This window comes from Balaenoptera musculus, chromosome 14 (assembly GCF_009873245.2).
Source record: "Balaenoptera musculus isolate JJ_BM4_2016_0621 chromosome 14, mBalMus1.pri.v3, whole genome shotgun sequence".
Taxonomy (NCBI): domain Eukaryota; kingdom Metazoa; phylum Chordata; class Mammalia; order Artiodactyla; family Balaenopteridae; genus Balaenoptera; species Balaenoptera musculus.
Window position 1 is genome coordinate 58,118,388 of NC_045798.1, and position 288,358 is coordinate 58,406,745.

Below are 288,358 nucleotides of genomic sequence, written 5' to 3' on the forward strand. Positions count from 1 at the left end.
TATTTTAAACTGAAGATCAAATCGCAGAACCTTGATACCCTTGGGATTAATGAAAACAAATTTGGAAAGTGAAGTTTTCTTAGGGAGCATTCAGTTGTCCATATGGCTTAAACAGCAGAGAGATGGTGCCTTCATTGGGATGACCACCATGACTCATTATTTGCAGCAGCATCCCAGCATACTTATTGGCTCTTAATTGAGTACTGTGTGATGTATATACATATCCTAAGCACTGTGCACCAGAACCTTGTTTGTAGCATTTTCATAATTCAGTTGTTTTTCTGTGTGATTATTTTATTAATCTTGGTATTCCCTCAGACCATCTGCCCCATGAATGCAGAGACCATTTCTGATTTATAGTCAGTTTCTGCACAGGAACTAGTATCTAGTAGTGCTAAATACATACTGGTGGAAGGAAGGAAGGAAGGAATGAGGGAAGGAAAGAAGGGAGGGAGGAAAAGACAGGGGGAAGAAGGAGGGAGGGAAGGATCGAATACAAAAAATACAACACAGCTGTAGTCCTTGAATTCTTGGTTGGGGAATCTTCAAATGTTTTGGAGAGGTCGGTGATTTTTAGTTACTCAGAACCTTCAGATTATGGGACATGAGTAGGGTGACCATAGCTCTGTTTGCCTGACTCAGTCCTCATTTGCTCCTGTTGACCTGGTATAATTATTAATAAAGTCCCTTTTCAGTCTCAAAAGTGTCCTGACTAGCAGAAAATTTATATGGTAACCCTAGGCAGGAGGATGTAAAAAATGGGATCTTTTAGAATTTAGCTACCCACTGGCCACTCTTAGCTGACCCAGTACTTTTCTGATTTCATAAAATATGAACCCAGGCTGCATCCCACAAAGCTTTGTAGGGGAGGAAAAATAATTTCCCCCCACCCTCTGAGTTCTTGACTGAGACTCCTGTACTAAAACATATTAACAAGAGAAAAACAAATAGAAGTTTATTAGTTTGTGAATCATGGGAAGTACCCAAGAAAAAATGAATAGCTCGAAGAAGTAGCTTTAGAATTCAGGATTAAATACCATCTTAGAGAGAAAGGAGGGAGGACGTGTAGGCCTCTTAGGGGAGAGTAAATGATTTTGGAAAGATGAATGGGCTCTTAGAATAGATTGAGGGGTATGACATTTTGTGACAAAGTGTGTCTGGGTGTGGTGTCGACTTCTAGTCTCCTCTCCCATGATAAAAGTCAATCTTCTCTGGTGGATGAAACTGCTGGGAAGGGGATTTATGACAATTGAGTTCCTTTTGGAAGATCTGTCTTTAGGCAGATAAGGGGAGTTCAGAGAAACCATCGCCCTGCAGTTGTTTTTCAAGCGCTTATAGCTCAAAATAATTAATATTCCTAAATGACATATTTTGGGCTGGCATATTCTGCTACCCTTCAATTTGTACCTCCTTGAACTGGCCCCATGTGCAGTGATCTAAAAAGGCCTTTGAATCAAAATACTTACATCATTTAACCATTTTTTCATTCTTCCAAGGTACAGGATCTGGCTCCAGTTTGTTGGATACCAAACAGAAATGAAACACCTGGAAGAAGTGATATGTTCCAAGTTCCTTAGTTAATGTCTTGGTTCTCACTAGTTTGTGACTTTTTGCAGGAACCAGAGTGTTTATTTTCACTCCTTTATAAGAGCAATAGAGAGTGAAATGGGAGCTAGCAGTGTAATTTGGGTTGATTTGGTCTGTACAATACCAAAGCATTAGGACAAAAAAGAAACCCTTCAGTGAATTATCTGAATGTATTGTTTATGTGACATCCATCATATAGATGTGGGATTTGAAAACAGCCAAAATATTCTGATTTTCTACTGTTTATCCGTTTTTGTTTTTGTTTTTTTTTTTCACCATCCCTAGCTATTTCCCATTTGGCTTCATGCTTCCTTTGGAGGGACAGCAGGGTCAGATCTGCCAAGTGTTCAGCTGCAGCTCATAGTGAAGAGAATTAACTCTCGAGTAAAAATGAAACTATAAGCAGGCTGTTTAGATCCCTGTAGACTCTGAATTTAGATCTAAGAGGAGGTTGTGTGTTTATCACACCCTCATTTTGGTGATGAGGAAACTGAGGCTCAGGGAGGTTAGATGACTTGGCAAATGTCACACAGCTGGTGGCAGAACCTCTATTTCATTCTGCTGCATATGTAGAGTTCAGAAAAAGCACTTTCCACACTCTGATTTCTGTTGCACTCAGTGCTGAGTGGAAGTCAGAGTTCTTGCTTCAAAAGGAGTGTGCCGCAGCAGAATAATCCAGGAACGGCACAGCAGGCTCTGAGAGTGATTTGCAGCCAGCATGTGAAATTTGGGTGTCTGGCTGAAACTGACCTCAGTCAATCACTGGCTCTTTCTCTGGCTGTTGGGAAGGAGGTAGCATAATTTTTTTGGTTGTTGCTTTAGTTATAGTTATGGGTTGATATTTTGAACAAATACACTTTTTTTTTTCTTTCAAATCTTTGTTTCTGGTAAGGTTAATTAAACTGGGCACTTGATTTGTCATATCTAACATCAAGGAAAGATAGAGGCTCCTCCCTTCAAATCTACATGTGGTTCTCAGCCCCTGCTATTTCATATATCCCAGGCCATGTGGTTCATGCATCTTAATCCTGTAATTATTTGAAAGGATTCCGGTAATGTCTACTTATCAAAGATCCCTGGGATTCATACCATAACCCTCTAATTAGGGGCGGTTAGTGAGGATTAGAGAAATACCTGATATCAAACTCTTTTCACATTTTCTTCTATATTGATTGTCCAAAAGGTGATTATTGTGGCTGCTTGGCTGGCTGTTCTCATTAGGAATCCATTGATTGTTGGCTGGTTATGGTTCCACAGGCCAGGCTAGATGTGCTGCATTTGATTCATAGTGTGAGGAGACAGATAAGAAAAAGGAAAATTAAGGCCAGCATTTTATCATCCAAGCTCTGGTAAAACTATTCTACCTTCTGACTACTTCCCCAGCTCCCTCCCCAAAGAAACAACATTAATTAGTGTTTTCAGCTATGCAGCCTTTGGAAGCAATACCCTGGATCTATTGAAGGCTGCATTATTAAAATTATCTGCTGTGTCTGTCCTTAATAAGGTCAAAGAAGGAATCTATGAAAGCTGATTCATCACAAAGGCCCTGGGGATGCACACTTCTGAGAAAAGCAATTTTATTTCCTGTTGCAAGATAGAACTGGGTTGCAACTCCCCTTGCTTATCAGAAAGGCAAAGCCTAAAGAATCCACGATTAATTTGGAGAAAGGCTTAATCACTTCATCTGGCCTTCTTCATGAAGGTTTCCTCATGACCAGGCAACATATAGAGGATGCAGTGGGGAGGGAAGGTTTTAACTCTTTAAGCAAATGATAATTCCTCTCAGGAGATTCTTGTCAGAATAGATTTCCCTCTGAGTTCTCAGCTTATATTTTTTCAATAGTTATTCATGCCACTGTATTGGCAATGCCCCCTTCCCACCATGATAAAATCGCTCCAAAGAAGATTGCTACCGCATACATTCAGCAGGATTTAGGAAGGCAAGATGCTGGGAAGAAGAATTGATTTTTCCTCTTTCAATAGAGGACAATGATGGAGACATTGGCCTGTCTTATAGCACAATATCTTCAAATTACTTCAAAATTGCACAGGATAGTCTCCATAATATCCTCAAAATGTAAAAGCTCCTAATTTGGTATTTAATTTGTGCTTTCTGAAAAAGAGTTGTTTCTTATTTCTACTGAAAAAATTGTAGTTCTGGAATTTTGGGGACTACCAGTGTAGGAAAACTGTTGGTGTTTGGCCCCATACACAGACACATAGTAAGTATCAGTGAATATTTGCCAACTTGTGGATAGTTGCCAAGATAAAAAGTTAAAATTCCCCAAGAGTCATTTCAATACAGCATCCATTTACAGCAAGTAACTTCAGCTTGATCTTTAAGATATTTCTTAAATAAGTGTGCCTATATAACTGTGGAATCTGAGCACTGGAGTTTCTGCAAGCTCCCCCTTCACATCAAATGCAGGCATCAGCTGAGAAGTCATCATCCAGCTTCCAGCTGTGGGCTTGTGTTAATTTTTTTCCATTTCCAGACTTGCAATGATATTTCTTAGAATATGTGCAAAGTTTTGGCCTCACCCCTAACCAAGTAACAAGAGTATTAATAAAATGAGTGGTGAGGTAGGTTCTTTTTCAAAGCCTTGAAAATGGTATTCGATCCCTCTTGGCTGAAAATGTTGTGGAAAATTTTGATTACTAGGTCATGTCATGAAGCTTTTTATTCATCATACTAAAAATATTTATCTAGCAGTTTCTAGTGGGTTCTGGGCCCTTTGCTTGGGCTTAGAAGTATAAAGATAACTAAACTGTGGCCTCTAGTCAGCCAGTCTGATTAGATTAGTAAAATGTTATGGGACATAGAGGAGAAAAAAAGATTTCCCAGTTGGATGTGCCACAGAATCCAAAAGATCATAGTCTACTCTGGAAAATTTGGTCTGCTTGTAAGTGAGTGGCTGGAAGAGAGTTTGAGAACTAAAGATGGGCCAGGCCATTCACGACTTGATACATCAAACTGAAGAGATTGGATAATTTGCTGTATGGCCAGCAGAAAAACTTAACCTGGGATGAAAAGATCACCCTTGCCCCTTAGAACGTTTGTGGCTGTCCATAAATCCAAAGAAAAAAACCAGGTATTCAGTTTATATTATGCCCCATATCTAAAATATCTTGAGATCTACCCCTGGTTGTTGCATTATTCTACTGAGGGCTTTTTATATTTTTTTCAACAATTTCAATAACAGGCTTGGAGGACACATCCCTGTTGAGAGATCACTAATTTTTATTTATCACTGCCAACATCACAGAGAAAAATATAATTTGTTTGGCTCTAAGAAGACTAACTGATCTTCAGGTGGGATAAATAGCTTGCATGTACTCTTCACTTGATTTCTGATTTACATAGTAACTCTCTTTTCAGCAAGGAACACCCTACATGGCTTCCTGATGCTGACCTGGATTTTACTTACAGCTGCCCTAAATTGTGTTATCTTGGTATACCAGTTGTTCAGTATTCAATGTTCCCCCTCTGTAACTTAATATTATGATTTATTTCTGACTTGGATTTTCTTTATCAAATACTGACTTTCCCTAAGAGGTTCATGTGGAAATGTGCTGCATGTAGAAAAGAGCAGTTTGCCCTCAGGGCAAAAACATGAATACTGACCCAGGGACACAAATACAGGGCAGAAGAGATGGTGCCATGAGTACTCAAGCAGCCAGCAAAATTAACTCATTCCTTGGTCTCTTGTATGCTCCTAAATGTTGTGGAGTGACTTCAAATTTTAGCATATAAAATAAAGTTAGGAAGTAATTGTTGTCTGCTAACAATCTGTTCTTTCAACCTCATAGTTCAAAAATTCACTTAAAAACTGCAATTTCATTTTATCTTGGCCAATGCACCAAATTTTAAGGTATGTGGTGATTCTGATACTACCTAAAAAGCAAATATTTCTTGCAGTCTATTTCTGAATGATTTGAATGAGCTCAAGTAAATGACTCAGAGATGGATTAAATGTCCCTTGAAATACACCCAAAAATAATAATTAGGAGAAGAGTGCTTGAATAAACACATTTAGAGTGTTATCAAGCGTATACAAGCTTAGATGGTCCATATTTTGAAAAGGCAGTGAGTCGATAGCATGTTCTGGGGAGCTGAGCTGATTACACCATAAATAAAAATGGCAGTGGAAGCATTTGTTTTATCATTCAGTTAAACAGGAGGAATTTTTTCCTTCCTAGAGGGACTTACGTAAGACTAATGATCAGACAACCCTAACAATAAGAACAACAGAAAATAAGAAAACATTACCTTTCAAGAGTATGAAATCACTCCTCTTAGAGTCTTTTAGGATTTAATACTTTTTTATTGGTAATGTCAAATTAAAACTTTCTCTAAAGCAGTGGATAAGTAGATGAGTCTTCCCATGCCACCTAAGGCTTATGGTCTCCCATAATTCAACTAACATCCCTGTGTATGTTTCCAAATCCTTCTTTCAATGTCTCCAGTGTTCAAAAACCTGCTGGACAGAGTGAGGTGTGGAGGAGGAGAGTGTTCAAATCCTAGCTCTGTCACTGGCTTGCTCTCTTCATTTTGAGCAAGGTACTTAGTATCTCTGAGCCTCAGTTTTCACATCTGTAAATGAGGAGTAGTGAAACACCAGCCTCATGGGGTTGCTTTGTGGGCTGAATGAGGTTCACAGGGGAAGGTGCATAGCTGGCTTTGCAACAATCTCCTTATCCAACAGTGAATCCTCTTGGCATGTGGACTCATACATGACCTTCCAGTGCCATCCCTTGACTCTTTCTAACACATCTCATGCAGTCTCTGCTGGCTGTTGTGTTTTCCAGTCCACAAATACCCCTGGCATTGTACCACATCTGTACTCCTTCCACATTATTCCCCCATACATGCAACCTCTAGTGACAGTGCAATCTTTTTAGAGAACCTCTGAAGTAGAAATATTACTAGTCCACAGTGAATATAAAAATAGATTAATAACAAAAGGAAAGACTGAATATGATTGAAGATGAAATTATGCATTTCCTTGGGACATATATAAATCGAAAGTACTCATTTTTTACTTAAAGAAGGGGAAAGTTCTGAGATCTTTCTGTCATTATTCTGGCTATCCTAACTGTACAGAAAGTCTTGGTTCCCCACTGAGGCTGCTTATTACTGTGATTTTCCCAGGGGCCCCTCTGGAACAGACAGAAGCCCTCCCTCCCCACAAGCTATGAGTCAGACATGGCATCTACATGACTCGTTACCAAATGGTTCTTCACCAGAATTCCCCTTGCTTACTTTCCCCCAGTCCAGCCAGTCCCTGTGACCAGCCACCTGCCCTGACTTGTCCTAGATGCAGCTCTTCTGCATGTTTTTGATGCTTCTCCTCAGAGTCATTTCAAAGAGCCTGGCTTGTGCACCGCGACCCCACTCTAATCAGTTTCCAAGGGCTGTCTTAAAAGCCAGGTGGTCTACAATGTAATTTGTGTTTAGAGAACCCTCAAGGCCAAAATGTCTTTTAGAAACTCAGTCCCTTGGGTATGTCAGTCTTCCCCTTGTTCAAATGCATATGCTCTGGGAAGAACACACAGCAAATCATCTCTCCATTGATAATAGTGAATCTCACACAGGGCTGGAGCGAGTTTGTGATAGGAAACATAAAAGGGAGGAAAAAGTTACAAGGGTTGAGGTGGTTAATATGGGAGATGTCCATGAAAAGACTAGGGAGAGGATTTGGGACAGGTCTGCACACATGGAGAAGGACAGAGAAGAACCAAACCAAACCCCTTATACTGCACAATTGTGCCAGAGCTGGCCCTGCTCTCCACAACACTTTAGGAGTAGTAGTCACCTGTACCTCTCATTGCGAGCAAAATCCCTTATTGTTTATAGTATATTCCACTTTTTAGAAGATAAAAGTCCCCTGCTAGAACTAGCCTGCTCAGAATGGTATTCAAGTTTTCAGAAAAGCCCAGCACCAGCATATTTCTTATCCATTTTGAAGGTTATAATAAGTCTCTTCTATTAATTTATAAGTCCTTTAACCACATGCCATTTTTGGTCCTTATGCTTTCCTTCTTCTTTCTAACCCTGGGGAAAATTTTTCATACCCAATTTCTATAGATATATGAATATGAAATTGGGTATGGTTATCTTATTCCTCTAATCAGAAGGTCAGCAGTCACCTGGGGCTTTTCCATCTCTCTTCTAGCTGAACACTGGCATTTAGTAAATCAAAAATTGGTTACAAATTAGTGAAGCTGACTGGCTCAATGAGATACAGCCCAGAGTTTTTGCTGAAAGTGTGAAGGTTTAAATATGATTTGAAGGGAGTTCTGGGTGAACTCTATTTGTCAAAGCAGTAGAGTTAGCAACATAGAAGATGAGAGATACTCTCCTGGGAAAAGTGTCAAATTGCATGGGGAATGGGAATATTTCACAAGATGATTATTGAATTTTGAGCATCACTCTGAGTGGATTAGGTGTAGGTTTTTTTTGGTTTTGTTTTTGTTTCCCCCCCCCCAACAGGTATAAGGAAGTAGCTGGAAACAGTTTTCAGCCTAGAAAATTATTTCAGCCTAGAAATAAGTAGGGAAGCCTCTTGTACATGTCTAGCAGTCTGCCAGGTGCTAGAGTGATGCAGGATATGTTTCAAAGTTCACACACCCATGAAATAATTTTCAAACAGTGAAGTGCTAACCTATGTGATGTGGATCAGATGTATCAGGACACTAGAAAAGGAGGGAAAGAGAGCACCAGCTGAAGAAATTTCACGGAAGCTTCACAGACAACCTAAGTCTTGTACTGGGTAATAAAAAATGGGCATGTAGTTTTGTTTGCTTGTTCATTTGTTTTGTTTTGTTTTGTTTTAACCAGAGGTAGGAAGAGTGGAAACTGGAGTGGGAGGAAAGATACAAGTAATGTTGAAAGTGGTTGGTGAAAGTGAGTAGGTCTGGAAATGGGATCAAGTAAGAAGACTCTCCTCCCATGGACACACCAAAACTACAATTACATATAGAACAACTCTCTCTGAGAACAACCTGAAGACTAGCAGCACAGCTTTTCTACAATTAAGGATCTAAAGAAAAACCATATTTAGACAGGTATGAAGGGGAGAGAAATAATCCAGTCAGAACCCACACCCTCAATGTGTGATCCCAAAGAGAAAGGGGATATCACAAACTCGGAGGTCCTTCATAAGGAGCAGGGATGTTGAGCCCCACATTGGGCTTTCCAGCCCTGCACACTAGCTCTGGGGAAATGAGACCCCTTAATGGGTTTTGAAAACCAGTGGGGCTTATGACTGGGAAAGGCTGTAGGAAACTGAGACTCACAAACTCACTCACTCTGAGTCCCAGCACAGGGGCAGCAGGTTGAAAAGCACCTGGCACTCTAGCTGGCCTGCCGAGGCCACCCCAACATGACTCACAGTCTGCATGTGGCTCTGGCTCCAGCACACTTCTGGAGAAGCCCTGGCCCACAACAGACTCCAGCTCCAGCCCCATCCGGCCAGGGTGGTAGTCTTCAGCATACCTTGGGAGAAGCCCTGGTCTGAGCCAGGTTCCACTTCGAACCCTCTCCCCACCAAGGCAGTGGTTTTTTATGCGCCCTGGGAGAAGCCCTGGCCCACATCGGGCTCCAGCTCCAGCTCACCTGGCCAAGGAGGCAGCCATGTACCCCAGAAAAAGCCCCAGCGCCCACTTGCTTTAGCTCCAGCCCTCCTGTCAAAAATACTGGGCATATGCAGTCTGCATAGGGATGCTCCTACACAAAGGAATGGGAGACACAACTGTTTCACCTAATTCATAGAGACAAACACAGAAAGTCAAACAAAATGAGAAGACAGGAATATTTCCCAAATGAAAGAACAAGATACAACCCCAGAAAAAAACTGTAATGAGACAGAAATAAGTAATTTACCTGATAAAGAGTTCAAAGTAACAGTCATAGACATGGTCACTGAACTCAGGAGAGGAAGAGAGGGACAGTGAAGACTTCAAGAAAGAATTAGAAAACATTTAAAAAAAATCAGAGCTGAAGCATATAATAACTGAAATGAAAAACATACTAGAGGAAATCAATAACAGATTAAGTGATACAGAAGAATGCATAAGTGACCTGGAAGATAGAATAGTGGAAATTACCCAGTCAGAACAGCAAAAAGAAAAATGAATTTTAAAAAATGAAGATAGTTTAAGGGACCTCTGGGGCAACATCAGGCATAATAGCATTCACATTATAGGAGTCCCAGAAGGAGAAGAGGGATATAAAGCGGGAAGAAAACAAATTCGATGAAATAAAGGCTGAAAACTTTCCTAGCCTATGGAAGGAAACAGATATGTAACTCCAGGAAGCATGGAGAGCCCCCAAAAAGATAAACCCAAAGAAATGTACACCAAGACATACCATAATTAAAATGGTGAAATTTAAAGGTAAAGAGAATTTTAAAGGCAACAAAAGAAAAACAAAGAGTCACATACAAGGGAACCCCCATAATACTATCAGCTGATTTTTTAGCAGTAATTTTGCACACCAGAAGGGAGTAGCATAATATATTTAAAGTGCCAAAAGAAAAACACTACAACCAAGGATAATCTACCCAGCAAGTTTTTCATTCAGAATTGGAGAGATAAATTTTCCCAGATAAGCAAAAACTGAAAGAGTTCATCATCACTAAACTACCTTATAAGAAATGTTAAAGGGTATTCTTTAAGTGAAAAATAAAAGGCTCTAACAAGAAATAAGAAAATATATGAAGGAAAAAAATATCACTGGTAAAGGCAATATATATATTAAGGCAGTGGATCAACTACTTAAAAACTTAGTATGAAAGTTAAAAAACAAAAGTCATACAATCAACTGTAACTACAATAAATACATAAAAAATGTAAAATATGATGTCAAAAACAAAACATTGGGAGGGAAGTAAAAAATGTAAGATTTTTAAATGTGTTTGAACTCATATAACTATCAGTTTAAATCAAATGTGTGTGCATATATATAATATGTATATAATATATAGATATAGATATTGATATATATGAACCTTATGGTAACTACAAATGAAAAAATATACAATTGATACACAAAAAAAACAAAGAAAAAAGAACTCTAACATAACACTAAAGAAAATTTAAATACCACAAGGGAAGAGCCTAAAAGAAGAAGAAAATAACATAGAACTACAAAAACAACCAAAAACAAATAACAAAATGGCAATAAGTATATACCTAACAATAATCACTTTAAATTTAGATAGACTAATGCCCCAGTCAAAAGACACTGGGTGACTGAGTGGATTAGAAAGCAAGACCCATCTACATGCTGCCTGCAAGAGACTCACTTCAGAGCTAAAGACACACACAGACTGAAAGTAGAGGATTATATTGAGCAGAGTTCCCTGGGGAAAGAATTTGAAAAACAATAGATACATGTATATGTATAACTGAAAAAAAATAAAGGAATTAAAATAAATAAATAAATACAATACAATAAATAAGTAAACCATAAAAAAAAGGAAAGTAAAGGATTGTAAAAAGATATTCTATGCAAATGGAAATGTAAAGAAAGCTAGGGTGGCAATACTCACATCAGACAAAACAGACTTTGAAATAAAGACTATAACAAAAGACAAATTATGGCATTACATAATGATAAAAAGGCCAATCAAAAATAGAAGTACCTAATATATATAGCAAATATTAACAGACATAAAGTGATAAATTGATAATACTACAAAGTAGTAGGGGACTTTAAAACCCCACTTACATCAATGGATAGATCATCCAGATAGAAAATCAATAAGGAAACATTGGTCTTAAATGACATAATAAACAGATGAACTTAATAGATATCTACAGAACAGTCCATCCTCAAACAGCAGAATACACATTCTTTTCAAGTGCACATGGAATATTCTCCAGGAGGCCACAAAACAAGTCTCAATATATTTTAAAAGACTGAAATTATACCAACTATCTTTTATGATTGTGTGAAACTAGAAATCAATTACAGAAAGAAAACTGGAAAAAAAACACAAACACCTGGAGACTAAATAACATACTAGTAAAAAACCAATGGATCAGTGAAGAAATCAGAGGAAATAAAACAATACCTTGAGATGAATGAAAATAGAAACACATTTTTCTAAAATGTATGGATACAGCAAAAGAGGTTCTAAGAGGGAAGTTTGTAATGATACAGGCCTGCCTCAAAAGACAAGAAAAATCTCAAATAAACAACCTAACTATACACTTAAAGGAATTAGAAAAAACAGAACAATCAAAGTTCAAAGTTAGTAGAAGGAAGAAAATAATAAAGATCAGAGTGGAAATCAATGAGACAGAGATTAAAAAAAGAAAAAAAAGAGAGAGAAAGAGACAATAATGAAACTAAGAGCTACTATTTGAAAAGATAAACAAAATTGATAAAACTTTAGCCAGACTCATCAAGAAAAAAGAGAGAGGGCCCAAATAAATAAAATTAGAAATGAAAAAGAACTTACAATCAAAATCACAGAAATACAATCATAAGAGAATACTATGAACAATTACATGCCAACAAATTGGACAACCTAGAAGAAATGGATAAGTTTTTAGAAACATATAATGTTCCAATATTGAATCAGGAAAAAGTAGAAAATCTGACCAGACTGATTACAGTAATCAGTAAACAAACAAACAAACAAACAAAACTCCTAACAAACAAAAGTCCACGATCAGGTAGCTTCCCAAACTATTCCAAAAAATTGAAGAGGAGGAAACACTTCCAAACTTATTCTATGAGTCCAGAATTACCCTGATACCAAAACCAGACAAAGACACTGCAAAAAACAAACAAACAAACAAACAAAAAAGCCAATATCTCTGATGAATATAGATGCAAGAATCCTGAATAAAATATTAGCAAACCAAATTCAACAATACATTAAAAAGATCATACATCATGATCAAGTGGGATTTATTCCAGGGATGCAAATATGATTTGATATCTTCAAATCAATCAATGTGATATATCACATTAAAAAAACAAAAAATTAAAACCACATGATCATCTCAGCAGATGCATAAAAATATTTAACAAAATTCAACATCCATTCATTATAAAAACTCTCAACAAAGTGGGTACACAGGGAACATACCTCCACACAATAGAGGCAATTTATGAGAAACCCACCAGTAATATCATACTCAACAGAGAAAAGCTGAAAGCTTTTCTTCTAAGATCAGGAGCAAGACAAGGATGTTCACTCTCACTACTCTTATTCAACATAGTATTGGAAGTCCTAGCCATAGCAATCAGACAAGAAAAACGAATAAAGGCATACAATTGGAAGGGAAGAAGTAAAACTGTCACTATTTTCAGATGACATGATAATATATGTAGAAAACTCTAAAGACACCACCCACAAACTATTAGAACTAATAAATGAATTCAGTAAAGTTGCAGGATACAAGATTAATATACAAAAATCTGCTGCATTATTTTTTCAATGTAACTGTCTGATTTAATGTAAAAGTCAGGGTAATAAGAAAGGTATTAGAAGGCACAAAAATTAGATCTATAGTATCAGATAGCCTAATAATTCACATAGATTATTCTAACTAATGTACAAAAATGTTAAAGCTGCATTTTTATACAATAATAGTGAAGTATCAGAAAGAGAAATCAAGAAAACAATCCCTTTAACAATCACATCACAAAGAATAAAATACACTTGACCCTTGAACAACACAGGTTTGAACTGCATGGGTCCACTTATACATGATTTTTTTCAATACATACGTACTACAGTACTACACAATCCATGGTTGGTTGAATCTGTGAATGCAAAACCACAGATACAGTGGGCCACCTGTAAAGTTATACACAGATTTTTGATTGAGTTGCGGGGTTGGCGCCCTTAGCCAAAGCATTGTTCAAGGGTCAGTCTACTTAGGAATAAATTTAACCAAGGAGGTGAAAGACCAGTACTCTGAAAACTAAAAGACATTGATGAATGAAATTGAAGATGAAACAAATAAATGGAAAGATATACCATGCTTATGGATGGGAAAAATTAATACTGCTTAAATGTCCATACTATCCAAAGGAATCTACAGATTCAGTGCAATCTTTATTAAAACACCTATGGCAGTTTTCACCAAATTAGGAGAAATACTCCTAAAATTTGTATGAAACCACATAAGACCTCAAAGAGCCAAAGTAATCTTGAGAAAGAAGAACAAAGCTGGAGGTATCATACTCCATGACTTCAAAATGTGCTACACACCTATAGTAATCAAAACAGTATGGTTCTAATTCATTCTTTTACATGTAGCTGTCCAGTTTTCCCAGCACCACTTATTGAAGAGGCTGTCTTTTCTCCACTGTATAGTCTTGCCTCCTTTATCAAAAATAAGGTGACCATATGTGCATGGGTTTATCTCTGGGCTTTCTATTCTGTTCCATTGATCTATATTTCTGTTTTTGTGCCAGTACCATACTGTCTTTATTAATGTAGCTTTGTAATATAGTCTGAAGTCAGGGAGCCTGATTCCTCCAGGTCTGTTTTTCTTTCTCTAGATTGCTTTGGCTATTCGGGGTCTTTTGTGTTTCCATACAAATTGTGAAATTTTTTGTTCTAGTTCTGTGAAAAATGCCATTGGTAGTTTGATAAGGATTGCATTGAATCTGTAGATTGTTTTGGGTAGTACAGTCATTTTCACAATGTTGATTCTTCCAATCCAAGAACATGGTATATCTCTCCATCTACTTGTATCATCTTTAATTTCTTTCATCAGTGTCTTAGAACACTCCCTAACACAATACACAAAAATAAACTCAAATTGGATTAAAGACCTAAATGTAAGGCTAGACACGATCAAACTCTTAGAGGAAAACATAGGCAGAACACTCTATAACATAAATCACAGCAAGATCCTTTTTGATCCACCTCCTAGAGAAATGGAAATAAAAACAAAAATAAACAAATGGGACCTAATGAAACTTAAAAGCTTTTGCACAGCAAAGGAAACCATAAACAAGACCAAAAGACAACCCTCAGAATGGGAGAAAATATTTGCAAACAAAGCAACTGACAAAGGATTAATCACCAAAATATACAAGCAGCTCATGCAGCTTGATATCAAAAAACAATCAACCCAATCCAAAAATCGGCAGAAGACCTAAATCAACATTTCTACAAAGAAGATATACAGATTACCAACAAACACATGAAAAGATGCTCAACATCAATAATCATTAGGGAAATGTAAATCAAAACTATAATGAGGTATCACCTCACACCAGTCAGAATGGCCATCATCAAAAAATCTACAAACAACAAATGCTGGAGAGGGTGTGGAGAAAAGTGAACCCTCTTGCACTGTTGGTGGGAATGTAAATTGATACAGCCACTATGGAGAACAGTATGGAGGTTCCTTAAAAAACTAAAAATAGAACTACCATATGACCCAGCAATCCCACTACTGGTCATATACCCTGAGAAAACCATAATTCAAAAATAGTCATGTACCACAATGTTCATTGCAGCTCTATTTACAATAGCCAGGACATGGAAGCAACCTAAGTGTCAATTGACAGACGAATGGATAAAGAAGATGTAGCACATATATACAATGGAATATTACTCAGCCATAAAAGGAAACAAAATTGAGTTATTTGTAGTGAGGTGGATGGACCTAGAGTCTGTCATACAGAGTGAAGTAAGTCAGAAAGAGAAAATCAAATATCTAACATATATATATGGAATCTAAAAAAAAAAAAAGATCTGAAGAACCTAGGGGAAGGCCAGGAATAAAGATGCAGACGTAGAGAATGGACTTGAGGACACAGGAAGGGGGAAAGGTAAGCTGGGATGAAGTGAGAGAGTGGCATGGACTTATATATACTACCAAATGTAAAATGGATAGCTGGTGGGAAGCAACTGCATAGCACAGGGAGATCAGCTCGGTGCTTTGTGACCACCTAGAGGGTTGGGATAGGGAGGGTGGGAGGGAGACACAAGAGGGAGGAGATATGGGATATGTGTATATGTATAGCTGATTCACTTTGTTATAAAGCAGAAACTAACACACCATTGTGAAGCAATTATACTCTAACAAAGATGTTTAAAACAAAAAACAAAAAACCATATGGTACTGGCACTAAAAGAGACACAAATCAGGGGAAGAGAATAGATTGTCCATAAATAAACCCAAACACTTATGGTCAATTAATCTATGGCAAAGAAGGCAAGAATATACAATGGGGAAAAGTGTCTTCAATAAGTGATTTTGGAAAACTAGATATGTAGAAGAATGAAACTAGACCATTTTCTTGCACCTTATACAAAAGTAAACTCAAAATGGAATAAGGACATGAATGTAAGACCTAAAACTGTAAAACTCCTAGAAGAAAACATGGGTTGTATGCTTTTTGACATAAGTCTTCATAATATTTTTTTTGGGTATGTCTCCTCAGGCAAGGGCAACAAAAGCAAAAATAAACAAATGTTACATCATCTTACTAAAATGTTTTTGCACAATGAAGGAGACCATCAACGAAATGAAAAGGGAGAATGGGAGAATATACTTGTAAATGATATATCAAATAAGGGGTTAATATCAAAATTATGCAAATAACTCATACTACTCAATATCAAAAAAAGAAACAACCCAGTTAAAAATGGACAGAAAATCTGAATAGGCAGTTTTCCAAAGAAGTCACACAGACGGCCATCAGACACATGAAAAAATGCTCAACATCAATAGTCATCAGGGAAATACAAATCAAAACCACAGTAAGATACTACCTCACACCTGTCAGAGAGGCTATCATCAAAAAGAGAACAAGGGCTTCCCTGGTGGTGTAGTGGTTGAGAGTCTGCCTGCCAATGCAGGGGACACGGGTTAGAGCCCTGGTCTGGGAAGATCCCACATGCCGCGGAGCAACTGGGACGGTGAGCCACAATTACTGAGCCTGCGCGTCTGGAGCCTGTGCTCCGCAAGAAGAGAGGCCGTGATAGTGAGAGGCCCGGGCACCGCAATGAAGAGTGGCCCCCGCTTGCCACAACTAGAGAAAGCCCTCACACAGAAACGAAGACCCAACACAGCCATAAAATAAATAAATTAAAAAAAAATAGCTTAAAAAAAAGAGAACAAATGAAAAGTGTTGGCAAGGATGTGGAGAAAAGGGAACGCTTGTGCACAGTTGGTGGTAATATAAAATTGGTGCAGCCAGTATGGAAAACAGTATGGAGGTTCCTCAAAAAATTAAAAATAGACCTAGCATATGATCCAGCAATTCACTCCCGGGTATTTATCCTAAGAAAAGGAAAACACTAATTAAAAAAGATATATACACCACAATGTTCCAATATTCATTGCAGCTTTATTTACAATAGCCAAGCTATGGAAGCAACCTAACTGTCCATTGTTGGATGAATGGATGAAGAAGATGTTTATATACATATATATTTATATAATGGAATATTACTCAGCCATAGAAAAGAACAAAATCTTGCCATTTGCAACAACATGGATAAACCTAGAGGGTATTATGCTAAGTGAAATAAATTAGACAAAGACAAATCTCACATGATCTCACTTATATGTGGAATCTAAAAAAGAACGCAAGCAAATATAACAAAATGGAAAGACACTCACAGATACAGAGAACAAATTAATGGTTGCCAGAGGGGAGTGGGGCAGAGGGATGGGTGAAGGGAATTAAGAAGTCCAGACTACCATTTATAAAATAAATAAGTCACAGGTATATAATGTACAGCACAGGGAATATAGTCAATAATACTGCAATAACTTTGTATGGTATGTAACCTATAAAAATATTGATTCACTATATTGTACACCTCAAATGAATACAATATTGTAAGTCAACTACACTTTAATTTAAAAAGTGAAAAGGAGAGTAAGTCTGTCCAGCTGGAGCTGAAGGCAAGTGCTAAGAAATGGTGGTCAGAGAAAGATTGGCCAATGAATTTGGAGGTGATATTTTAGATCAAAGGAATCCACAGATGTTTCTCCATAATAATATAAAAGAAAGATAAAAGTGATATTTTAGTATGTATCTGGCCATTGGGGTTGAGACTGGGAAGAAAATCCATAGTAACCCCCACGCATAACTTGATGGGATTGGTTTACAATGAAGCGCTAAAGGGAAGACACAATTTTGCAGTGAAAAGTGTCAGTGAAAACCAAGAGTACTCCCCCCACCCCACGCCCCCCCAAAAAACCCAAAAGTACTCCATCACAATGCAAAGAGGATTTTAAACAACTGACAAACTTCCAGCCTGCAGCAGAGGAAAAACATTGTACCTCGGGCTTCTATAGGTCTTCTTCACTGGAATGTTTCCATTTCAGCCAAATTGCTCAGTACGTATGTGAGGTCTGGGCCCCTTATAACATGAAGGGGTCTGCTGTGCCTCCCCATGTCCAGGTGGGCTCAGGAAGCAGCTGATCACTGGGGGATCTTGATGCACCCTTGATGCAGTAGAGCTGGGACGGGCCTGCCTAGAACAGGTGGTAGTGGTGTAGGAGCCTCAGGCTCTGAGATGTAATAGTTGCAGCCTTCTGTGTTTGTGAAGGATTCTGGAACTCCCTGGCCACTTGCACCTGGCTTAAGGCACAAAGTTGAATCGTACGTGCTGAGAAGCAGGTGCAGAAGACCTTGTGATGTGGTTTAGCTTGTGTGTAGATCTGCTGCCCACCCAGCATTTGCAGCTCAGAATGGTTGAGTGTTTCCTTTCTCTCATTATCCTGTACCCAGTATTCTTGTGGAAGGTCTGAAGGGGACACTGAAATTTTTCCCTTTAGAATTTACTGCGTTTATGGCAGACGTGATATAATAAAGTACTATTTGCAAACTTAGGCAAGAGTAAGGGTCTATGAACATATTTATGAATAACAAAGTGGGATTGAATCATGTTGGGCCTGCACCTGTTCAGTCTTGGTGTTGCCAGGATGTGGGGTGAGGTGGGGAGGGAGTTGGCAGAAACGGTAAGGGGCAGATGGGGGTCAGGGATGCAGGGTCAGGAATTGAACTAAGCTGAAGCACAGACAGGCAGGGCTGGCAGTTTAGCTGGATGCTGAGGCAAGAAGAAGAGATTTGCTTTTCCTGCAGCTGTTTGTCTAGAGCCATCTTTTATGACAGCGTTCACTCACAGTTCTCTGAAGTGTCCAGCCTGTGGAAGCTGAGTGATGGGCTGGCAAAACCTCTTTTGGAGCCAAGATTGGGTCTCTGCCATTGATGACTTTTCTGAGCTGGTGATAGTAGCAGTTCTTCCTCAATTTGGCCCAGGAGTTGTGAGGATGTCAGACAGAAACTGAATTCCTGAATCCCCAGGGTCATCACTGTCTTATTTGGCTGCTGCAGCTGGGGCTGAAGGCTCTGAAATGAGGCATGTAACTAGGGCTTCGCCTTCCTTTAGCAGTCATTTTCACACTTTTTCAAAAAATGATGTATTTTCCCAGGAGGGTGGATGGCTGCCTATAGCAACCTTCAGCTCAATGAAAGCATTCTCTTGGTCTCTGGGGAACCAGATGCTGACAGCGAGCTTCTAGGATTTAGAATTTCCTGGGTGTGTTACTTGAGCCTAACAAAAGAGAAAAATCCATTCTGGATGCAATTAGATCATTTTTTTCTTTGTCTTCTCCCCCTCTCCCACCTGAGAAATAGAAGAAGAAAAGTGAAGGACAGACTTTTCCCACTGTTACTGGTAATTTAAAGCCCAGTGTGGGAGAGTTAATAGCTGATAACAAATAAAAGGTTTGTATGTGTCCTTTTATCTCTTTGAAAAAGCTATAATGCCATGAGTACACTCTGAATAAGAGGGGCATTCTCAATATATTCAAATAAAGTGAAGGATAATTTTATTATGATACCATGCAGCAAGGCTTCTGTGTAGAACTAGAAGCTCCCAGAGGAAAGCAGTTTCAAAGCAACTAGCACAGACTGGGAAGGGCATGTTGACCCTGAGGGTGTAGCAGGAGGGAGCACATATTCTTGTTATTCGGCATCACAGACAGGGTGTCGTGCTCACAGGTGTGTAGTAATCAATTGTGATATATGTCCTCCCAATCTTGTTGCTACTAATAAACACTAGTAAACACTGTTATATGTAATAACTTCAATTTTAAAATTATCTTTGTTGAGTTATATTTTATCTACAGTAAAATTAACCAATTTTAAAAGTACAATTTAATGAGTTTTGACAAATGTGTGTAGTCATGTACCACCAAAATGATCAAGATCTAGAACATTTCCATCACCCTAAATGTTCTCTGTGATCTTTGCAGTCAATTCCCTTCACCCCCTCCACTCCCAGCCTATGGCAACCACTGATCTGCTTTCTATCACTATAGTTTTGTTTTTGTTTTTCCTCTCCTATATTTCTAAACTAATCTTTCAAGTAATTACCATATTGTTTCAATATATTTGTGAATATTACTAATCTCATTTTAGCCACGTCTTTATGGATGGCTTTAGAACCATTCTGTCAATTTAAGGTAACTTTGTAGATTTCCACTTCAATCTGTTAACATGTGATCCATATACGATCATAGTTTAGCTCATTTCTTTTTTTTTTCCCTCCAAGTTCTTGGTGGGGAGCAGCTCATTGTCACCTTTATACTTTAAAAATTGTGAAAGGAGGTCATATATACACATATATGCTGGGAAGCAGGCAAGGGTCAGGAAGAGAGGGTAACCAGCAGGAGGCTGAGGGGCAGGAAGGGTGAGCATCACTGATGATCTTGCAGGAGGGAAAATATGTGGTTGCATTTGGAGGGGGTGGAGGGTGGAGACATTTCTTCTGGGACAGTAGTTAGAATAGATATTGCTGACAGGTTAACCTAGAGGTGAAGAAATGCCACTGAGTCATGTGTTCAGAGTGACTAGGATAGATAGAATTAGGGATTCTGAGGAGTGTGCTAGAAATTTACAACCACTGGAAGAAATGCAATACAGCAATAATGAGGTATAAAGAAAGAAATCGCTAAGGAGCATTGAGAGACCAATTGCTCCTTTAGGTACCACCTGGGTACCATTTTATATGGGTTCTTCTTTAATCAGACAGAGACTTAATTCCGCTCAATTAAATTTTTATTAAAAATACTTTCATATCTACAGAAAAGTTTTAAGAACCCTATATTTCATGCCCATATATCCTTCACCTAAATTCAACCCAATGTTAACATTTTGCCACATTTGCTCTTTCCATCATATAAAATATATAGAGCATTATTCTTATAATTATTATCATCCTGTTGAACCATTTGGAAGAAATTTGCAGAGGTCATGACTCATCATTCCTTCAGCACATATTCCCTAAGAATGTGGAATTATTTTTAACATAACCATAGTTCAATTCTCAAAATCAAGAAATTTAACATTGATATAATAGTACTAATATGAAGTTCATATTCAAATTTCTTCTGCTGGAGTGGCTTGCATTTTAAATGACTGTAAGCCAAAATCATCTCATGACTCAAAAGAATGATACTGGGGAGAGAGCTTCAAGATGGCGGAAGAGTAAGACACAGAGATCACCTTCCTCCCCACAGATACATCAGAAATATATCTACATGTGGTTCTGCTCCTATAGAACACCTACTGAACGCTGGCAGAAGACCTCAGACCTCCCAAAAGGCAAGAAACTCCCCACATACCTGGGTAGGGCAAAAGAAAAAAGAAAAAACAGAGACAAAGAATAGGGACGGGACCTGCACCAGTGGGAGGGAGCTGTGAAGGAGGAAAGGTTTCCACACACTAGGAAGCCCCTTCACAGGCAGAGACTGCGGGTGGCAGAGGGGGGAGCTTCAGAGACGTGGAGGAGAGCACAGCCACAGGGGTACGGAGGGCAAAGTGGAGAGATTCCCGCACAAAGGATTGGTGCTGACCAGCACTCACCAGCCCGAGAGGCTTGTCTGCTCACCCGCTGGGACGGGTGGGGGCTGGGAGCTGAGGCTCCACTTCGGAGGTCGGATCCCAGGGAAAGGACTGGGGTTGGCGGCGTGAACACAGCCTGAAGGGGGCTAGTGCGCCAGAGCTAACTGGGAGGGAGTCCGGAAAAATGTCTGGAATTGCTGAAGAGGCAAGAGACTTTTTCTTCCCTCTTTGTTCCCTGGTGCGTGAGGAGAGGGGATTCAGAGCTCCACTTAAAGGAGCTCCAGAGACGGGCACGGGCCACAGCTATCAGCGCGGACCCCAGAGACGGGCATGGGACGCTAAGGCTGCTGCTGCAGCCACCAAGAAGCCTGTGTGCAAGCACAGGTCACTATCCACACCTCCCCTCCTGGGAGCCTGTGCAGCCCGCCACTGCCAGGGTCCCATGATCCAGGGACAACTTCCCTGAGAGAACGCAGGGCACGCATCAGGCCAGTGCAATGTCACACTGGCCTCTGCCCCCACTGGCTCACCCCGCATCCATACCTCTCCCTCCCCCCAGCCTGAGTGAGGCACAGCCCCCAAAGCAGCTGCTCCTTTAACCCTGTCCTGTCTAAGTGAACAACACACGCCCTCAGGTGACATACACGCAGAGGCGGGTCCAAATCCAAAGCTGAACCCCGGGAGCTGTGCGAACAAAGAAGAGAAAGGGAAATTTCTCCAAGCAGCCTCAGGAGCAGTGGATTAAAGCCCCACAATCAACTTGACGTACCCTGCATCTGTGGAATACCTGAATAGACAACGAATCATGCCAAATTGAGGAGGTGGACTTTGGGAGCAAAGATATATTATTTTTCCCCCTTTTTCTCTTTTTGTGAGTGTGTATGTGTATGCTTCTTTGAGTGATTTTGTCTGTATAGCTTTGCTTTCACCATTTGTCCTAGGCTTCTGTCCATCCGTCTTTGTTTATTTTTACTTCAAAAATTTTTTTTCTTAATAATTATTTTTTATTTTAATAACTTTATTTTATTTTATTTTATTTTATTTTATTTTATTTTATTTTATTTTATTTTATCCTCTTTCTTTCTAGTTTTTCTCCCTTTTATTCTGAGCCATGTGGATGAAAGGCTCTTGGTGCTCCAGCCAGGACTCAGTGCTGTGCCTCTGAGGTGGGAGAGCCAACTTCAGGACACTGGTCCATAAGAGACCTCCCAGCTCCACATAATATCAAATGGCAAAAAAACTCCGGGATATCTCCATCTCAATGCCAAGACTCAGCTTAACTCAACGACCAGCAAGCTACAGTGCTGGACACCCTATGCCAAACAACTAGCAAGACAGGAACCCAGGCCAATCCATTAGCAGAGAGGCTGCCTAAAATCATAATAAGGCCACAGACACCCCAAAACACACCACCAGACATGGAGCTGCCCACCAGAAAGACAAGATCCAGCCTTATCCACCAGAACACAGGCACTAGTCCCCGCCACCAGGAAGCCTACACAACCCACTGAACCAACCTTAGCCACTGGGGATAGACACCAAAAACAATGGGAACTACTAACCTGCAGCCTGTGAAAAGGAGACTCCAAACACAGTAAGTTAAGCAAAATGAGAAGACAGAAAAACACACAGCAGATGAAGGAGCAAGGTAAAAACCCACCAGACCTAACAAATGAAGAGGAAATAGGCAGTCTACCTGAAACAAAATTCAGAATAATCATAGTAAAGATGATCCAATATCTTGGAAATAGAAGAGAGAAAATACAAGAAACGTTTAACAAGGACCTAGAAGAACTAAAAAGCAAACAAACAATGATGAACAACACAATAAATGAAATTAAAAATTCTCTAGAAGGGATCAATAGCAGAATAACTGAGGCAGAAGAACGGATAAGTGACCTGGAAGATAAAATAGTGGAAATAACTACTGCAAAGCAGAATAAAGAAAAAAGAATGAAAAGAACTGAGGACAGTCTCAGAGACCTCTGGGACAACATTAAATGCACTAACATTAGAATTATAGGGGTCCCAGAAGAAGAAGAGAAAAAGAAAGGGATTGAGAAAATATTTGAAGAGATTATAGTTGAACACTTCCCTAATATGGGAATGGAAATAGTTAATCAACTACAGGAAGCACAGAGAGTCCCATACAGGATAAATCCAAGGAGAAACATGCCAAGACACATATTAATCAAACTATCAAAAATTAAATACAAAGAAAACATATTAAAAGCAGCAAGAGAAAAACAACAAATAACACACAAGGGAATCCCCATCAGGTTAACAGCTGATCTTTCAGCAGAAACTCTGCAAGCCAGAAGGGAGTGGCAGGACATACTTAAAGTGATGAAGGAGAAAAACCTACAACCAAGATTACTCTACCCAGCAAGGATCTCATTCAGATTTGATGGAGAAATTAAAATATTTACAGACAAGCAAAAGCTGAGAGAGTTCAACACCACCAAACCAGATTTACAATTAATGCTAAAGGAACGTCTCTAGGCAGGAAACACAACAGAAGGAAAAGACCTACAATAACAAACCAAAAACAATTAATAAAATGGGAATAGGAACATGCATATTGATAATTACCTTAAATGTAAATGGATTAAATGCTCCCACCAAAAGACACAGACTGGCTGAATGTATACAAAAACAAGACCCGTATATATGCTGTCTACAAGAGACCCACTTCAGACCTAGGGACACATACAGACTGAAAGTGAGGGGATGGAAAAAGATATTCCATGCAAATGGAAATCAAAAGAAAGCTGGAGTTGCAATTCTCATATCAGACAAAATAGACTTTAAAATAAAGACTATTACAAGAGACAAAGAAAGACACTACATAATGATCAAGGGATCAATCTAAGAAGAAGATATAACAATTGTAAACATTTATGCACCCAACATAGGAGCACCTCAATACATAAGGCAAATACTAATAGCCATAAAAGGGGAAATCAACACTAACACAATCATAGCAGGGGATTTTAACACCCCACTTTCACCAATGGACAGATCATCCAAAATGAAAATAAATAAGGAAACACAAGCTTTAAATGATACATTAAATAAGATGGACTTAATTGATATTTATAGGACATTCCATCCAAAAACAACAGAATACACATTCTTCTCAAGTGCTCATGGAACATTCTCCAGGAAAGATCATATCTTGGGTCACAAATCAAGCCTTGGTAAATTTAAGAAAATTGAAATCATATCAAGTGTGTTTTCTGACCACAACGCTATGAGACTACATATCAATTACAGGAAAAGATCTGTAAAAAATACAAACACATGGAGGCTACACAATACACTACTTAATAACCAAGTGATCACTGAAGAAATCAAAGAGGAAATCAAAAAATACCTAGAAACAAATGACAATGGAGACACGATGATGCAAAACCTATGGGATGCAGCAAAAGCAGTTCTAAGAGGGAAGTTTATAGCAATACAATTCTACCTTAAGAAACAGGAAACCTCTAAAATAAACAACCTAACCTTGCACCTAAAGCAATTAGAGAAAGAAGAACAAATAAACCCCAAAGATAGCAGAAGGAAAGAAATCATAAAGATCAGATCAGAAATAAATGAAAAAGAAATGAAGGAAATGACAGCAAAGATCAATAAAACTAAAAGCTGGATCTTTGAGAAGATAAACAAAATTGATAAACCATTAAGCAGACTCATCAAGAAAAAAAGGAAGAAAACTCAAATCAATAGAATAAGAAATGAAAAGGGAGAAGTAACCACTGACACTGCAGAAATACAAAGGATCATGAGAGATTACTACAAGCAACTCTATGTCAATAAAATGGACAACCTGGAAGAAATGGACAAATTCTTAGAAATGCACAACCTGCTGGGGCTGAACCAGGAAGAAATAGAAAATATGAACAGACAAATCACAAGCACTGAAATTGAAAGTGTGATTAAAAATCTTCCAACAAACGAAAGCCCAGGACCAGATGGCTTCACAGGCAAATTCTATGAAACATTTAGAGAAGAGCTAACACCTATCATTCTCAAACTCTTCCAAAATATAGCAGAAGGAGGAACACTCCCAATTCATTCTACAAGGCCACCATAACCCTGATACCAAAACCCAACAAAGATGTCACAAAGAAAGAAAACTACAGGCCAATATCACTGATGAATGTAGATGCAAAAATCCTCAACAATATACTAGCAAACAGAATCCAGCACATTAAAAGGATCATACACCATGATCAAGTGAGGTTTATTCCTGGAATGCAAGGATTCTTCAATATACACAAATTAATCAATGTGATACACCATATTAACAAAGTGAAGGAGAAAAAGCATATGATCATCTCAATTGATGCAGAGAAACCTTTCGACAAAATTCAACACCCATTTATGATAAAAGCCCTGCAGAAAGTAGGCATAGAGGGAACTTTCCTCAACATAATAAAGACCATATATGACAAACCCACAGCCAACATTGTCCTCAATGGTGAAAAACAGAAACCTTTTCCACTAAGATCAGGAACAAGACAAGGTTGCCCACTGTCCCCACAATTATTCAACATAGTTTTAGAAGTTTTAGCCACAGCAATCAGAGAAGAAAAAGAAATAAAAGGAATCCAAAGTGGCAAAGAAGAAGTAAAGCTGTCACTCTTTGCAGATGACATTATACCATACATAGAGAATCATAAAGATGCTACCAGAAAACTACTAGAGGTAATCAATGAATTTGGTAAAGTAGCAGGATACAAAATTAATGCACAGAAATCTCTGACATTCCTATAAATTAATGATGAAAAATCTGAAAGTGAAATTAAGAAAACACTCCCATTTACCATTGCAACAAAAAGAATAAAATATCTAGGAATAAACCTACCTAAGGAGATGAAAGACCTGTAGGCAGAAAATTATAAGACAATACGATGATTATAAGACAATAAGATGATACAAATAGATGGAGAGATATACGATGTTCTTGGATTGGAAGAATCAACATTGTGAAAATGACAATACTACCCAAAGCAATCTACAGATTCAATGTAATCCCTATCAAACTACCACTGGCATTTTTCACAGAACTAGAACAAAAAATTTCACAATTTGTATAGAAACACAAAAGACCCTGAATAGCCAAAGCAATCTTGAGAATGAAAAATGGAGCTGGAGGAATCAGGCTCCCTGATTTCAGAATATACTACAAAGCTACAGTAATCAAGACAGTATGGTACTGGCACAAAAACAGAAATATAGATCAATGGAACAGGATAGAAAGCCCAGAGATAAACCCACGCACATATGGTCACCTTATCTTTGATTAAGGAGGCAAGAATATACAATGGAGAAGAAAAGACAGCCTCTTCAACAAGTGGTGCTGGGAAAACTGGACAGGTACATGTAAAAGAATGAAATTAGAACACTCCCTAACACCATACACAAAAATAAACTCAAAATGGATTAAAGACCTAAATGTAAGCCCAGGCACTATCAAACTCTTAGAGGAAAACATAGGCAGAACACTCTATGACATAAATCAAAGCAAGATCCTTTTTGACCCAGCTCCTAGAGAAATGGAAATAAAAACAAAAATAAACAAATGGGACCTAATGAAACTTAACAGCTTTTGCACAGCAAAGGAAACCATAAACAAGACCAAAAGACAACCCTCAGAATGGGAGAAAATATTTGCAAATGAAGCAACTGACAAAGGATTAATCTCCAAGATTTACAAACGGCTCATGCAGCTCAATAACAAAAAAACAAAAAACCCAATCCAAAAATGGGCAGAAGACCTAAATAGACATTTCTCCAAAGAAGATATACAGATGGCCAACAGACACATGAAAGAATGCTCAACATCCTTAATCATTAGAGAAATGCAAATCAAAACTACAATTAGGTATCATCTCACACCAGTCAGAATGGCCATCATCAAAAAATCTAGAAACAATAAATGCTGGAGAGGGTGTGGAGAAAAGGGAACACTCTTGCACTTTTGGTGGGAATGTAAATTGATACAGCCACTATGGAGAACAGTATGGAGGTTCCTTAAAGAACTAAAAATAGAACTACCATACGACCCTGCAATCCCACCACTTGGGCATATACCCTGACAAAAACATAATTCAAAAAGAGTCATGTACCACAATGTTCATTGCAGCTCTATTTACAATAGCCAGGACATGGAAGCGACCTAAGTGTCCATCAACAGATGAATGGATAAAGAAGATGTGACACATATATACAATGGAATATTACTCAGCCATAAAAAGAAACGAAATGGAGTTATTTGTAATGAGGTGGATGGACCTAGAGTCTGTCATACAGAGTGAAGTAAGTCAGAAAGAGAAAAACAAATACTGTATGCTGACACATATATATGGAATCTAAGGAAAAAAAAAAAGGTCATGAAGAACCTAGGGGCAAGACAGGAATAAAGACACAGACCTACTGGAGAATGGACTTGAGGATATGGGGAGGGGGAAGGGTAAGCTGTGACAAAGTGAGGAGTGGCATGGACATATATACACTACCAAATGTAAAATAGATAGCTAGTGGGAAGCAGCCACATAGAACAGGGAGATCAGCTCGGTGCTTTGTGACCACCTAGAGTGGTGGGATAGGTAGGGTGTGAGGGAGTGAGACACAAGAGGGAAGAGATATGGGAACATATGTGTATGTATAACTGATTCACTTTGTTATAAAGCAGAAACGAACACACCATTGTAAAGCAATTATACTGCAATAAAGATGTTAAAAAAAAAAAGAATGATACTGTTGGGGAACTATAGGCCATGGGGTTACTATTTGAGAGAAGTGGGGTACCCATTGACCAGATATATTCATAGTCTTATGGAGAGTGTCCAATAAATATTTGTCTAATTGACCTGAAGTATATGAACATTATTTAAAAATTCATTTGCTTGGTTTTCATTTTTTATTTTTAGCTTTGGGGACCTTGCTGTTACTGAGTGAGCAAGCTAGGCCATTAGCTATTTGGAACACTCCATCTCAGCTCCATTTCTCCAGTGCCTTGTAACAGGCAGGACTGTACAAAGGAAAACCCTTTTTATGGCCCCAATTCATATCAATCAAATACCAAGGAAAGTATCCTAATATCTTTCTAAAATGTTTTCATTTATCTTGGTGTTTAGTTGTCATAAAATCATATGTTTAAAGCGTCCATTGGGTGTAAATGGTCCCATAAACTCTTGTAACTGACTGACGTGATAATGAAAGTATCTTCAGAAAGAACAGCAAAATAGATCTCTTTTTTTTTATCGTAATCATCAAATACTGTGACCCATGGTATTCATTGAATTATACATAAACCTGATAAGGATGATAGCATGCTGGTTCAAAACAAACCACTCACAGATTAGGTTACAAGAAATAACCTTAATTCTAACAATATCCAGACTCTGCTGGATGGATACCAAAACAAAAAATTTTTTTTTTTTTTGGATGACCACAACAAAAGCAACAATGATTGCAATTACCAAACATGAAACACACTCATACTATGTCATAATATTGACATTCAGTCCAGTAATCCTCCACTGTAACAGCTCCTTTACTTTGCAGTGAAAATTGATTTGTATATTCTTTGCCTCTGAGTCTTTGTTGGATTTTTTTTTTTTAATTCAGACAGAAAGTCACAAAAATTATACTCATCCTCATCAGTTCACTCAGTCCCATGTAATTAAATATTTTTTTCATCTTGATCTTTTGTTAGCACTTTTATGAGTTCATCAGTTTTTCATTAGAGTTCTGAAAATGCTTTTTCATTCAGTTCAGCAGTACAGTCAGTTACCAGAAACCTGTACTTGTCAGAATCTTTTCCATGAATTTCTTAAAGATGAAACCTTTTTATAGGAACATATTTGCAAAAGCACCAGAGTACACACAGAACTGTCTGTAAATGACAAAAGACTTAAAAATGACCACAGTTAAAAATTTGATGAAAGTTCATAATAATGCAGTTGACAAGAAAATTAGTTATTTCTGAGATATACATTTTAAGGTAATAACTAGGATTATGACTTATAACATTATACCAGAATATATAAGATTTTTAGAAATTTCATGTAATGTCTGAAACATTTATATTAACATATTTCCATACAAATAACCCAATGAAAGTTTAGTATTAGTTGTTTTGTTTGTTTGCTTTTTTATACTGCAGGTTCTTATTAGGCTTCAATTTTATACACATCAGTGTATACATGTCAATCCCAATCGCCCAATTCAGCACAACACCATACCCACCCCACCGCAGTTTTCCCCCCTTGGTGTCCATATGTCCGTTCTCTACATCTGTGTCTCAACCTCTGCCCTGCAAACTGGCTCATCTGTACCATTTTTCTAGGTTCCACATACATGCGTTAATATACGATATTTGTTTTTCTCTTTCTGACTTACTTCACTCTGTATGACAGTCTCTAGATCCATCCACGTCTCAACAAATGACTCAATTTCGTTCCTTTTTATGGCTGAGTAATATTCCATTGTATATATGCACCACCACTTCTTTATCCATTCGTCTGTTGATGGGCATTTAGGTTGCTTCCATGACCTGGCTATTGTAAATAGTGCTGCAATGAACATTCGGGTGCATGTGTCTTTTTGAATTATGGTTTTCTCTGGGTATATGCCCAGTAGTGGGATTGCTGGGTCATATGGTAATTCTATTTTTAGTTTTTTAAGGAACCTCCATATTGTTCTCCATAGTGGCTGTATCAATTTACATTCCCACCAACAGTGCAAAACAAACCACACACAGATTAGGTTACAAGAAATAACCTTAATTCTAACAATATCCAGACTCTGCTGGATGGATACCAAAACAAAAATATTTCCAGACAAAAATATTTCCTGTAGGTATGTAATTTTTTACATTTTTTAGGATTGTACTGTGAGAAATTTTATCAATCAAAAAGTAGGAAAGACTTTATTATGTCTTTGTCATATGAGAGAGAATCGAATTCCAAGCAGCTTCTCTGAATTTCTTTCTAGCTCTTTCTTTACTGCCACTGTATACTTTATTTCATGTCTTTCTATTTACTTGGACTTGTTTTTATTTTCTATTGAATCACCTTGAGTAATTTTTTAAATAAAGCTGTGTGTTGATGGGTTAAAAAAAGAAGAAACTTAGTGTTTCTCTTTAAGGCAGATGCACACATATATGGTTAATTTATTTTTGACAGAGGTGCCAAAGAAACTCAGTGAGGAAAGGATAATCTTTTCAACAAATAGTGCTGGAATAATTTTACAGCTATATGTACACAAACAAACAAGCAAAAAACAATACAAAAAATACCCTCAATTTTTACCTAATACCATATAGAAAAATTAACTTGAAATGGATTTTGTTCCTAAATGTAATAGCTAAAACTATGAAACATCAAAATTAAAACAGGAAAAAATCTTAGTGACATTCAGTTTGGCAAAGAATTCTTAAATACCACACACAAGGCATGAAATAAAGAGTGTTAAAGTAAAAAAAAAATTGACTTCATCAAAATTAAAAACTTTAGCTCTTCAGAAGACACTTATGAAAATAAAAAGGCAAAGACACATTCTGGTTAAAAACATAGCAAAAACCATATATTTAATAAAGGATTTTGTATCTAGAATATATACTCTTACATCTCAATAAGAGGAAAACACTCAATTTTTTTTAAAAAGAACAAGAGATTTTTTTTCTTTTTAAAATTTATTTATTTATTTATTTTTTGCTGTGTTGGGTCTTTGTTGCTGCACACAGGTTTTCTCTAGTTGCAGTGAACGGGGGCTACTCTTCATTGCGGTGCACGGGCTTCTCATTGTGGTGGCTTCTCTTGTTGCAGAGCATGGGATCTAGGCATGCAGGCTTCAGCAGTTGTGGCATGTGGCCTCAGTAGTTGTGGCTCACAGGCTCTAGAGCTCAGGCTCAGTAGTTGTGGTGCACAAGCTTAGTTGCTCCACGGCAAGTGGGATCTTCCCAGACCAGGGCTTGAACCCATGTCCCCTGCATTGGCAGGCAGATTCTTAACCACTGTGCCACCAGGGAAGCCCCAGAGCAAGAGATTCTAAAGACACTTTACTATAGAAGATGTACAAATGGCAAATAAGCACATTAAAAGATGTTCAACATCATTATTCATCAGGGAGATTCAAATGAAGACCTTAGTAAGATACCACTACACTCCCATTAAAATGGCTAAAATGAAAAAACTGACAATATCAAGTGTTAGCAAGGATGTGGAACAACTCGAACTCTCACATACTGCTGCTGGGAATGTGACATGGTATAATTACATTGTAAAACAGTTTAACAGTGTTTTAAAAAGTGAAAAACGTACCTCCCATATGATCCAACTATTCCACTCTTGGGTATTTACACAAGGAAAAAAAAAAAGAAAGCATACATTCATTTAAGATTTACACAAATTTTCATAGCAGCTTTATTTGTAGTAGCCAAAAACTAGAAACAACAGATGAATGAACAAAAAATTTATAGTATATCCATACTATAAAACATTACTTAGTAATAAAATGGAATAAACTGTTGATACATGTAATAACACGGATAAATCTCAAAATAATTATGCTGTATGAAAGAAGCCAGACAAACAAAGCTACATACTGTGTGATTCTATTTATATGCAGTTCTAGAAAATGTAAATTAATCTCTAATGAGGAAAAGTAGATCAGTGATTACTTGGGGGTGAAGAGAGGGAAAGGAGAAAAGAATTTCAAATAATCCTGAGAAAATTTGGGGATGATGACTTTGGGGTGTTCATTTATTGATTATGATAATAGTTTCACAGGCATAGACCTGTTAAAATGGGTCAAATTCTACTCTTTAAGTATGTACTTTATTGTATGTCAATGTTATCTCAATAAAACTATTTTAAAAAATTGTTCTCAAACTGATATTTTCGCTGTTTTGTAGTTTAAAAGTAATCTAGTTTCTCTTTGGAAGGCAGATGTTGTAATATAAAAACATGGGCTGCTGAGTTATGTAGATATGAATTTGTGCTATTGCTCTGCCACTTCCCAGATGAGTAACCTTGTATGAGTTCATTTGAGTTTAAGAACCTTAGTTTTCTCTTTTGGAAATTAGGCCTAATAATAACTACCACAGAGGGTTGATGGGAAGATTATACAATGTAGGCAAAGCACCCAACACAGTGATTTCCATGTAAGGATCATTTCTCTTCTCGTTCCCTTCTTCTCTCTTCTCCACCAAGCCAAGCACAGTTTGCATGTGTAACAAGCGCTGAATAAATCCTTGTTTGAATCATTCATCGTTTGTTTGTTTCAATCTTCAGTTTATGAGAACACTCTCTTTCTTCCTTTCTACCTTGTGAGGTGACAGGGAAAGATGACCACCTAGGAAGTGAGGCCTCACAGGCAATGGATCTGCTGGCACCCTACCTTGGACTTCTCAACCTTCAAAACCATGAGAAATAATGTTTTTCTGTTTATAAGTGAACCAGTTTATGATATTTTGTTATAGCAGCCTAATGGACTAAGAAAATATGATTAATAAGCACTTTCATGTGTATCACCTTATTTGAGCACTGTAAAATCTGTGAGATAGGAGTGGCAAGAGCTCTCATATCCATTTTGAAAATGAGGAAATAACCTTTCTGGGCCTTTAAGTGACTTGAGCATCATCCTATAATTTCCGAGTATTTAAACAAAATACCTTTTGATTTCATTATCTTTTTAGTGTGGTGAAATAAGATGTATTTTGTTGTTTACAGAATTTGCAATAATGACCAAGATAATTGCTCAGTCAAATATATTTTTATTGCACAAGCATAAATGACATTCAATGGATTTTAAAAGACATAAATGATAATTCTAACAGAATAGCTGATTACATTTCATATTATTTTCTTTCAGTTTTCATTGGTATGTAACTATAATAGTAGGAATTATACATTACTGAATCTGAATTTTTTAGTTAACAATACGTTGTAAATATTTTTCTTTGTAGTTTAATACAGTGCATTGCCATTATTTTTTAAATTATAATTGTATTGTGTTTAATATTTTATTCAATTATTTAAAAAATATATAGTTTAGACAATGTGCAATGACTTTTTTTTCAACATCTTTATTAGAGTATAATTGCTTTACAATGGTGTGTTAGTTTCTGCTTTATAACAAAGTGAATCAGCTATACATATACATATATACCCATATCTCTTACCTCTTGTGTCTCCCTCCCTCCCACTCTCCCTATCCCACCCCTCTAGGTGGTCACAAAGCACCGAGCTGATCTCCATGTGCTATGTGACTGCTTCCCACTAGCTATCGGTTTTGCATTTGGTAGTGTATATATGTACATGCCACTTTGTCCCAGCTTACCCTTCCCCCTCTCCCCTGTCCTCAAGTCCATTCTATAGTAGGTCTGCATCTTTATTCCCATCCTGCCCCTAGGTTCTTCATGACAATTTTTTTTTAGATTCCATATATATGTGTTAGCATATGGTATTTATTTTTCTCTTTCTGACTTACTTCACTCTGTATGACAGACTCTAGGTCCATCCACCTCACTACAAATAACTCAATGTCGTTTCTTTTTATGGCTGAGTAATATTCCATTGTATATATGTGCCACATCTTCATTATCCATTCATCTGTCAATGGACACTTAGGTTGCTTCCATGTCTTGGTTATTGTAAATAGAGCTGCAATGGACATTGTGGTACATGATTCTTTTTGAATTATGGTTTTTTCAGGGTATATGCCCAGTAGTGGGATTGCTGGGTCATATGATAATTCTATTTTTCCTTTTTTGAGCAACCTCCATACTGTTCTACATAGTGGCTATATCAATTTACATTCCCACAAACAGGGCAAGAGGGTTTGCTTTTCTCATACCCTCTCCAGCATTTATTGTTTCTAGATTTTTTGATGATGGCCATTCTAACTGGTGTGAGGTGATATCACATTGTAGTTTTGATTTGCATTTCTCTAATGATTAATAATGTTGAGCATTCTTTCATGTGTTTGTTGGCAATCTGTATATCTTCTTTGGAGAAATGTCGATTTAGGTCTTCTTCCCATTTTTGGATTGGGTTGTTTGTTTTCTTTTTGATATTGACCTACATGAGCTGCTTGTAAATTTTGGAGATTAATCCTTTGTCACTTGCTTCATTGGCAAATATTTTCTCCCATTCTGAGGGTTGTCTTTTCATCTTGTTTATTGTTTCCTTTGCTGTGCAAAAGCTTTGAAGTTTCATTAGATCCCATTTGTTTATTTTTGTTTTTATTTCCATTTCTCTAGGAGCTGGGTCAAAAAGGATCTTGGTGTGATTTATGTCATAGAGTGTTCTGCCTATGTTTTCCTCTAAGAGTTTGATAGTGTCTGGGCTTACATTTAGGTCTTTAATCCATTTTGAGTTTATTTTTTTGTATGGTGTTGGGGAGTGTTCTAATTTCATTCTTTTACATGTACCTGTCCAGTTTTCCCAGCACCACTTATTGAAGAGGCTGTCTTTTCTTCTCCATTGTATATTCTTGCCTCCTTAATCAAAGATAAGGTGACCATATGTGCGTGGATTTATCTCTGGGCTTTCTATCCTGTTCCATTGATCTATATTTCTGTTTTTTTGTGCCAGTACCATACTGTCTTGATTACTGTAGCTTTGTAGTATAGTCTGAAATCAGGGAGCCTGATTTCTCCAGCTTTATTTTCTTTCTCATGATTGCTTTGGCTATTCAGGGTCTTTTGTGTTTCCATACAAATTGTGAAATTTTTTGTTCTAGTTCTGTGAAAAATGTCATTGGTAGTTTGTCAGGGATTGCATTGAATCTGTAGATTGCTTTGAGTTGTATAGTCATTTTCACATTGTTGATTCTTCCAGTCAAAGAACATGGTATATTTCTCCATCTGTTTGTATCATCTTTAATTTCTTTCATCAGTGTCTTATAGTTTTCTGCCTACAGGTCTTTTGTCTCCTTAGGTTTATTCCTAGGTATTTTATTCTTTTTTTGCAATGGTAAATGGGAATGTTTCCTTAATTTCACTTTCAGATTTTTCATCATTAGTGTATAGGAATGCAAGAGGTATAAAGGTATAAATTTTTCCATTTCTTTCAGGTTGTCCATTTTATTGGCATATAGTTGGTTGTAGTAATCTCTCATGATCCTTTGTATTTCTGCAGTGTCAATTGTTACTTCTCCTTTTTCATTTCTAATTCTGTGCATTAATTTTGTATCCTGCTACTTTACCAAATTCATTGAATAGCTCTAGTAGTTTTCTGGTGGCATCTTTAGGATTCTCTATGTACAGTATCATGTCATCTGCAAACAGTGATAACTTTACTCCTTCTTTTCCGATTTGGATTCCTTTTATTTCTTTTTCATCTCTGATAGCTGTGGCTAAAACTACCAAAACAATGTTGAGTAATAGTGGTGAGAATGGGCCATCTTTTCTTGTTCCTGATCTTAGTGGAAATGGTTTCAGTTTTTCACCATTGAGAACGATGTTGGCTGTGGGTTTGTCTTATATGGCCTTTATTATGTTGAGGTAAGTTCCCTCTATACCTACTTTCTGGAGGGTTTTTATCATAAATGGGTGTTGAATTTTGTCAAAAGCTTTTTCTGCATCTATTGAGATGATAATATGGATTTAATTCTTCAGTTTGTTAATATGGTATATCACATTGATTGATTTGCATATATTGAAGAATCCTTGCATTCCTGGGAGAAACCATATTTGTTCGTGATGTATGATCCTTTTACTGTGCTGTTGGATTCTGTTTGTTAGTATTTTGTTGAGGATTTTTGCATCTATGTTCATCAGTGATATTGGCCTGTAGTTTTCTTTTTTTGTGACATCTTTGTCTGGTTTTGCTATCAGGGTGATGGTGGCCTCATAGAATGAATTTGGGAGTGTTCCTCCTTCTGCTATATTTTGGACGAGTTTGAGAAGGATAGGTGTTAGCTCTTCTCTAAATGTTTCATAGAATTCACCTGTGGAGCCATCTGGTCCTGGGCTTTTGTTTGTTTGAAGATTTTAAATCACAGTTTCAATTGCAGTGCTTGAGACTGGTGTTTATATTTCTATTTCTTCCTGGTTCAGTCTCAGAAGGTTGTGCTTTTCTAAGAATTTGTCCATTTCTTCCAGGTTGTCCATTTTATTGGCATATAGTTGGTTGTAGTAATCTCTCATGATCCTTTGTATTTCTGCAGTGTCAGTTGTTACTTCTCCTTTTTCTTTTCTTATTCTATTGATTTGAGTTTTCTTCCTTTTTTTCTTGATGAGTCTGCTTAATGGTTTATCAATTTTGTTTATCTTCTCAAAGAACCAGTTTTTAGTTTTATTGATCTTTGCTATTGTTTCCTTCATTTCTTTTTCATTTATTTCTGATCTGATCTTTATGATTTCTTTCCTTCTGCTAACATTGGGTTTTTTTTGTTTTTCTCTCTCTAATTGCTTTAGGTGTAAAGTTAGCATGTTTATTTGAGATGTTTCTTGTTTCTTAAGGTCGGATTGTATTGCTATAAACTTCCCTCTTAGAACTGCTTTTGCTGCATGCCATAGGTTTTGGGTCATCATGTTTTCATTGTCATTTGTTTCTAGGTATTTTTTGATTTCCTCTTTGACTTCTTCATTGATCTCTTGGGTATTAAGTAGTGTAGTGAAAAACACCATTGGAATTTTGATATAGATTACATTGAATCTGTATCTTGGAGCTTTAATATTTTCCATTTACTCTTTGTAAGAAGAATGGATATTATCTTTCTCCTTTAGCTACTTGCAACAGGATAACAAACCTGGATTAAGGTTAGGAATTGAGGCATGGAATAGCTTTATACCTCTAAGAAGACTGAATTCTATATTTAGTGTCATTGAGTTGGCTCGAGTAATATGTGGCTAATGCAAAAATTCACTTTATTTAAATTGTTTATGTGACTTTATGTCATAAAGTGTTTATTCACTGTTCAGTGACATCCATTTTAAAAAAATGTGTTACTATCCTTGGCACCCAGAGTCATACTAACTTTTCACAGTCTTTGAAGCTTGAACTCAAGGGGCTAGCCATAATAACCAGGAGACGACTTACAATTTTAGTCTTAACTAAGGACATATGTTGGCTTCACAATTGAAATGGGAAGTCTACAGAGGGAACAGACTTTATGTCTTTTGCCTATTACAGGTTTTGTCACAGAAAATTGGATTAATATAGTAACATTTCATTGTAAATGGACATTAATGAATGCTAAATTACCACCACATTCCTACGGAACTGCACATAACAGTTACTTTCACATTCAAATAATTTTTCATGATTAATGTTATAGTAATGAATACCAAAGAAATAATAACCTTTTGTCACTTTAAAAGAGTTGCTGATTAATTTTATGCTATTATTCTATTCTCATTTGTCATAAGAGTGAGAACCTCGAATTTTAATGTTTAATATGTGGTGTGAATTAAAGAAGTAGCCATGCCCCCCTGACCTTTTCAATATTCTAATCTTTGCTTTCCTGACCTCTCAGACCTCTTTCTGGCAACAGTTAGGCTTTTGAGAGGAGGGAGAGCTGAGCCTGTTGGGTAAGTGAATGGAATGAGGAAGCATTTTAAGACACATTTTCATAATTTACTGACTATTGGAAATTCAAAATTTCAGACTATTCATTATCTTGACAAACATTGTAATATGTGCAGAATATGGCACCACATAAATCCATTCTGGTGACAAAGAATGCAATGAGAATGGGAAATAGTAGAAACCCAAAGCAATCACTTTACAGTCTGGCGACTGGATAAAGCTAATGTCCCATCAGGTTTCACAGCAGCTCTTTTTTGGCACTCATAACAATTGCTTTCTACAGAAAACACAGCATGGCACCATATCCAAGCACTCATAATGGGAGTTTGGACACATTCATTTGAAAGTGGCCTCCATCCAGGTAGAACATCAATTTAATGAATTCATGTTCTTGACTCTGTGTGGGGCAATGATTTGACATCATTGTTGATTTATATTGAAAGTGATTCATTCGGATTTTGAAGGGACATAAATATTTTCATCTGTTAGTGTATTCATTAATCTATTTCATTTATCTATTTGACTATTTGATAAGTATTTATTAAATTACTGGTGTGTGCATAGCATTGTGCTAGCTAATATAAGGGGCTTACAATAAAAGAATTGGATATGGATGGACGGACAATAAAAGTACAAATGACTGAGGATAGATTCTCTCAGAATGAAAAACTATGGCTATAATTTTCTGGAGAATATGAAGGGGATCACTCTAGTCATGAGGAGCTTGGGCAGTTGTGTGCCAATAAGGGGATATTTGGTCCCTGGAAGTGTGAGGATGGCCAATCTGCATGAGAAAGGTATTTAAAGGATATGAGGGAAAATGAAGAAACATTTGTATTTTTAACAATTTTGTAAACAAGTAGACATACCATTACAAGTTTTTATAATTGTTGCCAACAAAATCTTAGCCAGAAGTAGCACATACTTAGCACCAACAAATGTGCTTAGCACCTGCTTTGGGAAGGACTCATCCTAGAGCATTTAGGGAGGTAGAAGCCACTGAACTATGGTTGTTTGACACTGTCCCATTCAAACATACCAATATTTTCATGTCTTTGGTGATTACACAACCATGTGTCTAGTCTATGTGACTGAAATTTGCAGTGAGAATAGTTTGCTAGTGGGAACCTGAGAGCAGGTGGCCAATATGGACAGGGAGTACATCCAATTGCTGAACTTTAAAGCAAGGTCATATATGAGTATTGAGTAGAGGACTTAGAGTCAGGAGTTAAAACTGGGGTTTGGAACAGATTGGCCATATGACAATGTGTTAGAGGTCAGGAAACAGGAAATGAGGATCAAAAAGGAAAATAAGAACACTAATAAGGCAAGCAACAAATGGAAGCAGCAGATAAGACAAGGAAATCTGAAAAATCTACAAGAGTGAGGCAAAGTGATTAAAAATATTGCTTTTGAGGTAGATTGTAAAACATGGCATTTTATGACAACAGGTCAGACAAGTAAATGATTGTGACATTTGCATTCACTTTATACAGAATATTAGCACTTAAAGGAAACAATTCTATCACCAAAATTTCTGGAAGGGAATTCCTTAAGAGGTGCCTGACAAAGCTGATACTTACAGGTTGTACAGTCAAAGATAAGTAGTGTTACAGATAATAAATGTTGGAGAGGGTGTGCAGAAAAGGGAACCCTCTTGCACTGTTGGTGGGAATGTAAATTGATACAGCCACTATGCAGAACAGTATGGAGGTTCCTTAAAAAACTATAAATAGAACTATCATATGACTCAGCAATACCACTACTGGGCATATACCCTGAGAAAACCATAATTCAGAAAGAGTCATGTATCACAATGTTCATTGCAGCAATATTTACAATAGCCAGGACATGGAAGCAACCTAAGTGTCGATCGACAGATGAATGGATAAAGAAGATGTGGCACATATATACAATGGAATATTACTCAGCCATAAAAAGACAAGAAATTGAGTTATTTGTAGTGAGATGGATGGATCTAGAGTATGTCATACAGAGTGAAGTAAGTCAGAAAGAGAAAAACAAATACCATATGCTAACACACATATATGGAATCTAAAAAAAAAAAAAAAGGTTCTGATGAACCTAGGGGCAGAACAGGAATAAAGATGCAGACGTAGAGAATAGCTTTGAGGACACAGGGAGGGGGAAGGGTAAGCTGGGACGAAGTGAGGAGTGGCATGGACATATATACACTACCAAATGTAAAATAGATAGCTCGTGGGAACCAGCTTCATAGCACAGGGAGATCAGCTTGGTGCTTTGTGACCACCTAGAGGGGTGGGATAGGGAGGGTGGGAGGGAGATGCAAGAGGGAGGGGATATGGGGATACGTGTATACATATAGCTGATTCACTTTCTTATACAGCAGAAACTAACACAAGATTGTAAAGCAATTATACTCCAATAAAGATGTTTAAAAAAAAAGATAAGCAATGTTTTGGGGCTAGAAAATTGACATGGTTTAAAGCAATTGTAAAAGTCTAATATCAATTAAATTTCTTGCCTCTATGCACTATCAGTTTGTTTATTTACTTTTTATTTTGGAAAAATATAAAACATGTAACCAACGGAGAGAATGGTATAATGAATGCCAAGTACCCGTCACTTAGCTTCAACAATTATTAAATCATGAGCCATTCTTTTTCATTTACACCCCTACTAACTCTCATCTCTCCTTGCTCTGATTATATTGAAGTAAATCCCAGACTTGAAATAATTTCATCCATAAATATAACTGTATGCATCTCTAAAAGATAAGGAATGATTCTTTTATTAAGCATAGCCATAATACTATTATATCACCTTAAAAAATTAAGGATGATTTCTTATACTATTTAAGGTTTAGTCAGTGTTCAAACTTCCCTGATTTTCTTATAGTATTTCTTTTTATATTTTGTTTCTATGGCAGGATCACATAAGTCCATGTATTGCAATTAGCTGACATGAGAATCAGGCTTCTTTGGGAGTTCCCTGGGGACAAGCGGTGGTTAGGAGTCAGCGCTTACATGGCTGAGGGCCCAGTTTCAATCCCTGGTTAGGGAACTAAGATCCCATAAGCTATGTGGCACAGCTACTTTTAAATACCTGACTTGATGTGTTTTGTTAGTTTTGGGAAAATCTCAACCATTATCTCTTTATTTATTTATTTATTTTTTAATCAGTCATCAATTTTATACACATCAGTGTGTACATGTCAATCCCAATCGCCCAATTCAGCACACCACCATCCCCACCCCACCACGATTTTCCCCCCATGGTGTCCATAAGTTTGTTCTCTACATCTGTGTCTCAACTTCTGCCCTGCAAACCGTTCATCTGTACCATTTTTCTAGGTTCCACATACATGCATTAATATACGATATTTGTTTTTCTCTTTCTGACTTACTTCACTCTGTATGACAGTCTCTAGATCCATCCACGTCTCAACAAATGACTCAATTTCCTTCCTTTTTATGGCTGAGTAATATTCCATTGTATATATATACCACAACTTCTGTATCCATTAGTCTGTCAATTGGCATTTAGGTTGCTTCCATCACCTGGCTATTGTAAATAGTGCTGCAATGAACATTGGGGTGCATGTGTCTTTTTGAATTATGGTTTCCTCTGGGTATATGCCCAGTAGTGGGATTGCTTGATCATATGGTAATTCTATATTTAGTTTTTTAAGGAACCTCCATATTGTTCTCCATAGTGGCTGTATCAATTTATATTCCCACCAACAGTGCAAGGGGGCTCCCTTTTCTCCACACCCTCTCCAGCATTTGTTGTTTGTAGATTTTCTGATGATGCCCATTCTAACTGGTGTGAGGTGATACCTCATTGTAGTTTTGATTTGCATTTCTCTAATAATTAGTGATGTTGAGCGTCTTTTCATGTGCTTCTTGGCCATCTGTATGTCTTCTTTGGAGAAATGTCTGTTTAAGTCCTCTGCCCATTTTTTGGATTGGGTTGTTTGTTTCTTGAATATTGAGTTGCATGAGCTGATTATATATTTTGGAGATTAACCCTTTGTCTGTTGATTCGTTTGCAAATATTCTCTCCGACTCTGAGGGTTGTCTTTTCGTCTTGTTTATGGTTTCCTTTGCTGTACAAAAGCTTTGAAGTTTCATTAGAACCCATTTGTTTATTTTTGTTTTTATTTCCATTACTCTAGGAGGTGGATCAAAAAAGATCTTGCTGTGATTTATGTCAAAGAGTGTTTTTCCTACGTTTTCTTCTAAGAGATTTATAGTGTCCAGTCTTACATTTAGGTCTCAAATCCATTTTGAGTTTATTTTTGTGTATGGTGTTAGGGAGTATTCTAATTTCATTCTTTTACATGTAGCTGTCCAGTTTTCTCAGCACCACTTATTGAAGAGACTGTCTTTTCTCCATTGTATATCTTTGCCTACTTTGTCTTAGATTAGTTGATCATAGGTGGGTGGGTTTACCTCTGGGCTTTCTATCCTGTTCCATTGATCTGTTTCTGTTTTTGTGCCAGTACCATATTGTCTTGATTACTGTAGCTTTGTAGAATAGTCTGAAGTAAGGGAGTCTGATTCCTCCAGCTCCGATTTTTTCCCGCAAGACTGCTTTTGCTATTCGGGGTCTTTTGTGTCTCCATACAAGTTTTAAGATGATTTGTTCTAGTTCCGTAAAAAATGCCATTGGTAATTTGATAGGGATTGCATTGAATCTGTAGATTGCTTTGGGAAGTATAGTCATTTTCACAATATTGATTCTTCCAAACCACGAACCTGGTATATCTCTCCATCTGTTTGTGTCATCTTTAATTTCTTTCATCAGTGTCATAGTTTTCTGCATACAGGTCTTTTGTCTCCTTAGGTAGGTTTATTCCTAAGTATTTTATTCTTTTTGTTGCAATGGTAAATGGGAGTGTTTCCATAATTTCTCCTTCTGATTTTTCATCATTAGTGTATAGGAATGCAAGAGATTTCTGTGCATTAATTTTGTATTCTGCAACTTTACCAAATTGATTAGCTCTAGTAGTTTTCTGGTGGCATTTTTAGGAGTCTCTATGTATAGTATCATGTCATCTGCAAACAGTGACAGTTTTACTTCTTTTCCAAATTGTATTCCTTTTATTTCTTTTTCTTCTCTGATTGCTGTGGCTAGGAGTTCCAAAACTATGTTGAATAATAGTGGTGAGAGTGGACATCTTTGTCTCGTTCCTGATCTTAGAGGAAATGCTTTCAGTTTTTCACCATTGAGAATGATTTTTGCTGTGGGTTTGTCGTATATGGCCTTTACTATCTTGAGGTAGGTTCTCTCTATGCCCCCTTTCTGGACAGTTTTTATCGTAAATGGGTGTTGAATTTTGTTGAAAGTTTTCTCTGCTTCTATTGAGATAATCATATGGTTTTTATTCTTCAATTTGTTAATATGGTGTATCACATTGATTGATTTGTGTATATTGAAGAATCCTTGCATCCCTGGAATAAATCCCACTTGATCGTGTTGCATGGTCCTTTAATGTGTTCTTAGATTCTGTTTGCTGGTGTTTTGGTGAGGATTTTTGTATCTATATTCATCAGTGATATTGGTCTGTAATTTTCTTTTTTTGTAGTATCTTTGTCTGCTTTTGGTATCAGGGTGATGATGGCCTCATAGAATGAGTTTGGGAGTGTTCCTTCCTCTGCAATTTTTTGGAAGAGTTTGAGAAGGATGGGTGTTAACTCTTCTCTAAATGTTTGATAGAATTCACCTGTGAAGCCTTCTGCGCCTGGACTTTTGTTTGTTGGAACATTTTTATTCACAGTTTCAATTTCATTACTTGTGATTTGTCTGTTCATATTTTCTGTTTCTTCCTGATTCATCCTTGGAAGGTTATACCTTTCTAAGAATTTGTCCATTTCTTCCAGGTTGTCCATTTTATTGGCATAAAGTTGCTTGTAGTAGTCTCTTAGGATGCTTTGTATTTCTGCGGTGTCTGTTGTAACTTCTCCTTTTTCATTTCTAATTTTATTGATTTGAGTCCTCTCCCTCTTATTCTTGATGAGTCTGGCTAGTGGCTTATCAATTTTGTTTATCTTCTCAAAGAACCAGCTTTTAGTTTTATTGATCTTTGTTATTGTTTTCTTTGTTTCTATTTCATTTATTACCACTGTGATCTTTATGATTTCTTTCCTTCTGCTAACTTTGGGTTTTGTTTGTTCTTCTTTCTCTAGTTCCTTTCGGTGTAAGGTTAGATTTTTTACTTGAGATTTTTCTTGTTTCTTGAGGTAGGCCTGTATAGCTATAAACTTCCCTCTTAGAACTGCTTTTGCTGCATCCCATAGGTTTTGGATCGTCGTGTTTTCATTGTCATTTGTCTCTAGGTATTTTTTGATTTCCTCTTTGATTTCTTCAGTGACCTCTTTGTTATTTAGTAACGTATTGTTTAGCCTCCATGTGTTTGTGCTTTTCACGTTTTTTTCCCTGTAGTTCATTTCTAATCTCATAGTGTTGTGGTCAGAAAAGATGCTTGATATGATTTCAATTTTCTTAAATTTACTGAGGCTTGGTTTGTGACCCAAGGTGTGATCTATCCTGCAGAATGTTCCGTGTGCAATTGAGAAGAAAGTGTAATCTGCTGTTTTGGGATGGAATGTCCTCTAAATATCAAATAAATCTATGTGGTCTATTGTGTCATTTAAAGCTTCTGTTTCCTTATTTATTTTCGTTTTGTATGATCTGTCTATTGGTGTAAGTGAGGTGTTAACGTCCCCCACTATTATTGTGTTACTGTTGATTTCCTCTTTTATAGCTGTTAGCAGTTGCCTTATGTATTGAGGTGCTCCTATGTTGGGTGCCTATATATTTACAATTGTTATATATTCTTCTTGGATTGATTCCTTGATCATTATGTAGTGTCCTTCCTTGTCTCTTGTAACATTCTTTATTTTAAAATCTATTTTATCTGATATGAGGATAGCTACTCCAGCTTTCTTTTGATTTCCATTTGCATGGAATATCTTTTTCCATCCCCTCACTTTCAGTCTGTATTTGTCCCTAGGTCTGAAGTGGGTCTCTTGTAGACAGCATATAGATGGGCCTTGTTTTTGTATCCATTCAGCAAGCCTGTGTCTTTTGGTTGGAGCATTTAATCCATTCACGTTTAAGGTAATTATCGATATGTATGTTCCTATGACCATTTTCTTAATTGTTTTGGGTTTGTTTTTGTAGGTCCTTTTCTTCTCTTGTGCTTCCCACTTAGAGAAGTTCCTTTAGCATTTGTTGTAGAGCTGGTTTGGTGGTGCTGAATTCTCTTAGCTTTTGTTTGTCTGTAAAGCTTTTGATTTCTCCATCGAATCTGAATGATATCCTTGCCAGATAGTGTAATCTTGACTGTAGCTTCTTCACTTTCATCACTTTAAGTATACCATGCCACTTCCTTCTGACATGTAGGGTTCTTGCTGAGAAATCAGCTGTTAACCTTCTGGGAGTTCCCTTGTATGTTATTTGTCATTTTTCCCTTGCTGCTTTCAATAATTTTTCTTTGTCTTTAATTTTTGCCAATTTGATTACTATGTGTCTTGGCGTGTTTCTCCTTGGGTTTATCCTGTATGGGACTCTCTGTGCTTCCTGGAATTGGGTGGCTATTTCCTTTCCCATGTTAGGGAATTTTTCCACTAAAATCGCTTCAAATATTTTCTCTGGTCCTTTCTCTCTCTCTTCTCCTTCTGGGACCCCTATAATGCGAAAGTTTCATTTAATGTTGTCCCAGAGGTCTCTTAGGCTGTCTTCATTTCTTTTCATTCTTTTTTCTTTATTCTGTTCTGCAGCAGTGAATTCCACCATTCTGTCTTCCAGGTCACTTATCCGTTCTTCTGCCTCAGTTATTCTGCTATTGATTCCTTCTAGTGTAGTTTTCATTTCAGCTATTGTATTGTTCATCTCTATTTGTTTGTTCTTTAATTCTTCTAGGCCTTTGTTAAACATTTCTTGCATCTTCTCCATCTTTGCCTCCATTCGTATTCCGAGGTCCTTGATCATCTTCACTATCATTATTCTGAATTCTTTATCTGGAAGGTTGCCTATCTCCACTTCATTTCGTTGTTTTTCTGGGGCTTTATCTTGTTCCTCCACCTGGTATATAGCCCTCTGCCTTTTCATCTTGTCTATCTTTCTGTGAATGTGGTTTTTGTTCCACAGGCTGCAGGATTGTAGATTTTCTTGTTTCTGCTGTCTGCCCTCTGGTGTTTGAGGCTATCTAAGAGACTTGATGGGAGGGACTGGTGGTGGGTAGAGCTGACTGTTGCTGTGGTGTCAGAGCTCAGTAAAACTTTAATCTGCTTGACTCTTGATGGGTGGGGCTTGGGTCCCTCCCTGTTGGTTGTTTTGCCTGAGGCAACCCAACACTGGAGCCTACTTGGGCTCTTTGGTGGGGCTAATGACAGACTCTGGGAGAGCTCACGCCAAGGTGTACTTCCCAGAACTTCTGCTGCCAGTGTCCTTGTCCCCACAGTGAAACAGATTCACCCCCCACCTCTGCAGGAGACCTTCCAACACTAGCAGGTAGGTCTGGTTCAGTCTCCCCCGGGGTCACTGCTCCTTTCCCTGGGTCCCGATGCGCACACTATTTTGTGGGTGCCCTCCAAGAGTGGGGTCTCTGTTTCCCCCAGTCCTGTTGAAGTCCTGCAATCAATTCCCACTAGGCTTCAAAGTCTGATTCTCTATGAATTCCTCCTCCTGTTGCCAGACCCCCAGGTTGGGAAGCCTGTCATGGGGCTCAGAACCTTCACTCCAGTGGGTAGACTTCTGTGGTATAAGTGTTCACCAGTCTGTGAGTCACCAACCCAGCATTTATGGGATTTGATTTTACTCTTATTGCACCCCTCCTACCGTCTCATTGTGGCTTCTCCTTTGTCTTTGGATGTGGGGTATCTTTTTTGATGAGTTCCAGTGTCTTCCTGTCGATGATTGCTCAGCAGCTAGTTGTGATTCTGGTGTTCTCGCAAGAGGGAGTGAGAGCACATCCTTCTACTCTGCCATCTTGGTTAATCTCCCATTATCTCTTTAAATATAGCATCTGCCAGATTCTATTTCCTCTCTTTTTTGGACACTTTATATCATAGTTTCTCAGCAGCAGCTCTACTGACATTTTTACACCAGATAATTCTTTTTTGTTGGAGTCTGTCATGTTCATTGTAAGATGTTTAATAGTATCTCTGGCCTCTATACACTAGATGCCAGTAGCAACCTCTAGAAATTGTGATACTAAAAAAAAAAAAAAAAAAAAAAAAAAAAGTCTCTTGATAGTGCCAAATGTCCTATGAGAGAGGAGGACAAAACAGTCTTTAGTTAAGAACTTTGAATTATATGTATGTTAATCCTATAAAATGTTGTACTCCAGATGTGTCTTTTGCTTATCCTTTCTCCTCTCCTTGTTTCAATATGTATGCTTGTGGCTGACCTATGTTCCCATTATTTATCCCTTTCATCAATTTTGTTACATTGTCCACTTTATTACACTCACCTCTTAATTTCAGGTGTTTGTCAGTTTTAGAATTTTCATTTTATATTTAAAAAAATTAGTTATAAAATGGACAACCTGGAAGAAATGGACAAATTCTTAGAAATGCACAACCTGCTGAGACTGAACCAGGAAGAAATAGAAAACATGAACAGACCAATCACAAGCACTGAAATTGAAACTGTGATTAAAAATCTTCCAACAAACAAAAGTCCAGGACCAGATGGCTTCACAGGCGAATTCTGTCAAACATTTAGAGAAGAGCTAACACCTATCCTTCTCAAACTCTTCCAAAATATTGCAGAGGGTGGAACACTCCCAAACTCATTCTATGAGGCCACCATCACCCTGATACCAAAACCAGACAAAGATGTCACAAAGAAAGAAAACTACAGGCCAATATCACTGATGAACATAGATGCAAAAATCCTCAACAAAATACTAGCAAACAGAATCCAACAGCACATTAAAAGGATCATACACCATGATCAAGTGGGGTTTATTCCAGGAATGCAAGGATTCTTCAATATACGCAAATCAATCAACGTGATACACAATATTAACAAATTGAAGGAGAAAAACCATATGATCATCTCAATAGAAGCAGAGAAAGCTTTCAACAAAATTCAACACCCATTTATGATAAAAGCCCTGCAGAAAGTAGGCATAGAGGGAACTTTCCTCAACATAATAAAGGCCATATATGACAAACCCACAGCCAACATTGTCCTCAATGGTGAAAAACTGAAACCATTTCCACTAAGATCAGGAACAAGACAAGGTTACCCACTCTCACCACTATTATTCAACATAGTTCTGGAATTTTTAGCCAGAACAATCAGAGGAGAAAAAGAAATAAAAGGAATCCAAATTTGAAAAGAAGAAGTAAAGCTGTCACTGTTTGCAGATGACAGGATACTATACATAGAGAATACTAAAGATGCTACCAGAAAACTACTAGAGCTAATCAATGAATTTGGTAAAGTAGCAGGATACAAAATTAATGCACAGAAATCTCTTGCATTCTTATACACTGATGATGAAAAATCTGAAAGTGAAATTAAGAAAACACTCCCATTTACCATTGCAACATAAAGAATAAAATATCTAGGAATAAACCTATGTAAGGAGATAAAAGACCTGTATGTAGAAAATTATAAGACACTGATGAAAGAAATTAAAGATGATACAAATAGATGGAGAGATATACCATGTTCTTGGATTGGAAGAATCAGCATTGTGAAAATGATTCTACTACCCAAAGCAATCTACAGATTTAATGTAATCCCTATCAATCTACCACTGGCATTTTTCACAGAACTAGAACAAAAAATTTCACAATTTGTCTGGAAACACAAAAGACCCCGAATAGCCAAAGCAATCTTGAGAACGAAAAATGGAGATGGAGGAATCAGGCTCCCTGACTTCAGACTATACTACAAAGCTACAGTAATCAAGACAGTTTGGCACTGGCACAAAAACAGAAACATAGATCAATGGAACAGGATAGAAAGACCAGAGATAAACCCATGCACATATGGTCACCTTATCTTTGATAAAAGAGGCAAGCATATACAGTGGAGAAAAGACAGCCTCTTCAATAAGTGGTGCTGGGAAAACTGGACAGGTACATGTAAAAGAATGAAATTAGAACACTCCCTAACACCATACACAAAAATAAACTCAAAATGGATTAAGGACTTAAATGTAAGGCCAGACACTATCAAACTCTTAGAGGAAAACATAGGCAGAACACTCTATGACATAAATCACAGCAAGATCCTTTTGACCCAGGTCCTAGAGAAATGGAAATAAAAACACAAATGGGACCTAATGAAACTTCAAAGCTTTTGCACAGCAAAGGAAACCATAAACAAGACCAAAAGACAACCCTCAGAATGAGAGAAAATATTTGCAAATGAAGCAACTGACAAAGGATTAATCTCCAAAATTTACAAGCAGCTCATTCAGTTCAATAACAAAAAAACAAACAACCCAATCCAAAAATGGGCAGAAGACCTAAATAGACATTTCTCCAAAGAAGATATACAGATTGCCAACAAACACATGAAAGAATGCTCAACATCATTAATCATTAGAGAAATGCAAATCAAAACTACAATGAGATATCATCTCACACCAGTCAGAATGGCCATCATCAAAAAATCTAGAAACAATAAATGCTGGAGAGGGTGTGGAGAAAAGGGAACAGTTTTGCACTGTTGGTCGGAATGTAAATTGATACAGCACTATGGAGAACAGTATGGAGGTTCCTTAGAAAACAAAAATAGAACTACCATATGACCCAGCAATCCCGCTACTGGGCATATACCCTGAGAAAACCATAATTCAAAAAGAGTCATGTACCAAAATGTTCTTTACAGCTCTATTTACAATAGCCCGGACATGGAAGCAACCTAAGTGTCCATCATTGGATGAATGGATAAAGAAGATGTGGCACATATATACAATGGAATATTACTCAGCCATAAAAAGAAACGAAATGGAGTTGTTTGTAGTGAGGTGGATGGAGTTAGAGTCTGTCATACAGAGCGAAGTAAGTCAGAAAGAGAAAAACAAATACATTATGCTTCACATATATATGGAATCTAAGGGAAAGAAAAGAGGTCAGGAAGAACCTAGTGGCAAGACGGGAATAAAGACACAGACCTTGTAGAGAATGGACTTGAGGATATGGGGAGGGGGAAGGGTAAGATGTGACAAAGTGAGAGAGTGGCATGGGCATATATACACTACCAAACGTAAGGTGGATAGCTAGTGGGAAGCAACCGCATAGCACAGGGAGATCAGCTCTGTGCTTTTTGACCACCTGGAGGGGTGGGATAGGGAGGGTGGGAGGGAGGGAGATGCAAGAGGGAAGAGATATGGGAACGTATGTATATGTATGGCTGATTCACTTTGTTATAGGGCAGAAACTAGCACACCATTGTAAAGCAATTATACTCCAATAAAGATGTTAAAAAAATAAAATAAAATAAAATAAAATATTGAAAAAAAATTAGTTATTTGCTGAAATTCTATATCTTGTTATTTATTTCCTTGACCATAATAATTACAGTTATCTTAACTCTGTCTGTTAACTTGAATATCTGGATCACTTTCAGGTCTCTTTCTATTTTCTTTTTCATCTCTTGGTCTTATTTCTTTTTATGCCTGGTCATTTTTAATTGAATACCAAACATTATTTTTGAAAAATTGAAGAGATTCTGGTCTCCCTACAGAGAAGATAGTGGCAGATCACTATTTCAGTGAGGGATTGAGCTAATTACAAGTTGAGTGTATAGCTCTTCAAGTATCCTAAGTGAGAACCTGAAATCTTTATCAGGGTCCTTCTCTTACTTGGTGGGCATTGAATATCATTTCTTTTCCTCCCCAACACTGTGGGACCGTTAAAATTCCTCCTTCATTTCTCAGTGTTTTGGAAACCACATTATGCTTGGCTTATGTCTTAGATTTGTTCTCTAGAAGCAGAGCCAGAGTCAGTGATTCCTGGGGCAAAAATTTATTGAGTGAGTGTTCTCAGGAGACTATTAAAGAAGGCAAGATAAGGCAACAGAAGAAAGCTAAGCAAGAAAAATGGTCTTGGCTAAAGATTAGCTTTATCTTGGTCCCAAGGGAAGCTCTGTAGCACAAATCATACCATGGAGATGGTTTCCTCTTAAGGTGGGGGCGGGGGGGGGGACAAGTTTCTGTACCTACCATGTCAGTTAATTATTTGTTCCTGAGTGTCTTGGGTGGCAAGTCTTAACCTCTTGAATGAGACAGCTCCTGTTTCGATTTAGCCAAGGAAAATTCTTTGGAGAAAGGAGCAGCTATGAGCTGTTATCAGCAGACACTAACAATGTGTGGGCTGTGTGCACCAGCTTAGTGAAAGGGATCTGGCTGGAGGCACCAACAGCTTCCACTAAAGTTCAGTCCTTGCACTATTTAGATTTCCTTGCTTGTCACATTAAGATCTCTTTATTCAAACACAGCTTCACCAGCATTGTGGGTTGTCACAGTTTATGGGAAAACCTGTTTTTAAAAAGGAGGGAAAGGGGTTTAGTGAGATTAAGTTGGTCCTGAGTTTGTAAATGCTAAGTTGTAACTTATCTCTCTTCTTCATCGCCCATTCATGATCCCACCTCCCTTTTGGCTACCCCTTCTTCTGGTCTTCATGGCTTGCTTAGTAGAGTTACCCAGGCCCTTGATACTGAGGCACCTTAGTCGTTGGTTACCATGTTCTTATTAAACTATTATTTCTATATTTTCTTACTTATAGTTACAACTGGACATGAAACCAAGATGTCCAATGGATCATCTGAGTGTCAAACATATTCTTTCTTGCCTCTTAATTAACATCAGTTGTACCTTTTCATAATGATCAGGGTTGATTACCTCTGTCAGCAAGGTAACTACTTTTTGAGCCCACTGGCTATTTGGCATAAGGAACCCAAAATGACTAGGCAGAAACCTTCATCCAGGATTAGGATAGACCCTAAATCCAATGACAAGTACCTTTTTAAGAGAAGAGAAGACTACAGAGAGTAGAAGGCAGTGTGAAGATACAGGCAGAGATTGAAGTGATGTGTCTACAAATCAAGGGATGAAAAGGACTGCCAGGAACCACCTAAATCTAGGAGAGAGGCATGGAACACATTCTCCCTCAGAGCCTTCAGAAAGAACCAACCTTGCCAACACCTTGATTTCATACTTCTGTTCTCCAGAATTGTGAAAGAATAGATTTTTATTTTTATTATTTTAAGTCACTCAGTTTGTGTCAATTTGTTATGGCAGCCCTAGGAAAGAAGTATGGATCGTGATGCTGACTAAGGTATTGTGGGTAGAAAAGGTAAGCCCCTATCTACAATAAGAGCAATGCCAGTCAAGACAAAACATTACCCTTTCAAGGTAGAAGGTATCTAATATAATCAACTTGCCACTGAGATACCGGTTGGTCTACTTGAGAGTTGGTATCATACTGGGGGCTCAGCATTGACTTCTATTGAGAGGTTGGACATTTAGCAGTGACTATCAGTTTTAGTGAGATCATGCTGTTGGCCATGCCTACCTGCTATGTCTGTCAGTTTGGCTAATCCAGTCTTGATCCCATTGCACAAGCCCTTTGTCTGAAGGGAGAAGCTGACTGACACCTGCTGGTGACATATCTCTCTGCTTGGTTGTTTGGACCTATTCTGCAGCTGATAATTTCTCTTGGGCATTAATGTGCAATACAAAAATTCTCACATTTTGTGCCCACTCTCCAAAATCCAACATTTGCCTCTTTCTCATACCTCCTTGCACTCAGTTTTCTAATATTACAACTTCAATGCCTCCGACTAGACAGGCAAATTATTTACCACTTCATATAAGGACATGAATATCCTTAATTTGGGCCACTTCACTTTCTACAGAAATTGAATGGCGAGCTGCTTCACCTGAATCTCTGCCATTGAGAGGATTGCCCTTTGACATTCTCTATCAAAGACATGCCTGAGTGCGGCTGTAGTGAGACAGCAGTCTGTTTTTGGCTTGCAACCACATACCAAGCTGATTCATCCATGAACCAAGATTATATTTCTTCCTTCTCCATCAGCTATTCATAGGGAATGTCTCATGCGACTGTGAGTATGAGCCCTCTGGACTTGCCCAAGCCTAATTTCTGATATACAATTTCTACTTTATGATGAGCTGTTGCTGGGCCTATGTGAAATTATGACAGTCATCTAATAGTATGGAGTGTATTGTAGGAGTTCTGGTCTCAGGGTCACTTGATACTCCATAGTTAGATGTTCATTTCCTACCAGTGCCAAGTAGCATGCCAGACCTACTTTTTAAATGGTGTCTAGTTCTCTGCTAAGGTTGGTATGGTGTTGCTCCAGAAATCATGAGGTTTTTGCTTTGAATTTCCTATTAGGACTAGAGCTAGAGTCTCACATGTCTTTTCCCCTCTAATCCAGATACCTCTTCTCTTACTTTGGGCCTCCATAAAGTTCTGCAGTCTTCTATGCCACCTGATGAATGGGATTAAAAAGTATTCCCAACTGTAGGATATGCAGTCTCTAAAACTCAAAGAGACGGACCAAGCACTGTGTATCTTTCTTAATGGTAGGAGTTGCAAGGTGCAATAACTTGGCCTTTACTTTGTAGGGGATGTTCCAAGATTCTCTGCATCGCTGGACCCCTAAAAACTTCACCAATATGGCAAGTCCCTGAATCTTTGTGAGGTTTCTTTCACTCTCTAGAGTGCATGCGTATTATCAAGGCATTCAGAGTAATTGCCAATTATTGATAATCAGGTTTGATAAGCATGATCCCATCTATATAGTGGGCAGTGTGAGATTCTACAGAAGGTCCAGATAGTTCAAGTTCTTTTGAGCTATATTTTGACAGAAAGCAAGAGAATTCAGATGGCTCTCCATTGGTTTGCAACCTTGGGAGTTCTCTGGGTATAATAAAAAACTGGTCCCCATACATGGTGAATGCAGGAAAGAGGCAGAACACTCAAGATTGGTAGGTGGCAGATTTAATAAGCAAGAGAACTTACATATGAGGCTTGTCTTGGGTGGCAGCCAGAATCTTAAAAGTTTATATAGAGGGCTTAACTGGGTTCAGTCACATATACTGTCCAGATGGGCTCAATAACACCTTACTCTTTTAAGCCTATGCCCCTGAAATGGCTGGTAGTATGGGAATAATAGGCAGGGGAAAGGGTAAGAAGCCTCCAGCTGCCTGGATCCAGGTCACCAGTCAACCAGCATTCATGTCCTCTCAATGATCTCCTCCAGCACTCTCAGGAAAAAACATGAATGTATACTGTTGTTTGTCCTAAGTGAAAACAAACTGCTTCTAATCCTCCTTCCTTACAGATATTGAAAAAGCTGCATTTGCCAGATATATAACTATCATATTACCAGGTATGTGTTAATCTGCTCTACTAATACCATATTTGATATAGCAGCTGTACGTGGGCTTAGGTTTTCAGTGGTCCACTATCAGTTGCTAAGATTCATTGGGTGTTTTGCAAGAGCTATACTGGTGAATTAAATAGGGCATGATGACACTGCCATAACTGATTTCAATTTTTGAAAGTGACACTGTTCATACCTCTCCCCAGAATATAATACTGGTTTTTAATTTACTATCTTGACAGAAGGGAAGTTTCAGGTATTTCCATTTGCCCTTTCCTACTACACCAGCTCTTACTTAACAGGTCCAGGAGCTAATATGAAGTTTTTAAATTGTTATTCACATCTCTTCTAATTAGACATTTTGGAACTGAGAAATAATTACCAGGTGGGCCCACAGACCTATTGGACACACTGTGAGGTGTACATGGGTCACAACTCCATTTATTCCCTGAGCCTCATACTGTTACTCTAACAGGAGACCATGAGGACTCTGGATCCCTGGTTCTCAGGATCAAGTCATACCCACTATACATCTGGTTATTCTTTCTCTAATATATGGTTATCTGAATACAGAACCATAGTCACGTTTCAGAAGGACTGTGGAGAACACTAGTGTGCACACTTTCTGTGGAATTACTGGATCCTTTTTCATCAGGACCTGACCTCTCCCTCAGTTGATGTGTTCTGAGTCTGAGAATTGACTCATGTTTGGAAACTGGCCAAGGAACATGACTTTCCATTAGGTAAGTGATCTCTGCATTCTGCTTATCCATTTTTGATAAATTTTCATTATGAGTTGTTAAGCAGTAGTCTTGATGACTGTCCATCCTGTTCCTAAGTCAACACTACTCTGGCTGCCTTCCAAATTTGCTGCCTATTACGGTAATTTTGACTACCTTGCTACTATGGTTAATTGCTACCACTTGGCCTCTACTATTTCAGGCTCCTATAATCTCCATTAACAATTGTTCAGATATTTTTGATTTGTTGTGATTTCTTCTTTGATCATGGTAGCACACTTCTGTAACTATATCTTCTATTATCTGTTGATTTTTTTAAAACTAGGTTTTTGGAGTTATTTTGTTAGTAGTTGCTAGGAATTAAAATATATATCTTAATTTATCAAAATCTACTTTAGGTAAATACTGACTTAATTCAGTGTTAATTAATTCAAAATATTGCAACTTTGCTTTAAAATAGCTCAATATTTCCACTCTCCCTGTTTGTACTATTATGATCACATATATCATATCTTTATATGTTATAACCCCCCAGATAGTGTTATCATTATTTCTTTATACAATCTTATGTTTTCTTTAAATTATGAGAATTAGAAAATATATTTACATAGTCTTTAATTTACCTATGCATTTACCATTTGGGGGTCTCTTTATTTCTTCCTGTGGGTTTTTTTTTTTATAAAAAAATAAAACAATATTTTTAATATTTCTCAAAAAATAATCAGAAGCTCTAACAGAAATCTCACCTTCCTACACAGCAGCTGCCCCACTGAGATGGCATGAAGGCCAAGTTTGCCCCAGTCTGCAGCACTCCTTAATATCTCTCCATCATTAACCAAAGTCAAAAGTCCACTTCAATTTATCATTGTGCTTGTTCTGCTGTTATAATTTATTTTTTATTTTTAAATTAATTTTTATTGGAGTATAGTTGCTTTACAATGTTCTGTTAGCTTCTACTGTACAGCAAAGTGAATCAGCTGTACATATACATATATACATATATCCCCTCTTTTTTGGATTTCCTTCCCATTTAGGTCACCACAGAGCACTGAGTAGAGTTCCCTGTCCTATACAGTAGGTTCTCATTAGTTATCTATTTTATACATAGTATCAATAGTGTATATATGTCAATCCCAATCTCCCAATTCATCCCACCCTCCCTTCCCCCGTGATATCCATATGTTTTTTCTCCACATCTCCATCTCTATTTCTGCTTTGCAAATAAGATCATCTATAAAATTTTTCTAGATTCCACATATATGTGTTAATATATGATATTTGTTTTTCTCTTTCTGACTTACTTCACTCTATATGACAGTCTCTAGGTCCATCCACATCTCTACAAATGACCCAATTTCATTCCTTTTTATGGCTGAGTAATATTCCATTGTATAAATGTACCACATCTTCTTTATCCATTCCTGTTGATGGACATTTACATTGTTTCCATATCCTGGCTATTGTAAATAGTGCTGCAATGAATATTGGGGTGCATGTGTCTTTTTGAATTATGGTTTTCTCAGGGTATATGCTCAGTAGTAGGATAGCTGGGTCATATGGTAGTTCTATTTTTAGCTTTTATAAGGAACGTCCGTACTGATCACCATAGTGGCTGTACCAATTTACATTCCCACCAACAGTGCAAGAGGGTTCCCTTTTCCCCACACCCTCTCCAGCATTTACTGTTTGTAGATTTTTTGATGATGACCATTCTGACCAGTGTGAGGTGATCCTTCACTGCAATTTTGAGTGCATTTCTCTAAAATAAGTGATATTGAGCATCATTATTTGATAGGGTTGTTTGTTTTTTTGATATTGAGTTGCATGAGCTGACTTTATATTTTGGAGATGAATCCCTTGTCAATTGCTTCATTTGCAAATATTTTCTACCATTCTAAGGGTTGTCTTTTCATCTTGTTTATGGTTTCCTTTGCTGTACAAAAGCTTTTAAGTTTCATTAGGTCTCATTTGTTTATTTTTGCTTTTATTTTTATTACTCTAGGAGGTGGGTCAAAAAGATTTTGCTGTACTTTATGCCAAAGAGTGTTCTTCCTAAGTTTTCCTCTAAGGGTTTTATAGTGTCTGGCCTTACATTTAGGTGTATAATCCATTTTGAGTTTATTTTTGTGTATGGTGTTAGGGAGTGTTCTACTGTCATTTCTCCACTGTATATGCTTGCCTCTTTTGTCATAGATTAGGTGACCATGGGTGTGTGGGTTTATCTCTGGGCTTTCTATCTATTCCATTGATATATATTTCTGTTTTTGTGCCAGTACCATACTGTCTTGATTACTGTAGCTTTGTAATATAGTCTGAAATCAGGGAACCTAATTCCTCTGGCTTTGTTTTTCTTTCTCAAGGTTGCTTTGGCTACTCAGGGTATTTTGTGTTTCCATACAAATTGGAAAATTTTTTGTTGTAGTTCTGTCAAAAATGTCATTGGTAATTTGATAGGGATTGCAATGAATCTGTAGGTTGCTTTGGGTAGTATAGTCATTTTTACAGTATTGGTTCTTCCAATCCAAGAACATGGTATATCTCTCCATCTGTTTGTGTCATCTTTGATTTCTTTCATCAGTGTTTTATAGTTTTCTGTGTACAGGTCTTTTGCTTCCTTAGGTAGTTTTATTCCTAGGTATTTTATTCTTTTTGTTGCAATGTTGAATGAGATTGGTTCTTTAATTTCTCTTTCTGATCTTCTGTTGTTAGTGTATAGGAATGCAAGAGATTTCTGTGCATTAATTTTGTATCCTGCAACTTTACCAAATTCATTGTTTATCTCTAGTAGTTTTCTGATGGCATCTTTAGGATTTTCTATGTATAATATCATGCGATCTGCAAACAGTGACACTTTTACCTCTTCTTTTCTAATTTGGATACCTATTATTTCTTTTTCTTCTCTGATTGCCAGGGTTGAGCTTGAGCTGTTTATATATTTTGGAGGTTAATCCTTTCTCCATTGATTCATTTGCAAATATTTTCTCCCATTCTGAGGTTTGATTTCTTTTTCTTCTCCAAAACTATGTAGAATAATAGTGGTGAGAGTGGACACCTTTGTCTTGTTCCTGATCTTAGAGGAAATGCTTTCAATTTGTCACCATTGAGAATAATGTTTGTTGTGGGTTTGTCATATATGGCCTTTATTATGTTGAGGTAGGCTTCCTCTGTGCCCACTTTCTGGAGAGTTTTTATCATAAATCAGTGTTACATTTTGTCAAAAGCTTTTTCTGCATCTATTGAGATGATAATATGGTTTTTAGTCTTCAGTTAGTTAATATGGTGTATCACATCGATTGATTTGCATACACTGAAGAATCCTTGCATCCCTGGGATAAACCCCACTGAATCATGGTGTACGATTCTCTTAATGTGTCCTTGATTCTGTTTGCTAGTATTTTTTGAGGATTTTTGCATCTATGTTCATCTGTAATATTGGCTTGTAATTGTTTTCTTCTTTTTTGATGATATCTTTGTCTGGTTTTGGTATCAGGGTGATGGTGGCCTCATAGAATGAGTTTGGGTGTCTTCCTCCCTCTGCAATTTTTGGGAAGAGTTTGGGAATAATAGGTGTTAGCTCTTTTCTAAATGTTTGATAGAATTCACTTGTGAAGCCATCTGTTCCTGGAATTTAGTTGTTGGAAGATTTTTAATCACATTTTCAAATTCATTTTTTGTGATTGGTCTGTTCACATTTTCTATTTCTCTCTGGTTCATTCTTGGAAGGTTGTACTTTTCTAAGAATATGTCCATTTCTTCTAGGTTGTCCATGTGATTGGCATACAGTTGCTAGTACTAGTCTCATGATCCTTTGTATTTCTGCCGTGTCCATTGTAACTTTTCTTTTTCATTTCTAATTTTATTGATTTGAGTCCTCTCCCTCTTTTTCTTGATGAGACTGGCTAAAGGTTTATAAATTTTGTTTATCTTCACAAAGAACCAGCTTTCAGTTTTATTGATCTTTGCTATTGTTTCCTTTGTCCTATTTCATTTATTTCTACTATGATCTTCATGATTTTTTTAAATGTTTATTTATATATTTATTTATTTTCTATTAGTCCCCAATTTTATACACATCAGGGTATACATGTCATTCCAAATCTCCCAATTAATCACACCACAACACCCATCCCCTGCCGCTTTCCCCCCCTTGTGTCCATATGTTTGTTCTCTAAATCTGTGTCTCAATTTCTGCTCTGCAAACCAGTTCATCTGTACCATTTTCTTGCTTCCACACATATGCATTAATATACGATTTTTGTTTTTCTCTTTCTGACTTACTTCACTCTGTATGATAGTCTCTAGATGCATCCACGTCTCTACAAAGGAACGAATTTCATGCCTTTTTATGGCTGAGTAATATTCCATTGTTTATATGTACCACATCTTCTTTATCCATTAATCTGTCAATGGGCATTTAGGTTGTTTCCATGACCTGGTTATTGTAAAGAGTGCTGCAACGAATACTCTGGTGCATGTGTCTTTTTGAATTATGGTTTTCTCTGGGTATACGCCCAGTAGTGGGATTGCTGGGTCATATGGTAGTTCTATTTTTGGTTTTATAAGGAACCTCCATGCTGTTCTCCATAGTGGCTGTATCAATTTACATTCCCACCAACAGTGCAAGACTGTTCCCTTTTCTCCACACCCTCTCCAGCATTTATTGTTTCTAGATTTTTTGATGATGGCCATTCTAACTGGTGTGAGGTGAACATAGTGTATCTCTGCATCTGTTGGTATCATCTTTAATTTCTTTCATCAGAGTCTTACAGTTTTCTGCATACAGGTCTTCTGTCTCCTTAGGTAGGTTTATTCCTAGGTATTTTATTCTTTTTGTTGCAGTGGTAAATGGGAGTGTTTCCATATTTTCTCTTTCAGATTTTTCATCTTTAGTGTATAGGAATGCAAGAGATTTCTGTGCATTAATTTTGTATCCTGCTACTTTACCAAATTCATTGATTAGCTGTAGTAGTTTCCTGGTGGCATTTTTAAGATTCTCTATGTATAGGATCATGTCATCTGCAAACAGTGACAGTTTTACTTCTTCTTTTCCAAGTTGGTTTTCTTTTATTTCTTTTTCTTCCCTGATTGCTGTGGCTAGGATTTCCAAAATTACGTTGAATAATATTAGTGAGAGTGGACATCCTTGTCTTGTTCCTTATCTTAGAGGAAATGCTTTCAGTTTTTCACCATTGAGAATGATGTTGGCTGTTGGTTTGTAATATACGACCTTTATTATGTTGAAGTAGGTTCCCTTTATGCCCACATTCTGGAGAGTTTTTATCATAAATGGGTGTTTTATTTTGTCAAAAGCTTTTTCTGCATCTATTGAGATGATCATATGGTTCTTTTTCTTCAATTTGTTCATATGGTGTATCACATTGATTGATTTGCGTATATTGAAGAATCCTTGCATCCCTGGGATAAATCCCAATTGATCATGGTGTATCATCCTTTTAATGTGTTGTTGGACTCTGTTTGCTAGTACTTTGTTGAGGATTTTTACATTTATATTCATCAGGGATATTGGTCTGTAGTTTTCTTTTCTTGTAGTATCTTTGTCTGCTTTTGGTATCAGGGTGATGGTGGCCTCATAGAATGAGTTTGGGTGTCTTCCTCCCTCTGCAATTTTTGGGAAGAGTTTGGGAAAGATGGGTGTTAGGTCTTCTCTAAATGTTTGATAGAATTCACCTGTGAAGCCATCTGGTCCTGGACTTTTGTTTGTTGGAAGATTTTTTATCACAGTTTCAATTTCATTACTTGTGATTAGTCTTTTCATGTTTTATATTTCTTCCTGGTTCAGTCTTGGAAGTTTATACTTTTCTAAGAATTTGCCCATTTCTACCAGGTTGTTCATATTATTCGCATAGAGTTGCTTGTAGTAGTCTCTTAGGATACTTTGTATTTCTGCGGTGTCTGTTGTAACTTCTCCTTTTTCATTTCTAATTTTATTGATTTGAGTCCTCTCCCTCCTTTTCTTGATGAGTCTGGCTAATGGTTTATCAATTTTGTTTATCTTCACAAAGAACCAGCTTTTAGTTTTATTGATCTTTGCTATTGTTCTCTTTGTTTCTATTTCATTTATTTCTGCTCTGGTCTTTAGGATTTCTTTCCTTCTGCTAACTTTGGGTTTTGTTTGTTCTTCTTTCTCTAGTTCCTTAGGTGTGACGTTAGATTGTTTATTTGAGATTTTTTTTGTTTCTTGAGGTAGGCTTGTATAGCTATAAAATTCCCTCTTAGAAATGCTTTTGCTGCATCCCATAGGTTTTGGATCGTCGTGTTTTCATTGTCATTTGTCTCTAGGTAGTCTTTGATTTCTTCAGTGATCTCTTGGTAATTTAGTAATGTATTGTTTAGCCTCCATGTGTTTGTGGTTTTTACAGGTTTTTTTCCCAAAATTGATTTCTAATCTCATGGCGTTGTGGTCAGAAAAGATGCTTGATATGATTTCAATTTTCTGAAATTTACTGAGGCTTGATGTGTGACCCAAGATGTGTCTATCCTGGAGAATATTCCATGTGCACTTGAGATGAAAGTGTTATCTGCTGTTTTTGGATGGAATGTCCTATGAATATTAATTAAATCTATCTGGTCTATTGTGTCATTTAAAGCTTGTGTTTCCTTATTAAATTTCTGTTTGGATGGTCAGTCCGTTGGTGTAAATGAGGTGTTAACGTCCCCTACTATTATTGTGTTACTGTCAATTTCCTATTTTAGAGCTGTTAGCAGTTGCCTTATGTATTGAGGTGCTCCTATGTTGGGTTCATATATATTTATAATTGTTATATATTCTTGGATTGATCCCTTGATCATTATGTAGTGTCCTTCCTTGTCTCTTGTAACATTCTTTATTTTAAAGTGTAGTTTATCTGATATGAGTATTGCTACTCCAGCTTTCTTTTGATTTCCATTTGCATGGAATATCTTTCTCCATCCCCTCACTTTCAGTCTGTATGTGTCCCTAGGTCTGAAGTGGGTCTCTTGTAGACAGCATATATATGGGACTTGTTTTTGTATGCATTCAGTGAGCCTGTGTTTTTTGGTTGGAGTATTTAATCCATTCTCGTTAAGGTAATTATTGATATATATGTTACTATTACAATTTTCTTAATAGTTTTGTGTTTGTTTTTGTAGGTCCTTTGCTTCTCTTGTGTTTCCCACTGAGAGAAGTTCCTTTAGCATTTGTTGTAGAGCTGGTTTGGTGGTGTTGCATTCTCTTAACTTGTGCTTGTCTGTAAAGCTTTTGATTTCTCCATCGAATCTGAAAGAGATCCTTGCCAGGTAGAGTAATCTTGACTGTAGGTTCTTCCCTTTCATCACTTTAAGTATACCATGCCACTCCCTTCTGACTTGTAGAATTTTTGCTGAGAAATTAGCTGTTAACCTTCTGGGAGTTCCCTTGTATGTTATTTGTCATTTTTCCCTTGCTGCTTTCAATAATTTTTCTTTGTCTTTAATTTTTGCCAATTTGATTACTATGTGTCTCAGAATGTTTCTCCTTGGGTTTATCCTGTATGGGACTCTCTGTGCTTCCTGGAATTGGGTGGCTATTTCCTTTCCCATGTTAGGGAATTTTTCCACTAAAATCGCTTTAAATATTTTCTCTGGTCCTTTCTCTCTCTCTTCTCTTTCTGGGACCCCTATAATGCGAATGTTGTTACATTTAACTTCCCAGTGGTCTCTTAGGCTGTCTTCATTTCTTTTTATTCTTTTTTCTTTATTCTGTTCCGCAGCAGTGAATTCCACCATTATGTCTTCCAGGTCACTTATCCATTCTCCTGCCTCAGTTATTCTGCTATTGATTCCTTCTAGTATATTTTTCATTTCAGTTTTTGTATTGTTCATCTCTGTTTGTTTGTTCTTTAATTCTTCTAAATCTTTGTTACACTTTTCTTGCATTTTCTCGATCTTTGCCTCCATTCTTTTTCAGAGGTCCTGGATCATCTTCACTATCATTATTCTGAATTCTTTTTCTGGTAGTTTGCTTATCTCCATTTCATTTAGTTGTTTTTCTGGGGTTTTATTTTGTTCCTTCATCTGGTACATAGCCCTCTGCCTTTTCATCTTTTCTATCTTTCTGTGAATGTGGTTTTTGTTCCACAGGCTGCAGGATTGTAGTTCTTCTTTCTTCTGCTGTCTGCCCTCTGGTGGATGAGGCTACCTAAGAGGCTTGTGCAAGTTTCCTTATGGGAGGGACTGGTGGTGGGTAGAGCTGGCTGTTGCTCTGGTGGGCAGATTTCAGTAAAACTTTAATCTGCTTGTCTGCTGATGGGTGGGGCTAGGTTCCCTCCCTGTTGGTTGTTTGGCCTGAGGCGACCCAACACTGGAGCTTAACCAGCCTTTTGGTGGCGCTAATGGTGGACTCTGGGAGGGCTCATTCCAAGGAGTACTTCCCACAACTTCTGCTGCCAGTGTCCTTGTCCCTTGGTGAGCCACAGCTTCCCCCCGCCTCTGCAGGGGACACTCCAACACTAGGAGGTAGGACTGGTTCAGTCTCCTATGGGGTCACTGCTCCTTCCCCTGGGTCCTGATGCGCACACTACTTTGTGTGTGCCCTCCAAGAGTGGAGTCTCTGTTTCCCCCAGTCCTTCCGAAGTCCTGCCCTCAAATCCCTCTTGCCTTCAAAGTCTGATTCTCTAGGAATTCCTACTTCCGTTGCCAGATCCCTAGGTTGGGAGGCCTGACGTGTGGCTCAGAACCTTCACTCCAGTGGGTGGACTTCTGTCGTATAAGTGTTCTCCAATTTTTAAGTCACCCACCCAGCAGTTATGGGATTTGACTTTATTGTGATAGTGCCCCTCCTACCATCTCATTGTGGCTTCTCCTTTATCTTTGCATGTGGGGTACCTTTTTTGGTGAGTTCCAGTGTCTCCCTGTTGATGATTTTTCAGCAGTTAGTTGTGATTCCAGTGTTCTCGAAAGAGGGAGTGATAGCATGTCCTTCTACTCTGCCATCTTGAACCAATCTCTATGAAATCTTTCCTTCTAGTAACTTTGGGTACTTTTTTGTTGTTCTTTCTCTAGTTGCTTTAGGTGTAAGTTTAGTTTGTTTATTTGAGATTTTTCTTATTTCTTGAGGTAGGATTGTACTGTTATAACCTTCCCTCTTGGAACTGCTTTTGCTGCAGTTTTTTGCATTTTTGTGTTGTTCATCACTGATTGTTTGTTCTTCAGTTCTTCTAGGTTCTTGTTCAACATTACTTCTATTTTCTCAATCTGTGTCTCCATTCTATTTCTCAGATCCTGAATCATCTTTACTATCATTACTCTGAACTCTTTTTCAGGTAGATTGCCTATTTCCTTTTCATTTATTTGTTCTTGTGGGTTTTTACATTGCTCCTTCATCTGCAACATACTTCTTTGTCTTCTCATTTTGTCTAACTTAGTGTGTTTGTGGTCTCCTTTCCACAGGCTTCATGATTGTAACTCCTCTTGCTTTTGTTGTTTGCCTCCTGGTGGGTGAGTTTGGTCCAGGGGCTTGTGTAAGCTTCTTGGTGCGATGGACTGATGCCTGTGCTCTGGTGGGTGGAACTGGATCTTTTCCCTCTGATGGACAGGGCCGTGTCAGGTGATGTGTTTTGGGGTATCTGTGAACTTAGTACAACTTTAGGCAGCCTGTCTGCTGATGGGTGGGGCTGTATTCCTTTCTTGCTGGTTGTTTGGCATGAGGTGTCCAGCACTGGAGTCCATGGGCAGTTGGGTGGAGCCACGTCTTGATGTGGAGATGGATACCTCTGGGAGAGCACACTCCAATTACTTTTCCCTGGGCTTGGGAATTCTCTGGCAGTGCAGTCCTGGACTCAGCACTCCCACCCCAGTGCCCAGGCTCAATCCTTTGTCAGGGAACCAAGAGCCTGCAAGTGGAATTGCAGGGCCAGAGAAAAATATAAAAGAGAAAGAAAAAGAAAAGAAAAGAAAACAAACAGATGAACAAAACCCAATACAAATAGCATAAACAAAAACAAACAACAACACAACACACACACACACAAAAGAAGAAAGAGAACAAACTGACACACCAAATCCAAGACAAACGTTAACAACAAAACCAAACTAACAGAAACAAAGAAGCAGACATTAAAGCAGGAGAAAAACCGAGAACAAACAAAGAAAAGAGTTAAAACTGAGAACAATCAATAAGGACTAAACTAATTTTAAAAAAAAAGAAAAAGAAAAGTAAAACAGAAAGCAAACAAACAAAAAAAGCAAAGAAAACATAAAATAAACACATAGAAACAATCAAAGAAAAATCAATTAAAATAAAAAACAAAGAACAAAAAGAAGAAAAAATCCACTAAACAACAAAAAGTAAAGTGAAAATAGAAAAACATATACATTAAAAAAATGAAAAAGAAAAAGAAAAAATAATAAAACAACAACACCATCAAATGAACAAAAGGAAACAAAAAAAAGAATAATAGTAATACAAATATTTTCCTGCAGCCTCCTCTGTCAGTGTCCTTGTGCCCACCATGAGCCAGAGCCAACCCCTACCTCCCCAGGGTGCCCTCCAATACCTCTAGGTAGGTCTCTGGACCTGCTGTGGGTACTGTTGGGCCAGTTCAGACTCTGACCTGGCCCAGCTCCTGCTTGTACTTGTCCCCAGTGACCACTGCTGCTAAGGCTAGCCCCATAACAGTTGTGCGAACACACATTGTCTATTCAGGTATTCTCTAGGTGCAGGATTTACCAAACCAACCACAGGGATTTAATCCGCAGAAAGATTTCTGTTCCTCTTCCTTAGTCACACAGCCCCTGGTGCTCAGCTTTGGTTTTGGTCCCATCTCTGCTTGTGCTCCTCAGTCATGTGTTCCCCACCCAGGTGAGAGGGAGTGAAAGCAGCAGTGATTGGGGCACACTTACTACCTCAGGCTGGGGAGGTGTATGGCAGCCACAATTCGGGTTGCACAAATTGCCTGTGGTGGTGGGGACTGGCAGGCAGTTGAAACAGTTTGGGGCATGCTTGCTGTGTTGGGAGTCCTTCCCAGTGCCCACAGAAGCTGAAGAAGCTGGCAGGTGGAGAATGGAGTTGTATTGGTGGTCCCTCCTCTTGTGCACCACTCAACAATGACACCTTGCTTCTATGATGTCCCAGGCTTTTTCCACAAATGTTCTCGGTTGTGGAGCTCCTTATGCCTGTTCCTTCAGGCTGTCTTTTCACAGCCAACAGCTGTCCCCTCCCTGGGTCCGCAATCCAAAGCCCACTTTCCAGCACCTGGCCCCCCTCCACAACAGGAGACTCATGACTCAGGCTGGGATGTGTAGAGTTGCAGTGCAGATGTGTGTGCAGTTTTTACTTTTTCCTGCCTTCCACAGGCCATCTGCTGCATTCTCCTCTGATCCCCCGAAGGTCCCTTTCTATCCCAGCTGATTTCCCCACTGTGAGGGAATGTTTCTGAGTTTGGAGACCTCCCCTCACCTTTAGCTTCCCACAAGGGTTGCTGGTTCCTTTTTTGATTCCTCTTTTTCTTTTTTTTTTCTTTCTTTAATCCTACCCAGTTGTGAGGGGATTTTTCTTGTCCTTTTTGGTGTCCTAAGTTTTCTGCTAATGTTCAGCAGGTGCTCTGAGAGAACTGTTCATTTTTGTAGATGTATTCTTGATGTACTTGTGAGGAGCGATGAATTCTGCATCCTCCTATTTCACCATCTTGACTCTTCCTCCCTTCCTGTGGATTTAAATTATCATCAGATCTTATTTTATTTCAGCCTGAAGGACTTCCTCTAGTATTTCTTATAAGGCAGGTCTGCTAACCACAACTTCTCTCAATCTTTGTTTGTCTGGGGATATTTTATCTTTGCATTTTTTTAAAGAACAGATTGGCTAGATATAGAATTCTCATTTCATAGCACTTTGAATATGTCCTTCCACTGTTTTCTGGTCTCTATTTTCCCTGATTCAGAAATCAACTTTAAATAGTACAGTTGGTTCCCTGCATGTGATGAGTCTTTTTTTTCTTATGCAGCTTTCAAGATTTTTCTCTTTGCCTTTGTCTTCCTGCACTTTGACTGTGATGTGTCTAGGTATTTATCTTTGTGTTTATCATATCTGGGTTTCATTGAACTTCTTGGATCTGTAGATTAATGTTTTTCATCAAATTAGGGAGTTTCAACCATTATTTATTGACATTTAAATAAACTTTACTTTTCAGAACAGTTTTAAATTTACAGAGAACTATTAGTACAGAGAATTCGTGTATTTTAATACCCTGTTTCCCCTATTAACATCTTACATTATTAAGGTACAATTGTTAAAATTAATAAACCTAGAACAAGACATCATTATTGATTAAAGTTCATATGATTTTCAGACTTCCTTACTTTCTACCTAATATTCCCTTTCTGTTCCATGATTCCATCCAGGATATCACATTGCATTTAGTTATCATTTCTCCTTAGGTCCCTCAAAGCTGTGACAGTTTCTCAGAGTTTCTTTACTTTTGATGACCTTGAAAGTTTTGAGGAGTACTTACCAGGATTTTTTTTTTTTTTTGAGAATGTCCCTCTATTAGGATTTTTATGATGTTTTTCTCATAAGACCTTAGTTATACTTTTGAGGGAGGAAGACTACAAAAGTAAAGTGCCATGTTCATCACATATCAATGGTATGTACTATCAATGTAACTTATCACTGTTGGTGTTGACCTTGATCACCTGGGTAAAGTAGTGTTTGTCAGGCTTCTTCACTGTAGTTACTTTTTTTCTCTTTCCATACTGTATTCTTTGGAAGGAAGTCATTATGTACAGTGCATACTTAAGGAGTAAAGAGTTATTGTCTACATCCTTGAAGAAGGAATACCTATATAAATTATTTGGAATTCTCCTGCATGGAAGATTTCTCTATTATCTCCCAAGCATTTAGATATTCTCTCATTTATATCTGAATAGACTCATGGATATTTATTTTATACTTTGAATTATAATCTGATACTACTTTGCTTATTTTCTATCCCATCTTGTTACAGTTTTGGCCTTTGGTAACTCTTTCAGTTGGTTTCTATGACCTCTTTGATGTAACCCATCACTAAAGTTTTTTTTTTTTTAACAACTATTTTCTTACTTTATGGTACTGCAATATGCTCAAGGCTCATTTGTATATTTCCTGCCTCCATGCTAGAATCTGCCAGTTCTTCAAGGAGGCCTGGTTCCTTTTCTGGAAAATGGTATTAGAAACCAAGATCTGAGTGCTAGATATACTCTTTGTTACTTGAGTGTCATTGCTTCTACGCCCTCTCAGCTAACAGAGCAAGGAAATACATGTGTGTGTATTCTAACCCATGTATATGTACCTATCTAGAAATATTTTCATATGTAACCATCTGTATCTATATGTTAGGCTAAACATGAGTTCATGCTGATGTCTCCAACTTCAATCTATTACCATTATGGATCATTCAAGCCTCTTCTACATGCTTATTTGTAAACTGTGACTGCAATAATGAGAAACCTGGCTCCTACCATCCACCTTTCATTTGCTTAATTGTTCAAATCCAGTACATATTTATACCAATATCAGAGTTAATGTCTACCCCTATGGAATTCACCTTTATCAACTGGAGTATAGTGCTTATGTACACTCTCTTTTGCCTTTAGTTTTACAGACTCCACTCATTCCTAAAATTGCCTAGGTCTGCATGCTTTTCCCAGACCCCATTCAGTGAGGTTGTATCGTACATTTGTAATACAGTTAGATTGTTTCATCACATTCTATATTCCATATTGGGATTCCCCTAACATCCTAAATGATTTTTTAAAATTTACATACATTAAGGTATATTCTTTGTGCTGTAAAGTTCAATAGATTTTGGTAAAAGCATAGTGTCATGTATCCACAATTACAGTATCATACAGAATAATTTTACCATCCTAACAATTACCTGTGCTTCACCTACTCATCCCTCCCACTCAGCTCCCTGAACCCTGCAGCCACTGATCTTTTCACTGTTTCCATAGCTTTATCTCTTCTAGAATGTCAAATAGTTGGAAAATAAAGTATGTAGTCTTTGCAGATTCTTTTCAAATTATTTCACTTAGCAATATGCACTTACAATTCAACCATGCCTTTTCATGGCTTGATAGTTCATTTCTTTTTATCACAGAATAATATTCTGTTGTATGGATGCACCACAGTTTTATTATCTATTCACCTATGTAAGACATTTTCTTTTTTTATAGTGTCTTTATCTGGTTTTGGGATCAGGGTAATGCTGGCCTCGTTGAATGACTTTGGAAGCATTCTTTCCTTTTCAATTTTTTGGAATCACTTGAGAAGTATAGGTATTAACTCCTCTTTAAATGTTTTGTAAAATTCACCAGTGAAGCTCTCTGGTCCTTGACTTTTGTTTTGTGGGAGGTTTTTTGTTACTGATTGAATCTCCTTACTAGTAATTGGTCTGCTCAGATTTTCTATTTCATCATGGTTCATAATTTCCTTTAATTCTTTGGACATATTTATAACAGATGCATGAAAGTTTTTGGCTGCTAAATCCTATACTTAGATCTACTCTGAGTCAGTTTCACTTAGTGCTCTTTTGCTCAAGTATGGGTCATATTTTCCTGGTTTTATTTTTCTGTGTATCCTGTAATATTTTGTTGAAAACTGGACATTTAGGTAATAAAGTAATTTTACATTCAAATTTTACTTTTTCTGTGTTTTTTGTTTTGTGTTCTGTTATTTACTTGGACTTAAACTGTGGAATTTATCTCCCCTGCAGTGTGTACTTGCTTGTGTCTCTACTCAGATTTTTTATTTTAACTTTTATTGTTTAACCTGGCTTCCTAGGAGTCACCCCAGCATCTGCATAGCTTAAAGGTCAGCAAATAATTTGGGAATAGGTTGTGCTCAAACACCTTAAGCCCATTAATCGTCCTTCTGCTAACTGATCTTTGTGTGGGTTGGGGAGCACGTTTGATGTTCAGCCAGTTCTCACATCTTCTTTGGCTTTTACTTTCAACTCAATTTTCTTGGCTATGTTCCACATATGTGTATAGGTTGCCAGTCAGCCAGGGATACATGAAAATTTTATCTCATCTCTTCTATGGCTCTCTTACTTTAAAAATCTTTCCACTAAGTTTGTGACTGATTCACCTCTTGCTACAACTAGTACCCAACCTTAGGCCAGTAGAGCTGTCAGTTTCTCATTTATTTCCCACTTATTTCCTACTGACAATGCTGCCTGCTGCAGATTTTTCTCCTATGCCTGAAACTGGGTCCACTTTCTCTGGTAGCAAAGTTATTGGTATGCTGGCTAGCCCCCCACTGGCAACACTGTCATTATCACTGACCAAGGTGGAGTTAGGGAGGGGGTTGAGTTTTAGCTCCAGGCAAGAAGACTATACACACTGTTGTTTTTAACTGAAGGACTAGCAGTTTTTCATAAGTAAATGCTTATCAATTTGTTTGCATTCGGTCAATTTTTTCAAAACCCCTAATTGTTTTTGACAATTGTGTCCAGTTTTATCCTTTTTTTGTGGAGGTAAGGAGAGGATTTATGGACCTTTTCACTTACTCCTCCACAGCTGTAAACCCTTTTCCCTGGTTCTTTTTAGTAGGAAACTATACTTATAGACCATGATATTGTCACTGGGAGAACTCATTGCTATTAGTTTAGTTGCTATTTTTTACATGCATATGGTAAAATATATTACAAGTTCACACTGATACTTCCAATTCAAATTTAGGATTATGGGGTTTTAAAAAATGTAATCTCTTTGATCCTACATCTGTATGTTTTTTCTTCCATGCCAAAAGTCCCAGGTCTTAATTACACCAACATAATTATCCATTTTATCTCACAATGTACATGCACCTGTCTCAGAATAATAATGCCAACATGATCACATATATGGTTACTTACAACAGGTTAAGTGGGTTTTTGTTTTGCACTGTACTGTATGTTTTATAATATAATGTGGATGCTGATTTTTTGCTACTATATATTTGTATATTTGTATTTGTTACATGAGTCAGGAAATATCTGCTTGTCTTAGAAAAAAAAAAAAATCTGTGTATTCTACCTTGCCAAATCCTTAAACATGCTGTGTTTTATATCCATGATTAATAATACAACACATTTTGATGAGATTCAGGGAGCTATTCCACTGTCCAGTTTTGCTGCACATTTGTACTACACCATAATTCTGCTCAAAACCTGATGCAGTTTACATTTCCAACTTTGTCAGATGTACTAAAGTACTTTTAAAATATTAAACATTAAAGATTTTTAAAAGTAGTTGTAAAATTGAGTATTTTCTGCCATTTCATAGCTTCTTCCCATTTATGAGTGAGCCACATGGCATCAGGATATAGATGATGAAGAATATTCTGGACATTCTGTAATTCTAGGAAGGCAGGTCATAGAAAAATTACTCCTTCAGTTTATATACATGATAATGGTCAATGGAGGAAACTCGCTAGAGAATACAAGAATGAATTATATTGTATATGTTCTGCAAACTCAAAAGAATAAAAACAAATAAAAATCCTCCAAGTGCCCCCTCCTCACCACTAAAGTTGTTTAAAATTATTATTTTTAATTATTATAGAAAGTTCAGTCATGTAAAAGTAGAAATAATAGTAAAATAAGTCCCCATGTGCTCACCATTTGGCTTCAGAAATTATAAGCTCATGACAGTATTGTTTCATTAATACCTCCATCCACTTAACCTCATTGAGTATTTGTTTGAAGCAAACCCCAGAAATCAAATTATTTCATCCATAAACACTTTCAGTGTGTATTTCCAAAAGATAATAATTTTAAAATAACCACAATTTCATTGTCACAAGTAAAATTAATTTCTTACTATCATCAAATACCTAGTCATTGTTCAAATTTTCTCATAAATGTCATTTTTAAGCAACTTGTATGTCTTGGATGGGTCTGAAAAACAGTTTGCTTTGTTGAAGGAAGCAGGTCATCTGTCCTGCAGATTTTCCACAGTTTGGATTTTCATGATTGTACCTCCCTTAGTGTTATTTAACATTTTTCCTCTGGTCTCTGTATTTCCTATAAACTGGGCTTAGGTTTTGTGGTTTAATCAGAACCAGGTAGTGTTTTTTTGGGAAATGTTATTTGATAAATGTTAGTGTGTTTTTCCATTATTAGGCATTTACTATCTGGTTGTTTCTCTTTTAGCAGCTGTTGATGGTCAATCATCTATTAATTCATTAAAAGTTGCAAAATGGGGCTGTTGTAACTCTGCTGTTTATATAACTAAAATTAAATGTAGATATGGATGTACGTTTGGATGTATTTCTGAAATACAACTATAAACAGAATTTTTTGAAAACAAATAGTATAGTTTGTATAGGAAATGCACGATAAATGCAAAATGTTACATTTCACAGATGATCCATAAATATAAAAACATGCTCTGGAATGCCATAGGAAAAGGCACCCAAGGCAGTATCCCCAAATTTTAATCTTCTCCTCATACTCAAAGTCTTTTGAGATCCTTTACACAAAAATTGTAATCACAATAGTTAAAAAGTGTTTATAATTGCTTTCTGTCCAAAAAGTTATGCATGTAGAGTAAGTAAATTAACAATGCTGTACAACCACTGGCACTATTTAAATCCATAACTTTCTCATCACCCCAAATGAAGAACTCGTGATAGGTCTGCAACTCTATGAATTAGACTAAGAAAAACTGAATTGTACATTTTAAGTTGGTGAGTTTTAGAGTATATCAATTATGTCTCAATAAAGCTGTTTGCAAAAATGGGAGATAGGAATCAAAATATTTTTAAAAATCCTTGACTTCATGGAGTAATAATCTAGTAATAATCATTACCAGTAAAATTCTTTAGTACATTCAATAGCAACAAGAAAATGGGACAGATTGTCCTTAAAAGGTAAAAGATATGAATATGTTATTTTAATAGACTTTAGATTTCTTGAATGTAATCTCAAATTTATGGCACCTGACCCCCAGTTCTCATAAACAGTTAGCCAACCAAGGTTGCAATGGGGGCAACCAATCCTGTATTTTCCTGCAGATGAAGAAACCCCTAAACTACAAAAAAATAGTGCAAAATAAATTTTAAAATGTAAATCAACATCTTACAAAGTTATGAAACTTTAGATCTGGGAGTAATCTTAGAAATGATAAAAAACCTAATTATTTTACACATAGGAAATTGACACCCATGGTAGATCAAGGATTTACTCATAATCAACCAAGTATTATCTGAATGTGTAAAGCTGTTATGTCTAAGGGCAATGCTTATTATATTTTATTTTTATTTTCCAGAAGCACTGTCTATTTGACAGCTCACTGATGATTCAAATGCTCTATTTATAAAATATCCTTTAATTTGCTATTCTAGAAAAGATGGAGGTTGAGTTAACATTTCATATCATACAAATCCTTTCAACTTAGATTTTTTTTTGGCATCAATTCATAATGGTCAACAGCAAACCTGCAGAAGAATGAAATCCTGAATGAGGAAGATTTCTGAAATTTGACCTGGCTCATGGATGAAAGCCCCAGGGCCTTAACATGCCCCTGAGGAAGAAACTCAGTATGAAAACCTGAGATTTTGGTCCAATTCTTTCAGTGAAACCTGTACCTAAAGAGAAAGTGATGTCCCTGAGTGGGGACCTCTTCTTCTTGTTCTTAGAAGCTAGCTGGTGGCTGAGTTGAAACAAATCTTTTAGAGCCTTGCTGTGTGTACATTTTGGCTTTGATGATTTGTGATAAAAATCCTTCCCAACTGACTAACCCTCTCTCGTGCCTCAATTAGTCTAATCTAATGAGCATGAATGAAGGTTTCTTTGCCAATTAAAACCTTTGCAAGTTGCAGGGTCCAATTTTTGAATGTGAATTCTCATTTACTTTGTAAAGAGTGGATTGTGGTTGAAGAGAAAAGAAAGAAGGGTGAGGAAATTAGACTGATTCTATCAGTACTTAAAGTGAGATGTCTCAAGTTCCAAGCAGACAACTGGGAGGACTTTGAAAGATATTCCCTGTAATTGTGAGTCACACTGAGGCTAAGAGCAGATTTGCAGTGGGTCAATTTGAACAGAAAGGAGGCTGCCAAAATTTTCATCTAGGGGCTAGCATTTTAAGGCAGAGGGATAAAAAATATAAAGTTGTATTTGTTCCCATTACATGAAGAGCTGTTCAACATACAATTTGATTTGAAATTATGCAAATTTAGGAATGGAAAGAAAGAGAGAAAATAGAGGCAGTAGTAAAGTGAGGTTTCTACAATTATTGCTGGAAACAGGACTGTTCTTTTAATGAGGCACTGACTGTGTGGTATCTGGGTGGCTGGCATGATTTAAAGGGAGCAATTTGTAATCATCATATATATATATATATATTTAATCATTTAGGCATCATAACAGCTATGAGAGATAGGTAGCGCATATATTATTATCCTCATTTTAGGTGAGGCAGTCCAGAGATGAGGTTGTAAGCTTTTGTAAGATCATCGATTTATTCATTCAGGAAGGTGAGTTAGTTGAAGTGGAAGGAGAAGTCAGATCTCCTGTTTGTGAGCCTGTTGGCCTTCCATCTACAGCACGTTGTCCCATTCATCATGCCCATTAAGGGCCACCTTTCTTCTAAGGGCTCTCATATCAGTAGGTCAGATTCTATAGTCAAACATATTGCTTTTGCCTATTGTCTTTGCAGCAGAAACATCAGTCTGAGAATTTGCTTGAAGGCTCCCCTCACTCTGATGGTTAGAACATAAACATGATTTGGGGGAAAGGATTTGCGTTGCCTTCAATATTTTGTGGTTAATGAATTGTCTTAAGGGTTTTATGTGTCCCCCTCCCACTCACTTGTTTGCATGGTAGTGGTCCCTTTTCCATTAAAAGGCTTTTTTTCATTTGAACTGATTTTATGAATAGAGGGCTCTTTCATTTTTCACACCCAATTTCCTTTTATTATCTTGTTTGCAATTTAACAGGGAGACAAATGACACCACAAACAGAGATGAGGGAGACTGCCCCTGCCTTTCCTTTATGTGTTTTTATTAACCTTCGTTCATCCCCTAGCTCAGGTTGTGGGACGTAGACCTTTAGTGCAGGTCATAAACAAACAGTCATATCTGAAGCTCTGTTGAAAAGCTTTCTAATGGAGCAGAGTAGTCCCTGAAACCATATTTGTTTCTAAAATTGTGTCTGCAGTTATAATGACTAGTAATAGCAATGATAATAATAAAAGTTGTAACACTAAGAATCGAGGTGTATGGACAGAAGGAAACATTTAGTGTCTACTAGTATCTACTATGCTAGGCAGTCTAAGTTTTTTCTATTATAAAAATAATATATGAATGTATTTTTGTGATAAAAATTTTAAAAAATCGGGGGGTATATAGAATAAAAGGGGATAATTATCTTTATTTCCCTCTTCCTCCAAACACCACTGGCCTCAAAGAGACTTCATAACAATTAGATTTATATATACATATTTACATTTTTCATATTGTTTTGATATGAATGGGTTTAGAACTTCCTCCCACATATTGTTCAATGGCATTCTTTTTTTTTTTAATTAATTAATTAATTAATTTTTATTTTATGGCTGTGTTGGGTCTTCGTTTCTGTGCGAGGGCTTTCTCTAGTTGCGGCAAGTGGGGGCCACTCTTCATCGCGGTGCGCGGGCCTCTCACTATCGCGGCCTCTCTTGTTGCGGAGCACAGGCTCCAGACGCGCAGGCTCAGCAATTGTGGCTCACGGGCCTAATCGCTCCGCGGCATCAATGGCATTCTTTTCTATTTAACATGTTTCAAAAAGCTTATCATTGCCACTCTGTATAAAATCTCTCTTTTTTTAGCAACATTTCTCTCTTGAAGGAGATTTTTTGTTATTACAGTTGAAACTGCAGTGAACATCCTTGAACAAACATTTGCTCATAGGATACACTTCTAGAAGTGGACTTTCTAAGTTGAAAGATCTGTGCAGTTTGGTAGATACTGACAAATTCCCTTCCAGCAGCTGGGCAGCTTACCACTTCATGTGTCCACCCTATTGAGAGTATAAGTATGACTTGGGGCTCTTTGCATGTTACTTATGTTAATCCTCAGAATACCCTGACAAGGAAGAACTTTAATCCTTATTTTCATCAACTGAGAATAACAAGCTTCAGAAATGTTAAATAAACTTCTGTAAGTTTATACAGCTACACTGTGGAAAATGAATTTTTTCCATCACAAAGGCCAAGGCTCTTCCCACACTCAGGACTTTTTAGGCACAAAGTCCGTATCTAGCTTTGCCACTAGTTGTTTTTATGTCTTGTGGAAGTTGCATCACCTCTTTGGTTCAATTTTCTTTTTCTATAAGATGAAATAAGATGAAGTAGTTGGACTGGTGATTTTAGGGACCCTTTTAGCTTTAAATTTTAGGTGTATTTTGGGGTGTATTTTATTAATATTAGTGATAGTTATTATTTTGGCTAGATTTTGATCTTGTCTCTTCAACTTGGGATTTCACTTTTCAAAGGATGACAGGATTTGAACTAGGGTTAATGTAAATGGTCATATTTATCAGAAGTAAACAAGGACTTCTTGTGGTCCAAGCACTATTCACCCTTCTGAGTGTTTACCTGCATTATTTTATACTGTCCTCCCTGCATTTCAGTGAGCAATATACTGTTATTGTTCTACTTTTGCATTCAAGGAAAATGGCAGGGAGGGTGAGTAACTTGCCAAAAATCATATGGTGCATAGTGAGTGTTTGAACTGAAGTAGTCACACTCGAGACTGAGCTTGGAAACTTTTTTCTTCTTTCCAGTCTGAGGGGATAGCACTTTTCTGGGGGAAAAAATGACACAATTCCTCTTTCTAGCAAGGCTAAGAAAGGGTCAAAACCAATAAATTTTCTAGACAACTGTGATGTATCTTCTTTAAGCTCTAAAGTTAAAACTTCAACAAGTTGTGATAAAAAGTCCTTTAGAACCCATTCCGTTCTTCTGTTTACTTTTAATTTAACTTAACCTTTACTTGGGACAGCATCATTTTATAAGTATTCATTCCTTTAATAGATTCCTGCTCTTGAAAGTAATTTAACTGAATAACCCATTTTTCCCTTTCTCTGAATGATTTAGAATTGCCATGCATTTAGAGCATTTGAAGTTCTTTTTTGTAGTATGCTTCTCTTGCTTCCATGTAAAGGATCTGCACTGAAAATCACTGTGGTGTGGAGAAGGTATGGTTGAGCAGAGAGGTTGTGCCCTTTGGATAGAGGACAATATAACTCTATCCAAACCAGGACACTCTTGAGAGTGAAATGGGACACTATTTATAGTTAAGCAGGACAACAGGAATAAATGCAACTGCCCCATTCAAACTGGGATATATGGTCACTTTACTTTGGATCAGGTCGAAATTCTGGTCCAGTTACTTGCTAGTTAAGGAATCTTATCACAAAATGTTACTCAGTTTCTCTGAACCACATTTTCCTCAGTTGCAAATTGGGCACAACTGGGCCAAATTGTTGTAAGGATTTGAGAACAATTATGTAAAATTCTTGGCACTAGTAGGGTAGTAGGTACCTTATGATAGTAGCTGCCTCACAGGCTTGTTGAGGGGAACAAAGTCAAGGACTTTGTAAGGTGCTTGGCACATAGTAACAACTCATTGTCTGTTAATGTGATTATTGTTTGGGCTATTATTATCTTACTTCCTGTTTGTGTCTACATCTGGTTGCTCCCTCCTGCACTTCATTCTTAGCTAATATTTCTAATCTGGGAAACAAGTTAATTACTTTTTTAGTATTCTGGGAAACTCTCACTTCTGAGTAAGTTGCATATGCGCATACATATGTGTGTGTGTGTGTGTGTGTGTGTGTGTGTGTGTGTGTGTATATATATATATTTAACTGTGCAAGTTTTCATCTTAACTGGTTAAAGTATCTCTTGGACTGTGTCTATGACCTGAACAATAAATGCTATGTGATAACTGATCACTGTAAAAGTAATGCTTTTTGATGATTCTGTGTGTTGGAATATTATATGTTGATAGGTGCTTTTTAGGTATTAAAGTAGATTAGGTCAATAAAGTTTAATTTCCCACCAATTTGCAAAAAGGGAGAGGTCCTCTACAAAGCAATTAAATGGAGTATAATTGAACTTTTATAGCATTTGACAATTAGGTAAAACCTTCCAGATTGTGAAGGACTAAACAAACTAATTTTTTGCTTCCTCAGAAAACAAGATGTATTTTTTTTTAATTTAATTAATTTATTTATTTATGGCTGTGTTGGGTCTTCGTTTCTGTGCGAGGCCTTTCTCCAGTTGCGGCAAGCGGGGGCCACTCTTCATCGCGGTGCGTGGGCCTCTCACTATCGCGACCTCTCTTGTTGCAGAGCACAGGCTCCAGACGCGCAGGCTCAGTAATTGTGGCTCACTGGCCTAGTTGCTCCGCGGCATGTGGAATCTTCCCAGACCAGGGTTCGAACCCATGCCCCCTGCATTGGCAGGCAGATTCTCAACCACTGAGCCACCAGGGAAGCCCCAAGATGTATTTATAATTATTAGGATATATTTATGATTAATTTATATATAAGGGCAAAGAATTATAGGACTGTATAATATGCTTGTAGTATCAAAGAGACATGTAGGGTGAATTAAATGCTGTTGTAATTTTTCCTTGTAGAGTAAAAATCACATTATAAGTAATTGTTATTTTATATCTTCTCCATTAAAATAGAAGCAGAGACCACATCTGTCTTATTACTGTATCCCAAGCACCCTACATGGACTTTGGCTCATAGTACATTCTCAATATATAATTTTTAAAAATTGTTGAATGAATGCAAAGTGACAAAGTATAAATAATTGCAATCTGGTTAATTAAGTATTTAGTCTCCTCAACAGTTGTGTGAGAATGTGCAATGACTAAATTTTTGTTTGCTTTATTCTGCATCTTTTTCAGGTAAACTGTTGACTGTCCTTAGTAGAGATGATCATTTTGGGGAAATAGACATCACTTCAGTATATGTGTGTAAAGAGTAATGGTATTTTTCCAGAGCAAGACAGTATCTGTGCAAATAAGCTAATGTTCTTATCTCTTCAATTCTGTCACATATTTATTAAATGCCTGTTATATGCCAGGAACTGTATATATATGAGTCACAGGCGAAGAGGAAGAGGGTGGGTGAATGAGGTTTTTATAATTTTTCATGATGAGCATGAGTATTTCAGTTTTCTCTTACAAAAGCATATATATATATATATATATATATATATATATATATGCTTAGTTTGTCTTGTCTCTGAAAAATATAGTGCTCTCTGGACAGCCATGGTAAATGACTAACAGAAATGCTGAAACACCCTCTTCATTTTCGCCAGTTTTTATTGTGTTTGGGTGGAAATGTTTGCAAATACACCAACTCTCAAGTGTTCTCATTAATGGTGGTGAACAGAATGTAGGTGGGTAAACTCAGTGGCTAAATATTTATAGTGAGTGCTTTGGCTTTGAAACATAGTCAGAAACAGCACCAGCCCGCCTGTCTCCCTCCTTCTTTCTTTCTCTCCCCACCTTTTCTTCCCCCCCATCCACGTTTCTTTGTTTCTCCCTCTTCTAGACTTTTGATAGCCCTTTTGTTGGTCATTTATTCCATGACCATTTGCTGAGCCCCAGCTTATGTTAATCACTATGTCAAGGGCTGTGGCTAGAACTGTGGTTTCTGGGCTTAAAATCCTCATAGTCCAGTGAAGAAGATAATACACAACTTAATGCTGTTAAAAATGTGTAAGAATAATTAAAGAGTTCCCAAGGGGATTGATTGTGCCATCTAGGGAGTAAGAAAAAGCTTCATAGGTGATAGGAAGTAAGGCACTCAACAGTGGATATCAGGGACCCTGTCATTTCCTGACCAATGCGGGCCTTGTCCTAGGACTTTTAGATTCAATTCCAGGTCATCTAAAGAGCTAGGTGAGTTTAACTTCTTAGTGCTTCAGCCTTCATATTACTAAGCAGTGGATAAAAATCTTCAGTGACATGAAGACAGAATAAGACAATATTTGAGAACTCTCTTTGACAAGTCTTAAGTAATTATGAATGTTATCTCTGTTTTGCTGGTATAGAAATATCCTGGGCCATTGAACTGATATTCTTCTGAGCCAGCTCTAGAGGAATCCAAGCAAGTCCAGGACCCTTTCATGAAAGACAAAACCAAATGACATATGGAGTCTTAAATTCCAGTCCTTTGAAAAGCTAGACATTTTAAAAATGGCAATGATGGTATAACCTTACCCTTGTGGAACTCTTAGAGCATTTCCAAGAATTTACAGAGCCATGATCTCATATGACATTTAGCTGAAAAAGTTTTACCATTTTTTCTTTATAGACAAGTCCACAAAAAAACAAAAAGAATTGCTTTGTGTTAAGGCCAGTACACACTATCAGAATTCTAAAAGAAAGATCTTAAAAATAACAGAGTGTAACAACATATGAGGAAAATGATGCTGGGAGCAATTAAATAGCTTGTGCAATTGTCCTTCTTATCCATGGGGAATGCATTCCAAGACCCTCAATGGATTCTTGAAACCATGAATAGTACCAAACCCTATATATACTATTTTTTTCCTATATGTACATACCTATGATGAAGTTTAAATTATACATTAGGCACAGGAAGACATTAACAACAATAACCAATAATAGAACAATTATAACAATATACTGTAAAAAGTTATGTGATTGTGATCTTTCACTCAAAATATCTATTTTTACAGGCACACCTTGAAGATATTAGGGTTCAGTTCCATACCAATGCAATAAAGCAAATATCTCAATAAAGTGAGTCACATGAATGTTTTTGGTCTCCCAGTGCATATACAGGTTATGTTTATGCTAACTTTTTATATTCCATTAAATATGCAATAGCTTTTTGTCTAAAAAAACAATGTACGTACCTTAATTTAAAAATATTTTATTGATAAAACTGCTAACCATCATCTGAGTCTTCAGTGAGTCATAGTAGCAACATCAAAGACCACTGATCACAGATCCCTATAAAATATAATAATAATGAAAATGTTTGAAATATTATGAGAACTTCCAAAATGCAACACAGAGACACATGTGAGCAAATACTGTTGGGAAATGTTGGCCAAAGACTTGCTTGATGCAGGGTTGCCACAAACTGGCAATTTGTAAAAAACACAGTATCTTCAAAACACAATAAAGAAAAGTATAATAAAATGAGGTATGTCTGTAATGTACTCACCCTTCTTCTTGTGATGATGACAAAATGCCTACATAATGAGATGAAGTAAGATAAATAACATGGACATTGTGACACAGACTTAGGCTATTATTGACCTTTTGATGATTCTTCAGAAGGAGGATCATCTGCTTCAGGTGATGATGGTTGGGGATCCTGGGAAGGCTGGGAGGGCCATAGTGAGATGGCATGGAATTTCATCTTTCTGCCCAGAACAGTGCACAATTAAACTCTTTTTTATGAATTTTTTTATATCTGGAATTTAACATTTCATTTTCAGATTGCAGTTGACTGTGTGTAAGTGAAACCTCTGAAAGTGAAACTATGGATAAAACGGGACAACTGCAATTAGAAAGCAGAAGTGGGTCTCAAACCCATAGCTCTCCTGACTTTTGCAGCTGAATTATATTGGGCTCCATCTTAATTTTGAATTTGTCTTCAGTTGTTTAGCTCCTTAATATTGACTTTTAGATTCCATGGTGTATACTCTTCCTCCCCACCTCAAAGCATTTCTATCAACTGATAAGCTAAAACAAATACTTAATTTTTTCAGGGAAATTTACTACATGAAATAGTCTTACATTCTGCAGATGAATGAAATGGATTGTTTTACCATCTATAGCTCTTTCCGCCTTTCACAAATTTATTATTTTGTAAAGTTGAATATTCTAATCTGGAATATACTTAAGGCACTCTTGGCATGCCAGGAGTAGCTGCAGCCTCTGTGGACCTCAGTCTTAGGCCTTGGCTCCATCTTGTGTTCTGAAGACACATGGAGGGCAGCACGCCTGCAGAGCTCAAAGTGTTAACTATGCCTGTGTCCCCAACCCAATCTCAGAAAGTTGACCCCAGGCCCTAGACCACCAGTAAAGACACCAGGTGAAGTCAAATCCAATTAACTTCCTCCCATTCAGATCACTGAGCTGACTATTAAGAAGATACGAGTGTTGCTTAAGATGGCTTTTAGCCCTGTGGTTGTGTAATGACATTCTTTTGCAAAGATGGAAAATAGTTAGGACTTGCGCTGCCTTAGGTACTAGGGGTGTCAGATGTTGCCTCCTAACTTTCCTGCTTCTAGCACAACTGGTCACAAGTAATAGGGAAATGTGATGGTTAATTTTATGTGTCAAATTCACTGGGTCACAGGATGCCAAGAAATAATGTTTAATCAGATATCTGGGCACCCTGTGACCCAGTGAAGTTGACGTTTTTACATCTGTAAGGATGTTTATGGAAGAGGTCAGCTTTTGAATAGGTAAAATGATTAAAGCATATGGTCTTCCCAAGTGTAGGTGGGCATAATCCAAACCATGTCCTGAGACTGGGACTTGCACCATTGGTGCTCACTGCTCTCAGGTCCTAGGACATGGACTGGAACTATACCACCTGCTTTCCTTGGTCTCCAGCTTGCAGACAGCAAACTGAGGGACTTCTCCACATCCATAGCCTTGTGAGTCAGTTCCTCATAATAAATCTATCTATATCTATATATCTTTATATATATCCTATTCGTTCTGTTTTTCTGGAGACTAATACAGAGACTTAAAGTTATTTGTTGACTATTGGTAAAAGATGTAATATTGGTAAAAATAGAATGAAGACTGTTATATCAGATGGCATGGCTGGTAGGAGGGATGGACTTCATCCTGTGAGTTGGTTATAGAGTAGCTGTTTACCTTCTTCCTTCCCAAATCTGAACCCTTTCAATGAAACTGACAGTATGGAATCTTCCAATTGGTGAGGACCAGCTGAGAGCCTGGCACTGATATATTGCAGGTTGAAGATTATAAAAAATAACCCAATCCCAGCACCGAAGGTGCCTAGGGCCTAGTTGGAGAGAAAAAGTAACATAAAAAAGAACCAGAGGACCTTCAAGATGGCAGAGAGGTAAGATGTGGAGATCACCTTCATCACCTACATCAAAAATACGTCGACATGTAGAACAACTCCTACAGAGCACCTACTGAATGCTGGCAGAAGATCTCAGACTTCCCAAAAGGCAAGAAACTCTCCACATACCTGGGTAGGCAAAAGAAAAAAGAAAAAACAGAGACAAAAGAATAAAGATGAGACCTGTATCTCTGGGAGGGAACTCTGAAGGAGGAAAATTTTCCACATACTAAGAAGCCCCTTCACTGTTGGAGATGGGGGGTGGGGGGGGGGAAGCTTCAGAGTCATGGAGGAGAGAGCACAGCAACAGGGGTGTTGAGGGCACAGCGGAGAGATTCCTACACAGAGGATTGGTGCCAACCAGCACTCACCAGCCTGAGAAGCTTGTCTGCTCACCTGCTGGGGCAGGTGGGGACTGGGAGCTGAGGCTCGGGATTCAGAGATCAGACTCCAGGGAAAGGACTGGGGTTGACTGCGTGAAGACAGCCTGAGGGGGCTAGTGCACCACAGCTAGCCAGGAGGGAGTCCCGGAAAAAGTCCGGTAGGTCTGGACCTACCTAAGAGGCAAGAGACCATTGTTTCAGTGTGCGTGAGGAGAGGAGATTCTTTCCCTGTCTGCCCACAGAAGGCAGAGCACCACCTAAAAAATCTCCAAAGATGGGTGCAAGCTGCGGTTATCAGCATGGACATCAGAGACGGACATGAATGCTAATGCTGCTGCAGTGACCAAGAACCCTGTGTGCAAGCATGGGTCACTATCCACACCTCCCCTCCTGGGAGCCTGTGCAGCCTGCCACTGCCAGGGTCCTGTGATCCAAGGACAACTTCCCCGGGAGAACATAGAGTGTGCCTCAGGCTGTTGCAACAACATGCCGGCCTCTGCCGCCTATGGCTCTCCCCGCATTCCAATTATAAATACCATACCCCTCCCTCCCCCCAGCCTGAGTGAGCCAGAGCTCCCTAAAGGAGCCAGCCGCTCCTTTAACCGCCTCCTGTCTGGGCAAAGAACAGATGCCCTCAGGTGACCTACACGCAGAGGCAGGGCCAAATCCAAAACTGAACCCCAGGAGCTGTGTGAACAGAGAAGAGAAAGGAAAATTTCTCCATGCAGCCTCAGGAACAGTGGATTAAATCTCAACAATCAACTTGATGTACCCTGGATCTGTGGAATACCTGAATAGACAATGAATCATCCCAAAATGAGGCAGTGGACTGTGGGAGGAACAATAGACTTGGGGTTTGCTGTATACGACTGACTAGTTTCTGATTTTTATGTTTATCTTAGTTTAGTTTTTAGCACTTGTTTTCATTGGTGGATTTGTTTATTGGTTTGGTTGTTCTCTTCTCTTTTTTTAAATTACTTTTTTATTTTAATAATATTTTTAAAAAATTTTTATTTTAATAACTTTTTACTTTATTTCATTTTATTTTTTCTTTCTTTTTTTTCTCAATTTTTTTCTTCTGAGCAATGTGGCTGACAGGGTCTTGGTGCTCCGGCCATGTGTCAAGCCTGAGCCTCTGAGGTGAGAGAGCCAAGTTCAGGACATTGGACCACCAGAGACCTGCCAGCCCCATGTAATATCAAGCAGTGAGAGCTCTCCCAGAGATCTCCACCTCAGTGCTAAGACTCAGCTCTACTCAACGACCAGCAAGCTCCAGTGCTGGACACCCCATGCCAAACAACTAGCAGGACAGGAACACAACCCCACCCATTAGCAGAGAGGTTGCCTAAAATCATAATAAGCTCACAGACACCCCCAAACACACCACCAGACACAGTCCTGCCCACAGAAAGAAAAGAACCAGGCTCATCCACCAGAACACAGGCACTAGTCCCCTCCACAAGGAAGCCTACACAACACACTGAACCAACCTTAGCCACTGGGGGCAGACACGAAAGACAATGGGAAGTATTAACCTGCAGCCTGCAAAAAGGAGACCACAAACACAGTAAGTTAGGAACAATGAGAAGACGGAGAAATATGCAGCAGATGAAGGAGCAAGGTAAAAACCCACCAGACCAAACAAATGAAGAGGAAATAGGCAGTCTACATGAGAAAGAATTCATAGTAATGATACTAAAGATGATCCAAAATCTTGGAAATCAAATGCAGCAAATACAAGAAAGGTTTAACAAGGACCTAGAAGAACTAAAGAGCAAACAAACAATGATGAACAACACAATAAATGAAATTTAAAATTCTCTAGAAGGAATCAATAGCAGAATAACTGAGGCAGAAGAACAGATAAGTGACCCGGAAGATAAAATAGTGGAAATAACTACCACAGAGCACTGTAAACAAAAAAGAATTGAGGACAGATTCAGAGACCTCTGGGACAACATTAAACACAACAACATTTGAATTATAGGTGTCCCAGAAGAAGAAGAGAAAAAGAAAGGGACCGAGAAAATATTTGAAGAGACTAGAGTTGAAAACTTTCCTAATATGTTAAGGGAAATAGTCAAACAAGTCCAGGAAGCACAGGGAGTCCCATACAGGGTAAATCCAAGGAGAAACATGCCAATAAACATATTAATCAAACCATCAAAAATTAAATTCAAAAAAAAAAATTATTAACAGCAACAAGGGAAAAATACAAATAACATACAGGGGAATCCCCATAAGGTTAACAGCTCATCTTTCAACAGAAACTCTGCAAACCAGCAGGGAGTTGCAGGACATAGTTAAAGTGATGAAAGGGAAAAACCTACAACAAAGATTACTATACACAGCAAGGATCTCATTCAGATTCAATGGAGAAATTAAAAACCTTACAGACAGGCAAAAGCTAAGAGAATTCAGCACCACCAAACCAGCTTTACAACAAATGCTAAAGGAACTTCTCAAGGCAGGAAACACAATAGAAGGAAAAGACCTACCATAACAAACCCAAATCACTTAAGAAAATGGTAATAGAAACATACATATCGATAATTACCTTAAATGTAAATGGATTAAATGCTCCAAAGAAAAGACATAGACTGTCTGAATGGATACAAAAACAAGACCAGTATATATGCTGTCTACCAGAGATCCAGTTCAGACCTAGGGACACATACAGACTGAAAGTGAGGGGATGGAAAAAGATATTCCATGCAAATGGAAATCAGAAGAAAGCTGGAGTAGCAATTCTCATATCAGGCAAAATAGATTTTAAAATAAGACTATTACAAGAGACAAAGAAGGACACAAAATAATGATCAAGGGATCCATCCAAGAAGAAGATAAAACAGTTGTAAATATTTTTGAACCCAACATAGGAGCACCTCAATACATAAGCTAAATGCTAACAACCATAAATGGGGAAATTGACAGTAACACAACAGTTTTACGTGACTTTAACACCCCACTTTCACCAATGGACAGAGCAGCCAAAATGAAAATAAATAAGGAAGTACAAGCTTTAAATGATACATTAAACAAGATGGACTTAATTGATATTTACAGGATTCCATCCCGAAACAACAGAATACACCTTGTTCTCAAGAGCTCATGGAACACTCTCCAGGATAGATCAGATATTGGGTCACAAATTAAGTCTAAATTTAAGAAAATTGAAATCATATCAAGTATCTTTTCCAACCACAATGCTATGAGACTAGATATCAATTACAGGAGAAAGACTGTAAAAAAAACAAAAACCGAAAAAAACAAAAAAACACATGGAAGATAAACAATACACTACTAAATACCCAAGAGATCACTGAAGAAATCAAAGAGGAAATGAAAAATTACCTAGAAACAAATGACAATGAAAACACGAGAGCCCAAAACCTGTGGGATGTAGCAAAAGCAGTTCTAAGAGGGAAGTTTATAGCAATACAATCCTACCTTAAGAAACAAGAAAAATCTCAAACAAACAACCTAACCTTACACCTAAAGCAATTAGAGAAAGATGAACAAAAGAACCCCAATGTTAGCAGAAGGAAAGAAATCATAAAGATCAGATCAGAAATAAATGAAAAAGAAATGGAGGAAACAATAGCAAAGATCAATAAAACTGAAACCTGTTTCTTTGAGAAGATAAACAAAATTGATAAACCATTAGCCAGATTCATCAAGAAAAAAAAGGGAGAATACTCAATTCAACAGAATTAGAAATGAAAAAGAAGTAACAACTGACACTGCAGAAATACACAAGACCATGAGAGATTACTACAAGCAAATCTATGCCAATAAAATGGACAATCTGGAAGAAATGGACAAATTCTTAGAAAAGCACAACCTTCCAAGATTGAACCAGGAAGAAATAGAAAATATAAACAGACCAATCACAAGCAATACAATTGAAACTGTGATTAAAAACCTTCCAACAAACAAAAGCCCAGGACCAGATGGCTTCACAGGTGAATTCTATCAAACATTTAGAGAAGAGCTAACACCTATCCTTCTCAAACTCTTCCAAAATATAGCAGAGGGAGGAACACTTCCAAACTCATTCTACAATGCCACCATCACCCTGATATCAAAACCAGACAAAGATGTCACCAAAAAGGAAAACTACAGGCTAATATCACCGATGAACATAGATGCAAAAATCCTCAACAAAATACTAGCAAACAGAATCCAACAGCACATTAAAGGGATCATACACCATGATCAAGTGGGGTTTATCCTAGGACTGCAAGGATTCTTTAATATACGCAAATCAATCAATGTGATGAACCATATTAACAAACTGAAGTATAAAAACCATATGATCATCTCAATAGATGCAGAAAAAACATTCAACAAAACTCACCACCTATTTATGATAAAAACTCTCCAGAAAGTAGGCACAGAGGAAACTTACCTCAACATAATAAAAGCCATATATGACAAACCCACAGCCAACATCAATCTCAGTGGTGAAAAACTGAAACCATTTCCACTAAGATCAGGAACAAGGCAAGGCTGCCCACTCTCAGCACTATTATTCAACATAGTTTTGGAAGTTTTAGCCACAGCAATCAGAGAAGAAAAAGAAATAAAAGGAATCCAAAATGGAAAAGAAGTAAATCTGTCACTGTTTGCAGATGACATGATAATATACATAGAGAATCCTAAAGATGCTACCAAAAAAAAAAAACTACTAGAGCTAATGAATGAATTTGGTAAAGTAGCAGGATACAAAATTTATGCACAGAACTCTGTTGCATTCCTATACACTAGTGATGAAAAATCTGAAAGAGAAATTAAGGAAACACTCCCATTTACCACTGATAAAAAACAAAACAAAACAAAAATATCTATGAATAAACCTACCTAAGGAGACAAAAGACCTTTGTGCAGAAAACTGTAAGACACTGATGAAAGAAATCAAAGTTGATACAAACAGATGGAGAGATATACCATGTTCTTTGATTGGAAGAATCAACATTGTGAAAATGACTCTACTATGCAAAGCAATCTACAGATTCAATGCAATCCCTATCAAACTACCACCGGCATTTTTCACAGAACTAGAAAAAAAATTTCACAATTTGTATGGAAACACAAAAGACCCCGAATAGCCAAAGCAATCTTGAGAAAGAAAAACAAAGCTGGAGGAATCAGGCTCCCTGACTTTACACTATACTACAAAGCTATAGTAAACAAGACAGTAGGGTACTGGCAGAAAAACAGAACTATAGTTCCATTGAACAGGACAGAAAGCCCAGAGATAAACCCACACACATATGGTCACCTTATCTTTGATAAAGGAGGCAAGAGTATACAATGGAGAAAAGACAGCCTCTTCAGTAAGTGGTGCTGGGAAAACTGGACAGCTTACACGTAAAAGAATGAAATTAAAACACTCCCTAACACCATACACAAAAATAAACTCAAAATGAATTAAAGGCTTAAATAAGGCCAGACACTATAAAACTCTTAGAGGAAAATGTAGGCAGACCACTCTATGACATAAATCACAGCAAGATCCTTTTTGACCCACCTCCTAGAGAAATGGAAAGAAAAACAAAAATAAACAAATGGGACCTAATGAAACTTAAAGCTTTTCCACAGCAAAGGAAACCATAAACAAGATGAAAAGACAATCCTCAGAATGGGAGAAAATATTTGCAAACAAAGCAACTGACAAAGGATTAATCTGCAAAATAAACAAGCAGCTCATGTAGCTCAATATCAAAAAAACAAAAAACCCAATCCAAAAATGGACAGAAGACTTAAGTAGACATTTCTCCAAAGAGGATACACAGATTGCCAACAAACTCATGAAAGGATGCTCAACATTATTAATCATTAGAGAAATGCAAATCAAAACTACAATGAGGTATCACCTCACACAAGTCAGAATGGCCAGCATCAAAAAATCACAGACAATAAATTCTGGAGAGGGTGTAGAGAAAAGGGATCCCTCTTGCACTGTTGGTGGGAATGTAAATTGATACAGCCACTATGGAGAACAGTATGGAGGTTCCTTAAAAAACTAAATATAGAACTACCATATAACCCAGCAATCCCACCTCCTGGCATATACCCTGAGAAAACCATAATTCAAAAAGAATCATGTACCACAATATTCATTGCAGCACTATTTACAATAGCCAGGACCTGGAAGCAACCTAAGTGTCCATCAACAGATAAATGGATAAAGAAGATGTGGCACATAAATACAATGGAATATTACACAGCCATAAAAAGAAACGAAATTGAGTTATTTGTAGTGAAGTGGATGGACCTAGAGTCTGTCATATAGAGTGAAGTATGTCAGGAAGAGAAAAACAAATACCATATGCTAACACATATATATGGAAGCTAAAACAAAAAAATTGTTCTGAAGAACCTAGGAGCAGGACAGGAATAAAGACACAGACATAGAAAATGGACCTGAGGACACAGGGAGGAGGAATGCTTAGCTGGGATGAAGTGAGAGAGTGGCATGTACATATATACACTACCAAATGTCAGATAGACAGTTAGTGGGAAGCAGCCGCATAGCACAGGGAGACCAACTCAGTGCTTTGTGACCACCTAGAAGGGTGGGATAGGGAAGGTGGGAGGAAGATGCAAGTGGGAGGTTATATGGGGATATATGTATATGTATAGCTGATTCACTTTGTTATACATCAGAAATTAACAGAACAATGTAAAGCAATTATACTCTGATAAAGATGTTTTTAAAAAAGTAAAAAAGAGCCAGGATAGTGTCTGGGAGGTGACACTAGAACAGAATTGTGGAAAAGGCAGAAAGAAAGAGACATGGGATGGAGGGTTGAAACTAACTTTGAGAAAACATCAGGGAGATAATCAATGATTGAGAACAAAATGTGAGATAAAACTTTCCAGATAATCTATGTTCATCTTTTTTTTTTTTAAACATCTATATTGAAGTATAATTGCTTCACAATGGTGTGTTAGTTTCTGCTTTATAACAAAGTGAATCAGCTACACATATACACACGTTCCCATATCTCCTCCCACCCGCATCTCCCTCCCTCCCACCCTCCGCATCCCACCCCCTCAGGTGGTAACAAAGCACCGAGCTGATCTCCTTGTGCTATGTACCTGCTTCCCACTAGCTATCTATTTTACATTTGGTAGTGTATATATGTCCATGACACTCTCTCACCCTGTCACATCTCACCTCTCCCCCTCCCCATATCCTCAAGTCCATTCTTTAGTAGGTCTGTGTCTTTATTCCCATCTTGCCACTAGGTTCTTCATGACCTTTTTTTTTCCCCTTAGATTCCATATATATGTGTTAGCATACTGTATTTGTTTTTCTCTTTCTGACTTACCTCACTCTGTATGACAGACTCTAACTCCATCCACCTCATTACAAATACCTCCATTTCATTTCTTTTTATGGCTGAGTAACATTCCATTGTATATATGCGCCACATCTTCTTTATCCATTCATCCGATGATGGACTCTTAGGTTGCTTCCATGTCCTGGCTATTGTAAAGAGAGCTGCAATGAACATTTTGGTACATGACTCTTTTTGAATTATGGTTTTCTCAGGGTATATGCCCAGTAGTGGGATTGCTGGGTCGTATGGTAGTTCTATTTGTAGTTTTTTAAGGAACCTCCATACTGTTCTCCATAGTGGCTGTATCAATTTACATTCCCACCAACAGTGCAAGAGGGTTCCCTTTTCTCCACACCCTCTCCAGCATTTATTGTTTGTAGATTTTTTGATGATGGCCATTCTGACCGGTGTGAGATGATAACTCATTGTAGTTTTGATTTGCATTTCTCTAATGATTAATGATGTTGAGCATTCTTTCATGTGTCTGTTGGCCATCTGTATATCTTCTTTGGAGAAATGTCTATTTAGGTCTTCTGCCCATTTTTGGATTGGGTTGTTTGTTTTTTTGTTATTGAGCTGCATGAGCTGCTTGTAAATCTTGGAGATTAATCCTTTGTCAGTTGCTTCATTTGCAAATATTTTCTCCCATTCTGAGGGTTGTCTTTTGGTCTTGTTTATGGTTTCCTTTGCTGTGCAAAAGCTTTTAAGTTTCATTAGGTCACATTTGTTTATTTTTGTTTTTCTTTCCATTTCTCTAGGAGGTGGGTCAAAAAGGATCTTGCTGTGATTTATGTCATAGAGTGTTCTGCCTATGTTTTCCTCTAAGAGTTTGATAGTGTCTGGCCTTACATTTAGGTCCTTAATCCATTTTGAGTTTATTTTTGTGTATGGTGTCAGGGAGTGTTCTAATTTCATTCTTTTACATGTACCTGTCCAGTTTTCCCAGCACCAATTATTGAAGAGGCTGTCTTTTCTCCACTGTACATGCTTGCCTCCTTTATCAAAGATAAGGTGACCATATGTGCATGGGTTTATCTCTGGGCTTTCTATCCTGTTCCATTGATCTATGTTTCTGTTTTTGTGCCAGTGCCAAACTGTCTTGATTACTGTAGCTTTGTAGTATAGTCTGAAGTCAGGGAGCCTGATTCCTCCATCTCCATTTTTCGTTCTCAAGATTGCTTTGGCTATTCGGGGTCTTTTGTGTTTCCATACAAATTGTGAAAGTTTTTGTTCTAGTTCTGTGAAAAATGCCAGTGGTAGTTTGATAGGGATTACATTGAATCTGTAGATTGCTTTGGGTAGTAGATTCATTTTCACAATGTTGATTCTTCCAATCCAAGAACATGGTATATCTCTCCATCTATTTGTATCATCTTTAATTTCTTTCATCAGTGTCTTATAATTTTCTACATACAGGTCTTTTATCTCCTTACATAGGTTTATTCCTAGATATTTTATTCTTTTTGTTGCAATGGTAAATGGGAGTGTTTTCTTAATTTCACTTTCAGATTTTTCATCATCAGTGTATAAGAATGCAAGAGATTTCTGTGCATTAATTTTGTATCCTGCTACTTTACCAAATTCATTGATTAGCTCTAGTAGTTTTCTGGTAGCATCTTTAGTATTCTCTATGTATAGTATCCTGTCATCTGCAAACAGTGACAGCTTTACTTCTTCTTTTCAAATTTGGATTCCTTTTATTTCTTTTTCTTCTCTGCTGTGGCTAACACTTCCAAAACTATGTTGAATAATAGTGGTGAGAGTGGGCAACCTTGTCTTGTTCCTGATCTTAGTGGAAATGGTTTCAGTTTTTCACCATTGAGGACAATGTTGGCTGTGGGTTTGTCATATATGGCCTTTATTATGTGGAGGAAATTTCCCTCTATGCCTACTTTTTGCAGGGGTTTTATCATAAATGGGTGTTGAATTTTGTCGAAAGCTTTCTCTGCATCTATTGAGATGATCATATGGTTTTTCTCCTTCAATTTGTTAATATGATGTATCACGTTGATTGATTTACGTATATTGAAGAATCCTTGCATTCCTGGGATAAACCCCACTTGATCATGGTGTATGATCCTTTGAATGTGCTGTTGGATTCTGTTTGCTAGTATTTTGTTGAGGATTTTTGCATCTATGTTCATCAGTGATATTGGCCTGTAGTTTTCTTTCTTTGTGACATCTTTGTCTGGTTTTGGTATCAGGGTGATGGTGGCCTCGTAGAATGAGTTTGGGAGTGTTCCTCCCTCTGCAATATTTTGGAAGCGTTTGAGAAGGATAGGTGTTAGCTCTTCTCTACATGTTTGATAGAATTCGCCTGTGAAGCCATCTGGTCCTGGGCTTTTGTTTGTTGGAAGATTTTTAATCACAGTTTCAATTTCAGTGCTTGTGATTGGTCTGTTCATATTTTCTATTTCTTCCTGGTTCAGTCTCGGTAGGTTGTGCATTTCTAAGAACCTGTCCATTTCTTCCAGGTTGTCCATTTTATTGGCATAGAGTTGCTTGTAGTAATCTCTCATGATCGTTTGTATTTCTGCAGTGTCAGTGGTTACTTCTCCTTTTTCATTTCTAATTCTATTGATTTGAGTCTTCTCCCTTTTTCTCTTGATGAGTCTGGCTAATGGTTTATCAATTTTGTTTATCTTCTCGAAGAACCAGCTTTTAGTTTCATTGATTTTTGCTATTGTTTCCTTCATTTCTTTTTCATTTATTTCTGATCTGATCTTTATGATTTCTTTCCTTCTGCTAGCTTTGGGGTTTTTTTGCTCTTCTTATTCTAATTGCTTTAGGTGCAAGGTTAGGTTGTTTATTCGAGATGTTTCCTGTTTCTTGATGTAGGCTTGTATTGCTATAAACTTCCCTCTTAGCACTGCTTTTGCTGCATCCCATAGGTTTTGGGTCGTCGTGTCTCCATTGTCATTTGTTTCTAGGTATTTTTTGATTTCCCCTTTGATTTCTTCAGTGATCACTTCGTTATTAAGTAGTGTATTGTGTAGCCTCCATGTGTTTGTATTTTTTACAGATCTTTTCCTGTAATTGATATCTAGTCTCATAGCGTTGTGTTCGGAAAAGATACTTGATACGATTTCAATTTTCTTAAATTTCCCCAGGCTTGATTTGTGACCCAAGATATGCTCTATCCTGGAGAATGTTCCATGATCACTTGAGCAAAATGTGTATTCTGTTGTTTTTGGGTGGAATGTCCTATGAATATCAATTAAGTCCATCTTGTTTAATGTATCATTTAAAGCTTGTGTTTCCTTATTTATTTTCATTTTGGATGATCTGTCCATTGGTGAAAGTGGGCTGTTAAAGTCCCCTACTATGATTGTGTTACTGTCGATTTCCCCTTTTATGGCTGTTAGTATTTGCCTTATGTATTGAGGTGCTCCTATGTTGGGTGCATAAATATTTACAATTGTTATATCTTCCTCTTGGATCGATCCCTTGATCATTATATAGTGTCCTTCTTTGTCTCTTGTAATAGTCTTTATTTTAAAGTCTATTTTGTCTGATATGAGAATTGCTACTCCAGCGTTCTTTTGATTTCCATTTGCATGGACTATCTTTTTCCATCCCCTCACTTTCAGTCTGTAAGTGTCTCTAGGTCTGAAGTGGGTCTCTTGTAGACAGCATATATATGGGTCTTGTTTTTGTATCCATTCATCCAGTCTGTGTCTTTTGGTGGGAGCATTTAATCCATTTACATTTAAGGTAATTATCGATATGTATGTTCCTATTCCCATTTTCTTAAATATTTTGGGTTTGTTATTGTAGGTGTTTTCCTTCTCTTGTGTTTCTTGCCTAGAGAAGTTCCTTTAGCATTTGTTGTAAAGCTGGTTTGGTGGTGCTGAACTCTCTCAGCTTTTGCTTGTCTGTAAAGGTTTTAATTTCTCCATCAAGTCTGAATGAGATCTTTGCTGGGTAGAGTAACCTTGGTTGTAGGTTTTTCTCCTTCATCACTTTAAGTATATGCTGCCACTCCCTTCTGGCTTGCAGAGTTTCTGCTGAAAGGTCAGCTGTTATCCTTATGGGGATTCCCTTGTGTGTTATTTGTTGTTTTTCCCTTGCTGCTTTTAATATGTTTTCTTTATATTTAATTTTTGATAGTTTGATTAATATGTGTCTTGGCGTGTTTCTCCTTGGATTTATCCTGTATGGGACTCTCTGTGCTTCCAGGACTTGATTAACTATTTCCTTTCCCATATTAGGGAAGTTTTCAACTATAATCTCTTCAAATATTTTCTCAGTCCCTTTCTTTTTCTCTTCTTCTTCTGGGACCCCTATAATCGAATGTTGGTGTGTTTAATGTTGTCCCAGAGGTCTCTGAGACTGTCCTCAGTTCTTTTCATTCTTTTTTCTTTATTCTTTTCTGCAGCAGTGAATTCCAGCATTCTGTCTTCCAGGTCACTTATCTGTTCTTCTGCCTCAGTTATTCTGCTATTGATCCCATCTAGAGTATTTTTAATTTCATTTATTGTGTTTTTCAGCATTGCTTGGTTCCTCTTTAGTTCTTCTACATCCTTGTTAAATGTTTCTTGCATTTTGTCTATTATATTTCCAAGATTTTGGATCATCTTTACTATCATTATTCTGAATTCTTTTTCAGGTAGACTACCTATTTCCTCTTCATTTGTTAGGTCTGGTGTGTTTTGACACGCTCCTTCACCTGCTCTGTGTTTTTTTTTTTCTCATTTTGCTTATCTTACTGTGTTTGGGGTCTCCTTTTCACAGGCTGCATGTTCATAGTTCCCATTGTTTTTGGTATCTGTCCCCAGTGGCTAAAGTTGGTTCAGTAGGTTGTGTAGGCTTCCTGGTGGAGGGGACTAGTGCCTGTGTTCTGGTGGATGAGGTTGGATCTTGGCTTTCTGGTGGGCACGTCCATGTCTGGTGGTGTGTTTTAGGGTGTCTGTGGCCTTATTATGTTTTTAGGCAGCCTCTCTGCTAATGGATGGGGCTGTGTTCCTGTCTTGCTAGTTGTTTGGCATAGGGTGTCCAGCACTGTAGCTTGCTGGTCATTGAGTGAAGCTGGGTCTTGACGTTGAGATGGAGATCTCTGAGAGATTTTCGCCATTTGGTATTACGTGGAGCTGGGAGGTCTCTTGTGGACCAGTGTCCTGAAGTTGGCTCTCCCACCTCAGAGGCACAGCCCTGATGCCTGGCTGGAGCACCAAGAGCCTTTCATCCCCACGGCTCAGAATAAAAGGGAGAAAAAAATAGAAAGAAAGAAAGATGATAAAATAAAATAAAATAAAGCTATTATAATAAAAAATAAGAAACAAAAATTTAAGAATAAATGTATTCAGAAAAACATTTTTTTTAACTATTTAAAAATAGATTTATTAATTTTTTATAGTAAAAATAAGGAAAAAAATTATTAAGAAAAAGTTTATTAAGAAAAAAATTTTTTTAATTTTTTAAAATAAAAAATATGAAAAAACTTATTAAAATTTATTTTAATTTCTAAAAATAGAAAATAAGGAAAAAATTATTAAGAAAACATTTATTAGGAAAAAAAAAAAAAAAAAAAAAAAAAAAAAAAAAAAAAACGGACGGACCTAACCCTAGGACTAATGGTGAAAGCAAAGCTATACAGACAAAATCTCAGCCAGAAGCATACACATATACACTCACAAAAAAAGGAAAACGGGAAAAATTAATATATCCTGCTCCCAAAGTCCACCTCCTGAATTTGGGATGATTCGTTGTCTATTCAGGTATTCAACAGATGTAGGCACATTAAGTTGTTTGTGGAGCTTTAATCCGCTGCTTCTGAGGCTGCTGGGAGAGATTTCCCTTTCTCTTCTTTGTTTTTACAGCTCCTGGGGTTCAGCTTTGTATTTGGACCCACCTCTGCATGTAGGTCGCCTGAGGGCGTCTGTTCCCTGCCCAGACAGCCCAGGGTTAAAGGATCAGCTGCTTCAGGGGCTCTGGCTCACTCAGGCTGGGAGGAGGGAGGGGTATGGAGGAGGCGGGGAGAGCCTGCGGTGGCAGAGGCCGGCGTGACGTTGCAGCAGCCTGAGGTGCACAGTGCATTCTCCCGGCGAAGTTGTCCCCGGATCACGGGACCCTGGCAGTGGCGAGCTGCACAGGCTCCCGGGAGGGGCGGTGTGGAGAGTGACCTGTGCTCGCACACAGGCTTCTTGGTGGCGGCAGCAACAGCCTTAGCGTCTCCTGCCCGTCTCTGGAGTCCACGCTGATCGCTGCGGCTCGTGCCCTTCTCTGGAGTTCGTTTAGGCGGCACTCTGAATCCCCTCTCCTTGCGTGCTGCGAAACAAAGAGGCAAGAAAAAGTCTCTTGCCTCTTCAGCAGCTGCAGACTTTTTCCTGGACTCCCTCCCGGCTAGCACCGAAGCCCGAGCCTCAGCTCCCAGCCCCCGCCTGCCCCGGCGGCTGAGCAGACAAGCCTCTCGGGCTGCTGAGTGCTGCTCGGCGCCAAGCCTCTGTGCAGAAATCTCTCCGTTTTTCCCTCTGTGCCCCTGTTGCTGTGGGATCTGCGCTGATAGCCGCGGCTCATGCCCGTCTCTGGAGCTCGTTTAGGCAGCGCTCTGAATCCCCTCTCCTTGCGCGCCACGAAACAAAGAGGCAAGAAAAAGTCTCTTGCCTCTTTGGCAGCTGCAGACTTTTTCCTGGACTCCCTCCCATCTAGCACCGAAGCCCGAGCCTCAGCTCCCAGCCCCGCCCGCCCCGGCGGGTGAGCAGACAAGCCTCTCGGGCTGGTGAGTGCTACTCAGCACCGATCCTCCGTGCGGGAATCTCTCCGCTTTGCCCTCCGCACCCTTGTGGCTGCGCTCTCCTCCGTGGCTCCGAAGCTTCCCCCCTCTGCCACCCGCAGTCTCTGCCCACGAAGGGGCTTCCTAGTATGTGGAAACCTTTCCTCCTTCACAGCTCCCTCCCACTGGTGCAGGTCCCGTCCCTATTCTTTTGTCTCTGTTATTTCTTTTTTCTTTTGCCCTACCCAAGTACGTGGGGAGTTTCTTGCCTTTTGGGAGGTCTGATGTCTTCTGCCAGCGTTCAGTGGGTGTTCTGTAGGAGCAGTTCCCCGTGTAGATGTATTTCTACTGTATCTGTGGGAAGGAAGGTGATCTCCGCGTCTTACTCTTCCGCCATCTTACCCCTCCTCCTCCTATGTTCATCTTAACCAACACACTTCTTCAGCATGACTGTCTTTCGCATTTGGTTGGGGGTGTGACCAAATATTCTAATATAATGATCATAATTTACAGAAGAGGAGAATTAAATCATTAACAGTATGAGAAATTTTAAGTTCACTTGTAATTTAAAAAAAAAAACAAAAACATAAAGTTGAATGTAAATAATACAAATTTTTACCCTCCAATTTGGCAAAGATATAACTATCAATAAAATGTACTGCTGGTAAAGATGCAGAAAGATGAATAATCCCACACAAACCTGGTAGGAAATTTGTTACACTTACTGGGAAACCATTTGACATTTTGTATCAAAGCCTTAAACATTTATATCCTTCAAGGTGGTAAACATTTTAGAAAGAATTTCTATAAAAGTAAACACATTTACATTCAAATAAATTCATTGCAATATTATAGTGTTTTAAAACATAGAAAATTAGGAAAAAACTTACCCTTTATTGAGGATTCACTATATGCCAGGTACTATGCTAGGAATTTTGAATATAAATGTTATATTTAAATGTTAATACAATAGATTTGTCCATCATTGGATTTTTTTGTTATAGAAGAATTGTACAATTCCTAAGTTGAACATTAAGATGTTTCCCAACTGGCTCTGATCTATCATCCTGACTTCCAAATTTTTCCAATTTAGAGATAAGGAAAATGAGGCCTAGGAAAGTGATGTGAATTATTTAATGTCAAAGAACAAATTAGAGACAAGGTCATGAGTGGAACCCCCAGATCGATGTCAATTCAATGAACTTTTAATTCCACATGTTCTTGAATAATTACATCCCACTTTAAACATTTATTGAGCATCTAATATGCCTTAGACACTGGTCTAGGCAGGCACTAGTGTTGGTTAAAACATGAAACATAAAACATAAGATAAAGGAGTTCTCCAGGAGTTCATAATCCATGGGAAGACAAACTCATTTAAAAATGATTTTAAAAAATTAATAAATCAAATCATTGAACCACCACAGATCAAGTCTTTTTTGGATTGAAACAGAGTATCATGATAAAATCTTCTCCATGTAATGTGACAGATGTGATAATGTGGTGGCAGAGAAGACTTGATGATCAGCTCATCCTAAGTGGGTTAGCAGAGGAGCCCCAGAATCATGGCTAATGCTTATTCAGAGCTCATCAAATCCCATGCACGCTTCTAAATGCTCTATGTGGGTTAATTTATTTAATCCTCACAACAGTCCCATGAGGGAAGTACTATGATTATCACCTCCCACTTTGCAGATGATGGGATAGAGGCAATGAGAGGTCAAGTAACTCCCAGGCAGTGAACAGGAGCCAGGATTTGAGCTCACGTGGTCTTACTCTATCTCCCATATCTCGTTGTACCCAGGATATGACAGTTGAACTGGAAATTGAAGGATGTAGGGAGAAACTCATTCTAACCAGAGTTAAAGGAGTGTTCAAAGGCTTGGAGACTGTAGGATGCTTAATTCCTTTAGAGAGTTTTAGGAAATTCACTGTGGGGGTGGGGTGGAGGTGATCTTTGCTCCGGTAGGTACAGGGGTGCTCAGCCATGAGGCCTGAGCTCTAGCAGGCTACACTGAGGAGTACGGCCCTTGTCAGGCAGCTGGAAGCCATTGAAAACTTAAGCAGAGAAGAAATATGATCAAACTTGCCTTTTAGAATGATCACGTATTAATCAGTCAATAAAGTGACTGAGATGAGTTCAGCTGGTTTTGAGATCCCTGACACGGTGACCATGATTCAGCTATACATTTCTTCCCATAAAAGTGAATAGCCCTCAAACGGAAACCATTGCTCATTGCTACAAGGGGTTAATAAAATCTCTGGGGCCAAGAAAGCCAAGTCACAATTTTAAAACGTTCCTTCCCAGTGGGCAGCTGCTGTGAGTGAATTGTGAGTGTGGGTATCTGGCAACTCTGCCTTCATTGGCAGTATATTGCTTTGCCTCCCCCTCATAAAGCTTTCTGTTTATTTTGTAGGAGGGTAAAGTCTCTGACAGACCTTATCCAGGAGGAAAATAAAGAAGCAGGAGGCTTTAAATTTTCATCAAGTTCCAGAAACCTCCAAACCAACACAAACTAAGATTTGAAACTTGGAAAACTGGGACCTTACCTGGGCATGTCTTTGGCTGCCCTCCTCTTCCTTCCAGTTCCCCTTTTCCACTTCTGTGACATCCTCTCCCTTCCTTATGTTTAATCTCTGAGTCCCACATCCCAATGAATTAATGGTTCTCATATTGCCAAAACTTCACACTGAATTTCCCCAAGGGAGTCCTGCCCTTTCTAGAACTGTCCACTTTTAAAATTACTTCCTTACATTTCTGTTGCAGCTATTACACTCCTCTGGGGCTGAGCTCAATATGTGTTAGGAGGAGAGCAATTTAATTAAATCTCCTCCACTAAGGTATAAATAACTTATAGCCCCCAACCCCATCTCTCCAATCATTCCAGGTATGTTAGGAAGGTAATGAAAGAAATGTATCTTAAGGACAGGGGCAAGATGGCGGAAGAGTAAGACGCGGAGATCACCTTCCTTCCCACAGATACAGTAGAAATACATCTACACGTGGAACTGCTCCTACAGAACACCCACTGAACGCTGGCAGAAGACGTCAGACCTCCCAAAAGGCAAGAAAATCCCCACGTACTTGGGTAGGGCAAAAGAAAAAAGAAATAACAGAGACAAAAGAATAGGGACGGGACCTGCGCCAGTGGGAGGGAGCCGTGAAGGAGGAAAGGTTTCCAGGCACTAGGAAGCCCCTTTGCGGGCAGAGACTGCGGGTGGCAGAGGGGGGGAAGCTTCGGAGCCGCGGAGGAGAGCGCAGCCACAGGGGTGCGGAGGGCAAAGCGGAGAGACTCCCGCACAGAGGCTCGGCGCCAACCAGCACTCACCAGCCCGAGAGGCTTGTCTGCTCACCCGCTGGGGCGGGCGGGGGCTGGGAGCTGAGGCTCGGGCTTTGGTGCTAGCCGGGAGGGAGTCCGGGAAAAAGTCTGCAGCTGCCGAAGAGGCAAGAGACTTTTTCTTGCCTCTTTGTTTCGCGGTGCGCAAGGAGAGGGGATTCAGAGCGCTGCCTAAACGAAATCCAGAGGTCTGCTCACCCGCCGAGGCGGGCGGGGGCTGGGAGCTGAGGCTCGGGCTTTGGTGCTAGCCGGGAGGGAGTCCGGGAAAAAAGTCTGCAGCTGCCGAAGAGGCAAGAGACTTTTTCTTGCCTCTTTGTTTCGTGGTGCGCAAGGAGAGGGGATTCAGAGCGCTGCCTAAACGAAATCCAGAGACGGGTGCGAGCCGCGGCTATCAGTGCGGATCCCACAGCAACAGGGGCGCAGAGGGAAAAACGGAGAGATTCCCGCACAGAGGCTCAGCGCCGAGCAGCGCTCACCAGCCCGAGAGGCTTGTCTGCTCACCCGCTGGGGCAGGCGGGGCTGGGAGCTGAGGCGTGGGCTTCGGTCGGATCGCAGGGAGAGGACTGGGGTTGGTGGCGTGAACACAGCCTGAAGGGGTTGGCGTGCCGCGGCGAGCCGGGAGGGAGCCGGAGAGGAGGTCTGCAGCCGCCGAGGAGGCAAGAGACTTTTTCTTGCCTCTTTGTTTCGCGGCGCGCAAGGAGAGGGGATTCAGAGCGCCGCCTAGACGAACTCCAGAGGCGGGTGCGAGCCGCGGCTAACAGCGCGGACTCCAGAGACTGGTAGGAAACTCTAAGGCTGCTGCTGCCACCACTAAGAAGCCTGTGTGCGAGCACAGGTCACTCTCCACACCGCCCCTCCCGGGAGCCGGTGCAGCTCGCCACTGCCAGGCTCCCGTGATCCGGGGACAACTTCCCTGGGAGAACACACGGCGCGCCTCGGGCTGCTGCAACGTCATGACGCCTCTGACGTCGCAGGCTCGCCCCGCCTCCTCCGTACCGCTCCCTCCCCCGGCCTGAGTGAGCCAGAGCCCCCGAAGCAGCTGATCCTTTAACCCCGTTCTGTCTGGGCGGGGAACGGACGCCCTCAGGCGACGTACATGCAGAGGCGGGTCCAAATCCAAAGCTGAACGCTGGGAGCTGTACGAACAAAGAAGAGAAAGGGAAATCTCTCCCAGCAGCCTCAGAAGCAGCGGATTAAAGCTCCACAAACAACTTGATGTGCCTGCATCTGTTGAATACCTGAATAGACAACGAATCATCCCAAATTCAAAAGGTGGACTTTAGGATCAGGATATATTAATTTCCCCTTTTCCTTTTTTTGTGAGTGTATATGTGTATGCTTCTGGGTGAGATTTTGTCTATATAGCTTTGCTTTCACCATCAGTCCTAGGGTTAGGTCTGTCCATTTTTTTTTTTTTTTTTTTTACTTAAAAAAATTTTTTTTTTCCTAATATATGTTTTCTTAATAATTTTTTCCGTATTTTCTATTTTTAGAAATTAAAAAAATTTTTAATAAGTTTTTTCATATTTTTTATTTTAAAAAATTAAAATTTTTTTCTTTAATAAATTTTTTCTTAAAAATTTTTTTTCTTATTTTTTACTATAAAAAATTAATAAATCTATTTTTTAAAAAATTAAAAAAAATTTTTTTCTGAATACATTTACTCTTAATAATTTTTTTCTCATTTTTTATTATAATAGCTTTATTTTATTTTATCCTCTTTTTTTCTTTCTATTTTTTTCTCCCTTATATTCTGAGCTGTGTGGATGAAAGGCTCTTGGTGCTCCAGCCAGGCATCAGGGCTGTGCCTCTGAGGTGGGAGAGCCAACTTCAGGACACTGGTCCACAAGAGACCTACCAGCTCCACGTAATACCAAACGGCAAAAATCTCTCAGAGATCTCCATCTCAACATCAAGACCCAGCTTCACTCAACGACCAGCAAGCTACAGTGCTGGACACCCTATGCCAAACAACTAGCAAGACAGGAACACAGCCCCATCCATTAGCAGGGAGGCTGCCTAAAATCATAAGACCACAGACACCCCAAAACACACCACCAGACGTGGACGTGCCCACCAGAAAGACAAGATTCAACCTCATCCACCAGAACACAGGCAATAGTCCTCTCCACCAGGAAGCCTACACAACCCACTGAACCAACCTTACCCACTGGGACAGATACCAAAAACAACGGGAACTACGAACCTGCAGCCTGTGAAAAGGAGACACCAAACACAGTAAGATAAGCAAAATGAGACGACAGAAAAACACACAGCAGATGAAGGAGCAGGGTCAAAACACACCAGACCTAACAAATGAAGAGGAAATAGGTAGTCTACCTGAAAAAGAATTCAGAATAATGATATTAAGGATGATCCAAAATCTTGGAAATAGAATAGACAAAATGCAAGAAACATTTAACAAGGACGTAGAAGAACTAAAGAGGAACCAAGCAACGATGAAAAACACAATAAATGAAATTAAAAATACTCTAGATGGGATCAATAGCAGAATAACTGAGGCAGAAGAAAGGATAAGTGACCTGGAAGATAAAATGGTGGAAATAACTACTGCAGAGCAGGATAAAGAAAAAAGAATGAAAAGAACTGAGGACAGTCTCAGAGACCTCTGGGACAACATTAAACGCACCAACATTCGAATTATAGGGGTCCCAGAAGAAGAAGAGAAAAAGAAAGGGACTGAGAAAATATTTGAAGAGATTATAGTTGAAAACTTCCCTAATATGGGAAAGGAAATAGTTAATCAAGTCCAGGAAGCACAGAGAGTCCCATACAGGATAAACCCAAGGAGAAACACGCCAAGACACATATTAATCAAACTGTCAAAAATTAAATATAAAGAAAACATATTAAAAGCAGCAAGGGAAAAACAACAAATAACACACAAGGGAATCCCCATAAGGTTAACAGCTGATCTTTCAGCAGAAACTCTGCAAGCCAGAAGGGAGTGGCAGCATATACTTAAAGTGATGAAGGAGAAAAACCTACAACCAAGGTTACTCTACCCAGCAAGGATCTCATTCAGATGTGATGGAGAAATTAAAACCTTTACAGACAAGCAAAAGCTGAGAGAGTTCAGCACCACCAAACCAGCTTTACAACAAATGCTAAAGGAACTTCTCTAGGCAAGAAACACAAGAGAAGGAAAACACCTACAATAACAAACCCAAAACATTTAAGAAAATGGGAATAGGAACATACATATCGATAATTACCTTGAATGTAAATGGATTAAATGCTCCCACCAAAAGACACAGACTGGATGAATGGATACAAAAACAAGACCCATATATATGCTGTCTACAAGAGACCCACTTCAGACCTAGAGACACATACAGACTGAAAGTGAGGGGATGGAAAAAGATATTCCATGCAAATGGAAATCAAAAGAAAGCTGGAGTAGCAATTCTCATATCAGACAAAATAGACTTTAAAATAAAGAATATTATAAGAGACAAAGAAGGACACTATATAATGATCAAGGGATCAATCCAAGAGGAAGGTATAACAATTGTAAACATTTATGCACCCAACATAGGAGCACCTCAATACATAAGGCAAATACTAACAGCCATAAAAGGGGAAATCGACAGCAACACAATCATAGTAGGGGACTTTAACAGCCCACTTTCACCAATGGACAGATCATCCAAAATGAAAATAAATAAGGAAACACGAGCTTTAAATGATACATTAAACAAGATGGACTTCATTGATATTTATAGGACATTCCACCCAAAAACAACAGAATACACATTTTTCTCAAGTGCGCATGGAACATTCTCCAGGATAGATCATATCTTGGGTCACAAATCAAGCCTTGGTAAATTTAAGAAATTTGAAATCGTATCAAGTATCTTTTCCGACCACAATGCTATGAGACTAGATATCAATTACAGGAAAAGATGTGTAAAAAATACAAACACATGGAGGCTACACAATACACTACTTAATAACGAAGTGATCACTGAAGAAATCAAAGGGGAAATCAAAAAATACCTAGAAACAAATGACAATGGAGATACGACGACCCAAAACCTATGGGACGCAGCAAAAGCAGTGCTAAGAGGGAAGTTTATAGCAATACAAGCCTACCTCAAGAAACAGGAAACATCTCGAATAAACAACCTAACCTTGCACCTAAAGCAATTAGAGAAAGAGAACAAAAAAACCCCAAAGCTAGCAGAAGGAAAGAAATCATAAAGATCAGGTCAGAAATAAATGAAAAAGAAATGAAGGAAACAATAGCAAAAATCAATAAAACTAAAAGCTGGTTCTTTGAGAAGATAAACAAAATTGATAAACCATTAGCCAGACTCATCAAGAGAAAAAGGGAGAAGACTCAAATCAATAGAATTAGAAATGAAAAAGGAGAAGTAACCACTGACACTGCAGAAATACAAAAGATCATGAGAGATTACTACAAGCAACTCTACGCCAATAAAATGGACAACCTGGAAGAAATGGACAGATTCTTAGAAATGCACAAACTGCCGAGACTGAACCAGGAAGAAATAGAAAATATGAACAGACCAATCACAAGCACTGAAATTGAAACTGTGATTAAAAACCTTCCAACAAACAAAAGCCCAGGACCAGATGGCTTCACAGGTGAATTCTATCAAACATTTAGAGAAGAGCTAACACCTATCCTTCTCAAACTCTTCCAAAATATTGCAGAGGGAGGAACACTCCCAAACTCATTCTACGAGGCCACCATCACCCTGATACCAAAACCAGACAAAGATGTCACAAAGAAAGAAAACTACAGGCCAATATCACTGATGAACATAGATGCAAAAATCCTCAACAAAATACTAGCAAACAGAATCCAACAGCACATTAAAAGGATCATACACCATGATCAAGTGGGGTTTATCCCAGGAATGCAAGTATTCTTCAATATACGTAAATCAATCAATGTGATACACCATATTAACAAATTGAAGGAGAAAAACCATATGATCATCTCAATAGATGCAGAGAAAGCTTTCGACAAAATTCAACACCCATTTATGATAAAAGCCCTGCAGAAAGTAGGCATAGAGGGAACTTTCCTCAACATAATAAAGGCCATATATGACAAACCCACAGCCAACATTGTCCTCAATGGTGAAAAACTGAAACCATTTCCACTAAGATCAGGAACAAGACAAGGTTGCCCACTCTCACCACTATTATTCAACATTGTTTTGGAAGTGTTAACCACAGCAATCAGAGAAGACAAAGAAATAAAAGGAATCCAAATCGGAAAAGAAGAAGTAAAGCTGTCACTGTTTGCAGATGACATGATACTATACATAGAGAATCCTAAAGATGCTACCAGAAAACTCCTAGAGCTAATCAATGAATTTGGTAAAGTAGCAGGATACAAAATTAATGCCCAGAAATCTCTTGCATTTCTATACACTAATGACGAAAAATCTGAAAGTGAAATTAAGAAAACACTCCCGTTTACCACTGCAACAAAAAGAATAAAATATCTAGGAATAAACCTACCTAAGGAGACAAAAGACCTGTATGCAGAAAGTTATAAGACACTGATGAAAGAAATTAAAGATGATACAAATAGATGGAAAGATATACCATGTTCCTGGATTGGAAGAATCAACATTGTGAAAATGACTCTACTACCCAAAGCAATCTACAGATTCAATGCAATCCCTATCAAACTACCACTGGCATTTTTCACAGAACTAGAACAAAAAATTTCACAATTTGTATGGAAACACAAAAGACCCCGAATAGCCAAAGCAATCTTGAGAACGAAAAATGGAGCTGGGGGAATCAGGCTCCCTGACTTCAGACTATATTACAAAGCTACAGTAATCAAGACAGTTTGGTACTGGCACAAAAACAGAAATATAGATCAATGGAACAGGATAGAAAGCCCAGAGATAAACCCACGCACATATGGTCACCTTATCTTTGATAAAGGAGGCAAGCATATACAGTGGAGAAAAGACAGCCTCTTCAATAAGTGGTGCTGGGAAAATTGGACAGATACATGTAAAAGTATGAAATTAGAACACTCCCTGACACCATGCACAAAAATAAACTCAAAATGGATTAAAGACCTAAGTGTAAGACCAGACACTATCAAACTCTTAGAGGAAAACATAGGCAGAACACTCTATGACATACATCACAGCAAGATTCTTTTTGACCGAGCTCCCAGAGAAATGGACATAAGAACACAAATAAACAAATGGGACCTAATGAAACTTAAAAGCTTTTGCACAGCAAAGGAAACCATAAACAAGACCAAAAGACCACCAGCAGAATGGGAGAAAATATTTGCAAATGAAGCAACTGACAAAGGATTAATCTCCAAGATTTACAAGCAGCTCATGCAGCTCAATAACAAAAAAACGAACAACCCAATCCAAAAATGGGCAGAAGACCTAAATAGACATTTCTCCAAAGAAGATATACAGATGGCCTACAGACACAGGAAAGAATGCTCAACATCATTAATCATTAGAGAAATGCAAATCAAAACTACAATGAGATATCATCTCACACTGGTCAGAATGGCCATCATCAAAAAATCTAGAAACAATAAATGCTGGAGAGGGTGTGAAGGAAAGGGAACTCTCTTGCACTGTTGGTGGGAATGTAAATTGATACAGCCACTATGGAGAACAGTATGGAGGTTCCTTAAAAAACTAAAAATAGAACTACCATACGACCCAGCAATCCCACTACTGGGCATATACCCTGAGAAAACCATAGTTCAAGAAGAGTCATGTACCAAAATGTTCATTGCAGCTCTCTTTACAATAGCCAGGACATGGAAGCAACCTAAATGTCCATCGACAGATGAATGGATAAAGAAGATGTGGCACATATATACAATGGAATATTACTCAGCCATAAAAAGAAATGAAATGGAGGTATTTGTAATGAGGTGGATGGAGTTAGAGTCTGTCATACAGAGTGAAGTAAGTCAGAAAGAGAAAAATAAATACAGTATGCTAACACATTTATACGGAATCTAAGGGAAAAAAAAAAAAAAAGGCCATGAAGAACCTAGTGGCAAGACGGGAATAAAGACATAGACCTACTAGAGAATGGACTTGAGGATATGGGGAGGGGGTGGGGTGAGATGTGACAGGGTGAGAGAGTGTCATGGACATATATACACTACCAAATGTAAAATAGATAGCTAGTGGGAAGCAGCCGCATAGCACAGGGAGATCAGCTCGGTGCTTTGTGACCACCTAGAGGGGTGGGATGGGGAGGGTGGGAGGGAGGGAGATCCAAGAGGGAAGAGATATGGGAACATATTGTATATGTATAACTGAGTCACTTTGTTATAAAGCAGAAGCTAACACACCATTGTAAGGCAATTATACTTCAATAAAGATGTCTTAAAAAAAAAAAAAAAAGAAATGTATCTTATATTACTGAATATAACAATGAATAGTAACAGTATCTTCCAAGTGGAGGTCATATTTCAGGGCCCCTTAAAATATCCTTCCTTTGCAGCCACCCCACTTCTGGTAAAGCCAACCTGTTCATCGTATGCTCTGGTCTCTATTCAGCAGTTTTGAAGCATTTGTTTTCATTTACTATTTATCAGCACCAGCCTCTCTACATGGGGCTCCCTGGACTGATTTCCTACAAGCCTGAGGGTACTTCTTTGTTTTTGCTCTGAGGATCACATTCAATCTCAGAGTAAGGAAGCAGGAAGGTTCAACAAATGATTAATAGAAAAAAGGAGAGAGAAGCGCCAATGAGAACGAACTGTCTCTATACAAAAGAAAAATGCTTTTGTTTTAAACAATTATCAGCAAAAATACGGAGAATTTGTGGCAGCAAAATATGTGACAAGATATCCAGCAACTTCATGCTGTAGTGAAAAGTCTAGAGTAGGAGATGGAAATGGTTTTTAATTCTGATCTTGTGTTAGTTACCTAATGTCTCTGCATCTTCATGTCTTCATTACATCATCTGTAAAATGAGGGGTTGAACCAGATATATTCAGTTCCTTTTAGATCTCATTGGTACTTATCAAGTATTGGGCCTCATTTGAGACTTTGGACCTGTGTGTTGTAACACTGACCTGCTTTACATATTGTTCTGTTGACCATCAATTTCTCTGCTGTAGGGTGGAAGAAAGACCATCCTGACAGCGAGATCTGGTAGAAAAAATACCAAAGTTGGAGCTAGAAAACTTGGGTTCTAGTCCTGGCTGCTTCACCTAGAACATCTGAACTTTGGCCTACTAATAAAACCAAGTTTCATCTCAGTTTCTTTGTCTATAAACTAGAGTTAGTAATTCCTCTCTTGCTTTCTTTAAAATATTGGAAACCACACATTACAGAGTTGTTAACTCTTTTTATTTTCAGAAATGGATCTGGTTCTGAAAGTCATGCATAACCAGGACCTATGTTACCTGATGGCCACTGAGCAAGGGGAGTACAGCTGGGGGCAGGTAGGACAGAGTTTCCTAAACCTGGGTTCAATAGGACTTAGTGCCCCAAATACACATAACTGACTTTCTTTTGTGTAAGTCACACAATGGGAAATCATATGTTATACGCCCTGTGCTATCATATCACTGTGTCAACAAGAGGAGGATTGAGGTGAAATTAATGGCATTTTTCTAAATTCCATCTATTCTAGGCACGGATGATCTTTGATCTTTTCATTTTATCCATCACTGAAAAGATTCTCTTGGACTACATGGGTTTTAGTCTCTCCCATGATAAGAATGATTGATAAGCATATTTTTCCCATCATAAACCAAGGTGCTGATTATAGGCAGGAATGAAAGGAACCTCGACCTCAGCCCATTTAGAGGACAGAGCCCCAAAGAGGCCAAGTTTGCTTTGTAGGGTTGGGAATTACTTACTGGGGATCTGCTTCCTTCATGCTTCACATTACAAAGAATTTGGACGTCATCTTGATGTTACAAAAGCCACTCAGGTCAGGCCTATCACTGCCCTCATTTGCACTGCTTGCTCTCCCCATTTGCTCATCTTGGCAGAAAATCATTTGTGATCTCATATTGCTATCTTTTCATGTGGGTATACCTAATATACAGAAAGAAATTATAAGCTCATTTGGATCAAGAGCTCTGTTTTTATACCTCTTTATTTTTGAATGTTGGGTTCTTGAATCAGAATATAAACTCTTTCTAGGTTTAAATTTTGTCTTTTTCTTTGTACTTCCACTACAATTCAGTATTGGACACAGAATAAGCACTTTATGAATTCTTATTATAGAACCTAATGAATATTTCTTGGCTTTAACTAAAACTCTCTATCTGTAAGATCATGGCTTACTAATAATTCAGTCAGCAGCAAATTGGGAATCTGTTTGATCTGAGAAGTGAAAAGAGATTGGGGATGTACCAATTACCTCACTAACATTAGCCTCCTATTAAGATAAGTTCACATTCCTTGGGAGACCCCAGGAAGGACAGAAAGAGGAAGTAACTGAAAAATTAGCTTGGTGGTTGTATTGGCTTGTGGCCAACAACTCATTCACTACAAAGCACGTTAAATTATAACAATCCCAAATTCATGCAGTTGGTGCTTCGAAGATCCTTAGAAATGTCTAGTTCAATTTCCTTGTTTTACAGATAAGGACATTGAGGTCAAGGAGCTTAGAAGATGACCAGTTTTGAAGAAATTGCCCTAGGAATTAATTATACACACACACACATATATATATATATATATATACTTTTTAAAAACATCTTTATTAGAGTATAATTGCTTTACAATGGTGTGTCATTTTCTGCTTTATAAAAAAGTGAATCAGTTATACATATACATATGTCCCCATATCTCTTCCCTCTTGCATCTCCCTCCCTCCCACCCTCCCTATCCCACCCCTCTAAGTGGTCACAAAGCACCAAGCTGATCTCCCTGTGCTATGTGGCTGCTTCCCACTAGCTATCTATTTTACATTTGGTAGTGTATATATGTCCATGCCACTCTCTCACTTTGTCTCAGCTTACCCTTCCCCTTCCCCGTATCCTCAAGTTCATTCTCTTATATATATACTTTTAATAACACAATTCCGCAGCTTAAAAGCGGTTTTATGTGACCAAGTTCAGTGTTTGAGTGAAGCAACTGAAGTTAAATAATAGAGCAGCAGAAACACAGCAATGTATCTGTGTGACAGAGACAGCCAACTGTCTTCCAAAGATTCTTTCTTCCCTTCCATAACATAGTTGCTTCTGGAAGGTGGATGCTCAGCTGGGGAGAACACTGTCTAGATCTGTTTGCGATTCCATGTGAACTCTGACTGGATCCAGACCCTGAAACGTGGGTAAAAGTGATGTACACCACTTCCAGACCTGGATCCCTGAGGGTCTCTCACACCGTCTTCCAGGATCTTTTCCCTCCATTCTCTTCTCTCCAGTCTTATTTCATCAAGGGTTACTGTCACTAATAAAGTGGAAGTGAAGACAATTAAGAAATAAGAATCTAAACTCAGATGAAATTTACCTGTCAGATCAAATACCCTATAAGACAATATAGCCTTGCCTATATCTGCATAGCTCTGAGAAACATTTTTTTTCTTCTAGCAGATTGACAAAAACTCAAAATTGTGATAATATTTTTGTTGGTGAGACTGTAGAGAAATAGTCTCTCTCATACATTGCTGTTGTGAGTGTGAAAATGTACAACCTTATTAACAGCATGAAATATTTATCAAAATTATTTACACAGTCATTTAACATTTGACTTGGCAAACCCACATCTGGAATTTACACTTTAGGTACACCTGCATATGTTTGAAATGACATATGGATAAAGTTATTGATTTTAGCATTCTTTGCAATATTAGCATGTGGGAAACATTCCAAGTATCTATCAATAAAATATAGTTAAATAATACATGATCCACACAATGATATACTACACAGCTGAACGAAAGAACTAAGAAGGCTTCTGCTTACAGATATGGAAAGGTTGCCAGGATATATTGGCAAGTGCAGACAGTGAAGTTCAGAACAGTATATACAGTATGCTATCATTTGTTTTAAAAAGAGGAATGATAAAATGTATTTTTATATGTTCTCTCATCTGCATAAAGAGACCATGTATACGAGGGGAGTAGGCAGGAACAGGAATGAGACAAAGATTTCTTAATCAGTGACTTATAATATGGTTATTAATCTGAGAGAATGAACTTCCTATTAAAATACAATTAAAAATAAAAGGGAAAATATTATGGAGGTCATCCCTTTTGGCTTCTACCCAGAAAAAGCACAAAAGTAGGCATTACTAGATAATTAATATTAAAGAACTGTTATTAAAGAAAAGTCAAGCTTCACTTTGGAGTGATCGACCTAGAATTATAGCTATGCCTCTGTCAGCTTCAACCAGGTCAGCATATTGCATTCATCAACTTTTGCTTTCAACTCTAATTATTTACTTGATTAAGTGAAGCTCACCTGCTTTCCTTAGATCATCAGTGCTTTTCAAGAAATGATGAGTTTTGTTACCATGAGCTTGTTTGTGTGAACTTCCTTTCCTCTGTAGCTTCCATTTATTAAGCTATGTGCCAGATGCTGTTAGGAGCTGGAGATACACAGACAATAAGACAAAGCTCCTCTTTTAGGAGATCATAATTAGAGGGGAGAGAGAGAGAGATGAATTAAGTATCTCGGTATGGGATGAACTGTGTTCCCCCAAATTCATATGTTGAAATCCTAACCTCTAGTACCTCAGAATGTAACAGTATTTGAAGAAAGGGTATTTAAAGAGGTAATTAAGGTTAGATGAGGTGATTGATGTGGGCTCTAATTCAATATGACTGGTGTCTTTATAAGAAGAGGAGGTTAGGACACAGACATACAGAGAGGAAAGACCATGTGAAGACCAAGGGAGAAGACAGCCGTCTACAAACCAAGGAAACAGGCCTCAGAATGAAATCAACCTTGTGGACTTCTTGATCTTGGACATCTAGCCTCCAGAATTGTGAGGAAATTAATTTCTGTTGTTTAAGCCACTCAGTCTGTGGTACTTTTATATGGTAGCCCTAGCAAACTATTGGGTTGGCCAAAAATCTCGTTCAGGTTTTCCATTAATGGAAGAACCCAAGCGAAGTTTTTGGCCAACCCAATAATATACGTCTCTAACGCAGTTCAGTTAGAGCTGCGATAGGGAAGTTAGCCTTCATAGATAGAGAAAGAAGCACAGAGGAAAGGCCCCAAATTTAACTGCTCAGATAAGACAGAGAGGTGGCATCTGGGTAGAATTTCTGAGACAACTCTATTATTATCCCAACTTTATAGATGAGGAAACTGAGGCACAGGACAGTTATGTAAATTTCCTAAGATTATGAAACTAAGAAGTGACAGAGCCAGGCATTCAAAACCAGGCAAATTCTCCCAATCAGTGCTTTTACAACTATATTATGTTGTTTCCGATAAAAATTATTAAGGAGAAATAATGTATGGGACAAGAGTACAGATAGGACTCACAGAGCTACACACACTTGGCTTGAACATAAAGCACAAGTTTGGTTGGCAGCAAGTGGTGGGGGAGTGCTCAGTGGGTCTCATGGGCTGTATTAATTTTGCATTTTATCTCAAAATCAGTGGAGGCTCATTTTTTCATTTTAAAGTAGGAATTTAAGGAATTTGTGCCCAAATCGTAAGTGTGAAGCTCAATGAATTTTCACAAACTGACACATCTGTGTAATTGGCACCTCGATTAAGAAACCACCAGATCCCCAGAAGTCTCATCCTGTTCTCTTCTTTCACTACCTCCTTCACTGATAACTCCTCTACTGACTTCTAAGGTCATAGCCTAGTTCTACCTCATTTTGATCTCTTAGATAAATGGAATCATGCAGAGTGTATTCTTTTGTATCCACCTTCTTTTGTTCACTCTTATAAGGTTGAACTTTATGTATGTAGTTCTAGTGTGGTCATTCTCTTTGCTATATAGTATTTCAGGGTGTATCTGCCTCTATCCATTCTATTGTTGGTTGACATATGAGTGGTTTCTAGTTTGAGGCTAATATAAATAACGCTACTATGATAATTCTTATAAATATTACATAGTGAACGTATGTACCTAAATGGAGTCACTGTATCATAAGATATGCATATGTTCAGCACTAGTAGATATGGCCAAACAACTCATATACTTAACGGTAAAATATTGCAAGCTTTTCCCTGACATGGGAATCACTTTTATTCAACATTTTACTAGAGGTCTCAGGCAGTGTTAAAAGGCAAGAAGACAATATAAAATGCATGAGGTTTGGAGAGAAAGAAATAAAGCCATCATTTGTCACAGGAGACATAATTATGTATGTGTGAAATCCAAATGAATCTTCAAACTTAAAAGTGAATTTAACAAGATCTCTTTGCATATATTTATATAAAGTAAATATATAAAATTGTATTTCTACCTACTGAAAAAAATAGATGGAAGACAAAATTTTAAAAAATGATACCGTTTTTCATAGCTTCACAAAACATCAATTACAAATTAACTGAATGACAGATATGCACTATCTCCATGCTGAAAATTATAAAATATCATTAAGAGAAATTAACAGAATTTTATTAATATTATTATTGGAGGACTCAATACTGTAAGGAAGTCAATTCCCAAATTCATCCATGGATTCAATGTAATTCCAAACAAAATTTTGGCAGGTTTTTGGGCAGACTTTGACAGACTCTAAGTGTATATGAAACAGTAAAGAACTAAGAGAAAAAAAACTTTGGTCATTATTTTTTAAATTGGAACTACTTATTGAGGCATATTATCTAACAACCTGGAAAAATGCTATTTACTCTTCTCTCTAAAATTAATACATTAACCCCTTAGATGAATATAGTATTTATACTCTTTTCTAGTGCCTTCATTGTTATGATCTTGATTAACACAATGACCATGAGAGAAAAGCAGAGACCATGAGAGGAGAGAAATTTTTTATATTAATCAGATAGAAGAGAAATCCAAGCCCCAGAGAGGTAAATGATTTTCTTCCAGGTATAAGTCCAAGACAAAATTATGATAAGAGCTCTGATTTTTTAATTTAAATCCCCCTTTTCCTGAACTCACACTGTATAGACCCCAAATGAATCAATGCATTTCTTATTCTTTTGTGGAACATTCCATGGTGACGGCAACATACCAAATGTCTTGATAGGATGGAAAACTTGACAATAACAAATTTAGGTCTGCCATGTGAACTTGAGAGGTGTATTTCAGAGGGTATATGGTCAGGCCACTCAGGATGGCTGTTCTCTTGCTCTCTGTACATCCTCTGCCCGACCAGTGCCTGCTTCACCTATAACTTATGCACATGACTGATCTTCCTACATACTTGCCCCAGGCCCCAGCTAGTGATTGTTCTTACCAAATGGGCAGTTAGGAACATATCCCTCTGCTGTTTTCCCCAGTAACTAATGAGCCCACCTGATGTCAATTTCCCTATAGCTGGTAGTCTCCTCCCCCAGCCTCACCCCCAGGAGAGAAGACTGCCAACATTTCCTGTCCAACGTGCACTGTGGGGTGTAGCCCCAGGGCCTTGCTTCAGATGTGTAAACTCCCCTATCCATTAAATCATAGAAATATCTGTTGCTGACTCCAGGGTGTTTCTTCCTTCTTGAAGCTGGGCAAGCACACGCCTTGTAGGCCTGCGGGGTGCAGCCCAGAAGAGGGGCTGTAGGAAGGTGCCATATTGGAGTCAGGCACACCATCTCCTGCTGAATAAAATACTGCCTGTTTTGTTTGTCTTTTTTTTTCCTCCATCATTGAAGCATATGGTTGGTTTCTTAGTGGAGTACTAGGTGAAGTGGTCAGCTTGCATTTAGGGTCATATTGTAAAAGGCATATCTTTTCTCTAGATTTTCACCCAAGTTGTAAGAAGCTCACAACAAACCAGGAGAACTCTAAGGGAAATAAGACCAGCATGGAGAACAGCAGATTCATGGCTTCCACCACCGGTGTCTGAGGCATACGTTCACAGAGGCGAATATCTGGGTGGATTACCCACATTACTTAAATTGTTAGTTCTTTTTATCACTTATTTTGTTTGCCAAACAAATGTGGTTAAATTGCAGACATTAAATGTCTCTTTGTTGAGATTGTGTCTGATTACATAGTCTTTCTTGAACCCTTTCTACATTATTGTGTTTGCTAGCATCTCAATATTCACTAACTACAGCAGATTAATATTCCTTTTGACTCACTATTTACTCAGGTAAGTATTCAATTTGGGGATTACAATATAGTTATTTCCCCCACATTGAAGAAAGCAAGCTGCTGGTAAGAAAAGGAAATAATGAACTCTTTTTCTTTCATGAAAATAACAGGTTGCTTTCTTGTTACTTAAACATTTTCATAACTTGTCAACAAAATTACAGTATTTTTCCCCTTCATCCAACAGATTTTTACCCATTACAGTTACAAACAAAGGCTCAGCTTCACCAGCAGAAGCTCATGCAGTTCCTGGCACATCCTTAAGAGCATTTCCCATTTTAGTGTGTAGATATTTGAAAGAGGCTATCATATGTTCCATAAATCTCATATTTTCAAATTCCATTTCCACTAATTTTAACCTCACATGAGATTAAAACATGAGGTTTCTAGACTCGTCATCTTCTTGGTTTCCTGACATGCCCAAGCAGAAGAAAAGGAAACATGAAAGGAAACAGCTCCTCATTAAAGGAAACAGCTAATGGAGCTGAAAAAACATAAGGAAGGAAGAAAGAAGAGAGAGACACTAAGTAGGGGGGAAGAGAGAGAAAGTGAGTGAGAGAAGAGGTTGAATACAACTACACCTCCTAGTTTGAGGATCAGAAGGGTTGTAGAATTTATTTACAGGATGAGGACTTAAAGGTCATTTACAATGATAAATAGTTTGCATATCAATAATTAAAATCAAGTAAGTTTTTATAAGATCTGAAGTTTTTGAAATTTTCCAGAGGAGAGAGTTGTATAGGAGTTTCTCTCTGTGCTTTTTTTGGCATTTTGTCAATGTTTTATATCAAGAAATCACTTAATTCAAAGGACTAGAGATTTATATCTTCCCATTTTCTGTTGCCCAAATTAGGGATAATCCATTACTTTAGAATAATGTCTTTGTGGTCTTTCTCTGCTGAATGCCAAATATTCTTTCAATTATTTTATTCAGAGGGACATGAATCACCAGATTCTTTACTTGTGTTTGTCTATAGACTGGATAAAGGTTTTATTGAACTCAACTACTTGGTGGTCAATGTCAGTGGATACTCGATTATATCTTTCAGATAAATTGACACATTAAAAATTTTTTTTGGAATACAGAAAAGCTATCACTGTCTTCAAACTGCTTTCATTTTGAACAATGAGTCTATATATCATATTGATTTGCAAAACAGGTCTTCCTAATATATAGTCACAATACATAAAGTGTGTGAAGTATAAAACAAAACAAAAATTCAAGTTTTCAACGACATTTTATTCTGAAATTTTAAATATATTATATGGTACAAAGGAAAAGAATATACAGTAGACCCCTGAACAACATGGGTTCGAACTGTGAGGATCCACTTATACACAGATTTTTTTCAATAGTAAATATTATAGTACTACATGATCTTTGGTTGGTCAGACATGCAGGAACCATGGATACAGAGGGCTGATAATAAATGATTCACAGATTTTCCACTGCACTAAGTGTTGGGGTCCCTAACTCCCACATTGCTCAAGGCTCAACTATAATAATAAATGCATTAAAGTCTTTAAGTCTGTTGTTTTAAAACTCAATGGCATTCCAATTATTCATCTATTCATCCATTGATTAAATAAACACTTAAAGAATACCTGCTAGATGCCAGGCACCATATTAGGTTCTCTCAAATAAGAATACCATGCTGAGGCTGATTAGAGAGAGTCACACATAGTAACTATTCAATCTAAGAACTTGGAAGGGCAGGAATGTGGTTCCTTGAGGTCAAGAACAAGAAAACCCCTGAACTTATAGGGATGGTGGAAGGGGAAATATGTGAGATGTGATTGGGAAAAGCATGCTGGGACCAGACATTGAAAAACCTGTTAAGAATTGTAGTCCTTGCTTAATGGCATTAAAAAAGACTTACAGTGTTTTATGTAAGTGGTGACATAAGCTTGTATTCATTTAGAACAGATATGAGAGACCTAAGATTTTCCTTAGAATGAGTTGGTAGTTAATTTTAGTGGTCTACATGACAGATGAGGGGACTTTGGACTAGAATGGTAGCATTGGAGATGGAGAGAAAAGAGATGTCCAGGAGAAAATTCAAGAAGACTTGGTGACTGGTTCTTGGGTAAGAGGAAGATGTCAAGAATTACTTCTAGTTTTCTGCCTTAATGACTCTAACTTACACTATTGAGAAGTCTTTTGTGTGTCCGTATGGGGAGATACGTGATCAGCATCACCTTATTCCTGGGTAAGTTTTAGAGTTCACTGAGTCACTAGTATAAATACATAGTCTAGAGCACAATATTAACAAAACTGAATCATGAGTTTTACTTGACCCCAAATGGTTCAGTTAACTGTATTGTCTTGTTTAACAGAATTCTATTCCTCACACCTGCTTTCTCAAAAGGCATTTTGATCACAAATAGCCCTGGGAGAGGGCATGTACCCGTTTCACTACAGATGTGTCTTTAAAAAACAACTGAAAGTGTTAATGAGCTCTTTCAGGGAGACTCTTGCATACCTTTTAATATGAGAAAATTTTTCCTTCCTTTTTAGGAGGAATTAATATGTCCTGAATATCCTAAAGGAAGAGGGCACATTATAGATTGTTCCCTCTGTGCTCAGTGAACATTTAACATATCAGGTGAGCCATAATATGGGAACTCAGTAACACAGCCAGAGGAAAGGAGAAAGAAAACTGGTGTCATGAGATGATCATAGAGATTGGAAAAAGGCTGGCTTGATGGTCCTCCAGGGTACAAATGCACCAGAATAAAGCAGCCTGCTCTCTGATCCTGTGGTACATTTGTAATTACTTAGGAAATCATCTGTGATATTGTGATTTATAGTAATAAATATATATTTGGCCTTTGTCCCCACTTTTGGCACAGAGCTCCTAAAATCCTAGGAATTTCCTAAGTGATTAGAGCATAAAGATGTCTTTTGTATATTAATGAGGTAACTTTTGGAAAGTACTAAGAATGGGAGCTGGTTGCCAGAGGAGTCAAACGTGGTGTTAGAGGGTTGGAACTTTTATTTTTACTTTCCTGACCTCTGGGGAAGGGAGAAGGGCTAGAAGTTGGATCAATTGTCAATGGTCAGTGACTTAATCAATCATACCTATATATTGAAGCCTCCATGAAAACTTAAAAGGAGAGGGTTTGGAGAGTTTCCAGGTTGGTGAACACATGAAGATTTGGGGAAAGTGGCACACTTGGAAAGAACATGGAAGCTCCACATCCCTTCCTACATACCTTGTCCTATGTATCTCTTCCATCTGGATGTTCATCTGTATCCTATGTACATCCTTTGTAATAAACCAGTAATCTGTTGAGCAGACAGGTCTCCTGAGTTTTGTGCACCACTCTAGCAAATTAATCAAACTCAAGAAAGGAGTCATGGGAACCTCTGATTTATAGACTGTCAATGAGAAGTACAGGTTACAACCTGGAGTTGTGATTGGTCTCCCAAGTTGGAGGGGGATATTGGAATATCCAATTTATAGCTGGTAGGGCAGAAGTGCAGGTAACAACCTGGGCTTGTTTTGCTTCTGAAGTGGAAGGCAGTCTTATGGGACTGAGCCCTTTACCTGTGGAATCTGATGCTATCTCTGAGTAGATAGTGTCAGAATTGAGTTGAATTGCAAGACAGCCAGCTGGTGTCCTGAGAATTGTTGGAGGTGGGGGGAAGCCCCACACCCTCACAATTGGAATGGGTGAGCAGAACCCAACATAGCATTATTCTCCTAACTGTACTGTAAGCTTTGTGATGGAAAGAACCAACTTCATCCTGCTCACTCAAATTTCCAGAGTCCAATCAAGTGCTTGACATATGATTGATGTTTAATACATATTTTATGAGTGAATGAATAAAAATGTTATAGAACCAAACTTGGATTTGCTTACCTGCATGCAATAAAGCCAATATACTGGCACTGTGTGGTATTGAAGAGTGAAGGAAAGTGCAGCATTTATTGCAGGGTGCCAAGCAAAGAGTCCAGGGCAACTAGTGCTCAAAACACCTGAACTCCCCTGATGGGTTTCAGGAAAGCATTTTTAAGGGCCAGGTGAGGGGTGGAAGTTGCAGGGTATGTGATCAGCTTGTGTACAATTCTTTGGTTGATGGTGAGGTAATAGGGTGGTGTCACAGGGCTTAACTTTATCAATACTTAGGCTTCAGTAAGCCTGGGGGCTGTGTGCTCATGGTCATCAAGTAGTTAACGTCTTCCATTTGGTGGGGTTTTAGCATCTGTAAAACAACTCAGGTAATGTGCATCAGATACAGTTATCTAGGTACTTCAGAGAGGAGTTAAGCAGAGGATATGAGGGAAGGGATCTGTCCTGGGAAGGCCCTACAGGGTCCTGCTCAGTTACAAAAGTGGTTCCAACCACAGTGCCCAAGAAGATGTGAAGTTCAGCCACTGATCTGTACTTGAGGACCAACCAGTGCAGAACGGCTACAGATTCAATTAGTAAACCATATTGCATTAGTTGGAGTCAGTTTGGGAAGTTTTCTTCTTAGATTGCAGGGACCCTGCAAGCATCAAAATATGAAGATGAGCCTTTAGGCACAGAAGTGAAGGGCTAGAAGGATCTAGATTAACTACTGATGCTGAAAACTCAGCTTCTGCACACCGGTGCCAAATTGAATCTCAGAGACAGAGTTTTGGGTGGAGTAGAAAAGAATAGCTTTATTGTTTTGCCAGGCAAAGGGGAATACAGAGGGCTCCTGCTCTCAAAAACTGTGTGTACCAGCCTGGGAGGATTTGGTGAGGAGCTTTTATAGCAATGGTTCAAGAATGGGGCTGCTAATAAGATTAGGGTGTGTGCAGGGCCTACATTCCTTTAATCTACTCTCAGGTAATCTCTTGATGAGCTCCCCTGGTTCCTTTAACCTGGCCTCAGGTGGTCTTCTCTGGAATGAAGAATGCTAACTTCATTTGTTGGGGGTTTTGGTTCTGTAAAGAGCTCAAAGATATTGATATGTATATCCATTGAGGAACCAGGACCCAGTGCCCCAAGACTACACTATTGTTTCTTGGCTGCTTCTCCCTTGTCTCTGAAGCCACTTCTTTCCCTGATTAACAACTGTTTGAATCTGTCCTTTGGCACTCAAGGGAGGTCATGGAGACTGGAGTCTATTTCCTACAAGGAACAGGGGACATAGAAATTCTTCCATGCCCAGGAGCTCCACAAGGTCTTGCTCGGTTTCACTACTGTGGTCCCAGCTACAGCTTGGGGTTTCAGGGAAGTGCCCAAATTTTAGATGGAGCTTATTATTACAGAGGGTGATATTGTGAAATCAAGGGAGTACCCAGCCAAATCAATTAGATTGGTTTAGAATGGAGCTGGGGATTGCCAAGACTTAGAGGCTATCTCTTAAACACAAAGATATGAGTATATTATGATACATTGGACCTATACAGATGAACTAGGCATACTATGGCTTTTGATGTGTTCATGGTATAGTACAAAGGGAACTTGTTAGAGCACTGACAGCTTAAAGGTGCTCTCCCAGAAATACAGGCATTATCCAGTGAGCCACAAAAGAGAGGAGTCTACTCTACATAGGTTGTCAATAGAGACATGCCTTTTCCAACTTAGGTAATGACCCTTAGGTTGATTGTTTAAGAATTTGTAAAAATGATAACTTTTTGTACAAAAAAAAAAAATGCACAAAGAAGAAGACATACAAATAAGATGGTTATAAAAGTTATGTGAAATCTACCCTCTCAGAGACAATCATTGTGAATATCTTGGTGAATACTCCTTCAGCCATCTTTCTGTGTGTATATATATATATATATATATATATTTCTACTGAAACAGAACCATACCATGTATGCTGTTTGTTCTGAAAGCTGCTTTTTCAACATTATCAAATTATTTTAATGTTAATAACTTGAGATAAACATCATCAATTTATATAACTGCATAGTCATTCATTTCACATGTATATCATTTACTTACCCTTTCCCTACTGATAGATATTTGATTTATTTGTAATTATTTTCTTTTATAAACAACACAATAATGAACATATCATAGTAATGCTCCTACCATTTTACATTTAACAAAAGTTAAAAACATGGTTCTCAAATAACTAAAGATTGAACACATGTCAAATATTTATTTAACCAGACTATGATGAAACTATCAGGCAAGTAAAGCTGGTTCAATGGGCATTTGATAAACATATATTTACATATTTAGTAGGGAAAGGCATGTGAAGGTAAGTTCACTAATCTAGAGACAACATTCAAGGGCAATATAACTCTTTTTTTTTCCAAGGGAAATTCTTGGCTTAAATAATATTTTAATAAAGCTTAGCTACATGTGTCAGTAAAAAGGAGATGACAGAATGATTTATGATTTAAATATCATATAATCGCTGAAGTGTCTAGTACTGTCTTATATCAAACAACATGAGAGAAGCAAATTCCTGGGGGCAAAGAAGAAAGGAGCAAAGTGAAATCAATGCAGATATCAGTAGAGTGCATATTGCATAAACCATCTCATTAAAAATTTGATGAAAGGATAATAATAACTAACATACCTTGAGAAGATATGATATGAGCCTTATAAGTATACTCTCATTTAATCTTTTTTTTTTTTTTTTTTTTGCCCAAAGTGTGTATATTCAGAACATCAGACAGGCACACATCAAAATAACCTTATATAGTGTTTAGTAGAAAAGAGACCATGAAAAATAACCAAAATATTATTTAGATTTTGAGATTAATTCTGATTGATGTTGACAATTCTTATTCATTATGGTATTCAACAAATATAAAGTATAACTGCATGGAGTTAATACACTTTATAAAAAATTGAAATATAGTTGATATACAATATAATGTTAGTTTCAGGCATATAACATAGTGATTCAACATTTAAATACGTTATGAAATGATCACCATGATAAGTCTAGTAACCATCTGTCCCATACAAAGTTATTACAGTATTATTGACAATATTACTTATACTATATGATAGATCCCTGTTACTTATTCATTTTCTAATTGGAAGTTTGTACCTCTTAATTCCTTTCACCTATTTTACCCAAAGCCCCCTTCTCCCCTCCTCTCTTGCAACCACCCATTTGTTCTCTGCATCCATGAGTCTGTTTTCATTTTGTTTCTTTCTTTCTTTATTTTTTTTTAGATTCCACATATAAGTGAAATCCTACTGTATTTTTTTCTCTGACTTATTTTACTTAGAATGATACACTCTAGATTCATCCATATTGTGACAAAAGGGCAATATAACTCTTGTTTTAAGTTTATCTTCTCTAACAGACAGAAATCACTTGCACCTCTACCAAAAGTCTGCCTACAAGTTAACATGTAACTTAACAATGTCTGGAATGTAATCAATAATAAAGTCTAGATCAAAACAGGCACATTATCTTACAGAATTACATAATCTTTGGGAAGATCTATTAGTGCTCTAATATAATAATGCAAAAACTTTCAGTTCTATTCTTCCCTTATTTCTAAATTTTGGATAATTTTTCTTAAGACATGTGTTGCCAAACTTGGCTTCATTTTGAAAGATGTGAATTTTAAAGATGAGAAAAATGAGACCAGGTGGACAGGGTCGCAAAAGACTCAGGGAACCTGGAAGTGTTACTCAGGTAACCTATGGAGAGCAGTGTCATTACCTTTGTTGTGAATTTGTTGATCTTTTATTTCCAACTAATTTGTAAGCCCCTCAAAGGGGAGACTATGTTAAGACATAGTCTTATTTCTCCTATATCTTCAGAGCACTTGATGGGCCCATCAAAATGACCTACTGGGACTGAAGAGAAGAGAATTTAAAACTGACCAAAATTGTGCATTTCAATGGAGTTGAGTGTAGGATTGCCTCTTCAAACACATTTATGAAATGTTTCAGAGGGCATTGGGCATTGCAGGAATCTTGGAAGAGGAAAAACTTTCTTTTGAGAACGTCTTAGTCCTAAAAGAATGATTGTTCTGGTAAATAAGGGGTTATATGCTAGACTATGAAATCTCAAGAGTTAAGCCATCACTTTGCTACTGATTTCACAATCAGTCCTTAACCTGGATCTTTCTTAGTTCCTGGCATGGAATATGGAGGTCACTTGTCAGTTTCCCATCTCATGTTTCTCCTTCAAATTTTTCCTTAAGCCTGATTTTGAAAAGATCCTCCATCTGCATTGCTGGAGGGAACTAAAACTACTGGTTTGATTGCCAAACTCTTCTTGGCTGGCACAAGAAGGATTTCTGTCTGACAGCTGCTTTTCACATTACCACTTGATCTGATTATCTCTGCTCGTTGGCAATGACCAGGATCTCATCACACTTTTGTCAATAGCGTTCCTTCTACTGTGTTAAACAGGATATTGCTTTTTATTCAATGATTATAATTTTTCCAGTTGGGTGAATATTAGCAAGGGAGTTTTTCATTTTAGGAAAATTAGTATTGCTCACTTAGATGTTTTTCTTTTTGGGTTAAAGCATTTGAGAAATGGATCAGTGAGTACAATAGGGGACTGGGGTAGAAAGTCCCAGATCAGTTACTTGCCTTTGTCTCCTGCTGAAAGCTTCAGTAGAGGATTTACAGAAAGTTTTCAATAGGCACAGCATTATCTTTGCTTTGGAGTCAGTGATAGCACCACTGGCTTTCTTTTAACATTAAACATTGTATTGGATAGTTGCTCACATGCCTAAGGGAGGATTGTGACTCTTCAAATTAAAGTAAAATCACATGATGAAATTGACTTGCCCCATAGAGTTCTTCTCCCTGAAACCATTTTGAAGGAGAAGAAGAGTAAATGTTTTAAAGTTTATTTTAGGGAGTTATTAAAAAGGGAAAACATGCTTCACGGATATGCCTTAGAGATCAATACAGATTCTGGCCAGTATGCGATCCTGTCTTCATCTCCAACTGCAACAGTCAAAGCTGTTCAGGAAGACCATTCCCTGAGAGGCTCAACGAGCCAGGAAAACCAGGTCCCATCTCTATCTTGGATAGACCAAGGTGAGAAATTGTGCTTAGACATTTTAGAACTACAAATAGAAAAGAAATATAATATCAAGGATCAAGTAGTTTGGGAGGTTTGGTTCAAAATATATGACTTTGGAAAATAAACTCTCAGAACTCAAAAAAAAAAAAAGGGATGAGGGATGTGTGATCTCAGAGAAAACTGAAGTTGCCTTTATGATGTGATTTGATAGTCCTGGAAAACTTTCTGGCTCAGAATCCCTCTCCAAGCTACTACCTGGAATTCTTGCATTAATGATTCCTTTCCTGGCTTAAATACACTGCCCTCTCCTAGATCTCTTGTAAAATTGAACAGCCTGTGAGGGGTATGGTGTGAAGTTTTCTGACTTTAGAGGGAATAGGTTTATCAGTTCATTTATGCAAAAAAAGGAGTTTGTTCAACAAAAGAAAATTGGGTGCCCTGATGTGGGTGTGGGACGAGCAAGGATGCAAAAGTAATGGAAGGGAAGGGGAGCAAAATACTCACCATTTCCCCACTTCATAAGGTATGTGAGTCTGAGAAAACTTTCCCTGTCTCACAGCATATGTATCTTCTAATCTCTGGTTTGGAATTATCCCATTTCCCCCTGCTTTCAGGTGCTCAGATTTTCTCTCCCATTGCTTCTGTTTAGTGTTCTAACAGTATTGTTTAACTTGGTAAAGCACTTAGAATGATGAATTTTGCTCTTGAAGACACGTTACAAAATAAAGCCACAGGATATTGCATTGTAAGTGAAAACCATAGGGAATTACTCAGGTTGAATCTGTAATGTACTCAAGTTAACGTCGTGGGAGCCTCCTGTTGCATTGTGAAGAGAGGAAGATGCGTTGTATAATCTGTCTCCATAAGGTAATATTCCCAAGTAATTTGTAATAAGAGACTCTTGCTATCAGATCCCATGGCAGAGCCAAGACCAGCTGAAAAATATGCAGTGCTCTGGGTGCGCTTGACGGGAGATCGATGTTTCCACAGAAATTTTATTAAGAATAAACTCGGGATGAGGAAAACAATGGAAATAGCATTTTTTCCCTGGAAATACTTTATTAACATTTAATATTTTCATTATTAGCATAACAGCTGTACTTCAGGTGCAAGTCAACCAGAGAATATGTTTAATGAAATGCAGAAAAATCACATCACCTCACAAGCTTATTTGTTACTCATAAAAATTATGTTAAAACCATGTGTATCCAAAAGTGTTGCAGCAATAAAAATGAATAATAACATCTATGAAGAAATGGAATCTCTTTTCTCAAAATTTACCTATAAATGTTAGGACATTTGAGCTGGGTGTTCTTTTCTTTTTTTTTTTTTTTTTTTTTTTTTTTTTTTACCTTGTATTCTGAAAACTTTAATGTTTCTAAATGTTCAGTGTTCAGAGAAAGTAGTAACATTAATATTTATTCCCTCTGAGATCTGTCATTTCTGTGATGGAAGACGTGGAAATAAAATGGGGGATACAGGAGAAGGAGGAAGAAAGACCATCTATAACTAACCTACTTCAACTGATATTTACAGTTTTTAAAAAGACTTTCACATCTTTGTTGTGTTAGACAAATATGAGGCATATTAAGAATTTTAAGAGCTTGTGAAAAAATCAATCTAAATTGAGCAGCCTCTAACCAGAAGTGGTTAGGGGTTCTTCTGCAGATGGGAGCTCAGGGAGAGACTTCTAGAGAGAAGGGGAGGAAGCGAAGTAAGGAAATTATCCATTGGCTGTAGCTTAAAGCCTACTTGGTTGTTTGTTTGTGATTGGCTGTCTTTAGCGTTTTGATTTTGTAGCCCTGAGGCATTTACAGGCATAGATTTTGGTTTGCTTATGTAGCTGCCACGGCATTAGAGCAACCTCAGTCTAATGGCCGCCTTGTTTATTAATTGAACACAGCCAAGTTAATATATTCCAATACTAAGGAATATACTCTGCCTATACTCTGCATATCACTCCACTTTCCATAACCGGAGCAATCCTTCCTCCTTGACCCCCACACTGCCTAGGCCACTGTCCTCTGAGCTTTGAAGGGCATAAGGCGATTGCTTGACTTGATTGGATCACCACTTGCTGTTTCAACTACTCCCCCATACTCAAGCTTTCTTTTTCAAAATACACAGCCCGGCTAGGATCAGAGCATAAAATGTCTTCAAAAAACCCCTGAGGTGTTCTAGACTCTTAGTTATATATGCAAGAAACAACCATGCAAGAAAGCATGAAATTTAATACAAGATTGCATGATCTAGTATTTCTTTTTGCAATTAATAATAATATCATTAATAATAATGATAAAGAATAATTTACCTGCTGAGATTTAAGTGCCAGGAAGTGTGCAAAGATTTTTATATACATTATCTCTTTTAATGTTCCCTATGTTATCATGTGTTAATTTTATTTCTATGAGGCACAGGATCAAAATGGAGATAGGACTAGAACCCAGGGCTCTTTGATTCTAAAGCTGTGCCTCTTTACCTCGAAAACAGAATGGATCAAATATTTTTCCCACCATCAGCTGGTAAAATTTATCCACTGAAACTTCAGAGGTGCCTTAGTCCTATTTGTCATTTTCACCTCTAAAAATGGCGTTACCAAATAATTCCCTGAGGTATCTTGACGAAGTAGCATGGCCTGAAAGTAGGGAAGATGTTTTTCAGGAAGTGGGACTAAAGCTATTCTGAAGGTGAAGGAGGGGTTAGGAATTGTGTGGAAAATAGGACAAGGGAAGGTGTTTCTGTCGGAGGCAAAAAGCACTGATCTAGGGTAAACGGGATGGGGATGGGGGCAAAGAAGACATGCCTGTCTTCAGAGTTTTACTTGCATCTTGTGATGATTGAATAATTTAGAGTATTCCTAGAATGAGTATAAAGAAGAGGGTGAATGTATCATTCACTTAAAAGCCAAAGAAAACAAATACTTCTAATAAAAACCCATAAATGAATTATCAGCAGAAAGAATAATAAATAAAAGATGCAGCTTTCTGTGAAGCTTTTGATGTTTAAAATGTATAACTGTTTTTTGTTGTTTTCCTTTTTTTTTTTTAACTTGGAGTATAATTGCTTTACTCCATATAATGGAGTATAAGGATGTGTTAGTTTCTGCTATACAGCAAAGTGAATCAGCCACACGCATACATATATCTCCTCTTCCTTGGATTTCCTTACCATTTAGGTCACCACAGAGCATTGAGTAGAGTTCCCTGTGTTATACAGACTGTTCTCATTAGTTGTCTATTTTATACATAGTTGTGTATATTTGTCAATCCCAATCTCCCAATCCATCCCACCCTCCAATCCCCGCTTGCTATCCATACATTTGTTCTCTATGTCTATGTCTCTATTTCTGCTTTGCAAATAAGATCATCTGTACCATTTTTTCTAGGTGCCAATAGTTTGTGTTAATATACGATATTTGTTTTTCTCTTTCTGACGTACTTCACTCTGTATGACAGTCTCTAGGTCCATCCACATTCTGCAAATGACCCGATTTCATTTTTTTTTAATGGCTGAGCATTATTCTATTGTATATATGAACCACATCTTATTTATCAATTCCTCTGTTGATGAATATTTAGGTTGCTTCCATGTCCTGGCTATAAATAGTAAATAGTTCTGTAATGAACATTGGGGTGCATGTATCATTTTGAATTATGGTTTTCTTTGGATATATGCCTAGGAGTGGGATTGTTGGGTCATATAGTAGTTTTATTTTTAGATTTTAAGGAACCTCCATAATGTTCTCCCTAGTGGCTGTATCAATTTACATTGCCACCAGCAGTGCAAGAGTGTTCCCTTTTCTCCACACCCTCTCCAGCATTTATTTTTTGTAGATATTTTGATGATGGCCATTCTGACCGGTGTGGGATCATACCTCATTGTGGTTTTTATTTGCATTTCTCTAATAATTAGTGATGTTGAACATCTTTTCATGTGTTTATTGGTCATCTGTATGTCTTCTTTGGAGAAATGTCTATTTAGGTCTTCTGGCCATTTTTTGATTGGTTTGTTTGTTTTTTTGATATTGAGCTGCATAAGCTGTTTTTATATTTTGGGGATTAATCCCTTGTCAGTTGCTTCATTTGTAAATATTCTCTCACATTCTGAGGGCTGGCTTTCATCTCATTTATGCTTTCCTTTGCTGTGCAAAAGCTTTTAAGATTCATTAGGTCCCATTTGTTTATTTTTATTTCCATTACTCTAGGAGGTGGGTCAAAAAAGATCTTGCTGAGATTTATGTCAAAGAGTGTTCTTCCTATGATTTCCTCTAAGAGTTTTATAGTGTCAGACCTTACATTTAGGTCTCTAACCCATTTTGAGTTTATTTTTATGTATAGTGTTAGGCAGTGTTCTAATTTCATTCTTTTACATGTAGCTTCCAGTTTTCCCAGCACCACTTATTGAAGAGACAGTCTTTTCTCCTTTGTATATTCTTGCCTGCTTTGACAAAGATTAGTTGACCATAGGTGTATGGGTTTATCTCTGGGCTTTCTATCCTGTTCCACTGATCTATATTTCTGTTTTTGTGCCAGTACCATACTGTCTTGATTACTGCAGCTTTCTAGTATAGTCTGAAATCAGGGAGTCTGATTCCTCCGGCTCCATTTTTCTTTCAAAAATTTCTTTGGCTATTTGGAGTCTTTTTTGTTTCCATACAAATTGTAACATTTTTTGTTCTAATTCTGTGAAGAATGGCATTGGTAACTTGATAGGGATTGTACTGAATCTGTAGATTTCTTTGGGTAGTACAGTCATTTTCACAATATTGATTCTTCCAATCCAAGAACGTGGTATATTGCTCCACCTGTTTGTATCATCTTTGATTTCTTTCATCAGTATCTTGTAGCTTTCTGAGTACAGGTCTTTTGCCTCTTTAGATAGGTTTATTCCTAAGTATTTTATTCTTTTTGCTGCAGTGGTAAATGAGATTGTTTCCTTAATCTCTCTTTCAGATCTTTCACTGTTAGTGTATAGGAATGCAAGAGATTTCTGTGCATTAATTTTGTATCCTGCAACTTTACCAAATTCATTGATTAGCACTAGAAGTTTTCTGGTGTCATCTTTAGGGTTTTCTATGTATAGTATCATGTCATCTGCAAACAGTGACAGATTTACTTCTTCTTTTCTGATTTGGATTCCTTTTATTTCTATATCTTCTTTGATCACTGTGACTAGGACTTCCAAAGCTGTGTTGAAAAATAGTGGCGAGAGTGGACACCCATGTCTTATTCCTGATCTTAGAGGAAATGCTTTCAGTTTTTCACCATTGAGAATGATATTTGTTGTGGGTTCGTTGTATATGGCCTTAATTATGTTGAGATCCTCTTTGCCCACTTTCTTAAATTTACTGAGGCTTGATTTGTGATGCAAGATGTAATCTATCCTGGAGAATGTTCTGTGTGCACTTGAGAAGAAAGTGTATCTGCTGCTTTCGTATGGAATGCCCTATAAATATCAATTAAGTGTACCTGGTTTAATGTGTCATTTAAGGCTTGTGTTTCCTTATTAATTTTCTGTCTGGATGATCTGTCCATTGGTGAAAGTGGGGTGCTAAAGTCCCCTACTATTATTGTGTTACTGTCAATTTCCCCTTTTACAGCTGTTAGCACTTGCCTTATGTATTGAGGTCCTCCTATGTTGGGTGCATAAATATTTACAATTGCTATATCTTCTTCTTGGATTAATCCCTTGATCACTATGTAGTGTCCTTCCTTGTCTCTTTTAACAGTCTTTATTTTAAAGTCTATTTTGTGTGATATGAGTATTTCTACTCCAGCTTTCTTTTGATTTCCATTTGCATGGAGTATCTTTTTCCATCCCCTCACTTTCAGTCTGTATGTAGCCCTAGGTCTGAAGTGGGTCTCTTCTAGACAGCATATATATGGGTCTTGTTTTTATATCCATTCAGCCATTTTATGTCTTTTGGTTGGAGCATTTAATCCATTTACATTTAAGGTAATTACTGACACGTATATTCCTACTACTACTTTCTTAATTGTTTTGGTTTTTTTTTTTTCCTCTCTTGTGTTTCCTGCCTAGAGAAATTCCTTCAGCATTTGTTGTAAAGCTGGTTTGGTGGTGCTGTATTCTCTTAGCTTTTGCGTGTCCGTAAATGTCTTAATTTCTCCGTCTTATCTGAATGAGATCCTTGTTGGGTAGAATAATCTTGGTTGTAGGTTTTCCCCTTTCATCTCTTTAAATATATCCTGCCACTCCCTTCTGGCCTGCAGAGTTTCTGCTGAAAGATCAGCTGGTAACCTTATGGGGACTCCATTGTATATTATTTGTTGCTTTTCCCTTCTTGCTTTTAATATTTTTTCTTATATTTAATTTTGTTAGTTTGATTAACATGTGTCTCAGTTGTTTCTCTTTGGGTTTATCCTGCATGGGACTCTCTGTGCTTCCTGGACTTGATTGACTATTTCCTTTTCTATGTTAAGGAAGTTTTCAGCTATAATCTCTTCAAATATTTTCTGAGGCCCTTTCTTTTGCTTTTCTTGTTCTGGGACCCCTATAATTCTAATGTCGCTGCATTTAATATTGTCCCAGAGCTCTCTGAGACTGTCCTCATTTCTTTTCATTCTTTTCTCTTTATTCTGCTCTGTGACAGTTATTTTCACCATTCTATCTTCTAGCTTACTTATCCGTTCTCTGCCTCAGTTATTCTGCTATTGATTCCTTCTAATGTATTTTAAATTTCAGTTATTGTGTTTTTCATCACTGATTCTTTGCTCTTTATTTCTTCTAGGTCTTTGTTAAACATTTTTTGTATCTTCTCAATCCGTGCCTCTATTCTATTTCTGAGATCTTGGGTCATCTTTACTATTATGACTCTGAATTCTTTTTCAGGTAGATTGCCTATTTCATCTTTATTTGGTCTCATGCATTTTTACCTTGCTCCTTCATCTGTAATGTATGTCTCTGTCATCTCATTTTGTCTAACTTACTGTGTTTGTGGTCTCCTTTCCATAGGCTTCAGGGTCATAGTTCCTCTTGCTTCTGCTGTCTGCCCTGTGGTGGGTGAGTTTGGTCCAGGGGCTTGTTTAGGCTTCCTGTTTGGATGGACTGGTGTCTGTGCTCTGGTGGGTAGAGCTGGACCTTGTCCCTCTGATGGGCAGGACTGCATCAGATGGTGTGTTTTGGGGTTTCTTTGACCTTACTATGACTTTAGGCAGCCTGTCCTCTGATGGGTGGGTTTGTGTTCCTGTCTTGCTTGTTGTTTGGCATTAGGTGTCTGGCACTGGATCCTTCAGGCAGTTGGGTGGAGCTGGTTCTTGGAGTTGAAATGGAGACCTCTGGGAGTGCTCTCACTGATTAATATTCCCTGGGGCTCGGAATTTTCTGGCCATTCAGTGTCCTGGATTTGGCGCTCCCACCCCAGAGGCTCAGGCTCAACCCCCAGCTGGGGAACCAAGATCCTGCAAGCCACATGGCATGGCTAAAAAGAAAATAAAAGAAAAAAAAAGAAAAGATTGGGGGAGAAAACAAACAGACAAACAAAACACAAGACAAATAGCAAAGACAAAAACAAACATCAACTATAACAATTGAAAAAAAAAGGGACAAATGAACAAACAAAACCTAAGACAAAAGGTAAAAGCAAAACCAAAGAAACAAAATCAAAAACATAGAAATACACACACACACACACACACACACACACAAATAAGAAACAGAAACAAAAGCAAAGCAAACAGAAAACAAGAGAAGAACCAGACCAACAAAAGAACCCAAACACGAAATCAAACAATTAAAAACAAACTAACAAAAGCAAAAAACAAAAAAGAAAACAAAAGCAGAATGCAAACTAAGAAAAAAAGAAAAGCAAACAAAACAAACACATCGAATGATCCAAAAAAAGATAAATAAAAAGAAAACAGAACAAAGAAAAAGAAAACAAAAAAAGGAAAAAACACAAAACAATGAAAAAGTGAAATAAAAATAGAAAAACTTTAAAAATATATTAAAAAAAATTTTAAACAGAAAATAAAAATAAAAAATACTACTAATAAAAAAAGAAAAACAGAACAAAACAAAACATAAAAAATAATATTTTCCTGGGGTCTCAGCTGTCAGTGTCTTTTCCCCCACTGTGAGCCACAGCCAAACTCCTCCTACCCAAGAGGCCATCCTATACCTCTAGGTAGGTCTCTGGACCCACTACAGGCACTGTGGGGGCAGCTCAGCTCAGACTCTGATCTGGCCCAACTCCCATGTGTACTTGCCCCCAAAGTTCATAGCTGCTAAGGCTAGACCAGTCTCAGTTGTGGGAACACTCATTGTCCATTCAGATATTCCACAAACACAGGATTTACCAAGCCAATTGTGGGGATTGAATCTGTGGCTTGTGCAGCTGCATGGTTAGATTTTCATTCCTCTTCCTTAGTCGCCTGCCTCTGTGGCTTACCTGTGGTTTTTAGCCCCACATCTGCATGTGGGCCACCCACAGGAATATGCTCCTGAGGCTGCCCTGGAGCACTCAGGTCTGCCCTGCTGAGGACAGGACCTGGAGGTGGCATGGCTGCCAGCATCGTGGGAGCCCTGGTGGCCACAGGTGTTCTCGGAAGCCAGCAGCCATGGAGGCGGGAGATTCAGCCCTAGTAGGAGCCTTTCCTAGCACCTGGTAGCCTTTGTGAGAGGATGAGCCCTGGCAAATCCTTTCCTATTGCCTGGAGGCAAGCACCTGAGGGCCAGCTATGGGGGGTGCCTTTCCTATTGTTTGGCTGCATGTGCACATAGACCTGCCCCAACGGGGGCTTTTCCTAGTGCCCAGCAGCAGGTAGGAGAAGGCCAGCCCCAGTGAGGGCCTCTCCTAGCACCTGGGGGAGCAGGGGCCAGTGCATGGGAAGAGAGAGGTGGAAATGGTGACTCCACCCTCTGCGTGTCAATCAACAGTGGTGCCTTGTTTCTAAAATGTACAACTTTTAATTATTATTTCCTTTAAGTACAAATACCCAATAAGTAAAATTAATTATTAGCCAATGTTTGAAAATACTTTGAAGAAGACAGCAACTCATCAATGAATGGCGTGATTATTTCTATTATATTTCCCCACTTTTTTTGGAAAATAGAAATTCTAGAATTCTTATTATCAATTAGAAATTACACCTGATAGTATGAATAATGAATTTAAGGGGAAATAGGGAAATCTATTTGAAGTATCTTCATTATTAGTTTTCACTTTTTAATTAGCTTGTACATTTACAATCCCTTTGGATGATTGGTGAATAATATGTGAAAAATAGCCAAGCAATGATGTTACTTCAAAAAAGTAAAGATTAAGTAAATGATTCAGGATTTGTATATATATAAAGGAACACATTGGATGATGATTTATGACCTAGTGAAAACCTTTACCATAGAACACATCTGAAGTTTTTGCTTTTTGTTTTGTGTTTTTCTTAATTTTAGGTCCTGTGTGAGAGAGATGGGCACAGTTTAGTAGCCATTTGTGAAGAGGAATTTAGGAAAAAAGTATCATCTGAGAAAAGGATGAAATTTTAGCAGTTTAGCCTAGAAAATGTAAGGGAGATCTGATAGCCATGATCCAACCTTTGAAGGATTATTATGTTAGTGAGGGTCACATGTGTGGGTTTGAAAACTAAAGGTCGGAAGTTACTGAAGAATACTCTAATGATTAGAACTGGCCAACAATGGCACTGCTGCCTTATGAAGTAGGAAGTTTCTCTTCAATGAAGTGTTCAGATACAGGCTGGAAGACCATCTGGCAGGCCTGTGCTGGATATGCCTCCACCAGTCACACTGTGTGGATGGGGGAGGGTTGTGTTAGATGACTTGACAGTTCATTCTAAATATATGTTCTCAGATTTTATATTGGCAGTGGGATTCCATCAATGAGGGGGATGGTGGGGGATGGATACATTGGACTCTGACAGTTTTTTTGTTTTTTTGTTTTTATCACTAAGATTTCTATGCTTTCCAAGGACAGAGGCAAAGAGGATAAAACTAAATAGTTAAGAAGAAAATTTCATTAAGTTAGGAAAATTATTTAGTAGAAAGAGAATAATTATTTATAGCACCTTAATCATTTTCAGAGGTATAACACTTCTTGAAAAATATAAAACAGGCTAAAGTCTTTGGATTCTTTTGACCTGATTTTATCTCTCTGTGCTCCAAAAGTTTTCCTCTTGTCAAATTCTTAGATTCCCTCCCTAAAGTTTTCCTACCATACTACCAGGTCTGTCCAAGAACCAGATGACCCCAAATCCCAACCTCCTTAATTGTGTTAGGCATAATTCCAAAAATGTATCCAAATATTCCCACTCCTTGGTTATTAAATTAAACCCTCAACTAGGTACTGCTGTGAAAGATCTTTGTTCATGGAATTAAGTTATGAATCAGCTGATTTTAAGAATCAGAGATCATCCTGAGTATTATAGTTGGGCCCAAAGAAATCACATGAATTTTCCAATAGAGGGCAGGTAGATGAGGTCATAGAGATGTGTCAAAAGGGGAGACTCATGAGACTGGAAGCATGAGAGACTCAAATCACCATTGCTGACTTTGAAGATGAAGAAAGATGCTTGCAGGTTGAGGAATGTGGGCAGCCTCAAGCAGTTGAGAGCAACCCTTAGTTGACAGCTAGCAAAGAAACAGGACCTCAGTCCTACAATTGCATGGAATTCTGCCTATAACCTTAATGAGCTTGGAAGAAGATTCAGTCATAGAGCTTGCAGAAAAAAATACAGCCCTTGATTTTAGCCTTGTGAAACCCAGAGCAGCAAAACAGCTGAACCTGACTTATAGAACTGTGAGATAATAAATGGGAATTGTTTTAAGTTGCCAAAGGGTGGTCATTTGTTACAGGAGCAATAGAAAATGAATACTACAATAAAACAGTACTGCTGGTAACCCTTCTTGGTCTTTAGCAGAACTTTAAAAATTTGTTAATATAATTCACATAATGCGTGAATTTCAAGAGTTTTTTTTTTTTCAAAAAGAGGATTTATTGGTGAAAATGATGTTACTAGTGGTGGAGAATGCACAGGACTTATATTCTGAGAGGCAGTCCTTACTTAGGTTTTCATGGATCTCTGTTCACAACTTGGCATCCTTTACTTTTTCATACTATCTTCAGCTTGACCACATGTAGGTACACACATATATACATACAAATACAAGCACACTATGGAAATCAAAGATTCTGGACACCATATTCTTAAAGCCTAGTGACCACCTAGTTCAATAAAGATAATAGACTTATTTAGATAATTATCCCCTTCAGGGTTGTGACCCTTACAATGGGCAAAACTTGATGATAAGTAATAGTTATGTTCATTGCTTTCATTGGAATTTTGTTTATGAATCCTTAATTGACCAGAATTTGAAATGTGATTTGATTGTTAGCATGGTACCAGCACATGTGTAGTACATCACAATCAGTTCTGTTAATATGAATTCTTTTGATTTGTTTTTCTCAAATCCTCCCATTTTAAGATTAGTTATGTAATTTTATGACCATAGTTCTATGTGAAAAACTTTTTGAACATTTGACTGAGTTAACCAATAAGCTCACTAACAAATTGAATCAAAGTAAAGAAAAATCAGTTGCTAAATTTGTTGGATTAGTTAAAGATATTTAATGAACTGACACCTTTTTTGTTTCTTTTATCATATAATTGACATATAACATTTTAGTTTTATGTGTACAACACAGTGATTCAATATTTGTATATATTGCAAAATGATCACCACAGGTCTAGTCAACACCTGTCTCCGTACATAGTTAGACTTTTTTTCTCATGAAGAGAACTTTTAAGACTTACTATCTTAGCAGCTTTCAAATATGCAATAGAGTGTTATTAACTATAGTCACCATGCTGTACATTGCATCCCCATGACTTATTTACTTTATAACTGGAAGTTTCTACCTGTTGACTTCCTTTACCCATTTTGCCCATCCTCACTCCCTGCCTCTGGCAATCACCAACCTGTATCTATGAGTCTGGTTTTGTTGTTGCTGTTTTTGTTTAGATTCCACATATAAGTGAGATCATAAGGTATGTCTTTCTCTGTCTGATTTATTTCACTTAGCATAATGCCCTCAAGGTCCATCAATGTTGCCACAGATGGCAAACTTTCATTCTTCAGAGCTGAATAATATTGCACTGTGTGTGTGTGTGTGTGTGTGTGTGTGTGTTTATTCCACATTTCCTTTAACCATTTATCCATTGATGAACACTTAGGTCGTTTACATATGTTGGCTGTTGTTTGTTGCCATATTTTGGCTATTGTAAATAATGCTGCAATGAGCAGGAGGGTGCACATATCTTTTCAAATTAGTGTTTTTGTTTTCTTCAGATATATATCCAGAAGTGGAATTTTTGGATCATATGGTAGTTATATTTTTATTTTGGGGGGGAACTTCCATACAGTTTCCATAGTGACTACACCAATTTACATTTCCACCAACAGTGCACAAAGCTTTCCTTTTCTCCACATCCTCTTCAACAGTTGTTATTTATTGTCTTTTTAATAATAGCCATTTTAACAGATGTGAAGTGGTATCACATTCTGGTTTTTATTTACATTTCCCTGATGATTAGTGATGTTGAGCATCTTTTCATGTACATGTTGACCATCTGTATGTCTTAGAAAAATATCTATTCAGATCCTCTGCCCATTTTTTAAATCAGATTTTTTTTTTTTTTTTTTTGCTATTAAGTTGCATGACTTCTTTATATATTTTGGATATTAGGTCTTTGTCAGATATATGATTTGCAAATATTTTCTCTCATTCTATAGGTTGTGTTTTCATTTTGCTGATGGTTTCCTTTGCTGTGTAAAGGAGAATGTTCCATGTGCACTTGAGAAGAATGTGTATTCTGTTGTTTCTGGGTGAGTTGTTCTTTATATAAGTCCATCGGGTATAATGCGTCATTTAAGGCTGATGTTACCTTATAGTTTTTTATGTCTGGATGATCTATCCATGGATGTAAGTGGGGTATTAAAGTCCTCTATTATGATTGTATTTCTGTCTATTTCTCTGTTTAAGTCTGTTAATATTTGCTTTATATATTTAGTTGCTCCTATGTTGGGCACATAAGTATTCACAAATATTATATCCTTTTGTTGGATTGACTCTTTTATCATTATGTAATGCCATTATTTGTCTCTTATTACAGTGTTTGTTTCAAAGTCTATTTTGTCTAATATAAATATAGCTACCCCAGCTTTCTTTTGGTTTCCATTTGCACAGAATATTGTTTTTTTCACCCCTTCACTTTTAGTCTGTGTGTGTCCCTACATCAGAAGTAAGTCTCTTGTAGGCGGCATATAGATAGGTCTGGGTTTCTTTTCTTTTTTTAAAAAAATTCATTCAGTCACTCTGTCTTTTGATGGGAGAATTTAGTACATTTACATTTAAAGTAATTATTGATAGGTATGTTCTTATTGGCATTTTGCTAATTGATTTCTGGCTGTTTTGTTTAAACTGACACCTTTTGAAAACTTAAATTGTACAGACAATTTTTTCAAAACAAACAAATATCATTTGGAAACATAGTCTAAAATGAACTTGCCTTCCCAGTCCATGAGGGTGATAAGCACCCTGACTTTCCATTATGTATCTTCTTAGTCTAATTTAAAGAGTTCATAATAGAATTGGAGAGTTTCAATTTTTTTCCTCAACACTGAGAGCAAACAATAATTTTTTTGAAGTTCTATGTATTGTTTTAGGTGATGGATGAAGACACTCTTGGGTATGGGTCATGATTCCTGTTCTCCAGGATTTTTAGTGTACTGGGTAGATGGTTTTAAATTTTATGCAATATGAAATGATATCTCATCTTATTAAAACGTTTATTAAAAATTGCATAATTTTAAAGGAAACTGGGCAAAGTGAAACGTAAACTCTATTCACCTCAAGGTGATAATACTTTAGCTGGCAAATGGAAATTTCCACCACCCTTGGTCAAAATGAATTATGGATTCAGCAACTTTGGTTTTTAACAAGGTCTTTGGGAATCATCTCTTTGATTTTGAAAAGATGGTCACATCCAAGATAGTATTAGGTGTCATGAGGTACACAGACAATAAAATCCTTGGGAGATGGAACACATTAATGTGAACAGAAATAAGATTTCCTGAGGACCTTAAGCCCAGGAAGGCACTGGACAGGCAGTGAAGGAGCCAAGTCACTTCGGTGGGATCAGGGAAGAAAGGGATGTCATAATGTATAGGTGGGTTGGGAGGACATTGGGAAACTAACATGGTCAAACTAATTTTTGCCAGCTTGGTATGACCTGAAAAACGGGTTGACCTTTTTCTGTGTGCAGGAGGCTATGACCAGCATCCATCTATGTCCAGGTTCCCTGCTTTTCCTACCCCTGCCCCACACCTCTTATCACTGCTATTCCTGAGCATTTGTATGTAGTTGAAATCTGATTAAAATGAACTGGGGCAGCCTCAAAGGAGAGACGCAGTCACACAGGAGCTCTCATATCAGGGGTTATATGAAGGGGAAGGAGGCGTTCCTGCTAACCTCTGGTCGGCAGGAGTGTTTCTGATGATGGTAAAAACTATGTTTAAACCCTGACTCACTGTAGGTACAGAAACACTTCACTTATGCTTATAACCTCTGTGTCCTTTTTATCTGAAATGTCTGCAAGCCACCCAACCATAACACAGTCTGTGAAAGATTGTGACAACAGCAGAATGATTCCTGCCTCATACCACTGGCAACTTGACCTTAACCAGGGGGCAAGAGTTTCTGCCCACAGAATGGCAGTTGTCAGAAGGGCAGATTAAGCTATAAACATTAAACATTTCTGTCACAGGAAAGCAAGATGATCTCTTGCAGCTTCCTATTCTACCTGAGGTGCCATGGTTGGTATTATACAATATAAGATTAAGCTCTTGTCAGAAAACTAATGAATTTTGAATTGATTTCTGTCTTCTGCAATGCTAGTAACATTTTTGACAGCTATGATTTATAGGGCTTCATTTAGTCTATTCATGAGAAGATCTGTTTATTTTGGTTGATGGACAAGGTTTCTAATGTTCCCAGTGGGAAACACTGAGGACCAAAGGGATGGCTGTACTGAAGGTGCTCTCTGGTTGTTTGGGGAAGGTCTCTTATAAATTTATAATCAAAATTCAGAGAACTAATGGGGCAGGTTGACTCGGAATTGTTTTGGTGACATTTGACCAGTGGAATGCTCCAGAAAATATGTAAGTCTGCTATTCATCTACAGATCCTTAAGGTAAAAATTCTTCTTTATATGCCACTCTATTTGCTTTTTTCTTTATTTTTATTTTTGAAATAGGATAACTAGTGCCTGCAAAGTGGGGCAAGAATTTTTGTCCCCTAAAATGGTAGCAGAAAAACAATGTAATTCAAAGATAAAGACTTGGCTCTTTTTTTCTCTTTATGAATTCTATAGCTCAGTGTAGAATATTTTTCTAATGGGAAGTATTTGAAAGTTTACAAATGTAGTGGATGCTGTGGTGGACCTCCTAGATTTCCCTTTAGGACCAAGACACTCATTTCCCTAGTTCCTGAAGTGGTGGCTGTTAATAGCTCACAGACGAATTGCTTTCTGGAAATTGCCCTCTACTGAAGGAAATTGCCTTTCCTAAGCTTATGTGTACTTTCTGGGCCAGTTTACATTCACTGGCTGGTCAAAAGTAGATTAAAATGGCATCCTTCCTCAATTCAAGACCTCACTTTTGGGCTATCCCAAATCCAGAGCTCCCTGTGTGTTTAGCTGAAGCCTTTGTTGCAAGTACATCATGGTTCAACTCTTCTCTCTGCTCAGTTAAGTTTCCCTCACAGGTGTCATCCCTGAGACTGCTCCTCAATCAACTTCCTGAATACAAATATCAAGTTAAAATTCATTTCCCAGGGAACTCAGCCTAAAACTAGGAGGTGATAGTTGGGAGAGGTGGGCATAAAGGAAGAAGAGTATCAGAGGTTGGATATGAGTGGGATTTCAGGAATGAGAAAAGGAAGGACACTGAGGATATCTTGGAGATTCCAAACCTGGGGATCTGGGAGAATGATGTTTCTTTAGGCTAAAGGGAATCCTCTTCTCATCACCTCTTGAGATGTATAGCTCTAACAGATTACACAAGAAACTAGCCCCATGCCATATTTACCAACAGTGAAATATCATGGAGTGCTTGGCCACTAGCCTTTCAGAGGTAGATTCAACCTATAATAAAAAATAGAGGAGACTGGCCAAGATGGTAGAGTAGAAAGACCCTGAGCTCAACTCTTCTCATGGGCACACAAAAATCACAATTATTTGTAGGACAACTATCAGTGAAAAAGACCAGAACCTACGAGAAAAGGTCTTCTACAACTAAAGACATAAAGAAGGAACAATAAAGAGATGGGTAAGAGGGGCAGAATCATGATATAGTCAATTCCCATACCCAAGGTGTGTGACCCACAAATGTAGAATAATTACAATTGCAGAGGTTCTCCCAGAGGAGTGAGAGGTCTGGGCCCCATGTCAGGCTCCCTAGCCCAGAGGTCCTGCATTGGGAAGATGAGCCACCTACAGCATTTGGCTTCAAAGGTTAGCAGGGCTCACTTTTGGGAGATCTAGAGGGCTGGGGGAGTAGAGACTTCACTCTTAAACGGTGCACACAAAAATCTCACATGCTCTGAGATTGAGGGCAGAAACAGTAACTGATAGGAGCCCAGGTTAGACCTGCCTGCTGATCGTGGGGAGTCTCCTGGAGAGGCAGGAGGAAACTGAAGTTCACCCAGGGGACATAGACTCTGGTGGCAGCCATATTGGGGAGCTTGTTCTATCACATAGACACTGGTGCTGGCAAGCACCATTTTGGAGTCTTCTGTTTAGACTATCAGCCCCAGGGCCCAACTCCACCCTGACCCAACGGCTTGTAGAAACCAGTGCTAGATGCCTCAGGCCAAGCAACAAACTGGGTAAAGACATAACTCCATCCACCAAAAGACAGGCTGCCTTAAGACCCCCTGACCCCACAGCCACTCTGGACATGACCCTGCCCACCAGAGGGCCCAGGACTTAGCTCTACCCACCAATGGGCAGACACCAGCCCCAGAATCCCCTGGGCCCTGGCCCTGCCCTCCAGGGAGTCTGCTCTAACCTCCAGACCAGCCTCACCCACCAGAGGACAGACACCAGATGCAAGAAAACCATAATCCTGCAGCCTTTGAACATGGTCCGCCCACCAGCAGGCCTGATCCTTCCCTAGCACCAGCTGGGCCTTGAACCCACCCACTAGCAGGCCAACACAAGCTTCGGGACATCCTGAACCCCATGCCCAACTGTGTCAAGGACTAGCCCCACCCACCAGCAATCTGACACCAGCTCTGGGATCCCTGTGCCCTGCAACCAGACTCCAGGACCCAGCTCTGCCCACCACTAGTCAGGCACTAACCTCAGAACCTGGCTTCACCTACCAGTGGGCAACCACACTACCAGAGTCTCTTGAACCCTGACTCCACCAATCAGTGAGCCAGCAGTAGCCATGGAGCCCCTTAGGGCTCCTCAGTAAGCCAACTTGTGACCCGGCCCTGCCAACCAGCTGCTGGCAGCCTCCGCACAAGGCAGCGCCTGGCAACCAACTGGATGGGGAGCCAACCAAGCCTACCAGACCACCACATAGTCAGCCCCCCACAACAGAAGGACCCACATAGACCTCATAGGGGGAACCCATAGAGCATATAGCTCAGGTGTTGAGAGGGGAGTGTGTTGTTGGGACAAATAGGACATCTCCTACAAAAAGCCAGTTCTCCAAGGTCAGGAAATGTAATCAACTACCTGATACATAAAAATAAAAACAGCAATTTAGGCAAAAAATATATAGAGAGGAAGGTTATTGTTGGAGAAGTGATAAGCAAAACAGAATAAATGTAACTAATCTTATACTTCAAATCTTTTGATAATGTTTGTGAAGAATAAAACCAGGTAGAAAGATAAGATGTGTGATCAGAGTGGGTTCACTTAAAAAATGTATAATATCTATCAGAACACACATGACAAGAAAAAATATGACATACTCTGAGGTCAACAAAGATTCAGCAATAAAATCAACAGGTTGGATGCATGCTGCTTACAAGTATTTGGGCGGTGATTATTGGATAACACAAGCAATGGCAGCTCTCGTGAACCAGGAACCAGTCTTCTAGGGGTCCAGAGGGACATTCTTCATGTGTTTAATATATGTTAAAAGAGTGACATTTCATGTGAGGACACTTCCCTACAAGTAATTCCTAGGAATCCCACATTGTTGCTCTTTTCTTTAAATATGATGTCTTTATTTTATTTCTTTTGTCTGCCTGAGTTCAGCATAATATAGCAGTTATACTTTCATTTCTTTTTCTTGCTAGAATATCAAAAAGTTCATAATTCCAAGATATTGACTTATATGGACTTTTCCTTACTATAATATCAAGAAATTTATAATTCCAAGATACTCAGCAGGAGAAAGAATTTCAGGACCGTAGAATAATAATCCACTGAAATGTCTTCTCCCTAAATAAGCAGCCACCAAAAATAATGATAAACAAAATTTATCATTTATAGGAGTCCATAACCCTATTCGGGGTAGGCTTCCCACATAGGCCAACTAAGGTAACCTCTGGGGGGTGTGTCCAGGGGCTCTGAAGAGGGGTTCCTTGTCCCCAAAATTCTTTTGTTAGAGGTGATGCTTTAAAATGTCAGAATCTCAGTGACAGTAGCTTACATAAGTGAATGGGATACAATTCTTTTCTTCTTTCCTGAGAGCTTTTCTGAGGAGGAAGGAACTAGAAGTTGGATATGTGATACCTAAAAGGACAGAGAGGATCAAAGGTGTGAATGAGAAACTAAATGAGGCATGGTGAGCGGGGCAAGAGAAGAGAAGGTTTCAAAGACCAGCTATAACTAGCTCACAACCTTATATAACTTGCCAACTGCAGTCAAAAGCCCTGGACTTCAATCAAATAGGTCTGTTTGAAGAGCGTTTTAACTGCTCCTCTCCTGATCTTGAGGCTCCGCACAGGCTTCCCAGCTTGGGACAGCTGACGTTCCCTACTATTAAATTACTCTGTTTCAGCTACTTCTTCCTTAAATTATTCTCTAGGTTAGTCAACTTGAATCTATACCAATGAATTGTGATAAAGAACAGTCTCTTCTCTTTAGGTTTTGACTGAAGTAAACAGGTTAGTTGAGTCCTACCTGTAGTCAGATAGGTGCCACAATTGATGCCATGAACACCCCTGGTTCCCAAATATACCCCCTGTCAGCTGCTATAGTTTACACTCTCTTGGATGAAGAAAGCAATTTTATGTCTTAGGGGATGGGTCCCCAAATGGATTGTGACTGGGTGTGACATGTGTTGAAATTGTGTTATCACTAGGAATAGCAATGCACCAGAGTGTACTAGTGATTTACTTTGTAATAATTAGAGAAGGTTCTCAGTTATATTTTTAGAAACATTATTTTACTCATTCTAACAAAAAGTGGCTTGGGCCTCAGGAATGGTGCAAATGCCTTGAGACAGTCACATGAAGAAGAATATATTCAGTCAAATAGGTGCTGACAGAGAAGATTTGAAAACCATAGGATTAAAACACTGTGCTACTTAAAAGCCATGATGTCTCTTGGAAAGAGTCCTGCTGGATGTGGGTGTCAGCAATCTTCACTTGTTAGAGTGACAAAGTTCAGACACCTCTCCTTCTGATGCCTGACAGAAGATTACTCATGGTGGGAGTAATCTGCCCTGTTCACTAAGTGGTCTCTCAGAGTAACTTTTCCTTGAGGTAGTTGGGAGCAAAAAGGAGAGAGTTTTTCTGAGCAACTTGGTGAAGGCTTTTCAAGCTAATGTGCTTATGAATCACCTGTGGGCCTTATTAAAATGTAGGATCTGATTTGGTGTGTCTGGGTGGGGCTTGAGAGTCTTCATTTCTAACAAGCTCCCAGGTGAAACTAATGCTGCTGGACTACACTTTACCAACTACAAGCACTTAACCTGAGCTTCATTGGAAGGATGACAGTGTCAGCCCAACCTGTCTCCTGTGAGCATTAATCAGGTAGTGGAGGGGAGAGAGCTAAATATATGTTATGTGGTCTCCTGAATGTTTTGAGACTAAGTCTAGTTAGGACAGGCTTACATGGGATACAGAGATGCAAATTCCTAAGGAAGATGGTGGGGATGGGGTGGGTCATTTGAAATTTCTTTCTGTGTCTTCCTGAATCCCATGAGTTTTTCTGTAAGATGGGTGCCTTATGCAGACCAATCCATGACAGTGGGAGGTGTGATCAATGAATCTGTTAAGGTTTCCACACCACCCTTCAGGGAGGGTGGTAGGAAGACAAATGCAGTTTATTTTCTCCAGCTCAGCAGCTCATTTGCATAACATGCAGGAGGGAGAATGCAAAGGAAGAAAAATACTAAAAGGGGCAGAATATGCTAAAATAGGTCAAGGGAGAAAATGAAAGAGTATTATTCAACTCTCTTCAGAAAATTCTGTTAAGTTAGACCTGCCACAGGCCACAAGATCAGTGTTGTAAACATATTTTGTTTTTCAGCTACCAAAAGCTTTGATTGTTAGATAAGGACTGACTAAAGATGTGGGCTCAATAGGGCAAGATGTATGTTGTGTTGATTTTGGAGGAGAGAGTGCCTATATATCTTTAGCCAGGCCAGATCCTTGGTAAAATATGTCAGCAAACTGTTTCTATCAGCGCTATTTTCTAACTCTTTCCTTTCCTCATATTGTTTTGTTTTACAGATGCCTATTTCTCCTTATTTAAATTAATTCACACTAAGATGTTACTGACTTGACATGTACTTTTCCTAGCTGTGTTTGTCTTATTTTCTAAATTTACAAAGCAATTACTTTTGCTATGATATTCACTAATATTCTGAGGTTAGTAATACTTATCCCAAAACACTAAGGGCAAACTATCAGATACTGTGTTTGATGAGTATGTTGATTCTCTTACCAAATTGACCCTAGCGCAGCTAAAGTCCCCTACCTTGGTGGGGAAGGTTCTTTTCCAGCTCAGATTTATACAACCAATAATGAAACCGATGCTGAAACTGAAACAGCACAAGCTTTATTCAATGGCCAGAGAATGGAGAAATGGGAACTTAGTTAAAAAATCAACTTCTCAAGCTGACTTGGGCTGAGACACTATATATATAGGAGGATCGAGGTAAAAGGGAGGGAATAAAGAGAGGGAGGAATGTTCATGATTTATCTGAGAACAGGGGTATGGTTTGCTCAGAACTCAGGCAACACTCCTTTTCGGTTCTTGTATGAATCTTCCGGTTGTTGACATGGTGCTAATACATTAGCATGCTTAACGTATAACAAAGAGTGTATAATGAGGCTCAAGGTCTACTGGAAGTCAAGTCTTCCACCATCTTGGACCTAGCTGGTTCTAATCAGTTCTTGTTTTTCTTTGTAGCTTCATCTTTTGTGGTTAAGCCTGAAACTCAGATAAGAGCAGTTAGTCTCCAACCAGGGGCAGGGATATGATTCTTGGGCAACAGTCTGGTAACAAGTCTGCTGGTCTGAGAGTCCTTCCTACCCAACACTGTAAAATCACCACTTGTACCCTTCAACATAATAGTCCCTCTTACCTTCACACACACAAGTAAAGCTCTATCTGCCTTCTTAATGAATCACTAAAAGGAATGTTATGTAAAACACTTGAACTTCATACTTAAAGCACAGTTCTCTTGTATAAAGTCAGAATCTTCCCACTGGTTTTTCTTTTATCAGCCTGCATATGTTCCCCACTCCAGGAATCCTGACAACTGGACAAGTGGAAAAGGATCTCATCAGACTCAGAGCCTATATTTCCAATTAGAAGAGGTTATAGTAAAGTTAAGTATAACACAATACACCATCAACAATATTTCCTGCAAGTGAGATGGTCAGGAAGTAGTACACCCAAAATCATGGTTCCCTGTTGAATTTGTCTTTATTTTTAGTCTTTGTTCCATTTCCCTGAAATGAAAGAAGGTGACATTACGATGACTTCCTCATGCTGAATTTAAAGACTTAGGGCTAGAAAGGGGCAGGCTGAAACTTAAATCTTCCTGAGGAGGCTGCGGGAGGGAAGACAGAGACTTGAATATAAATTAAGGTTAAGGGACCCCACTACAGTTAGCGACTGAGAACACAGAGTTCAAGGGACTGAATTTCAGGTTCATAGATGAGCAAGCATAAATTAAGTCATCAGTTGGAGCAACACAGAAGTTAACTGTAGAATCAAATATGCATTGATGGGCCCTTTATCGCTCTGAAGATAGTTATAACCAAGTATAGCTCAGCTTGAAGCATCTTAAGAGACACGTGGTTTACTCTGGAGGGATTTCTCCTTGCCCCTGCAGTCATGAGAAGCAGAAGGATGGTTCTTGTTGGAAGATGTATCTCTTGACTTCATTTCTTAGAGGTGTGAACGTTACTCACTAGTGAGACTTAGAGTCAAGTTGCAATGACTCTGTTGTCATTTAGAGGAGCCATGTGCTATGTTACTTGAGTCCCTTTCACACTTTGGCTTTTAAATATTATTTCCCTCTAAAAGACATTTCTTTGTAAATAAAGAGCTATGCGTCATTCTGCTTTATCATTCTCTCCTATGAAGGGAGGCTCTGGGAGATAAACAACACCCAGATAAATAAGGCTTAGAGACTGTAGGCCAAGGCTTCTATTGGTTCCACTATATTTATCTCTCTCTCCCTCTCAAAGAAATAATGATAGTAATTATTTTAAAAAATGATTCTCTTTTCTAATCATTTTAAATTGCTATTTCCCACTCTACTCAAATAGTGATTGTTTTTATGGCCCTGTTGTAACTCGTGAGAAGGAGGGAGATGGAATAAGCAGCTGAGAAAACCCATTCACTCCCTGGGCAGCATAGCTAAGGCACAAAGCAGATTTGCAGTAGTTCATCTACCAAACCTTCTTCAACTCTCACTCTGGATTTTATGTAGAGATCTGTGATGAAAGACAGAGAATTTGAATCTGCTGAGTGTATTAAATGCAGTGGAGGGAGAGTATTTGGGGAATAGATATTTTTTAAAAAATACCTTTGAAGACACATGAATGAGCTGATATTGAATTTGGTGTGTAGGTTGGGCAAGAGGACTGAACTGGGATATAAAGACCTGTGTTTTGCCACTTCTTACCTGTATGTAAATTTGGGTGGTAAGTCACTTTCTTGATGTTTTCTTAATCTTTTAACAAATTATTATAATTCTTAATCTCTGTCTCATTGTAGTGCTGTTTATCTTAAATGATATATATTCCAAGTAAAAATTGCTGTAAAATGTGTAGACTTGGGGACATGAGACTTTAGGATTGGAAGCACTCTACAAAGTGAATGTTGGCTCCAAATGTCTTCACACTTCCCAATTACTTTAAGTGGGAGACAAAATAAACCAACCCTGAAATAGCTTCCTGAAGAAATTTGGAATTGGCAATTTTTGTATACGAAAAGAAAGAAAGGAGTCATCTAAAGTTGAAAACAGCTCTTGAGGTTTGTATGTTGTATGCAGCTCTGCCAACTCTTTCTCAAGCGTGAGACTAGAAAGGAACAACATCATGAGTGAGTCAAAATGGAGTAAACTACCGAGTCCTCCACTAGAAGGTAAGGGGGGAGGTTGTAGTGGTTAAGCAAGTGACCTGGAAGGTCAGTCAGTCCACAGCTTACTCATTATCTGGGCACAGCTTTAGAATATTACCTAATACACTATGGGAATGAAATGAAATAGTCTAAGAAAAGTGCTTAGCATATTGTGTGCCGTGTAAAATATACTCGATAAATGACTACTGGAGGTAGTTATATTAATTTTAGAGGGAGTATACTGCTAAACGCACTGTATAATTTCAGAGATATTGAAAAATCTGTTGACTTAAGTACAGTTGACCCTTGAACAACATGGGTTTGAACTGTGTGGGTCCATGTACACACGGATTATTTTTCAATAAATACTATAATAGTAATGTGTAATCTGTGGTTGGTTGAATCTGCAGATGCAGAGGGCCTACTATAAAGTTATACATGCACGGGGTTGGTGCCCCTAACCCTCTTGTTTTTCAAGGGTCAATTGTATTTCCCCTTTCAATATTTCCCAGTATTTTCCCCTAGTCTCTTATTAAAAAACTTCCCATTCCCAGAGAAGTAGATATAATTCTACCTACAAGGTCTGGTACTACACCTCCTTTGCTTACCATTGAACATCAAGCCCTTCAAACTGTTCTTGGCACAGAGTTGTGTTCAGTAAATGTGTACTTATTAACTTTATGAAAGCTGTGATCCATGTGGTCCAATATCAGAGTGGTGGCAGAGTTAAAGAAGTGCCAAATCCCCAGGTAGTTGCAAAATAACTCAATATCTTTACATGCATTTCTCCAACACATGCAAAATGGTACAAAGTCCACAACAATGCTTCTTAAAATGCTAATTTTCCCCTCAATTAGCTTCCCTCCCAAAAGAGAGCAACTCCTATACTTTTACCAAATTTCTCAAGCTGAGCCTCCTTCATCCCTAATCTAATGTATTTTTTCATCTATCTCTTTTTCTTTCCCATTTTGGACCATAAGCCCCCAGAAGAGTTTGTCTGACAAGACAGAGGGTGTGAGAGGTGAAAAAAACTGTATGTACAAAGCCAAAACCTTCTTAGTTGGCATGACAAAAAAGCTAGAAACACCTGTGTAATAACTTATTTCTGTTGGATTTGTTAACTGAATAGCTGATTGAATGGAAAACTTAAGCAAATTGTTCTGGTTTTATACCTTGGTAACAATCTCTGTCTGTGAAAATCACTTGAAAATTAATCATTCACTGCTTTTTTGTGTATATATGTTATTTAGATTTTTTTACCTAACATTTTAAAAAGTAAATTTATTTATTTATTTTTGGCTGCGTTGGGTTTTCATTTCTGCACACAGGCTTTCTCTAGTTGCAGCGAGCAGGGGCTACTCTTCATTGCAGTGCATGGTCTTCACATTGTGGTGGCTTCTCTTGTTGTGGAGCACAGGCTCTAGGAGTGTGGGCTTCAGTAGTTGTGGCACGCGGGTTCTAGAGAGCAGGCTCAGTAGTTGTGGTGCATGGGCTTAGTGGCTCCGCAGCATGTAGGATCTTCCCGGACCAGGGATTGAACCCATGTTCCCTGCATTGGCAGGTGGATTCTTAACCACTGTGCCACAAGGGAAGTCCCTACCTAACATTTGTGTTCTGCATCTTTTATGCCCAACTATTTAATAGGCTTTTTAAGAGATTTAATTTAGTGTACAATACCTAGCATACTGTTTTAGACTTAGTGCTTAACAATATTTGTGGAGATAAAGTCCCTACTAAAGAAAGATGTTACCTAAGAGGTGTGATATTTTGAGCCATTACCAGCCATTAGGTTGATATTTTATTTTATCATATAAATTCAAGATATTTAAAAAAGGATGTGGGCTTCCCTAGTGGCGCAGCGGTTGGGAGTCTGCCTGCCAATGCAGGGGACACGGGTTCGAGCCCTGGTCTGGGAGGATCCCACATGCCACGGAGCGACTAGGTCCGTGAGCCACAACTACTGAGCCTGCGCATCTGGAGCCTGTGCTCCGCAACAAGAGAGGCCACGACAGTGAGAGGCCCGTGCACCGCGATGAAGAGTGGGCCCTGCTCGCCGCAACTGGAGAAAGCCCTCGCACAGAAACGAAGACCCAACACAGACATAAATAAATAAATAAATAAATAAATAAATAAATAAATAAAATTTTTAAAAAAAGAAAAAAAAAAGAAGGGATGCATGAGGCTCAGAACATGAGGAATAAGAAATGAAATAGGCTGGGGAATCAGGGAAGAAAGACCTAGTTGAGGGTGTGGATGAGAGTTGAGCAGCAAGAAAGCACTGGGTGGGCACTTGCCAGAAAGAAGGCAGACAAAGGAAAAGAGAGGGGTCCATCAGAGTAACAAAAATTGTATTAAATTTTACCATTGTTCCAAACGATATTCTCCTTCCTCCTCCCCAGTGAGCAAATTATAATTTCCTACTACATTGCCTTTTTCATATGACTCACTTTGGCTAGTGAAATGTGAACAGAAGTGATATATTTTACTTCTAAGCAAAATTTTAAAGACCATTGTGGGATTTCTGTTAGTCTTTTCTTTTTGATATAAACCCAGCAAGTTCCATATGAATCCTTCTGTTTCAGGCTGGTCTCAGGATAAGGGTTTAATTACACCTGAAGCTACCCATGAAAAGCTTAATAACATTTTTAAAATTCAGACTTTTTTCCTAGAGAAAAATTTATGTCATGCATCACCCCCTTAGTCTAAATAAATTTGTTTTACAAAGATGGAACCATAGATACACATAACATTTTCTAACTTCCAGAGATAATCTAGAGTGACCAGTATTAAAAAATATGTAAATAAAAATAAGAAATATGAAAGTGTCGACTGTGTACCTATAGTTAAAGAAAGATGTTTTCTCATGAATTAAGGAAATTTCTTCTGAAAATATTCTACTTCAAGTTATAGAATACATGGAAAATAAATTATTATCCAATGGATTCTGAAATGGAGTGGAAAATAAATTATTATCCAATGGATTCTGAAGTAGAAAGTAATCAATGTGGTCTATCTCTGAACAATATTGAATTTTAGGAATAATCAGGGAAAACTTCCTGTTTTTGAAACAGTGTGGCATTTCGTATATGTTTTTCATCTTGAGAAATACATATTTTGTCTCTCACAAGCAGAAGTTTACCAGTCTGCACACCCAAATCTTTCACTAGAAACCAGAATAGTAGCTGAGACTGGGGAGCTTGCCTTGATGCAAGTAGTGGAAGGAGAGTTATTCATTACTGTTCTAGACCCAGACAATTGTCTGGACCTTATGCAGTGTTTCTGCTCCCAAGTTTGCTTGGATGTTGGAGACAGTTTCTGGGCCAGTATTAACAACCATGCCATTCAAATTAGCTCAAGTGTTCTCTGTCTGTGTCTCCACGACAGCAGAATTATTTCTTTTTAGGTTCTCTGCTTATCTTAACTAATATAAACTAGGAGAAATAAAGCTTTTTGGTAGAATTTAATAATAATTGCCACAATTATAATTATAATGGCTAATATTTATAAAGCATTTTCCATGGGCCAGTGTATTGACCAGGATTCTTTGGTTACAAGTGACAGAAACCCCAGTCTAGTTACCCAGGCACAAAGAGAAGTTTTCTGCATCATGTAATCAAAAGTGAGTAAAAGAGGATGTAGCTAGCTTTGAAAATAATTCAGACCAAAGACTGGAAGCCCACCAGCACTCTCTTTCTTCTCCCAGTTCTGTTTTCTCTGTATATTGTCTCCATTTTTCCTACTGTAGACTGGTTTCTTCCACAGGGTGTTTGGGGATCATATGTTTCTGGCTAGTGAATTCCCAGTTTATCTGAGATTTTCCCAATTTTAGTGCTCAAAGTCCTGCATATGGCAAACCCCTCAATCCCCCAAAAACCTGGACAGTTGGTCATCAAAAGGGATAGAATCTCTTTCCTCAGGCTCTAGTTCAGAAAATACTCTAATTTGGTCTTGATTGGGTTATGTGTCCACCCTTGAGGATCAGTCAGTGTGTCTGGGGAGTGAGGTACTATGATTAAACCAGCTTAGATCAGGTGCCACTGGAAGGCACTGTTCACTGAGGCAAGAGAGGCAGATTGGGTAACGTGATGGGCATGTTACATTCTGACCCTTGCCAGGGGACAGATGTGGGCAAACCTAACATTCACTGTCGATTAGAGTTATACACGATGCTGAGCTCTGCGTCTAAGTTAGTTCTTAGATCCTGTGAAGGGAGTACTCACTTTATCTCACTTTTACAGACAGGAAGCTGAGTCTTCAGGAGGCAATGAGACCCTCATGTGAAATCTAAAATGCCCTCACAGTTCATTTGTTTGATTCTTTTAAGGCCTAAGTCCTGGTATTATTGTTTGGTTTGTTTTGAATACTGTTTCTGACCGCTCCATCCCATGCTCATCCCTTTTTCTCTTGAACTTCTGTGATATTAATTTTTATTTTCAGTTATGTTTTTGTTAATCATGTGCTTTCTTGTATTAAAAAGCTTTTCTTCTAAGTTCTTTGAGGGCTGATGCTACATGGTCCATCTCTGTGAACGTCCCAATTACTGGTCAGTTTTCATCTAATGCTTTACATCATGACTCTCTGGATTTTTTTTTAACCTTGTATCAGTTTTTTTTTTTCAAGTATGTGTGTGTGTGTGTGTTTATTATACTGAGACTATTGTTGAAATTTAGCTACTTTTAAATTTATATAATTTTTATTTTTAGAACATTTCCCTTTGGGTATGGTGACCATCAAATATTTTCCTAGATGTGTACAACAATTACAGAAAAAGGCTGATATGATCATTAAAATAGAGTCAGTATTACTTATTCTGAAATCAAGTAAATTTGAGGCATAGTCTAAGCCAGGGATAAAGAGTGCTACTTTAGAAAGACAGATAAAGGTTACTTACAAACATTGAAGCAAACGATAAATATAAGGGAAGTTTTCATGATAAACGTTTGCAGAAATGAGAACATTACAGGAATATTTGTTGAAAAGTCATTAGGAAAAAGCTGATATCCAACCTGCTTACAATATTTTTTAGTGTCCATGAACTATTTTTAGATGACATGTTTTGTTTTTAAATCTAAAAAGCAACTGTTTTAAAATAGACTTGTGGAATTTAAAGATGGATTAAAAAATACAGTAATGATTATCAATTTCAAATTGTTACTTTGGGCTAGTTACTTCAATTCTCTGGGGTTCAACTTTGTTATCTGTGAAGTGGTGGTGATGGCATTGAGCCAAAGTATTCTAGGGTTTCATCTTCTTACACTAATAGTCTTTGGTTTTATTTTAATTTTATTTCTATGATTGGATTCTATGTCTATCATAAATAGATCAAAGCCTTTAAGGTAAAATGTTAAAAAAAATAGTCAGTTGGCATTTTAGGCCTTGACTAAATGAAATTTACTGATTTTTATCAAATGTGAATTACAGGTGGTCATACCTATAATTCAATTAAAATGTGATGGTAAATTCCATATTCTTACATAGATGAATCCTAAAACAGAGACAAAATTAATAGGATCCGATTCAACAGCTAAAGATAGCTTGGATTTTTAGGTTCCATGGTTCAGAGTTCCCGCCCATAATTAATGATTGTGGGAATACAGTTGTTCCTCAATATCTGTGGGATGTTAGTTCTAGGAACCCCAGGGATACCAAAATCCTCCAAGCTCAAATCCCTCATATAAAATGGCAGAGTGTAGCTGAATGCAGAACCTGCAGATAGGAAGGGCCAACTGTAATTATTAAAGTATGAAACCAGATTTCTTGATTTATTCTGTCAAGAGACATTTATCCACACACAAGGTGCTAACTTACCTTCTTGGTGTTGTTTTACACAGGATCTTTCTATATCTGACACAGGTTTAGGACAATCCAGAAGAATTTCACTGTTCTTGGGAAGGGAACTCATGAAATTCAGCATCTTTCATGACATGTAACTTCAAAACCTGTACAGAGCCTACTGTAGTGCTAGAGCTGTGATGTGTACGTCAGTGTGGTTGAGTCAATGCTATCTTTATCACAAGGTGTCAGGCCTGCCTCTCATACTTACAGCAGCCAGGGAAGAATAAAAATGGAGACTCATATTCTGTGCATCTAAGTATTTAACAGTTATACATCAAGCTAGGGAACTGTTAATTCTAATACATTCTATTCTTTCTCCTTGGCTAATACATAATAATCTGGGATGACAGAATTGAGTTTAGATCCTTGAACACACCACCTGCCCTGGTCTAAGGCCACACCTATTCTCTTCCCATCCAGGCCTCTGTTCTACACTGTGAGAGATCTTATATGGCCTGAGTAAATACCCCAGTTCAAGCTTTACCTACAACACTGCCACAGCTCCCCTGCATCCATCCCTTGGGGATAGGAGTGTTCACACCAATGACTTGGTCCACCCTCCAGACAACAGTCTAAGGAGGAAGTCCATGCAGGGTATTTTGGGGGATGCAGGCTTCATATGGACACATCCCCTAGGGTTTCTGAGGAGGGTGTGGCTAGAGGAGGGTCAGTGTGGCTACAGAAGCATCTCTGTCTTGCTTCAGACTCTAAGGAACCCTAAAAAAGGAGGTCAAAACAGGAATTTATTTCAAGTTTACTGGAAGACTCAAGGGCACAAATTTGTTGGGTGTTGGGACCAAGGACAGGTCCTTACTTTTCTCTTGTTACTGCATTTCTGCTGCTTTAGTCTTTCTTCTTGCAGACCTGCTTTTTCAGTTTCTCTGGTCCACATGTCAGGAAATCTGGGCACAGACTGTTCTTAGCTGTGCATGTGTTAGTCTGGGCAACCAGAAGGATGCATTTCTTTCTCATTCTAAATTAGAAATGACTTGGATGCTTGTCCTCAACTCATCTAACTGTGGACGGGAAATTAGGTACTGTCATCCACAGAGAATTAAATTAGGTACTGTCATCCACAGAGAATTAAAAGTTTTATGAGAAAAAATATTAAAATTAAATTTAAAAGAATGAAAAATATATTTTATATTTTAATTTTGACTAGGAGCTATTCTTACAAGAAAAACGAAGAAAGAATATTTTTAAAATCTTGTAAAATAATACAAAAAGCATCCTTTGCTTTATATTTGGCTTTCATAACACTATCATGAATAAAGTTCTTTCTGCATAAATATTTAAGAACTTTGATTTCCCAAGGGGTTCCCTTAATCCTTTGATATTTAAATCATTCTCTTTTGAAGCACCTAATGTGTCGTCATTAATTTCTATTTTTTCTTTTTTGTTGTTAACTAATCTAACTTTACTTCGTTCTCTGTTTTCAAGGGTCTATGTATGTTGTAAGTGGTTTTTCTCAATCATTTTCATAGACCTCATGAAATCTTGAGTCTTTCACAAAATGTGTGATTTCACCTTGCAATAATTTTGCATTGCATATCATATGCAGTGCAAATTAATGAGACACAACTGCTGGAGTCGTATATCAGAAATGGTGGGATAGGTAGCGGCTAAGTTTAAGAAATATGGGGAGGTAAGAGAGGATAATTGTATAGGTAGTTGGCTTGTTAGCAAATATTTTCATGTTTTAAGGAATTTTGCTTTGCCTTAACGTGTCATAACTGTTGGGAATCAGATAATTTTCAGAAACTGAGGGTCCCTGAGTAACATAGTGATTAAGAATGGAGTTTTGGGGGGGTCTTACAGAATTGGGTGTGGCTCCACTAATGATTTGCCATTTCCTTCTGGGCAAGTAGCTCCTCTGCTCCAGTCTGCAGGTTCTTCATCTTTAAGATGAGGACAATAACATCCTTCTTATTATGTAGCTGGAAGAATTCAAAGCAGAAATTACCTGGTGCTGGTGCTTTCTCAGTAAATGGAAGTTATTTGATTGAGACACAGTCTCTGTCCTCCAGAAGCTTAGTTTAAGGTGGGGGCTTGGGGGGGACAGAAACATGTACAGATGTACAGTTAATTATAATACACCTGGAAATAACAAAGACAGGGATATGCAATGGGCAGTCAACAATACTGCCCAACAAAGAGGAGCAAGTCATCTGGGACAGGTGAGTTGGGTAAGGCTTCCTGGTGGAGTCACAACTGAGCTTATTTATAAGTTACTCAGACTAAAGAGGGTGGAGAGGTGCTGCTGAGAGGAGGGGTCCAGACCAAGCCCCATTAAGAACAAAGGCACAGGTAATACATAGAACTGCACCTTCTATGTTAGGTGGTCCATGTGGCTGGAATCAGAGGCAAAGGCAAGGTACAGCAAGATTTGTTTGTGATTCTATTTCTGGGGAGAAGTGAATTCCAAGTTCCAAATATCCATACACAATCAAAATTACAACCCAACACCTCATGAATTATAACCTCCTACCTGACCATTTCAACATCTTATTCACCCCAAAACACTGGCTAATATAATTTCTAACAGAATGCACTCTGGTGTAGCTAAATAGAAACATTCATATAAATCTGTATAGACCTTTATAGTTTTCCAAGTATTCCAAGTATATTATCACATCATGAACTTCACCAAAACCTTGTCAGCTAGGTACGTTAACCATTAGCTTCATTTTCAGATTAGAAAATGAAGACTTAGAAATATTAAGGGACTTCCGCAAGAACACATTGGGTGGTAGATATGAGACAGGATTCAGGTCTTCTGAGTACTTGCTCCTTTCTCTACAACAAGGGTCAGCGAACTTTTTCTGTAAAAGCTCAGATAGCATATATTTTAGGCTTTCTGGGCCATATGGCCTCTGCCACAACCACTCACCTCTTCTGTTGTAGCATGAACACAGCCATAGACAATATAAAAACAAATGGGAATGGAACAACTGTGTTTCATTTAAACTCTCTTTACAAAGTGGGCTGTGGGCTGGATTTGGCTCATGGTTGTAGTTTGCCAACCTTTACTCAGTATCATTCTACAGAGTTTTTCTTTACTAAATAGAGGAGAATTTCAGTTATATGACTCCAGTACTTTTTGAAGTGTATTGATTCCTGTGTCTGCTATCTGGATAGTGCCTATTTTATTAGTATGAGAATCTCTTGTTTGTTCTCCCCTTGGTAAAGGTCACTTACCTCTGGAATAGACAGGATTTTCCTCCCATCAGTTTCTGAGTCAGTGTATACTGATGCCATCTCCTCTTTCCTTATCAGTGTCTTCACGATCACTTTTAGCTGCCCCTTAGCACTCCATTCACCTTGTTGCTGACCATTGCTTGTTATTTGGAGGTTTCCATTCTCCCTATGGCTATTGCCATATTGACTTCCTTGGGAAAAAAATGGGAACACTAGTCTCAGTTTCCCAAAGCACCATTGGCCCAAGGCTTTCTTGGGTAACAGATTTTACTGAAAGGTTAGCAATAGCCAGAGAGAATTGCAACATAGAAAAATAATTATTTTCAGAGAACAAGCAAAGATGTACAAAGGTCATTCCTCATAGGAGTCATCTTATTGATATATCTCAAGTCTTGTTTTCTTTCCTGTCATAATACCTTCCCTCTTATAGAGTGGCCCCCTCTTCCATCCTTTGTGATATAATTATAATGTAGGGAAATCCTACTTTTCCTTTAGGAAAATCACTCAAAACCTATAATTTACTCTACTATCATATTCTGAAAGCCTCCAAAATGAGAGTTTTCTGTTCCATTATTGAGCTTACCATTTTACTGACTAAAGATATGAAGAAAAAGTTAAAACTTTGTTAGCCATACTTTTTGAATTTATATGTGAACCTCTGTAATATTTATTTTAAGCATTCAGGATAATAGTTGTTACAGTGTCACATTTATTTTGTTTTAGCAGAGTATAGAAGTAAACTGACCTATTCAGTCTCTTTGGAGTTTTGTACAAGGAACATGGTCACCTGCTCCTAACTGAACTGTATTAGTGCATCATTTTTCTATGTATTGTGGCAACATCCAAAATAATCTAGTAACTTCCCAGTTGTCCTTATCAGTGCACTGTGCAGTTTTCCCTGTGTTCACAGACACAGTCCAAGGTCATTGCCAAATCTCCAACTATGTACTGTTCAAAATGGTTGTTACATTTCCCCAATTAAAAAAAGACAAAATAATGATCTGGAAGTAATCATGTGTTCTAGGAAATAGTATGTGGGGGAGATTGCAATGGAATAGTTCAATTATTGTCTTGTGCTGAGGAGGGTTGATCCAAGATTAATCATTTTCTGCTTAGCTTCATCCTTTCATAGACTAAATACCTGCTGGGTGTTGGGAGAGTGAGAGAGATTAGGGGGCAAACGAGACTGGGATGATTGAATGCAGGTCTCCTCTTGCTACTTTTTTCATTTATTTGTAGAATGGCATCTGGTACTTTAAATAGCATCTTTAATCAGAGTGACTCAAAATGCTTTCCAGATAATAGCTGCATGTTCCTTATTTTATAAACAGAAGAAGAGAAAGAGAGAGGGATGAGAGAGAGAGAGTTAAATATTTTGCCTAAGGTCGTAGAAATGGCAAAAGAGCTGAAAACCATCCTCAGAGAACCCCAACTCCCTGCATAACCTCACATTGAGGGGTGTTCATATCAGATGCAGTGGAGATCAGAGAGTCACAAGATAGATTTGCTGCTAGTTGGCTGTGTGAACTAGGGCACTGTACTGATGTTCTCTGGCTTTTGTTTCCCTTATTTTGAAAATAATCTGGGGACCAGGCTTTCTCTTGTATTCATGGTGGCAATAAACTTCTATGTCATGTTTTCAGAAATGTAAAACTCAACTTTTGAAATAATGGTATTTTGGGCAGAACTCAACTCAATTTACCTCTGTTCTGTTTTTGATAGAAGAATTTTAATGTGAATGACAATTTTAATTAAAAAAAAACCCACTTCTTTTGAGACTTTGGCATCAACTACTTAGATGCAAGTGAGTGTGTTCAGTGAAGTGGTCTCTAGGAGGTCTAGATGGTGTTCTATTGATCACGTGTTTTAATCCATTTGGCACATTTTTAATGAATCTCAACTATATTCAAAGCCCTGTGCTAGAAACTTCTGGAATAAAGAAATGGGTTAGTTCTTGCCCTCTAGGTAATTACAACAAGTAGGAGAGGATCATAAACAAACCACTCGGAAGAACCCAAGGAAGGATTAAATACCAGTGAAATAAGGTAAAACTGGAGGATTGAGGCAATGCCCAGATGGAAAGAGCATGGAATTTTTGGAGTCAGGAAACTTGAGTTTGAATTCTGATTCTACCATTTATTTGGGCAAAATGTAGAAGCTCACATAGATTCTCTAAACCTTGCTTTTATCATCTGTAAAGTGAAACTAATAATAACACCCACTTCATGCAATTAAATGAGATAATTAAGGTGAAATTTTTATATTAGATAAATTAATGTATAAAAGATATTAGGGTCTAAGAATTGGGAAAAATGTAGGAGGGATGGTTTTTGAATGGAGACTTGAAATCTGAGAAGAATGTCAATATCTACTAGAAAAGAAGCAGTAAGAAATAGCATATAAAAAGCAGCATAACAGTGAGCATAGGCTTAGGGACTTCATGAATCTGGAGCATGGTGGATACAGTTGACACTTGGAGCAGAGGTGATCAAAAGCTGAGAAGGGTCAGCATGGATGGCATTTACCATTATGCTAAATAGAATTTGCATTGATTCTGCATTTGGCAAGGCAGCATGAATTTAAGTTAATTATTCTTGGTTCTTTTCAAATATTCCATAATTCTGATCTTTCACTAGCTCAGATTGACCTCTTCTCCAGAATGAGTAAAAGCCTATGATATTTTATTATATATGGTAAAATTATAAAGTAATAAAATTAATTTTCATGTGTAACCTAAAGTCTCACTAACACCTTTAAAGTCACATTCAAAGAAATTACTTATTATCTTTGTGTAATCATTTACTTTGTAGGGTTTTTATTTCAATAGTTTATTTCTTATTTTCTTTCTGCTATTTTCCTAGGCTTGTTAGGACCAATTCACTGTGAGAAATTTAGCATATTGTTTCTTTGCCTCATCTTTGCCCTATGTATTATGAAAAAATATATGTATATTTTTGGATTGCTTCTTGGTGCATAGAATTGTGACAGGATATTCAAAAAAAGTACTTTTTCATAATAATGTCCTATCAGGAGGTTAAAAATCTATCCATGAACATTCATGCATTACTAGTAGAAATGTAAAATGGTCCTGCCACTTTGGAAAACTGTTTGGCAGTTTCTTAAAATGTTAAGCATAAATTTATCATGATGTAGCAATTCAACTTCTAGGTATCTACCCAAGAGAAATGAAAACATATGCCCACACAAAACCTGTCTGTGCAACAGCAGAGTCATTCATGATAGCCAAAAAGTGGAAACAGTTCAAAAGTCCATTAACTGGTGAATGCATAAACAAATATAATATATACAAATAAGGGAATATTTTTCAGCAGTTAATAGGGGTGAGTACTGATACACGCTGTAATGTGGATGAACCTCAGAAACCTTACGCTAAGTGAAAGAAAAGACCACATATTGTATGATTCCATTCATATGACATTACTAGAGAAGAAGAATTTATAGAAATGAGTGTAAATATGTAGTTGCCTGGGGCTTGGGGTGTGAAAGAGAGTGACTGCAAATGGTCATAAGGTTTCTCTTTTGGAATGATAAAAATATTCTAAAATTAGGTTGAATGATACACCATTCCCTATATTTACTAAAAATCATTGAATAGTACACTTAAAGTGGGTAAATTTTATGACACATAAATTTTACCTCAGTAAATTCGATAAAAAGCTGTCTGGAAAAATAAGATATGCTTGAGGCAAAATTTAAGGGAACATTAAAACGATCTGATAGACATGTAGTGTTAGGCCATAACAATAGTTAAGAGATCAGAAAAGAAAGAGACACCATTTTTGATTGGATTTTAAAGAATTCTTTGTGGAACAAGTAGATTCTGAAATGATTATGAAACAGTTGTGTTTGAGTTGAATGTTGAAAGACAAATAGAATTTATTCAAGATCATTTAATAATTTAACTCAAACCAAACTCCCTAAACATGTGTTTCTTTATTTCCTTTAGGGAACTTCAGTGTTGATTAGAATTCCCCATTTACTATTTGTTAAACACAATTTGATATGTATTACCCTACCCTAGAATACTACTTTTCCTTTTAGAAGGCCCTTCATAGTAAGAATCGTAGCTTATTTCTTTGTGTTTCTCAACTAGGCATCACCTACACAAAGTATACATCAGTTAGGGCCCAATAAAAATAGCCTTTGGCTGCTTAACTGATGAATAGATACCATGTCGGGGTAGTACAAGGAAGGGCATAATGATAGAGGTAGTGGGGCGAGAAGCCAGTTGCTTAAGAGAAGGTTGGACAGTTACTTAGAGCTCAATTAGGAGGCCCTGGAGTGGCAGGTATGGGAATTTGGCTATTGATGTAGCTAGTTGAGGAGCAAAAGAATGGCTGATGCAGGTTGTATTTTGAAAAACAAACATATCAGCAGTGTGAGGAGTAGTTTGATAGAGGAGAGTCTGGCATCAATTAACACGTGATCTTTTTTTTTTTTTTCCTTCATCACACATATAAAGCTTAGTTAATTTTTATTGAGTATCTGGTAATTGTTTGCCTTACTTTAAATTCTGCTTCCTGGAAATCATTTGGTTCTTTGCACTTCTCCTATGGCATTAACTTGAGGAGGCTGATTTCTATTGAAAAGTACCTCTAGAGCATGCTTTGCAACAGGACAACAATTTTTGCCATGAACTTCCGTGCTGGCTGTTCTGCTATCATTGGTTTGGGAGTCAGCAATAATAAAATAAAATTCCTTTAAAAATATTGACCCAGACTAGATATTGCTTTTTATTTTTTTTTAAATAACATGCTTGAAATTGAAAGCCCCTTTGTTGCTACAGCACTTATTCACATGTGAGACCTTAATATCATGTCTGCAATATTTTCCCTCTTTCTGGTTAAAGGGGAAGATTTCTTAGCATACCACCAACTCAGAGAGCCCTACTTTTAAGAGCAGCCTTGTAACTTAGTGCTTTTCAGTCTGACCCACAACACACCCAGCATCCCCCAGTCAATGCACTGAGCTGGTGGGGCCTGAGGATAGGAGGGGAGTGTGATCTTAAAGTTGGTATCAATAACCATAGCACATAAGCTCACATCCAGGTGTACATTTTCCTTCATTCTCCACATGAAATTGTGAGCTCAATACTCTTCTGTTTTGAAGGGAATTGAAGTTCGTGGAACTAAAGGGCTATTAATGCTACACAAATCACACTGATGTTGCAGTGGACAGCTCCTACAACTCCATCTGGAGCTCATAAAAATCCAGAAGCCTTGTGTTCCCGGATTTGAGACCAAAAGGTGGGCAGATGCACAGTGACCTCTTTCAAAGGGAAGAGAAGAAATGCTTCAAAACAAAAAGGATATTAACCAGCTTTCATACACATACTCTCCATCATTCTGTGAGAGCTGAATTTGAGATTGACTCAAATAGCCCACTGCAGAATTGGATTCAATTAAAATTCACCTCAATGTCAAGATATGTGAGCATAATTTTCTCCCTCTAGTTAAGTGTGGCAGAACCACAATAATCAGCATCATGTGGTCAAACTGAACTATCATATAGAAGGACTCAGATCAGTTTGACCTACAAAAGAATAGTTCTGAAAATACCAGGTACCTCTCACCCAACACCCTTTTGATTTAGTCAAAGAAAATTCTAGTGGTTTAGAATCATGTTGAAAGATCAGTTGTCATTTAAAAAATATTATCTGGTTGTGATGCCAAACAAATATCAAATCAGATCTACACTGTGTATTAAAAGCAATAACTGAGTGGTGAGTTTTGGGTGTGTTGACCTCAAATAGAGAAATAAAGTCCAGGGAAATTAAGTCTATGATACTACAATTCATGTTAAGTTTTACTTTAATGGGATTATGTGTACTTAGATTTCACATGGATTTCACTTGGAGGATTAAAGAAGGAAGGTTCAAGAAGCTCAACTGAGGAGTAGAAGAAATCAATATCTACTGAGACAATGAGGTGTGAGGGAGTGTGGAGAGGTTTCGTGGTCAGGTCCCAGAGATTGTTGTTCTAGGAAGGGATCAACTTTAGTCAAACCTCAAGCAGCCTGGAAGACCCATAAGAGAGTGGCCTGTTTTTGGTAAACAGGTGAGGCTTGTGTTTGCTGAGTTCCTTTTACTTTTTAAAATCATTCCTTAAATGCATACCTGTGTTGCATTAAAAATTAATTTAATAAATAATTAAGTATTGGGTGAATTTATTTTGTTGTTAACTATCAGTGATTATCCATTCTAATATAAGTGTATTCAAGGAGAAATAATTCTTGTTACTCATATTAAAAAGTGGCTCAGAGAGTGATCACATAGTAGCAAAAATGTGGTGGGAACTGGGATAATCCCCAGCCTCTGACCATCTGCTTCACTGACAACTGAACGTTTACCACACATATTTTATCTCCCTGGTGTAAGCTTTGCACTGTAATCTATGTAAGTAAAAATACTTCTGGGAAGGGTATGGATAGAAAGACCCCCTAGGGACCTTAGATATGATTTATTCCAATGTTTCGCTTTACAGAAGAGGAAACTGAGGCCCAGAGTGTCTTGTAGGACGTTCACTGTGATTTTAGTACTAGGACTCACTTCTAGGCTTTTCTGCCATATTGAATGCACTGCTTATTTAATAACTTTCAAGTACTTTGACTTCAAATGCTCTTTCTGTGCAGCTGTGATTCTGATTCAAGGATCATTTCTTGAGACCCCCCCAAGGAGGTTATTGGTTCATGTTTCTAGTTATTGCTGAAAACAAACACAGTCATTTGAAGAAATAGCAACAAGAGTTTTACAGAGGGGTCTGCTTTTGGGTTTAGTTGTAAAACATACCTACTCTGGATGATTTTACTGTAGATAACTTCTTTGTAAAAGATTTAAGGACTTTCTGGAAAGAGTAGAGAGAATATTGGTACATAATGAATGTTTAATGATGAGAAAAGAGTGACTTTCTCCTAAAAGTCATGGTTGGTCACTCACTGAGTTATAATCTCCATAGGAACATAAGCTAATGTTTATGACTGATCATCATGTAACACAGTGTTCAAAAAACCTTATTTGATTTAACTTATTTTATCCTTACCATGATACTACCTGAATTTGAGTAATTTGCCCAGATCTTAAGGATCACATTCAGGATTCCATCTCTAGCATTTTGCTTTCAGAATGCAATGTGCAGAACAATACAGACCCTTGTTATAGAACAAAGCTTATTTCCTACACTCTCTTCTTTGGTGCTCATTATTAGAGTTTTCAACCTCATACTTGTGTGACCTGAATCTCTAACACTTTAGTGTGAATTACTTATACTAATTGCTTTCCTGTTATGTAAGGAGATACTCTGATAAAGGAAGTCCTGAGGTTAGAGGCTTGACTAGGATAGGGTTATGTAAAGTCTAGGACTTCTCAAGATTAATTAGCGCAATGTCAAAATTTTTCTTATGGCCAGTGGCACCACTCTATTTTGTGATGAAGAAGATTACAGTGAGAAATTTTGTCTAAAACGCTGGAGACTCAATTCTGCCATTTATGTGCTGTGTGACCTTCAGCAAATTTCCTTTGTTCTTCCAGGGACCTTAGGTTTATCATCTGTGTGATCATCTTTATGTTTTCTTCTTGCTTTAACCATCTAGGAATGTAAAGTTTGTTTCTCCCACAGGACCAGTGTTCTGGGAAAGCAGACTAGTTAACTTCATCTGCAGATGACAGTGTGGGCCTCCATGTTCCAAGCAAACGCTCTTCTCTTGTTTTTATGGTGAGTCATTTTTGAGTAGCAAAGCAAGCAGGACTGCCTCCAAGCCAACTCATCACTGACAGGAAATCATTATAGTGCCTGGCATCATTCCTACCCATTTCCTTTGATTCCTCACTTCTCGACTCTCAGTCATAAGTGACAGGGGTTCCCCATTGGCCTATTTTGGCAGAGAAGGTGTGGAGAGGAAAGAGAGGGGGTGATAGGAAGGAGAAAGAGCTGTCTGAGCTGTCCCTGTCTGAGCCCAGCCAGGATTGATTGCCTTGGGTTCCCACATGTGCACCTCTTCTTCAAGAAAACTGGATGAAGCAAGTGGGCTACTCCACAGTCAGGAAGGCTGAATGAAAAGCTGCTCCATGGGATAAAAGAGAATACAATCATCATCATCTTGAAAATCATCACTAATCCCCAGCCCTCATCACCAAAGACAAAAACAGCTCCCACTTCTATACCTTGCATTCAGTCTTGACACTCCCTCCCCTCCATATTCCCCTATTAATCTTTCTGTACATTTTAAATAAGTTCCACTAGGATAAGTATTAAAGCAAGAGAAATCACAGTATCCAATTTGCTTTGGGCTGTCAGAGATGTCAGCACTGTTGAAGTAGGTGGGGGATGTAGAGGTGGATTTGGAGAGGGAGTTACCTGATGATGGAAGAGGAAGGGGAAGGATGAGAAATCAAACACACAGATCAGGGGCCAAGATAACCCTCTTTTAGGTCACAAGAGTCTTCCTCTCCTATTTTCCAAGAAGGATGTAGTTCAGAAGAAGCCAAAGAGTGTATTATTTTGGCAGTCTTAAGGATAAATCATCTGGTTCCAACGTGAGTCACTTGTTTCATTGTCAAGATGCACAGAAATCAAAACCACAGAACCTCAGATCTCTAGTCAATACAGACTGTGAGAATGAAACTTTCTTCTATTTCCCTCTCCTCAGCCTCTGTCATTTGATGATTTCAGTATGACTACTCAGCACATGGAAGAAGCTCAATTGATGTTGGCTGAATGGACCTGTACAACTCTTTTTTTTTTTTTTTTTTCTGAGCCTCACTCTTTTTATTTAATAATATCTTGGACATTGTTGTATGTTCAAATATAGAACCACTTCATTATTTCTGATGGCTACAGAATCCTCATGATTTACTGAACAAATTGCATCAGTTGGAGTTGAAGAGAGAAGCAGGGCCATTCTAAGCGATCTAGAAAAATTAGACCTGGGAGCCAGTTAGGCATCCTATGAAGTCTGTGGGCTCCATCAGTGGTACCCGGTTGGAAGTCAGGAGGGCTGGCAGTTGGACATAAAGTTTTGAGGGTACATCAAGAACAGTTGGGAAGCCATGAAGACAAAGTGAAGCCATGTCTTTCTCTCACCACTTCTATCGTTGACCATTCAGGGGAACTGCAGGATAAGCTGGTGCCCTTTACCGCAGAGCCAGACTCGCACCTGGGCAGGATGCACAGAACCTGCCAGGGGCAAAGCCGCAGAAGCTGTAGGAGCTGCACCATGATGGCTTCCACGCCTGTAAGTGAACAGCCTGCACATGAGGTGCATGGCACCTGCCATACACCAACCTTCAAACTCAGTATGGGCTGCACTTCTGCTCTGCTCACCTGACACATTTCTCTTGGTGAGCCCCGATCCAGAAAATTTATGAGGAAGGGATTGGGAAAACTAGTTCCAGCTTAGCTGAGCTCTGGAGTCCAAGCTCTACAATAGACCCACATTGATGGAAACTGAGGGTGTTTCTCATCTTTTAAGTCTCTAAATGATTCTGTAATGAATAGCTCTATACTTGCTTCTTTGTTCACTTGTGTAAGTACACCTAGAAAATTAATTTCTGAAAGTGGAAGAGCTGGCCCGGATATGTGAACTTTTAAATTTTATTAGATATTGTTAAATTTCATTCCAAAGAGTTTGTACCAATTTACATTCCTGTCAATGATGTATGAGAATTTGGATTTCCCAGCATCCTCATCATATACAACTCTTCACATTGAGAATTTCAAGAAAAGATAGGGGCAACAAAAATAAAGAATATGAAGATACATGCAAAAGGCCTTCCCTCCTCAACCCGTTCATACACATACATAACACACCAGAAAGTCAACCAAAATTTCATGTAGTTTGTAGTTTGGTGAAAGGATTGAGTGATTTGCAGTGAATTTAAACCAGCGCAGAATTTCCAGACCTAATGCTGCCATCGTCTTGTTTGAAGGCAACAGAGGTGGAAATTTCCACGCATGTGGGCTCCTGGGCCAGCAGATGGCGAAGTTTCTCAGTTTTACACAAAGACATGGGCCAGAGGCCATTAGAGATGCAGGGTGTGTTTATCAGATGGCTGTTAAATAGCTCAAAATCTGTAAAGGCATGGCAAATCAGCGCTTATTTACTTATTTTTACTTAGAGTTGGTGAATTCAGTAAAATTCCATAATGGGCAAATGAACACTGTGTGTTTGTGTTGGGGATGGGAGCAGAGGATGACCTGAATCTCCGAATCTGTGATGGTTGAGTAGCTCGATTTTATCTCCCTCTGTTGCTTTTTAAAATGAGATTCCTCTTGTGCTGCCTTCTGGCAGCCTGGATTTAGTCAATGTGGGACCAAAGGGCACCTGACAGCAGCTTGTTCATTTCTTTTCCATTTCTTTAGAAGTGGGCTCCTCCTCCAGCATCAGCCAGTTTGGCCCTGGCTCCTGCGGCTGAGGCAGAATCTGTGTGGGGCTGGGTCAAGGAGCCAGAGCAAGGCTGCTCAGGCTGAGGATAGGGAGGGAGAGTGCTCAGGCAGCCCCTCCCGGGTGGCATACTCAGCTGCACAGGAGAACTGGAGATGGGCCCACCCCTCCCTGCCTGACACAGCAGCTATTGAGCTGAAAGCCAGACTCTGCCTGGAGGGAGACAGATCTGTTTTAAGCAGAGTGAGAGAAATTTGAGGAGTTAACTGGTCTTAAAATACTGCCTGTTCTGTGTGCTGTTCCATTAAGGGAAATGGTATCACCTGGGATCCAGGACATTTAGTTTTTAGGTCTGGAGGTGCCACTATCCCAATGTATGATATAAAACTTGTTTTTTCATCTGTAGTGTAATCCCTTTGAAGAATATTCTCCAACCATATTTAAATTATATTCTTCTGAACTAACAACCCTGTCTGTACAGGGGAATTTTTAGATGTCAGGGCTCTACTCTCAATTAAATCAGAATTTCTAGGAATGGGGTCTCAGCATGTGTCTTTTTGACAAGCTGTCCAGGTGATTCTAATGTACAGCCAGAGATGAGAAATGTCACTCTAACCAGGCGTTCTCAAAGGAAGGTCCCAGGACCGGAAACATCAGCTTCACTTGAGAACCTATTGGAAATGAAAATTATCAGAATCAGAAATCCTAAAGGTGGGCCCAGCCATTTGTGTTTTAACAAGCCCTCCAAGTGATTGTGATACACGCTGAAGTTTGAAACCCACAGTCGCATTTGGGAGGAGGAGCTTTCCCCACATTTTTGCAGCTAGGTGGTACTGGTGTCTACTTTGGCAGTGGGCTGTGAACACAGATGTTCTATGTCATTTCCTGGCCTAAGGTTTAAATGCTGGCACTTGACTGTTCATTTTCTCAACGCCCTAAGCTATGTGACTTTAACAGCCAGGAATGCAGCACATTGGCCCCTCTGTTAGCTTGGACCCCTGAATTGCTAGATAAATGCCTTGTGAATGAGAAAAAAACAACAGAAAACTTTAATGCATTAAATGATCAGAATTTTGTAGCTGTTTACTGCCATATACCCTACCCTTCCTGATTAATACAGTTATTCATGTTATAGTTCCAACTATTTGGTTGGGTTGGTGCTGATAAGATAAGAAGAGAAGCTAAAGGCACAGGTTATGCTATAGTTATGTTGAATGGAATCATAGGACTGTGGGAAAGGTATACAACATAAGGAGTGCACCAAGGCCTGGAGTCTGGAGAGAAAGTTGGGGCAGAACATGAAAAAGTGGTGGAATGTAAGCAGGACCCCCACAGAGTTTTCAAATAAACTTTGTTTCACATTTCTGCTAAGAGGATATACTTAGGTCTAAAATTTTAAATATGTTTTGATATCTGGGTCTGTATCACACATTCTAGAAAAGGGAATATAATTGAAAACAAAATTAGCCTCATATTCCGAGGTATCCAAATAACTAATTTTGGTATTTTAGTGTCCAAACATTGGGGTCTGTGTTTGCAACCTTTAAGATTCTTCTTAAAACTCTGGATAGTCATTATGAAACTAGGAATTTGGTATTGTTTTTCTTCCACTGTAAGAGCCTAAATCTTGAAGTGCAATCAACTTATCTTAGACCCTTTCTGAGCAGATTACTTTGTCTCTCAATGACAGAAACGGCAAAAATTTGTGTTCTTTCACTAAAGCAAGTGTCTTTGGGGTTAGTTTCTGTACTAGTCTGCTTGGGCTGTTATAACAAAATACCAAAGACTGCGTGACTTAAATAACAGAATCTATTTGCTCACAGTTCTGGAAGCTGGAAGTCCAAGAACAAGATGACAGCAGGGTTGGTTTCTCCTGAGGCCTCTCTCTTTGGCTTGCAGACACTTGCCTTCTCTCTGTGTGTACACTCTTGATTTTTCTTCCTCAGCCTCTTATAAGGTGGGATTAAGGTCCCACCCTTAAGGGGAGATTGGTTCTAGGAACCCCAGGAATACCAAAACCTGAGGATGCTCAAATTCCTTGTATAAAATGATGTAGTACAGTTAGCCCTCCGTATCTAGGGGTTCAACATCCATGAATACGGAAGGCCAACTCTATTTGCTTAAAGGCCTTATCTTCAAACATAATCATATGGCAGTGGGGTTAGTAGTTAAACATGAATGTTAGGGACATACAATTCAGTTCATAACAGTCTTTCTCCTCAATTGCTTCTTCCTTTATATATTTATAGTCATTACCCTGTAAAGGCTGCTTCACAGATCTGGTTACATCCAATCCCTACTTCATATTTGTTAACAGAAATTTTCCCAGATCTTTATTTTATCATTTTTACATTGATATTTCTTAATTATTATTGTTCCCACTTGCCAACAGATTGTTGTCATCAAAATCAACATCACCACCATCATTAATGTTGTCATCTTAACCAAAATTTATTGAAACTTTCCTATGTTGCCAGAGTCTGAGCTAAGTTACATTGATCAAAGCATCACACATTTAACCATCCCCCATCAGTTTCCTCATTTTCTCTGCCTTGTAACTTTCTATCACTTTTGTATAGTCTTCTGACATGGAAATACTGCTTTGGTCAAAGAAATGTACCTTTGATCCTTTAAGTATATCTTGCTCATTCCTATCTTTGTCCATTAACTCAAAATTACAATGTTCTTTTTTTGCCTCATTAAGATATGACACTTAGTACTTTGTTTATAAAAAATAAATGCTCAATAGTCATTCCTCCAGAGAGCTCTCTGTGACTTAAGTTAGGAGAGCTCAACAAAAGCTGCTGTTATGTCTGTGTAAGAGCTTTCCCCTCTAGAGTTGGTGTTGAAGATCTCCCAAGAGTTGATCTGAATTGGGTCATTAAGATGGATGAAATAACCATATTGACTATTTAGTGGGCTGGTTATTTCAGTCATATTAATGAGAGAATTAGATCGACCCAAAAGCACTCCAAATCCTTATTTGATGATTGACCTAGAAGCAATCAATCTGTCTGTGTTGCTCTACATGAATCCTCTGCTATGTGCAACCAGTCTCACTCACCATAACCCCTCTAAATTTGAGCTCTGCGTGTGCGTGTGCGCATGCCTGCATGCATACACACACGCACACACACACACGCAAAGCTGTGGAGCAGATGGTAGAGTGAATTCAGACCCTGCACTTTAGTGGTTATGGGACCATTCCATTTAACTTCTGTGAGCATGAATTTCCTGACAATCCTGTGCAAAATGACAAATTTGACCCTTTTTTTTTCTGTGTTGAAGCAACGTTGTCTTTATTACATTCAGCACAGAGGCAGGCATTATTTTCAGACAGGGTCATTCTATGATATTATCCCATACTCAGATCCCAATAATATTTTAATGACAAAAAATCCAAACACCAAGACAAAACAAACTGCATGATGGAACATTGGAAAATGGATATTATATGACAAAGTGAAAGTCCAATACCTTCCTCTCAAATTAGGGAAAATTGGGTTAATTCAGTGAGATAAGCCTGTAGACTAAGACTAAATATTTTTAAGATACCCATTCTCTCCAACTTAATTTATAAATGTAATATAATCCCATTTAAAATTCCAGGTAGAAGGACATGCACTTACTCCCTCTTGAGAGAGCACCGGAATCACAACTAACTGCTGAACAATCATTGACAGGAAGACACTGGAACTCACCAAAAAAGGTACCCTACATCCAAAGACAAAGGAGAAGCCAAAATGAGATGGTAGGAGGGGCACAATCACAGTAAAATCAAATCCCATAAACACTGGGTAGTTGACTCACAAACTGGAGAACAATTATACCACAGAAGTCCTGACCCTTCATTACTCAAAAGAGAAAACTGGGGCACAGACTGATCAATGCCTTGCCCAGGGATACAGATCAGACAACCTTAAACAGTGAGACTTTCCTTGGACCCAGGAATTAGGTAGTGACTACAGCCTTTCCCAGTAAACTTCATTGGGTATGCAAAAGAGAGGTGATAGGACAGTTTTCACTGAAGCAGTGGGCCATGCCAAGTCTACTGGAGAGTACTTGTTGTTGTTTGATTTTTGTAGGAGAGGGAGTAAATTATAACCCTCTCTTTCCCTCCACAGGTTGATGAACCAATTGAGAATGAGACATGGGAGTCAGATAGATGGATATTATTAGTAAGGCTAGATTGAAGAATGCAATGCAGATTTAAGGTAGAAACTGCATATCTTAACAGTTTTCCTCACGTTTAGATCCTGGTTTTAGTCCCTGACTCCCACTAAATGCACACTTGGTCTCTGTAAAGGAGAGTGTGGGCATGCAAAAAAATGCTCTTCTGCAGCATCCCTGCCTCATCCCTGTGAGTCCTGGCAGTGGGGACAGCAAGAGAACTCCCTGCTAGAAGGCAGACTTGAGCCATTGTCCAGTTGAGTTCAACCCATGGAGGGTAGGAGCACAACAAACACCTGTCTGGCATGCAGGCTGGCTTGTAAGACATCCCAGGACTCTGCTCTACTCAGTTCCTTCTTTCTAACTTCACCAGCCACACAAGTTACTCCTCATCCCCTTGGCAAGGAGCTGTTGAGGTGGGCTTCTCAGTATAGTATAGTATAGTATAGTATAATATAGTATAGTATAGCATAGTGTAGTGTGGAAGTTGTTAATCTGTGGACTAAGAGAGAAACACTGGGGGAGGGGCAGTGGAGCATAGCTCTATCTGCTGTACTGCATAGAAGTTAGCCTTTGTGCCTGTGTGTGTCTTGCTCTACCTGCAATTTTGGAGTCCCACAATTCTAGGCATCTACTAGGGCCAGAAAATAATCTTGATTCTTCCACAGATGTTTGACAATACTTTGCCCAGACTCAGAAGTTGAGGCTTGAATATCAATCTGTCTCTTTATTTGATGAATATCAATCTGTTTCTTTATTTGATGCTGAGGACTTTACAAAAGGTTTTATTTTTTCCAAGATATTATAGAGAAGGAAAATTATACTTCCTGGAGGACATAGACTGATTCAGTTGCCTGGTTATTATAACCTAATTAATTTAAATGGAAGGACCAGTTGGAAACGTCACCATGGTTTCTGGGCCCTATAACTATTCTTTCCCTAAACTGGACCTAGCTCCTAGTTACCAGAGTAATTGTTTTGTGAAACCATAGTTAATACTGCAAAACCAACATTTCCCACCTGATGTTGCCTTCCGTTCTGTGTGTAAAAATCACAGAATGAGAATTACAGGAATCCTAGCTCATCCCAGCAGCAGTATCTGTTGATCCAGTCACTGGCATAGGATTTTGGGTCTTTGATATTAAAGGCTATAAGGAAGATATCTAGGATCTAACATGTGTAATTCTTGCCCTTACTGTACTTTTGGATAGCCGAGACCAACATTTTGGGGCAGCATTAGCTAGTGGAAAGAGCAGTGAACTGTGAGAGGATGTGGTCAGAAGGCCCGCATTCTAGCATAGCTCCACCATGGTCAACCTGCTCTGTACCCTCAGGCAAGCCACTTCATCTCTGGGCTTTGTTAGATTATCTCTAAGGTCCCTTCTAGCACTGAATTCTGTGGATATGATGTCTCTGACCTTAGAGACATGCCAGTATACAAAAGAAACAGGTGCATATGCATATGAACACTGAACGCAGCTCTATTTACAAATGGCATGGTGCAAAGGACAGATTAAGCCTAAGGAGATGAGGGTTGAGGGGAGGTCTTGGATTATTCTAGACTTCTATAGTAAATATTTCTGTCCATTCCACCTTGTCTTTCAAATGCCAGTTAACTTACATTTTCTGCAGTCCTTTGGCTTGTTGCAATACAGGAGCTAACATGCATGGAATGTAGGTCAGCTGGCCTAGTGATTCACAGGAGAGGAACATCTCGCACAGAAATGTATGCACTGGAGTTAGGAGAGCCGAATTCTACAGCTGTCACCAACTGTGTGTTTTTATTGCTTAGGAAAGATATAAATAGCAGCTATTTTTCCATGCTCCAGTGATATATATCTGCCTTATGCTAAAAATTTCATGTCGAAAGACTGAACTGCTAAACTAGCCATAGCATTTAAATAAACCCTGTCATTGTGTTTTTAACTTTTGTCAGGCACAGTGAGATTAAGTGATTTGCCTGATGTCAAACTTGTAAATCAATGGCAGAGTCGAGTTCTAATCTAGTTCTCTGCCCAGTGTGCAATTTAAATCTTATTGTGATTCTCTTCATATTGTCCACCTATCTATCCATCCATTTAGATATATTATACATATTTATATATTATTATACATTATTAATATATACATATTATTTACTTATAATATATATATACATATACCTATGTATACACCTATATATATTTATAGCTATTTATCTTGTTGCATTAGATATTTTCTGAAACATCTGTATCATTAACTACTATTTACTGAAAGTTCATTATGTGCCAGACTGTACTAGCATACTGCATACATTTCATTATGTAATACTTTTCTCGGAACTGCCTTAGGAGAATACATTTTATTATTCACCAATAGAGCAGCTCAGATTCAAACACCCATAACCTAAATATGAAGTCTGTCCACACTCTTCATCACTGTACCACATGACCTATTATTCATGCATTTATTTATTCATTCATTCATTCATTCAACAGATGTTTATTAAGCACTGATGTGCTAGGCGTTGTGGGTCTACTGCAAAAAAAAAAAAAAAAAAAAAAAATCAAGCAACTTCTCAAGTTCAACTTTACCAAGGCCTTCTTCTTAGAAATCCTTTTACTGGGAATTCTAAACAAAGTTCAGCGTTTGCTGCAGGAGAACTTGCAGTTGCAGCTATACTTTTAGAGTGTTACAAGTGTGAGACTTAGGGAACTACATGAATATACAGAGGTTTATTTGTAAATTTTCCACTAATTTTTGGTGGAAGGCTATGTGATTTACATAGAGCATGAAAAGCTTAGATATTTCTGTTTTATGAAGACTCGGTCTTATAAGAACCTAGGATTGTGTCCCCATGACCACAAATCATTGGTTGACCAGTGAAACGGTGGACATTTTATTAACCACAAAAAATCCACTCAGTCCACCTTCTCATCTCCCACATTTTGAAAAAATATCTTATTAAGGAAGTTTAAAACCTATACCAAAATAGACAGAAATAGTATAATGAAACTTTTGGCATGTATCACATTGGTTCAAAATTCATTGACTCATGGACAATCTTGTTTCATCTATGTCCCGATTTGTTTCTTCCAGAAATCATATTATCTCTTCTATAAAAATTTTATTATGCATCTCTAAAATATAATAACTTTCAGAAAACATAACCACACTATTATTATCATATATAAAAGAAGTTAAAATCGTTTCTTTAATATAGCCAGTCAGTATTCAAATTTCTAATAATTTCATAATATCATTTTCCCCAGTTTATTTCTTTGAATTAGGATCCAAATAAGGCCCATGCATTGTTATTGATAGCTATATCTCATGAGTTCCCTTTTAACTTATAAGTTCTTTTTCCATTTCCTTTTATTTCCTTTGCATATTATTTGCAGGAGAAATTTGGTCATTTGTCCTGTAGAACTTTCCACAGTTTTGCTGATTGTAACACTGTGATGTCACTTAACACCTTCCTCTTCCTCTGTATTTCCCAAAATTGGTAGATAGATCTGGAGGAGGTTTGACCAGATTCAGGTTCAGTTTGTTTGTTGGCAAATAAACTCATAGATGGTGATGTTTTCTTCCATCAGGAAACATTTACTGCTTGGCTATCTCTTTTTATGATGTCAGCAGCCATTGATGCTTATTGCCTTTTTCCATTAATTCGTTGGGGGTTTCACAATAATAATACTCTATATTCTCTTTTCATTTATTATCTAGGATACTTCTTTAAAGAGGAATTTCCCTTTTTAAGTATTTGGTAGCCCAGTGGTTCAGTGTGTATAGGAAAGTCAGGATAGATGTTTAACTCTTTCTCTTTATTAACCAGTTTTCAAAATAATGATGCATATCATCTTCTAATGGATTCCAATTAGCTTTTTAAAAAAATATATCATTATGAGTTTATATATATATATACATGTAGACATATACATATATATAATTATATATTTGTTTTCAAGTCTTTCTTATATAAATTGGAGCATACTTTCCCTCACCTTGTTTTCTTTACTTACAATATTATTTGGATATCACTACATAGTAGCACATAGAGATAATTCTCATTCCTTTTCACAGCAACAAGTACTCCACTTTGTGGCTAGATGTTCCAGAGTTTATTCAACCAGTCTCCTACTGGTAGACATTTGCCTTGTATCTAGTGTCCAGTTTCTTTTTATTACAAATAGACTAGAAAAGAACTTCTTGCATACATGTCTTTTTATACTTTTAACCAGTGAATTTGGGATGGACTCCTGGAATTGGAATTGATAGATCAAAAGGTAAATGCATCTTTTGGCAAAATCTGTTCTGGTTTTGTTATTTTTCATTCCCACTAGAAATGTATGAGAGTGCTTGTTTCCTCACAGCCTCACCTATAGGGTATGCTGTCAACTTTGGAGTTTTGCTAATCTAATATAAAAGAAATGATATCTTGTGTTTTCACTTCACATTTCTATTATTGTGAACAACTTTTTATATGGCTAAAGAGCCCTTGAATTTCTGTTTCTGTGGCTGTATGTTCACTTCTCCAGCTCATTTTTCTTTAGGGTTGTTGGGCTTTAGAAGCTAATAATATATCAGGGACATTAATTATTTCTCACTATATTAGTTGCAACTATATTTTCCCAGTTTGTCATTTACCTTTTTGCCTTTTCACTGCCCTCATCTCATCCCATGATTTTCAAAAACTATCCCACTTACCAGGCATGACCAAAACTACCTTCCTTAGTTTCCAAGACCAAAATCATAATAATCACAACATTAAAATAGATTATTACAAAAATAGATTCTCAGTTCCCTTTGAGTTCAGATACAACAATATTATAATATCAGTTTTATTCTGGTTCAACAGTTTTAAAAAGTTATAGGTTTGGTATGTTTAGTCATAACTGCCTCATTCAAAAACCATTCAAACTTTCTGTAGTTTAGCTAAAGGTAAAACTTAGAGTATGAGTTTATATTTATTGAAAGTTCAGTAAGTAACTCTTTTAACTGGGTTCGTTCTATATCAGTGATGAGAAGAACACATTTGTGTGGCTCTAATACACCATCCAACTCTTCTTGTTTTTGAGAAGTTTATCTATCAACAGAGGCATGATCTTAAATCTACAAACCTCACAGGGCTTTGTACTTATTCAGTTATACCCAGATGAAAAAAAGCTTTGAAAGGCATAATGCATTTTAGGAATGCATCATGGCTAATACTGGTGGCCAAGATGAACTCAAATGTAGGAAAGAATTTGTCAGTATTGACCAGACAACTTAAAAATGATTGTGTTTCTCTCATTTGTCAGTAACGTTTTCAACCTGTCTTACCCAGGGGCTGCTCTCATATCTCACCCAAACTTTTATTCTGCCTGTGTGCTTATATCCTGCATTTCCCTGAGAAAATAAGAAAAAGAATGTGTGTGTCTATTTGTACACATGTAACTCTGGTGGGCAGAATTTGGGAGTGTGTGGAATATTGGAAGGGCATAGAAGCTTTACCTAAGTGATATAATTTGGCTTTGAAGCCAGTTATAGTGCTCAAAGATTTAGATTGCCCTGCTGAGATTCTAACAGAGAAGGAAGGGAGAGAGAGATGTCAAAAAAGATTTTCACTTAAACCAAGATGGAAAAAAAGAAAATGCTACAGATTATCAAAGAAACTACTACTGATGTCTCCTTTTCCTGAAGACTCACAGAATTTAAACTACTGAAATATAATTTTGATCTTTTCTCATCACCTTATAGTTGTCTTGCTTATATGTCTAGGGTTTGTCCTGTTTCCATGACAGTGTTTTAACATCCTTTGTTAAAATACTCTGTTCCCTAAACCTGTCATTTAGGACATAAGTCATGTTTTCCTATTCTCATAATCTTGCCTCCAAATAATTCATTTCACCTTGATGCATTTTTTTATACAATTGTATTATATCATGGTCTTTAATTAAACTGCCCCTTGGTTTAATACCAGACAGATCTGTGAATTAAGAGGCCAGAACTGGAAGAAACCCTGAAGGTTATCAAGTTTAAAACCTCATTTTACCCATGAGGAAGCTTCAATCTAGAAAGCCGGAGTCCTCAAAGTTTACACATATTTCCGGCTTGACAGAACTAGGAAAAGAATCAGGTCCCTTGATCCCAGCCTGGGGCTCCTTCTACCACACCACTTACTCTCAACTCTTGCTCTGACATAAGCCTGCTGTGTGGTCTCAGGCAGTTCATATGACTTCTCTTTGCATTGGCTTTCTTGTTTAAAAAAATAGGGTCAGTATAAATCTCACTCCTTCCATCTCAGATGTGCTTTGTGGATCAGGGGAGACATATAAATTCACATTTACACAACTGGACCTAAAAATCACTTTGATATAATAAAATTCTATCCAAAGGTAATATATTGTTCTATTGAGATAGCCATGGATGAAGCTTATGTGGAATTGGTTTTGGTTGACAGTAATAATATTGACAATGCTGCAAAGATGTCTGTGTATGTGTGATACTGGGGCTAATGAAGTGAGGAATAAAGCTTTAAAATTAGAATGTGGGGGCAAAGTAAAAACAAACAAACAAAAAAACAGAATACAAACCTGAACACCTCAAAACAACCTCCCAAAGAACCCAGGAATATGTGAGTTAAGGAGATTTCATTAAAAGGAAATATAGGGACTTATAAAACAATAGCCAGTATGTGGTAGATTAAACATCTGCTGCAGACATAAATGGAATCCCACTCGGAAACATCCATATCCTCTCTAGAAATAACATCGTTCATAAGAACATAATATACAGTACAACCATGGTAAAGAGAAGACACATCAACACATTAAAGAGTTTCAATCTCATTTTATTTATATTTAAGCTTTTAATTCTGGAATAATTAGTCATTACTAGTATTTAATGACTGGGTTGATAATTGTGTATTCCAGGATGGAGCTGAGAGCCGTTAACACACTAACAAACTGGTCATTACCTATGTTAATGATCAGATTCTTTGGGATTATGATTATTACAAGCTATAATGAACAGCTTATAACCATTATTTTTGTACTTTATTCCTCTTAGTAAGGAAAAAAAAGAAAGGAACTCTTCTTGAGCCTCAGACAGAAACAATGAGTGCTGGCCTCTCCAGTATTTCTTCATCAGGAAGCACAGCTTCTGAGGAAAGTCTTGTTTCCTTAATCATCATTAGGGTTCAGCAAAATAAATGCTGGTCTGGTTGACTGAACAAATGGGCGTTGTCTTTTCCTCATTAGAGCATCATGCAGGGATTACTCCTGGACAATACAGCCTTCCAAGTGCTGGAAAGGTTTCCATCAGTTCTTATTTGGTAAAAATAAAAGAATTTAGGATGGTACTGCAAACTGCAAGCTTGGGCAGAATTTATTACATGGAAAAACTCCTAGGCCTCATGAAGGCTTGCAAAACTTGAGCTGTGCTAGTGAAATTTATCCTTTTCACATGACATCCTTTCTTCCCCATGTGAAGTAAATATTTTGTGCCCTCTCATTCTCTCTCCCTGCTCTCAAATACCTTCTTTCCAGAATGAAGCTAATGAACATCAGCAGATGTGAATCAATAAAGCTTTTAAACCAGTGATAAAGTCTTAGTGGCAGGGTTGGCTCCATGCCCTAGGCCTTGAAGACCAACACTCACCCTGCTAGGGATGAAGGCACTGTGGATGGTGAGGGAGCACAGATTTCATCCTCACAGGTGAGGATCCCATTGTGCACTGAGAACTTTCCTATTAGCCCTTGATGGCTCTACCACCTAGTAGTTTCTTTAGTTCTTAAAACTGTTTTTATCCTTAGAATACAGTGAAATATTTATTTTTAAAAATTTGTGGTCTTAGCTTTAAAACATTTTTCTTAAAAAGCAAGTATTAGTTTTGTGGTTTTAAGTTTTTCTAGAGAAAAAACTTCCAGATAGAAGAATAAATATTTCCAGGATAGATATCTGATTAGAAATTTCTTGTGATAGCTGAAATTAAGATTTAAAGTATATTATATAATTTATGAAATATATAAAAATATAATATATAATATAATGTAATGTAACTTGTATATAACATATAAAAATGTGCAATGAAGGATATGCTCTATTTGACATTCGGCACATATACATGCACTCTGACTGTGTCCCAAACACCTCTCTGAGACCATGGTTAAGCAGGAACCCAGCTCTGGCACCTCTCTCATAACCCAGTGCAGGAGATCAGTGTCAACAAGCCGTGATAAATGAGGAAGCTCTGGGTTTTATGAGAGTGCCTGTGGGTGTGGGAGGGTGAGGGCTAACCTAGATTGGGGTCCAAAGAAAGACTTTTGGTGAAATGAGGTTTCAGCGAAGAGGTGGGCCAACATTCTCCATGGAACCTTGAATGAAGGCACGGGATCTACTAAGCAGCAACATCAGCAGCACTTTTTCAAAAGAAACCAAGGATGGATTCTAGAAACAAGCTTAAAAGTAACTGTAGACATTGGAGGGGTGTTGGGGTAGAAAAACGGGGAGAAAAAGATATATTTGAGTCACAAAACTACTGTACTCACGTAGCCTGAAAATTAGGACACCATTTTGAAATATTAAGAATTCAGAAGGAAAGGTTTTCATACAATATACTTACTACTAGAAGAGGGGACGTTCTTGTTGCTAGCTTCTTCTTAACACCATCAGAGAAGGAAGGTCTGATTAACATTTCATTGCACCATTCATGGCCATGAGCTCACAGTAGGGTAATGAGGACCCTGCTGAACTTAATACATTGTAAAGAATATAATGGTTGATAGAAAATTGCCAAGCTCTTTCTCATGAGTCATCTATTACCAGAAGCCTCTCCTTTCCTGGAATTAATTATTTTATTTCATAAAAAGAAAAAATTCTGCCCAAAGTTTCACTAACACAGCTATGCCCCTATTCCTAGGGCATACTTCGAAAAACTTTCTAAAAGACATTTTCCTTTAAGAAAAGTATATGTGGTTTCATGGAGTGGGGGGGATGTGGGGGGTTTCTTAATGATTTTCTCTCATGTACTTGACTATCACATGCTCTGACACCTAATTATCTGGCTTTTGAAAACGGCTTTTATTTACAGGGCAGTAAAACAGTGAAAAGTTCAACTATGGTACCCAATTAAGCAAATATTTTGCTTTGGTCCACTGAAGATAATGGAAAAATTTGGTTTTCTTTCTTCTATTATAACTTCTTTTCATCAGTTTCTTGACAAGTGATATCATTAATCTGATGATTTTTTTAATACTGGGATGATAACACTGAATTTTAGAAACCGTTAAACTTTTAATAAGTGTACACAATTGGATTTTCTTACATGCTCCAATTTTATTCTCACATATTCTGTATTTCATGGCTTTGCTTTTTACTGCCTTCATTATGAGTTAAATATACAGTCAGCTTTGTATGGAATTAATATCTAAGATGCTGCTCCTAACAATTGATCACAATTCATTTTAAATTAGTGAATTCATTTAAATGAATTAATTGGGTCATTATTTATATACAGTTGATTCCAAATTTTATTGAGAATAATGTAATAAAAGATTTGGCCTTGATAATTATGGCATCTCCATAACTTAGGACAAGAGACGGCCTATTGTCTCTCTTCATACTGCAGCCCCATAATTTCTTCAATTACTGCTACTACATAGAAAAATCAACGTGATAATGAGTGGTTGGCAAGTAAACAAGGGAGGCTGAGTTGCACAGCCCAGAGACAATTGCGTTTTATCATGTGGCAAAAGATATATATTGTTAGAGTGAGGGTGATGTAAAAATATTAACCAAACCCAGGACAGAAGCCAACACTCCTTCAAGAAAACTTTGCTTTCCCTTCACCTGACCTCCCTCAGCCTTCCTGATTACTCCAGCTTTTTACAGTTCCCCTTGGATCTCTATTCTTAAGGCATTTACTATAATGTTCTTTAGCCTACATAAGTTGGTCTTCATTTTTCTCCCAAATAAACTCTTTAAGAACAAATACTAAGGACTTCCCTGGTGGCCCAGTAGTTAAGACTTCACCGTCCAATGCAGGGGTGTGGGTTCAATCCCTGGTTGGAGAGCTAAGATCCCACATGCCTTGCAACCAAAAAGCCAAAACAGAAAACAGAAGCAATATTGTAACAAATTCAGTGAGGACTTTAAGAATTGTCCACATCAAAAAAATCTTCAAATAAAAAACAAACACCATTTAAAAATATTTTCTTCTATCTCTTACAGTCAAGCTCATCTACATGTAAGCAGAGGTAACAGCCAAATAATCTAATAATCAGCATGTTGTGGCAATGGAACAGGCTCTAGATACCCCCAACTTTGTCAGATGTTGACCCTTTAGTTGCTGGATTGTGAGAACAATTAGGAGGTGCGTGAGTTGGGGCTGGAGTAGTCAAGGACAGTCACAAATCATGTTGGAAGTATCTCAGTATCTTAGGTGGACTTTTAACCCTAGATATGAAAAAGTATTACTGTTGTTAGAACGCAGATATCAGACTTCAGCAGCCTGTGACTAAAGTCATGACTTCTTTTGACATTCAAATCATTATGACACAATCCCCCATGTTGTAAGCCTGTAAAAGCTCAGATTTTACCATGTTCTTCTCCTCAAATGTCTTTGGACATGTTCAGGATGGCTGATAGGCTTAGTTCCGTGGATTCCCTCCAGGTTGTGGTTGCCCACTGTAGCTAGCTATTGCCTTCAGACTGCTGTACTGCTCTTCTGTAGTCATTTCTGCCACTAGAAAACTTACTTTTAGACAGCTGTTATGTCCTTTGCACTTTTAGTTTAAGGTGTAGGCCAGGCCTTGCTCATAATTCCACACAGTAATGGCTGAAGGCAGCTTCTAGTGCTTATAAGACTTCACAAAAAGTTAAAGGAAACATGGAGAAATTAAAATCTGGAAAATGATATGATTCTTCCCAAAGTCCATTAGCTATGGACCTCCTCAGTTGAATCTCCAATGGGTCCCTTCTCCTTATCTCTGGCTTATTGTAAGGGCCAACCACATCCAATAGGTAGGTTTGAATGAGGTTCTCCTCAAAACCTAGAACTCAATTCTCTAAAGTCAAAGAAAGGAAAGTCCTTTTTTACTCACCTCCAGAGCTGGTATTTCCTTCAGTGACCTCTTCCTATCCAACTGTAAGACCATTTCTAGCCTCTGCAGTTTTCTGAGTTGGGACCACTTAGTTCTGGATCACCCCCCAAGCAGAATACTAGAAGTCCACTCCAAGGTTAACCTGGGCCCAGCCTTGTTAAAGCCCCTTTTAAAGCCTCTTCTCCAGCCTGAAAGGGAGAGAAGATAAGGGCTGAACATACCTTCTGCCTTATTATGGTATTTCCCAATTTCCTGTTAGCAAATATTGAGCAAGAGCACATGTGTGCACATCTCAAGAGAGAAAATAGCTTTTGATTTAGGAGAGTTTAAATCCTGATCTGGGAGGACAATATAATAAGCAGATGTTATGATTTACATAATTTTGCAAAATTATGCTCATTTTACAGCACCCTAATAAACAGAACAAGATATCTGAGTCTGAAGTGTCTGTAGTTGAATTCCTTCATGACCTTCCATTCTTCTCTAAAATAATAGGAAGACAGTAATCTTAGATGAAAATAACTAAGAGCATCCATCAGATTGACCCCTTGTAGAAGAAATGGACTGTTTATATCAGTTAAAGTGGCTTTCCCAGCTTCTAAATCAACCTTCCAAGAAAATCTAGAGATCTACTCTTTACCTGATATTTTGTGACATTGATGAATTTGACGTTATTTTAAAAAGCTAGAATTACAGAGAAAATTATCAACAGATTTTTTTTCTCCCTGAGTAAATATAACATGGAAGTGTGGTGTTTATGAGATATAGATGGCCCCCCAAAAATGTTAAAAAGCATGGAGGTGGTACAAGCATAATAGGAGTTAGAGGGCAGTTGTGAATGGGTACTATGGCCTTTGTGTGTAGGCAGTGTGACAAGCCTGTGCTTTTTTTTGGGTTTTTATTTACTTATGGCTGTGTTGGGTCTCCGTTTCTGTGCGATGGCTTTCTCCAATTGCGGCAAGTGAGGGCCACTCTAAGCCTGTGCTGTTTTAATGCCCAAGATGGATTTTATCACACGTATCAGAATAATATTTACAGATATTAATAGGAATTCCTACTCTTGAACTTCTTTAATTCCTTCCTCCTCTCTTGGGCAGCAGGGACAGCTTTCTGTAGGTACTGCCTTTGGGGAAATGACAGATATCTTGGGCATAAGGAATAATTGGTCAGCTTTGACTCTGTAAAGCCCACAATAGAAAAAACAGTCTGGAAATCAAATCTTTCATTTGTAAGAGGCAGGATTTTTGATATTAAAAAATAAGTATGTAGGTTTCAAAGAGCCAAATCTTGGAGGACTATACACAGAGTTTTTATTTATTTGTTTTTACTAACAGCTAAAACAAAAGGCAAAGAGAACCTGGAAACTATGGATTGGTGCTTAAAATTTCTGCCCAAAAGTGACATAAAAACATTCCATTCACATCCCATTTGGCCAAAGTAAGTCATATGATCTTGTAAAATGGACATAACTTTGTAGAATTATGCAAATTATAATATTTAAACTTTATGTTCTATAATAAGCTTGATTATAGATTCAATGAAATCCCAATCAAAATCCTGGAAGGTTATTTTTCAGATTTCAACAAACTGATTCTAAAGTTTATATGGGGAGGCAAAAGACTCAGAATAACTGAGATGATATTGAAATAGAAGAACAAAATTGAAGGATTGACACTTCTCAACTTCAAGGCTTATTATAACAGTACAGTAAGCAATACAGTATTGTATTGGCAAAAGAGTAGACAAATCAATGGAACAGTATAGAGAGCACAGAAATATGCCTATGTAAATATAGTCAATGGAAATTTGACAAAAAAACAAAGGAAATGCAATAGAGAAAAGACAACCTCTTCAACAAATGGTACTGGGAAAGCTGCATATCCACATACAAAAAAGGAAGGTAGACACATACTCTACACTCTTCACAAAAATTAACTCAAAATGACCTAAATGTAAAACAAATAAAAAGAAACCTAAAAAATTCCTAGAATATAACATGGAATATCTGGATGACCTTGGATGTGGCAATGACTTTTTAGATACAACACTAAAGGCATGATCCATTAAAGAAATAATTGATAAGCTGGAATTCACTGAAATTTAAAATTTCTACTCTGCCAAAGACACTAAGAGAATAAAAAGACAAGCCACACATTGGGGGAAAATATTTGCAAAGGACATATTTGTTAAAGGACTGTTATCCAAAATATAAAAGAATTCTTAAAACTCAAAAACAAGAAAATGAACAACCTGATTAAAAAATGAGCCAAAAACCTTAATAGAGATCTCACCAGAGAAGTTATACAGATTGCAAATAAGCATATGAAAAAATGCTCCACATCTTATGTCATCAGCGAAATGCAAATTAAAACAATGAGATACTATTACACAGCTATTAGAATGGCCAAAACAGTTGACAACATCAAATGCTGGTGAAGACATGGAGCAGAAGAAACTCTCATTCATTGCTGCTGGGAATGCAAAACAGTACAGCTACATTAGAAGACAGTTTGGCTGTTTCTTAGAAAACTAAACATACTCTTACCATATGATCCAGCAATTGTTTTTCTGGTATTTGCCCAGAGGAATTAAAAACTTATGTCTACATATAAATCTGTACACAGACGTTTATAGTAGCTTTGTTCACGTTTGCTAAAACATGGAAGCAATCAAGATGTCTTTCAGTAGGTGAATGGATAGCCCAGACAATGGAATATTATTCAGCACTAATAAGAAATGAGCTACCAATCCATGAAAAGGCATGCAAGAAACCTAAATGCATTTTACTAAGTAAAAGAAGCCAGTCTGAAAAGGCTACATTTTTCATGATTCCACCTATATGACATTGTGGAAAAGACAAAAGGAAGGAGACAGTAAAAAGATTAGTGATTGACAGGAATTGAGAGGAAGAAGGGATGACTAGGCAGAGCACAAAAGATTTTTAGGGCAGTGAAAATACTCTGTGATACTAATAATGGACACGTCATTATAAACCCATTGAATGTGGGTGGACCTTAGTGATTAACTATGGACTTTAGATGATAATGATGTATTAATGTAGGTTCATTAATTGTAACAAATGTACCACTCTGATGGGGGATGTTGATAATGGGGGAGGCTATGTAAGTGTGGGAAAAGGGACTATATGGGAAATCTTATTTTCTGCTCATTGTTGCTGTGAACCTAAAATTGCTCTGAAAAATAAATTCTATTTTTTAAAAATTAAATTTTAATTATCCTCCATAGAGAAGAGAAAGAACATGTCCTCACTGATTGATTGCTTGATTCCACCCCACCCCACCCCACCCCCACACACACACTCAATACACTTGTAACTCAGACACAATGCTTTCTACCTGTATTGTATGTCTGACAGGTCCTGGGATTGCTGACGAAGCCACAGCCTGTGAGATTCTTCCACAGAGAAATTTCTGGCTGGAACCACATCCAGTCAGCTTCTTTTTCTCTATTTTAGTCAAGAAGGAAAGAACTTGACAAAAAAAGAAAAGAAATTCATGAAGTCAAAATGACAGGCAAGGAATGAAAGAATCAGGCCAGTAGTGATGAATGAAATGTCCTACTTTTGATTTTCCATGTAATAAACACTTAAAATTGATTTTCAATATTTCTTCCAATATTCTTAGCCACTACTGTCTATTTTCTGTGACAGGTTGGATATCCCATCTCATTTCAATCTCCCTCCCTCTTTTCTCTCCTTCCTTTCCCATTTAGTTAACACTGGCTGTCCTTTAAATAAATTTAAATGTTCTTTAATGCAGTTTAAAAAATAACCTATTTGCATATTAATCCAGCAACTACAGAAGATGTCAAAATGTCTAAGATGGCTGAGTTTAGCACTGAATGTAACACAGACATTTGAATCTTAGACCATGGTAAAATGTGAAGTGACATTTCACAGAAGGAGAAAGCTATTTTTACCTTAGTTTATAGAGATCTCTTTTCAGAATTGTTGCTGTGTCCCAAGACTTCCCAGATGTGTCCTGGAATCCTGTCAGATGAGGGACCCACCCACTGGAAACATTTCAAGAAGTCAGTCAGCCACTCCCTGGGGCCTTCCTAATGACTGGTCCCCTGTCCGAACTGGTTAACTTAGTTAGATGCAAGGTATACGGTTAATCCAGTAATAATAATTAGACCAAATGTCATGGGTTTGATTTTCTTGTTTATTTTCTCACAGAAGAATCATTTCCAACTCCTTATCTACTTACTTGAAAATATGCACTATTGGCCTAAGGAGAAAAACTAACGCAGTGGGGATATAGATATATAAACTACCAGTTGTCTCTCCCTTCTGGGATACAATTCAATTTTAGTGTGTGTGGAGGATTAAGGCTGTCTTCTTCATATATAAGTGTTGGTTTTAATTTAATAGGATAGGAATAGAAGAATTGGCAACAAGATCTGGCTCACTTCAGCTGCTGCTGTGCAGTGATGTCAATGACCATCTATTGCAGTTGTGTTCTTGACCACTAAATGTGATTGGTAAGGGTCAGTCAGACTTTTCACTGAACAATGTCAGTGAATCCACATTCTCCTCTGGGAGCACTGGTTGGGTCATCTGCTTCAGCAGGACTGCAGACTGTGATGTGTGCCTTCTCTTACTTTAGTAACAGGAGGTTGTTTCCTGTTCGGCAGGCCTTTCTTTTTTTTTTTTTTTTTTTTAAAGTGAACTTTTTTATTTTCAAATAATTTCAAATCTGCAGAACAGATACAAACATATTAGAGTTCCCTTTACCTCTCTCTCCGTTTTTCCTATTGCTAACATCTTATACTACCATAGTATATTTTTCAAAATTAAAAAGCCAACATTTATACATTACTATCAACTAAACTTAAGACCTTTTTTGGATTTCATCAGTTTTCCCGTTAATGACCTTTTTCTGTTCTAGGACCCAATCCAGTATATCACATTCCACTTAGTTAGTTGTCATGTCTCCTTAGTCTTCTCTGGTCTATGACAGTTCCTCATTCCTTCCTTGTTTTTCATGATTTTGACAGTCTTGAGGAATATTTGTCTGATATTTTGTAGAATTGTTCTCAGTCTCGGTTTGGCTGATGTTTTTCTCATGATTAGACTGGAGTTATAGGTCTTGGCAAAGAATACCACAGAAGCTAAGTAACCTTCTCATCACACCATAACAGCGAGTATGTAGTGTCTCCGTGACATCACTGGTGATGTGAAACATCACTTGCATAACATGGTGTTTGCTAGGTTTCTCCACTGTAAAATTACTTTTTCTCCTATTTTATACTCTCTTTGGAATTCAATCATTAAGGCTAGCCCAGGACTGGACTTAAAGGGAAGATTAAGCTTTACCTCCACCTCCTTGGGGAGGAGATGGATGCCAGGGGGGAGGTTACCTACATATGCAATTCTTCTGTTGGCAAGATTTCTCTTCTCCCTCCCTCCTATTATTTATTTATTTATACACTCATTTATTTACTCCATTATGTTTTAATATGGATTCTTTATAATCTATATACATAATTACAACCTTAAAAACCTCTGGTTCCCCCACTGACATTTAAACTTTTTGAGGAAAGGCTTTGTTTCCTTTTTATTTTTGTACACTCTATGCATTTAGCATAGTCCCCTAATTTATAGTGGACTTCCAGTAATTTTTCTTTTTTATCATCTTTATTGGAGTATAATTGCTTTACAATGGTGTGTTAGTTTCTGCTTTATAACAAAGTGAATCAGTTATACATATACATATGTTCCCATATCTCTTCCTCTTTCATCACACTCCCTCCCACCCTCCCTATCCCACCCCTCTAGGTGGTCACAAAGCACCAAGCTGATCTCCCTGTGCTATGCGGCTGCTTCCCACTAGCTACCTATTTTATGTTTGGTAGTGTATACATGTCCATGCCACTCTCTCACCCTGTCACATCTTACCCTTCCCCCTCCCCATATCCTCAAGTCCATTCTCTAGTAGGTCTGTGTCTTTATTCCCTAGTGTCTTGCCACTAGGTTCTTCATGACCTCTTTTTTTTTTTTTCCTTAGATTCCATATATATGTGTTAGCATACTATATTTGTTTTTCTCTTTCTGACTTACTTCACTCTGTATAACAGACTTTAACTCCATCCACCTCACTACAAATAACTCCATTTCGCTTCTCTTTATGGCTGAGTAATATTCCATTGTATATATGTGCCACATCTTCTTTATCCATTCATCCGATGATGGACACGTAGGTTGCTTCCATGTCCTGGCTATTGTAAATAGAGCTGCAATGAATATTTCAGTACATGATTCTTTTTGAATTATGGTTTTCTCAGGTATATGCCCAGTAGTGAGATTGCTGGGTCATATGGTAGTTCTATTTGTAGTTTTTTAAGGAACCTCCATACTGTTCTCCATAGTGGCTGTATCAATTTACATTCCCACCAACAGTGCAAGAGTATTCCCTTTTCTCCACACCCTCTCCAGCATTTATTGTTTCTAGATTTTTTGATGATGGCCATTCTGACCGGTGTGAGATGATATCTTATTGAAGTTTTGATTTGCACTTCTCTAATGATTAATGATGTTGAGCATTCTTTCATGTGTTTGTTGGCAATCTGTATATCTTCTTTGGAGAAATGTCTATTTAGGTCTTCTGCCCATTTTTGGATTGGGTTGTTTGTTTTTGTGTTATTGAGCTGCATGAGCTGCTTGTAAATCTTGGAGATTACTCCTTTGTCAGTTGCTTCATTTGCAAATATTTTCTCCCATTGTGAGGGTTGTCTTTTGCTCTTGTTTATGGTTTCCTTTGCTGTGCAAAAGCTTTGAAGTTCCATTAGGTCCCATTTGTTTATTTGTGTTTTTATTTCCATTTCTTTAGGAGTTGGGTCAAAAAGGATCTTGCTGTGATTTATGTCATAGAGTGTTCTGCCTATGTTTTCCTCTAAGAGTTTGATAGTGTCTGGCCTTACATTTAGGTCATTAATCCATTTTGAGTTTATTTTCGTGTATGGTGTTAGGGAGTGTTCTAATTTCATACTTTTATATGTACCTGTCCAGTTTTCCCAGCACCACTTATTGAAGAGGCTGTCTTTTCTGCACTGTATATGCTTGCCTCCTTTATCAAAGATAAGGTGACCATATGTGCGTGGGTTTATCTCTGGGCTTTCTATCCTGTTGCATTGATCTACATTTCTGTTTTTGTGCCAGTAGCAAACTGTCTTGATTACTGTAGCTTTGTAATATAGTCTGAAGTCAGGGAGCCTGATTCCTCCAGCTCCATTTTTCGTTCTCAAGATTGCATTGGCTTTCGGGGTCTATTGTGCTTCCATACAAATTGTGAAATTTTTTGTTCTAGCTCTGTGAAAAATGCCGGTGGTAGTTTGATAGGGATTACATTGAATCTGTAGATTGCTTTGGGTAGTAGAGTCATTTTCGCAATGTTGATTCTTCCAATCCAAGAACATGGTATATCTCTCCATCTATTTGTATCATCTTTAATTTCTTTCATCAGTGTCATAATTTTCTGCATACAGGTCTTTTGTCTCCTTAGGTAGGTTTATTCCTAGATATTTTATTCTTTTTGTTGCAATGGTAAATGGGAGTGTTTTCTTAATTTCACTTTCAGATTTTTCATCATTAATGTATAGGAATGCAAAAGATTTCTGTGCATTAATTTTGTATCCTGCTACCTTACCAAATTCATTGATTAGCTGTAGTAGTTTTCTGGTGGCAGTTTTAGGATTCTCTATGTATAGTATCATGTCATCTACAAACAGTGACAGCTTTACTTCTTCTTTTCCGATTTGGATTCTTTTTATTTCTTTTGCTTCGCTGATTGCTGTGGCTAACACTTCCAAAACTATGTTGAATAATAGTGGTGAGAGTGGGCAACCTTGTCTTGTTCCTGATCTTAGCGGAAACGGCTTCAGTTTTTCACCATTGAGGACAATGTTGGCTGTGGGTCTGTCATAGGTGGCCTTTATTATGTTGAGGAAAGTTCCCTCTATGCCTACTTTCTGCAGGGCTTTTATCATACATGGGTGTTGAATTCTGTCAAAAGCTTTCTCTGCATCTGTTGAGATGATCATATGGATTTTCTCCTTCAATTTGTTAATATGGTGTATCACGTTGATTGATTTGTGTATATTGAAGAATCTTTGCATTCCTGGAATAAACCCCACTTGATCATGGTGAATGATCCTTTGAATGTGCTGTTGGATTCTGTTTGCTAGTATTTTGTTGAGGATTTTTGCAATTATGATCATCAGTGATATTGGCCTGTAGTTTTCTTTCTTTGTGACATCTTTGTCTGGTTTTGGTATCAGGGTGATGGTGGTCTCATAGAATGAGTTGGGGAGTGTTCCTCCCTCTGCAATATTTTGGAAGCGTTTGAGAAGGATAGGTGTTAGCTCTTCTCTAAATGTCTGATATAATTCGCCTGTGAAGCCATCTGGTCCTGGGCTTTTGTTTGTTCGATTATTTTTAATCACAGTTTCAATTTCAGTGCTTGTGATTGGTCTGTTCATATTTTCTATTTCTTCCTGGTTCAGTCTCGGTAGGTTGTGCATTTCTAAGAATCTGTCCATTTCTTCCAGATTGTCCATTTTATTGGCATATAGTTGCTTGCAGTAATCTCTCATGATCGTTTGTATTTCTGCAGTGTCAGTGGTTACTTCTCCTTTTTCATTTCTAATTCTATTGATTTGAGTCTTCTCCCTTTTTCTCTTGATGAGTCTGGCTAATGGTTTATCAATTTTGTTTATCTTCTCAAAGAACCAGCTTTTAGTTTCATTGATTTTTGCTATTGTTTCCTTCATTTCTTTTTCATTTATTTTTGATCTGATCTTCATGATTTCTTTCCTTCTGCTAGCTCTGGGGTTTTTTTCTTCTTCTTTCTCTAATTGCTTCAGGTGCAAGGTTAGGTTGTTTATTCGAGATGTTTCCTGTTTCTTGATGTAGGCTTGTATTGCTATAAACTTCCCTCTTAGAACTGCTTTTGCTGCGTCCCATAGGTTTTGGGTCATCGTGTCTCCATTGTCATTTGTTTCTAGGTATTTTTTGATTTCCCCTTTGATTTCTTCAGTGATCACTTCGTTATTAAGTAGTGTATTGTGTAGCCTCCATGTGTTTGCATTTTTTATAGATCTTTTCCTGTAATTGATATCTAGTCTCATAGCGTTGTGGTCGGAAAAGATACTTGATACGATTTCAATTTTCTTAAATTTACCAAGGCTTGATTTGTGACCCAAGATATGATCTATCCTGGAGAATGTTCCATGAGCACTTGAGAAAAATGTGTATTCTGTTGTTTTTGGGTGGAATGTCCTATAAATATCAATTAAGTCCATCTTGTTTAATGTAGCATTTAAAGCTTGTGTTTCCTTATCTATTTTCATTTTGGATGAACTGTCCATTGGTGAAAGTGAGGTGTTAAAGTCCCCTACAATGATTGTGTTACTGTCGATTTCTCCTTTTATGGCTGTTAGTATTTGCCTTATGTATTGAGGTGCTCCTATGTTGGGTGCATAAATATTTACAATTGTTATATCTTCCTCTTGGATCAATCCCTTGATCATTATATAGTGTCCTTCTTTGTCTCTTGTAATAGTCTTTATTTTAAAGTCTATTTTGTCTGATATGAGAATTGCTACTCCAGCTTTCTTTTGATTTCCATTTGCATGGAATATTTTTTTCCATACCCTCACTTTAAGTCTGTATGTGTCCCTAGGTCTGAAGTGGGTCTCTTGTAGACAGCATATAAATGGGTCTTGTTTTTGTATCCATTCAGCCAGTGTCTTTTCGTGGGAGCATTTAATCCATTTACATTTCAGGTAATTATCGATATGTATGTTCCTATGACCATTTTCTTCAATGTTTTGGTTTTGTTATTGTAGGTGTTTTCTTTCTCTTGTGTTTCTTGCCTAGAATAGTTCCTTTAGCATTTATTGTAAAACTGGTTTGGTGGTGCTGAACTCTCTCAGTTTTTGCTGGTCTGTAAAGGTTTTAATTCCTCCATCAAATCTGAATGAGATCCTTGCTGGGTAGAGTAATCTTGGTTGTAGATTTTTCCCCTTCATCACTTTAAGTATATCCTGCCACTCCCTTCTGGCTTGCAGAGTTTCTGCTGAAAGATCAGCTGTTAACCTTATGGGGATTCCCTTGTATGTTATTTGTTGTTTTTCCCTTGCTGCATTTAATATGTTTTCTTTCTTTCTTTCTTTTTTTAATCAGTCATCAATGTTATACACATCACTGTATACATATCAATCGCAATCGCCCAATTCAGCACACCACCCTCCCTACACCACCACAGTTTTCCCCCTTGGTTTGTTCTCTACATCTGTGTCTCAACTTCTGCCCTGCAACCCGGTTCATCTGTACCATTTTTCTAGCTTCCACATACATGTTTTAATATACGATATTTGTTTTTCTCTTTCTGAGTTACTTCACTCTGTAGGACAGTCTCTAGATCCACCCACGTCTCAACAAATGACTCAATTTCCTTCCTTTTTATGGCTGAGTAATATTCCATTGTATATATGTACCATATCTTCTGTATCCATTCGTCTGTTGATGGGCATTTAGGTTGCTTCCATGACCTGGCTATTGTAATGCTGCAATGAATATTGGGGTGCATATGTCTTTTTGAATTATGGTTTTTTTCTGAGTATATGCCCAGTAGTGGGATTGCTGGGTCATATGATAATTCTATTTTTAGTTTTTTAAGGAACCTCCATATTGTTCTCCATAGTGGATGTATCAATTTACATTCCCACCAACAGTGCAAGAGGGTTCCCTTTTCTCCACACCCTCTCCAATATTTGTTGTTTGTAGATTTTCTGATGATGCCCATTCTAACTGGTGTGAGGCCAAACCTCATTGTAGTTTTGACTTGCATTTCTCTAATAATTAGTGATGTTGAGCATCTTTTCATGTGCTTCGTGGCCGTCTGTATGTCTTCCTTGGAGAAATGTCTGTTTAGGTCTTCTGCCCATTATTGGATTGGGGATTTGTTTCTTTAATATTGAGCTGAATGAGCTGTTTATATATTTTGGAGATTAATCCTTTGTCTGTTGATTCGTCTGCAAATATTTTCTCCCATTCTGAGGGTTGTCTTTTCGTCTTGTTTATGGTTTGCTTTGCTGTGCAAAAGCGTTGAAGTTTCATTAGGTCCCATTTGTTTATTTGTGTTTTTATTTCCATTACTCTAGGAGGTGGATCAAAAAAGAGCTTGCTGTGATTGATGACAAAGAGTGTTCTTCCTATGTTTTCCTCTAAGAGTTTTATAGTGTCCAGTCTTACATTTAGGTCTCAAATCCATTTTGAGTTTATTTTTGTATATGTTGTTAGGGAGTATTCTAATTTCATTCTTTTACATGTAGCTGTCCAGTTTTCTCAGCACCACTTATTGAAGAGACTGTCTTTTCTCCATTGTATATCTTTGCCTCTTTTGTCATAGATTAGTTGACCATAGGTGCGTAGGTTTATCTCTGGACTTTCTGTCTTGTTCCATTGATCTATGTTTCTGTTTTTGTGCCAGTACCATATTGTCTTGATTACTGTAGCTTTGTAGTATAGTCTGAAGTCAGAGAATCTGATTCCTCCGGCTCCGTTTTTTTACCTCAAGACTGCTTCGGCTATTCTGGGTCTTTTGTGTCTCCATACAAATTTTAAGATGATTTCTTATAGTTCCGTAAAAAATGCTATTGGTAATTTGATAGGGATGGCATTGAATGTGTAGATTGCTTTGGGTAGTATAGTCATTATCACAGTATTGATTCTTCCAATCCAAGAACATCGTATATCTCTCCATCTGTTGGTATCATCTTTAATTTCTTTCATCAGTGTCTTATAGTTTTAAACCTAGTTTATTACTAACTTATAGTAATAAACCTAGGTAGGTTTATTACTAGGTATTTTATTCCTTTTGTTGCAATGGTAAATGGGAGTGTTTCCATAACTTCTCTTTCAGATTTTTCATCCTTAGTGTATAAGAATGCATGAGATTTCTGTGCATTAAATTTGTATCCTGCATCTTTACCAAATTCATTGATTAGCTCTAGTAGTTTTTTGGTGGCAGTTTTAGGATTCTCTATGTATAGTATCATGTCATCTACTTTTACTTCTTCTTTTCCAATTTGTATTCCTTTTATTTCGTTTTCTTCTCTGATTGCCATGGCTAGGACTTCCAAAACTATGTTGAATAATAGTGGTGAGAGTGGACATCCTTGTCTCATTCTTGATCTTAGAGGAAATGCTTTCAGTTTTTAACCATTGAGAATGATGTTTGCTGTGGGTTTGTCATATATGGCCTTTATTATGTTGAGGTAGGTTCCCTTTATGCCCACTTTCTGGAGAGTTTTTATCATAAATGGGTGTTGAATTTTGTCAAAAGCTTTTTCTGCATCTATTGAGATGATCATATGGATTTTATTCTTCAATTTTTTAATATGGTGTATCACATTGATTGATTTGCCTATAATGAAGAATCCTTGCATTCCTGGGATAAATCCTACTTGATCGTGGTGTACGATCCTTTTAATTCGTTGTTGGATTCTGTTTGCTAGTATTTTGTTGAGGATTTTTGCATCTATATTCATCAGTGATATTGGTCTGTAATTTTCTTTTTTTGTACTATCTTTGTCTGGTCTTGGTATCAGGGTGATGGTGGTCTCATAGAATGAGTTTAGGAGTGTTCCTTCCTCTGCAATTTTTTGGAAGACTTTGAGAAAGATGGGTGTTAGCTCTTCTCCAAATGTTTGATAGAATTCACCTGTGAAGCCTTCTGGTCCTGGACTTTTGTTTGTTGGAAGATTTTTAATCACAGGTTCAATTTCATTACTTGTGATTGGTCTGTTCATATTTTCTGTTCTTCCTGGTTCAGGCTTGGAAGGTTATACCTTTCTAAGAATTTGTCCATTTCTTCCAGGTTGTCCATTTTATTGGCATAGAGTTGCTTGTAGTAGTCTCTTAGGATGCTTTGTATTTCTGCGGTGTCTGTTGTAACTTCTTCTTTTTCATTTCTGATTTTATTGATTTGAGTCCTCTCCCTCTTTTTCCTGATGTGTCTGGCTAATGCTTTATCAATTTTGTTTATCTTCTCAAAGAACCAGCTTTTAGTTTTATTGATCTTTTCTATTGTCTTCTTTGTTTCTATTTCATTTATTTCCGCTCTGTTCTTTATGATTTCTTCCCTTCTGCTAACTTTGGGTTTTGTTTGTTCTTCTTTCTCTAGTTTCTTTAGGTGTAAGGTTAGATTGTTTACTTGAGATTTTTCTTGTTTCTTTAGGTAGGCTTGTATAGCTATAAACTTCCCTCTTAGAACTGGTTTGCTGCATCCCAAAGGCTTTGGGTCATCGTGTTTCCATTGTCATTGGTCTCTAGGTATTTTTTGATTTCCTCTTTGATTGCTTCAGTGATCTCTTGGTTATTTAGTAACGTATTGTTTAGCCTCCATGTGTTTGTGTTTTTTACGTTTTTTCCCTGTCATTCATTTCTAATCTTATAGCGTTGTGTTCAGAAAATATGCTTGATATGATTTCAATTTTCTTAAATTTACTGAGGCTTGATTTGTGACCCAAGATGTGATCTATCCTGGAGAATGTTCCGTGCGCACTTGAGAAGAAAGTGTAATCTGCTGTTTTTTGATGGAATGTCCTATAAATATCAATTAAATCTGTCTGGTCTATTGTGTCATTTAAAGCTTCTGTTTCCTTATTTATTTTCATTTTGGATGATCTGTCCATTGGTGTAAGTGAGGTGTTAAAGTCCCCCACTCTTATTGTGTTACTGTCGATTTCCTCTTTTACAGCTGTTAGCAGTTGCCTTATGTATTGAGGTGCTCCTATGTTGGGTTCATATACATTTATAATAGTTATATCTTCTTCTTGGATTGATCCCTTGATCATTATGTCGTGTCCTTACTTGTCTCTTGTAACATTCTTTATTTTAAAGTCTATTCTATATGATTTGAGTATAGCTACTCCAGCTTTCTTTTGATTTCCATTTGCATGGAATATCTTTTTCCATCCCCTCACTTTCAGTCTGTATGTGTCCCTAGGTCTAAAGTGGGTCTCTTGTAGACAGCATATAGATGGGACTTTTTTTTGTATCCGTTCAGCAAGCCTGTGTCTTTTGGTTGGAGCATTTAATCCATTCACGTTTAAGGTAATTATCGATATGTATGTTCCTATGACCATTTTCTTAATTGTTTTGGGTTTGTTATTGTAGGTCCTTTTCTTCTCTTTTGTTTCCCACTTAGAGAAGTTCCTTTAGCATTTGTTGTAGAGCTGGTTTGTTGGTGCTGAATTTTCTTAGCTTTTGTTTGTCTGTAAAGCTTTTGATTTCTCCATCAAAGCTAAATGAGATCCTTGCAGAGTAGAGTAATCTTGGTTGTAGGTTCTTCCCTTTCATCACTTTAAGTATATCATGCCCCTCCCTTCTGGCTTGTAGATTTTCTGCTGAGAAATCAGCTGTTAACCTTGTGGGAGTTATGTTATTTGTCGTTTTTTCCTTGCTGCTTTTAATAATTATTTTTTTGTCTTTAAATTTTGCCTATTTGATTACTATGTGTCTCGGCGTGTTTATCCTTGGGTTTATCCTATATGGGACTCTCTATGCTTCCTGGATTTGGGTGGCTATTTCCTTTCCCATGTTAGGGAAGTTTTCCAGTATAATCTCTTCAAGTATTTTCTCTAGTCCTTTCTCTCTCTCTTCTCCTTCTGGGACCCCTATAATGTGAATGTTGTTGCGTTTAATGTTGTCCCAGAGGTCTCTTAGGTTGTCTTCATTTCTTTTCATTCTTTTTTCTTTAGTCTGTTCCACAGCAGTGAATTCCACCATTCTGTCTTCCTGGTCACTTATCCGTTCTTCTGCCTCAGTTACTCTGCTATGGATTCCTTCTAGTGTAGTTTTCATTTCAGTTATTGTATTGGTCATCTCTGTTTTTTTCTTATTTAATTCTTCTAGGTCTTTGTTAATCATTTCTTGCTTCTTCTCAATCTTTGCCTCCATTCTTATTCCAAGGTCCTGGATCATCTTCACTATCATTATTCTGAATTCTTTTTCAGGTTGACTGCCTATTTCCTCTTCATTCTTTAGGTCTGGTGTGTTTTTTTCTTGCTCCTTCATCTGCTGTGTGTTTTTCTGTCTTCTCATTTTGCTTATCTTACTGTGTTTGGGGTCTCCTTTTCACAGGCTCCAGGTTCGTAGTTCCTGTTGTCTTTGGTATCTGTCCCCAGTGGCTAAGGTTGGTTCAGTGGGTTGTGTAGGCTTCCTGGTGGCGGGGACTAGTGCCTGTGTTCTGGTGGATAAGGCTGGATCTTGTCTTTCTGGTGGGCAGCTCCATGTCTGGTGGTGTGTTTTGGGGTGTCTGTGGCCTTATTATGATTTTAGGCAGCCTCTCTGCTAATGGATTGGCCTGGGTTCCTGTCTTGCTAGTTGTTTGGCATAAGGTGTCCAGCACTGTAGCTTGCTGGTCGTTGAGTTAAGCTGGGTCTTGGCATTGAGATGGAGATCTCTGGGAGTTTTTTTGCCATTTGATATTATGTGGAGCTGGGAGGTCTCTTGTGGACCAGTGTCCTGAAGTTGGCTCTCCCACCTCAGAGGCACAGCCCTGATGCCTGGCTGGAGCACCAAGAGCCTTTCATCCACACGGCTTAGAATAAAAGGGAGAAAAAATAGAAAGAAAGAAAGAAACAGGATAAAATAAAATAAAATAAAGTAAGATAAAATAAAATAAAGCTATTAAAATAAAAAATTAGAAAAAAATGAGAAAAACTTTTTAAGAAAAAAACATTTTTAATTTTTTAAAATAATGTTTTTAATTTTTTAAAATAAAAATAAGAAAAAATTATTAAGAAAAAACTTATTAAGAAAAAAACTTTTTTAATTTTTAAAATAAAAAATAAGAAAAAAATTATTAAGAAAAAATTTAAGAAAAAAAATTTTTTAATTTTCTAAAATAAAAAATAAGAAAAAAATTATTAAGAAAAAATTTTATAAAAAAAAAATTTTTTTTATGTAAAAAAAACAAAAATGGACGGACCGAACCCTAGGACAAATGGTGAAAGCAAAGCTATACAGACAAAATGTCTCCCAGGAGCATACACATACACACTCACAAAAAGAGGAAAAGGGGAAAAAATAATATATCCTGTTCCCAAAGTCCACCTCCTCAATTTGGGATGATTCGTTGTCTATTCAGGTATTCAACAGATGCAGGTACATCAAGTTGTTTGTGGAGCTTTAATTCACTGCTTCTGAGGCTGCTGGGAGAAATTTCTCTTTCTCTTCTTTGTTCGTACAGCTCCCGGTGTTCAGCTTTAGATTTGGATCCGCCTCTGCGTGTAGGTCACCTGAGGGCGTCTGTTCTTCGCTCAGACAGGACGGGGTTAAAGGAGAAGCTGCTTTGGGGGCTCTGGCTCACTCAGGCCAGAAGGAGGGAGGGGTATGGATGCGGGACGAGCCTGCGGTGGCAGAGGCTGACATGACGTTGCAGCAGCCTCCGTGCATTCTCCTGGGGAAGCTGTCTCTGGATCACGGGACCCTGGCAGTGGCAGGCTGCACAGCCTCCTGGGAGGGGAAGTGTGGAGAGTGAGCTGTGCTCGCAGTCAGGCTTCTTGGTGGCGGCAGCAGCAGCCTAAGCGTCTCCTGCCCATCTCTGTGGTCCGTGCTGATAGTCGCGGCTCGCACCTGTCTCTGGAGCTCCTTTAAGTGGTGCTCTGAATTCCCTCTCCTCGTGCCGCAGGAAACAAAGAGGCAAGAAAAAGTCTCTTGCCTGTTCGGCAGCTCCAGACCTTTTCCCGGACTCCCTCCCGGCTAGCTGTGGTGCACTAACCCCTTCAGGCTGTGTTCACACCGCCAACCCCAGTCCTCTCCCTGCGATCTGACTGAAGCTCGAGCCTCAGCTCCCAGCCCCGGCGGGTGAGCAGACGAGCCTCTCGGGCTGGTGAGTGCTGGTCGGCACCAATCCTCTGTGTGGGAATCTCTCCACTTTGCCCTCTGTACCCCTGTTACTGCACTCTCCTCTGTGGCTCTGAAGTTCCCCGCTCCACCACCCGCAGTCTCCACCAGCGAAGGGGCTTCCTAGTGTGTGGAAACCTTTCCTCCTTCACAGCTCCCTCCTATTGGTGCAGGTCTCATCCCTATTCTTTTGTTTCTGTTATTTCTTTTTTCTTTTGTCCTACCAAGGTATGTGTGGAGTTTCTTGACTTTGGGGAGGTCTGACGTCTTCTGCCAGCATTCAGTGGGTGTTCTATAGGAGCAGTTCCACGTGTAGATGTATTTCTGATGTATCTGTGGGGAGGAAGGTGATCTCCACGTCTTACTCTTCCGCCATCTTCTCCTCCCTCTCGGCAGGCCTTTCTAACTCTTCCAGAGCATGAGCTTGACTCTCCCCCTGCTTCTAGAGTCAACCCTGCTGAAATGCTCCTCTGAAAACCCTTAGACCTTGAGAAGTGGCACAATCTATAAATTAGTGTTACATCCCTTTTCAGTGAAGGTAATATGGCATTTCTCCATGTCTGGACACTTTCATCTGTATCATGAATGATTATATTCTAAGTCAAGAGCAGACACAACCCAAAACAATTAACCAATTTCCTCCCTTCAGCTTCTCTGAAACCTTCATAGCAGGAAGTACTTGTTAGGCACTGATCAACATTGGCGAGGAGGCTTTGCTGACTCAGGTTTATGTTATCTCACATTACATTCCTCTTGGTGAACTATCACCACTGTGTCTGTGACCTGGACTTATTGTTAGAGAGCATTATGGCCAAGACTTGTATCTCAGGGATACAAGGTTACTTTTGAGAGATCTTCATCAATCTGTTAACTTTATATACCAGAAAAAAATCTTTGTTCTGTAGTCATAAAACTTCTGACACAACCGCATCACTTAATGAAATTTGCAGTCAGCTATTAAGAGAATTATTGAAGGAGTTCTAATGCCTAGTCCTATGCAAGGTTGAGTCAGGCTAGTGAGTCAATGGTAAAATAAGAATCAGGTAGTCTAGGGTTTGCTGAATGTGTCACAAATTTCTTTGTGTCTCACTTTTGTAAACTGAGTGATGCATATAATAAGGAATCAGACAAGATGTTGGACTTTTCAGGTCTCTTCCTTAAAAAGATTCAAAGTGCCCTAAGGTACTTGTAAACATAAGGTATGATTGTGTTTGCATCTTGTCTTATTAACAGGCCCACCACCAAATCCTATCTGATCTCATTGGCCATTTGCCTTCAGTAATAGCTTTACTGCAAGTTGGTACCTTCACCTGCTCTATAGCCCTGTGGACCTTTTGAGGAGAAGGCAACCATAGATGCTAGAAACACCAGTCCACCTTTCTCCTTCTCCCATATTTTCATTAAATTAAACAAGAATTTCAAAAGAAGGCCTTTACACAAGCTCTTAGGCTATCTATTTAAATAATTGATTTGATGTTTAGTTTAACCTGATTTCACTTGCTCAAATAATACGGTGGAGGGGTGGCAATGAGGTGTGAAACAGTATGAAATTGAAGTTTGGAGGTAAAAATGAGAGAACAGGAGCTTTAGCTTGCTTCATCTATGTGTCAAGCTTCTACAACTGCTGGAAAGGCTATCATATCTCCAGGGAACACTGAATTTAAAAATGTCAGTCAGCTCTGCAGTGGGACCAGTCTCTAGAGCTGTGCTATGCAATTGGATAGTTACTAACCACACATGATTATTTAAATTAAAATTTTAAACTTAGAATTAAAAATTCACTTCCTTAATTGCACTAGTGATATTTCAAGTGCTCAACAGACACACGTGGTTTTGTGGCTACAGAACTGAACAGAAAGTTCTTTTGGACAGTGTTGTTCTAGAGAATTTGAGAATCAAGGCTTTCACTCAGATGATAAGTGCATCTTAGATAGTGCCCAAAACTTTCTCTAGAAATATTTTTTTCTTGAGGTTTTTCTGACAATATTTTATTTTATTCTTTTAACTGATCAGGTATTTGTGATTATAAAGCATGGGAAAGAAATGTTTTCTCATCAAATTGATAATAGAAATGGGAAAGAGAAAAGTGCTGACATTAATGGAACACCTCCTATGTGTGTTAGACATTGTGCTAGGTGTATTAAAAATCACTGCACACACATGAAAATCACTCCACTTTTTTTTTTCCATTGGCATGAGAGAACTTTATTTTACTCTAATTATACATAATCACATTATTGATACTCATTGAAATTAGATGCATTACTATAAAGCTGTTAAGGTTTGAGGAAGGAAAGACAAGTGTGTTTTGTATATTTTTTATTTTTATTATTATATTTTTAGATATCCATCAGAGAAATCCTAAGGAAATACAATTTTGGAATGACCTTCGTATACCCAAACGATGGGGTGAATATCTTGATACATACAAACGAGAATTGTTTACATCACATAGTTTTTGTATTAAAGGAAGTAATTTTGGAGATTAAAGACCTGGTGTAAAGAAATAAAGTGTTAAGTGCTACAACTTTCTCTTGTAAACCAGTGAATTACTGAATATCTAATAGTTGAATACTCAGTATGAATATCAAAATGTTTTCATGCCAGAAACTTTTGAAACCCGATCAAAAGAAAATCACCCCACTTATACACAGCAGAACTATGAGAGAGGTTTTACAAGTACCTCCATTTTTACAGATGGAGAGAAGACACAAGTCCTACAGTTAATAGTGGAAGAAAAGAAGTACAAATTCAGCTTTGTCTGACAGCAAAGTTAGCCCCCCCTAACCAATACACCCACGTACACACACACAACACACAAAGCAGTTATTGTCTTAAACTAAATATTACCCTCATTTTAGTACTAGTACTAAAGTACATAGTACTTTCCAGACCCTAAGTGTGAAGTAGTAGATTTGCTTTACATGGCTTGTATGGACCTAAGAACTGAATTTAAAAGAACTGCCATCAAAGCAGGAATTGAACAAGTTTGCCATGATTAAAACTCTCTTTTCCATTTGGAAAATCCTCCCTTCAGGATAAGATAAGAAACATTCAGTGTAAAATGCGTGTAGATTAATACAATCTTCAAAGAGACTGGAGTGAGAAAGATGTAAAAGGGAAAACAGCAAAAAAAAAAAAAAAAAAAAAAATCAGCTGTTTGCTCTAATTTCCTGGTAGTGAGGATCTTCCCTGTACTTGTCATGCACAGCTTGAGAAATTCAGTCCTCAAATAAACCAGTTGGGACACACAGGGAAGAAAGACCAACACATCTCAGATGTGTGCATGGACTCACTTAATCCCAAATGATTAAATGGCTGAGATGAAAAGAGAAGCATATAACTAGTCCAGCTTATTCTTAAGAACAAGGTAATGAGAGATCATTTTACCATAAAATGTCAGGCCATAGCTCACCAAGAAAGTTTTATTTCTGCCGTAGCAGAGAGTTTTTACAGAGTCTGGATGTAGCCTGTTTGATTGCTCCGAAGCTCTATCTGGGAGGTAGTAGAGCATAATGGTTAATGACCCTGGCTCTGGAGCCGGACAGATTTGGGTTTGAATCATGACTCCACTGTATACAAATTGTATGGGCTTGGATAAGTCACTCAACTTCTTTAATCTTTGGTCCTTCTCCTCCAAGGATGGAGAGTTCCCACCTCTCAGGCTGGTGGTAGAAACCGAGTGGGATGCCACATATATAACACTTGGCACTCTGGCTGCATAAAATACTCAGGGTTAGTTATTATCATTATTATTAGCAAGTCATTTTTATTGAGACTGAACTGCCTCATTTAGCTAGAACTCACTAATTTTATTTGTCCCCCAGGATTTATAAGGAAGAAACCTACTGTACTATATGGTAACCAGTCCAACACATCAATCAGATCTAGTTCTTTCAACCATTCCACATATGACAAGATTTTCTAATGTGATACTCTTCTGGGTAGTATTTGTACTCATCTCTTGTACATTAATAATTAACATTCATTTAGAAAATGTGATTCTTAAAATGGAAACATTTTAGATACAGTGGGACAACGGGATCACTTCCTGGAGTTTAGATCGGACACCTTTGTTAATAACAAGTAAATTTACTTTATTTCCTTTAAAAGTTAGGCATAAGAGAACTTTCCAATTAAGGAAGATGAAGTACACATACATTTCTTTATTCCTCCCATTAGGTAGGATTAAAAATACTGGACATAATATATAAAAGAAATATAAACAGATTCTGAAAGATGGAGAGAAGTAAGTAGATCAACAAGGGAACATGGGATCCAAAGAATGATGGAGTGGTGAGTTCCCTGGGTTTCTTTTTTTGTATTTATATATCTCAGATTGAGTTCTGGAGAAACTGACAACCCAGAAACGCCAATGGGTGCACATCATAAAAAGCCCCAGTAAAAGACCTCTCTCTCTAGTTAAAGGACAGGGATGACAACAAGGGACCCCTCCCCCATAGCTTTAGTCTGCTTGGACTGTGATAACAAAATTCCAGAGTCTGGGTGCTTAAACAGCAGACTTTATTTCTCACAGTTCCGAAGTCCGGAAGTCTGAGATCAGCATTCTAGCATGGTCAGGTTCTGATGAGGCCCCTCTTCCTGGCTTGCAGAAGGTTGCCTTCTTGCTGTGTTTTCACATGGTTGAGAGAGAAGAGAACAATCTCTCTGGTGTCTCTTTAGATAAGGACACTAATCCCAACAGGCTGGGCCCCTTGTCCTTGGCCTAAGTATCTCCCAAAGGCCCCATGTCCAAATGTCATCACATTGAGGGTTAGAGTTACAACATATACATTTTGGAGGGACACAAAATTGGGTTCTTGTCAGGGGAGACCTAGTGGAGAGTCAAAACCTTTAGCATACCCCAGCAATAATGAGGCCACTTCCTCTTTGTGGTGTCAGCAGAGACAGCTTGGGAACCAGTAATGACACACCTTTACCCCTCTCAGCCATGGAGGTATCATGCAGTGAATGTAAATGATATTAATACATCAATTAAAAAACAGACATTGGACATAATCAACCAACAGGATCTAAGTAATATTTGTAAAGTGCTTCACTCAACAAGAACAGATAAACATTATTTTCAAATGCCCACAGAACATACAACAAGGCAGACCATATACTGCACCACAAAACAAATCTCAAAAACTTTAAAAGAATTAAAATCATCCACAGTGTATACTCTGACCATGAAAAAAAACTAGAAATCAATAACAAAGAGATAACAGGAAAATCTCCAAACACTTGGGAACTAAACAAGAAATTTCTGAATAATGTGTCAATAAGAAGTCTCAAATAAAATAAAAAGTATATTAAACTGAATTAAAATGAAAATACAATTTATCAAAATTTGTGAGACACAGCTAAAGCAGTACTGAAAGGAAAAATTTTATCCTTAAATACTTAAATAAGGGAAGAGGAAAATATCTCAAATCAACAATTTAGGCGCCCATTAAGGGAGGCAAAATAAATAAATTTAAAGCAAGAAGAAAGAAGGAAATCTCAATAATAAGGATAAGAGCTGAAATCAATGAAATTGGAAACAAGAAACCCATAGACAAAACCATTAAATAAAGACCTTTTTTTTTGGAAAAGATGAATAAAATTGACAAATCTGTAGCAAGACTGACAAAGAAAGAAAAAGAGAATACATAAATTACCAATATCAGGAATGAAACTGAGGACATAATTACAGACTATTAAGACATTAAAAGGACAATAAGAGATTGCTACAACCATATCTCTACAAACATATTTGATACCTAGATGAAATCTACCAATTCCTCAAAAAACACAAACTACTATGACTCACCAATATGAAATGGATATTTTGAATAGCCCTATAACTATTAGGAAAATAGAATTTGTAATTGAACAGTTACTCCAAAAGAAATCCGTGGGCCCATATGGTTTTAGTGGAGGATTTTATCAAATATTCAATGAAGAATTAACATGAATTTTACAATCTCTTCCAGAAAAAAAGATGAAGAGGGAATGTCTTACTTATATTATGAGACCAGTATTAACCTGATAAAGACAGCACAAAAAAGAAAACTATATGAAAATAAAAGAGAACAACATCTCTCATGAAGTTAAACAAAAAATCCTCAATAAAATATCAGAAAATTGAATCCAATGATTTGACTAGGTGGGATTTATTTCAGGTATGTCATACTCCTTCCTTCACCAATTCATAGTCTCAGTTCCCTCATACTTCCCTTACTCCCTCCTTGAAAATCTATTCTTCAGCAAAGGTTGAAACCAGTCATGCACTTTGGAGGCTGCATTTAGTCTCTTTTGTTTATGGTCCCAAGCTCAATTGCCATTTCAGCTGTATCTCTGATTCAGGAAGAAATGGTTTGGCTCCCTTGACAAAGGGAACTCAGGTATAAGTTAAACAGAGAGAGATGAGTTTTGAGCAAGAGTCCCTCATCCCTTGAGACTCTGGGACTGTCCATTTTAGGTGGCTGGTTCTATTTGAAAAGCCAGGATTATGGAGTCTCCATATTGGCATTCAGAACCTTCTGGGGGTTATAATTTGTCACTTTTAATTGCTGAGTCTATGGTACTTAAAATTGCTTTAATATTGTGGTTTGAAATCCATCTGGATTACCTATTCTTTTTAGTCACTTCCACAGCCAAGCTTATGCTTCATAACTGGCTTTTGTTGCTAGTACATGGAGGCTCATAAGAAGGCCACAGTTAAAGATAGAGTCAAGCGGAGGGTGTGGCTGAGATGGTGAAGTAGGAAGACCCTGAGCTCACTTTCTCCCATGAGCACACCAAAATTATGCTATTTATAGAGCTATCTATAAGAACAACCTGAAGACTAGCAGAAAATATTTACCACAACTAAAGATATGAAGAAAGAACCACAACAAGATGGGTTGGAGGGGCAGAGACACAGTATAATCAAGACCCACACCCCTGGGTAGGTGAAACACAACAGGAGAATAATCACAATTGCAGGGGTTCTCCCCAAGGAGTGAGAGGTCCATTCCATGAAGTTCCTTAGCCCAGGGGTCCTGAAGTAGGAAGACAAGACCCCAGAACACCTGGCTTTGTTGACCAGTGGGGCTTGCATGAAGGAGAACTGGAAGGCTGTGGGAAACAGACATTCTGTTCTTAAAAGGCACGCAGAAATCTCACATGCTCCAGGCCCCAGTACAGAGGAAATAATATGAAAAGAGCCTGGGTTACACCAACTTTCTGATCTTGGAGAGCCTCCTGGAGAGTCATCAGGCAACTAAGAATCCCCATGGGGTCATGGATGCTGGTAGCAGTCATTTAGGGGGCTACTTCTTCCATAAGGACATTGGTACTGGCAAGCTCCCTTTAGGACTGCTTCCTCTAGCCTACCAATTCTAAGGGCTTACCCAGCCACCAGCAGACTGGCTTCAATCCTGGGACCCTGCAGTCAGCCAACCTGGGACACAGCCCCACCCACCAACAGGCCAGCAGCCACTGCACACACAAGGCAGGGTATAGCAGTCAAGTAGGCAAAGGCCCAACCCCACCTACCAATGTTCCCACAGTTGTCATCCCCACCACAACAGAAAGGCCCATGTAACCTAAATAGAGGGTTCCCCTAGACCATATAGCTCTGGTGACCACTGCTTCCAAGCACTATAGGACATCTCCAACATAAGTCCACTTCTCCAAGATCAGGAAGCATAACTGATCTACCTAATACATAGAAATAAACACAGAGAATTAGGCAAAATGAGGAGATAGAGGAATATGTTCCAAATGAAGGAAAGAGACAAAACCCCAGAAGAACTAACTGAAGTGGAGATAAGCAATCTACCCAATGAAGAGTTCAAGGTAATCATCATAAAGATGCTCAACAAACTTGGAAGAAGAATAGATAAACACAATGAGAAATTTAATGAAAAATTTAGAAAATATAAAGAACAACCGAACAGAGATGAAGAATACAATAACTGAAATAAAAAATACACTAGGAGTAATTAACAGTAGATTAGATGATACAGTGGAATGGATCAGCAAACTGGAGACCAGAGTAGTGGAAATCACCCAAGCTGAACAGAAATAAAAAATAATTTTAAAAAATGAGGATAGTTTAAGAGACCTCTGAGACAATATCAAGCATACTAGCATTCACATAATAGGGGTCCCAGAAGGAGAAGAGAGAGAGAGAAAGGGGCAGAGAACTTATCTGAAGAAATAATAACTGAAAAGTTCCCTTACCTAGGAAAGGAAACAGACATCTGTTTCCAGGAAGCATAGAGTCCTAAATAAGATGAAATTAAAGAGGACCATACTGAGACACATTATAATTAAATGGCAACAATTAAAGATAAAGAATCTTAAATGCTGCAAGGAAAAGCAACTAGTTATATATAAGTGAACTTCCATAAGATTATGAGCTGACTTTTCTTCAGAAACTTTGCAGGCCAGAAGGGAGTGTCATAATATTCAAAGTACTGAAAGGAAAAAAAAACAAAGACTTACAAAAAAAGAATAGTCTACCAGGTAATACAGATTTGAAGGACAGAGAGTTTTGTAGACAAGCAAAAGCTAAAAGAGTTCAACACCACTAAACTAGCTTTACAAGAAATGTTAAAAAGACTTCTTTAAGTGGAAAAGGAAAGACTACAACTAGAAATATGAAATTACAAAAGGAAAAATCTCATTGATAAAGAAAAACATATAGTAAAGGTAGTAGATCAACCACTTATAGAACTAGTAGGAAGACAAAATAGGTAAAATCATCTATATGCACAAAAAAGTAGTTAAGGGAGACACACAAAAAATATATAAAATATGACGCCAAAAATATTAAACATGGGGCTGTAAAAATGCGGGATTGGTATAATGCATTCAAACTTAAGAGATTATCAACTTAAAATAATCATATACATATGACTATATATGAATCTCCATAAACCAAAAACCTATAATATTTACATGCCAAAAAAATAAAGACAAAGGAATCCAAACATTACACTAAAGATGGTCATCAAATCACAAGGAAAGAGAGCAAAAAAAAGAAGAAAGGAACAAAAAAAGAACTGCAAAAACAGAGAACAAATAACAAAATGGCAATAAGTACATACCTATTAATAATTACTTGAAATGTAAATAGACTAAATTCTCCAATTAAAAGGCACAATATGGCTGAATGCATACAAAAACAAGACCCATATATATGTTGCCTACAAGAGACTCACTTCAGATATAAATACACACACAAACTGAAAGTGAAGGGATGGAACATAATCTTTAATGCAAAAGAAATGAAAAGAAAGTTTGAGTAGCAATACTTACACAAAATAGACTTTAAAACAAAGGCTGTAACAAGAGACATAGAAGGACATAATATAATGATAAACAGATTCATCCAACAAGAAGATATAACAATTGTAAATATATATGCACCCAATATGGCAGCAATTAAATACATAAAGCAAATGTTAACAAATTTAAAGAGAGAAATTGACAGTAACACAACAATAATAGGGCATTTTTTCACCCATGTATATCAATGGAGAGATCATCCAGACAGAAAGTCAATAAGGAGACACTGGCTTTAAATGACACATTAAAAAATTTAAAAAAACCAAAAATAAATAAATAAATAAATGACACATTAGATTATTTGAACTTAATAGATATATAGATATAGGTATCTATATCTATTTATCTATCTATCTCTATACATAGAACATTCCCTCCCAAAACACTAGAATACACATTCTTTTCAAGTGTATATGGAACATTTCCTAGGATAGGATATGTATTCGGCCACAAACAAGACTCAATAGAATTAAGAAGGTAAAATCATATCAAGCATCTCTTCTGACCACAATGGTATGAGACTAGAAATCAGCTACAAGAAAAAAACTGCCCAAAACACAAACACATGAAGGCTAAACAACATGCTAACCAACCAATGGGTCACTGAAGAAATCAAAGAAGAAATTAAAAAACACTTGGGGAAAAATGAAAATGGAAACACAATAATCCAAAAATCTATGGGACATAGCAAAAGCAGATGTAAAAAGGAGTTTAGAGCAGTACAAGCTTACCTCAGGAAACAAGAGAAATCTCAAATCACCTAATCTTATACTTAAAGGAACTAGAAAAAGAAGAATAAGGAAACCCAAAGTTAGTAGAAGGAAAGAAATAAAAAAAGATCAGAGCAGAAATAAACTAAATATATACTTAGAGAACAACAATAATAGAAAAGATCGATGAAACTAAGCTGGTCATTGAAAAGATGAACAAAATTGATAAAACTTTAGCTAGACTTATCAAGAAAAAAGAGAAATGGCCTAAATAAATAAAATCAGAAATGAAAGAGGAGAAGTTACAAATCACACCACAGAAATACAAAGGATCATGAGAGATTAGTACAAACAATTATATGCCAATAAAATGAACAACCTAGAAGAAATGGATAAATCCTAGGAATATACAATCTCTCAAGACTGAATCAGGAATAAATAGGACATATGAACAGACAGATTACCAATATGAAATTGAATTAATAATAATAATAATAATAATAATAATAATAATAATAATAATAATAATAATAATTCCTAACAAACAAAAGTCCAGGATCAGAAGCCTTCACAGGTGAATACTACCAAGCATGTAAAGACGAGTTAACACCCATCCTTCTCAAACTTCCAAAAATTAAAGAGGAAGGAATGCTTCTAAATTCATTGCATTAAGCAAGAATTGCCCTGATACTAAAATCAGATAATATCATCACAATGAAAGAAAATTACAGGCTACTATCATTGATGAGCATAGATGCAAGAATCCTCAACAAAATATTAGCAAACCAAATTCAACAATACATCAAAAGGATCATACACCACGATCAAGTGGGATTTATTCAAGGGGTGCAAGTATGGTTTGAGACCTGTAAATCAATCAATGTGATAACCCACATTAACAAATTGAAGAATAAAAATCATATGATTGTTTCAGTAGATGCACAAAAACTTTAAAAAATTCTACATTATTTATGACAAAAACTCTTAACAAAATGGGAAAAGAGGGAAGACACTTGAAAATAAGAAAGGCCATATATGACAAATCTACAGCCCACATCGTACTCAACAATGAAAAGCTTGAAAGCATTTCCTCTAATATCAGGATCAAGACAAGAATGCCACTTTATTCAACATAATATTGGAAGTCCTAGCCACAGCAATCAGACAAGAAAAAGAAAAAAAAAAAAAAGGCTTCCATACTGGAAAGGAAGAAATAAAACTGTCAGTGTTTGCAGAATACATGATACTATATACAGAAAATCCTAAAGGCACTACCAAAAACTATTAGAACAAATAAATGACTTCAGTGAAGTTACAGGATACAAAATTAAAATACAGAAATCTGTTGCATTTCTATACTATAATAACAAACTATGAGAAAGACAAATTAAGAAAACTATTCCATTTACAATTGCATCAAAAAGAATAAAATACCTAGCAATGAATCTAACCAAAGAAGTAAAAGATTTGTACTCAAAACACTATATGATACTGCTGAAAGAAATTGAAACCAACACAAATAAATTGAAAAGATATACCACACTCATAGATTGGAAGAATAAATATTGTTTAAATGACCATACTACCCAAGGCAATCTACAGATTCAATGCAATCTCTATCAAAATACTAGCTCCATTTTTCACAGAACTAAAACAATTTTAAAATTTATATGGAAACAGAAAGGATTGCAAATAGCCAAAACAATCTTGAGAAAGGACAAAACTAGAGGTATCATGTTTCCTGATTTCAAACTATACTAGAAAGCTACAGTCATCAAAATAGTATGATACTGGCACAACAACAGACATAGATCAATGGAACAGAATACAGAGCCTTGAAATGAACCCACACTTATATGGGCAATTAATCTATGACAAAGGAGGCAAGAATACACAATGGGGAAAAGACAGCCTCTTCAGTAAATGGTGTTGGGAAAAGTGGATAGCTACAAAAATCAAAGTGGGCAACTTTCTCGCACCATATACAAAAGTAAACTCAAAATGGATTAAAGCCTTAAGTATAACACCTGAAACCATAAAACTCCTAGAAGCAAACATAGGCAGTAGTCTTTTTATATTGGTCTTAGCAATATTTTTTGGATCTCCTCAGCAATGGAAACAAAAGCAAAAATAAATAAATGGGACTTCATCAAACTTAAAAGCTTTGAATATTGAAAGAACCTATCAACAAAATGAAAAGGCAAACTCCTGTATCAGAGAAAATATTTACAAACAACATATTCAATAATAGGTTAATATTCAAAATATATAACAACATATAAGTCAACATCAAAAAAACAAACAACCTGATTTTTAAAAATGGGCAGAGGACCTGAATAGACAACATTTCAAAGAATACATAGAGATGGCCAAAAAAAACAAATGAAAAGATGCTCAAAATCAATATTTATTAGGGAAATGCAAATCAAATCCACAATAAGATACTACCTCACATGTTTCAGAATGGCTATCATGAAAACAAGAACAAATAATACGGGTTAGCAAGGATGTGGAGAAAAGGGAAGCCTTGTGCACTGTTAGTGGGACTGTGAATTGGTGCAGCCACTATGGAAAATAGTATGGAGTTTCCTCTAAAAAATTAAAAATAGGACTGTCATATGATCTAGCCATTTCACTTATGGGTATTTATCTGAAGAAAACAAAGATGCTAATTCAAGAAGATATATGCATCCCAATGTTTATTGCAGCATTATTTACATTTGCCAAGCTATGGAAGCAACCTAAGTTTCCATCAATAGATTGACTGGATAAAGAAGTTGTGGTATACATATTCAATGGAATATTACTCAACCATAAAAAAGAATGAGGCCTTGTAATTTGTGACAACATAGATGGACCTAGAGGGTATTATGCTAAGGGAAAAAGCCAGAGAAAGACAAATACAGCATAATCTCACTTATATGTGAATCTGAAAAACAAAACAAATAAACTAAATGAAAACACACTCACAGAGAACAAATGGGTGGTTGCTAGAAGGGAGGGGGGTGAGAGGTGACAGAAATAGTTGAAGGGGATTAAGAGGTATATACCTCCAGTTATATAATTAGTAAGTCACAGGGATGTAATATACAGCATAAAGAATAAGGTCAATAATATTGTAGTAACTCTGTATGGGGACAGATAATCACTAGACTTAGCTTGGGGATCATTTCATAATGTATGTACATGACAAATTATTATGGAATACACCAGAAACTACTATAATATTGTATGTCAACTATATTTCAATTAAAACCTTTTAAATAATAAATAAATAGATAAATAAACATAGAATCCGGGGGAAATTCTTCTACTCCTTCACTCTGCCTCATCCTTTTTGCAGACAACATCACTTGATCATTTCATCCTTAGGTGAGATGCATCTCCTAGATTTAAAAGCAGACAAAACTCAATAGCCTCACTCTTTGAAGAGGTGACAGTCACTCCAGTGTGATATTTTTTCTTCAAAGACTGAGCTGTTACCTCAGGCTGCCAAGAGTCCTCCTACCAAGAAAAGTGATGGCAGTTGAGTACCTCACGCTCAGCCCTGAAGCACACACCTGCTCATTCTCCCTAAGTACCACACCCAGCACCTTGTCCTGTCTCTGGTTCATTACATAGTAAGTGGAAATCTGCTTTCATCGTCTTTTTCTCTGAGAAGAGAGACAGTCCTTGGGCAGCCTGACTTGAAACTAATGGGATTGTGGTATACTTCTTCCTCGTCAGGAGACAGAGTCAAATTATTGTTTCTTCCAACTCCCTATGCTTAAAAAAAGAAAAACAAAACTATAAGATAAATAAGCAAATAAAACAATATAACCTATGTAGATAAAACAAAATTCATGTGGTGGTTGGGGGATTTGTGTGTAATTTGCATGTCTCAGTCCTCTATTCTAAACTGAAGAATAATCAGGATTGACTCCAGGCTTTGAAGAGTGAGGACATGGTGCTCTGAGGAGGGTCACTGTACAACCTCCAGGAGCATAGAGGACGGAGACCTCTCTGAGGTGCTGGTAGGGCTGCAGACAACGAGAAGGGGGGATCACCTGTGGAGTTTCCTCTGACTCCTGATTGCACATTTCTTAAGGCAGGACAAAGGAAATGCATCACGTCTCAGTTTTGAAAATATTTGAGGTTTGGATTTCAAAGCACTAAAGTTTTTATTTAATTTTATTTTTTAATTTTCAGTTTTCTTAATATGGACAGTTTTCCTCCCTAGAGAACCTAGGTTCCAGTAGCACGAGGCAGAAAAAGACTTCTTTAGAGGGTTATTTCTGCTCTTTTTACCTAGAACAGGGCAACAGAGATTGGAGGGAGGAGGTGGTGGCAGGTCACGTGTAATTCTTATTATTGGACTGATGATATAACAGGCAGATCCAAGCAGGCATTTTGGGGCTCACAAGGAGAGAAGGTTTCTCGTGGCATCTCACCTGAGTGGCTTGCTGGAAACTTTATCTCTTCCTCTGAGTGCTGTGTTAAGTAATAACCAGGAGCTTGGATGAGCACTTCCAACCATCAAACCCTGACCAGGTGTTTTTCCTTTTACCATCTGTCTTTGCAGCCTCATCCTCATCTTTTTGGTGTTCTGTGTTCCTTGAATTGACAGGTAGTTTATATATGATATCACAGATAATTTGTTTTGGGGTCTGATCTCACCTTAACATTTTGGTTAGCATCTTCTTATATCACCATTTTGGTTGTTTATAGAGGCAACCTTTATTTCAGAGATGCACATACCTACTTACATATAATAAATAGGTTCTGACTAATAACACAAGTAATTTTACATCTAATAAGTCTACACGTATTACTCTATACTCAGAAATGTGGCATCCTTAAAATGTGTCATTGTAGAAGAAGCAGAAGCCTGCACAACTTGAGGATTTTTTTTCACACAGCCCTCTAAACCACAGCAAGGAAATTTATTTAAAATAATTTATTTTTTGGTATATACCTTCTAGTTTATACGGTGCTTTCATGTATAGTATATTGACTGTTTTCCCTGAAAAAATCATTGTGGGAGGCAGGATATGTTTACTCATAATTAATAATAAAGAAACTGAGTCTCAGAAATTAAACAGCTAGTCTATGGTTACATTGGTGGAAACTGCCTAGCATACCCAGCTTTGATTCCCCAGGCCAGTTTCTCATTCTGTCACATCTCTTCTACATTCTTACAGGCATAGACTGTCAATGCATAACTGAAATCAGTTTGGGGGCCATATGGAAGGAAAAGAAGCATAGGTCCCTATTATTGCCTTCATTGAATAACTGCTTATGTCTGTGTTCCCTTCCATGATCCCTGAAGAAAAAGGGAAAAGAAAAAAAAGGATAGTATTTTATTCATCTCAGGCATGACACACGGTAGGTACTATAAGTATAGAGTTTGGGATTGTAGCCCAGATTCTTTTTTACATTAAAAGATTTTAAAAATTAATATATGAATACATACTAATTATAAAAAAATTTCAAGCTACAGACAAGATATATAGAATAAAAAATTTACAATCTTTTCTCCATTAAAAGAATGCCAGTATAATGTTACATAGTAGGGATGAAACATGATTTAACCATTGAGCTTGCCACCATTTTTTCCTATGTGACAAAAAATGCAGTACATGTGCATTGTGTGACATGCACACACATTTGTGACATTCTCATGTCACAAGAATGTGACATTCTCATGCATTTGTCTTTGTGTACATGTGCAAGTATTTTGGTAGATTTCTAGAACCAGAATTTCAGGATCAAATAATAAGTTCATAAGTAACATTGATAAATAATATTAAATTGCCTCCTGAAAAGCTATATCCATTTATAATACCACTCACTTTCCATATCCCTGTGAACACTGGATTTTGTCAGTCTTTAAAACTTCTGTCAGTGTAGTCTTATCTTTCACAGCACTTTTTCCTAAGACCTTAAGCAATGTTTTTATTTTATCCTGTAAGCAAAATCTATAAACTGGGTTTATAAATCAAACTTCAGAAGAGTATGAAGGTCAAAGAGGGAATGAACGTGAAGTGTGATTGTTGCATATTTTCATGGAAACTCAGGCTAGAATCACATTCACAAATGTGGCCTAAAACACTGTTTTCAATAACTCAGAGATGAAATTCTTCCTCTTCCAAGGTTGTTTGTGGGATATAGATTGTAAAGCTTTTAGAAGCATGAAGACCTCACATGCCCCATCTCCATGCCATAGACACACAATCATTAACACAGCATTATGGAGCAGGCGCTGAAGTGGGACTGCGACACCTGTCTCAGTTTACTCCAGTTTCTTGTGTGCCCTAGGAATAAGCCCCCATTGTCCATGTGGAGTTTGCTGAGCACTGAGAGTACTCTTGAGAGTTCTTAATAGGACCATGCAGTCCTCTCTGAGAAATGCCAGAGTAAGCTAAAAATGCTGATGTTAGATGAGCACTTCTGCTTCTTATCTGAAAATGTTGGTGTTATGTGACCATAGTCATGAGTGGGGCACCATAGCTTGCTCTGAAATTTAATTTCGAAGCCTTCTATGCTGCATAGGATCCTGACATTCTGCTTCCGCAAAGAGGAGGAAGTGGGGTAAGGGATGTTGATGTGTATTTTTAGTATGCATGGGCCACTATTTTGGATTTTTCATGGAGGGAATTTTCTAGCTGTGACTCGATGTGACAGATGAGACTGTGGCTCTAGCCCATTCTCTGGCTCGGGTGGAATAGAGGGAATGCCCTCTATTATTGCTCATTGAAGAGGTTAACACAAGACAAGTTCTTTTCGTGTTAGCCAATCAGCGGTTATTTATGGAGCATATCTTTTGTGATCAATCCTGTGCTAGATGTGGGAATTAAAGGAAAAATTAAGAAACAACCGCTGCCCCAGACTATTTTGCACAAAACAGTTGGTAAACTCTTTAACATTTTGCTAAAATGGCTGGTATAGGTCAGAGTTGTTCTTCTCCTCTCTCTGGTATTACCATTGTTACCAATCTAGTTTAAGTTAGAATTGATTTTCTTAAGTCTGTCGACTCCGTTTGTAGCTTCCTTCTACTCTAAAATATATACACTGCTGCAATATTAATCTATATGTAACTTCTGCTCAAAAGGCTTCAAAGGCTACCCAGTAACCCACAGTTTAAAGTCCAAATTCTTAACACCTTTAATTCAAGGGTATGCATTATTTGATTCTCACCACACTTTCTAGTTCTTACCTTTTACTACTTTTGTCCTCCAGTTTGTTACTCTTTCCATGTTATCTTCCTTGCAGTTCTACCAACACTTTCCCTCTCATTTTTCTGGAGAGTCCTTACCTCAAGGTTCATCAAAAACACTGTCATTTTCATGAAGCCTTTATTGATTACTTAAATAGCAATTCTTCCTCTCATTTCTATATTCCTACAGCACTTGGTTTGCAAGTCTCGTGATACCTAAACTCATGCTGCCCTTATGTATAGGCAATGGCAGAGGGTAGATACCCAAAGGGAAAAATAAAGTGTTCTTTTTTGTATCTTCTTCCCAACAGCAGTGATTGGTATATTCTAGAGAGCAATCTTAAATAAATTAATGATTTTTAAACTGTAGAAATACAGAGGAGAGAGCTATCAGTATAAGTTGAGATAATTAGAAGAGATGTAAACATGAGATTGGATTTTTCAGAATTCCTTATGTGGTCAGCCATCCAGTTTCCCTGTCTGGGAAACCCTGTGGTGTTGTGTTTGGAGCTATTTGAAGTCTTTCTTAAGAATGCTTGGAGACAAGGTACCCAAAATCTTATTCTACTAAATGTGGCACTTAATATTACAGCATACTGGATGGGATCTGTCTGCAATTTGTTTTAGGCCTCAGCACAACTGCATAACATTTTTTGGGCTCATTTAATACAGTGGGGTTTCTCATTTTCAAAGAGACTCATTAAAAATATTAAGCTATTAAGTGTCTACAAGGTGATTGTGTGGCTGTAATTACAAATGTTCTCATCATGGTAGACATTTAGACAAAGGACCATTCCCACCTTCACAGATCAGATTTTGCTTTTAGCTTTTCCTCCCAGATATAACTACATTAAGTTTCAACTTTGTCTTTTTCAGGAAAAAAAAAAAAAAGTTCTCATAACGTTTACTATTTGTGAAGAGGAGACTTGATTTACTTGAGGGAAGGTTACAGCTTCATATGAACTCCCAGGAGATTTCTCCTCTTCTCTAGTGCACCAAGTTTCAGAGAGGACAACTCCCATATACTCAAGGGTAGGCATTTTCCAGAATGTTCCCAATGCTACCCAGAACATTGCTCAAATCAGCAGGAGCAGAAGGCAAGTTAGGGAACATAGCAACATTCAGATGAGCCTCTGGATGTCCCTCTAAGCCAGAGCACTTGGAGACAGCACAGATTCCTAGTGCACTTCAAGCACACCCCTGCCTCGGGGCCTTTGTATTGCAGTTCCTTTTACCTAGAATGCTCCTCCTCCAGATGCCTGTGTAGTTAACTTTCTCACTTCATTCTGCTCTCTGCCCTGATGTGACCTTATCAGCCAGTGCTTTCCTGACTGACCCAAATAAATTGGCATCCCACTTCCCATCCCACCCCTACTTCCAGAATCCCACACTTTATCCCATTTGTCCTGCTTAATTCCTCTTCACAGTACTTACTGCCACTTGACATAATATACATTTACTTTTTTTTTTAAATTCTCTATCTCCACTTATTAGAAGCTACACTCCAGAAATGCAGGTTTGTTTGTTTTCAAATTACTGTATCCCTAGGGTTTTGAACAATACCTGGCACATATTAGGCACTAAATATATATGTACTGAATGAAAAAACTGTTCTTTAAGGCACAGGAAAATAATATAGTTTTAGTGTTCAAGAAGATCTTAGAGATTATTTAGTGCAAACCTTTCTCTTTGCAGAGGGAGAAACTGAAGACCAGAGAGGTGGTGTGACCCCCTGAGGCAACACAGTGATCAGTGGTAAAGCTGGGACCTATCCCTGCAGACCTGACTTCCTCCAGACCACACCCTGCCCCACATGGTCATCCCAACTCCACATGAGGTGCTCTCTCTCATTTTAAACCTTTTGACAAGGAAAATGAAAAGCCAGCTTCCTTTTAAGGAAATATAATCAAGATGGGTGTTGGGGGTTTGATTATTTGCTAGGACAAAGACCAAGTCCCACATAATTGAGGACCCAAGGATAAACCTTCTGTATCTCCTCAGAGTATTTAATGCACAGTGTTGTTGTTATTGTAACCAAGCAATTGAACAAGTAGGAAGCATACTGAGAAATCAATATCTTTCCCTGCTTAATAATGGCATATCATTTTGTAAAATGGAACTCTGCAGCACGGTGGCAGCTGATACCATTTGTTCTTAATGGTGACATTCTGTGCAGTGTAACAACACATCACACATAGTTAGCAGATGCTGAGTCCCTCCTAACAGGTTGATAGAAAAGTTTACCAAGAAACATACACTATCCTGAATGGCTTGATCAGATCCACTCAAGCACAAGAAGTTGTGAATGTTTTACAAAATGACGTTCATTTTACAAAATGGTGTATCACATTTTCTTTGGAACTGGAATCAAATTAACCCAGCCCCCTCAGCCCTGATGATGCCTCTGTGAAGCTAGACACGTGAATTCCTGCGTAAACTTTCTCCTTCCTTTTTGTGGTTCTTGGGGGTATTTCTGTGCCTGTGATTACCCTCTTCCCTCTTTTTACCAATTCATGTCTTTTCTGTTCTTCACAACCCTATTCAAACTCACATTTGACAGTTGTTTTCCTCAGACTGATTCATAATTCCTTTATGTTGCTCCTGCATCCCATTCTCACACATTCTGTAGCTACTCTGTTCATACTGCATTCAACCCTATTCTTGTTTGTGAGTGTTCTTTTGCTGTCATGTGAGTGGGGAAGGATAGAAGGAAAGGATAAGATAGTGTCCTTCTCTCCAGGAGTTGACAAGCTTCTTGTAAAGTTAGTCTAACAGTCATGAATCAATTAAAGGACAATTAATGGTAAATAGTGTAACATTGATGAGGTGTTTCCCTGTCATACATGTGAAGCCATATGGTTTTGTAGAAAAAACATGAAATTTGGTGTCTAAATCTGGATTTAAACTTTCTCCCACTACTAGCTGTACAACCTTGGACAAGTTACTTTTTCTGAGAAATTAATCTTGGCCTCAGCCCAAGGACCCTTGCTACTGTTGTGCCTCTAGTTGGATCCAGGTTCTCCAGGGGCAGGAGCTGCAGGAACTTTCCCAATTCTTGCTACCACTGGGTATCCCATGGGGATAATGATGAAAAACAAACAATTGCCTATCAAGAGTAACCTGAAGGGCACCAGGAAATCCTCCATATTTACAAAAGTTTTTCTCTAGTCAACCCCTGAAAATGTACCTTTAGATATTGATTCCTTCAAACTAAGCACTTTCACCTTTTTGAGAATCCTCTTTTAAAATAAATATATCCTTGAGTTTTAGAGACTGTTTCTATACACATTACAGGTAGATATACCCATAGCTTGAGGCTTGTTGCCTACAGAGTACTGGAAGTAAGGGATGGGAGTTGGATGATCCAGAAAGGAAAGGAAAAGAAAGTCACCTCTGGTTAAAACAGTTTCTCTCTTTTTCATTCACAATTTTGTTCAAAACTCTTCCTACATATAGGAATTGTTTACAGAGCCACATGACTTGCTTTAATGCTCTTAATTAGGGTGAACAAGAAAAAAAATTCTTATGTGTATTTGGGGGTTTGAATTCTTTATTACAGGAACTTTTATTTTTTAAAGTAATTTTTCTTAGAAAGGGTTTAGTACTTTTTCCAAGTTTTAGAAATGTCAGCCTTGCTTAAATGGAATCCATAATCGACACATGACACAATCACTTCTAAATATTTACTGAGAGGTCACCTCAGAAAATAACTGGCTACTCTCAACACAAGGTTTGCAAATGATCCAAGACAAACTGGTTTTTCCCTCTGTAAAGGTGTGGGTTTAATACAACATGAGGGATAATGGGTTTCAATCTAGTATAAAACCAGCACAGGCAAAAGAGCCTGATGCTTTGCTACCAGGAAAAAAATCCTATCAATCCTGATGACTAAATTAAAATGAAGATCCACATTGTCACATTGGTAAAATGGCTTATCTGCCTGCTCCTATCATTCTTCACAAGTGTTAGAGTGTGGGATGAACTGGGAAGCAGATGTTTGAAAAGAAAGACACAAATGCAATGTTCTCCTATTGTCGAAGTTTCATTGCAAATCACCCCAAAACAGGGATTGTCCCTGCTGGAGCCAGAAGCCCAATTATCATTTCTAGAGAACAAGAACAGAAGGGCTCAAATCACAGGCCTTTTCCAAACACACCCTCTCTACTTCACCTTGTGTTCTCTACTCTGAAGTTTTTCCCATTATCAACATCTAACATAGTTATTGGGGGCATGAGAGTGCTTGGCTGGGCCCACAATGGTCTAGGAATTTTTAAAAATCGATCAGCTGGTTGTACATTTAAATAATGCTACGTTATTCAGATCCTGTAAAATTTTCACAGCACTCCCAAATGCCTTATGTCATGTATTCCTCCCAGTTGCTCTGTGAGTTAGCCAGGACAAGAAAAAAATGACAGAATGTGGAAGACTGTGAGTAGAGATCATTGTCTCTTCTCCACCCCTTCCCTCTTCTTATTATTGAGGAGCCTGAGACAGAGAAAGGAAGTAACCCGTCTGGAGTCACACAGACAGGACTAAAATCAGATCTCCCAACTCTCAGCCCAGCTGTTAGTGTTGAAAAATGATAGAGGCAAGCAGGAAAACAGGCAGGTGACATATGTATATAAATAAATTACGTTGATTTGTGGTTAAAGGAAAAAGGAACTTACTTCAGAAATATCACAGCCTGAGTGGCTTAAACAGCAAACATTTATTTCTCTCAGTTCTGGAGAATGGGAAGTCCAAGGTCAGGGAATAGACATATCCAGTGTCTGGTGAGGGCCTGCTTCCTGCCTTGTAGAAGGCTCTCTTTTTGTTGCAGCTCTTTCCTGACCTCATCTAATCTCAATTACCTCCCTTAGGTCTCACCTCTTAATAGCATCACACTTGTGGGTAGGGTTTCAACATTAAATTCGGGGGGGTGGGCAGGGTAGAACACATATTCAGTCCATAACAGGGACTTCAGAATCTCAGATGAGGAAGGTGAGGGTAGCTTTATATTCTGAAGAAAATTGCCAAATGTTTTTAATCCATATACTCCTACCCCACTGTAGAGAAAAAAGCATTTAATCCTTCTGCATTTTAGATGTCTATCCCCAAATGTGTAAGGAAAAATGCATGCAGATGTGTGCGCAGTGGGAGGTGGACTCATGTAAACGCCCACTGATCATGCACCCACAAAGTTGCTGGGTAAATGAGCAGCTCCATGATGCTATATTGACTCTATTTAAGGTAGGTAGAGGCTCCACCTCCTGGCTCTCCTGGGAGTTTGGGAAAGACAAGGCATAATATTTTCCCAGCATTCTCTTTGATTCCTCCTCTCTATGATAACTTTTCAGTGTAGACTCTGGGTTTCCCCCTTGGCAGACATACACACACCACGTGGAGAATGATGATGTCTGCAGTGAATTGGATTCTTTTACTGGCCATTTACTAGCTCTATAACCTTGTGCAAGTTACTGTCCCAGTTTGCCTTATTTTTTTAATCTGGAAATTTTGGAAGGTAATATTGGGTTGGCCAAAAAGTTCGTTCGGGTTTCTACATACGCTATTCCTGAAAACCTGAACAAACTTTTTGACCAACCCAATACCTTCCTCATTGGGTGGCTTTGAAGAATACATATGTTAGATATGGGTAGTGGACGTTTATCATATTTTCTGGCTCCCCAGAACTTTTTAAAACCTTCACTATGTTTGGGGAATGTGCAACTTTATTAGTCCTTCCTCCTAGAGAAGAAGCTAAGAACTCATGTCCCAGTCTTCATGGAAACAAAATCACAAGCTCTATCACTTAACTGTATTCTTGAGACTGATCTAGAAAAGAGTAACTTGAGGGAAGAGGTTACAGTGGGTTCTACTATTTGTTGGCAGGGTTGGTTACTGAGCCTGTCTTTGTGGGTCACTGGTGACTTTAAAATCAAATTTCTGGCCTAAAATTTATATCAGTGCAGGTAATATTTATGGTTTCTGGTGGTTCTTATCAGCTAACATATTGGTTAACCTAATATATTCTCTTTTTAACCTTGGGTTGAGTTATATTTTCCTTGTTCTCTGAAGATGTGTATATGTGTATATGAGTGTGTGTGTATGTGTGTTCCCTTCTAGAGTCCAGAGGCCAGTCCATTTGGATTTATATCAGAGAGTATGATGTTGGAGACTTTCATTGTTTGATTTTACCCAAAAGGAGTCTTAAGAGTCCTTGACTTAAACTGACTGTCTCTGTGGACTTGACAATTTGGGTTTTCATTTTCTTAATCACTGCAAATTGGATTTTGGTCTTCTTTCCCATGCTGGCTTTCAAGGTTTTGAGGTTTTTCTTCTAGAATGATTAGTGTGTATATTCTAATTTGGATCCTTGAATCTACCATTTCACTAAAATTTCTTTATGTGTTTTATAGCTCCAGTGCCAGGACAGTTTCAATTCCCTGGTTCCATCTGCACAGACTTTAATCCCGTTGGGGGAAAATCTTCTGTTCTTCTTGGGAGCCCTTGATTCAAGTCTATAATAGTGGGCTTTAGGAAGAAATGTGCCTTTAGAGACAACTGTGATAATCAAAGCAGTTCAGATCCTACTTGTATGTGAGACAAATATTTTCCTGGCCGCCAACCTGGTGCCACTCAAGGTGGTATAGGTAATACATCATTCAATTTTAGTACCTTTTCACATGCTGGACCCTGGAAGTATAAGATGATAAAGCACAGTCTCTGTCTGCCCTCAAAGAGGTCATGGTCTGAAAGGAGAGACACATAAATAAATTAATAATGCAGTGATAGGATGCACAGAGGTCTAACCCTGAAGTGCAGATGTAAGGAGAGGTCAGTAAAGGCTCTCTGGAGAAAATTTTTGAATGGAAGCTTAAAAATAAATAGACATTTGCTAAGGGAAGAAGGGTAGCAAAGATATGTCAGGGAGGAAGAGTTGGGGAGACCAGTATTACTCAAAATGAACAGATATGAAGTGACCTATTTAGCTAGGAAACTACAAGCAGTGCTCAGGATTAAAGTAGAAGGCAGGGAGTGGTCACAGAGGCTAGGGAGTTGATAAGGAAGATGATTGTGTAAAGGAGGAAAAGTTTTCCTTTACCTGATCCTCTTAGAGTTCCTGACTGGGTCTGAAAATTAAACTGACAGGAGAGAAAGCGTACAAATTTATTATATAAGTTTTACATGACCCAAGAGTCTTCATAAGGAAATGAAGACCCAAAGAAATGGTTAAACCTGAGTGTATTTATGTTAGGTTTGATGACCAGTGGAAAGTTGAAGAAAGATATGGTAGGGCAAAGAGTATGAGCTAAGTGTAATAAATTCAGGAAAACTTAACAAGGCTTGTTTGTTCAGATTTCTCTCTGTGTCTCTTTGTCTTCAGAGATGTGTCCACTGGGGAAAAAATGCACAACCATAAGCTGAGAGTTATGTTTTATTTGGGAACCTTACTGAGGGCTATAGCCTGGGAGACAGCCTTTCAGATAGCTCTGAGGAACTGTTCCAAAGAAGTAAGGGAGGAGCCAGGATATATAGGAGTTTTTGCTGAAAAAAAAAAAAATGTAGCTGAACATCAAAAGGTTACTGCTAATCACAAAATACAGAAATCTCAACTTAATGATTTTAGTGCTTTTCTGTGTATGGGAAGATGCAAGAGTCTGGGTTCATTGAAATTATTCCTTTGATATCTTAACTATCTAGGACCAGTAACCTGTTTTTCTCCATCCTGCATGCCCCTCAGGGCACCACTGGGGTGGCTGCAGTGGCTGATGGCTGCAACATTATTTACTGAAATGGCAGGCAACATTTTTTGTCCACAGTGCCTCCTCTTGGTCATAAATTCCACCAAGGTTTGGGAAGCATTTTATGACCAATTTGTCCCACTGCAATAGGAAGGCTCATTCCTAGACCAGGTGAGGATTCTGTTGATAACTCAATATGTTAATTTTTGGATTAAGCCGTTTTTGATAACCTAAAATGCTCTGGGTCACCTGTCTTACTAAGTCTATTATGATCCAGGAAATGTTTTCCCTTGATGCTTCTTCCCATATCTAGAGTTAAAGTATTACAATTATTCTATCTACATAGAATACATGATTGACTGTCTCAAGACATTTAGCCATCAATAATTTTGTTGGAGGCCTAGTTACACATTTGATAATGCAAGAGACACCAATCTTATAAAATAGACAGAATGTAAGTAATACACTTAATAACATTAATAAAGTCATAGTACAGCAGAGCGAGGCACAAGGCATAAATAATTTGAAAATAAAAAGAGAGGTCAAATGAAAACAATGATTAGTATAACTAGTTGTAATCTGGTTGGTTAAGCCATCACATCTACAGGGGAGCCAGCTGGAGAAGCCAAATTCTGGATAGATCAGGTAGAGAGAAAAAGATAAATGTTTCATCATTGTTTACAAAGTATAATTTATCAAATTGTTGTAGGTCACAGTTAATATAAGAGGAAAGATTTTTCTGGAAAACAAAGATTAAAAGCCAGTATATTTCAGAAAAAAAGTCATAAAATTATAAATCATATTTATCGGTTCTTTAGTCCCATATAATTTATTAAACAATATTCATTCAACCAAAGTGACAATAAAAGATCCTTAAGGCAAATACTGATCATTTAGAAGGCATAGAAACTCACACTCTGTTATCAAAAGTAGGTCAACATTCTAAGAAAACGTTGTTCTCTTAACAGAAAGAGAAAACCAAACTCTAGTCCTGCACCAGCCCACCCTCAATAACAAAATTCATTTACCTAATTAAATTCAATCCAAATCCAGCCTGACCAGGAATAAAACTCAGGACTCCCTTTCTACCAAACTTTCCTCAACTTTCTGCATCTATATTAGTTTATCTCTTATTTTTCTTTCCCATTTAGAAATAACCAGCTTTAGGACAAAATCACTTTCTTTCCCCTTAACAAAATGCACTTCCATTCCTCCTACCTTCTTTTCCTGAAAACATACATTCTACTTTCTTTGAATACTGAAATGTTTCTCTTATTATCCCTGTAGCTTTAATTACATATATTATAATTTTAACCCTTAAAAATCTTAATGTCTAGTGAAACCTGAGAAATGAGTAATTCTGAACTGTTTGTCATGCCAGTATTTCCTGATTGTCAAAATAAACGTATTCCATAACCTCTAGAAATGTATATCTTCTTATAGCAAAATTTCTTTCCTCAATGTGATACAAAATATGTGTCTAATAAACCCAAACATTTTTAGTTTCCCTCTCATAAGAAGACAAAAGTAAGTAAACTTAGACCTGTTTAACAGTCAATGTTCCAGTATTTTATCTTATTCAAAATGATCTGGATATTCAATAAATTCCATAATTTAACTTAACTTAGCAAAACTCTAAGTTTCAAGTTGCCAAAATTCTGGAGAAACTATTTTGGATAGACATACCCAAAATATAATTATTCCTAAAGAGTTCACCTGAAAAACTCTTATCTCATTTACCTCTATTTTATAACATATGAAAATATCATCATACCAAAAATTTTTTTTTTCTGACAAACTCTGCAACAGAAATAACATAAACTTATTGATCCTCAGTAAACCTAGGTATAATACAGGTAACATCATATTGATGACTCCAAAGACATGTCCTCACCAATTAAACCAAAACCTAAGCTAACTTTAATACATATGTATAATGTACACACAGACAGACAAACAGACATAACTAGAGATCTCGTAGCTTCACTTTAAAACTTAGGTATTACACTATAAACTTTCTAGTTCATAACTGTTGCCCCAAACAATTTCTGGCTAGGCACTCCAGTGTAATTTTCTTCCAGCTTAATATGTATAATATATATATATATATATATATATATATATATATATATATAGAATATATATAGAATATATAATATATATTATATATAAAGGGGTAAATAGAGCAGAACTGTTTGGGGTCCTTTAATGTTAGGGACTGATAAGGGATCCCTTTAGCCCATCTAACCTTAGGTAGTTTTGTATCAAAATCTTTTGTTTTAATCCTTTTAATATCTGTTTTAGTTATCCCATTTCTTAATAGCCATCTAAAGATTTCTGTCCTGTTGGGATGAGTCCCTTTAAAATTTTCACCTTTTTGGGAAGAAGTCTCTTGATTTTTCCCTCAGCTTCTTCTTAATCAACCTAATTAACAATTAATCTGATGTTTTATTAGGATGCGTAAGACCCATTGAGGGAAAGCCCAGACCACAAATAAGGCTTCTCAAACCGTTTTTTTGTTTGTTTGTTTGTTTGTTTTAAACTAAGGAAGTTCTCATGTTAGCCACTATATATATCGACCTTCTATTAATATTTTGTTTTTTTATAAGTACCAGTAAAACAGCTGGTTATAATGAGAGCTCTCTAAAAATTTACCAATTTAGAAGTTTCTCTAATTTAAAGGATCTATCATCTGGCCATTGATGGGTAGTATCTTAATAGTGACTCAAACCAAGAAGATGCAAGAGGCGTCCCCACAAGAGAATACAAAGGATGTAGCCTTCACAAGATCTAGAAAGTTTTCTCCCCAAAGTAGTCTTCTTAGTGTCTTTCAACTGAGAATAACCCACTGAGTTGTTGCAGAAAGGGGGACCCCTTCCAGGGCCCAAAAGTGAGCTCTTGTCTAACACTCAGAAATGAATTGTCCGAGGAGACACACGTGCTGACAAAGCAAGAGACTTTATTAGGAGGGGGAGCCTGGGCAGAGAGTAGCAGGGTAAGGGAACCCAGGAAACTGCTCTGCCACATGGCTTACAGTCACTGGTTTTATGGTAATGGGGTTAGTTTCTGGGCTGTCTCTGGCCAATCATTCTGACTCAGGGTCCCTCCTGGTGGTGCACACATCACTCAGCCAAGATGGATCCCAGTGAGAAGGATTCTGGGAGGTTGTTAAGCCATGTGGACTGGTGTTTCCTCTCTCTTTTTGACCTTTCCCGAATTCTTCCAGTTGGTGGTAACTTGTTAGTTCCATGTTCCTTACCAGGACCTTCTGTTGTAAGATAACTCATGCAAGGGGTTACCATCTTGCTTGGCCAGGGCGGGTGGTTTCAGTCAGTGGTTCCCCTCACAGAGTGTCTTTCAACTGAGGATAACCCAGGTACCTCTTCTTGAAACTAAGTTTCAAGGAAAACCTACTCATCCAGAGAGTAGCTTAACACCACCAAATAAAACTTAGGATCATCAGCCAATAATGGGAGATCCAAGACCCAGGAAAGACCCACCCAAATTTGTCTGGACTCTCTGAGAAGGTGGACAGGCACAAAAAGCCTCTGCTGGTACCAAAGGTCTGGTTCCTTGTAGAGTTCAGCTGAAGGAAAGAAGTCTGCTCTGTGTCCCTTTGTTGGTCACCAAAATCATCGACTGGAAAAAAAAAGTGTAATCTAAATGTTGAGAGTTATGTTTATTCGTGGACCTTACAGAGGACTATAGCCCAGGAGACAGCCTCTCAGATAGCTCTGAGGAACTCTTCCAAAGAGGTAAGGGAGGAATCAGGACATATAGGAGTTTTTGCTGGAAAAAAAAATGTATCAAACATCAAAAGAATACTGCTAATCACAAAAAAAAACAGACATCTGAACTTCACGATTTTAGTGCTTTCTATGCTTGGGAAGATCCAAGAGTCTGGGCTCACTGAAATTATTACTTTGATATGCATCTTAACTATCTAGGACCAGTATCCTATTTTACTCCATCCTGAATTCCCCTCAGGGAGCCACTGTGGTAGCTGCAGTGACTGATGGCTTGATGGCTGGCAACATTTGCTGTTTGTTTGCTGAAATGGCAGGCAGAAATTTTTAGTCCACATAAGGATGTTCCTTTTCTTCAGGTATAGGGAGGGAGGGTACCTCTCACATGAGGGTTTTAACACTTGCTTCAGGGGAAGGTCAGAAAGTCCCTCCTACACATGCTATTTCTCAAATTCCTTCAGCCTGAAATATTCAGTATGCCAAGGAGCCATATTTTGGTGTAGCATGCCCTGAAACCCATGAGAACAGAGGGCCTTTTTTCTGATTGTGGGCACTGATACTGTGCTATGACTGTAGACCTGAGCAACAGGCCAGGTTAGGGTGGACAGGCTGAGGTGATGGGCAGAGTTAAGGGGAGGCAACCATAGCATACTTCTTGCCCCTGAACTAGAGGTCTACCTTATTGAGAGTAGCTTCTTTTCTGTTCCACAGGTACCTCTCTAGACCTGGCTTACTGAGGATGCATCCCTTTCCCCAGCAGGTATGACCCATTATCCACACCATGCCTTCTCTCCTTACTGAAATAAGAAACCCCTAGGAATAACCCACACCCAAGTCTGCAGCCTGTTTGTGTGACTTTGCCTTTTATACCCTGGATAGCTTTTTTCCTGTATTCTTTTACTCTGAGGATACAGATATTCCTCATCATCCTTGAGGGCACAGGTGACAGTTCTACTACTAACATCAGCCACTTTCCCTGTAATCAGTGTTCTGATCCCCACTCTTGACAGTGTCTCAATGATTTTTTTCAGGTTCTCTTATGACTGGTTTGACGGTCTTCTAATATGTTATACATTACCTCCCCCCTCCCCATCTAGGGGATTTCTCTACAATTCATGATACATTCTGGGCTTTTACATTTTATTAGGATCTGGGTAATCAAGTTTAATCCTCAGACTTTCAAGACTACCAGGGTAAAAATCAACTTTTCCATTATAACTATGCTTTGACACTTGAATGAGTTCTCACTGCAGGAATGCCTTTGAAAAGAGATCTGGCTCATTATGATTGATAGATAGGTGGAGCTTCTCAGCAAGCTACTTCCTTCAGATGTTAATGGAAGGACTGTTCTCCCCTTTCTAAGAACCACTGCCAATAATTGAGATAATCAGACGTTGCAAAGATGGGAGCTGTGAACAAATGATCTCCTGAATAAGGGCAGCGGACAGCATATGGCCTCAGTACTTATACCGTGTGACCATGATCATCAAAGCTCTCTCTTCTATTTTAAAACAGAAGAAACTATCATCAGTAGATAAAACTGGATTTAATAGCAAGCCACTACAAGCTCATGATTTTCTGAACTGAGTATTTTTCTAAGGATAATGAGAAAAATAAATAGTCGAAGCTACTTTTATAGATTGTTCTACTTTGATACCATTTTGGAAAGCAGATCTCACAGAACAATCCAGTAAAATGGATATTGTTACAGGGGAAAATACCACTAAAACCCATCAGCCTTAGAATCTTCACTCTTGGCTTAAAATTGGTCAATGCTTTTTGATTGTTTTCCTCATTTATTCCAGATTCCTCAGGGTTAAGAGCTAGAAAGGTTATATTGTAATGACATTTAATTGGCATTCTAAATAATGGGTTCATAGTTTAGGTCAAGATGTTTCATAATGGTTGTAATTTGGAAGCAGACAAAAGCAAATATTATCCCTAACTTGTGGGATAGTTGGGCTGAGAACCCTTTGTGTCTAAACAGCCTTTCTATGAAGTAGGAATAACAGCACGAGTCACCATCCCCTCCTTTCTGTGACAATAAAAGACTTTCTACAAATGTTAATCAGGCTCCCAATGGTTCAAAGTTCATTTAAGATCTTTCACAATTATTTCTAACTCTAGACTCTCCTTTTAAAAACTTTTGCATATTAATAGTAAGTATTCCCACACTTCTGGAGGATATAGTATGTAAAGATATACTCTTTACATCATGAACTCATTGAAATATTAATCCTATACACAATTACAGTTACTATAGCAATCTCACATATGAGAAAATTGAGGCTCAGGCATGCGAATAACTTATGCAGCATCAGCCACCTAGTATGTGTCTGAGCTATGATTCAAATGCAGTTCTCATGGACAGAAAAGGCTCTTAATTCACAGAACAAGCTTCCATTCTCTAGCAGTATGTTAGTCTCTGCTATAGTGAGTGTTGCCTGATTTTTCTTTATTAATTTAGGTTTGTTGTCCCAGTGATTACCTTCAAAATCTATGTGCTTAATAACTAGCTCTAGATTTTTACCAGCAATTGACATTAAGCTCCTTGAAAACAACTGGATAATACTCTTTCCATGTTTTCTATCCTGGGCTTCATTTTCTCTTTAGTGAGTGTCCTGCACATTCTTGTTAGGAGATAGTGTTCTTTAGAGGAAAAGACATACAAAATAGGTGTGGCAATCTCTGTCATTTACCAGTGTTATCTGATCTTAGTTGCTGCAGACGTCTAAGATTGTAGCATTACCAGGTATCAGCAGGAACACTACAGGGATTTCTCCATATTTGTCCCACTGACATTTGACTTGAAAAATCTGCTCAAGTTTATATTTAGATTGAGTATCAATAGTAAAGTAAACATAAAGGTATCACACTCGATAACTGGTGTACAATAAATTTATTTAAAAACAAACATAAACTTGAATTTCATTCCTTCTCCTAAAAAACCCTTTCTGAATTAAGACAAATGTTTTTATCTTTTGAGCATATTTTTGTTAACAAGGAATGAATGTAATATTCAGTGGAATGCATTTAATTTATTTTTTTCCCTTCAAGTTTGAAACACAAGTTGGAAAGGGCAATTGTCACAAGAGGACTTTTACTTCCAGGACATTGTCTGTTCATTCATTTTAAGAATGTGATGGATCATGTGAAACATTACAGTTTGTCTGAGGGATAAGGCCTAGTGGGAATCCATAAAGCCATTCATGCAGAAATGCTCTGGAGACCTATTTAGACCAACCTTGAATACATTCTATTTCTTTTGTCTTTGCCAGCTGCTCCTTTTTGAAGCCAGCCTTGTTGTTCTCAAAGAGCTTATTATTAAAATTGAGCTAAAAGTACAGCCCAGTTTTCACCATCTGTTAGAAGATGGATCACTGCTGGTGTGTTTACAAACTACTTCATACATTCTTTATCACCAGCATATACTTTAGGAATAATATAGATATATCTTTTCTTGACTATTTTTATTAAAACATATTGGGTGACAATATGGCATTCTGCTTGGTCAACATTTGGTGTAAAGAATCAAAAGGGAAAATATTTAAGTTGTTCCTGGTGGCTGATATATAGGTGTCTTTACAATTTGTAAACAGTAGCCAAACTGAGTGACTATCCTTGTGTAATCACAGCATTTTAGCATTTGTGTGTGGTGTCTGGGTTCTAGGGACCTTTTGGATCCACCCATATGATGCTCAGACATCAGTTTGATGAAAAGCCAGCCTACAATATCTATATATTTTGTTATTTTAACAAAAAATATTATGAGTAGTCAACTATCATTTTTCCAGGAATGTGTTTACAAAAAAGAATATTCCAATCACATGTATAGTCTGCTTAATCAGGATTAACCATTTTATACTTAGATTATCAGTTTCCAAAGAAATGAGGTACAATGAAATCAATGTCCACTAAAATGTTGTGGAATATCATTGACAACATGATTAACATTCTAAAGACTTTCCAAAGCTTTAGGATCATTCTAAACATAAATTTAATGACCCAGAATATTAGATAGAAACAGGAAAGATGTGGGAGTTGGGTTGTATTTACTTATTTTATGACATATCCTGTAAGTTTTCTTTTTCTCTTAATGCGTTCATCAGATCAAGTTTGTGACTTGATTGTAAAACCTAAGTTACACAAGAACAAAGTCAGATATTTGGACTCTAGTTCAGGCAGAGATATTGGTGTGAGAAAAATTCAGATTTATCTTAAGATATAGGTGATTTGGAGCCCCTAAAACAAAATGTCTTCTTTGATGGTCACAAGTGCTTATGAAAGATAGTAAACATAAAGTTTTCCAAGGACAAACACCAGTGAAAACAACTGTTGCTGTTTTATGCGTTATCCATGAGGAAGAGAGAGATGCCTTACAATAAGAAATGCTTCTCCTGCTCCCCCCACCCTTGCCTCTTACAAGCCAATTTAATCAACATTTACAGGGACCCAGTACCTATTCAGATGTTCAGTTTAAATACATCTTCTGTATAATGTGTTCAAAAGCCTAATGTATCTTTTGGAGTGACCATTCTTTGAATTATCCCAAGCCATTTTACTTTTAGCAATGGCAATACTTCACTTTAACTTTAGAAACATTTTCCCATCCTTTCTCTCGTTAGGTTTTGTAAATTATCTTGACGCACTGTGGGATAGCGTTATAATTTCCATGCACTGGTGAAAAAGGAAACAAACGAAAAATGAGTCTCTGAATTCAGTACAAGAAAGAAAGAAGTGTTTGAGAATCCACTGGGTGAGAAAAAGGCATGTTGGCCAGCCAGAGAGAAATAATCACATCATTACCATTTTCTAAATGACCCAAAACAATGAAACTGGGCATTAAAATGCATTATACATGTGTCTTTTTCTTTAAGCTACATGTTGGGTTTTCTTTTTATTATTATTTTTTCAACAACATTTTAAGGAGCAAATATTTCAGACACTATTCTCTTCACTGGAATGGTCACCACCTGTGTTGCTGTTTCAGGTGGGAGAGCCCTACTATGGTCACTCGTTCCACCCATGAGCACCAGCATGGGGATGTCTCTCCACCATTACATTGAGGTCCAAGGTCCCCATTTAAATAAATTTTTTAAAAAAGAGGCTTAATTTTCCCTGTTGGAAATAGGGAACATCTTCTCATCCTTCTCTTTTGTTAGAGCATATACTTTAGAAAACTTGTAAGTTCTTTCTCTGTCTCTTTGAAATGTATGTAAAAATTTCTAGAAACTAAATAAGCCCCTTGCCAGATTTATAATCCACGAGTGTCTTTCTTAAGGGTCTGGGAGCTATCTCTTTGAAAAGTAAACATCAACAGAGATTGTACCCCTATTTTTCAGTTGCTGTGGGATGGTAAGAGCCTAGCTTCAGTGGGCACGGGGCTCCAAGTTGCAAAACTACCTCCCGTCAAAAAGATATGAGAAGTTTATTTTTCCTTTGTATAAATCAATTAAATAACATGGGTGGTCACTCCAATTACCAGGTAAATTTAGGGTAAGTTTGTGTGTAATAAATGGTACTGTTGTGCCCTCTTATTTGAGGACTAATTGTTGTTTATCTAGAGACCATGTAGGTAGTAGGTAGTATTTACCTGGTTATAAATGCGTAAGACTTCTTTCTGTCTTGCAGTCTCTCAGAGTACTGCCTGTGATGTGCATGACATTCTGGTTTAATGCTTTTTCAATAAACTCTTTTCTCTACAACTTTTCTCAAGAGGTTTTCTGGGTTGGAAGAAAATTTTGTTTTTAATTAATAATTTCCCCAACTGTTTAACTTGTAACTTTGGGGCTTTGTGAGGAAACATCCTCATTAGATGATAAAATAATGTGGTGAGAAACAATTCAGGTCAGAGCAGGCACTATTCTCACTCCAAATAAAAGGGGACTCTTGGCTGACTGGGGGAAATTCTGGGTGGAGGCACTAATTCCCACTTAAGTGAAAATGGCAATACTGACTAGCAAGTTCTCCTCAATTCGATCCCTTCCCTGGACATTTAATAAATGTCCCTCATAAGTGACCTCTACTCAGTCTACTTGTCCAGGCAGTTACCAGACTGTGGACTCTATTCTAAGAAAACTCTCCTGGATTGGTTTCCAGATTTCTGGACATGTCCATCCAAGACTAGCACCTATTCCTCAAAACATTCCCTTCTTTACTCCACAATTGCTTTCAAATGGCTTTTCAAAGAGAGTTAATAGTCAATTAACCTATTTCTAACGCAGGAATAGAGACACAGACGTAGAGAGCGGACGTGTGGACACAGGGCATGAAGGGAAGGGTGGGACGAATTGGGAGATTAAGATTGACACATATATACAACCATGTGTAAAGTAGACAGCTAGTGGGAACCTGCTGTATAGCACAGGGAGCTCAGCTCGGTGTTCTGTGATGACTAGATGGGTGGGATGGGGAAGTGGGAGAGAGATCCAAGAGGGAGGGGATATATGTATACATATAGCTGATTCACTTTGTTGTACAGCAGAAACTAACACAACATGGTAAAGCAATTATACTCCAATTTTAAAAAAATGCTACCCCCCCCCCCCTCCAGAACTCAAACCCTTAACAGCATGATTTTTTGAGGCTTTATTTTTCAAAATTCAATAGGACCATGAAGATGGTGAGGTGGTGGTAGTGGTGGTGTTGGGGAGGATATGGTGATTTCTCCAAGTACAGATAAATAATAAACAAAATTAAACAACATTGAAGTGTGTATGTTTCAAATATATTTGACTTTACCGACACTTTTTCAAGTGCATTTAGTTTATTGCTTCACATTACCTGAATCTGCACCTGTCTTTTGGAGCAGAATTTGTGCTTTGTAATTCACCCAGTCGATACATCTTCCCCTCTATAATAGGGCATCTTGGATTCAATGTGATCCTCACAGATTTGGGCATTTCCTTGTCTTGATTCTCTACTACCCCCACCCCCAACAAAGTTACAGCTAAACATTAAAAGACTCTGAATTATTTAAGCAACTTATATACTGCTTGTGTAAAGTTTCATTTTATTAAATGTTTCTCAGTGTGATTTTTAAATTACCTCCTTTGGCTCCAATGTAATTAACACCTAACAGGCAGGAGGCTTTTCCCTCTTGGCATCCACCTCCAGGTTACTTAGCTTCTTCTGGGCTTTGCTTTGGTGTTTTCCCAACTGTAGAATGACACATTATTCTTAATGTCTTCTCAATGTCTTCAGGAGGAGACGAGTGATAGTCTTCAATCATATCACTGTTGAATATTCACCTTGACCATTCTGTGTAATGCTTTTACTTTTTTTTCTACATGCTGTAGCATATACCAGTTATAATAATAATAATAGTGTTAATGTAATTTGCCATTTTCTGAGCTCTAACATTATACAAAGTATTGGAATAATTTTATTTACATTATTTGACTCATAAAATGAAATAATAAAGGTACTATTTGCATCTCTATTATCCAGAAAAGAAAACTGAGGGTGAGTAAGTTGAAGTAGCCTGCCCATGGTCACATTGACTCCAGAGCTGGACCTTTTAGTGATGTTGCTATACTAATATAGAGTAGATAGAGTTCCTATTTAGTTATTAACCTTATTTTAAATGGATTCAATATAGCATTGTTCCTCTTTTATGAACCAGGAAGCTGAATCAGTATTGCATGGTAATTAAGAACATAGCTTCATTGTCTGAAGGCCTGTGTTGGTTGTTTCTATTACTATTATGCTATTATTAACAAATGAGGGAGTTTAAGATACTCCTTAAGTTTGGTAAGGGAACATTTCCGGTCCAGGACGTGTGTGTTCCTAACACAACACACTCTTTCTCTAGATTGTTGTAATGGAAAGGACCATTTTGTTCTTTGGAGACTGTTATTCACAAAACTATCCTAACCCACCAGGTTCATCCATGAACTCTAAATCAGTAATTTGAGGAACAAAATGAATTCAGCTTGTCTAAAAAAGAGATCAATTTCTAACCAAAGTATGAAATGAGTTGAAAATAATATCATTGCAGAAACAGACCTATGATTTTGTGATAGTGAAATCCAACTATTCTGTCATTTTAGTTAACCCATTTGCCACCATAATTTTAGGTCTTCAGAACCCATTCCAGGGGTCTTGTATGGGAGTCCAAATAATAAACTCAAAGAATGAAATATTTAACTTCCCAGATATTGAACAAAACTGAGTAATAATCTTTAATAGGCTATTATTGGAATCTGAGAGAGAAGGGATATCCATCAAAATGAAAAGATAAAAGGAAATTGGTATAGTTCATGAAAACAAGAGATTGACAAACACTTAGGACCTTTATCTATTAGCTCTATGAAAAATAACCCTGTCTGCCTAATATGGTGGCCACGCCTTTGCAAAATGCAAGCTGGATTTGAACTGCAAGATCTCTTAAATACCTGATAGAGTTTTTGCTATACTTCATTTATAAACAGAAAACAACAAGCATACTGGCCTGGAGAAAAGTTCATTTTTAGCAAGGCTGCTTTTTAATTCAGGTATAATACAGTGCCCCAAGACTCTTCTAAACTTTTCCTCATAGATATTTTCAGAAGTATTTATCATGGTCACAACATGAAGTAGTTTCTGATTTATGCGGTGAGCTTCAGACTTTTGGTATTTCCTCTCTTAGCTTCAATCCATCAGGAAGCTGGTCTGCATCACATTTAACATTAATACAGCACTGTTGATAATGCCCAAGTACACAGGATGCATAACAAGGAGGCCTCTGGAGGATACAGAGGGCTCAGAATGTGAGCTGGCAGTGTAAGCAGCCTAAACTGAAAGATTTTCCAAATTTATAGGGTTTTTATGTATTTGGAGCAAAATAATGCATGCTGGCGAATTAGAAGAGCCAGAGATTTCATGTATAAATGGAGAATTACAGCAAAACTCCATGGTTTTGTATTGTTTGAACAAAAGGCTTTCAGGAGATTTTGGTGAGAGAGAGGAGGGCTTCCTCAGAGGTCTGGGTAAATCAAACCATTTACCTCAATATCATCATATTCCCATTTTCTGGCACAGGGCCGGCATGTTAAAGGTGCTAATAAAGACAGGTTGGGGAGAAGGAACCAAGATGGTAGAGTAGAAGGACGTGCTCTCACTACCTCTTGCAAGAATACCAGAATCACAACTAGCTGCTGGACAATCATCAACAGGAAGACACTGGAACTCACCAAAAAAGATACCCCACATCCAAAGACAAAGGAGAAGCCACAATGAGATGGTAGGAGGGGCACAATCACAGTAAAATCAAATCCCATAACTGCTGGGGGGGTGAATCACAGACTGGGGAACATTTATACCACAGAAGTCCACCCACTGGAGTGAAAGTTCTGAGCCCCAAGTCCGGCTTCCCAACTTGGGGTTCCGGCAATGGGAGGAGGAATTCCTAGAGAATCAGACTTTGAAGCCTAGTGGGAATTGATTGCAGGACTTCGACAGGACTGGGGAAAAAGACTCCACTCTTGGAGGGCACACACAAAGTACTGCGTGCATCGGGACCCAGGGGAAGGAGCCATGACCCCAGGGGAGACAGAACAAGACCTACCTGCTAGTGTTGGAGGGTCTCCTGCAGAGGCGGGGGGTGGCTCTGTTTCACTGTGGGGACAAGGACACTGGCAGCAGAATTCCTGGGAAGTACTCCTTGGCATAAGCCCTCTCAGAGTCTGTCATTAGCCCCACCAAAGAGCCCAGGTAGGCTTCAGTGTTGGGTTGCCTCAGGCCAAACAACCAACAGGGAGGGAACCCAGCCCCACCCATCAACAGCCAAGTGGATTAAAGTTTTACTGAGCTCTGCTCAATAGAGCAACAGTCAGCTCTACCCACCAACACTCCCTCCCATCAAGCCTCTTAGATAGCCTCATCCACCAGAGGGCAGACAGCAGAAGCAAGAAGAACTATAATCCTGCAGCCTGCGGGGAGGGGGGGGGGGAGAGACACATTCACAGAAAGATAGACAAGATGAAAAGGCAGAGGGCTATATACCAGATGAAGGAACAAGATAAAACCCCAGGAAAACAACTAAATGAAGTGGAGATAGGCAACCTTCCAGAAAAAGAATCAGAATAATGATAGTGAAGATGATCCAGGACCTCAGAAAAAGAATAGAGGCAAAGATCGAGAAGGTGGAAGAAATGTTTAACAAAGAACTAGAAGAATTAAAGAACAAACAAACAGAGATGAACAATACAAAAACTGAAGTGAAAACTACACTAGAAGGAATCAATAGCAGAATAACTGAGGCAGAAGAACGGATAAGTGACCTGGAAGACAGAATGGTGGAATTCACTGCTGCAGAACAGAATAAAGAAAAAAGAATGAAAAGAAATGAAGACAGCCTAAGAGACCTCTGGGACAACATTAAATGCAAAAACGTTCGCATTATAGGGGTCCCAGAAGGAGAAGAGAGAGAGAAAGGATCAGAGAAAATATTTGAAGAGATTATAGTCGAAAACTTCCCTAACATGGGAAAGGACATAGCCAGCCAAGTCCAGGAAGCGCAGAGAGTCCCATACAGGATAAACCCAAGGAGAAACATACCAAAAGACATATTAATCAAATTGGCAAAAATTAAAGACAAAGAAAAATTATTGAAAGTGGCAAGGGAAAAATGACAAATAACATACAAGGAAACTCCCATAAGGTTAACAGCTGATTTCTCAGCAGAAACTCTACAAGCCAGAAGGGAGTGGCATGATATAGTTAAAGTGATGAAAGGGAAGAACCTACAACCAAGATTACTCTACTCCCCAAGGATCTCATTTAGATTTGATGGAGAAATCAAAAGCTTTACAGGCAAGCAAAAGCTAAGAGAATTCAGCACCACCAGACCAGCTCTACAACAAATGCTAAAGGAACTTCTCTAAGTGGGAAACACAAGAGAAGAAAAGGAGCTACAAAAACAAACCGAAAACAGTTAAGAAAATGGTCATAGGAACATACATATCGAAAATTACCTTAAACGTGAATGGATTAAATGCTCCAACCAAGAGACACAGGCTTGCTGAATGGATACGAAAAGAAGACCCATCTATATGCTGTCTACAAGAGACCCACTTCAGACCCAGGGACACATACAGACTGAAAGTGAGGGGATGGAAAAAGATATTCCATGCCAATGGAAATCAAATGAAAGCTGGAGTAGCTATACTCATATCAGATAAAATAGACTTTAAAATAAAGAATGTTATAAGAGACATGGAAGGACACTACATAATGATCAAGGGATCAATCCAAGAAGAAGATATAACAATTATAAATATATATGGACCCAACATAGGAGCACCTCAATACATAAGGCAACTGCTAACAGCTATAAAAGAGAAAATCGACAGTAACACAATAATAGTGGGGGAATTTAACACCTCACTTCAACAAATGGACAGATCATCCTAAATGAAAATAAATAAGGAAACAGAAACTTTAAATGACAAAATAGACCAGATAGATTTAATTGATATTTATTGGACATTCCATCCAAAAACAGCAGATTACACTTTCTTCTCAAGTGCTCACGGAACATTCTCCAGGATAGATCACACCTTGGGTCACAAATCAAACCTCAGTAAATTTAAAAAAATTGAAATGATATCAAGCATCTTTTCTGACCACAACGCTATGAGATTAGAAATGAATTACAGGGCTTCCCTGGTGGTGCAGTGGTTGAGAATCTGCCTGCTAATGCAGGGGACACGGGTTTGAGCCCTGGTCTGGGAAGATCCCACATGCCGCAGAGCAGCTGGGCCCGTGAGCCACAATTACTGAGCCAGCGCATCTGGAGCCTGTGCTCTGCAACAAGAGAGGCTACGATAGTGAGAGACCCACGCACGGTGATGAAGAGTGGCCTCCGCTTTCCACAACTAGAGAAAGCCCTCACACAGAAACGAAGACCCAACACAACCATAAATAAATTAATTAATTAAAAAAAAAAGTGGGACTCCTGATATTCATCCCACTTTTAGAAAAAAAAAAAAAAAAGAATTACAGGGAAAAAAACGTGAAAAGCACAAACATATGGAGGCTAAACAATATGTTACTAAATAACCAAGAGGTCACTGAAGAAATCAAAGAGGAAATCAAAAAATACCTAGAGACAAATGACAATGAAAACATGATGATCCAAAACCTATGGGGTGCAGCAAAAGCAGTTCTAAGAGGGAAGTTTATAGCTATACAAGCCTACCTAAAGAACCAAAAAAATCTCAAGTAAACAATCTAACCTTATACCTAAAGGAACTAGAGAAAGAAGAACAAACAAAACCCAAAGTTAGCAGAAGGAAAGAAATCATAAAGATCAGAGCAGAAATAAATGAAATAGAAACAAAGAAAACAATAGCAAAGATCAATAAAACTAAAAGCTGGTTCTTTGAGAAGATAAACAAAATTGATAAACCATTAACCAGACTCATCAAGAAAAAGAGGGAGAGCACTCAAATCAATAAAATCAGAAATGAAAAAGGAGAAGTTACAAGAGACACCACAGAAATACAAAGCATCCTAAGAGACTACGACAAGCAACTCTATGCCAATAAAATGGACAACCTGGAAGAAATGGACAAATTCTTAGAAAGGTATAACCTTCCAAGACTGAACCAGGAAGAAACAGAAAATATGAACAGACCAATCACAAATAATGAAATTGAAACTGTGATTAAAAATCTTCCAACAAACAAAATTCCGGACCAGATGGCTTCACAGGTGAATTCTTTTTTTTTTTTTAACATCTTTATTGGAGTATAATTGCTTTACAATGGTGTTTTAACTTCTGCTTTATAACAAAGTGAATCAGTTATACATATACATATGTTCCCATATCTCTCCCCTCTTGCATCTCCCTCCCTCCCTCCCTCCCTATCCCACCACTCTAGGTGGTCACAAAGCATTGAGCTAATCTCCCTGTGCTATGCGGCTGCTTCCCACTAGCTATTTTACATTTGGTAGTGTATATATGTCCATGCCACTCTCTCACCCTGTCACATCTCACCCCTCCCCCTCCCCATATCCTCAAGTCCATTCTCTAGTAGGTCTGTGTCTTTATTCCCGTCTTGCCACTAGGTTCTTCATGACCTTTCTTTTTTCCCTTAGATTCCATATATATGTGTTAGCATACTGTATTTGTTTTTCTCTTTCTGACTTACTTCACTCTGTATGACAGACTCTAACTCCATCCACCTCATTACAAATACCTCCATTTCATTTCTTTTTATGGCTGAGTAATATTCCATTGTATATATGTGCCACTTGTTCTTTATCCATTCATCCAATGATGGACACTTTGGTTGCTTGCATGTCCTGGCTATTGTAAATAGAGCTGCAATAAACATTTTGGTACATGACTTTTTTTGAATTATGGTTTTCTCAGGGTATATGCCCAGTAGTGGGATTGCTGGGTCGTATGGTAGTTCTATTTGTAGTTTTTTAAGGAACCTCCATACTGTTCTCCATAGTGGCTGTATCAATTTACATTCCCACCAACAGTGCAAGAGTGTTCCCTTTTCTCCACACCCTCTCCAGCATTTATTGTTTCTAGATTTTTTGATGATGGCCATTCTGACTGGTGTGAGATGATATCTCATTGTAGTTTTGATTTGCATTTCTCTAATGATTAATGATGTTGAGCATTCTTTCATGTGTCTGTTGGCTATCTGTATATCTTCTTTGGAGAAATGTCTATTTAGGTCTTCTGCCCATTTTTGGATTGGGTTGTTTGTTTTTTTGTTATTGAACTGAATACGCTGCTTGTAAATTTTAGAGATTAATCCTTTGTCAGTCGCTTCATTTGCAAATATTTTCTCCCATTGTGAGTGTTGTCTTTTGGTCTTGTTTATGGTTTCATTTGCGTGCAAAAGCTTTGAAGTTTCATTAGGTCCTATTTGTTTATTTGTGTTTTTATTTCTATTTCTCTAGGAGCTGGGTCAAAAAGGATCTTGCTGTGATTTATGTCATAGAGTGCTCTGCCTATGTTTTCCTCTAAGAGTTTGATAGTGTCTGGCCTTACATTTAGGTCCTTAATCCATTTTGAGTTTATTTTTGTGTATGGTGTCAGGGAGTGTTCTAATTTCATACTTTTACATGTACCGGTCCAATTTTCCCGGCACCACTTACTGAAGAGGCTGTCTTTTTCCCACTGTATATGCTTGCCTCCTTTATCAAAGATAAGGTGACCATATGTGCATGGGTTTACCTCTGGGTTTTCTATCCTGTTCCATTGATCTATATTTCTGTTTTTGTGCCAGAACCGAACTGTCTTGATTACTGAAGCTTTGTAATATAGTCTGAAGTCAGGGAGCCTGATTCCCCCAGCTCCATTTTTCGTTCTCAAGATTGCTTTTTAATCACAATTTCAATTTCAGTGCTTGTGATTGGTCTGTTCATATTTTCTATTTCTTCCTGGTTCAGTCTCGGCAGATTGTGGATTTCTAATAATTTGTCCATTTCTTCCAGGTTGTCCATTTTATTGGCATAGAGTTGCTTGTAGTAACCTCTCATGATCGTTTGTATTTCTGCAGTGTCAGTAGTTACTTCTCCCTTTTCATTTCTAATTCTATTGATTTGAGTCTTCTCCCTTTTTCTCTTGATGAGTCTGGCTAACAGTTTATCAATTTTGTTTATCTTCTCAAAGAACCAGCTTTTAGTTTTATTGATCTTTGCTACTGTCTCCTTCATTTCTTTTTCATTTATTTCTGATCTGATCTTTATGATTTCTTTCCTTCTGCTAGCTTTGGGTTTTTTTTCTTCTTCTTTCTCTAATTTCTTTAGGTGCAAGATTAGGTTGTTTATTCGAGATGTTTCCTGTTTCTTGATGTAGGCTTGTATTGCTATAAACTTCCCTCTTAGAACTGCTTTTGCTGCATCCCATAGGTTCTGGGACGTCGTGTCTCCATTGTCATTTTTTTCTAGGTATTTTTTGATTTCCCCTTTGATTTCTTCAGTGATCACTTCGTTATTAAGTAGTGTATTGTGTAGCCTCCATGTGTTTGTATTTTTTACAGATCTTTTCCTGTAATTGATATCTAGTCTCATAGCATTGTTGTCGGAAAATATACTTGATACAATTTCAATTTTCTTAAATTTACCAAGGCTTGATTTGTGACCCAAGATATGATCTATCCTGGAGAATGTTCCATGAACACTTGAGAAAAATGTGCATTCTGTTGTTTTTGGGTGGAATGTGCTATAAATATCAATTAAGCCCATCTTGTTTAATGTAGCATTTAAAGCTTGTGTTTCCTTATTTATTTTCATTTTGGATGATCTGTCCATTGGTGAAAGTGGGCTGTCAAAGTCCCCTACTATGATTGTGTTACTGTCGATTTCCCATTTTATGGCTGTTAGTATTTGCCTTATGTATTGAGGTGCTCCTATGTTGGGTGCATAAATATTTACAATTGTTATACCTTCCTTTTGGATCAATCCCTTGATCATTATATAGTGTCCTTCTTTGTCTCCTGTAATAGTCTTTATTTTAAAGTCTATTTTGTCTGATATGAGAATTGCTACTCCAGCTTTCTTTTGATTTCCATTTGCATGGAATGTCTTTTTCCATCCCCTCACTTTCAGTCTGTATGTGTCTCTAGGTCTGAAGTGGGTCTCTTGTAGACAGCATATATATGGGTCTTGTTTTTGTATCCATTTAGCCAGTCTGTGTCTTTTGGTTGGAGCATTTAATCCATTTACATTTAAGGTAATTATCGATATGTACATTCCTATTCCCATTTTTTAAATGTTTTGGGTTTATTATTGTAGGTGTTTTCCTTCCCTTGTGTTTCTTGCCTAGAGAAGTTCCTTTAGCATTTGTTATAAAGCTGGTTTGTTGGTGCTGAACTCTCTCAGCTTTTGCTTGTCTGTAAAGGTTTTAATTTCTCCATCAAAGCTGAATGAGATCCTTGCTGGGTAGAGTAACCTTGGTTGTAGGTTTTTCTCCTTCATCACTTTAATTATATCCTGCCATTCCCTTCTTGCTTGCAGAGTTTCTGCTGAAAGATCAGCTGTTAACCTTATGGGGATTCCCTTGTGTGTTATTTGTTGTTTTTCCCTTGCTGCTTTTAATATGTTTTCTTTATATTTAATTTTTGATAGTTTGATTAATATGTGTCTTGGCGTGTTTCTCCTTGGATTTGTCTTGTATGGGACTCTCTGTGCTTCCAGGACTTGATTAACTGTTTCCTTTCCCAAATTAGCAAAGTTTTCATCTATAATCTCTTCAAATATTTTCTCATTCCCTATCTTTTTCTCTTCTTCTTCTGGGACACCTATAAGTCGAATGTTGGTGCGTTTAATGTTGTCTCAGAGGTCTCTGAGACTGTTTTCAGTTCTTTTCATTCTTTTTTCTTTATTCTGCTCTGCAGTAGTTATTTCCACTATTTTATCTTCCAGGTCACTTATCCGTTCTTCTGCCTCAGTTATTCTGCTATTGATCCCATCTAGAGTATTTTTAATTTCATTTATTGTGTTTTTCATCATTGCTTGGTTCCTCTTTAGTTCTTCTACGTCCTTGTTAAATGTTTCTTGCATTTTGACTATTCCATTTCCAAGATTTTGGATCATCTTTACTGTTATTATTCTGAATTCTTTTTCAGGTAGACTGCCTATTTCCTCTTCATTTGTTAGGTCTGGTGTGTTTTTATCTTGCTCCTTCATCTGCTGTGTGTTTTTCTGTCTTCTCATTTTGGTAATCTTACTGTGTTTGGGGACTCCTTTTCACAGGCTGCAGGTTTGTAGTTCCTGTTGTTTTTGGTATCTGTCCCCAGTGGCTAAGGTTGGTTCAGTGGGTTGTGTAGGCTTCCTGGTGGAGGGGACTAGTGCCTGTGTTCTGGTGGATGAGGCTGGATCTTGTCTTTCTGGTGGGCACGTCCACATCTGGTGGTGTGTTTTGGGGTTTCTGCGGCCTTATTATGATTTTAGGCAACCTCTCTGCTAATGGATGGGGCTGTGTTCCTGTCTTGCTAGTTGTTTGGCATAGGGTGTCCAGCACTGTAGCTTGCTGGTCGTTGAGTGAAGCTCGGTGTTGATTTTGAGATGGAGATCTCTGAGAGATTTTTGTCGTTTGGTATTACGTGGAGATGGGAGGTCTCTTGTGGACCAGTGTCCCGAAGTTGGCTCTCCCACCTCAGCGGCACGGCCCTGATGCCTGGCTGGAGCACCAAGAGCCTTTCATCCACATGGCCCAGAATAAAAGGGAGAAAAAATACAAAGAAACAAAGAAAGAGGATAAAATAAAATAAAATAAAATAAAATAAAATAAAGCCATTACAATAAAAAATAAGAAAAAAAATATTAAGAATAAATTTATTAAGAAAAATTTTTTTTAATTTTCAAAAATAGATTTATTAATTTTTTATAATAAAAAATAAGAAAAAATTTATTAAGAAAAATTTTTTAATTTTTTAAAATAAAAAACTTATTAAGAAAAAAATTTTTTAATTTTTAAAAATAGAAAATGAGGAAAATTATTAACAAAACATTTATTAAGAAAAAAATTTTTTTAAGTAAAATAAAAAAAAAAAAAGGAAAGACCGAACCCTAAGACAAGTCATGAAAGCAAAGCTATACAGACAAAATCTCACCCAGAAGCATACACATATACACTCACAAAAAAACGAAAAGGTGAAAAATTAATATATCCTGCTTCCAAATTCCACCACCTGAATTTGGGATGATTCGTTGTCTATTCAGGTATTCAACAGATGCAGGCACGTGCAGTTGTTTGTGGAGCTTTAATCCGCTGCTTCTGAGGCTGCTGGGAGAGATTTCCCTTTCTCTTCTTTGTTTGTACAGCTCCCAGGGTTCAGCTTTGGATTTGGACCCACCTCAGCGTGTAGGTCACCTGAGGGCGTCTGTTCCCCGCCCAGACAGAACGGGGTTAAAGGAGCAGCTGCTTTGGGGGTTCTGGCTCACTCAGGCCTGGGGTAGGGAGGGGTACAGATGCGGGTTGATCCGGCATTGGCCGACACCGGCGGGAAGTTGCAGCAGCCTGAGGCACACTGTGCGTTCTCCCGGGGAAGTTGTACCTGGATCACGGGTGCCTGGCAGTGGCAGGCTGCACAGGCTCCCGGGAGGGGTGGTGTGGATAGTGACCTGTGCTCGCACACAGGCTTCTTGGTGGCGGCAGCAGCAGCCTTAGCATCTCATGCCTGTCTCTGGGGTCCGCACTGATAGCCACGGCTCGCACCCGTCTCTGGAGCTCCTTTAGGCGGCGCTCTGAATCCTCTCTCCTTGCGCGCCATGAAACAAAGAGGCAAGAAAAAGTCTCTTGCCTGTTCGGCAGCTACAGACTTTTTCCCGGACTCCCTCCCGGCTAGTTGTGGTATGCTAACCCCTTCAGGCTGTGTTCATGCCACCAACCCCAGTCCTCTCCCTGGAATCCGACCGAAGCCAGAACCTCAGCTCCCAGCCCCTGCCCGCCCCGGCGGGTGAGCAGACAAGCCTCTCGGGCTGGTGAGTGCTACTCGGCACCGATCCTCCATGCAGGAATCTCTCCGCTTTGCCCTCCGCACCCCTGTTGCTGCACTCTCCTCTGTGGCTCTGAAGTTTCCCCACTCCACCATCCGCAGTCTCCACCCGCGAAGGGGCTTCCTAGTGTGTGGAAACCTTTCCTCCTTCACAGCTCCCTCCCATTGGTGCAGGTCTCGTCCCTATTCTTTTGTCTGTGTTATTTCTTTTTTCTTTTGCCCTACCCGAGTACATGGGGAGTTTCCTGCATTTTGGGAGGTCTGACGTCTTCTGCCAGCGTTCAGTGGGTGTTCTGTAGGAGTAGTTCCACGTGTAGATGTATTTCTAATGTATCTGTGGGAAGGAAGGTGATCTCCGCGTCTTACTCTTTCGCCATCTTGCCCAGCCCCTTCACAGGTGAATTCTATCAAACATTTAGAGAAGAGCTAACACCCGTCCTTCTCAAACTCTTCCAAAAAATTGCAGAGGAAGGAAAACTCCCAAACACATTCTATGAGTCCACCTTCACCCTGATACCAAAACCAGACAAAGATTCTACAAAAAGAGAATATTACAGACCAATATCACTGATGAATATAGATGTAAAAATGCTCAACATAATACTAGCAAACAGAATCCAACAACACATTAAAAGGGTCATGCACCACGATCAAGTAAGATTTATCCCAGGGATGCAAGGATTCTTCAATGTATGCAAATCAATCAATCTGATACACCATATTAACAAATTGAAGAATAAAAACCATATGATCATCTCAATAGAAGCAGAAAAAGCTTTTGACAAAATGCAATACCGATTTATGATGAAAACTCTCCAGTAAGTGGGCATAGAGGGAACCTACCTCAACATAATAAAGGCCATATATGACAAACCCACAGCAATCATCATTCTCAATGGTGAAAAACTGAAAGCATCTCTTCTACGATCAGGAACAAGACATGTATGTCCACTCTAACCACTGTTATTCAACATAGTTTTGGAAGTCCTAGCCAAGGCAATCAGAGAAGAAAAAGAAATAAAAGGAATACAAATTGGAAAAGAAGAAGTAAAACTGTCACTGTTTGTAGATGACATGATACTATACATAGAGTATCCTAAAAATGCCACTAGAAAACTACTGGAGCTAATCAATGAATTTGGTAAAGTTGCAGGATACAAAATTAAAGTTGCAGGATACAAAAGAGATTAAGAAATCTCTTGCATTCCTATATACTAATGATGAAAAATCTGAAAGAGAAATTATGGAAACACTCCCATTTACCATTGCAACAATAAGAATAAAATACCTATGAATAAACCTACCTAGGGAGACACAAGACCTGTATGCAGAAAACTATAAGACACTGATGAAAGAAATTAAAGATGATACCAACAGATGGAGAGATATACCAAGTTCTTGGATTGGAAGAATCAATATTGTGAATATGACTATACTACCTAAAGCAATCTACAGATTCAATGCAATCCCTATCAAATTACCAATGGCATTTTTTACAGAACTAGAACAAATCATCTTAAAATTTGTATGGAGACACAAAATACCTTGAATAGGCAAAGCAGTCTTGAGGGAAAAAAACGGAGCTAGAGGAATCAGACTCCCTGACTTCAGACTATGCAACAAAGCTACAGTAATCAAGACTATATGGTATTGGTGCAAAAACAGAAACATAGATCGATGGAACAAGTTAGAAAGCCCAGAGATAAACCCACACACCTATGGTCATCTAATCTATGACAAAGGAGGCAATGATATACAATGGAGAAAAGACCGTGTCTCCAATAAGTGGTGCCTGGAAAACTGGACAGCTACATGTAAAAGAATGAAATTAGAACACTCCATAACCCCATACACAAAAATAAACTCAAAATTGATTCAAGACCTAAATGTAAGCCCAGACACTATTAAACTATTAGACAAAAACATAGGAAGAACACTCTCTGACATAAATCACAGCAAGGTCTTTTTTGATACACCTCCTAGAGTAACGGAAATAAAAACAAAAATAAACAAATGGGACCTAATGAAACTTTAAAGTTTTGCACAACAAAGGAAACCATAAACAAGACGAAAAGACAACCCTAAGAATGGGAGAAAATATTTGCAAACGAATCAACGGACAAAGGATTAATCTCCAAAATATATAAACAGTTCATGCAGCTCAATATTAAAGAAACAAACAACTCAATCTAAAAATGTGCAGAAGACCTAAATAGACATTTCTCCAAAGAAGACATACAGATGGCCAAGAAGCACATGAAAAGCTGCTCAACATCACTAATTATTAGAGAAATGTAAATCAAAACTACAATGAGGTATCACCTCACACCAGTTAGAATGTGCATTATCAGAAAATCTACAAACAACAAATGCTGGAGAGGGTGTGGAGAAAAGGGAACCCTCTTGCACTGTTGGTGGGAATGTAAATTGATACAGCCACTATGGAGAACAGTATGGAGGTTCCTTAAAAAACTAAAAATAGAATAACCATATGATCCAGCAATCCCACTACTGGGCATATACCCAGAAAAAAACATAATTCATAAAGACACATGCACCCTAATGTTCATTGCAGCACTATTTACAATAGCCAGGTGATGGAAGCAACCTAAATGCCCATCGACAGACGAATGAATACAGAAGATGTGGTACATATATACAATGGAATATTATTCAGATCTTAAAAGGAACGAACTTGAGTCATTTGTTGAGATGTGGATGGATCTAGAGACCGTCATACAGAGTGAAGTAAGCCAGAAAGAGAAAAACAAATATCTTATATTAATACATGTATGTGGAACCTAGAATAATGGTACAGATGAACCAGTTTTCAGGGCAGAAATTGAGACACAGATGTAGAGAACAAATGTATGGACACCAAGGGGGGAAATTGCGGTGGGGTGGGGATGGTGGTGTGCTGAATTGGGCGATTGGGATTGACATGTATACACTCATGTGTATAAAATTGATGACTAATATGAATCTGCAGTATAAAAAAGCAAACAAAGAAACCAATAAAAACAACTAATACTAAACTTTCTTTGGGTTATTTGTATGGAAATATGTTAATATAAATATTTCAGACATTACATGAAATTTCTAGAAATCTTATATATTCTGGTATAATAAGTCATATTTCTAGCTATTACTTTAAAATGTATATCTCAGAAATAACTAAATTTCCTTGTCAATTGCATTATTATGAACTTTCATCAAATCTTTAACCATGGTCATTTTTAAGTCTTTTGTCATTTACAGACAGTTATGGGTGTACTCTGATGCTTTTGCAAAAATGTTCCTATAAAAGGGTTTCATCTTCAAGGAATTCATGGAAAAGACTCTGACAAATACAGGTTTCTGGTAACTGACTATACTGCTGAACTGAATGAATAAGCATTTTCAGAACTCTAATGGAAAACTGATGAATTCATAAAAATGCTAACAAAAGATCAAGATGAAAAAAAATTAATTACATGGGACTGAGTGAACTGATGAGGATGATTATAATTTTTGTGACTTTCTGCTTGAATAAAAAAAAAAAAATCCGCCCCCCCCAAAAGAAAAAAAGACAGGTTAGGGTATAACTCAAAGTCAAGTCCTTTTGTATTTGCTATATCCTCTAGAACCTTAACTTGTACCACACCACCATTTCACATCTGTGCTACTTTCATATCTATTTCCCATTTTTGGTAGGGGGCCCATGTTATGTCCAAACTGTAGTTGAGTTTATTTTGGCTGTAGAAGACCATGAAGCAAGTTATATATTTATAAGTGAGTATAAATATACTTTCTGAAGCCTAGCCAAATGCTCGTCATGACATTGCATTGCATCTCTGCACATGCTAGATACCAGATGCTCAGTAAATTTGCAGACAAGTTTAGACAGGTATAATGAAAAAAAAAATGTTGGGCTGTCATGTAGATGCTAGAGTGTTTATAACAAATACTGGCCCCAAATCACTTGGCTATTTAACAAATGTTTACTGAGGACATACTATGTGTCAGGCACTAGGCACTGAAATATAGTCTTGACACTGGGAGCTCAGAGTCTATTGTAGTAGCATCCAGATTAACAAGTAATTATGAGCCAGGATGGTAGAAGCTATGCTGGAACACCAGAGAACACAGAGGACAGAGCAAGCAAATGTTGTGGGAGTTTGGAAAGAGATGCATGGAAGGTGGCAAAAAAAGTTGCATGGAATTGTTTACATTTTATTAAAAAAAACTTTTTTGTTCTATAGTATAATACACTTAAAAGTGTGTAGAACAAAGATGTACTGTATAATGATTTACCACAAATTGAACATTCATGTAAAACAGTGCTTCTCAAACTATCTGTGGTAGAATATTTTTATCCTAATTCATAAGTTTAAAAATTGCAATTAAAGTGAAATACTAAAAAGGAATAAGAAAAATACAGATTTATAAAAAAATATACTTTTGTACCTCAACATAATAAAGGCGATATATGACAAACCCAGAGCCAACATCATTATCAATGGTGAAAAACTGAAACCATTTCCTCTAAGATCAGGAACAAGACAAGGTTGTCCACTGTCAACACTATTATTCAACATAGTTTTGGAAGTTTTAGCCAAGGCAATCAGAGAAGAAAAAGAAATAAAAGGAATACAAATTGGAAAAGAAGAAGTAAAACTGTCACTGTTTGTAGATGACATGATACTATACATAGAGAATCCTAAAGATGCTACCAGAAAACTACTAGAGCTAATCAATGAATTTGGTAAAGTAGCAGGATACAAAATTAAGGCACAGAAATCTCTTGTATTCCTATACACTAATGATGAAAAATCTGAAAGAAAAGTTAAGGAAACACACCCATTTACCATTGCAACAAAAAGAATAAAAGACTTAGGAATAAACCTACCTAAGGAGACAAAAAAGCTGTATGCAGAAAACTATAAGACACTGATGAAAGAAATATGAAATATTTCATATGAAATATGAAAGAAAGAAAGATGATACAAACAGATGGAGAGATATACCATGTCCTTGGATTGGAAGAATCAACATTGTGAAAATGACTATACTACCGAAAGCAATCTACAGATTCAATGCAATCCCTATCAAACTACCAATGACATTTTTCACAGAACTAGAACAAAAAATTTCACAATTTGTATGGAAACACAAAAGATGCCACGTAGCCAAAGCAATCTTCAGAAAGAAAAACAGAGCTGGAGGAATCAGTCTCCCAGACTTCACACTATACTACAAAGCTACAGTAATCAAGACAGTATGGTACTGGCACAAAAACAGAAATATAGATCAAAGGAACAGGATAGAAAGCCCAGAGATAAACCCACGCACATATGGTCACCTTATTTTTGATAAAGGGGGCAAGAATATACAATGGAGAAAAGACAGCCTCTTAAATAATTGGTACTGGGAAAACTGGACAGCTACATGTAAAAGAATGAAATTAGAACACTCCCTAACACCATACACAAAAATAAACTCAAAATGGATTAATGACCTAAATGTAAGGCCAGACACTATAAAACTCTTAGAAGAAAACATAGGCAGAACACTCTATGACATAAATCACAACAAGATCCTTTTTGACCCACCTCCTAGAGAAATGGAAATAAAAACACAAATAAACAAATGGGACCTAATGATATTTAAAAGCTTTCACACAGCAAAGGGAACCATAAACAAGATGAAAAGACAGCCCTCACAATGGGACAAAATATTTGTATATGAAGCAACTGACAAAGGATTAATCTCCAAGGTTTACAAGCAGCTCATGCAGCTCAGTATCAAATAAACAAAAAATCCAATCTAAAAATGGGCAGAAGACCTAAATCGACATTTCTCCAAAGAAGATATACAGATTGCCAACAAACACATGAAAGGATGCTCAACATCACTAATCAATAGAGAAATGCAAATCAAAACTACAATGAAGTATCATCTCACACCAATCAGAATGGCCATCATCAAAAAATCTACAAACAATAAATGCTGGAGAGGGTGTGGAGAAATGGGAATCATCTCGCACTGTTAGTGGGAATGTAAATTGATACAGCCACTATGGAGAATGGTATGGAGGTTACTTAAAAAACTAAAAATAGAACTACCATATGACTTAGCAATCCCACTACTGGGCATATACCCTGAAAAAAACATAATTCAAAAAGAGTCATGTACCACAATGTTCATTGCAGCTCTATTTACAATAGCCAGGACATGGAAGCAACCTAAGTGTCCATCAACAGATGAATGGATAAAGAAGATGTGGCACATATATACAATGGAATATTACTCAGCCATAAAAAGAAACGAAATTGAGTTATTTGTAGTGAGGTGGATGGGCCTAGAGTCTGTCATACAGAGTGAAGTAAGTCAGAAAGAGAAAAACAAATACTGTATGCTAACACATATATATGGAATCTAAAAAAAAAAAAAATGGTTCTGAAGATCCTAGGGACAGGACAGGAATAAAGATGCAGACATAGAGAATGGATTTGAGGTTATGGGGAGGGGGAAGGGTAAGCTGCAACGAAGTGAGAGAGTGGCATGGACTTATATATACTACCAAATGTAAAATAGGTAGCTAGTGGGAAGCAGCCACATAGCACAGGGAGATCAGCTCAGTGCTTTGTGACCACCTACAGGGGTGGGATAGGGAGGGTGGGAGGGAGATGCAAGAGGGAAGAGATATGGAGATATATGTATATGTATAACTGATTCACTTTGTTATAAAGCAGAAAATAACACACCATTGTAAAGCAACTATACTCCAATAAAGATGTTAAAATATATATATAAATAGATATAGATAGATATAGATATACTTTTAGAAAACCAGTAAAGGTGAACAATTAGAAAAGTTAAAAAAAAAAAAAAGAGAAACACAAAATCCACATCCGTCATAAAATTTTATTTACAGTTGACCCTTGAACAATTTGAGGGGTTAGGGGCACTATTGCCCACATAGTCAAAAATCCCAGTATAACTTTACAGTCCTTATAGTCTGTCCTCCACACCTGAGGTTCTACAACCATGGATTCAACCAACCTGGATGGTGCAGTACTGTAGTATGCACTTATTGAAAAGAATCCAGGTATAAGTGAATCTGTGCAGTTCAAAACCATGTTCTTCAAGGGTCAACTGTATTTAGTTATTCTTCTGTAGGAAGGAGCTTAGTGTTTTGGGTTTTTGTTGCTTTTTAATTTTTTATTGAGGTATAATTCACATATAAAATTATATTAGTTTCAGGTGTACAACATATGGATTCAATATATGTATATATTATGAAATGATCATTACAATAAATCTAGTTAACATCTGTCACCATACATAGTTCCTTTTTTTTTTGTGATTGGTGCTTTTAGGATCTACTCTGTCAGCAATTTTCAAATATGTAATCTAGTATTAACTATAGCCACCATGACATCCCCATGACTATTTTATAACTGGAAGTTTGCCCCTTTTGACCCCCTTCAAAAACCATAAAAATTACCTGGTCAAATAAAGATTCTGAAGGTTTGCTCTCAATTTCTCTACTTATCTCATGTGGATTCAAACACTAATGTTGGCAATTAGAGTTCAATTACTGAAAAAACTCAAAGGAACAAAAATGACAATGCTTGCAAATATACATTTTGTTAGAGAAAAGGATACAAAGATACAATATGACTACAGCATCAAAGTAAGGCTGTCTCCCAGCAAGGCATCCAGAGAGGCCAGATATAGGCTCCAGTTATCTTACCAATGCAGAGCCTTACTGGACACACTTTTTCTACTAGACCATCAATATGTGCATGGATTATTTTGGATCAGGGAGCCCAAAATGGAGTTTCAGCTGGTGCTTCTTATACCTGCTTGTTGTGTAGGCATATTCTTGCTATACAATCATTCCCAATGGCAGAGCCCTCCAGATGCCACACTGAGACCAGGTACAAATCATCAATCTCAATGTTATCAATGAATAATGCTGACAAAATAGGACAAACTCGCCTTAAATTCCTCAGATCCATGTTTACAAAGCACTACTATTAATCAGTACATTTCATGCCTTGACCAGTGGTCGGTGCCTTGCAGGTATGTTAGCAAAACAGCTCCGGCCAATTCCAGGCTTGCTTGAATTAAATTTCACAGAGTAACTCATAACAAACTGTTCATGGACTGGTGCTGCTTTACAGATCATACTTGCAGTGGCACTGATGTATGGATATCCAGGTCAAGAACTAGAACATGACCAGCATCTATTCTGAATTTATGATCATTGCTTTCTTGCCTTTCTTTACAGTTTCACATGATTTTTGTTATTGTTGTTTTGTTTTGTTTTTACATATCATTGGAATAATGAAGTCTATGTTATTTTATGTCTGGATTCTGTCATTCAAAATCATTTTGTAAGATTCACCCATGCTGTTAAATATAGTTGTAGTTTGCTCATTTTCACTGCAGTGGAAGCTGTGCCCTATTTATCCATTTGAATGCTGATGGACATTTGAGTTGTTTTCCATTTTTGACTATTAAGAATACTGTTGTTATGATTACTTTTAATATATGGTTTCACAATTCTCTTGGTCATATAACTAAAGTGGAACTGTGAGCTAATGGGTTATGCAAATGTTCAGCTTTGGTGGTTACTGCCAAATAGTATATCAAAGTGGTTGTACCAATTTACCCTCCCACCAGCAGTATAAAATTTCCTTTACTTCAAATCCTTGCTAAGGCTAGCATTATTAATGTTTAAGTTTTGCCACCCTGGTGAGGGTGTAGTTCAGTTTCACTTGGTTTTAATTGATATTTCTCTGATTATGGAGGAAGTTGAACACCTTTTTATTCACTTTGACCATTGGGGTAGAGGCTTAACCTATTCAAGTCTCTTGCCTATTTTTCTATTGATTCTATTTTTCTTATTGATTTGTAGCAGTATTTTTTGTATTCTGGATATAAACCTTTCTTCAGATACATGTGTTACAAATATATTCTCTCAATTTGCAGATACTTTTTCACTCTTTTAAAGGTATCTAACATTATCTGCCATTACTTACCTTGTCTATTGAAGTTTAGAGATCCCCATAAGCAGGACTTGAGACAAGGATTCAAAGGTAAGTTTTTTATTTGAGAGTTGATCTCAGGAAAAATTTGTCAAGAATAAAAAAGTGAAAGAAGACTGCTAATTGAAAGTTTCCTATCAAGCAATTTACCTTGAAAGGTTAATCCCACTGAGGAATTCATGAATCAATGTAGAAAGTGTACATAAGTGTTATCACATCCAAGGGGTAAGCAAATTAAGTATTTTTTAAAAATTCTGTGCATCTGGTGTTGAGATACTCCCAGGGATAACTTAATTCTCAGGGGAAAATTACTTCTAGCCTGCCATGTGAGCAGATGAAATAACCCTAACAGTGCAAGAAAGTGAAGGAATGAAGGTTCTGGTAGTTGGCTGGTGTTCATTGAAGTGCTAAAAGTGAGGTGGTATAGACAAAGCACCAATAGCACTTACTATACTTTCTAACACTTATAGAATTTCTTTCTCTTTCCTTAGCATATTGGCTATAACCTCTAGTCCATATTGGATAGAAGAAATGATAGTGGTCATCCTTGCATGGATCTTGATCTCAAAGGGAAGGCTTTTGCTATTTTACCATTCACTATGATGTTTGATACAGATTTAGTATAAATACCCTTCATCAAATTAGGGAAGTTCTCTTCTATCCATAGTTTGTTTTTTAAATCACAAATGGATGTTAAATTATATCAGATATTTCTTGCATCTAATGTGATGATGGTATAATTTTTCTCATTTATTCTGTTAATGTGGTGAATTACACAGATTAATTTTTAAATGCTTAACTAAACTTGCATTCCTGGAATAAACTCACCTTGTTTGTTTTGGTTATTTTATATTACAGAATTCATTTTGCTCATATTTAGTTTAGGAGTTTCATATTTGTATTCCTGTATGAGATTCATTGTTTTTTGGTTTTTTTGTTTTTTTTTCTTATCAAGTTCTCTTATGAAAGTTATGCTGATTTTCTTAAACAATTGGGAAGTGTTCCTTCTTTTTCTATTTTACTGAAGAATTTGTATATTTTTGACATTTTTCTTTCCTTTAATGCTTGGGAGAATTTGCTGGTAAATACACTTTGCTGGCAAAGAAAGATCTAAACTGAGATGCATGAGTTAACCCTATTTCTGATTGTGAAGCAGCCAGAGTCATATCTATAGTAAACCAAAGGCCAAAAGCTATTTCTGAATAAAAATTCATTGTTCATGGGGGTAAATGTCAAAATGCTAATCTTGTTTTGAGCTATTAATATCCTGTTCCCATCTGTTTATAATCTACTCATGCTCTAAGATCTAGATATTCTCTTGTCTTGGAAAACACTTCATTATAACTCCAGTCCACACCTATCTGCTTTGAACTAATGTGCTATTGATGGAAATATAACCTAATGACCTTTCTCAAACTGTTTTAATTTTTTTATATGGAGATATTTTAAATTTGAAGATTCAATTTCTTTAATAGTTGTATGAATATTCATACTTTTTGTTCTTTTTGCACCACCTTTGTCAAATAGTACTATTTGACATTTTTTCATTTTATTAAATTTTTAAATTTTATTAACAAAGTAATGCATAAGCACCTTTTTATTAAGTTTGTAATAAAAATGTCTCTACACGTCTAACGTTGTTTATTTTTGTTTTTTATCTTTTCTTTTCGTTGGTGTCACTGGAGCTTTATCAAATTTGTTGGTCTTTTCAAAGAACCATATTTGGCCTTATTGATATTAGTTTGTCCTTTTTATTGTATTGATTTATGCTACCTTTTTATTTTCTTCTACTTTTTGGGCTTTACTTTGCTTTACTCAACCCTCAGCCACTCAGGAGAAAAATGGTCCCAAATATCAGGCATTGCATTTTGGCCTGATAATTGCTTACTGTCTTGTTAGCATTTCAAAACATTCTGGCAAATGTTTGCAAATTTTAAGTCTTTACTCAGAGACAGAATTGGTACAAATTATTGAATCTACTATTACCAAAAATGGAAGTCCCCAATTATTTCTTTTTTGACATTTTTTGACGTGTCATCTTATGTTTTGTTTGTTCATTTGTTTCTGAAAACTTTCTCAGTGGCTCTTGGATAGAAACAAATTCTACACTTAAAACTGCATTAATCAACAAATCAAACCTCGTAGAGACAATGTAGAGTTGGGGTGGGGGGGACAAATGCCTTAAACTGTCAGACTGTTAACTTCTTTATGGGCTTGCATCTGTTCTTATGCTCACCATTAAAGTTCAGGAGTGCATCCAAAATGCATCAGTAAGTAAATGCTCAGTGTGATGGGAAATAAAATATGTGGGGTGAAATAACATTTCTAAGTGTTCCTCACTCCTTCCCTACCTTTACTTTAACATTTCTTGAAGTCCTCTTTTATATACCAGACTAAATTTTTAGACATAAGTCACCCTCTATAAACTATAAACAAGAGCTGTAAATACTTGTATATTAAACAAACAACCTCTGGGCTTAAATATGAGAGGAAAAGCTTCAGATGAATACTTACCAGATAAAAAGACACCAAGACTGAAGTAAAGATAAAAGAGCATGGTTATGGATAACGGAGGATGGGATTGAGAAATCTGTCTTAGCTTGGGCTCCTATAATGATATACCGTAAACAGAGTAGCTTAAACAACAGACATATATTTCTCACAGTTCTAGTGGCTGGGAAATCCAAGATCAAGGTGTCAGTTGATTCAGTTCCTGTTGATGACACTTTTCTTGGCTTGTGATAGCTGTCTTCTTGCTGTGTCTCACATGGTGGAGAGAGAAAGAAAGCACCTTCTGGTGCCTCTTTTTTTTCTTTTTCTAGTGCCTCTTTTTATAAGGGCACTAATCCCCCTTGGGGACCTCACCCTCATGACCTCATCTTAACCTAATTACTTTCCAAACAACCCACCTCTAAATGTTATCACATTAGGGGCTTCAACATATGAATTTGGGGTCACAAACACAAACACCTCTCTATAACAGAAACTGTGAGATATGCAAGAACCACCTGAGCTAGGGAGCTTCATGGAAGCTGAGTTAGCATGACTAGTCTCTACCATTAGCATCTGGTGAGACTGTCTTGCTGCCCTGGGTTTGCATGTTGTTTGTTCCTCTTGAAATAGTCTTGTCTGCATAGTATGATTCTGCCTTACCATGGCACAGTGCATCTCCTGTGGATACCTCACATTCCTTAGAATGGGCATTTATAAGACTCCCCACAACCTCAGTAAAGGATAGGGTTTTTTGTATCCTTTGATGGGTATTGTTGGCACTAAGGTAAAATTCCATTCTTGACCAAATTGTGCCACCATAACTAATTTGGAAAAATTGTAATAGTAGCAACAAAACATACCACTTCCATTCTATATTTATATAATTCATACTTTAGTGTTTATATATGGATACATATATATTCATAACTCAAGGTTTTTGCCCTTGCAGAATGGAATAGTTCAAGAGGGAAGATACACACACACAAACACACACAGTCCGAGAAACGTCATTGGGTTAAATGTCCATCAAGAGCACAGAAATTCAAAGCAGATGGGGTGGGATGGAGTTTTAAGGCAGTGTTTTTGTAAGGCATGATTTTATCTAGGTCTTTGGGAAGGGGGTTCAGATGAGGGTCTCCATACCTTTCACTCCCTATCAGGGAGGAATATATTTCCAAGAAATATCCAGCAGAATTTCTCTTAGATCTTATTGAGATACATGCCCTAGCCCTGCTGTCAGGCTTGGAAACTACCTACCAGTATTTTAGTAGATGTGGGCATTTCCAACAAGCAATTTGTGACCAATAATGGAACCACCACATTTAGCAAGACTGATAAAGAAAATATGATCTTTTAATATTCCTCTAGGCTTTACAGTATTTTGAAGGTATCATATCACAGTCACGGAGAAGTAGGGGAAGAGAATGATTTTGATATTAATGATGATATTAATCATAACACTAATTGCTTCCAGTAATCAACACCTACTGTGTACTAGTGACTGTACTACTTAATATTCTGTACATGTATTATTTCTTACCTCATGAGACAGAAAATATAATTCACCTCAGTTTATGGATAAGAAAACTGAGGCTTAGAAAGGTGAAGTAATTTATTCAATATCTCTCAAATGGAAAGGGAGAAAATCACATTCAAACTCTAGTAATCTGTTTTCAGATTAGGAGTACCTAATGATTTACCATTCTACCTCCCTTTGAAATAATTGCATACGTCCAAGAAGTCAATGGTTCTCTTCTCTTGAAAGGGTTGGAGTGTTCAGAATGGGGTATAGGGCCCATACTGACTATTTGAAGAACTGTTGTGTTTCCACAAGCTGTGTCTGACCCTCTTTATTGCCCAGAACAAGAACCTGGAAGAAGAAACAGAGATAATCTATGTGCAAATCAACTGCTGATATTTGAGGGCCTCCTGAAAATCTGTGAGTTCTTCAAGGGTATGAATTCTGCCTTTCCTGTTCAAAGAAGCATTCTCAGTGCCTAGCAGATCACGTGTTAGGCTTCGAACAAATATTTGTCATTATTACCAGTTGGTATTACTTCTGCTGATCTCATATTGCATGAAATGAAAGATGCAAGCATTTGATTTAAACTATTTCTTTTTGTAGTATATTTAGAAATTTCTAGTGATTCTCAAAAATATTATTAGAAACATAGTAAGTAAGCCAGTTAATAAATAAATTAGTTCACTAGGTCTCTATGTCCCTTTTTTTGAGACAGATAGTTAAGATAGTTAAGACTTGATGGGGATAATAGGTGAGGTGGTTATGGAAGTAGAGAAGTATGAGGATGCTTATGGGTAGGGTACTACAGCAAGGGTGAATGTGGATAGAGCCTAATTGGGCACCTTGAAGCCTTGGGTTAGAAAGGAGAGATGTCATCAAGAGAAGAGGGAGTACAGTTATTTCATCAGTATTATTTCTGCCTGAACTCATTAAGATGTAGTAGGAAGAATTCCAGATAAAAGTATAGACCCTTAATTTTAGGTATCAGTAGTTTTTAAAAGACTTTGATGAGTTTTCCTACTGAACTGGAATTTCAATTCTTCTGCTATATAAGTTCATACCTACAACTCTAATATTCTATGATTCTGAGAGAATGATTGAACTTACCACTTCACAATAACCAGAGATAACAAATGTGTGACAGACACACAGATCACCATTCCTAGCCCTACTCCTATTGCAGACATCACTTATTAAGTGTTACCTGCTCTCCCACTAAATCAGGATGTAACCTCAGGAATTACTGACATAGCACCCAAGAGGCCTCTACTTTATAATCTAAGCTGGCATATAGGGCAAAATATCATTGTCATGCCAGTTTCATAAGTGTTATTTCAATGTTGATATTATTATTTAAATATTTAGGGTACCATTTTAATATTCTATTGCTATTGTAACAAATCACCACAAATTTAGTGGCTATAACAACACCAATTAATTACCTTGTAGTTTCGGAGGTCAGAACTCCTAAAATCAAGTTGTCAAGCAGGGTTGTGTTCCTTCTGGAGACTCTAGAGGAGAATCCTTTTCCAGCTTCTAGAGACCACCTGCACACATTGGACATGGCCCTTTCCTCCCTCTTCAAGGCTAGCAGTGAACATCTTCAAATCTCTCTGACTTCTACTTCCATCATCACATTTTCTTCTCTGACTCAGCCTCCTTATTCTAATGACTCTCATGATTATACTGGGTCCACCAAGACAATCCAAGATAATCAGCCCATCTCACAATCCTTAACAATCACATCTGCAAAGTCCCCTTTTCTATCTAAGGTAACATATTCACAGGTTCTAAAGATTAGAACACGGACATCTTTGGGAAGGCATTCTTTTTCTACCACAGGTGCTTAAAGTTTTTTCAGAGCACTTCTTTTATATGTTCTTTAGCTCTCAGTGTTTATTCTTTAAATATCCTCAATAATGGAAATATATGTCCCATAACCAGCTAAATATCTTTCATAATCACATTTGATAATCAAACTAAGCAAAATTTTGGATCAAAAATAAGGTTTACCTACAAAATAATGAGACAGATTTTCTTTTGGAACTGCTAATCTGGTTCTGAAAATATTTCATAAGGAGATGACCCAGAAATGTAGAAAAGAAAAATGCTATTAAATAAGTACACAAAATTCCAAAATGGATGTTCTGAATGGCATAGTCATGTGGATGTGTCTCTTACCAGTCCAAGCAGAGTGCCTGAGTTTAGGGTGGTTGTACTGCTGTTCACTGTAACACCAGCACAGAGCTTGATTCCTACAAACATGCCAAATGATTCCATGGATAAGATAATGGTATAGATACCCAAATATGTGTGCAAGTGAGTTGACAGATATAAAATTTTGTAAAAATGGAAGTATCTTATACACATCCCAATATCTTAGGGAATGCCATGATATTGATATTTAAGCATGTAAATTCTATTATAACAGGGATTGCTTCACTTCTACTGTCTGCTTTGCTATTTTAATCAGATTTAACAGTAAGAAAAATATAGCATCCTTTAAAAGAAGGAATAATGAGTGCAGTTTTTGGTAATTTTAATCACTTGTTAGCTGCTTTCCTGAGAGCCCCATCTGCCCTTCTAGCCCATCTGCTAGTTGTTAACACTTAGTCAGTCACTTGACAAATCCAAAATATGAACTGAGATGGGGGTGGGAAAGTGAAATCATGTTTTCTGATGATTAAATGTGATTGACACACACACACACACACACACACACACACACACATGCATGCACACACATCAAGATACTTCTATTCAGGCTCAGCTTGAGCAGGACCGGGAGCCAATTTGGAATATATGTCAGAATGGCTAAGGGAAGATGCACTGAGGCAGGTGTTCATGGTTCTGCTAGGCATTGATTTGTTCAAGCATCAACCTTTCTTTGTCATAGAAGCTGATGATCAAATTACTTAATTGTTTAATCATCATTACAATAAAAAAGAGACAAAATCTGCTCCAGTTTCCCAATGGAGGAAAATGTGGTTTTTGGAAACGTTAGACTGATTTACTTAACACCAATATTCATCAATATTCAGAGCAAATTCTTTAACGGATCGCTTGAATGTACTCAGGAAGACTGTGGAGTCTTCTATTCAAACGGAACATAGTAACTCTCCAGGTGAGTCTTTCTTATTTTAGAGCCAAGAAAACCAACATCTATCGAGGTCAAGGGAGTTACTGTGGGCCATTTATAATGCTTATCAAACACTGTTTACACAGTAAGTATCCTTTGTCTAGTGGAGTAGAGAACATCCTTCCAAATTATTCTCAAACCTTCTCCCGCTCCAAGATTCTGAGCTATGGGAACTCCACCTGACAGATTTTCACTCTAGTTTGAAATTTTTACTAATGGGATGGTTTGAACACAATCAATGATGAGATAATCTCTTTGGGGGAAACCCTTTTTACTGGACAGTTTTAATTGTTAGAAGTCATTTATCTTTAGAGAAAACTTTTGCCATTTAAATCCAACTCATTACTTATTTGTTACCTGGAGATACACATATTAATTTAGTTTCTCTTCTACCTGGTTGTCTCTTAGATATATGAGGACAGGTTACAATCAGAAGAAAATCCTCATTTTCATATTCTCATTTTTCAACAATTTTTCTCTAAGGGGGAGAATTATTTCAACCTAACACTGTCTCCCCCCTTTGGAAGTTTACTAGAAGAAGACTAGCAGACTAACAGCAACAAATATCCATGCAAGTTCAAGATGCAAACACTTCAGTAAATAGTAATTTGCATGGAAAATATTTATAGATATTTCTTTAATTCGAGCCAAGATTATTATGTTTTATTAAAATAAATAGCATAACTTACACTTTGTTGCTAGAAATATAGTGTCAAGATTAAGCAAATCAGTTCTTCCACTGAAATATGCATTGGTGAGATGACATTTAGAGTTTTATGTTTTGATCTGATGACCACATTCGAGAGAAAACTTGATAAATATCTCAGAGTCCAAGAAGAGGCTAAAAGAATGACTAGGGTATCTGGAAACCATGTTACATGAAAAATAATGGGTAGAATGAGAAATATTTGACTAGGAAGAAAAACATTTTAAGAGAGAGACATGGTAACTGCCTTCAAGTAAACCAGTAGTATCAGTTAAAGTGAGTTGGACTTAGTTCATGTCACTTCATAGAACAGAATAAAGGCTCTCAAATGGAAGGTGCTGGAAAGTAGAATTTGTTTTAGTATAAATAAGAAAGAGTTTAAAAAGTAGATTGCCAACAGGAGAATGTTTAAATGCTTCAAATAAAGGCCAGAATGTTTGACATGACTAGAGTAATAGAGAAGATGTCTTTTGAGGAAAGATGTCCTTTACATTTCACCCAACTTAGATGTTAAAATAAGGAATTACCTAGCATCTACTATGTAAAGTGCACTGATAGACTGTGTGGAGTTTCAAAAAGGAGTGTACAACAAACTTTCTTTCTTAAAATGCTTCAGGAGTCAAAATATAAAAACATGAACATCTACTGTATTATAAGCCTTTTGGAGAATTCATGATATTTAATTAAGAGGTTGGGATAATCACAAAGAGCAGGAAGAGTCAGAAAAAATGAGGAAAAAAATGAACTGTAAGAAAAAGAGAAATGGGTACCATGAAGCAGATTGGGTGTGGAAGTGTAAATACACACGCTATGATCAGAGGTAAGTTTGTCCAGGTTACAGGGCTGTTTTAGAAGAGCTGTGGCTATAATACTGGAAAGGTGATTGTGAATAGATGTCTTATTTCTTGAAAGGCATATTTTGGAGGGTGAACTTTATTTTTACACACTTGGGAACCATTTTGTGCCTTTGCTTGGACAGATAAATGGTACGATGAAAATGGTACTGAAAGGAATAAATCTGGATGTGCCTGAATAATGAAAATCTGCAGGGAGCACAGTGAAATAGGCTGCACTCTCGGAGGAGAATGGAAGAGTTCTCATGGTGGGGAATATGCCGTAGGTCACTTCAACCACTCCAGGCATCAACAATTGCCTTAACACTCATTTAACAACTTGTCTATGTCAAGTAATGAGAATTACCACTTTAAAGCCTTTAGCAACCTAGCAACCACAGAACCATAAGTGTTGTTTATCATCTCCTTGTCCAGCCTAATCATACATGATTCTGTTGTTTCTTAGACTGAATTGGAAAAAAAATCTGTTGGAATACAAAGTAATATTAAAATTTTCAAGCAGACAAGGTTATTAAATGACTTTTAGGTCATGAGAACTGGTTTTCATCACTAATTAGTGTCTGGAATTGTTAGAGGACATGTGTCTTGTCCCTGCAGTATATTTAGAGACTTGGTAAATGTTACAAGTACAGGAATACACACATATATTTCTTTACACCCATCATACTTTCTGAGCATAGGCTGATAAATAGGATTTAGTTGCATTTACAATTGCTGTGGAGACACAAATGTCAGAAACGTTCACATAGCTTTCTAGTTTGGTCAAATCATAACCTTAACCATGATGTAACACTTTCTTGCTTAGAAAATATGTTCCACTTGTTTAATTTCATGTTAATTTCCCTATATTTATAACTTTCTCTCATAGCTTGGGTGAGGGTAAACCTGGAATGTGATAAATGGTAATGTTTTAGACTCCTGAGCCCTATTTTCCTCTACATGATCTGATAGTAATATTAATGCCCTATTAAATACATTCCAGTACTATTCTGCATAGTCCAAATTAATTTTGCTGTAATCTTTGTTTAATTACAGCACTTAACTTAAATCTTATAGTTGGCTATTCAAAGTGAAAGCTTGTTTGATTTTAATTTAAAAAGGAAAGAGAATATTTATTTTGCAATTGACTTCTTTCGTAGCCATTGTGATTGCTTAGCAAGAGAACTCGTTGATGAGATTTCCAGGAAGGTCCAGCTGCCTAACCAGAAATTCTCTCCTACCTTCCTTCTTATGATAGCTAAATGTTGGTATTAATCACTCATGAATTCTTTTATTCTTTCCATAGTAATTAAATGACTATTTTGGTCATTGTATGTGCCCAGCTTTTTACCAGGAATTTAGAGGTAGTGAGTGGCACACAACATCGATAAGAAAGAGACCCTAACATTGAGTGGCTCAAATCAAATGACACCATAGAAACACAAATTTCCATTTATCATAGAATGCAGTGAGTTTTATAATAGACATGTGATGAGAATAATGGTAGTGTAGAAGAAGAATTAGCTCACTCTGCCTAGGAGAGATTGGAAGACTCCTCAGAGAAGTGTGGGGCATTCAAGGGAAGAAAGATCGCTTGGGAGACACCATCAAGGTAAGAACACACAAATGTGGCAAAATTAGGAATATTCAATGAAAGGTGGCCGGCTCTTTATGAAGATAGAAATCAAAGGCAATGGAGTGATGAGCAGGGGAGGTTCGCAAAACAGATAAAGTCCAGCGTGTGGATGTCTTGAATATAATGATTCAATGAGTTTGTTTTTAGCTGAAAGAGGAAAAACGTGCTTCTAGAAAGAAACAGAGGAATCACAGGTGGGGCTAATTGAGGAACAAAATTGAGGAGTAATATAGTTCTGGTTATGAAAATGGAGGAAGTGAGACAGGAAGGAAAAATGTGAGGCGGGACAGAGATAAAGGTGAATTATGAGATCATGTTAACAGAGATTATTTAAAAATGTGTTTTTATGCTCTTTAGTAGCCCTCTATCAAGAGGCAAATCCTCTTTGGGTATGACAGGAAGCTCTTCTTAGCAGCAGTTGAGAGCAAAACTCTTAAGAATAGTGGGTGGGAAAACTAACTGCCTGGAGCAGCAAGGGTGACACGGAGCCCAGGCTGGGGATGTGGCAGGGAGGTGAGAGAGGGACTTGGAAGGGAAATTTGTAGGACTTGAAGGGTAAAATTCATCTCTTAAAAAACTTTTTAAAGAGCTGGAGCTGGTTCATAAGATACAACATTGTTTACCAAGTGCTTGGGAAATCTATACATGAGTGTGTTGATCCTTGTCAGCTCCTCTGAAGTGTGATTGGCCCATTAAGCGCCACTGGATTACCCCACTGGAAGTCCATCAGGATGTTTGGGCACTGAGAGAGTACAATAGCCCAGCTTGCCTTAACTGTGATTTCTATTCATAATGGGCCTTTAAAGGGTTATAGTGTAATTAGGGAAGCTATTGCACAGATATTTTGGGATGTTGGTGTAACTTATATTGTTATAGAAATATGAGAAAACAGGATTTAAGACACTCCAAGTGCACCCTACATCTTATTGGGAACCCCTGGAACTTCATTCAAATCCTCACTAACTAAACATTAGATTTTATATGGTATCAAGAGGGAGGAACAAGTTAGTATGAATAGGTTAATTGTGGTGAAATTTTGGCATGCTCTACATTTGCCACAAGGTCTGAATTGGTATCCCAGTTTTGTCAATTGCAGTCCTTAAATTTTATTTTTAAATTTTGTACTAGATTTTTATTGGACTATAATTACTTCAGAATACTATGTTAGTTTCTGTTGCACAACAAAGCAAATCAGCCATATGCATACACATGTTCCCATATCCCCTCCTTCTTTAGCCTCCCTCCCATCCTCCCTATCCCACCCCTCTAGGTCGTCACAAAGCAACGAGCCAATCTCCCTGTGCTATGCTGCTACTTCTCACCAGCCAATTGTTTTACATTCGGTAGTGTATATATGTCGATGCTACTCTCACTTCGCCCCAGCTTCGCCCTCCCACTCCATGTCCTCAAGTCCATTTTCTATGTTTACCTCTTTACTCCTGTCGGGCAACTAGGTTCATCAGTACTATTTTTTTTTTTTTTTATTCCATATATATGCATTAGCATACAGTATTTGGTTTTCTCTTTCTGACTTACTACACTCTGTATGACAGACTCCAGGTCCATCCACCTTACTACAAATAACTCAATTTCATTTCTTTTTATGGCTGAGTAATATGCCATTGTATATATATGCCACATCTTCCTTATCCATTCATCTGTTGACAGACATTTAGGTTGGTTCCATGTCCTGGCTATTGTAAATAGTGCTGCAGTGAATATTGTGGTAACTGTCTCTTTTTGAATTATGCTTTTCTCAGGGTATATGCCCAGTAGTGGGATTGCTGGGCATATGGTAGTTCTATTTTTAGTTTTTAAAGGAATCTCCATACTGTTTTCCATCGTGCTTGTATCAATTTACATTCCCACCAACAGTGCAGGAGGGTTCCCTTTTCACCACACCCTTTCCAGCATTTACTGTTTCTAGATTTTTTGATAATGGTCATTCTGACCAGCATGAGGTGATACCTCATTGCAGTTTTGATTTGCATTTCTTTAATAATGTAAAAAACTTTTAGGTCTTCTGCCCATTTTTGATTTGCATTTCTCTAATAATGCAAAAAACTTTTAGGTCTTCTGCCCATTTTTTAACTGGATTGTTTGTTTTTTTGATATTGAGCTCCATGAGCTGTTTGTATATTTTGGAGATTAATCCTTTGACTGTTGTTTGCAAATATTTTCTCCCATTCTGAGGGTTGTCTTTTTGTCTTGTTTATGGTTTCCTTTGCTGTGCAAAAGCTTTTAAGTTTAATAAAACCCCATTTGTTTATTTTTGTTTTTATTTCCATTACTCTAGGAGGTGGATCAAAAAAGATCTTGCTGTGGTTTATTTCAAAGAGTGATTTTCCTATGTTTTCCTCTAAGAATTTTATAGCATCTGGTCCTACATTTAAGTCTTTAATCAATTTTGAGTTTATTTTTGTGTATGGTGTTAAGGAGTGTTCTAATTTCATTTTTTTACATGTAGCTGTCCAGTTTTCGCAGCACCACATATTGAAGAGGCTGTCTATTCTCCATTGTATATTTTTGCCTCCTTTGCCATAGATTAGTTGACCATAGGTGCATGGGTTTATCTCTGGGCATTCTAGCTTGTACCATTGATCTATATTTCTTTTTTTGTGCCAATACCATACTGTCTTGATTATTGTGGCTTTGTGCTGTAATTTGGAGTTGGGGGGTCTGATTCCTCCAACTCCATTTTTCTTTCTCAAGATTGCTTTGGCTATTCAGGGTCTTTTGTGTTTCCATACGAATTGTAAAAATTTTTGTTCTAATTCTGTGAAGAATACCACTGGTAGTTTGACAGGGATTGCACTCTAATCTGTAGATTGCTTTGGGTAGTATAGTCATTTTCACAATATTGATTCTTCCAATCCAAGAACATGGTATATTTCTTCAGCTGTTTATGTCTTCTTTGATATCTTTCATCAGTGTTTTATAGTTTTCTGAGTACAAGTCTTTTGCCTCCTTAGGCAGGTTTATTCCTAGGTATTTTATTCTTTTTGTTGCAATGGTAAATGGGAGTGTTTCTTTAATTTCTTTTGCTGATTTTTCGTTGTTGGTATACAGGAATGCCAGAGATTTCTGTGCATTAATTTTGTATCCTTCAACCTTACCAAATTCATTGATTAGTTCCAGTAGTTTTCTGGTGGTATCTTTAGGATTTTCTATGTATAGTATCATGTCATTGACAAATAATGACAGTTTTACTTCTTCTTTTCCAATTTGTATTCCTTTTATTTCTTTTTCTTCTCTGATTGCTGTGGCTAGGACTTCCAAATCTATGTTGAATAAAAGTGGTGAGAGTGGGCTTCCTTGTCTTGTTCCTGATCTTAGTGTAAATGCTTTCAGTTTTTCACCATTGAGTATGATGCTTGCTGTGGGTTTGTCATATACAGCCTTTATTATGTGGAGGTAGGTTCCCTCTCTGCCCATTTTTTGGAGAGTTTTTATCCCAAATGAGTGTTGAATTATGTCAAAAGCTTTTTCTGCATCTATTGAGATGATCATATGGTTTTTACTCCTTAATTTTTAATGTGGTGTATCACATTGATTGATTTGCATATATTGAAGAATCCTTGCATTCCTGGGGTAAACCCCACTTGATCATGTTGTATGATCCTTTAAGTTTGTTGTTGGATTCTGTTTCCTAGTATTTTGTTGAGGATTTTTGCATCTATGTTCATCTGTGATATTGGTCTATAATTTTCTTTTTTTGTGATATCTTTTTCTGGTTTTGGTATCAGGGTGACAGTGTCTTCATAGAATGAATTTGGGTATGTTTCTCCCTCTGCAAATATTTGGAAGAGTTTTAGAAGGATCAGTGTCAGCTCTTCTCTAAATGTTTGATAGAATTCGCCTGTGAAGCCATCTGGTCCTGGGCTTTTTTTTAGTTGTTGGAAGATTTTTCATCACTGTCTCAACTTCAGTGCTTGTGATTGGTCTGTTCATATTTTCTGCTTCTTCCTGGTTCATTCTTGGAAGGTTGTGCTTTTCTAAGAATTTGTCCATTTCTTCCAGGTTGTCCATTTTATTGGCATATTGTTACTTGTGGTAATCTCTCATTATCCTTTGTATTTTTGCAGTGTCAGTTGTTACTTCTCCTTTTTCATTTCTAATTCTATTGATTTGAGTCTTCTCCATTTTTCTCTTGATGAGTCTGGCTAGTGGTTTATCAATTTTGTTTATTTTCTCAAAGAACCAGCTTTTAGTTCTATTGATCTTTGCTATTGTTTTCTTCATTTCTCTTCCATTTATTTCTGCTCTGATCTTTATGATTTCTTTCCTTCTACTGATTTTGGGTTTTCTTTGTTCTTCTTTCTGTAGTTGTTTTAAGTGTAGGGTTAGATTGCTTATTTGAGATTTTTCTTGTTTCTTGAGGTGAGATTGTATTACTATAAACTTCCCTCTTAGAACTGCTTTTGCTGCATCTCATAGGTTTGGGGTCGTCATGTTTTCATTATCATTTTTTTCTATGTATTTTTTTATTTCTTCTTTGATTTCTACAGTGATCTCTTGGTTATTTAGTAACACACTCTTTAGCTTCCATATATTTGTGTTTTTTACAGTGTTTTTCCTGTCATGGATTTCCAATCTCATAGAGTTGTGGTCTGAAAAGATGCTTGATATGATTTCAATTTTCTTACATTTTCCAAGGTTTGATTTGTGACCCAAGATGTGATCTATCCTGGAGAATGTTTCATGTGTACTTGAGAAGAAAGTGTATTCTGTCACTTTTGGATGGAATGTTGTATAAATATAAATTAGATTTGTCTGGTCTATTGTGTTGTTTAAAGCTTGTGTTTCCTTATTTATTTTCATTTTGGGTGATCTGTCCATTGGTGTAAGTGGGGTGTTAAAGTCCCTTGCTATTATTATCTTACTGTCGATTTCTCCTTTCATGGTTGTTAGCATTTGCCTTATGTATTGAAGTGCTCCTATGTTAGGTGCATAAACATCTTTAATTTTTATATCTTCTTCTTGGATTGATCCTTTGATCATTGTGTAGTGTCCCTACTTATCTCTTCTAACACTCTTTATTTTAATGTATACTTTGTCTGATATGAGTATTGTTACTCCAGCTTTCTTTTGATTTCCATTTGCATAGAATATCTTTTCCATCCCTTCACTTTCAGCCTGTATGTGTCCCTAGGTCTGAGGTGGGTCTCTTGTAGACAGCATATATATGTGTCTTGTTTTTGTATCCATTCAGCCGGTCTGTGTCTTTTGGTTGAGGCATTTAATCCATTTTTTTGTTTTGTGTTTGTTTTTTGGGTCTTTTTCTTCTCTTTTGATTCCTGCTTAGAGAAGTTTCTTTAACAATTTTTGTAAAGCTGATTTGGTGGTGCTGAATTCTCTTAGCATTTGCTTGTCTGAAAACCTTTTGACTTTTCCATTGAATCTGAATAAGATCCTTGCTGTGTAGGGTTATCTTAGTTGTAGGTTTTTCTCTTTCATCACTTTAAGTATATCCTGCCAGTTTCTGCTGAAAACTCAGCTGATAACCTTGTGGGAATTTCATTGTATGTTATTTTTTTCCCCCTTGCTGCTCTTAATATTTGCTCTTTGAATTTAATTTTTGTTAATTTGATTAATATGTGTCTTGGAGTGTTTTTCCTAGGGTTTATCCTGTATGGGACTCTCTGTGCTTCCTGGAGCTGGGTGACTATTTCTTTTCCCATGTTAGGGAAGTTTTCAACTATAGTCTCTTCAAATACTTTCTCAGACCCTTTCTTTTTCTCTTCCTCTTCTGGAACCCCTATAATTCCAATGTTATTGCGTTTAGTGTTGTCCCAGAGGTCTCTGAGATTGTCTTCAATTCTTTTCATTCTTTTTTCTTTATTCTGCTCCTCAACAGTTACTTCTACCATGTTTTCTTCCTGTTCACTTATTCGTTCTTCTGCCTCAGTTATTCTGTTATTGATCCCTTCTAGTGTATTTTTCATTTCAGTTATTGTGTTGTTCATCTCTCTTTGCTCTTTAGTTCTTCTATTTCTTGTATTTTCTCAATCTGTGCCTCCATTCTATTTCCGAGATTCTGAATCATCTTTACTATTATTACTCTGAATTCTTTTTCAGGTAGATTGCCTATTTCCTCTTTATTTACTTGATCTTTTAGATTTTTACCTTGCTCCTTCATCTGTGACATTTTTTTTGCCATCTCATTTTTTTTTTTTTTTTTTAATGAGTGGGATTGTGTTCCTTTCTTACTGATTGTTTGGCCTGAGGCTTCCAACACTGGGGTTTGCAGGCTATTGGGTAGAGCTGGGTCTTGGTGCTGAGGTGAGGAACTCTGTGAGATCTCACTCCAACAAATATTCCCTGGGGTCTGAGGTTCTCTGTTAGTCCAGTGTTTCGGACTCGGAGCTCCCACCGCAGGAGCTTTGGCCCAACCCCGGGCTAGTGAACCAAGATCCTGCAAGCTTCCTGGGGTGGCAAAAAACAAAAAACAAAAAAAAAAAAAACCAGAAACCAAAAAACCATAACAAAAACAAAGTAAAAAATAAAATTAGACTAAGAAACTAACAGATATGTTAGGAAGAATATAAAAATAAAAATATACATGAATCAACAACCAGACGATACTTAAGTTCCACAATAGTAAAGAAGAGGAGGAGGGAAAAGAAAAATAAAAACAAAAATGGGGGAAAATGACTCCACTGTGGAGGGTGGGGCCTAAGCAAGGGTGAGGTTTGGGTGGTGAGTGGGGCAATGCTCAAGACCCACAAGGCTGGAAAAGGCCCTGGGAGCTATGGGGGCTTAGGCTTAGGCTTATGGAACAGAAGGGGCCCAGGCGTGCCCCCCCACTCCTGGTCTCAGAGGTCTGGGGACCTCACCTGGGAGCCCAGCAGGCTTTCTGGGCTTGAGTGGGTGGGACAAATGCCCTCCTCTCCTCTCCTGCTCCTCCAGTCTGAGGGGGCCTCTCCCGCCTTCCTCTCCTGATCTCCCCAGCCTCCTTCCTATGCCCCCAAGGACACATGCGGCCTGGATGGGGTTTTGGAGGTGTGGTACCGGCCTGGGGGTTCAGCAGGCTCCCCAGCCCGAGTGGGCCAGGTGATTGCCCTCTGCTCCTCTCCTGCTCTTCCCAGAGAGTCCCTCCCCCCTGCCTCTCCTGATCTCCCCGGCCTCAGGGGCACCCATCCTTTCTGGCCTCCACTTGTCCTTCCCCCTCAGTCCCCCTACATCCTACCGGTTCACTTTGGAGTTCCTCCTGTCTCCGTGAGCATGAGTCCCCCACCAGCAGCTGGCAGGTGCCCTAGTTGTGGGGAGACACTAACTCCGCATCTTCCCACACCGCCATCTTGACTCTGCCTCCTTAAATATTTTTTGAAGTAGTAAGAACTATATAAGATAATGTCTGCCTCAGCTTTCACCCTCCGTGGTGGGGCTACTTAATGCCCATAGTTTTCAGGCTTGATTTTCCTCTGATGCCTGAAAAAAACCTTTGTAAACATCAAAGAGTTGTACATGTATATAACACATTGAGTAGTAGTATCATTTTTGTTTGTGAGTCAAGTGCCATGTCGAACACATATGTGCTAGAAATTATCAATCTCAGACTTAAATACAAACAGAATTCATTCATATTCCATATTTCAAAAATCAAGTTTATTTTTATTATAAATGTAATGCCTGCTTATTATAGAGAGTTTACTACATAAAAAAATAGACAAAAAGTCATGTTTCTGTCACTCAAAGCCAACACATTCTGATGTGTTTTTCTTTAGAGATTTCCTGTGAAAATGTGTAGTTTGTTTGTTTTACATGGTAGTGATCATACTTTACATCATGTTTAATATAACATTATAACATTTAAATGACTCTTTCATTTAACATTGTAACATAAGGATATTCTCATGTTATTTTAACCCTCAAGAAACATCATTTTTCGTAACTTCATAAAATTTTAACCACTGAATATGTTATAGTCTGCTTATGTCTCATAAAAAAATTAAGGGTCTGTGATTTCTGCCATTTTAACTTGCTCTTTTGTGAGAGTCTTTTAATTTTTCTTAAGTTAGAGTATATCTGACTTTACCAGCACAAAACTCAGAATGAGGTGGAAAATTATGGGAAGGGTATGAAAAGAGAGACTCAATACAAACACTCTTGTCAAGTTATCTTGATAGTATAGAAGAATTTCTCTTATTAAGTGGAATTATCTAGATCAGTGGGTGTACACATTTTGTCTGTAAAGGACTAGATGGTAGACATTTTGGTCTCTGCAGACCATATGGTCTTTTTGTAAAAGCAACCATGAACGATTTGTAAATGAATAGGTTTCATTTACAAATAAAACTTCCAATAAAACATTATTTATATAAATAGGCATTGGTCTGAATTTGGCTCCTGGGCAATAGTTTGCTGACCCTTCCTCCTGGTTATGGTTGTAGATATCTGTATTTTGAATGTGCTATATAGCTCTCAAAATGTGGACTTTAAGCCAGATAGATATATTGTTTAAGGACATAACTATGATAAAGTACATAGAGTGACAGTCTTGTAAATCACTTTCCCTACAGGAGAGCATATTACAGATAGAGGTATTCTTCCCATATTCATTCTATAATAACAAATACTTAAGTATACTAGGTACAGTTGTAAGTGCATTAGATATACTTACTCAATGAAACTTTAGTAAAACTATGGAGTTTGTTCAATGTTGTTAGGTTCATTCATCTAATCCCTTTGATTCCTCGAAAATCTTTCATCCCCTGCTCCAGTGTACCTATTTTCTCCTCTTTTTTCCAAACCTAGGCTGTTGTTAGAGAGGATCCCATAAGTCATTTAAACCAACTGTAATGGTAATAGCATCAGGAAACAGTATCTCATGGCATAATTTTCCGCTAATGAGAGATTGGGAACAATCTTTCTTCATCCCTAATTCTCACTTATAAAATGTGGGACATGATTAGATGAGTGGTTTTTATGGCTCACTGTGAATCAGAATAACCTTGGGGGGCATTTTTATCTCTACTTTTTACATACCTTTAGGACTGAGATCTGGGTATCTATGCTTATTAAGCTTGAATGGATTCTCATCAAGTGGTCCCAGTGGTCCTCAACCTTGCTGCATACTACAGTCACCTGAGAAGCTTTATAGATTCTGATCCTTCAGTCACACCTCTAGAGATTCTCATTTCATTGGTTTGGGATTTGGTCTGGGCATGAGTACTTTTTAAATCTTCCCAGGTGATTCTACTGTGCAACCACTGAGCTATACTGAAGCTAGTTATCTAACTAACTACTATTTGCAGACAGGTTTGGAAAAATGTCAAGATATTTTCTTTTCTCAGTACTGAGAATTTATGATTTCACGTAATTAACTCAAAATACTACAGTGAAATACGGCATTTAGATTACGGATAACAATGGTTATCCAAGGTCATTTTCAAATTATTGTTTCTTCTGGGCATATCCAAACTTATCCAAATAATTTGGAGAATGTTACATAACTTCAATCATTGTCTCTGGGGGCATGGGAATCTGCCTTCAAAACAGAGTCTTTAAGTGTTTATTACCTATACAAAACTTACGTACTGTTGATATAGTAGATCCAATATGAGCTAGGCCTTAAAAGATGTGTTGGAGTTACGTAATAGCAGTTAAAATTTATTGAATGCTAGTCACTGTTTCTAATGGTTTAAGTGTATTACCTCACTTAATCATGTCCCCCACCAAAAGAATATGAGTTAGGCACTTTTATTATTATCCCTATTTGACAGATAAGAAAACTGAAGCATGGGGAACCTAAGCAACTTGCTCAAGGTCACACAGATGGTAAGTGTCAGAGTCAAGATCCGGGGCCATGTAGTCTACTCCAGACCCTATACACTAAACCACTTTTTCTCTAAACAAGAAGGAAGAGCATGTCAATTCATATGAGCACATGGATGAATTAACTATAAACAAAATTCATAAATGGCCTAGAAAGTAAGTATTTTTCTTGAAATTTTTGTTGAAAGCAGGAGAGAATTATGGTTTGGTCCCCAGGCACACAACTGACCCTGGGGTGCCACTTAGGGATGGAGAAAACATGATAAAAATTTATAGTTCAAGCCCTGATCCTGAAGCCAGGCTTCCCAGGGACGAAGAGGTTAGCAGGTCTGTTGTGAAGGATCCCTGAGCCCAAGGAATATTTAACAAGACTATAGATTATCAAGAGGCTGCTATTACCTATGTGACCTATATGACCTATTTGATACTCTTACAGTGGAATCCGTCTGGGGGATCCATATGTAAGCACAAAACCAGAGCAATTTAACTAACCACACTTCCCACTCTTGTGAGGCTAGAATCAGGTAGACTTATGGTAAAGAAAATGCTTTCTTCAGAGAGTAGAAAGTCAATATTTTGGAGGTATTTTTAGCTTGAACAAGTATTATATTTTTGTGGGAATTCTGGGCATGATCATGGGAAACAATGAAAGGCTGGTACAAGCAGAGCAGTAGCAGAGTCTTGAAGATAGTAAGTGGAGCAGAACTGAAGCTGGTGACAGAAGAGCTGCTGGGACTGTGTCAGCTGGATCAGCATTGCCTTCTTCCTGTGCTGTGTAGCAGCCTGCAGCACTGGCCATGGAATTAATCTCTGAACAGGCAAATAAACCAAAGGCGACACAGAACCAACAAGCTTGACAATGTTTCAGGGCACGGTACAACGTCCTTTAATTTGGTGGTTTGTAAGGACCATTCCTTCTTGGATATTTTCACTGGCCTCTCAAATACACCCTTATCAACACTGAAGAAAAAAGCTGTTGTAAAGTCCATATGAAATATGAAGCACATCAGACAGAAATTAGATAGTTAATGTGAAATTGGTGTTACTATTTAGCTGATCTTATCTAATAAGGACCCGTCAACAGGTGCTATCTGTAGCCATATATTGTTTTAAAATGTAGGTCTTATTATTCTCGTATGGTGAAGCCAACAGATCAGGAGAAAATTGCCATTGAAAAGAGAGTTACTCACAGTTCCCAAGAAGAGGGGGCACACCATGCCATGCAGGACCATACAAGGAGGCACCAGGATGGATCAGGAGGCAGAGGGAGCCAGGAAAAATGTGGGCAAGAGCCTTCACTGTGGTTTATGACAGAAGGAATGGGTCAGGCAAGGTAAGCTGACTATTTAGGGTTGACTAAATGAATAATTTCATCTGATTCTAGGGCATAGGGCATGCTCTTAGTTGCCTGATACCTGGCAGTGGGGTGACTAGGGCAGGTAATATTGGTCTAGCATATAAGAGCCCCATAGGGGAAGATGGGAGTTGGCTCTAGATTGGTTCATGTGCATATGAAAAGCATGCTCTGAGTGCAAGTTTACTATATCTAGGAATTAGCTAGCCCTGGAACGAGCAGTCTCTACAGGATCATCAAGACTCCAGATGTCAAAACATCAGAAAATATAGAAAATAAAAAGGCATGATTAGTACCTAAATGGTGGGTGCTTTATTTTAGGACCTAATGCTAACAATAACATTATTTGTTGAGAATGACTGAATCTATGAACACTACAGTTGAACCTGGCTTTTTTGAATGGATTTGAATCAATTTATTAGAACGGATGGTTTGTCTTGTGTGCAGACATAAGTAAGAAAGCAGAGTTGGCCATCCACTATCCACATTTCAAGGCAACTGGGCTGCTCTTTTCTTTTCTTTGCATACAATAAAGTTGGGTGAACTTCGATACACTCCAGAAATCTAATTAATCCTACTGTATGCTCCAAGTTACCTCTGCTTGAGTTTCTTGATCATAAATATTTATTTTGAATATTAGAGTGCTGATGCAATATGGTTTGTTTTGCCCACAATATATTTTATTAATATCATAAACTAATTTTATAGTCCTATAGAATTATTAAGGATCTGAAAGAGCCACTTAATTTTTTTTGTATAATACTCTACTGTGTTATAAGAGAAAATTTAAATGGTTAGGATGTTATTTTAAAAAAATGAATCCTCCAGTGTCTCAGGACACACCCTTTGAGAATATCAAGTGTCTACTATCTGTAGTTATATTATTCAGTTACTTTAAGAATTATTTGATAAAACAGACCACAATTATTATAATGTGGGTTTCCTTATGAGGAATCCTAATTTGAATTGTCTTACAAAAGAAATACATACTCTTTGTAGAAAATATTAACAAATAAAACAAACCCTAAAGATAATTACTTCTAAAAATTTGAAATGTATAGTTTTAGGTATAAAATATTTTTATTGAAAACTGAATCACCCCGTGGGTGCCTACTATTTGTAACTTACATATTTAATAAGTTGTCATGAATATATTTTTATATCTAAAAATTGTTACTACATAATAATGGCTAATATCCCAAGATATGTTTACACTAAGGTTTATTTAAGCAATCTCCTATTGTAGGATATTTACATTATTAAATATGTTATTAATTTCCTTAGATTATATTATTAGAACTGGGAATGATGAGTCAAAGAACATTCATGTTTTCAATTCTTTTAATAAAAAGACAAAAATAACTCCCACAGAAATTGGTATAATTTACAGTCTCTTCACAAGTGTAGAAGTATCAGTTTGATAGTCAAGAAGTTATTCATTGTTTTCATTTACATTTATTCCATTGCTTGTAAATGCTACCATTTTTTTCATGTACCTATTTTTAGTTTGTATTAATTCATTGGTATAATGCCTGTCTGTATTTTACCCCTTTTGTCTTTTGGTGGGTTTATAATTTTTTATTTCTTAGGACTCACTAACTTTATAACACACTAACTGTAGCAAATTTTTCTGATGTCCTGAATCGCATACCCTTGACTTACCTCTGATTTTATCCATAGCTGTGGATAAGAGTGCTGTTCAAGGTCAGATTCTCTGACATGCCCATCATATCTGTCTGCCTCCTGTTTTAGGGAATTCTCCAAAGCCTTGCAGCTTAGTTGGATGGTGTGGGTTAATCCTCACCCAATGGGAGATGAGAGACAGTGAAGCAATGCTCCAGTCTCCCTACACTGGATGGTTAATTCTGGGAAGCATTTGCATGCTTCTTAGAGGTCTCACTGGCTACCATGGCCTTCAGCAGTGACACTGATAATGTACCATTCTTTGTTTCCTCTTCCTTTCCTGTTTCACTCTTCCCTGCTCTCTCATTCTTTCTTCTTGTCATCACCTCCTACATAAGCTACGTGCACTTAATCTTTGTCCCAGTCTCTGTGTCAAGGGACTTCGAGGCTCTGGTATTAATTTTAAATTTCTCTGCAGCTTGGGCCAAGAAAATTTCTTTTTATCTAAATTGGCTTTCCACATCTGTTGATATTTTTTCTCTGAGGCTCCAGATGTTCTTGCACTATGCCAAGTATATTAGTTTCTTCTTGTTGCTGTAACAAATTGCCATAAAACAAATTGGTTTAAAACAACACAAGTTTATTAGCTTATAATTCTGGATGTCAGAAGTCCAAAATGGGTCTTACTGGGCTAAAACACAAGTGTTGGCAGAGCAGTATTCTTTTCTGGAGGCTTGAGGGGAGAATCTAGTACCTGCGTTTTTCATTTTATAAAGACCACATGCGTTTCTTGGCTGATGGTCCCTAACTCCATGTTCAAAGCCAATAGCATTTTCTAATCTTTAACTCTGACCCTCCTGCCTCCTTCCTATAAGGACCCTTCTTATAAGAGGGTGTGTTTACTTTGATCACACCCATATAATCCAGAATAAATTCCCTACTTTAAGATCCTTCATCAAATTATAACTTCAAAACCTCTTTTGTCATGTAAAGTGACATATTCAATGGTTCTGAGGATCAGAATGTGGATATCTTTGAGGATCCGTTATTGTGATTACCATACCAAGGTATGCTGAAACTTTAATTCTTGGTATCAACTTCTAGATTACAATTTGTGAAAATTTTCTGATTTGTGAATCTGTAATTGCCAAAATTTACTCTATGAATAGAGTTACTTCCAATGATATTCTTAGAGATCTTGGTTATTTCAACAAGCTCAGCAAAACGCCTGTCACTGTTTGTGGAACAAATGCTCTTTCTTATATGTGGGACTCTGCCCTACTGCCCAGGTCTGTGCTGGGTTGCCAGATCCTCCATGGTAGTCAGCATGTAGTTCTCATTTATAAACTGTGACAGTGGGAATGCTTAAAATTCATCCTCTTTGGGGGGAAAATTAATATCTTCATTAGGGTCCAAAGATACCATTATACTTTCTGAAAAACAAAATTCAGCCCTCTTTCTGGATGCTTCATCTCAGAGTTTTTCAGCTTAAATATTTCATATCTACATTAGATGTACGTTAGTAATTGGCTTGGGTGGGATTTGAGGATCACTTGCTGCCTTAGCTTCTTAAAGAAAGTTAAAGTTTTTGATTTTATTTATTTTTTTTATGTGAGATTTTTTTTTCCTATTTATTATTTATGTTTTTACACAGCAGATTCTTATTACTTATCTATTTTATACATATTAGTGTATATATGTCAATCCCAATCTCCCAATTCATCCCACCACCACCCCCTGCCCCCGCTTTCCCACCTTGGTGTCCATACATTTGTTCTCTACATCTCTTGTCTCTATTTCTGCCTTGAAAACCAGTTCATCTGTACCATTTTTCTAGACTCCACATATATGCATTAATATACAATATTTGTTTTTCTCTTTCTGCCTTACTTCACTCTGTATGACAGTCTCTAAGTCCATCCATGTGTCTACCAATAATCCAGTTTTGTACCTTTTATGGTGGAGTAATAGCCCATTGTATATATGTACTGCAACTTCTTTATCCATTCATGTGTCGATGGGCATTTAGGTTGTTTCCATGACCTGGCTATTGTAAATAGTGCTGCAATGAACATTGGGGTGCATGTGTCTTTTTGAAGTATGGTTTTCTCTGGGTATATGCCCAGTAGTAGGATTGCTGGGTCATATGGTAATTCTATTTTTAGTTTTTTAAGGAACCTCCATACTGTTCTCCACAGTGGCTGTATCAATTTACATTCCCACTAACACTGCCAGAGGGTTCCCTTTTCTCCACACCCTCTCCAGCATTTATTATTTGTAGATTTTCTGATGATGCCCATTCTAACCTGTGTGAGGTGATACCCTATTGTAGTTTTGATTTGCTTTTCTCTAATAGTTAGTGATGTTGAGCAGCTTTTCATGTGCCTCTTGGCCATCTGTATGTCTTCTTTGGAGAAATATCTATTTAGGTCTTCAGCCTATTTTTTGATTGGGTTGTTTTTTTTTTTTAATATTGAGCTGCATGAACTGTTTATATATTTTATTTAATTAATTTATTTTTTAAACATCTTTATTGGAGTATAATTGATTTACAATAGTGTCTTAGTTTCTGCTTTATAACAAAGTGAATCAGCTATACATATACATATACCCCCATATCTCCTCCCTCTTGCATCTCCCTCTCACCCTCCCTATCCCACCCCTCTAGGTGCTCACAAAGCACTGAGCTGATCTCCCTGTGCTATATTTTAGAGATTAATCCTTGGTCTGCTGATTTGTTTGCAAATATTTTCTCCCATTCTGATGGTTGTCTTTTCGTCTTGTTTATGATTTTCTTTGTTGTGCAGAACTTTTAAGTTCCATTAGGTACCATTTGTTTATTTTTGTTTTTATTTCCATTACTCTAGGAGCTGGGCCAAAAAAGATCTTGCTGTGATTTATGTCAAAGAGTGTTCTCCTATGTTTATCTCTAAGAGTTTTATAGTATGTGGTCTTACATTTAGGTCTTTAATCCATTTTGAGTTTATTTTTGTGTATGGTGTTAGGGAGTGTTCTAAATTCATTCTTTTACATGTAGCTGCCCAGTTTTCCCAGCACCACTTATTGAAGAGTCTGTCTTTCCTCCATTGTATTTCCTTGCCTCTTTTGTCATAGATTAGTTGACTGTAGGTATGGGGTTTACCTCTGGGCTTTCTATCCTGTTCCATTGATCTTTATTTCTGTTTTTGTGCCAGTACCATATTATCTTGATTAGTGTAGCTTTGTTGTATAGTCTGAAGTCAAGGAGTCTGATTCCTCCAGCTCGGTTTTTTTCCCTCAAGATTGCTTTGGCTATACAGGGTCTTTTGTGTCTCCATACAAATTTTATTTTTTTGTCCTAATTCTGTGAAGAATGCCATTGGTAATTTGATAGGGATTTAACTGAACCAGTTGATTGTTTTGGATAGTATAGCAATTTTCATAATATTGATTCTTCCAATCCAAGAACATGGTATCTCTCCATCTCTTTGTGTCATCTTTGTTTTCCTTCATCAGTGTCTTATAGTTTTCTGAGTACAGGTCTTTTACCTCCTTAGGTGGGTTTATTCCTAGGTATTTTATTCTTTTTTGTTGCAGTGGTGAAAGGGATTGTTTCCTTAATTTCTCTTTCAGATTTTTCATCATTAGTGTATAGGAATGCAAGAGATTTCTGTGCATTCATTTTATATTCTGCAACTTTACCAAATAGATTGATTAACTCTAGTAGTTTTCTGGTGTCATAGTTAGGCTTCTCTATGTATAGTATCATGTCCTCTGCAAACAGTGACAGTTTTACTTCTTCTTCTCCAATTTGGATTACATTTATTTCTTTTTCTTCTCTGATTGCTGTGGCTCAGACTTCCAAAACTATGTTGAAACAGAGTGGCAAGAGTGGACATCCTTGTCTTGTTCCTGATCTTAGAGGAAATGGTTTCAGTTTTCACCATTGAGAATGATGTTTGCTGTGGGTTTGTCATATATGGCCTTTATTATGTTGAGGTAGGTTCCCTCTATGCCTACTTTCTGGAGAGTTTTTATCATAAATCGGTGTTGAATTTTGTCAAAAGCCTTTCCTGCATCTACTGAGATTATCATATGGTTTTTATCTTTCAATTTGTTAATATGGTGTATCACATTGATTTTTTTGTGTATATTGAAGAATCCTTGCATCCCTGGGATAAATCCTACTTGATCATGGTGTATGAACCTTTTAATATGTTGTTGGATTCTGTTTGGTAGTATTTTGTTGCGGATTTTTGCATCTACATTCATCACTGATACTGGTCTGTAATTTTCTTTTTTTGCAGTATCTTTGTCTGGTTTTGGTATCAGGCTTACGGTGGCCTCGTAAAATGAGTTGGGGAGTTTTCCTTCTTCAGCAAATTTTTGGAAGAGTTTGAGAAGAATGGGTGTTAGCTCTTCTCTAAGTATTCGATAGAATTCACCTGTGAAGCCATCTGGTCCTGGACTTTTGTTTGTTGGAAGATTTTTAATCAAAATTTCAATTTCATTACTTGTGATTGGTCTGCTCATATTTTCTATTTCTTCCTGGTTCAGTCTTGGAAGCTTTTTTCTTTCTACGAATTTGTCCATTTCTTCCAAGTTGTCCATTTTATTGGCATAGAGTTGCTTGTAATAGTCTCTTATGATCCTTTGTATTTCTGTGGTGTCCATTGTATCTTCTCCTTTTTCATTTCTAGGTTTATTGTCCTCTCCCTCTTTTTCTTGGTGAGTCTGGCTAAGGGTTTATCAATTTTATTTATCTTCTTAAAGAACCAGCTTTTAGTTTTATTGATCTTTGTTATTGATTTCTCCATTTCTGTTTCATTTATTTCTGCTCTGATCTTTATGAATTCTTTCCTTCTGCTAACTTTGGGGTTTTTTTGTTCTTCTTTCTCTAATTCCTTTAGGTGTAAAGGTAGATTGTTTATTTGAGATTTTTCTTGTTTTTTGAGGTAGGATTGTATTGCTCTAAACTTCCCTCTTTTGCTGCATCCCATAGGTTTTGGGCTCTCATATTTTCATTGTCATTTTTCTCTAGGTATTTTTTGATTTCCTCTTTAATGTCTTCAGTGATCTCTTGGTTATTTACTAATGTATTGTTTAGCCTCCGTGTGTTTGTGCTTTTTACGTTTTTCTCCCTGTAATTGATTTCTAATCTCATAGTTCTGTTGTCCAAAAAGATGCTTGAAATGACTTCAATTTTCTAAAATTTACCGAGGCTTGATTTACCCAGGATGTGATCTATCCAGGAAGATGTTCCATGTGCACTTGAGAGGAAAGTGTAATCTGCTGTTTTTGGATGGAATGTCCTATAAATACCAATTAAACCTCTCTGGTCTATTGTGTCATTTAAAACTTCTGTTTCCTTATTTATTTTCATTTTGGATGATCTGTCCAAGTGAGGTGTTAAAGTCCCTCATTATTATTGTGTTACTGTTGATTTCCTCTTTTATAACTGTTAGCATTTGCCTTATGTATTGTGGTGCATCTATGTTGGGTGCATATATATTTATAATTGTTATATCTTCTCCTTGGATTGATCACTTGTTCATTATGTAGTGTCCTTCTTTTTCTCTTGTAACATTCTTTATTTTAAAGTCTATTTTATCTGATATGAGTATTCCTATTCAGGAAAGAAAGCTATTCCTGCTTTCTTTTGATTTCCATTTGCATGGAATATCATTTTCCATCCCCTCACTTTCAGTCTGTATGTGTCCCTAGGTCTGAAGTGGGTCTCTTATAGACAGCATGTATATGGGTCTTGTTTTTGTATCCATTTAGCAAGCCTGTGTCTTTTGGTTGGAGCATTTAATCCATTCATGTTCCAGGTAATTATCGATATGTATGTTCCTATGACCATTTTCTTAATTGTTTTGGGTTTGTTTTTGTAGGTCCTTTTCTTCTCTTGTGTTTCCCTCTCAGAGAAGTTCCTTTAGCATTTGTTGTACAGTTGGTTTGGTGGTGCTGAATTCTGTTAGCTTTTGTTTGTCTGTAAAGCTTTTGATTTCTCCATCAAATCTAAATGAGATCCTTGTGGGGTAGAGTAATCTTGGTTGTAGATTCTTCCCTTTCATCACTTTAAGTATATCATGCCACTCCCTTCTGGCTTGTAGAGTTTCTACTGAGAAATCAGCTGTTAACCTTTTGGGAGTTCCCTTTTATGTTATTTGCCATTTTCCCCTTGCTGCTTTCAATAATTTTTCTTTGTCTTTAATTTTTGCCAATTTGATTACTATGTGTCTCGGCGTGTTTCTCCTTGGGTTTATCCTGTATGGGACTCTCTGCACTTCCTGGACTTGGGTGGCTATTTCCTTTCCCATGTTAGGGAAGTTTTCGATTATAATCTCTTCAAATATTTTCTCTGGTCCTTTCTTTCTCTCTTCTCCTTCTGGGACCCCTATAATGTGAATGTTGTTGCATTTAATGTTGTCCCAGAAGTCTCTTAGGCTGTCTTCATTTCTTTTCATTCTTTTTTCTTTATTCTGCTCCATGGCAGTGAACTCCACCATTCTGTCTTCCATGTCAGTTATCCGTTCTTCTGCCTCAGTTATTCTGCTCTTGATTCCTTCTAGTGTATTTTTCATTTCAGTTATTGTATGTTCATCTCTGTTTGTTTGTTCTTTAATTCGTCTAGGTCTTTGTTAAACATTTCTTGCATCTTCTCGATCTTTGCTTCAATTCTTTTTCTGAGGTCCTTGATCATATTCACTATCATTATTCTGAATTCTTTTTCTGGAAGGTTGCCTATCTGCACTTCATTTAATTGTTTTCCTCGGGTTTTATCTGGTTTCTTCATCTGGTATATATTCCTCTGCTTTTTCATTTTGTCTGTCTTTCTGTGAATGTGGTTTTTGTTCCACAGGCTTCAGGATTGTAGTTCTTCTTGCTTCTACTGTCTTCCCTCTGGTGGATGAGGCTATCTAAGAGGCTTGTGCAAGCTTCCTGATGGGAGGGGCTGGTGGTGGGTACAGCTGGGTGTTGCTCTGGTGGCCAGAGCTCAATAAAACTTTAATCCACTGTTTTGCTGATGGGTGGGGCTTGGTTCCCTCCTTGTTGGTTGTTTGGCCTGAGCTGACCCAGCACTGGAGACTAGAGGCTCTTTTGTGGAACTAATGGTGGACTCCGGGAGGCTCATGCCAAGGAGTACTTCCCAGAACTTTTGCTTCCAGTATCCTTGTCCCCATGGTGAGCCACAGCCACCCCCTGTCTCTGCAGAAGACCCTCCAACATTAGCATGTAGGTCTGGTTCAATCTCCTATGGGATTAGTGCTCCTTCCCCTGGGTTCTGATGCACACACTACTTTGTGTTTTCCCGCCAAGAGTGCATTCTCTGTTTCCCCCATTCCTGTCAAAGTCCTGCATTCACATCCTGCTAGCCTTCAAAGTCTGATTCTCTGGGAATTCCTCCTCCCATTGCCAGACCCCCAGGTTGGGAAGCCTTGAGTGAGTCTCAGTACCTTCACTGCAGTGGGTGGACTTCTGTGATATAATTGTTCTCCAGTTTGTGAGTCACCCACCCAAAGTTATGAGATTTGATTTTATTGTGATTGTGTCCCTCTTCCCATCTCATTGCAACTTCTCATTTGTCTTTGGGTGTGGAATATATTTTTAGGTGAGTTCCAGTGTCTTCCTATCGATGATTGTTTAGCAGTTAGTTGTGATTCCGGTACTCTCACAAGAGGTAGTGATCACACGTCCTTCTACTCTGCCATCTTCTAAAGTTATTGATTTTATAAGGTTGGGTTGTGTTCTGCCCTAAGCAATACACTAGGCTAAGTCTGTGTAATACTAAATTCAGTAAGAAAGTTGGGTGGGCTGGAGTCTTAGGGAAAGAGCATCTTTGGAGTCAAAGATAAGTTTGAAGTCTAGCTCTTGTACCCACTGGCTGTGTGTTCTTTGGTAATGTATTTAACCTCTCTGTACCTTACTTTTCTTGTCAAGTAATTTGTGATGTACAATAATCTATTTCCTGGGAAAGGAGCAATTAGGAAATGCATGAAATTGTATGCACTATGTAGTCTAGCATCTGACATATTGTAGGGGCTCAGTGAATATTTGACGTTTTATAATAATTACTTGGCAATTCTCCCCTTTCCTTCTGGCATCAGAATTTTTCCTTTTGTACTCTGTCATTTAAACTAACAGACGAAATGACTTATTTTTTCCATTTAAAAATTGCTCTCACTTAAACTGTACTTACCCCTTAAGATAACATCCATTTCTTGTTCCTTTTTCCCATTCACCGTAACATTTTCCAAAGAGTAGCCAGGACTTTCTGTCTCCAATTGTTCTTCTCTCTGTGTCTCTCTATTTCTCCCTTAGTGAGGTACAATTTATGTATCATAAAATTTACCCATTTTGCATGAACAACTTGATGTTTAAAGTGAATATATGTTCATGGAATGATGTTTTTGAGTGAGGTGCCCATGGGATCAGGCTGAGGCTGAGACTTGCTTGATTTCTTTCTCTTTCTTACCCTGATTCTCCCACTCATTTATTGCTTTCTCCTGGGGACACTTACTTAATAAATCACTCCCACTTGAACCCTTGGCTCTGTGTCACCTTCCGGGAGAATGTAACCTTGACAGATGGCCAAATGTCAGAACTTGTCACAGCCACAGTCAGGATTTATTTTCTAGGCTTGAAAGGAGCAGCCAGTCATCACAGCAGACATGGAAGCAAAGTTAGAGTCTTGAATCAATGTGGCATCAGAAGAGTCTTCTGGAGAGATGAGAAGACCAGGGTCTGCAGTGGGCAGTATGAACACTTACTCTGAACAGTGGCTGAAACAGATGACCACTGGCCCTG